General features: G+C 40.3%; 4 protein-coding genes and 2 long non-coding RNA genes across 9 annotated transcripts; 2 read left to right on the plus strand and 4 right to left on the minus strand.

Annotated features, from left to right (window-relative positions):
• Positions 1-5,858: 5,858 nt before the first annotated feature.
• On the minus strand, positions 5,859-18,900 carry LOC122902166. Of its 2 annotated transcripts, none has more exons than XR_006383756.1 (7): positions 18,614-18,900; positions 18,027-18,117; positions 16,709-16,895; positions 13,705-13,900; positions 13,304-13,395; positions 12,873-12,943; positions 5,859-6,184 (listed from the first exon to the last, which is right to left on the minus strand). It is a non-coding gene; the product is annotated as an uncharacterized LOC122902166 (long non-coding RNA). The 2 variants fall into 2 exon arrangements; XR_006383755.1 differs by lacking the exon at positions 5,859-6,184 and adding an exon at positions 11,703-12,148.
• A 417-nt stretch (positions 18,901-19,317) lies between these two features.
• On the minus strand, positions 19,318-165,491 carry FTCDNL1 (formiminotransferase cyclodeaminase N-terminal like). Its single transcript, XM_044241238.1, is given in 8 exon segments — positions 19,318-19,424; positions 21,082-21,251; positions 21,462-21,733; positions 50,535-50,580; positions 160,483-160,543; positions 160,546-160,583; positions 163,290-163,414; positions 165,446-165,491. Coding segments are annotated over 5 exon segments (324 nt in total). The 5' UTR covers positions 163,405-163,414; positions 165,446-165,491; the 3' UTR covers positions 19,318-19,424; positions 21,082-21,251; positions 21,462-21,669.
• Positions 165,492-171,220: 5,729 nt separating this feature from the next.
• LOC122902167 lies at positions 171,221-176,199 on the minus strand. Its single transcript, XR_006383757.1, has 2 exons — positions 176,099-176,199; positions 171,221-171,377 (listed from the first exon to the last, which is right to left on the minus strand). It is a non-coding gene; the product is annotated as an uncharacterized LOC122902167 (long non-coding RNA).
• A 39,127-nt stretch (positions 176,200-215,326) lies between these two features.
• On the plus strand, positions 215,327-244,378 carry C3H2orf69 (chromosome 3 C2orf69 homolog). Of its 2 annotated transcripts, XM_044241240.1 has the most exons (3): positions 215,327-215,691; positions 228,364-229,209; positions 244,349-244,378. In XM_044241240.1, the coding sequence occupies exons 1-2, from the start codon at positions 215,350-215,352 to the stop codon at positions 229,189-229,191; spliced, it is 1,170 nt and encodes a 389-aa protein (XP_044097175.1). In that variant the 5' UTR covers positions 215,327-215,349; the 3' UTR covers positions 229,192-229,209; positions 244,349-244,378. The 2 variants fall into 2 exon arrangements, with proteins under 2 accessions (XP_044097175.1, XP_044097174.1); XM_044241239.1 differs by lacking the exon at positions 244,349-244,378 and having other exon boundaries at positions 228,364-231,281.
• Positions 235,211-254,277, minus strand: TYW5 (tRNA-yW synthesizing protein 5). Its single transcript, XM_044241241.1, has 8 exons — positions 254,014-254,277; positions 249,149-249,303; positions 244,871-244,940; positions 242,123-242,167; positions 240,899-241,036; positions 239,099-239,186; positions 238,594-238,710; positions 235,211-235,761 (listed from the first exon to the last, which is right to left on the minus strand). Exons 1-8 carry the CDS (start codon positions 254,089-254,091, stop codon positions 235,505-235,507), a joined length of 948 nt encoding a protein of 315 aa, XP_044097176.1. The 5' UTR covers positions 254,092-254,277; the 3' UTR covers positions 235,211-235,504.
• A 122-nt stretch (positions 254,278-254,399) lies between these two features.
• Positions 254,400-263,838, plus strand: MAIP1 (matrix AAA peptidase interacting protein 1). 2 transcript variants are annotated; one of them, XM_044241242.1, is made up of 5 exons: positions 254,403-254,882; positions 259,827-259,898; positions 260,315-260,441; positions 261,560-261,707; positions 263,541-263,838. In XM_044241242.1, the coding sequence occupies exons 1-5, from the start codon at positions 254,442-254,444 to the stop codon at positions 263,617-263,619; spliced, it is 867 nt and encodes a 288-aa protein (XP_044097177.1). In that variant the 5' UTR covers positions 254,403-254,441; the 3' UTR covers positions 263,620-263,838. The 2 variants fall into 2 exon arrangements, with proteins under 2 accessions (XP_044097178.1, XP_044097177.1); XM_044241243.1 differs by lacking the exons at positions 261,560-261,707; positions 263,541-263,838 and adding an exon at positions 261,745-262,052 and having other exon boundaries at positions 254,400-254,882.
• The last annotated feature ends 24,520 nt before the right edge of the window (positions 263,839-288,358 follow it).

Consider the following 288,358-nt stretch of genomic DNA (forward strand, 5'->3'; position numbering starts at 1 on the left):
TTTGTTGCTTCTAGAAAAAGAATTGCTTCTAAGCTGAACACTTGGTGTTAAACTCTGGCATTAGGTTAAAAAAAATGGGGACATATTTATAGGAAAATATAAAAAAAAATAAAAATAAAGCTATTACTTGCATAGGACAAAAGCTGTGACTGTGGCAGATGAATGACTAAGGCTTGAGAAACCCTGGGTCAGAGAATGTTCCTGAAGTTACTCAACTATTCTATGAGGAACAGAGGAGCAGTTACATCCTGGAGCTAGGATTTCCCCACCCGTCTCCTCCTCTGTGCTCCTTCCGGCACCTACTTAGGGAAACAGGATGGTCATGCCACTAACTTTCCTTGGAGGCCTGGAGGCCGAGCCACTACTGAGGTGGTCATTATAAAAGCAAGTGGGAAATGAGTCCCCTAGCACAGTCTTGCCGTTCTCTGGGCTGTAGCCGAAAAACTTCAATTTCTTATGATCTTTATGCAATAGTCTCTTCTTTCAGCTGAGAGGATTCAGGTCCCAGTTGATGGCTGGTTATTTTTCTTTCCTATTATGGAAATGAACCGCTGAGTTGTCTTCATTGAAAGCAGTTTGTCATTTAACCAAAGGGGAATTACAGACAAAGAAGAGGTCTTAGGTCATCAGGTCCACGGCCTGCCAGCCTGGGCCCTCCCACCCACCAAGGCTTATTTCCGGTTCTTCGTCCACTCCACTTTCCGTGTCCTGCCTACTTCCTCTGACCACGGCTGTGTCACCTGACAACGTCTCTTGTAGGCGTGTAGTCCTTCTTGACTGTCCCTGTCATCTCTCTCCTAGGCGGTGATTCATCTTGATCCCCCAGGATAAAGTATGGCTTTTGGGCTTCCCTCACTTCACACAAAGAATCCCTGAGGGCCTACTTGGCACGATCCCCTGAGGCCAGGCCAGGAAAGATGAAGGTCAGGAAGACCCAGTTCCTGAGTGCCCAGGCCTCTACACAGTGACTTATTTTCACTTTTTTCTTCTCTTGCCAACCTCTTGCTGTTCTGAATTATTCTCAGGACCAGCCCCAGGCCTCGTTGGGAAATAGGGCCCAAAGGTGTTCAGGGAATTTGCTTCCCCTGCCAGCTCCTCCTCAGGCATCCTTTGCCCTCACATAGGTTCCCCGCAGGCAACCACACAGGAGGTCCACCTCCATCCCAGCCCACCTCCATCCCCCTCTTCAGACAGCTGACAGCAATCAATGCCTGGTGTCAAGACATTTATTTTGCATTCAAATCTTCCCTCCGCTTGTGAATAGAAAATTTTTTTCTATTAAAGAAATGAGACCTTCTCAAGAGTCTAAAATCATATGCCACATTTTACCCACAAAGAAGGCCAGTCCGAGGGGGCAGAGTGGACAAATTGATTATGGTCGGACTTATCTTAAGGCCCAAGTTTGTCACTAACTCCTTGGATGACCCTAGGTAAATTGCTTAATTTTTGTGAGGCTTAAATGGCTCATCTTTTGAAGTGGAATGGCCATTCCTTGGCCAACCTGCTTGAAAGCGTAACATTTAAGCTTCCAATGGATGACGTTCAGGAACATGCCCACAATGGCCAAGTACCGTGCAAATGCCAGCAATTTGATTGCACGGCGACACTTTACTTTGTGTAGAATCCCACTCTGCTTGTATCTACTGTGTGTCCCTTTGTCCTTCGCATTCCCGCACTCTCATGCGGAGGCCCTACGGAACCTCTGTAACGTCCGGGTGAAAGCAGAGTGTGTTCTCCTCACCCCAAGTCAAAAGCGCAGACTTGCTTGTCCCATGTATGTGTCCATTCTGGTGATTTTGGCTGCAGGCGTCAGCATCATGAGGACCTAAAGTGCTCTATGGCAGGGACACAGAACCCAGGCCTGTGGTTCCGGGGCTTCATGTGTGGGCTTTAGGGACTTGATACATCTGTTGAAGTGGTTTGCAAAGTTGTATGCCCACGTGTGTTTCCTCTTTTGTTCGTTTTGAGAAAGTATCCAAAACTTTCACCAGATTTTCAGAAGGGCGCTTGGCCCAAAAGTTTAAAAAATTCACTGTGCTAAGATAGCTTTTTAAAATTATTACATTGATATGGATTGGGTTGCTTCATAGCCAGATAGGAAAAACTTGGATAGAACAAAAGTCTTATTATATATCATTTTTAGTTGGTAAGTTGCCACTTTATGAAAAAGATTTTCAGAGTCTCCATTTTTTTGGAGTCCCATTTAGCGATTCCAAAGAAACATCAATGAATCCATTCTGTGAACTGGGAAGTGATCTACAAATGAAGTTTTATCACACTTTCCCTGCCTTTGACATTATATTTTTTCTTCTGTCTGTATCCTCCATTTCCCCATCACTTACATTCTTTCTTATAATTATAAAATATTTCATACTTGTATGTGAAGTGATTAGAAAAATTAAAAAATCAATATATGACATATAAACATTATGTATATGATTATACATATAATTTTCAATACATACATACATATATTACACATAAATATTCTTTTATAATTTTTGTAGCTTTATTTTTCCTGTTTATTGATTCCCATTTCTATTGTTTCTATTAATATTTTGAATTACTAGAATTTATTCTCTAGTACCTTAGATCCTGAATAAGGCAAGAATTTTGTTTTTGTACAAAACAATCCTTTAGAGGAAAGGGAGTCATCGAATACTTGAGCCCAAATTCTTTCATATTTCAGGACTCTTTTCTTATACCTTTTGCTGAAGAACATTGCAGTTTAAGCACCTGACCTACTCCAATGTAAATGGTACCTGTAGCTTAGAGATTCCTTGTATTCAAGCATAAAAGAAATTTTTTCAGAACTAGTTAATGGGCAGTATGTTTTTGGAATTCCTGCATGTCCTCACATTTAATTAGAGTTCAGTTGTGGGAACAGAATGTGAAACATTCATTTCTTTTTTTATAATTTGAAGACATTGCTTCAGTGTTGTCTAGCACAAAGTGTTGATGATGAAAATTGTGTTGATCATCTGATCCTTATTTCTTTCAGGTGGTAGAGTAATCATGAGTCCTGCCCACAAAGTATTTAGGGTGCTTTTCCCTTCTCAGCACTTCTTGGACACCTGAGCTTGGATGGGGTCATGTGACTAATTCTGGCCAATGAGCTGTGAGTGGAGGGATATGTGTCCCTCCCAGACCAGAGGGTTGGTTCTGAGAACGTCCAGAACTCTCCCCTTTCCCACCACCATGGCAAAGGAAAGGGTTCCATGCAGTGGAGTCATCAGCCTAGGTCCCAGAGTGAAATGGTGAGGACCCAGTAACACACCCTCTTCATATCTATTGTATATTCTCACGATACTCAACTTACCCTGTGACTCTTTCTCAGCTACCCCCCAAGCCCTCACTACAAAGCTCTGGGTATAAATCACACACTTCCTTTGGAGTATAATATTCTGGCTTTATCCTAAGGGCAAAAGTTTCTACTGCCAGACACTATGGTGCGAATGGGACAGAGATGCTCTTTCAGAGAATTAACCTGGTAACTGACCTACCTTACTATTTGCATTTAGTGACTTCAAACATGGGGACTTTCTGGAGCTCCTAGAGATGTCCCTTACTTATTTCTGATATTTTGGGTTACGGTTTCTTCAGCTCTTTCTTTCTATTCTGATCACATATGTTTTTTGTATTCTAGGAATTCTTCAACATTTTTGACCAACAGATGGTTTCCAACATGGTTCTGCTTTTATTTAAAAACAAAACAAAACAAAAAACCCCAAAAAACAAAACAAAAACAAAAAAAATTACTGTCATTTCAAAGGAAACTTTGGAGGGTAAAAAGATAGTTTTCCATTCTCAGTCCACCATTTTTAATTGGAAGTTAAATGTTCAATTTTAATTGAGTTTTCAAACCAGTGGAAAGAAAAAAATCATATTGATTCTTAGTGGTCTGAGTAAAGGGCAATATATGAGAGCTTTAAGAATACAAACCATCTCTTTCTCCTGAAGTCTTTAATAAGCAATTGTATGAGCCTTTAATAAACAACTGTACTTCAGTTTTAGAAGCACAACTTAGAAGGGTATGGCAAGGTTAAAGAGGCCTAAAAGGATATAATAAAGATTATTTGAGGGTTGGGTAATAGGGTATCCGAGGAGAAGTCAGTGGAATTAGTTCTATTTATTTCAGCCAAATAAAATTTCAGAGTGTCCTAATATAGTAATGCATAAAGTGCTAATGTGCAGATCAAATTTTCTGTATCTCTGCTAAGGCCAAAATAAGTTGAAACTGACTTAGCTACACAAAAAAAGCTCTAGGTGAAAAATACAAAAAGAACTTTCTGAATGTTAGGGTTTTTAACATAGGCAGTGGAATACCTAAGGAAGGTACAGAAACCAGTTCTCCAATTCTTACCCAGAAACTCAAACAACAACAAAAAACCAAAAACTGGGAGAGCTGGTTTAGTATATAGGTCGGTCTGGATATAGGAGCCTCCATTAGACTCTGTCCCTATGGACAGCTGAGAATGAAGCTGTGGTAAGTATTTGGCAGAATGGAAGTAGACCATGAACTGCCTACAAAACTGTAAGCAAGCATGTCCTCCACCATCCTTGGAACACGAGAAGCCTGAAATAGGAATGTGTTGTGTTGGAGTATTTTTGCAGACTATTAAAAAGCTCTTATTTAACTTCTCAATTATGAACTTGAGCATTTTTTTGGGAGTTGTCTTCTTCCCATTAAAGTCTTCCCAGATAATATTTTCCTAGCAACATTTGAACAGACAGCCTAACACATACCCTGTTAGTTACAAACCCTAAGTGCTTATTGTTCTCTATTCAATTATCTCTAGTGCTACATTTTTTTTCTCCCTATTTATCGTTCTGATAAAATTGCCAACATGGAAAACCAGAAGAGAAAATAGTTTCTAGTAAGGACTATTTATTTCAGCCAAGTAAAATTTCAGATTGTCCTAATATAATAAGCTTTCAAGTGCATAAAGTGCTAACGTGCAGATCAGGTTTAAGGCCAAAATAAGTAGAAATTGAATTTGCTGGGAAAAAAAGATTTCGGTAAACCAAACAAACAAACTTTTGAACGTTAGGATTTTTAACTTTGGCAATGAGATGCCTAAGAAAGGCATCTTAACAGCCTTTTCTTCTCCAGGATGAAATGCACTCATTCCTACATCACTCAGCAAATATTCATCAAGTTCTGGTACATTTCAGGTCCTGTGATAGGTCCTGGGTGAACGAGAGTGGATGTGAACGGCACAGTCCTTGCTCTCAAAAAGGAGCCTACATTTTAGGAGCAAAAACAGACATTAAAGAAGCAGACAGCGAGGCAGTGAGATTCAGCAATTCCCATTATCTCCATTTTTCAGATGAAGAAACGCATCCCAAGCCATGTAACTTTTGTGAGGCAGATTGGACAGATAGTACATTGTACAAGAGCATACCATTTTATGAAAGAGAAAAGACTGGCTGAAAATGATCCAGTGATAAAGTTACTGATTAAGTAAGAAACAGATGATGAAGCGTTAATATGAAGAACACAGAAAATAATACCCTGGAAATTCAAAGAAAGGGCATAAGCTCATAGGTACAAGCTGCTATGCTGATGCTCCCAGCTCAGACCACACTAACGCAGTGGTTTTCCAGTGTTGGTGTTTCTTTCTCTCTTCCTTTCTTTCAAGATATTATTTATTTATTTCTCAGAGAGAGAGAACACAAGCACGGGGTGGGGGGAGGGCAGGCAGAGGGAGAAGCAGGCTCCCCACTGACCAAGGAGCCTTATGCGGAGCTTGATCCTGGGACCCTGGGATCATGACCTGAGCCAAAGGCAGACGCTTAACAAAGTGAGCCACCCAGGCGTCCCAAGCAGTGGTTTTCAAACAGCGTGCAGGAAATGATGTGGCCCCCCACCCAGGGGACATATGGCAGTGTCTGCAGGTGTTTGGGGTTGTTATAACTGGGTGCCAGTACTAGCGTCTGGTCAGTAGAGGCTGGGGAGGGATGGAGCCGAACATCTGGCCAGATTTATCTGGCCCCGATTGCCAGCAGGTGCTAAAACTGAGAATGAGAAATCTTGCTCGAAAGCTCAACCTTGGCTGCCCAGGCTATACGCCAGATCAGCTGAGTCAGAATCTGAAATATTGAGGAACTGGGACTTGAGTGACGATAGTTTTTAAAGTTCTCCAGGTGAAGCCAAATGTCCCCGAGGTCTGTGAGAACTCTTCTAAAGGATGGAAAACATAGAAACAGTTGAAAACAGTGTTGGTTAATACATTTGTTTCCAGTTTCCTGTTTAGGTGTCCAGGAAGCTGTCCAGGAACCATAGGACTCAGGCTCCCTTGCCCTCTGGCTGCTGGGTAGACTCAGCCATAGAAGACGTACCACATAGACATCGGCGGTGGGAAAGCAGAGCTAGTAGGTTACTTTCCCAACCCCCTCAGTGTATTGCCACAATTCTGACAGCGGTTCTGTTCCTCTGTGGCCACCACTGCTTTGGGGTGGCTGCTTTTCCATGGCTTTAGCTCTAACCTAGTTTCTGCCCCTTATCCTCCCTTGCCCCTTCAGGCATGGGGGAGCAAAAGTTTGCTACTTTTTCCAGTTGATGCCTGTGTATTTCAATATTCATTTTTGGGTCCCTCGACTGCACACACATCTCTGTGAATGATCCCTCAATTAAAAAGTTACTTCAAGGGCACCTGGGTGGCTCAGTGGGTTAAGCCGCTGCCTTCGGCTCAGGTCATGATCTCAGGGTCCTGGGATCGAGTCCCACATCGGGCTCCCTGCCGAGCAGAGAGCCTGCTTCCCTCTCTCGCTTTCTCTCTGCCTGCCCCTCTCCGTCTACTTGTGATCTCTCTCTGTCAAATAAATAAATAAAATCTTTAAAAAAAAAAAAAAGTTACTTCAAAATTCCAGGTGGCCATGCTGTCTGTTCCCTTCCACACAAGGCCAGTTTCATGAGCATGCAACCTGTGCAATGATATTGAGCCCCACGCTCTAGAAAGGTCCACCCTTGGTTTACTCTTCTGCTGTATTCTGTCTTAGGATTCATAATACTGTTGAACAAGAGGCTCTGCATTTTCTTTTTTTCACTGGGCCCTACCAATTACTTGCTGACCCTGCTGCTAGAATTCTGGCTGATATAAAGTTACTCTTTTTTTTGTTTGTTTGTTTTTTTTAAGAAAAATTTTTTGGAAGATTTTATTTTATTTATTTGACAAACAGAGATCACAAGTAGGCAGAGAAAGAGAGAGAGAGGAGGAAGCAGGCTCCCCGCTGAGCAGGGAGCCTGATGCGGGGCTCCATGCCAGGACCCTGGGATCATGACCTGAGCCGAAGGCAGAGGCTTAACCCTCTGAGCCACCCAGGCGCCCCTAAAGTTATTCTCGATAGGAAGGAAACGACAACATGAGCAAGACTTGGAGTAAAAATGCACTCGGTGTATCTGGTGGATGGTAAAGCGCGGCCATTTCCAACCTCGCTGGAAGGGTGATGCGTCATCACAGGGGGCAGCGATCTCGTGGCGATCTGGAAAAAGCTGGATAGGGTCTGCTGCAAGACAGCACGGCCCGGCTGCAAAGGATGCCCAGTGGGTCCTGGCTTAGGTCAGGTGAGGTCGGTTTGAGAGTAACTGGTTTTCCACATTTCAGCTCTTGATGTCATACCCCTATTCTGAAAGTCTCTGCCTAGATATGATGAGTAACAGTACACAGGTAATGTGTACACATTCCAAGAAAAAATATGTTAACATGCATCAAGCTCATTTTATTCTTATAATATGCAATATAGCAGTAGTGAGGCTAGAGTGACATGATGTGTGATAAACACTTTTATTGAAATATAGCATAGAGAGAAGAACTCAAATCATAAAGCATATATAGTTCAATTAATTTTCAAGTAAATACATCTGGTACTCTGATAAAGAAAGAGTATTATAAGCTCTCCTGAAAGCCCCCTTGTGCCAACCCTCTCTCTAAAATTGATTACTGACGGCACAGGGAAGTATTACCTACTTCATGGAAAAAGAATCATACAGTATAAGTTATTTTGTCTCTTGCTTATTTTACTCAGTATTATGGTTGTGAGATTTATGTCGTTTGTACTTTTTTAAGATTTTATTTTTAAGTAATCGCCACCCAACATGGGGCTTGAACTCACAACCCCAAGATCAAGAGTCATGTGCTCTACTGACTGAACTGGCCAGGCCCTGCTTATGCTGTATGCATGGATGATTTGTTCATTCTCTTTGCTGTATAGTGATCCATTGTAAAAGTATTTCACACTGTATTTACTCATTCTAGTATTTATTTATAGGCTTTTGGTTTTCAGGTTTTCATTATTATGAGTAATGCTGTCATAAACATTCTTGCCATGTCTTTTGGTGCACATGTGTGCATTTCTTTGGAATATATATTTAAGAATGCTGTACTGATAGGAAAGTTGTCAGCTTTAGTAGACATTGCCAAAAAAGATATTCCAAAGTGGTTGCATCATTTTATACTGCTACCACTGATGGAGGAATGTTTCAGTTGTTTCAGATCTTTAACAATACTTAGTGTTGTCTTTTCTTTTTTCATTGTAATCATTCGGCTAGGTTCACAGCAATTTCTCATTGTGCCTTTAATTTGCAATCATTCCCCTGATGACTAATGCAGTCAAGCTCCTTTTCATATATTATTGTCCATTTGGATATCTTCTTTGCACAGTGCCTGTTGACGTTTATGCCCATTTTCTATTAGATGGTAACTTCTTTTTTTTTTTTAATTCATAGTTTTTTGTTTAAGTCCTTTGTTGTTTATATATATGCAAACACCTAACCCCACTCATGATTTGTCTTACTCCTTTTTTGGTATCTTTTGACAAAAGGAATTCTTAATTTTAATGTAGTTCCATTTAGGATCTTTTCCTTTATGATCAGTACTTCTTGTGTCCTATTTCAGAAATCTTTGTCTCAAATTCATGAAGATATCTTCTATTCTCTTATATTGCCTTCTAGAAGATTTATTGCTTTACTTTTCACATTTAGATGAGTAATCAAAATACTAAATTGTGAGAGGTATCAGGGTTCATTTATTTCCACATAAACAAATGAACTATGATCATTTATTTAAAAGACCATCCTTTTCCTATTGTTCTCTAGTGCTACTTTTGTTATAAATCAAGTATTCAAATAAGACTGGTGTTAGTATTGTGGTAATGCTGGGCTTATAGATTAGTTTACAGAATTAGCATTAGTTATTTCCTAAATGTTTGGTAGAATTCACTACTACTATTGGAGAGAATGTTCTATATATGTCTATGAGGTTCATTTGGTCTACAGTGTTCACATCTGCTCCTTCCTTCTTGATTCTCTGTCTGAATGATCTATCCATTGTTGGGAGTGGGTTATTAAAGTCCTCAGTGATTATTATATTGCGGTTTACTACTCATTTTAGTTGTTAGCATTTGCTTTATTGCATTTGTTAGTATTTAAGTGCTCTGATGTTGAATGCATAAATATTTATAGTTGTTATATCTTTTTGATGAATTGACTGCTTTCACATTATATAATAACATTCTTTGTCTCTTTGACCATTTTTAGCTTTATGTCTCATTTGTCTGATATAAGTAGAGTTATTCTGCTTTCTTTTGACCACATTTTGCTTAAAATACTTTTTTTAATCCCTTCACTCTAAAGTCTGTCTGTCCTTAAAATTAAAGTGAGTCTCTGGTATGCTGCATTTTGTTAGGCCTTGTGTTTTTTTATCCATTCAGCCATTCTATGCCTTTTGATAGGAAAATTTAACCCATTTGTATTTAAAGTAATTATTGGTAGGTAAGGACTTACTGTTGCCATTTTGTTGTTTTTGACTGTTTTGTAGCTCCTTTGTCACTTGCTGCCTCTCTTGTTGTCTCCCTTTGTGATTTGATGACTTTTTATGGCAACATGCTATGACTCCTTTATCATAGTCTTTTGTGTACTTACTGCAGATACTCCTTTATGTTTACCATGAGGTTTACATTTATAACATCTTATGTTAACCTGATGATAACCAGCTCCTCATAACCACAATTCTGCTTTCTGTTTCTATGACTGTGACTACTCCAGGTCCTTCACTTTAGTGGAATCATACAATATTTGTCCTTCTGTGTCCAGTTTATCCACCTAGCATAATATGTTTAAGGTTTATCCATGTTGCTACATGTATAAGAATTCTGCTCCTCTTAAAGGCTGAAAAATATCTCATTACATGTATATATTGTTATATTTTGTTTAAGCATTCATCTGCCCATAGACATCTGGGTTGTTTCCACCATTTTAGCATTGTGAATAATGTTACTACACACAATGGCGTAAAATATCTGTTCAAGACCGTGCTTTTAATCCTTTTGCGTGTATACCTTTCACATTGCTTGAAAATGTTGAATCATATGGTAATTCTATATTGAATTTTGTGAAGAATCAACATATTGTTTTCTATCAAAGATGTACCATTTCATATTCTCACAAGCAATGCACAAGGGTTCCAATTGCTCCACATCCTAGACAAAACCTATAGGTTTTTGGTTGGCTGGTTCGTTGGTTCTTTTTTTTTTTTTTTTTTAAAGATTTTATTTATTTATTTGTCAGAGAGAGAGCAAGCGAGAGCGAGCACAGGCAGACAGAATGGAAGGCAGAGTCAGAGGGAGAAGCAGGCTCCCCGCGGAGCAAGGAGCCCGATGTGGGACTCGATCCCAGGACGCTGGGATCATGACCTGAGCCGAAGGCAGCTGCTTAACCAACTGAGCCACCCAGGTGTCCCTGGTTCGTTGGTTCTTGATTATAATAGCTGTTCTAATGGGTGTGAAGTAGTATCTCACTTTGGTTTTCATTTGTATTTCCCTAATGATTAAGCATGTTAAGCATCTTTTCACATGCTAATTGGTCATTTATGTTTCTTCTTCCAGGAAATACTTATTCAAGTCTTCAGCCTGTTTTTGAACTGGGTTGTTTGCTGTTTTTGTTGTTGAAGAAAAATATTTTAAATAAGATAAACTAATATAGTATTGCCAGGATATGGTATTCCCTAATACGATGTTGCCAAAAAAGTTTTTGAAATAATTAGCAGTGCATGTCTCACAAAGGACTTTTATTCAGGGTATGTAAAGAACGCCTATAATTCATGAAGACAAACAACCCAATTTGGAGAGGATGAAAGATTTAAACAGACACCTCATAAAAGAAAATCTACAGGGGCGCCTGGGTGGATCAGTGGGTTAAGCCTCTGCTTTCGGCTCAGGTCATGATCCCAGGGTCCTGGAATCAAGCCCCACATCGGGCTCTCTGCTCAGCAGGGAGCCTGCTTCCCCCTCTCTCTCTGCCTGCCTCTCTGCCTACTTGTGATCTCTGTCTGTTAAATAAATAAATAAAATCTTAGGAAAAAAGAAAATATACAAATGGCCAGTAAACACATGAAAAGACACTCAACATCATTAGTCATCCAGAAAATGCAAATTTAAATCTCAATGAGATACCATTACACACCTATAAGAGCAGCTAATATTAAAAATAAAAATATTACTAAACATTAGGATGTGACAGAACTTATACACACTTTTATGGGAGTATAAAATGGTTCAACCAATTTGGAAAAACATTTTGGCAGTTTCTTAAGAAGTAAAACACATTTATCATACAACTCATCAATTTTACTCCTAGATGGTTACCCAAGAGAAATAAAACATGTCAATACAAAAACTTGTACATAAATGTTCACAGCAGCTTTACTCTTAGTGGCCAAAAGGTGGGCACAACTTAAATGTATATGGACAAACAGATCGTGATATGCCATAAAATGGAAACTACTCAGCAATAAAAAGGAATAAACTATGGATACTGCAACATGGATGGCTCTCAAAAATATGATGCTGTGTAAAAGAACAGAGACACCAAAAAATACATACTATATAAATGAATTGATATCAAATTTTAAAACAAGAAAAAGTAGTCTATTATGGTATAAAGTAAAGAAGGGCTTGCCAGGGCCTCCAAGGGAGGAAATGGGCTGAAAAGGAAAACAAAGGCAATTCCGGGGATGATGTAAATATCCCACAACTTGATTGTAGTGATGGTGGATCCACAGATGTACACATCTCTCAAATCTCATCTAAGCGTACACTTACAGTAGGCGCGTTTCATTGTACGTAAATGATACCTCAAGAAAGTCAAATTCTGAAAAAGTAATTTCTTTTAGTAACCAAGGAACTATGATGATACTTGAAGTTTGCCGACTATGAGGATATACTTAGGTCTGACCTAAGTATGACAAATCAACACCTTACATTGAGGAAGGCATTTAAGTACCTGCCTTCCTTTATTCATAAACTGAAATAATTGTCCATAATCCCCTTAGTCAAATAATTACCATTTCTCTTTCTTTTTTAGATTCTCTGAATTGACCACTACATTTTGAACAAATAAGCTAAAGAATAGAATAATATATATTTAAAATGTTTGGGTTACCAGAGAGCAAAAATCATTATTTATAACATTCGCCAAGTAAATGGAACAAAGCATTTCAAAATTACTTCTTTTATATTTCAAACATACTCTGTTGTGTTGACTGGCCCTTTAAACATAAACCAAGAACATGGGGAGTTCCAAGGGTGTCACCTAGGTCTTCAGTTCTGTTACTGAACTGTTAGGTAAAATTGCCTACATTTTTTACTTCAGAGCTCATGAAACTGTACAAGATCTATTTGCAATTTTGTGTGGATAAAATATATAAGCCCAGCGAGGAAAGTTTCTATTTAAGTCATAAGGAATTCTTTGAAAAATAATTATCAAAAATAACATACAGCATTTTGATACTATGAATAAAAAGGACAACCCAACAATAAAAATATACTCCTCCGTTCTACAGATTAACCTCAAAGGATAAAATATTGTTACTAACCTGCGAAAATAAATCTAATTCTTGCCGTGGACATAGCCTGAGTAGAACGCTGTATTTGATGGACTCGTCTCCTAGGGTTTGAGATTTTAACACTAAGAAAATATTCTTGCTTTCTTACATTTTCATGACAAAATAGCATTCTTATTAAAAGGGTTAGACAACCATGAGAGACTATGGACTCTGAAAAACAGTCTGAGGGGTTTGAAGTGGCGGGGGGGTGGGAGGTTGGGGTACCAGGTGGTGGGTATTATAGAGGGCACGGCTTGCATGGAGCACTGGGTGTGGTGAAAAAAATAATGAATAATGTTTTTCTGAAAATAAATAAATTGGAATAAATAAATAAATTTAGATACTGAAAAAAAAATAAAAAATAAAAGGGTTAGACAAGAAAAAAGGGAGAGAGAAGCAGGGAGAAGGGAGAAAAATCTCACCTAGAATGTCAGATTTCAGGAAGATGTCCTAATGACCCGAGTCTGTATATTTTTCTGGGGAGGTGTGACTTCCACAGTGTGGCTGCAGTTAGCTGTGGAATAATTACACAAATTGCACTGAGTCATTTTACTCAGGTAAATTTGTCCCTTAAAACTAGGGAGTGTTGCCAACTAGACCAGAAATGTGTGATTTTAAAGAGTTTTGAGAAAATAATTTTCTCTTCTTCAATTTGTACCATCGGATCCATGAACAAAGCCAACTCTTCTGTCCATGAGAAGAATGTTATCTCTGTGCGTTCTGATTTTCTGGTTTTGATTCCTACATAATCATGAAATTCGGGACTTGTATTCCCTCAAAGCTTTTCCACTGCGATAGCATGATTTACTAGAAAGTTACTTACCGTATAACACAGCTTCAAAGACTAAATCCCCTTTATTTGCTCCTTAGAATTTTTCATTACGGCAATATGAATTAATGCCAGTCGTGACACCAGGAGATATCAAACTGAATCTTCCACAGAAGTCAAGTTAACAGGAAGCCCACAGGGGGTGACAGAAACGGTGATACGCTCTTCAGTGGCTAATGGACTCTGCTCTCTGTTTATGGGGGGAAAAAAAAGGTAGCAGAATTGAACAAGCCCCCAGGGCATAAAACAAACTGCAAAAATAAATACAAGGAGAGTGATTCACAATTTAAAAATACATAATCAATAAGGATGGGTGAATATGGCAGCATTTTGAGATAGAACTGCATTTTCAACTATTTTTAAAATGTTTCCCATTTGGCAGAACCCCAAATGGGCTTTGCCAAGCACTTTTTCTTCTTAATTTTTAAGTGCGTATGTATTTCAAGGAAAATTTAATCCATATGTTCCTCTCTCATTTACACAATTTATCAAAATGTTGCTTTGAATGAGCCATTTAATGTCTAAGAAAACTGAAATACTTCTCCCCCCCATAGTAGTTTTTAGCTTTTTTTCCTCGTGAATTAAATATGTGTTTGGTACTACATATGAAGCTAATTGAAAAATATTCAATTCTGTTTTAATATTCAGAATCAAATAAAGTCCGATAAAATTAAAAATAACAGAAGATACATTCCCCTATACTACTATATTTTCAAGTTTCTAAAAGACTTCTTTCATTCACATGGTTCCTATAAATCAGAGAATGCTAGAAGGAAAAGATACCTCAGAAATGTTGAAGTTTTTTTCTCTCACTTTAAAAACTAGGAAACTGAGTCCCAGAGAAAAGAAAGAATCTGCCAAAATCGCAAAACTAATTAGTGGCAGAGCCAAGACATATATCTTCCCATTACAGTGACTTCTTCGGTTTTTCTGATTTTAATTAGGATTTTATCTGTATCTAAATACATAGAAGTATCAGTATAATACTAGATCCTAAAAAGGCAGTGGAGCTCACTTCTGCATGGAATGTACCTGCCTGCTTCCAAAAGATCAACACTGGACAACAGATAGGCTGGACATGAGAACTTCAACATCTGCTGCTGCCATTGGGAATTTCAATGGCTCAAGGTACCATGTGATCCTAATTGCATCTACCCATTACCATCTCCACAAGGGTAGGTGATAAATCCAAAAAAGAAAAATTAAGTCCCATTATACTCTCAACCCTTACCAGTAAGATGCTACAGAAAAACAAGCTGATTAGGCTTTAAGGTTAAGGACATTTCTTCCTCCCCTTTTTGTCCCCCCTCCTCTTCTTCTTCTTCCACTAAAGGGGATCATTGTGTGTGACCCAAAAATCTGGTGATGGGCATTCCATGATGTCTGGGGGGGGGGTTCAGTGAAGACATGAGTCCATGGGATAGGACCGAGGTACACCTTTGGTTCATCCTCTATTACCAGTGTCTTCAGGCAAGAAAAAAAAGGCACAGATGAGTAACAAACTGCTATTCCCAGGGAAAGAAAAGAAAAGAACAGAAGACCACTGGGGCTTCCATTTGTTATGTTAGCAGGCAGTCATAAACTACAGACCACAAATCACAATCAAAAGAATTTTGTAAAATTCTGTAACCTTGTAACTTACCAGTGTTTATATTGTGCTACTCTATGTTTTGTAGCAGCAATTCCCAGCAAAATCTTATTTTTTTAAAAATATGATGGGAGGGGGCATATAATATGTGTATGTCTTTTGGGACAAAGGAGAGAATTGGAGGACCTTTTTCTGGAGGGAGAAACCAAAATCATACAATGCAGAGCATCTTAACCACTTACTAACTGTTTAACCTTGAGTCTGTTACTTAACAACCTCTCTCTGTCTCAGTTTCCTATGTATAAAATGGAAATAATAAGAGGACCTACTTCATAAAGATTAGTGAAATAATACATGTAAAGTACTTAGGACAGTGTTTGCATATAGTAAGACTTCAGTAAAAAGAGCTGGTTGCACTATCATTTTTTTTTTTTTACACTAAAATAGGAAAATAGGCTGAATTCCCAGGACTTGTGGCAAACAGAAAAAGAAAATACAGGGAGATCATTTAGGACTGATAAAGAGCTCTGAGTCTTAGCAATTGTAAAGCTATTCTAAGTTTACTGAACTGGGATTTTAAACCAACTACATACTCAAATGCCAAACAAGGACTCAACTAGCGCTACCGCAACGAGAGCCTGTATCATTAGTACCTGTGGCATTTGTGACGTTGCAACCCTACCTTCTTCTAGCTTGATCTCCAGCTATTAAAAAAATAGTGTATTCAAAGACTGGACAGTCATTTGTACCCAATGCAAAACACTCAGGAGTCTTCTTAGAATTCCTGGTTTTGGCAATGATGACCTTAGACATGATAGCTTTGTGGCGGGAGTGAGATGATTTCTGAGTTGTTTCCTTGGTGAAGTTTTCTCTCTTTTGATTGTAATTTGATTAGTTTTACCAGATGATACATGGATTGGAGAGCACCGTGGCTTGAGAAGTGGGAGGTCCTCGATGGCAGCCTTGGCCTTAGGTACCAATCTGAAGACAACGTTCTTTTTCTAGGGGGTTCTTGGTTATGTAAAGAGGATGTGAGATTTGATGGTCATAAATGTACCCACCACTCTAATATGTGTAGACCTATAATAGTATACTTAGAAAACAGTGCGATTAGTTTTCCTGGCCCTCATTCCTTTATCACCAGAACAGATTTATATACCACCTTTCTTTGAAAGTTCCATGCATTTTATACACAACTGAGAAAAGAGAGAGAAATGTGGTGAATACAATATACTTTTGCACTAGATCTGAATTTAAATCCAAAGTCTCCCACTTTATCAATGGCTCAGTATTGAGCAAATTAGTTAATTTCTCTAAGTCTAAATTTGCTCAATCATTAAATATGGTTCATGTTACCTCTTTCATAGGGTTGTTCAATAATTACTGAGAGAACATAGCTCATGGGCTTACCTCCTAATAGGTGCTCCAATAGAAGAGAGTGATCATTCTTGGTGTAGGAAAAGCAACAAAACCAAGCCTGGAAGAAGGTCTTGCATTGAAGGGAGTGTCAGACTGCATTATGCACATGAATAATGCTCCCCAAATCTAAGACTGTTGCCATTTTCTGTCATGTGCTAAAATATTATCAGTAGAGACCCTGGAGGAAGAAACGTGACGGTGCTCATTGAATGAATGAATAAAGTTGCTCCCTTCAGCCAGGACTCTTGGGCATTGCTGAATACTTTCACAATGTGTTAGAGTCAGATTATATCATGCAATTGACTACTCTATCCATTGTACCAGACATTTTGAGCTTAATGGACACAAACATATAACGATGAGTAAGTGAAGTGTTTCCTATTTTGATGATTTTTTTAAAAATTAAGTTTGTCCCTGATAGGTCTGAAATGGCTCAAACAATTAATTTTTCATAAATGGGAAGAGTTACATGGGAATGCACCCAAAGAGGACAATTTTAAGCCATGCATAGCAATAGTGAACAAGCATCCTCTAATCAAAAGGGCTCTACAGACGAACAGTTCCTTCTTGATATAAGGAGACAATAGTGATACAACCTATTTTCAAGCTTGACCCAGGGGTATCTTGAAAGGAAGGATACCCATGAACTTCAGTAGGGGGGGTCTGGTTGCTGAGATCAGGCAGGACCACTGCATTTGAGCTCTCCATTGACAGAGGAGGTCTGGAGCCAAGAGACTAGGGATTACTCTGTCCTCTCTGCAACCTCCCTTGGGTTATTATTTTTGTTGCCTGGGTCAGTTTCCTACGATGACTATCAATAAAAGCTCTAAGGTCATTAAAAAAAAATAATGTGTATTGTGGAATAGTGGTGGAAAACTGTTCCACACTCTGCAGCCAGACTTGAATGTGGGGAGGAAAATCACAAAGGATGGAGGAAGCAGGCTGGGTCCCAGAGGCCTCCGTGAGGAGGAACGGAGAGGAGCAGGGCCAGAGAAGGGATTCTGAGAATCCAGATACAGTAGGATCAACCAGGGAAACTGCTTTCTCTTAGTATCTAGCAAAAAGGTTTGGGGGGTTATTTTCTCCAGATTTGCAATCTATTTAATCTATCTGTACTCTAGTACATAATAATTCATTCTTACAACTTTTTTACAGTGCCTTCTGAAACAGTTTATTTTCTGGGTTTGGGAAATGCTGAGAAGTCCAGCTCACTAGGAAATAAATTCAACCTGATTACTTAACCAAACTTCCTGAATGGCTAAAATATAAATTTATCTCCAACTCAAAAATGAGCCGAGCATTGTCTTACCAAATATCATCATTTCCTGCCTTTGAGAAGAGACTAGAAAGACTTGTGCTGAACCATTTAGAACATTTTAAGGTATGTCTTCAGCTGAAATCTGAAAATCAAAGTGAAAGAGAAGAAAAATGAATATATAAAAACAAAATTTGTGAGCTTTGGGAAACAACTGGTTTTGGGAAAAAGCTAATTTTCAAAGGTCTCCATCTGCCCCATGGCCACTCCCTTCTCTTCTAGGGCCTTTCCGCCTCTCTTCATTTCAATTTTGAGTTAGAAATACTGGAACTGATCACTTTTCAGTCTCAATAAGTCCTTGCTAATTATTTTAACATTTCAGGTTCAGGAAACCCAAACCCAGTGTTTGTTAAGTGCTCTTTGCCTTGATTTGTATGCCCTCTTATATTTCAAGGGAAGTTGGGTCCATGTGTTTCTGATTCATTTTTTACTTAACTCATCAAGACATTGTTTCATGAAGGCCATTTGATGTCCACAGATTCTGCTGAACCTTTTGTTCATTAAGCCATATAGCCAGTGAAGCAATATGTAGTTTATAACAAAAGAACAGGATTAGAAGAGCCAGGAACCAACTATCCTACCTCTGTCTCTCATGTGCTTTCATACCATGATGAATCACTTTTCTAGATATCTTTGTTATCTGGGGAGAAACAACAATGTTTTATGAAAGCTTTAGAGAATTTTAATGATAAAATATAATTTTAGAAAGTCTTTGTTGTATGAGTATGTCTTGTTATAAACTAATACCAAGTTGAAAGAATGAGTTTTTGCCTGCTCTTGAGGCTGTCTTACTAGTTTTCCTGGCCAAGTACCACAACTTGAATTTAAAATTTCCAACGGCGATTACACAAAACACAATGTCTCACCTGAAAGCATAATTCTTATATGGCTTTATATACTGGGAAAGTTCTATATTTCCTACTTGTTTCCTTTTTGAGCTAACAATTACACCACCAATCTGTTTAACAATTTGGAAAAAATTAAGAGGTAGATATTTGCCATAGAAAGACATTCCTATTTTTGACTCAAAGACAGAAATTCTCCTAATTGTTTTATCTTGGAGTATGGAATACTGAAGCCAAAGTTCGTTTAAATGGAATGGCAACAAATTTACAGGTATCAACAAAAAAATAATTTATTGTTATGCATTCATTCCAGTCTTCCACTGGGTTCATTATACTACACTTAACTTGCTGGTCTCTGGGTTCTCAGGCGGCACTCCAATAGTTCACCAGCCTCCAGAGCAAAAAACAGGATTCAAGAATCAGATTTGAGTGGGGTCAAAGCAGAAGTCAAGGGAGTACTCAATCAAAATAACAAGGAAGTTGCAGGAAACGTGTTCAGGTAAACTAATAGGATTTGCCTCTTTGGCTTTTTGCTTCAGGAAGGCATCTAAAAAAGAAGAGAGTGATCACAGCATTGATGAAGATGTTAGAAAATTACACTTTTTATCCCACATGCTTGTTTCTCAAGCTCAGAAACATTGTATCTATCTATCTATCTATCCATTTTTTCCTCTGGATCACTTGATTTCCAAGCAGTGGCCTGCTATTAGGCAGAAGGTCCAGTCAAACATGGCATAATCACCACCCAGAACAGACTGAGACACATAGGCTGGGGCTGTAGACATGTATGTAGATCCCTTTTCTCAAGCTTCCCAGGAAGAGGAGTGGTGGACTGACCATGGCCAGATATACCATGTGTATGCCGCAGGAGAGACATCTAGCCCCTCTCCTGGTCTTTTTGTAGAGTTCTCATGAAAGCATATAAGGGGAGTAAAACAATGTAGGTTTTGTTACTAGTTGATTAGGGGAAATACATACCAGTGCTGAGTATACCAGTTGTCCAGCACCAATATCCCTTGGAGAACTTGTGCCAAGTTGAAACAGGCTATTGACCCTCCTGCTGAGGTGACAGGTATTAACTAATCCCAGCTGACTCCTGCCAGCCATACTAGAAAGATTCACTGAACAAGCCTCTTTGTATCTCCACAATTCTTAAGCTACTGAAACCTATTTGGAGAGTACCTACTACTTGCCCAGGGACTGAGAATCTTCCACTCTTGAGGAAATCAAGAGAGACAATAACATCCATATTTGATCCATGGCAGGGAGAGCTGGAACAACTAAAGGCTAGCCTTCCAGGAGTTCACAGTCTAGTGAATGATGTCAGAACAAATACTGACCACACAACATGGAAAATGATCTCACAGAGGTGTAAGCTACAGATGACGTGATGATACTACAAAAGACGTGGTGATCAACTCTGGTGGCAGGAAGAAGGGTTCTTAGAAGCCTTCCTAAGAAGTATATGCTCATGGGGAGGCAGGCTATAGGTAAGGGCTGAAGGAAGAGCATTCCAGGCAGAGGGAACCACATGTAGACAGGAACCCTACTTACAGCCAGGCCAAACGAAGTTTGAAGGAACACTCCCCCACACAGTATTATATATTTTGGAGGAGTCAAATCATAAGAAGTTAAAGTTCAACAGTGTAAAGGACCAAAAATTTCATAAATTTCATTAAGGAATGCCAGGTCCATTTCAAAGTCAAGATTCTTTTAGAAGCCTCTAGAGTATTGAATTGTTCCTCAAATGTCTTCTGTCCCCTCCTCCTACCTGAGTGGCCTGGTTGATATCCTCTTCCAGTAGGTCATGGAGCTGGGGCAATATTGGCTAAACTGACCTTGCTAATTGGCTTTCTTATCTTTTGGTCTAGGTGTTATTTTTGTCCCACCTAGAGTACCCAACAACCCAAGTACCTAACAGAAGCACAGAACTCCCCCTGCTCAGGTCAAAGGATATAGTTCCACTAAAAAAACTCAAAGTCCTGAAAATAAGAGAATCCTTCTTTTTAAGGTTGACTGTATCTGTTTATAATTCTTCCTGCTTCAGAAGTTGAGAGGTTTCACACTAGGGGAGTCACAGTGTCATCGGCCATGATCTGCATCACTGTAAAGTCGATATACTAAACCCTTTAGAGGCTTATATGTCTTTGCCCTAAAAAAATGACATTCTGTTTGTATCAGGGATGCCGCTGCGCTCCAATCACCTGCTAATGACTTCCACAGTCCCTTGGTAGCCCCTGTCCCTCTCCAACTCCCTTCCTCCTCAGCCAGGCAGTGGATGAAGTGACATTCTCGGTAGCTCAGGGAAGGCTTCAGGGAGTTGTGAATTTTCATATTCATACCTCTCAAGCTGGCACAAGAGTCTTGGCTTTTGCTATTCAATAGGAGAAATGGGAATAAAATTTAGAAGCGCATAAATAGATTTCTTACTTGTAAATCTTAACATGTTTTGAAAAGCGTGATGCATTTAAGTGGGTGAATCTGGCTGATGTTAATTTAGTGAGAGGGTGTATTTGTTATCAATTGCTGGATGGCAAATCCCCCCAAAATTTAGCAGCATAAAATAATAATAATAATCACTTACCTCTCGTGCTTCTGTGATTCAAGGACTTGGGAGTGGCTCAGCTGGGTGGTTTGGGGTCTCATGAGGTTACCAGCGAATGGTGTCTGGGCCTGGGGTCATTTTGAAGGCTTTTTCACACACAAGCCTGCTGCCCCAGCTAGGAAGGTTCCAAAGCCAATGGCTCAAACAAGTGGGCTCCTCGAGGATTTCTCTTTACTTGTTTTCTGTATCATGGCAGCTTTAGGGTATCTGAACATCTCACATGGCAGCTTGGGCCCCCAGGGACATATCTCCTAAGAGTATAGAGTAGGAAGCGTAAGGTGAAGGCCGTGTCACTGCCCCTAGTCCACCTGCAGAAATGTCAGAGGATTGCTTCCCCTCATTCTGTTTGGTAGAACTGACTCACTAAGTTTGGCCCATGTTTATGGGAAGGGTAATTAGATTCCACCTTTGTATTACAAAAGTGTCAAAGAATTTGCAGATTTGTTTTAAAACAATCACAAAGGAAGTCAGGAAGAGGGGAGTATCCACTGAAAATGACAAAAATTGAAAAACATAAAGCTAATTGTCATAATATCCACTGACATTTCTTTGAAATTTGTCATGAATCAAATTCAGACTTCTAAAAATATCTTAGTATCCCCTTTACCTTTTAGCTAGTTTCTAGTTTTTTGTTACATAATTCTATTTTTTCTTAATGACATCAGTTTTCTTTTTGATTCAGTTGATTAGATTTTGTTTTGCACCTACTGTATGCTAACCATGTGCTGATTCAGATACACATGCAAATTTGTACAGTCCATGCTTTCAAGGAGTTCATAGTCAAAATTACAATTCCTTGTGACAACTGCAACATCAGAAGCATAAACAAGGCATAGTGATGAAATAGATGTGGGAAAGAAAAATCACCTGATAAAATCGTACCACGTATTTTCATTCTACTTCACAGCTTTGCAAAATGAGACCTTCAATTGCACCTGTTGTAAATGGGCCATAAGCCCTGTTGTTGTGAAGGAGCCATAAACCCTGCTGTTAATATTAATTGAAGTAGTCCTGAAGGTTGTCTTTAATGCTAAAGCCAGACAAAGATTTTCTGAGGTTAAAACACAAAGGCTTAAGCACAGGATTCTCATCTAGGTATAAATTCTGAGATATCACTTGATCAAGTCCCATGTATCCAAGCAGATCTCAACCCAGCCCAAATCTATAGAAATCTATCCTACTGTTTTCAGGATAGTGCTACTAGGAATAGCTCTTGAATCTCATATGGTGAAAGATAATCTGCTCCACGGCAGGAGACCCTGATGTACCAGGCCCTAAGAGGAAGCCCAGGCAGAAAAAGGAGGGGACAGTACAGCACCTCAAGAAGGCTCTACTCAGAGGCTGGAAGAAGGAAGAAGGTCACTGAGGAGACAAGATACCGGCAATCGGAATTAGGAAAGGAGAGAGGAAAAGAACCAAGACAGTCCAACGTCAGTGACAGCCCAAGAGGGGAGACTTTTCATAAAGAGAGGGGCAACAACCCTGTGAATGAACCATGTAGGTGAACACGGATAAAGGCTAAGATCAGTGCTTCTCAAATCACAAAGCAGTTCAAGGACGTCACGGGTGACCTTCACATCATAGCTTCAATCGAGTGCCAGAAAGAAAAACTGCTGAAATTGCCCCAGATCACTCAGCACACAATTACCAGACAAGGGGCCCTGTAGTTTACTGGGATTGCAGCAAATTCCCCAATGCAATTCAACAACTATGCATTTGGGCATCTACTGAGTTTCTAGCCACTTTTTAAGTGACTCCACACTCCCCACCAGAGAGATTAGATTCCTTAGCCCAGTACTCATTGCTTCCCAATGTCATTAAGTCTCATTATCAACTACTATGTCCTCACATGCACACTTTACTTTGTCCTAATGTGATTATGCTTTAAAAAAAAAAGAAAAAAGAAAAAAGAAACACACACAAAAAACCCTCATGTTTAAGTTTTTATTTCTCTCTTGCTGCCAGAGAAGAAGTCCAAGGAGCTAATTCAGAGATTCACCATGGTAGGGATGGGTTATAGGAAATGAGAATGTTCAGATAAAAAATTTAGGCAGAATTCAGGAAAAAAAGTCATCTGGTTAAAGAATATCGGCCGAGGGGACAGGAGCCGACTTCCCAGAAGAGCCCTTAATTGCATTAAAGTTTATCAGAAAATGGCTTAAGCATTTATCAGGAATGCTAATTTCTTTCCAGAAGAATGTTGGTTGTGAACTGTCTCACACACAAAATATTTTATTCCAGACCAGTGTGGGACAAGTTTCTCTCCCATCTGTTTACACTTCCCTATGAACACGTCACAATTTCTCCGCATCAGAACACACTCGGTACCCACGCGAGCAACCCCCCTCTCTGGTCCCTGTCGCTTCTTGCTGCTTCTCACTGAAACAAATATTCTCTTCTCTGTATCATGGACTATTTTAAACTAGAGGGTTTCTTTTTTTTTTTTCTCTGTTCTAAACTACAGCTCTTTTATTACCATTCTTAATTTTCATTGTTGTTGACTGCATTTATATTTCTTATTTTAATTATACAAGAAATTTTATCTTTTCCTCTGTATGTACTTATCCATGTTAAGTAAAGGTAGACTAGTAAGTGTCTCATCCATGGTATAGAAGATGTTTTATAATGCAGTCTTCAACATGTTGTACTTGATGGAAATGTATCCTAACCTAATTACTTTATCATTAGTCAGATTAGACTCAGTATGAACCCTCAGTATGTGCCTTCTTCCTCAGGATATAAGATGGAAGCTTCACCTTTAGCCATTGCATCCTTACTCTCGCCGGCAGGAAGGGGGAAGGGGAGAAAGGCATGCTCCTTCTTTGTAAGGACATATTTCAGAAGTAGCGCACAATATTGTCAGAATCATTAACGCACCGAACACCAAAGCACATTCAATGACATCCTATTAGTTATGAGTTAGTTACATTACAACACCAATAGTAAGGGAAACTGAGGAATGGGCACAATTTAAATATTATAGGTTCTACTACTTAGGAGGAAAAAAGAAGAAATGTTGAGGAAGAGCTAAAAGTGTTTCCTTACATAGCCAGCTAATTCTAGTATTTACAAAACCGTATTTGTCAGGATCCTTGTTTTAATTTAACTTGTTTTTCCATGATCCTGGTATATTTATTCCTCTTGGGGTCTCAGTAAATACTAAGAGACTCTATTTTTTAATGTAGCGGAATATCGGTTTCAAGCTCTGGGAGTATATACATATTATATACATAACAAAAAAATGTTGGGAACCACTTTTATGGAAAACATCATGGTTCCCAACTTTTTCTGACCATGAACCACAATCAATAAATATTAAGCCCCACAATATATTTACATTCACCTAATATATTTACAAATGTACTACTATATTATATAAATTATAAAACATGCACAAAAAATTATAATTGGAAAGATAAGGTATAACTACAAATAAAAGTTCTAATATTTCCTTCCTTCACACCAATGGACTTTCTGAGGCAAACACCAATCTAACAGATGGTAAGTATCTTGACTTATGCTCTTCAGCTATCCCGCTCGTCATCATTTCAACTGAGAATTCAACCAAAGCCTAACAGCGGAGGCTAGGACAAAATGCTAACAATATACATTGTTATATTGTTACGTCCCACATGGAAAAGAAATAACAATTGTTGAAACTCCCACATTTTGGGTCTGACAAACAAATTAAGTGTCTCGACAAAATGTCTGCATCGAAAAACCCATTTGGGCTTTTTCACAACATAGTTGACTTTGTTAAAGAGTTCAATGTCTTCTTGTTTATGAAGTTTTAATTTTACTACTATTGAGTTACTCAGATGGAATAAACAAGGAACACTGCTGCTCTGCTCATTGTGGTCATGAATTACAGGGCCCTGGAGAAGCATGTTGAGGTACTTTGGAGTCTCGATTTCAGTGCGCTCCATGTATACCCAGTATGCTTCTATACAACGTGAATGGAGACTTTAAAAAGTCTTTCAAATGAAGCTGTAGTTGAATTTGCTGGACCCGTCATGTAGCATTTCCCTGAGGGCAAACTCCAAGATTGACAGCTCTCCCTTTGTGGTACAGAATAAAACTGAGCGATCAGGACCGAGCAGACCCCTGCCACATAGCTACTCACTGATATCAATTACTTAGCCTAATTATCTTGACAAAGTATACTATTCATTTAAATCTTTCATTTTTGGGAACCACAAAAGCAACAGACTACAGGGTAAATGATCACACCATCTTGGGACTGTTAATATCTAATATGTAGACTTTTGATCAAAGTCAAACATGAATCAAATGCCTTTAGAATAAAAAAAATTAAAAAGCAATTTAGAGAAAGTTCAAATATGGCTTTAGAAAGAGAGGTTTTGAAGGAGAACATGGCTTAATAGAGATGGGGGCTCTAAAAATGAAATTTTGACACATTATAATAAATAAATGCAGAGATAAAGACGTCCATAAGACCACTCAGGAACTCTCTGATGAGTTTAGATTTTGGAAGAATACATATAAAAATGCAAGGAAAGTCATATAACCAAGGACACAAATTGTGAAATGTATAAGAAGATTGTCAGAATCGTTAATGTGCTGATAAGCCAAAGCTTACAAAAGTGACAGAGGCAATAAAACCGATCATTTCCACTCTGTTTACATCACAGACGTGAACAAGAAGTAAAATGTACAGTGCCGGAGATGACAGTATAATGCTGGTAGATGAGAGAAGCATTTCAATCAAGGAAAATTATCTTCAAGACTTAGGAAGTCCAACATGGGTTAAAAGGGTACATGAATTTTGAGAAAAAATGTGCTGCTTAAATGAATGCTATACTCCATCTCCAGAGGACTCGCACCCCAGGATTCTAAGTGAACTTCCAGGCATGATTGCGAGTTGACTTAGGGTTATCATTGAATCAAGGAGACCCTGAGATGTGTCAGGAGACTGGAACAGAACAGATTCACTTCGGCTTCTTCAGAAGGTGGGCCATACAGCGTTTGGGAGCAGAGTCTACAAACTAAATCAGTAGACTTGATGTGGTTATTTGAAAAATCCCAGAGACAACTATTAAACAGGTGGGCTGTTGACCTTACAAAACAAAATGCTGATCAGAAGGCTCTGGTGTATATTCAGTGAAAATCCACTCCAAATGGCTTCATTCCCTTTTTAGTAAATAAAGTAAAAGCTGGACAAGTAATGAACACATACTACAATCACGGCACAAAGGAACTCTTATTAGACTCTTTCAATACCAACATGAGAGGCAACCCTTAAGCCACCTTTAGCCACAAAGGGCTTTTTCTTTTAGAAAAATTATTTCTTTTCTAAATATATAAGCAATATATACATATATTTATTTTAGATTTTATTTATTTATTTGACAGACAGAGATCACAAGTAGGCAGAGAGGCAGGCAGAGAGAGAGGGGGAAGCAGGCTCCCCGCTGAGCAGAGAGCTCCTCAAGAAGCTCCACGAGAGGCTCGAGAGGCTCGATCCCAGGACCCTGGGATCATGACCTGAGCCGAAGGCAGAGGCTTTAACCCACTGAGCCACCCGGGTGCCCCAGCAATATTTTTTAAAGCATGTAGACATGCAGTTCTTTCTTGACTCTAAGAAGCAATTCATTTTGAGATAATGCATCAATATAAAAACAGCTTTTGGGGTTGAGAAAGGAAATATATTAAATGTATAATTCATCCTAATTTACGAAGCACTAAAATATGAAAAACACACCTGAGCATTCAAGAAACACACACACACACACACACATTTTTTTTACAATGGAAACCATACATTTTATTCACTTGGCATCTGATTATAATCTTTGACTCCATGTCATTTAAAATTCTATTAACTTAATTTCTAGTGAATTGGTAACACATTATAATTTATTCAGTTATTACTCTATTACTCTGAATTTTTTATATAAATAATTTTGCAATTTATTATTCAGAAATATTTATCTTCATTTCTGATTATTTTTAGATTATTTCTGATACATTTCTAGAAGTGAAATTAGTGAGTAAAAAGATGTTTTAAAGATTCCTGATACACAGTACCAAACTAATTCTCTGAAAGCTTGCACCAATTTACATTATCACCAGCAGTGGTTTGAGAAAAAAACCATTTTCCCACAATTCAAAATGATCTTTACTTTTCAAATTCTTTGTTGATTTGGTAGGCAATAACATCATTTGACCAAGCAAATGATTTAATTTGGTTTGGATTTTATTGACTAGAGTGACACGGGAGTATTTTTCCATACAAATATTATTATTTGTGTTTCTTGTGTGAATTGTCTGTTACTGGCTTTTACTCATTTTTCTAATGGAAATTTATTATTTTCCTTCTCAATATTTATGTGCCCTTTGCATGTCAAACATATAAACCGTCTTCTCTACGATTTGTTGTAATTTTTTATGTTTTTCTAGTAAACATTTGTATCATTTTGTTTTAAATCTTCCTGTTCTCTATTTTAAACTCATCCTAAAGGATATATGCTTTTTCATTGGAAAGCTTACAAAGCTTGCTTCAATTGTTATATCTGGTATTTGACTTTACCTCTAGTATTTTGTTTATTCCTTTTGTTTCCGAGTAATGTCTTGCTGTTTATTTTGTGTGTGACTGTGTTTTGGTCTATGATTGGTGTTTTGATTGCTTTTATCTTCCACAGCGATTTGGAACACAGTCATCTTATTTTTTTAATTTTACTTGTGATTGCTTCTAAGTTTTTCAAATCATATGTGAACTATATTTCACAAAATACCAAATTCAAACAAAACCTCTGATTCTCATTATGTGATATTAGGAATTTGGTATGTTTATATTCTCCTTATCCCTTACCTCCTTCACTTTCTGGCCTTTATGATATAATCTGGGATTAGAGCTAGAGCATTACTACTAAATTATTAATTTTCCATTTTATAACTTTTAAAATATTTTTATATTTCCTTTCAAATGAATTACTTTATTTTTGCATTCAATTTTTTACAAATGTAATACTGATTGTTTTTATTTAAATGTACGTTTATTTGGTTTCATTGCTCACACTCAGCAGCATTTTATATTAGAACTTTAATGTTCTGGGAACACCTGGGTGGCTCAGTTGGTTAAGCAGCTGCCTTTGGCTCAGGTCATGATCCCAGCGTCCTGGGATCAAGTCCCACATCGGGCTCCTTGCTGGGCGGGGAGCCTGCTTCTCCCTCTGCCTCTGCCTGCCTCTCTGTCTGCTTGTGCTCGCTCTCTCTCCCTCTCTCTCTGACAAATAAATAAATAAAATCTTAAAAAAAAAAAAAAAAAGAACTTTAATGTTCTGGGTCCTGGATATTTTATGTAATTATCGGACAGCTAGATTTTGAAAGACCAAAATAGACTGACCAGATAAAATTTAACAATGGAGATGGAAAAGTAAGGAAGGAATGGTCCTTGACTGGCAATAATTATAATGAAAAAGACCAGGAGAGTTGAGTTGTTATAATCTCAATAGGACCAAACCGTGTAAATGGTGGCTTAAAAAGCAAACGCAAATACAACTGTCATGCTAATGAGCATAAGTCATAGGACAAAATGGTAGTAACTCCACTTCACTAGTTACAAGCCAGACAGTTTTTTGGCTGCTGTACTCAGGTCAGTTCTGATCCATATTAACATTTCAATCTATCAGGTGCCCAGAAGGCCAATTAAAAGAGAGACGGGTCCGGAAATCATGTCATCTAAAGACTGATTGAGAGAACTTGGGGCTTTAAACAGGGAAAAATGGGATTTAGGAGCCGGTAGTACTCATGTATTTAAAGGGCCATGATAGGTTTCAAAGACTCATTGATCCTGGAGGCAGATGTAAAAGAATGAGTCAAGTTTCAGAGAAGATTTTGACACAATAGGAGGAAATTTCCCAACAGTACGAGCTGTTCAAAATTGGCATGCGCGGCCTTACACACTAGCATGCTTCCCATGCCGTTACAGAAGGGAGGGCACCTGTTAAAGATGGCATATAACTTTTTTGATAATGGCAAAGAAATGATTGAAGGACGATAAATGGTAAAGTCCTTTCTTGCTACTCAGATGTCCCAGGAAATGTTCTTGGGACAAATCTCTGACTGTGTGTGATCTCCCAGCTCTCGCCTCCCTGCTACACAGCCTTCCCCCTCCCCCACTCCCAATCTTGCTTTCACCTGCTCCTTCTGTGCTTCCCCCCACCCCAAGCAGGAAAGAATTCTACCAGCAGACAACCTTCAGACTTGAAGGGCAACTTCAGCTCTTCTCTAGTCTCCAGGCCCTCAGGCCACCCTGCAGATTTTGGACTTGCCAGCCTCCATAATTATGACAGCCAATTCTTTAAATATTTTTTCTCTACACACACACACACACACACACCTTATTTGTCCTATTTCTGTGGAGAACCTTGGCTAATAGAGGTATGCTATACATTGTGGCTACAAAAAGACACTGCATGGGAAAGATCAGATTACATGAACCTACAACTCTGGTTCCACTCTGAAATCTGATTTACTTTCTTCTTCTTCTTCTTCTTCTTTTTTAAGGTTTTTGTTTATGTGACACACAGAGAGAGCGAGAGTGAGAGCATGACCAGGGGAGTTGCAAGCAGAGGGAGAAGTTAGGCTCCCTGCAGAGCCAGGAGCCTGATTTTGGGGTGGGGAGAGGACTCAATCCTAGGACCCCGAGATCATGACCTGAGCCAAAGGCAGATGTTTAACAACTAAGCCACCAAGGCACCCCTGAGATTTGACTTTCTAACAGATTCCAGATTCCATATAAAATTATACTACATTATTTACCAGACACAGCATTTGTATGCACAGGGCTATAGCTCACCAAAACTTTGAATATATCCTAATCTATTTACAGATAGATTAGGCAAAAATATTCAGGAAAGCATTGTTTAATTGAGCAATGGTAATCAAGGCATATATACATTACATATATTGGCCAAAAATGTGACCAAATTCTTGGGCTAAAACAAAACTGGCAGCATAGAATAGATTTCTCAGTGTCCTGTGCAGATCTACCTAAAATGGACTACTTATCATCAAATGCTACAGTGAGAATTCTTCTATAGAAGTATATTGTAGGTTCTTTTCAGAACATAGAGAAGATAATCTGTCCTCCAGGAATTCAAGACAGATTATTCAATCAATGACATCATTTGGGTGTCCCATTCTGCAACTGTAAGGAAGGGACACATTTTGTTCAAAGACTGAAGACCCTTTCATCTCTCCTCCCACTATACAACTCCATTTAGGTCTGAAGTTTTGCATCCAAAACTACATGAGCTTTTAAGACTTAGATATGATTCATCACAATCCTTTCCAAGAAGACTTATCTTTCAGTTCCTTCCAAATTAAAACAGCAATAGAATACCATTCCATAAAAAGCACAATGATATTACATAAATTGGGAATAATGCATTAAAATAGAGTTTGTAATTGGAGAAGTTACTAAAATAAGGAGCAGAGCAGAACAAATGACTGTGACAAGTCATAATGCAAATGAAAGGCCTTGGCTTACGCTTATTCAAGCTAGAAGGATGATAAATGGTAGAGTCCTTTCTTGCTACTCAAATATTCATATTTCCAATTAAATTGAAGTTCAAATCCAGTGTATCACTCAGAGGTATATTAAATTTAAATTTGCTACAGCTTTAATAGGCTTGTTTGAACACCCCCAGTGACAATCCCATGTGACTGAGACTTCCATATAAGTAGGAAGTTGGCTAAGCACCCTGAAAGATCCTACTGGAATCTGATACTCGGGCTTTCTCCTGAGAGTCTGTTATTGGCTGGTGGAAGGATGCAGTGCCCATTCACATGCTTGACAGTGTTTCCCTTCAATCCCGAATGCATTTCTGTATGCACAGACCCTTTGGGTAAAACCTAATTAAGGCATTTAGACTTCCAATTTCCTGCGGAAATCATAATCCTTTGTCTTTTGTCTTAGGGATCACACTGTCTACAGCAGTTTGCCCAGGGATATATGACAGCCAGCAAAGTCATATGTCTGAAAAGCAAGAGGACTGAGAAGTGTTCAGTTTGTGCATCTGATGATTGGGTATCTGTTTTCCCTTGTAGGTGTCCAGAGGGCAAAATCTGTGTCTGCTTTAATTGTTAGTATAATCCATAGTCTAGAGGCAGTGCCTATGGACTCTTCACAAACACAATCAGGTAAAGGGATGATGGGTAACTGTTGCTGATGTTGTTAGCAGTTGCCAAAGAATGAAATGACATTTATACTTTCAGTAATTATACTTTCAGTGTGCCAAACTCTTCTCAGATGGACCCAAACATTGCCACATTAGGCTGGATTCACATGATAGCAGTGATTACTTAATTATTCTACTGTGGGCAGAGGCCAGCTTGCAAAGGAAGCAACTTTCACAACTCATTAGACAAACCTTTGGCTGGCAGAGGGCAAGATCATCATCACTCAGTTGAGAATGAGGTGGGAGGGGGTGCAGTAATTTTTGCTGAAGACAGATGGCGCTATGAACTGCCCTGCCTTCCAGAGCTATGACGCCTTAAGTCCCACATCTTCTGGATAAAGCAGTTATCTTGCTAACCACCTCCAGTATGTAACCTTAAATAAGATCTACACAAACATGCACCACACAGGTGACATTTTTTACTGAATTCGGTGCAACTTCATAGAAAGACTCTGAACGTATGGATGGGATAATGCATATACTGCCACAGACTTCAGGGACACCCAGCAGGCCACAGCCCCACCCTCCTCTTCTCAGTTAATACTGGCAATTTCCAAATTCTCTGGACTAATTATCCACAATGTTGATTAAGAACACTTTTATTGAGTCTCAGGTTAGGTGTCAATTTAGCTGACAGGGGAAGGAGGGCTTAAGGGAAGGGCAGATTTTGGAGAGTATCAGTCACTTAATAATGTTTAAGGAATATTTCACTCATAAGCATGGAGATGCACATAATTTCTTTCTAAAAATTATTAATCCGGTAAAGAACAACTTTTGAGAAAATGCATATACATTCTAAAAATGTGGCAATAAGACAGGTGGCATATCTAGGAATAGCTTTAAACTCTAAGTGATGGTTATACTTAAGCTTCTCCACAAACAGACAAACGTTTCTGTGGTTTTCTTTTTTCCACTGAGTCTGTAATCTTTTATGATGATCACTTCATTAAAATTTACCACATGCTGACTTGTATTTCCTCAGTGGAGTTGGTGCTTCCTCCATGTTGATGCTGCTTTCCCTTTCTCTAGACTGCTCTTGATTTGACTAACATAATGTGCAGTTGAAATAATGTGCAGTCAAAATAATAACCTAAAAATGGGAAACCTTTTATTCCAAAAGGTGATATAATCAGCTTCAGTAATCTATAATGGAAACATTATAGAGCTAGAGCATTACTACTAATTACTATTACTACATTATAACCTAGAGGCCTATAAGCACAGAAAATATTCAGCCAACAGTGACCATCATTTTTGTGCCTTGGGCAAGAATATGACTCGGGTGACAGGATTTTGAAAAAGATCCTTAAACTGGATAATAATATCTTTGTCCCCGATACTGTGCTACCTCAAGACCCCCCTAGGACACCCTCCTCCCCAATGCACAGGTACATCAGCTTTCTATCTTTATTTCAGGCCACCTATCCATTCTATTTTATATTCATTTGACTGCACAGATTTTTCTGAGCCTAAAGTCTCCCAGAATTTATAGGCAGCTCCATTCTTACTGTGTGGCTGATCAGGGTTTGATTCTTCCTACAACTCCAATGAACTTATGCATGCATATATAAAGGAGAAAATTAAAGCAAATCCAGTTAGGTTCCAATCAATTTCTATAATTTGGTCAGAAAGTGTTTGTAAAATACTATATTCCTAATCCAATGTTGCAGGAATACTGAACCCAATTTCTGTACCCAAGAGCTTTTAATATTAGCCAGGTGCAGAATGCAACTTCACAAACACAAAAGTGACAATAAAACAACTTATATTAAAATATAGTGTAGTAGAAGTTCAGAGAAAGAATGGCTGATCCATGAAAGACAAACCAAGCAATCGAAGGCTCTCCTTGACCTGGTGCGTTCACGGAAAGCCCTGCGCTCCTGTTTACTTCGTATGTGAGAAAGAGCTGACTGAAGTCTTAGTTTGCAGCATGAATAGCTATGAAACATAAATTCTACATTTTACTTAGTAGACCATTGGGAAAATTTCAGTTAAAAACTGAAAACTAATGTAGGGCATGCCAGAATAGCTGGGGAAGTATCCCAAACTCACTGCGAACCCCAGAAGGAAGCCAGTGGGCTATCTCCACCATTCATCATGAGTGTGGACAGAGATATGATTACGTTAGTAAAAACAAACTGGTTTTCTAGAAGGAAACCTCTGGTAGTCAAATTTAGTTTTCTTTCTCATGAACTATGAATAAAATGATACTCATATCACCACATGGTTCAAATCATTTCCTGGAGTGCCAATGAGCTTGGAAACCCAGTGATCCCAATTTTAAAGTAATTCTTGGGGGTAATGGGCAAAAGGAATTGGCACAGCACAGTGAATCATTCATCACCTAAGCTCCCTTACCTCCCACCCCTAAAAAACAAAAAAAGAAAGAAAGAAAATTTCTTTATATTTTAGGTAGAAAAATTCTATTACTTTAGCCTGAGATTGAGTTTCATCATTGCATAGGTTCAGCTGACACACTCCAAATGAAAGAATACAGACAGACATTTGATAAGCTGTCTACCATGCATTGAGTTCATGGCAGCTGATTAGAAGAATATATTCTGAAATAACTGACGCTTCTTTGACAATACTCATCTATTACCTGCCAAGCTGCAAGGTAAGCTTTTGATATACCCAAATGAGGTAACACTGGAATAAAACTAACTCTAAGTTAAAACCTGAGTCACACTATTCCAAATAGATCCCAGATGACTATGAGAAAGTTATTTGACTGGAGAATAATAATTAGATAAGTAATACACGTTATTACATAGATGACAAACTTCAATGCGCTATACCATGTAAGTGCTCTTATCCTATTAAAATAAGAAATAACCTTGAACCCAAGAACTCAAATGGAATACAAATTTGGAATTATAAATTTGGAAGGCAATAGAAGGCAAAAGTTTGGAAAGTACTGTTAAAGATATGACTTACTTCCTATCAAGTCAGTGGGTTTACCTCTGAGTTTCAGACCCATGCATTAGACGAAATGTGTTATAATTGGTTCACTTTGGGTTAAATGGCTGATATTTTCAACATATGAAACCTGTTATTTTCTAGCTGAGGTTTATCCAGCTTTCCTATAGCTCCACAAACTTTCCATTTTAAATTACAGAACTTCCACGCTAATTATAAACTTTTATCTTTAAAAGTGCTGCTGCCTTTTAATCATTTGCTGCAGTTGAACCTTATAGAAGATGGTACTGTTCTTCGTTTTGACCTAGAAAGATTTTACTTGTCTAGCAGAAGCTCGACATCTTATTAATATTCTAGGAAGTCTTGGTCAAAGGCAGAATTTAATGCAAAGCAAAATGCCTAAACACAAGAAGGTAGACTTAGGGCGTACAAGAGTTTGTCTATGTTAGCAAAGGAAATAAAAGTTCTTATTTTTTTAACCTGTGGAATATATCAAGTGCTGTTTCTCCCTATATCAAAATTGGTCACAGCTGGGTTGGCTCAGGTAATGACTCAAGCTGTAGTCAGCGTGTGGTGAGCCCGCTGGCGTGGCTCTCTTCCCTGCGGTCTCCAGCTGTGCTCTACGCTAGAAAATCTGTGACCCTGGAGGTGGAGGGTAGAGTGGTAAGTGCAGACCCATCTCCAGAGGGGCCCAGACTGCTAAATAAATACGGCCCAGGGATAGTTGTTCAGTGGACTGAACCTTAAGTGATAAAGAGAAAAGGAGTGGACGGCCTTGGAAGATTACATTCATGCTTGTCTTTAAACACCAGACAGTGCAAACAGCAGTGACAATAATGACTCTGACTTATTTTGCGCTGCTCAGGACCAGGCATTGTGCCCTCTGCATGGTTTGTTTTTGCCTACATTTTACAGAGGCTCAAAGAGTTCCTATAATTTATGCGGTAATAGGGATGGACCTATGGTTTGGAGCAGGTATGCCTCATCCCAAAGCACATGCATACAATCCAGAGGCTTTCAAACCCTGATCTGTAGACCAAGAAGAACAGAGTCACCTAAGAAGTTTCTGATAAGCACATTACCAGGCCGTAAAGAGCCAAAGAATTTGATTCTGGGAACCTAGGGGCAGGCTGGGAGTTTGGTGTCTCTTTCTCTCTCTTTTTTTAAAACTATTCTCTAAGGGTTCCTGACCCCGATCCACACTAAAAAAACCACTGCTCTAACCAGTGCCTCCCAATCGTGTTCACACCAGGTCACATGAATAACAATGCTACCTGTATGGATTATACGGAGTAGTGGACGACACTGGTCTCCGACAGAAGTGATGGGTGTGGATGTAGCCAGAGCTGATCCTACGCAGGCCCGAGGGGCCAAAATTCCAGAATACAGGTGAGCCAGTCCCAGAACGCTGCTGGCTTGGTGGTGCCTCAGTTAGGATTCCCTGATCTAAAACCCAAAGCCAAGCTGTGAGATTCTTACACTGCTCCGTGGTTTGGTACCATACGCAGAGAAACACTTGTACGAAAAACCAAAAGAACCAAACTCCTGAGATGGTTTGACAGTTTCCAAGTCTCAGACCTACTCCCCAGGGAAGCTGCTGTGCTGAGAGGTTTATTACTCATCGGTCCCAGTTTTGATTGAGAAATGAATTACCTTTTGGGCAAAACGTAAGGAACTCAGGCTTAGAAGTGGGAAGTTGGAGAAGAGAAGGGGAAGAATTTTTCTTCACTTGTTCCAGGAAGGTGATTTTTCTAATTTGATAATAAAAATAATTAGCCCATAAGCTAGCAAATACTCAATAGATGAATGGGATTATTTAACTTCTCTCTAATGTTTAGGCAGGATGGCTCAAGGGTCTCCCTGAAGGCACTGTCATGCAACACTACTCAGAGATTTTAAATCTGGGTTTGCAATCTGACCCTGTCACTCACCAGCTTTAAAACCTTGAGCAAAAGATGAAAACTCTCTAACCTAATCACATGCACCTCCTGTGAGGACTAAATGAGATAGTAAGCGGCTCAGTAAGCATCCTTTAAATACTGATTATCCCGACCCCATTCATTGTGAATGTGTGGTAGCCCGCATAGCGACACGGGCTTGAAGGATCCCCCCTCCTCTCTGTATTGCTAGGATCGTGCTGGGAGCACTTAGCTGTGGCTGGTTTCTTCTGTTCTGAATAATGAGGGGCCACCCTGGTGGGAGCCATACCACCATACCACCCCCCATGGAGTGCGCAAGCTGGAAATCTGGGGGTCACCATGATTCCTCCTGCCTAGACGTGCTGAAGTCTTTCAGTGACACTATTGCAGCATCACGTACAATAGCCAAGCTGTGGAGGCAACCTAAAAGCCCAGTGGCTGATGAATGGATAAAGCAGATACTAAACACACACACACACACACACTTATACATACAATGGATGGTGGGTGAAATAAAGAGGTTTAAGAGGTATAAACTTATTTATTAAAAAATAAGTCACAGGGATTAAAAAAATACAGCATAAGGAATGTCATCAATACTACTGTAATAACATTGTGTGGTGACGACACTTATCCTGGTGAACATTTCATAACACATGGAACTGTCATATCACTACGCTATATACCTGAAACTAATATTACATTGTATGTCAACTATACTTCTATAAAAACAGAGGGGGAAAAAACCACTAATGTTTCTTTGTTATCTCTCTCCATGTTCCTTCAACCCAGAGCACTTGATTTTCTAATTCCTTCTACTCCCAAAGAGGCCAATTCCTTTGTAAAGACTTCTCTGGGTGCACCTGGGTGGCTCAGTGGTTAAAGCCTCTGCCTCTGCTCAGGTCATGATCCCAGGGTCCTGGGATAGAGCCCCACATCTGGCTCTCTGCTCCTCAGGGAGCCTGCTTCCTCCTCTCTCTCATTGCCTGCCTGCGATCTCTCTCTGTCAAATAAATGAATAAAACCTTAAAAAAAAAAAAAAAAAGACTTCTCTGATACTGGTGTGTGCCTCAGGTGTCTTCTTGTGGCTTTCACGAAAACCCTGTATTTCCAGTATCTTAAAACCCAGAGCTCCGCATCATAACCACTTGCTTCCCAGCCTAGATGAAGCAGCTGGTCCTGTCTGTGCTGGGAAGCAAGGACCTTGTCTTGATGTTTGTTATCTCCCCAGCACAGAACACAGTGGCTGCTGTGTAGCAGTGACTGGGAAATATTTGTTGAGTGAGAGATTTAACTATGGAAACTTGCCCTGCTCGAAAAAAGAAATGTCATAAGTAATTAGAACGCCCTTTGTATTTAACTAAGACCTAGGCAAGTGCTCTCAAGTCGAGCCTTTGAGTTCACCTTAAGAAAGAGTTGTTGCCTTTAAACCGCTAGCTCCAGGCTCAGGACCGCACAGGATGGGAGAGGCAGCAATGGGGAAGAAAAGGATGTGGGATGAGAATCGCAACGTCCAAGTTCTGTTCGCCAGTTGCACTCTGAAAACTTCATTTTAGGCATTCAAGCTCAGTTTTTCATCTACAAAAGGAGAAAGCTTAGACAAAAAGACTTTTCCTAGCTCCAAAATTCTGTATCAGAAAAAGCACATGCCAGGCTTGGAAGCAACATCAGTGCAGTTCTGCCTTTGGTTGATCCTGAGTTCCTTCTTTCAGGGCCATGGGAGATGAAGTGCCTGCCCCAGGCGGGTGCAAGTACACATCCTCACGTTTTTCTGTCCTCCTCTTCCTGCCCTCTCTATAAGCACCACATAAAGAAATGGCTCAGTAGGGGCGCCTGGGTGGCTCAGTGGGTTAAGCCGCTGCCTTCGGCTCAGGTCATGATCTCAGGGTCCTGGGATCGAGTCCCGCATCGGGCTCTCTGCTCAGCAGGGAGCCTGCTTCCTCCTCTCTCTCTCTGCCTGCCTCTCTGTCTCCTTGTGATCTCTCTCTGTCAAATAAATAAATAAACCTTTAAAAAAAAAAAAAGAAATGGCTCAGTAAATGCTCACTTGAATAAAGTGGGGGCCAGGGGCGCCTGGGTGGCTCAGTGGGTTGAGCCGCTGCCTTCGGCTCAGGTCATGATCTCAGAGTCCTGGAATCGAGTCCCGCATCGGGCTCTCTGCTCGGCAGGGAGCCTGCTTCCCTCTCTCTCTCTCTCTCTCTCTCTCTGCGCCTCTCTGTCTGCTTGTGATTTCTCTCTGTCAAATAAATAAATAAAATCTTAAAAAAAAATAAAAATAAAAATAAAAAAAATAAAGTGGGGGCCATTAACTAATAGAGAATAAAACAAAAGGATTTTTGATAAAAGAGAATTTTTCTAATGGTTTGAGTCTCAGCATTTGGATCAAAAGAAGTCAAAAAGTTGGTGATATAAGGAATAATGAATAAGGCAGAATATTCATTCCTAAGAAAACTTGGAGCACACAATATAGGACTTTAAAGGAATCAAGTTATTCTTCCTGCACAGTCTTTTTCATTTGGGCATTTCCATGTTTCCTGCCATCTAAGATAGGAAGCTGGAGGACATCCCAGATGTCTTCCTTCTTCCTTGTTTTTTTTAAATCAGCCATATATCAAATATTTATTTAGCACATATCATGTGCCAGGTAGTATGTTTGGACTACAGGAAAAAAAAAGAACAAAGACATAGCTTCTGACTTCAAGGCTGTCTCAGTCAGTTTGGGTTGACAGAAAAATCAAGATAATTACAAGATCTTTTGCAGATGCCTTCCTTTTTTGATCTATCACATTCAATAAGTCACTGATCATTCTTACATCATTACCAACAATAATCTCCTAATACGTCACTTGGCCTATAACCCCACTCCTCTCCAGGACAATTCTCTCTCTCTCTCTCTCTCTCTCTCTTTGGAAGATTTGTTTATTTATGAGCGAGAAAGCACAAGGTGGCCGCAGAGGGAGAAGGACCGAGAATCTCAAGCAAACTCATGGAGTCTGAGCAAGGAGCCGGACATGGGGTTCGATCTCATGATTATGAGATCACCACCTGATCCGAAACCTGGAGTCAGACACTAACCGACTGGACCACCCAGGCACCCCACCTCCAGGACAATTTTCATGTTTTCTGGAGGACAATCTGGCAATATGTATTGAAGTCATTGTAATTGTTCCTAATCCTTCAATCAGCAATTACTTTTAGGAATACATCATAAGAACTTTAATCAGATATGGGCACAAAACCACATATATACAATGATGTTTCGTGGGCTGTTGTTTACGATAGGCAAAATACATGGAAATAATACAAATATCCAATAATTATTTCTCAGTTGGAATACTTCGACATGATGGAATGCTATGCACTTGTTAAAAATCATTTTGCAGAAGAAAAGTGATGGGGAAATGTTCAAAATACACTCACTGTTATGTGAAAAGGCAGGCTATTAAACAGAAAGTACAGTATGAGGCCATTTAATACATACATATGCATGTGCATATGTGTGTATGTGCACAGACAGAGACATACTATGTTACACACATCTGTAGAAGACGGATCAGAAAAATCAATACAAAGATGTTAACAACAGTTATCTCTGAGTTGTTGGAGTATTCGTATTTTGGGGTTTCTATTACATTTAATGTGTTTTATTTATATAAAAGAAAAAATATTATTAAAATGCAACCACACAAATCCAATTATGTCAACTCTTCAAGGGATCCATCACCTCAAAAAGCAAAGTCCTAACATGGCGCCCGAGAGTCCTCCCACCCTAACTCCTGAGCAACCTCTACATCTCTGGGTCCTCATGCTCCCATCCGTCCACCTCACTCTCCAGTGCCATCAGACATGTTTCCTCTTTCACCCACTGCGACTTTGCACAGTGGGCCCTCTCCCTAAATACCTTTTGCCTTTCTGTGACTGGCCAACACCAACTGACTCTGCTGAGATCACTTCAGAGAGCCTCCCCTCAGACACGCTTCCCATGCCTCTCCTGCCACAGGCCTCTGTGGAAGTCACCACTTCCTTTGGGCTACCTCCAAGGATCTCCATGGTTTGCAGGCTCTCCCCTCCCCTACGGTTACATGTTAACTTGTCTGTTTTCCCTACAACACTGTGAGCTCTGTGAGAGTAGGGATCGGGTCTTGGTCTCACTGGAGTCAAGCACTGAGGCGGGAACATCACAGAGATTCAAAAAATACATGTTAGATTGAAACAAGTGACAGAGACTGAAGGAAGAATTTCTGCTTCTTATGCATTTTTGGTAGTTAAGCTTCAAGTTCACAGCCCACTTCCTCTACGTTAATTTACTCCAGGTTCTGAACTTTTGGACCCAATGAAATTTGCATGCTCTAGACTGCACAAGCTTAAGCATCTTCCAAAATACCTAATTTCTATCAGATAAGCTCATTAAAATAGTAAAATGACCCACATGTACAAATACAGCTCTAAAGTCAATAAATAAAAAATGAAGAACAGTTCCATTGCTATGATTAAAATGGTTTTGAGGTCTAAGTAAAAGAAGAAAAGTGTGATGGTTGTTATGATGCATTGGTTTTGGTTAAATGTTTTGGTGAGAATAAATATGGCCAATTTTTTATCAACACAAAATAATTACAGCTGACATAATAGTCACACTTTTGAGGATTATATTTTTCTATGTAAATATTTTCCTCCCCCCAAAAACCCCCAAATTACTTTAGTCATGCCAATGTTACAAAATGGTGAAGTATAAGTCCCATAATATCATAAAACTGGAAATAAAAATTATTTTTAGTTTGGTCCCTTTACCAAAATTTCTCAACTTTGGGAGTAAAACATCATTAGCATTTTAAAAACTGTTCTATACTGTTCTTTTGTCGTATCATCATAATATGGATGATTCTGCCTTGAATGCAAATTGTATTGAAGAGCACTCATGATTCATTTTAGCAAGTGTTACAGCTTTGTGTATTCTCAAGTCTCTCCTGCCCTATCCCACACATGTACATAACTTTATGAGTTTGGTATTTAATGTACAATCATCCTCTAACTTTAAAAGAACGAATTATTAACCAGTCAGAGCAGGACAAGAGACACAAAAGCTTTTACTAATAGGATTCACAGAAATGACCTAGGCTGACTCAAAAATTTCTCCAGCTCTGCATCTGTATTTTTGGAAATTCCTTCTATTAAAATATAACAACACTCATAAGGTACATTCTATGTTATTAATTCGAAATTTAGAGCTAACTAGTAGAGGCAGCAGAAGAAAATGTGTAAGACCAAGAATGGCAAAAAGTGACATTATCCAGATTTTTTTGTTTTTCTCCTAACAGAGATCAGACTAGCTTCATTCTTCTAAAGCCTCAATAATACTGTACCAGGCATTAATTTTAAAGCCTCAAGCCACCTTGAGTCACTCAACAGAAACAAAAATCTAAGCAGGGGGCAGAGAAGACCAGCAATTTTTTTTTTTTTAAAGAAATGCAACTAGAGAAAATAAGACGTGTTTTGTTCCACTAGAAATATGACTCTTCACTTTCCCAATCTAACCAGGGCTTATTCTTGTAATATGAATAATATAGCTGTAACTCATCAGAATTGTCTACATTCTAATTTGAAAAATAGTTCCTATGTTAATCTTTAATAGCCTGTCTTCTGGACCAACAGAAAGAGTCACAAAAGAAGTCATTTACAGGGGCTTAATTAAGGCCTACGAGAAGCCTATTTAGTAATGTGGTGCTGTTTTCCTTTTCATCCAATGGCCTCGCCGGTGTACGGCTCCGCCATTTCATCAGTGCATCTGGCCCCAGGGGCTTCATGGTCTGCAAGCCACAACCTACTAATAAGCACCCTCCAGCTTGTTTGCTAAACAGATCTGTCCTGGCAGGCACCCAAAAACTCCAGTCCTTGAAACTTGGAGCTCTTTAACTTGCGGGGCCTATTGTGTGGCGAGCAAGAGAATAAACTGTGTACCTCATAAATGCAGTGATCACCGATCAGGCAGGAACGCGGCTGTGGCTCCACGGACTGCTTTCCTAAACCAAATCGAGGCCCAATTTATTTTTGTATTGTCTTTGTTAAAAACCAAACAAACAGCTCCACAGAGCTTATATACACAGTCAAGAAAATGGCTGCATTTTCCTTATAAACAAGATGGCAACTGCTGGCTCAAAAAAATCGTCGCCGCTAGCTGAGGGTTTTCACTAGGAACTGAGCCACGGCTGGGTTGTAGCGTTATCACGTTGCTGAAGGAGACATGTCGAATGTTTTATCTGATGGAAATTCAGTGTGTTGGAGGCTGGGGGACTCTACGGTGTTATTTCTGGTTATGGCAACCAGGTAAGGTACCATCAACTTCAATCACAAGGATATAGAAGAAAGTGACCTTCACTTACAAAGAAATGGTAATGGAAATCCTCAGCATACTCAGTAATATTTCCCAAATGCTTAACTCAGTTTTTGGCAAATGAGTATTATTAGCAAGTCATCCCCGACACGGATTCTGTAATGTTCCCAAATCAGTCCTTATTCCACACGACTCTTTTTCTGATGGTCCCTCAGAGGTCAACTGAGCCATGCGTCCAGCAGAATATAGCTCTGATTGCAAAGAACCTTTTATGCGCAGTGTGAACCAAATGCCAAAAGGTTAGGAACTAAGGAATTCTAAAACCAAGGTAAGAGTTGCTATGTCAGTTGTATCTCTTCAACACATTCCTCAAAAGAGAAAGAAAAGTGGTAACAAAGAAAACTGCATAAAAACAAGCCCTCAGTGTGACTAAAACTCAGAATGTCCAAACTTCAAATTACTGCAGGCAAAAAAGTCTCTACCAACTCCCAGCCGGCCTCCTCATGCTCCAGTTGCCCCAGGCCTCTGAGAGAGAAGAGGGCAAAGACCCTAGACTGATCTAAAACCACAGAAAGAGAAAGTCCATCTTACATGTGAAAATGCAGGGAAGGAGTCCTAGTCCTCCAGGGCAGAACCAGGGAAGAGATTAAGTGTGTGCAGGACAAGAGGCGGCATCTTGGAAAAGCAACTTTTCCAGAAAAGGGGAAGGGGGAAGCAGTCAGTGTGAAAGGAGAGGTAAGGTCCTTACAAAACTGCAGGGTGATGGGGGGAAAAGCAAGAGTGGGAAAGTTGGGATCCCAAACATCCAAGAATGAACAACTCTTCCTCCCATCAATGTCCTCAACACACACACACACACACACACACACACTCACACACTCACCAAGGCAACCAATAAAAAAGCCAATCAACCAACCAAACAACAAAAACCCTGCATCCATACTTTGCTCCACTGACAGCTGAGGGAACTCTTGAACTAGCGATCTGCAAACCATCCCACGTCACTACCTCATCTACAGAAAGGCAGAGATGTATGGAATCTTTATTTAAGAAGAAAATAGCATAAAATGAAGATTAAAACAATTCTACTGATGAAAATTACTACTCCCCTCCTACACACACACACACACACACACACACAGCCCCTCACCCCGCAGCAAGTCAGAAAACTGAGGTTCCTTGGAGGCCTCCACTCAGGAGGCAGGATTGTTCTGCTAGGACACTCACTCAGATAAATATTTGCCTGTGAGGTCACGGCCCCTGAAACCGCAAATGAAAGCCCAAAGGCCAGTCAGGAGATCCTGAAGGGGAGACAATGTTGGAATGCTCTAGGAAAGGTGGTGAAAGTAAGTAGGATTCAAGATGTATTTTAAAAGTAACACCACTGGTGTTGATGGACTGGTGAGATGTAGGCAGCAAAAGTAAAGAATATATCCTAGGCTTTGGTCTGGACAGCTGACAGAATGTAGGAACTGTGTGCTGAGATAGCACTGAGGGAAGTGAGTGAGAATCAAGAATTCGGGCATCTTAACTTTCAAGTGGCTTCTAATACACATTTACGAATTTCATGGTTTTTAATGTTATTAAAATTTATATTACTCTTTTAATTTCAATTTCTATTTTTAGTTCCAGAATATGAAATCATACCTCATTTTTATACAATGGTCTTATGTCCTTGCTAAACTCACTTATTAGTTCTACTTAGTTTTTTATAGATCCCTTGTTTTTTCAATATAGATGATCTTGTCATCTATAAGTAAAAGTAGTTTTATTTTGTCTAAACTGGCAAGCGTGCTTTTTATTCCTTTTTCTTGCCTTATTGCTCTGAGTTAGGGCCTCCAGCACAATGTTGACTTGGAATACTGGGAGTGTACGTATTTGCCCTGTACTCTATTTTAGAGGGAAAGCACTCAGTGTGATGTTGTACAGTCTCTGTAGATGCCCTTCATCAGTTGGTCAGTTTCCATTCTGTGTCATTTGGTTCCTCAAAGAAGTAGATGCCAAGATGGAATCAGATGTGCAAGAGATTTGGGGGGGGGGGAAATGCCTGTGAAGCATAAAGGGGGAAGAAGTGAAGTAGTCAGGAGAGACTTGGTATCTGCTGTGGGTCTGACACCTGTGAAAGGAGAGTAGGACGTACTGGAGGCGAACCAAGGGGTACGAACTAAACCAAACCGTCACACTTGACAGGTCTGAGCTCTTGGTAATGCTACCGTTCTCAGGTGGGGATCGCTGTGCGTGTCCATTCCCAGGTACAGGGTAAAGGAGTAGCCAGGGGTGCCTACGGGGACCACCGGGTTCCACACGTATATGGCAGCTGAATATTTGAGTCTGACTCTGGAGCTCAGAGGAGAAGTGCAGTCTGGAGCGGGAAATCTGGGAGCCACGGGATATAAATGTTTCCCCAGAACTGATTATACTGCACAGAGACGGTGCTCCTTCCAACCCTCAAGGCAGCTGGGAGAGAACTGTGGGCTGGACCCAGATGGTAGCTCCAACAGGAAGAAATTTTAAATATATATTCTTTCTACCTATGGTATTAGAGAGCCATATGAAGGACAGAGCAAAAGGTTAAGCCCTGGACATTCTAATAGTTAGAGATTGGGAGAAAAGGGGAAAATCCCTCAAGGGAACTAAGAAGCAGCACTCGTGCGGCAGGAGTAAACCAGGAGCGCGTGGTCTAGTGAAGGCCAAGCGAGGAAGGCGTTTCAAGAAGGCCACAGGGATAAAATGGTGTCAGAGTTTACGCAACACGAAGGGTGAGAACTGACCCCTGGATTAGGCATAGTCCAGCAAGAGCATCTTCGGTGAAACAGTAAGAGACGGGAGGGAAGGAAGCAGACAGGTCGTCACGAACAGGAGCAGAGAAGGCACCTAGAAAAGAGGGGAGGTGGGTGACAGGAGGGGTGACACAGGAGAGGTGATTCAGGAGTGCCCTGTGGTGGCGCGCGCCCGTGATGAGGGAACTGCTGACTTACTCTACTGCACACCCCAAACTAATATAACACTTTATGGTAACTAACTGGAATTAAAAAAATAAAACTTAAAAAAAATAAAGGATTTAGGATGAATTTTTTAAAAAGACAAGGGTTCTTTTGCGGCTGTTCACAGACCCGAGCGGAATGGTGGACATTCTGAGCAGCCCAGCGCGTACATTGCTAATGGCGGCGAACAAGGGGACACGCTGCTTCTTGCTTCAGCTCTGGTGCCCTCAGTGTCCTGTCACAGCCTACGGAGTGCCACGGTGCTCACCTGTCTGTGCTCTTTGTTGGTGATTTCACTGTTTAAAATGTCCCTCGAGTGCAGTGCTGAAGCGCGATCTACTGTTCCTGAGAGAAAGAATGCTGTGAAGCACCTTACGCGGGGTGGGGGGTGTTAGGTAAGCCTCATCCAGGCCTGAGCTATAGCTCTGTTGACCACGAGTTCAGAGTTAGTTGAACCAACAATGTAGTTCATAGAAAATGTCCTTAAGGAGGAACACACCATGTGTGTTGACAATGTTGTGACCAGAGACTCCCAGGACCCTAACCCTTCATTCTCTCTTAACACAGTGATTTGGGGGTTGCTAACTAGAAATGACACCGTAGAACATCACTGCTGCACATTAGTGAGGACTGACTGTATTTCTTTAAAATAAAGTACGGTAGAGTACAAAAGGCACTAGCCCAAGAATTCTGACACTGGTTCTAGTTCTAATTCTTCCAATAACTAGAGAGTCTTCAGCGAACACTCCAGCCTCCCTGGGTTTCTTCCTCTATGAACGGAACTCTTCAAAGTAAATTTTGCTAAGGCCCCTGAAGCCCTAGCGTTCTATGATTTTGACTCATCAGGAAGGGAAATTCCCGATGGTAGTCACTTCCCAAGAAAGTCTCTTCTGCTTTAGATCAAACCTCCTCACTCTGTAAGAGGGGTGAGAGAGGGAATAATGTTCTTATAATAAGACAAATGAGCACCATGTTCTAGAGAGTGCCATAGAGATAAAATAAAATCACTGATTTTAAAAAACTGGGAAGTTTTCCCAGGAAAAGAGTTGCTTATGTCTTTGGAAGTCATATCAAAATAACCCCCACATGTTAACAGTACATGTCACATTAAGAAATAGATATTAATGAGGGATTTTAAAAGAAGACAGTCACAGTAGGTTTAAATAGGGTGCAGCCTTCTGATGACAGCTTTGAATGCACAGTGCCAAAATGCAGCCAGACTGAGTGAGGTATGGGCACATTACTAAAAATACAAGGACTACAAAGAGTACGGTAAGGTGGCAACCTGAATTCACACACAGGGTTTTTAATATCAGAAGCAAGAAAGTCATTTGCAACTCTTTGCTAAAGGATGAGGTTCTGCTAAGTGTTAAGAATACAGGCCCATATGTGTAATGACAGAAGGTGAATATCGTACAGGGGGTGGAGGGGGCAGGGAGGGGACTGAAAAATGAAACAAATTCTCTGCATAATTTGCTTTTTTTCTTTATTAGAAAAACATTTATAACAGTAACTTGAAAATCAGGAATAGAATTTTTTTCCCTGGGTAGCCTTGGGTGCTTCGTGTGGACTTTGATACATTGTAGGGAATCTCTGCCCCATCGGGGATTATACAGGATTCGTTGTACAGGACTATGCCATTTTGCAGCACCTGAAGTGAGGTTTACCAGCCGGTCTGTGTGGGTCAGAATACTAGCAAGAAATTGATGGCAAAAATGAAACTGGGATCGTCTCTGGATGGCTTTTAAAGGGACCATTTTAAAAATGGTGTGGTGAAGCCACAAAGAATAGGACCGTCCCCCCTAGGACTAGTAACAATGAAGCTGTTGCCACTTGTCTCCAGAAAGGACCAGGGGAAAGATGGGCTTCCAGATCCTGGGTTTCCAGACATTGAAATTAAAGAGTCATGATGAGAAGGTCCCCTTGGGAGGAGCAGTGACAACTGGTCAATCATCAGTCAGCCCCAGACAAGTCGACAGGAAGGGAACTAAAGAATATACATCTCAGTGGTACGTGCCTCCCACCTCCTGATGGCTTCAGAGAGTGAGAGGTCCTCATGATGTGGCCCAGCCAGAAGGATCCAGAAAAATTCCAGGCAGAGCTAGCCGATTACTCTCAAGGTAGAGGAAGTTCGAATACACATTTTGGCCAAAAACCAAATCAAAACAAAACAAAACAACAAAAACCAAACAAACCAAGATTGAAAATCTATTTCTAACCAAAGCTAAAAATCATCCACCCTGAATGAACCTAAGAGATGCAAAAGTAAATCTGAAGTTTTTTCAAAATTGTTTAATTTTCAAAAAATTTTTAGTGAAATTTTAATAGGGCAAGAGAAACGATTATTCAGAACTGGCAGCTACTAACTTGCTCCTGCTGTCACTGCAGCATTTGGGATATTAAATTGCCATTCACTTCAACGGGCGCTTTTAATAATGTCACTAATTTTTTATATGAAAAAACCTAGAGTTCAGAAGAACATTTTGAGTAGTGTGTTTTCTAGGAGAAACCTGGTGCTTACACTGTCATCCTTCATCCTCAAAAGCTTAACAATGGTTAGCGAACTACAGACATCATTTCGGTAACTTTTAAAACAATTTACAATCTCTGTATTTGGTTTCCAGGGCTGCCACAGCAAAGTTTCGCTGACTAGGTGGCTTAAAACAACACTGATTTCTTGTCTTACACTTCTGGAGACTCCAAGTTGGAAATCAAGGTGCTGAGTCTCTGGGGAGATTCTTTCCTTGCTTCTTCCTTGCTTCCGATGGTGGCAGTCAACTTGGTCTTGGTGTTCCTGGCTTTCAGGTTCATGCCTCCAATCTCTGCCCCTGTTGTCAGATGGCCTTCTTCCCTCTTATGACTGGGTTTCCATGTGGTCTTCTCATAAGGACACCAGTCCTACCAGATGAAGGGCCCACCCTACTACAGTATAACATTGCCTTAACTAATTACATCTGCGACGATTCAACTTCCAAACCAAGTCACATTCTGAGGCACTAGGGGTTAGGATTTCAAAATATCTTTTTTTTTTTTTTTTTTTAAACTGGACGTTTGCACCTTTTACTCTCTTCCACCCATTTCACCCATCCCCCCATGCCCTCCCTTCTGGCCACCATCAATGTGTCCTCTGTATTCATGAATGTGTTTCTGGTTTTGTTTGTTCATTTGTTTCATTTTTTAAACTCAATATGTAAGTGAAATCACATGATGTTTGTCTTTCTCTGACTTATTTCACTTAATATAATACTCTCTTGGTCCACCCAAGTTGCAAATGGCAGTATTTCTTTCTCAAAATATCTTTTTGGGAGACACAGTTCAGCCTATAATAGTGCCATCAGCTCAAAATAATAGGGAATAGCAATTCCCTAAAGACTCACAGAAGTCTTTAATGAAGTTTTGCAGCACAACAGAACAAATGTGTTTAGAGTTCCCCATTTTTCACTCATTTCTTTTTGTCATATCTTAAAAATTCTTTATTGTGTCTGGATATTGAATTTAAATTATCATGGGCACTATTCTACTTTATTTAGATTTTTCTTCACGTAAAAATTTAAGTTTATAGTACTTTTATGTCTAGTCAAAATGGAATACAGGGACTATATTTATCCTTCTGCTTGAAACACTTCAAAATACTGGGTATCAGGCAACAAAGGACAATGATCCTTAATATATGGGAAACGCGCACAAGGAGCCCTACAACTGACCCAGCTTACAGCTTACATAGCACAGGGAAAGAAAACCCAGGCAGTGCCCAGAGATCTGCCAGAGGAGAGGAGACAGGGCTGGAAGTTCTCTACCACACACCCTCTTCTAATGGTACTATTAACTCTCAATCTCTTTGCCTCGTGTTTAAATGTTTGAAAGTCCTTTGTAATCATTTTTAACGTTTTAACATTTATTCTTACTATCAGTACTAATCATTAGTGTGACATTTTAGCCTTGTAGTAATCATTGCACATTTATAATCTGATAGAATTTCAAAATACAAAATGTTTTTCTTACTAAAAGTTATACCTAAAAAAAAAAAAAACACCACCCCACAAACTTATATCCAAAATGCTTACCTGTATTTGAAAGGACTGCGATATTAGCAATAATCTGAATGACATGCCTTGCTTGCAATATCATTATTAGCTGATTAAAGAGACTTACCCAAACACATGATTATTGATCACACAAAGTTCAGGGATGCCAGAAATGACATTGAAATCTCATTTATTTTGACTTTCAGTGGCTGAAACCAAAACCTCACAGTGGAGTTGGGCCAAATACCAGGACTAAACCAAAGTATGGTATAACCTAACCAAGGAATGAGAATCATATTGACTTTGGATATCAAAATAATTGAATGCTAGAAGTCAATGGAACCATATTTTAAGAAGTCTGAAGGAAAACTATTTTTGAATTTAGAATTCTATAAAACCCAGACTAATAATTTTAAGAAAAATGAAGACAACAAAGACATTATATATAAATGAATATATGTTTGCTGTAATGCTACTTGACATTTAAGTTTTAATTAACAGGCTTTCTAATATTAACCAACATTAATTAACAATGTAACATGCTTAAACTTGGAACATAATAACAATGCTAGTAGATTAGGTATATTCATCAGTAGACTTCATGCCCATTAAAAAAAAAAAAAAAAGAAAAGTGAAGACATGTTCATGTATGCAATGGTTTAAATGGCTTACCGCTCATGGTCACTTCCTGTAAACATTAAGGATACACTCCAGCAATCTAAAGAAAAAAATCCAAAAAAGAGAAAGCCACTGGAGTCAAGAAACAATAAAACAACTCAAGGGTTCAAGGAAAAATAATCCTAAAATGGCTGTTTATATGGCTCCAAAAACAGTATTTCCAAAATTAATCATCAATGGTGTTTGTCTTCTGTTAACACCAGACATGAATAAAATATTAAATACAACTATGATAATAAAGTATAAATGTTACCAATTATGGCAGGGAAAAGTAATGGTATAACTAAGAGAAGTTGGAGGAAGAAAGTGGAAGGGACAGAGGAGAGATGAAGGCAAGTGGGGAAGACTAATTTCTTAAGAAAATTATAACAAATTCAAATTTGATAGATTAAGAAAGAGGCTTGAGTATTTTATTAAAAATGGTAAGGTAAATAATAGAATTTACTCTCCTTCCCAGACGTCACATTTCCTAGATATAAATGGAAACAACATCCTCTAAACATGCACATGTCACCAAGTAGATTGCAGAAAGATTTTAAGTCACCTGCATCTCATTTGTAGTGCCCCTTATTTTAACTTCAAACTTTGCAAATATTTGATGCTAAATCTCCAAAATAGAAATTATTTGTAAAAATGCACAAGTAAACACAGCTAAGGAGTTCCACTGTCATTGCAGGCGGTCTTTATGTCATGGTATTGAAGGGGACAGGAAAGATCTGCTCTTCCCAAAACACATCCACAATTGATTCCCAGATCTCACAGTGGGAGCAAAGCTCTTATGAACTCTGCAGTTAACATGCAAATCCAATAAGCCTATCAATCAACCACACCTAAGTGTAAATTAAGTTCTCACTCTTTCCAAATAGACAATTTAAGGTTGATAGTTGGGGTGGGGAGCCTTGGTGGTTCATTTGGTTAAGCTCCCAACTCTTGCTTTCTGCTCCGGTCAGGATCTCGTGATCCTGGGATGGAGCCTCCCAACGGCTCTGCACTCAGCAAGGAGGTGGCTTCAGATTCTCTCTCCCTCTTCCTCTCTCTCTCTCTCTCTCAAATAAATAAATACATAAAATCTTTTTTAAAAAAATAAAATAAAGTTGCTAGTGGGAAGAAAGTCTCCAGGTGAGAGAAGTGTGGGCGGAGGAGTGCTGGGAAGCCTGAGGGGCCGGGAAGGCTGGAGAGCCATGGAGCATATGACCCCAACCCCAGAAGGCAGGAAGGGCCACAGATATGGGAACGGGTAGGCTTGTCTTGCACTGGAGAGTGGAACAGAAACATGGATGCCCAAGTCCCCCTGAAGATGTCACACCTGCCCTGGATACCTACCTTCAACCTTCTTTTTTTTTTTAAGATTTTATTTATTTGACAGAGAGAGAGATCACAAGTAGGCAGAGAGGCAGGCAGAGAGAGAGGGGGAAGCAGGCTCCCCGCTGAGCAGAGAGCCCAATGTGGGGCTCGATCCCATGACCTAAGCCGAAGGCAGAGGCTTTAACCCACTGAGCCACCCAGGTCCCCCAACCTTCTTTTTACCTAAGTGCGAAATGTATCTCTACCTTGTTTGAGCCACTGTTATTTTGTGTTGTATCACAGGCAGCCAAGCCTAATCCTTTCTGACACAGAGGAAATGATCTCATTCAATCACCCTATCCGTGCGAGGAGGAATGCATTCTCAGTGCCTTCACGTTACAGATCAGCACACTGAGGCACAGAGAGGTTAAGTTACTTGTCTAAGGAACAGAGATAATAAGAGGTATTGCCAAAAGGGACAGGATAGTGGAGGAGAGTAGAAAAGGCTGACAGGTGTGGCTATCAGACTAAAGCCACAGGAATGGGTCCCTAACCCAGCAGATTCATCCACACCCAAAACGTGTCATCTCTACTGCACATTTGGTCCATGGGAACATGAGTCTTGAATTACCTGAAGTCCTGTGGTCATGAGAAACTTAATGCTACAGGTAAAATGGGATCCTCAACTACATAGCCCAGCGAAAAGAAAAAAGCAAGAAACACACCGAACAGACTGCGGAACGGAGAGAAGCAGCAGCCTTAGCTCTGGGTAATTGAAGGTTCCCTTCTGGTTCAAGATTGAGCCCAAAACACTACCTTCACTCTCCTTTCAAAACCTTATCAATTAGTTTTCTGCTTTACTAAGTATAATGAGGATAGTGGAACTTTTATTTGACAAATGATGATCTAGAAATTGCTCCTAGCTATTACACTAGATAAAATTACATTGGGAGGGGCGCCTGGGTGGCTCGGTGGGTTAAAGCCTCTGCCTTCGGCTCCAGTCGTGATCCCAGGGTCCTGGGATTGAGCCCCGCATCGGGCTCTCTGCTCGGCGGGGGGCCTGCTCCCCCCCGCCTCACCGCCTGCCTCTCTGCTTGTGATCTCTGTCAAATAAATAAATAAAACCTTTAAAAAAAAATTACACTGGGAATTCAGAGGCCTGTATTCCCAGCCCACGTTGACCACTGATGTACTCCTGATTTTAGACACTGCAATGCCCATCCTGAATCTCTGTTTCCTCATTTGTTAAGTAAGACGGTTGAACAGGATCATATTTTCTAAGGCCTTTTCTAGTCCTAATTGTCAATGATTCTGAATGTGATTATATCATGTATAAGTGAAGAAAAAGTAGAGGGCGTATTCCAGAAGGTTTTTGTTCTTTGTAATTCCCTGTGATGAAGCCATTTAATAGACCCTGTTACCACGCTCTCCGTACCCTGAAACAGCAGAGTGCAGTAAAAACACTTGAGATTAATGGAGGCTGCTGATTATTTAGGAGCTGCTTGAATAGGACTTTATTATACTACTATTTACCATGAGGCCTGAGAAAATTGGTGGGATTAGAGTTACAGCCCTAATAATTTGCCTTTATAGATTTAACCTGAAATAACAGGCTGAAAGGACAAATAAAATTAGCAGTTTCCTGAATAATTCCTGGATAAATTTAAGTATAAAATCCTGTTGGAAAAAAAAAAAGCAACAAGTTGGTAGCTTTGGTTCAAAAAAGGCAGAAAGGGAAATGGATAGGATTACTTGGACCTAATTAAGGGCTTGGCCAAGCTCTGGCTCCCCTAGTTTGCTTTACCTCGAAACTGTTCTGCTCCTTTTCTTTCAGTGTTAGGTGTCAGAGTGACAAATGTGTTTCTTCTTGGGCAATCTCCCTTAGGGGGAACTTTGCCAGGTAACCAGTAATAAGCAAATGTGGAGGAGGGGGTGACCCTCTAGGAGTCCAACAGAGAATATGAATTTAGCTTGTGACCTTAACACAATCTCATTCATTCATTCATCCATCCATCCATTCATTCATTCAAATGCCTTCCTTTTGCTAACATCTGTCTAAGGGCTGTGAAACACAGAGAGATTTAGAAGCTATAGGGATGTCAGGTGGCTCAGTCGGTTGAGCGTCTGCCTTCAGCTCAGGTCATGATCTCAGAATCCCAGAATCGAATCCCACATCAGGCTTCCTGCTCAGTGAGGAGCCTGCTTCTCCCTGTCTCTGCTCTCTCTCTGACAAATAAATAAGTAAAATCTTTTAAAAAACAAACTCACTTTAAAAAGAAAATGATTTAGAAGCTATAGAAGATACTGCTCTCTCAGTCATCAAGGAAATGACTGTCTGTATCAGTGATATTTCAGCTTCCCATCGACAGAGCGTTTTTTAGAAAATGGGTTTTTTGTTGTTGCTGTTGTTTTTACCAAAAAAGCAAAAGGTTTATTGGAGAGAGAAAACCTCTTCCGTTGTACCGAGTCTTAAGGTGGCAGGTTCCAAAATTCAGACTGTGGCAGTGATATGTAATTAATGCCAAACTATTTGCTCCTGGCTAGGCAGGATGCAATGATGGACAAAACAAACAAACAAAGAGACAAAATCATTCTGTACAAAACACTGAGCAGTGACCACCACACACACATAAAGAGTAGTACCAGAAGGGAGAGACGGAGAGACAGAGAGACAGAGAGAGAGACAGAGAGACAGAGAGTCGTTCCTTCTCCTGGGGGCTGGCACGGGGAGGGCTGCTCAGATGTCTCCTCTGCCTTTGATCTCCTGAAGGACCCGTTTTTTGTATGAAAGTATACACAGCCGCCACGGCAATTGGCCATCTACCCTCTTTCTGTCCTCTTTCCCGTCAAAGGCACACTGCCGCTTTCACGGTTCACACAAATGCGGTGGTCCATCCTTCTTCGCATTTGTGCACACCAGCATTTGTTGCCGATGAACGCTGCAATTACGCTGCTGTCCTGACAAGGTTGGGGGTTCCACAGAACAGCACTGTGAGCACGCGTCTTGCATGTTGTATTGGTTTTACCCTCCTGCTAGTACTCAGCTCTCCAGTAGGTACACACCCCAACAGGGTCCTACTGGCTTAGGACTTATTTTGACAATTTCAACATTGGCCCCTATCCTTTACCCTCGCTTCCCAAACCTCCATCTTTGTGTTTCTTTCTTTCTTTCTTTTTTCCCCCCAGCTTTCTCCAATATTTCTTTAGAATTGCTCAGAAGGGAGAGACTCTCACAGCAGCAAATGGCCACATTTTGCTTCCTCAGGCATGGCAAAGCCCATTTTTATTTCACAGAAGAATATTACAACCAACAAACTCTGTTTCCCAGGCTCTGTGAAAGCACCTTTCTACTAAGAGTAATTTAGTGGTGATGCAGACGTAACTGACGAGCACTCGCTCATTCCTCGGAGATAACGAAGGCAAGGCGGGCAAGGCTTGACTCAGAGCTCTAGGAAGAGGAATCTTCACTTCCAGGATGGAACGAATTAAACCTGCTTTATCACTTCCAGCACTTGTCGACAGGGCCTGCGCACCCTCGCCAGTTTTCGAGGAACTAGATCCTGATTACAAATGCAGCCAGAAGATCGACAACTGACTCTCTAACGTGTTCCTCTGCCAACCATGGGAAATAGGCCAGTGGCAAAGGCTGTAGTAACACCATCATCCCAGGATTCATTGCTCAAAACAGTCTCTTAATTCTCCTGCAAAAAATGGCCTAACAAGGGTGCTTGGGAGGCTGAGTCAGTTGAGCCCCTGACTCTTGGTTTCAGCTTAGGTCTTGATCTCAGGGTCATGAGACTGAGCATCTCGTGGGGCTCCCTGCTCAGCAGGGAGTCTGCTTCCCCCTCTCTCCCTCAGCTCCTCCCTCCTGCTCATATACTCTCTCCCCCTTTCTCTCTCTCTCAAATAAATAAATAAATATATATTTTTTTAAGGGCCTAACAAAATGTTTCCAAAGAACTTTTGAATTGTATGATGCCAATGAAGCTGCCCTTGAGTTCCTAATTACCTGCAGTAAAAATTGGGCAAGACTGATGAATATAAAAGAATTTTATAGCAAAATATGAAATTGGATTTGGCCAGTAAGTTACTATGCACTTTAGTTTTCTAGGGCATCCATAACAAATTATCACAAACTAGTAATAAGTAGCTTTAAACAGCAGAGATTTATTCTCTCACTGTTCTGAAGGGCTCAAGTCCAAAACCAAGGTGTTGGCAGGGCTTCGATCCCTCCAGCCTCTAGAGGAGAATCCTGCCCTGCCTCTTTCAGCTTCTAGGGGCTCCAGGTGTTCATCGACTTGTGTGGTACATGTGCAGTCTCTGCTTCTGTCTCCACAGAGTCTCCTTCCCTGGGCCTTTGCCCCTTCTCTTCTCATATGAGGATATTTGTCATTGCATTTAAAATCCAACCTCAACTAGGACGATTTCCTCATGAGATTCCCTAACCTAATGATATCTGCTAGGATCTTTCTTCCAAATAAGGAAATATTCATAGGTTCCAGGTAGACATGTCTTTTGGGGGCCACCACTCAATTCACTATACTACGTGATTCTTTCAACTGGATCTTATCCTCTTCAGAAAGCTTTTTTGTTTTTAAAGATTTTATTTATTTATTTGACAGACAGAGTTCACAAGTAGGCAGAGAGGCAGGCAGAGAGAAAAGAAGGGAAGCAGGCTCCCTGCTGAGCAGAGAGCCCAATGTGGGGCTCAATCCCAGGACCCTGGGATCATGACCTGAGCGGAGGACAGAGGCTTAACCCACTGAGCCACCCAGGCGCCCCTTAAGTAAACCTTTTAAAGAATGCAGGTCTGGGGCGCCTGGGTGGCTCAGTGGGTTAAAGCCTCTGCCTTCGGCTCAGGTCATGATCCCAGGGTCCTGGGATCGAGCCCCGCACGGGCTCTCTGCTCAACGGGGAGCCTGCTTCCCTTCCTCTCTCTCCACCTGCCTCTCTGCCTGCTTGTGATCTCTGTCTGTCAAAATAAATAAATAAAATTAAAAAAAAAAAAAAAAAAAGAATGCAGGTCCGGGGGCACCTGGGAGGCTCAGTTGGTTAAGTGTCTGCCTTCGGCTTAGGTCATGATCCCAGGGTCCTGGGATCAAGCCCTGCATCAGGCTCCCCTTTCCCTCTGCGCCACCCCCCACCCCCATACTCTCTTTCTCTCTTAAATAAATAAAATCTTCAAAAAAAAAAGAAAGAAAGAAAGAAAGAACGGAAAAAAGAACAAACAAGACTATATATTTTTAGGATCTGGCTGATTTCAAAGTCCATCCATTACTGAGGTCATGACCCACTGATGCTGTTGGAACTGTAGACTAAAAGAAGATGAAGCAATGAAGTGACATATTTCAACAATCTATCAGAAAGAATTTTATTTCCAGAGAACTGTAGTTAAAAGATGAATAAAAAGAAGTTAGGAACAATGCAATTAAATAAATGATTTGGACTCTCACATTTCACCCATATGTTAAAATAAAAATAGTGCCCCCTAGGAATTTTGAGTTTTGCTGAACCAATTACAGTAGCACAAGATAAGGCCTAAAGAGAATTACAAGTTAGTAAGTTCTCCACCGGGAAACAGGAAAGATCCCTGGAAAGACTTTTGTTTTGGCTCCTTGTTGTTAGATAAGAGCACTGTTAACACCCTTCTTAAGAGAGGAGAAATAAATTTGCTCTTAAGGCTCAGGAAAGGGATCCATGGTTATCCTGGATATAACAATTCTCATGCTAACTCATCACGTTCACAATTCTCACTTTCTGCTTTGTCTCTGTAGACAGACAACAGTGATCTTCACAGTTAGAATATGATGTTCACTCTCAGCCCATTGTCATCTTTTTTCCTAGCCCTTATTTTTGACTTCTCTAATCTTTTCAGCCTCCTTGAATCCCTCCTTTATGTTCTCTACACTTCATCCTAACTGTGAATACCAAATATGAGTTGTCCTCCAGGAAATTTCCTTAGGCCACCACAAGTGGTTAACACTCCTCATCTCCTAAACAAAAAGTTAAAAAGTCAAAGGAATTTGGGAAATTCTTGGCTTAGTCCATTCCACAAACATTTATCAAGTACTCATATGTTCAAGGCACTGTGCTAGGTTCTAGATAAGGAGCAACAGATATTTGTAATAACACAAAAGTCGAAACAATCTTCTATGGAATGGTGAAGTGACCTCTGCTGCATCCATTCTTGGAATGCAAGGTGTCGGTTACAAAGTGAGGCAGATTTATGACTATTGACATGATCGTGTTTCCAGGACAGACTGCGGAATGACATGGATGAGTTGCAGAACGAAAGTAATAGCGGCTAACACTTACATAGGTCTTGGCATAGGCGCACAAAACAATACTACTTCAATAGTCACATATGTAAATACATAAAAAGGGAAAAGTTCTCAAAACGTGTCTCCCAAACAACTAAGCGCATGATTATGGTTACCCAGGAGACTGAGATTAGAAGTGATCAAGGAAAAATTACCTTCCTCTGTACTGCTTGGTTATTTTTTATAGCCAAGGGAATTTATGTATTTACCCAGTGATTAATAGCTTTTATTTAAAGGATTAGTAAAAGTCATGGCCCTTCACTTCAAATTGCCCATAACTGAGCTGGGGTAGGGGTGAGGAAGCGCAGAGGGGAGCTATTCAATCTAATCCACAAAGCTGTGCTGGGCGGAATAGTATCTGGGTCAGGTGAGGGGTACAGTTTGTTACACAGAAGGACAGGGCACATCCCCAACAATGGCTTCTCTGCAAAGATGTCGTTTGACATAAGTTTGAAAGATGAGGAGGAGGCAAATGTCAGGATGCTGGGGCTGGGGAGGGGGCACATTTTAAGCTGCAGATAGCATATGAAGAAGCTAACGGGCAGTAAAGAGAAAGGCAGGCAGTGCTGAATTTGACCGACAATGGAGAACCTTAGAAGATCTGTAAGGAGTTGATCTAATTAGGGATTCCAACGGGAGAATGGACTCTGACTGGACAGAGGCTGGGATGGCCCGAGCAAGAGCAGGTAGTGACAGGAAGAGAGAGAAGAGAGATGCCTGAGAAGTACAAGTTATGGGATCTCGGTAAGGGAAATGGCAGAATCTAAGATGATGCCAAGGCATGAAGCCCAAAAGAGCATCACAGAACATTTAAATGTGAAATATTCAGAAATATGTCTCATAAATGGAGCTACTACATCTAGGAAAGCAGAGAGAGAGAGAGCAGTCGAAAACCACGCATGACACAAGTTAGAAACCATCACCGTCAGGAGCTGAGAGCAGAACATCTGTAGGACAGGAAGTCGTCGCTTCTTCCTACTGTCTGCCAAAGCGCAGCTACTCAAAGTGTGGTCCGCCGACCAGTGCAGGTCCGCGAGCTGTTTGTCAGCCTTATGTGAGGATATAGGAACTAAAATTAAGAGAAAGTATTCAGAAACTTACATACGACGTTAAAAGAGTAACTTTACGTTTACTGGCTCCAATAACTCTTAAAATTGTACTTACATTTTTGTATGTCTTTCAAGTTTCATTTTTCTAGCAATTCATTTTTACTGTATTCGTCTTTTTTTTTTTTTAAAGATTTTATTTATTTGACAGGCAGAGATCACAAGTAGGCAGAGAGAGAGGAAAGGAAGCAGGGTCCCCGCCCAGCAGACAGCCTGATGCAGGGCTGGATCCCAGGACCCTGAGATCATGGCCTGAGCCGAAGGCAGAGGCTTTAACCCACTGAGCTACCCAGATGTCCCATATTCTATAAAAGTTCCAACCCACAATAGATTAGCGGGGGGTGGGGGGAACTCTTTTTCACCAAAAATAGTTTGAGAAGTACTAACATAGATACGCTTCACACTGAAAGATTTTATAGTTTTTATTTGTTATTTCATCTTATCCTGAAAATATCTTCAAATAAGTACTGGAAACCTGGGGGCACCTGGGTAGCTCAGCCGTTAAGCATCTGCTTTCGGCTCAGGTCGTGATCCCAGGGTCCTGGGGCTCCACACTCAGCTTCCTGCTAGGCAGGAAGAATTCCTAGTATTCCAGGTTCCAGAATCCATTATGGTATAGGCCAAAATTGTTTTTTAGAAGACACATGAATCATTTTGCTTCATAAAACATCAACCTGTACTGCAGGGTTCTCAGACGCAAACTCAAGATACCACTGGATAGAGGCAAAAAGCTTCCAGAGCTTTTTACTTTCTTTAACTCAAGGATTTCAAATGAATCTCAAATAGCCAAGGCTGGCATCAACCAATATTTCAATGAATTACTAATGATTAGATAGGGTGGGATATCTGGAGATGATCGAGCGTCCCCAAATATCCCATTTTCAGAAAATCTTTTAGAGTTGATATTTTAATTAAAAGCTATCTTTAAATCAAATTATTTTTCTTATTTTTGCTCTGGGCCCAACAAATTTGGATGACACACCATCATCAAAGTCTGTGAACGTGTTGGTATTTCACACGGCACCAGAATGACTGGTTCCTGAAAATACAGAATTATAAAGTTCAAATTTTGTTTATTCTCAGAAACTGTGAGAAAAAGAATAGTCTGCTGGAAGATTCACCAAGCTCCTAGACAATGAAAGAATTCCAGCTAAATAACACTCTGATGAACTAAGTGTAAATGAACTAGGGCTACGTAGATTAAATTTCTTTCTTTTCTTTCTTTTTTAGATTAAATTTCTTTTGAAACACACACGGTTTTTAAAAATTACAGAAAGTTGCTTGGCAAATGTGCTAAAGGGATATGCCAACCCCCAAATGTGTGACAGACAGTTGGAGAAATGAGGCCAATACAAAAGCTCTGCTTGGTCATTCATTCCCCCCAGGTATTAACCACAAAGATGTCTTAGACCTCCGTCAAGGCTTCGGGAGTCTAGAATATTCTTCAGCTACTTTACTAGTCAAATAAACCCCAACAACTTTTACAAAATTGATCATTTCTGAGGGAAATGGGTCCTAAATTTGAGACACAGAAAACTCTAAGAAAGGCTTGATGTTTTAAAGGGCAATTGGCTGTAGGGCTGAATAACATAATCCTGGTTTCAACTATTCAATTTGTCAAATGCTGATCAGGGAGGAGGAAAACTACGGCCACATCATTCCTGCCGGGCTCCCTTGCAAGCACACCAACATTAGAGCCACAGACTAAACGTTCAGCTTTATGAGAATCAGTGAACATAAAAGGATTTTACAGAGTAAACGGTTGGTTTGATATACCCAATAGTGAATATTACTCTGCTTTTTTTTTTTTTGACATGTGTGTAACAAATTAAAGTTTACAACTTAAATTATTACCAGGTCCTATTCCATGCTTCCTTGGTTTTTCCCTAGACATATCTTTAGTGACAGGCAGGAGGCATTTGTATCTGCCCCTCGGGTGAGAGATTCTTCTACAGAAATGGGCAAAGAAAACAGAAGATTCACAAGTGGGAGAGTTCTCGTTTGTCCTTTCCTGTTTGGTAGTGCAAGCGTGTGCGTCCAGATACCGTATCCGCGGGGCCTTCTCTCACTGAAAACCGGATTTGAAGGCAGCGTTCTCACCTGCCCGCTCTCCGCTCCACCGTGATCCTTAGCATCGCTCTGGGCGGGAAGGCGGCACCTGACAGATACGGACACTGTCTTCCAACAGCCTCTCCTTTCATGGCTCTGGAGTCACTCAGAATGTTCCAAGATTTCCTGCCCAGAGAAGTCGCTGGAAGAGCCAGCGCCAGCCAAGAATAGCTTTGGGGCTATTGGGAAGTGAGTGGGACTGAGGACGTTTTTACCAGTCAAACAGCTCCAGCGGCAACTGCCTTTAAAAAGAGCTTTCTGATAAGTAAAGCTCCCCAAGCCCCGAGGCACTTCAACATCGATCTGTCAATATTTAACGGCGATAAAGAGACCTGCGGAGGTCAGTGGAATCCTCCTGCGCATCTTTACAGAGCGGAGACTGACCGCCTGACTCTTACAAACATTCCTCAGGTTTTGAGTCTGCTGGCTCGCCGCGCTTCCCCGAGACCATCCACCTGCCGCAGCCAACCTTGAACAAATACTGGTTTGTCCTCCGGCCTCCAACTTGTTCTTCCAGAGCCGTGGGGGATACTTGACTTGCTTACTGGCTTTAGAACTCCCAAATGTGGACGCTGACCTTGACCGTCTGGGTGGAAGAAGAGCTTCCCAAGCGTTAGCGGCAGCATCCTCCCTTAAAGGTGTGAAGTACGGTACGCCTCAGTCCTTCGTTTTGTCTTCAGCACCGTATTACGATTCAGTCCGTCACTGGATCCGTTCAACTGCCTTCACGGCAGAGTAGCAACATTCTAACTTGCTTAGATTTGTTTAGGGAAGAACCAAATGCCCTTTCCACAGAGTCACCACTGGTGATGCCAGTTCTTACAGCAAAAAACTGGACTAATGTCACTTAGCATCACAGTGGTGGCATCGCCGCATTCGAAGGCCGTGTCTACACTGCCCCCAAAGACGCAGATGCCCACTCCCTCAGCTCAGACAACCAATCAACCAAGTCAAATAAACAGGGAAAACTGGTGACTTGACTAGGCTGAATGCTTATAACTGAACTGATTAATTCAGTTCCAAGCAGTCATCTGGGGGCCCCTCGGTGCCCACACTACCTCCCGATGGAATGAAGGCCGACCATGGACACAGAGAAATATGGCACTGCCCGGCAGAAGGTGATCAAGGCCAGACTGCTTGACCAGAGTAGGTCATGGAATGAACCTCCAAACCAGCAACTCCCCGCTGTGTCCTCCACCCTCTCCAAGGGCTGTGATGTCCCCGGGGAAGGGTAGGGATTCTGGAAACGAGACTGCCTGCGGTGAAATCTCAGCTCTGTCACTTAGCACCTTCGTGACCTGGAGGCACCTAACTGCCCTCTGCCCCCAGTCTGTAATTTGAACATAACATGACTTCTCTTAAGGGTCCGGGTGTTGGATGGGTCAATGAGATGACACAAAGCACTTGGTTAAGTGCTCAAAAAATTGTTTGCCATTATTTTTGTCGTTATTATTTAACAGAAAGAAACTTCAAATTGGACAGAGACTTCATAGTATATGACCAGAATTTCCCAGTGCCTCGCAATTTAATTAAATTTGAAATAAAATTTGAAATAATATAACTCCCAGCAAAGACACTTTCATTTGCCCATAAATATTTTATTTTTCCAGACTTCTCTAGGTACTCAAAGTTTATGCTGGATATAATATCAACAGTAGGTTATCTGGAATTATCCTAAGGAAAACATTCACATTGGCTCCAAATGACCAGAAATCCTCTTGTGCTAACTGGAACGTATCATCTTTTAGGAAGGTGAAATAGGTGGGAAAAATACATTTTGAGGGGCGGGCCTGGGCGCCCTGGGTCTCCGAGGTGCACGGGTGATTTCACCAGGGTGCGGTCTGTGTGGTTTCATGGCGCCCCAAGGTCAGAAGGCCCTTAACTTGGCTTAAGGCGCCACCAGTGTCAGGTTGAAATTCTTAGTAACTTTTGAACCAAGGACCCTGCGAATGAGCAGCCTGGGTGTGACCTCTCAGTGGTAGCTGAGATTCCAGAGTAATTCATGCACGTCCACAGATCCGAGGCTTTCTGTTAGAAGATTTTAAGACAATGTCCATTAGCTCAGCTGCTATGATACTTGTAACTGAGATCCGAGTTTTCTTGTGGTTATCAGTGAAGGAGCTGCTTCAGATGCCCACGACTGGCTCACAATACGGGCTCGCAAGACAGCCACAGAGGGTCTCCGTCAAGCCCTTCACTGGGTTCTCAGACAGGAGAGGCTGACAAGCAGGAATGACCTGGAGTCATTTCCCTCGTGTGTGATTCCACTCATGTCAGCTCATTATTCAAAAATGTGTTTTGAATAATCTCAAGAGCCTGGAAGTATCTCATACCAAACACTGGCATAAAGATTTGGAGTCTCTGTCCTTCGGGCAGCCTTCCTTAATTCACAACTCCTTCTTAAACTCTTGACATGATCTCCGAATTGTTTTTCTACGGCATGAGATAAAAACCACTGTTTTAGCTGTTTGATTTTTACTGTGTGATTAGTCTAGGCATGACAGAGAGAAAAGCACGTAAAGCATTATTTTATTTGAAAGCCAGAAGCACATAATGTTTATTAATAAAGAGCCTGGTTTACATAGATTTTATTATTATTGAGCATAAAATGGTTTATATTACAAGCAAGGGTGAAATTACTCACTAATTAGCCTGTGAAGATCATGTTTAATGGAATATATAAATCTAGGGTGTTGCTTTTTTTGCAAACCTTAAGGGTCTGATTCATTAAACATGTACATATGCGGCCTTTATGCTGAAACAGGGGACTGCGATATACAAGCCAAGGTCAAATGATTCAGCTTGGATTTCCCAAAGTCCAAAACCTAGGGCTTTAAATTCCTGAATTCTGATGGTAGTCAGTTTCAATACACAGTTGCCTTAGTGTGAACACTGAATTCAACTACGGATGACGGCAATTGAAAAAAGCAAAAGTCAAGAACATAGGGGCTAAATTCTCACTCTCTTGCTCTCTCCCTCTTTGGGTACTACAGCTTAAGACCTACTTAACCCTTCCAAAGGAACTTTGTTTCTATTAACTTAGAGAGTTGCACAATCTTTGTAAACACATCATTCTCATATATTTCAGTTAAATTTTGTAATAGCACCATAAAATGTGTCAGGCATTGCCATGAACTATCAGTCAGAGGAAGCGCCAATTGTATGGGAAAATTACTAGAAAACGTGTCTTAGAAGGAAGGGAAAAAAAGCAAAATTCTTAAGAACTTGGAAAAATAATCCTCAATATTTTCTTACAACGTGTGTTTCTCATTTTAATAAAAATAAAGACCGTGTGTCTGAAGACAGATTGTGGGGTTTGAAGCAGTGTGGTTCCTTTAATCCCCTGACGAATGCTGGTTCCTCGTGGCCACTGGGGAGCAGATAACCTTGCCCCTTTCCCTACCCTCTGCTGCTCTGGAGTGGGGGTGTCCGTATCCACAAGGGGCTAATGCTGTGCAGATGCACGCAAGTGTAGGCTGCCATCTCCTTACTTTTAGAAGAGGTTCATTGGGGAAAATTCAGAGAATATTGGGTCTATCCTACATTACAGAGTTGGTTAAAAACGGACTTGCTACATAACCTGAATCTAGTCCTTCCATTCAAAATCCAAGTCAGCACAGGGGAACAACTCACTTCTGTTCTGGGAGGCTAGAATGTGCTCGTCTGAAAGACCCAGGGAGCCTCAGCAGACTGAATGGTACCAAGTCAGCTCTCATCTGTCTCTTGCTTGTTTAAACAGCCTTAGGGAGACGACAATAAGCAAAATCAAACCCAAACCGAAAACCCAGTTTAGCTGCTATGATAATACTGGAGTGATTTTGGGTTACCCTGTGACCACCCCAACAACCCCAAAGGATTAAAACATTCACAGCGATGATAAGACTGCACACTGCCGTGAAGCCTCCGATGTTCCGTTTTATGCAAGTGCTTTGTTTTAATGTCAGAGCTAAGGGCAAATCTAGACTTACCAAGCCATAGATTTGTATTCAGGAAATCTGTGTTTAGGAAGAACCTCGAATGTTTGCTCTGGAGGGCCTGGGATTCTTGGCGTTTGCAGGCTCTGAGTCCGGCCAGCCAGGTTCATATCATTTAAAGATGAACACTGCCCCCTGCTGGGCAGAGGCCACATTACGTCCCAAAGAACTACGCTTAAGGGTGAAAAAGCGCACTAGGTAACTGCGGGAATTAATTCTGATTTTTTCATCTCTTTTTCAGTTATTCACTTGACAGCTAAATTCAGAAGAATTGTAACTTCAGAGAACCATTATTGCATTTCAAGACGATTTGCTTTACCTTATTCTTGTTTCTCAGGTCATTGTTATGAACTACCAGCCCTGGCAGAGATCCACCCAAATGAAAGGAGAAAAACAAAGGCAGCCACTGTGGTAAGTGGGGGTCTTCTGAGGTAGAACAGGGCATGGAAAAAAGAAAACTCTGCAAAAGTTTTTGGTGGTTGATAGTTCGCGTACTGTTAGACCATCGAAAGCTAGAGAGAGAACACGCTAATTTACAGTACTCAAAGAGCTCGCAAACATCTGAATCGCCTTATTTTCTGCCCCTTTTCCCCTAAACTGAGCACCACGAAGAGCTTCCCTGAAGAAAGTGTGGGGTGCAGCAGGGGAGACCTAGCCCTAAGGAGGGTTTAGAACACTACAAGGACTTGCCATGCCATGCCCTCACTCCGTCTCCCCTCCTGCTTCCTGGGGGTAAACTAAAGTGGGGGTGCACTACTCCAAGAACTGCCAGGGGGAAAGCCCTGCAAACAGAGAGCTGCCTGTTCACCTCACCACCTCAAAGGTAGTGCATGTCATAGAACCTCCGGAAGTCCTCTCTGGGGAGGAAAATGTGCCTGGAAGGGCTGAGATTCATCGGACGGTGAGCCGACAGTCTGGGGAGAGGCAGCAAGTGACTACCCATGACTTTGAAAGCCCAGTTGTGCAGACTGAGCGAACGCTACGTATTGAACGAGGACTCATTCGGGCAGCTCTACAGAGTTCACAAAGTACTCGAACACCATTCTATCGACCCACAGCTCCTGGAAGGAGGAATGAATTCCCCTACACGAGAGAATAAATTTGGAACTAAAAAGAGTAATGGTCATGGTCATGAGTTAGTAGGTGGCACAGACCTTGTGCTCGTCCTGCCTTACACATCCCTCGTGCTGACATAGCTCTGCTTCTCAAGTCACCCGATCAACCTCTGTAAAGATAAATGGAGAGTACAGTGTGCTGCACTGAATAATCAAATAACTCTATAAATGTTCACCCAATTTGTTGGTAAATTCCCTGTAAGTAGCGCTGGCCTTGAACACACCAGCATGCTTTGTAAATAAGAACTAATTCAATATTTTATTTTTTAATTAGCAATTCCTTTGGATTACATAACATTTTTATGGCTGAATTTCAGAATAAATACTATACCTATAGAACAAATAATTATATTCCCGAAAACATCCTTCCCTCAGGAGCACCTGGGAGGCTCAGTCGGTTAAGTGTCCAGCTCTTGTTTTCTGCTCAGGTCATGATCTCAAGGTCCTGGGATCAAGCCCCGCACCCACAGGGCTCCCCGCTCAGCGGGGATTGTGCTTCTCCTCCCCCTCTGCCCTTCCCCCTGCTCATGCTCTCTCTCCTTCTCAAATAAATAAATAAAATATTTTTTAAAATAGAAAAATTAAGTTTTAAAAAAGATTCTCTCTCCCTCTACCCCTCCCCCATCCCATCTCTTCCTCTCTCTTAAAAAAAAAAAGTCTTTCCTTCATAGATGCTAACCCTAAATAAAATATGATAATGTGTCACTCCCCTCCTCGAAATTATTCATTATTCTCAGAAATGAATGTTAATAGATGCTCATTTAAGGACTTTTTAAAGATCACATTAGTTTAGAGAAAGATTCATTTTATAACCCCCTTTTGCTACACTAACAGCTCTAGAAAATCCTATGGTAAGAAAAACTGTTTAATTCCGTTATACCAAACATTTCTCAAACTTAGTGGGCCACAGAATTTTATTAACAGAAAATCTACTAAATATATCAAGGAACCTGGGAAATGCAGCTCAGGGAATACTGACTTTCATGAGAAAATCTAGACTCTTCAGTTTGGCACATAAGCCTTTCATAAACCAATTCCTGCCCACCATTTCTAGCTTCATTTCCTACCAGTCCCCTCCATGCGCCCTACCACGGACCCAACTATTTGCTCGTTCCTGAATTTATCTTGTTCCTTCATGTCTGCTTGTCTGAGAAGTGCCGGCCCTTCAGCCTGGAGCATCTTCGGACTTCCTTTTCCATCTGGCCGCCTCCTAGCTATTCTTTCAAGCCTCAAAACAACTCTTCTCCTCTCTGAAGATCCCTACTTTCCTAACATCCCCTGGGAAGATTTACACACGGCTCCTTCCATATCTGCAGCTTTTTGGGGACCCCCTCCACTTACTGCATCAGTATGTATTTTTTTCCTCTGTTTCTCCATTAGCTCTTCTGGGTACCCAAAGTATTTCTATTCCCCAGGACTTATCAAAAAGCCTTGAACCCTCATGGAGCCATGCCTGGCAATTTTTTTCTGGAATTTCCTTCTTTATTTAATGTCCTTTCTTTATTAGAGTATTTTTTTTTTCCTTCACGAAATTACACAAAGTAATTTCATCCCCTCTTAAAAGTCTTGATGACACTAATAATGATAATAATAACTACTATTTATTGAGTGCTTACTATATGCCAAGCTCTACACTAATTATTCTTACTGGAGTAGCTTGTTCAATCATCACAGACATATTATATGAATACATGAGTCTCTCCATTTTACAAATCAGGGAATCAAGGCACATGGAAGTCAAATAATTTACTCAAGGTCACACAACAGATGAACACAGAGGTAGAATTCGTACCCAAAGATTCTTTTAGCTCCTGCATTATAGTATACTCATATGTCTATTCAAACATTGAGAAAGTTCATTACAATAGAAGTAGAAAAACAAGGTATGAGGTTTCCTCCAGTTCATGAGGGAGGAGAGGCAAGAATTAGGTATCTATGATGCAATGTAGGAGGGTCACAGAAGCCCCACCAACGGGTCTCTCACAAAAAGCCACGCGTTGGCTTGTGGGGGGAGAAAAGGCAGCCCTGTAAAAAAGATTAGAAATGTTATTTTTTCCTTAAAAATGAAGCAGCCTCCAGGGGTTGTCTCCAGCGCCAGCTGGAAGCTCACCTCTGATTCAGCTTTCTGCTGTTCTATGACTGGAGATGATGGGAAAGTCAATGGTGGCTGTATTAAGTAGTGGGGACCACAGTCATGGGGCAATAATAACCACGACAACCACCCCAACAGCTCAGATGCGTCTGTCCTCACCCCTGCATTTTCCCCTTCACAGGGCGAAACGGAGGCTCAGTGAACCCAGTCACGGCTCAAGATCATCCAGTCAGTAGCACAGTTGAGCTCAAGTCTAGGTCTGACCCGAAAGCCCTTGGAAAGACCCCAAGAAAACCATGCAGTCTTTAAAAGCCCCCTAGGACTTTAGCTACTTCTGTGATACTATAGTTTGTTCTGGTGTTTGTTCTTGAATTTCAGCCTGGTCCTCCAAAACCAGACCGACATCTCTTGACAGAATATAAAGCTTATCTCTACTGTTGTTCGCATAACGCACAAACTCATTGAACACTTGTCCACTGTTCGATTAGATGAGGCCCAGGAACAGCTGTGTATTGTCGAGTGGCTGGAAGCCGTCGGTGACTCTCAGGCAGCGGGCAGAGTTAGCCGGGGAGAGGACTCGAGGCATTTACAAGACCCCGTTGGAACCCAGGCGCTTCTCCTGCCCCTGCCTCCGCTGGCTGCAAATATTCATGAAGTCTCTTCTCTGGGTCTCCAGCGCCTTATGAGCAAAATGAGGATATAGATTTCTCTGAGGGTCCTTCCAGCTCTCAATTTCTAGAGTGAGATTTTCAACGTTGAAGGGAATAGGAATTTCCCCAAGGATGGTGACATTACTGGTAAACAATTTGCATTTTCGGTAGTTTACATAAGAATTTGAAAGCCTAAGTACCAGGTTTCCAGTATGTAACTTGGCTTTTAAAATAAATGAATAAAGAAATGGATGGGCTCTCTTCCTAATTAGCATGCTTTTTTGCCTAGGCTTTCCAACCATAAAGCTGGCCTCAGGCTTTCTATCTTGTGGCGTAACCGCCGGCCACAATTCAATACTAATAACACTGCTTTAAGTGGGAGCCAGAGGTCATAGACTCACAGACATACACTGCCACCACCTCAACACACAAGAAAATCCTTAAGTTTCAATGCTTCTGCTTTAGGAAAACTCTCCTTGGTTGGGCCTCAGGGATGTCCCCGGCTGCTGACTTCTTCACTTCCATGTGAGAGTGGACTGTTGTAACCCCTGTCACAGGCTCAGGAGTGCCCTCTGGATTGTATGCTGAAACCCTAACTTCCAACGCGACTGTATTTGAAATAGGGCCCTTAGAGAACTAATTAGTGTTAAACGACGTCAATATGGACGGAGCCCTAATCCTACAGAACCTGTGTTCTTCTAGGTGGAAGGAACGCCAGAGACCTTTCTCTGGACACGGCAAGAAGGTGACCAGGAGAGGCCTCAGGAGAAACCTGGCGGGCCAGGAAGGGAGGCCTCAGGAGAAACCAAGCCCGCCAGCACTGGTTTTGGCCTCCAGAACCGCGAGGAAATAAATTCCTATTGTTTCGACTGGTCAGCCTGGGGCACTTAGCGCAGAGTCCCCTAGCAGAGTAAGCCTTCCCCTGAAAACCAACTGCGTGATCCCCTTAAAATAACTTCCATTTTTACTCAGGGTGACTTGTTTTTGTTATTCCAGAGTTTAAGGGCTGAAGCAAAATTTCTCAATTCTCCTACCGTGCCCTCATTTCTTTCTTCTATCACCACAGCCATTTTGGGAGTCAAAGGTTTGATCGTCCTAGAAGCACACTCCCGCACTGTGGTATCACAGTGCCAGAGACTTGGCCACAGGCTCGGCGATGAAAACGCCCTGTCTTCACAGAGGCGTGAAGACCTGCATCCTTAGAGAACGGTGACTTGCCTCTCGGCTAGCAGCATCCCCAGACAGATCACGCAAGCATGGCCACCAGGGGAACCAGGACCCAGAATTCCCTACAACTTTATGGGCACCGACTTATCCGCCATGTTCCCCCATGCCAATCTATTGCTTTGCCTGAGGACAAAATAAGAAGAGAGGCCGCCTCTCCCCTGCCACGCCTCGGTGTACTGATGCTCTTCCCCATCCCGTCATTCAGCAAATATTCAAGGAATGCTTTCAGTGTGAGGGACACTGTTTCAGGGACTTGGAAGAGTCCGGTGAACAACAGAAGCGAGAATCCCATCTTCATGGAGTTTACCTCCTTTCTGATGAAATAACTTTTAATGGAGCAAAAACGCTTTTATTTGATCTCATTTTAACACTGCTCTTTATTTCTCCCAAGGTATCTTTTCCCGTTCTATGGCGGGTTTCTGCCTTTAACCGCTTTCTTGATCTGCTCTCCCATTTCCTTAAGAGAGTGAATAGCATTACCATCAGTCCGTTTACCAACAGGGATGCTGAAGGACAAAAGGTAATTGAATCTACTTTTCCCAAAGCACTCACACATCTCATATCAGTGCAAGGTTTGGAAACTAGGATTTCTAAAGTCTGGAGTACAAATTAAGCATCAGAAAGCAAAGCAGAAGAGCTTCATATTCTCAGTTTCCACTTAAGTCCTGTACTGGCAGTAAAAATACAAACAAAATTCCCCATAACTCCTCCATGGGGACCTTTCTTGGCCGATTTCTTGTAACTCCACTGCCCTGGTTCAGACAAAATGAACCAAGGTCATGGCAGTGAAATGCGTGTTGCACGCTGATTGGAGAACCTGGATGGGAGTTACAAGCGTGAACTCAAAGCCAGAACACTGAATTTACTCTGTAATTATTTTATTTTCAACTAGAGCAAGTCTCAATCAAAGTGCTATCCTGGGCTCAAAGCACTGTTTTCTAAAAACATCTAAAAGCCAACTTATACTTATGTGTAAAATGTACATATTAAGTATAAATGATTCAGCACATGGATCCGATTCTACATGGTGCCAAAAAAAAAAAATCTCTTCTTTAAAGTTAACCAACCAAGAAACCAAGAAATTACCTTTTTTATATTTATGAATGTATTTGAAGAAAAAGTCTATTTTTTTTCCTTTACCAAAATTCGTTGACAACTGTCAGTATCCCAAGGTTTTATGTTAAAATGGAAGAGTTTCTCTAGGCTGTCGTCACCACTGGGTACCTCCTGTTCTTTCTTAATTCTTCCAATTCTCCATCACATTGCAAGGTCTCCCCCTCCAAAACTAAGACAGTGACAGCAATGCCAGTGAAGGGTGTTTGGGGATCAAAAGGCTGATGGAGTTTAATTCCAAAGAAACTTCTCTTAGAGAAGTTACCTAGACTTGGCCTTCTTCCATGGACAGACAAGTAAGCATGAGTTCTTGGACTGGGTGTACAGAGTCAAGCCAGCTCGATCACTCTGGCAGAGCGTAATGTCCATGCCACAAGGGCCAGATCACCAGAGAAATGCAAGTCCTTACCCTTGCACTCCTAGGAGGTTAGCATCTAATGGAGAGATGAAGCCAGACTGGCAGGCATGAAAACAACAGGCGCTGTTCAAAACCACTAGTGTTTGGCCACCATACTTCAAGCTGGTTTTCAAAATTAGTTATAATCTTCCTGCCAAAGGTTACCAGAGTCTCTCGAAGACAAGCAGAAGCCCTGAAGCCTCGTGTGAGACAACGGAAAACAACCTCCCCTGAGAATCCCAAGTAGATAGCGAAGGCCTCCCGCAAGCAAGGTGTCCTTCGTGTTTATTTTTCTTCAGGAAATCAAATGAAAAGACTGCATTCCCAGCACGCCAGTTAAGGAAGAGAGAATGTTCCTCGTGTCCTGCCAATTCAGTGTCCTTTGAAATCCTCTTCCCTCCCTCATTTCCCACTACCTGAAACCTGTCGGGCTGCCAAGGTCAAATTCAGATTGATGTTCTTCTGCCTTCTGCTGGGCCAGTGTTGGCATGAGGAGCGTCGTGTTTCCAATAAAAAGCTTTATTCAAAAAAAATAAAATCTTCATAAAGTTCCTTGGACATCAGATGGCTCTTACAAAACAACAATTTGATGAATTAAGTGTAAATGAATCAGAAACATGTGTATTAAATTTCCCTCAGAATACGCATGGGCTTAAGTACTCAGAGGAAAGTGCTTGGGAAAACATATTCCGAATTTTCCTGAACCCAAAATGTTTGAAAAATAATCTCAAACTTATGTGACGACTTCCCGACCCCAGGTCAGGTTGAGTGATGAATCTATGTATATAGGTGTAGCGCAGGGTCCCAGCGACCCTCACGGCTCTGCTGCCCGGAATAGTAACTATGGTATATGGAGTGTGCCGTGAAGACAGGCTGTGAGGCCTCGGGCTTGTCTGTGTTCCCACTCATACAGGGTTTGTTTTTGTTTGGTTTTTCATATGAGAGAAGAACGTTGTAAAGATTTCCACGACCACCCACCCACCCCCTCCCAATGATTTTATTCCCATCGCTGAAACCCTCGGGGAGAATCTACTGTGTGTGACAAAGAAATATGTCTTTTCTCTGTGTTACAGACCTTGGATTGCATCCAGGGCCCCCTTTTCCCTGGAGGCCAGCTCTCATGGTTTATGATTTGCATTTCATTGCCATGCACTGAGCCCAGCGAGAAGTAGTCTGAACCAGCAGAATGACGCGAGCTCAAAGTAGCAAGCAAGAACTCTCCATTTTCCAGCTCATTCTGCAGAGTCTGCACTGCCAGAAATCTAAAGCCAAATTTGATTTAAAATTTATACAAGCAAAGAATATCAACACGAGTACACTCAGTATCTCTTCTCTTCCCCTTTCCCAAGACCCTTCTTGGCCTGGGAACTTCTATTTTATGCTTAATTTCATTTTGGATTGCCAATTATTATCTTTTTCTCTCTCCCCCTACTCACATTTAATCTCGTCATTTACCTTCACAAAGTCCTTACTTTCTTGAGCTCTCTTTACCCATGAATATTTCACTTGCAAAACTGAACAGTCAACTTCTGGAATGTGAACAATGAATTTGAAAGAGGAAGGAGTAGACTCAAGAAGAGTCTAGTCCAATATTTGGAGGTAAAAATGCAATCCAGACGGTATTAAAATACATACAATATTGTCTATATAGGGAAGGAAAATCTATTCGTCCTGTCCTGTACATCATCCTTCTTATAGATGGTAATGAAAGACTTACAAAAAGAAGTCACCTTTGCTAGCACTACAAAACAAAACCTCTAATTTGAAAACTGAATTCTCTACTATACACTTATTTTCTGAACAGATATCAAAATGTCTCTATGCAGGAGTCTTACCAGCATCTCCAAATAAAGAGCAATCTGCTGCTTCTCCTATATGCCTATCTTTGTTAAAGGGAACCTCCTTTCCCTACACCCCATGTCCCAGAGGTCATAAAGAGTGATAGTTGTCTACATGCTTCCTTATTTAGCTCACCCTTGAACCCCTCTGTCCCTAGTCTATATGTCGGTCCATCATCTACACCGCAACCCTAGTGACAGTTCTGAGCGCACTGAGTGCCCCGCTAAAATCCTCCTGTGTCTTCCATTGCAGGGCAAGGTGGTTCTCAAGGGTCAAGGGGAGGACGGAAAAGTATTGACCCCAATCTTCCCAGGAATCTTTTATACTCTGCACCATTTCTGCAATAACGACCCTTCCTCCCTCTTGACTGGGATACACTGCGAGAGTTTGAAAGGGACCTGGGGAGGTTTCTAGTTCATCTGGAGGTACTCTCTTCTCCCCTTTCTGCCCACGTCCCCATTTCCCCTACCACCAAACCCTCTGGCCTAAAGGATAAAGTCCAAACTCCCCAGGGCACAGGAGGCCTTGTAGGAGCTGGGGCCTGGCAGCCATTCCCTGCCGCTCTGCCCTGCACATTTCCCCCCATCGGCCATCCCACGCTCCTTGCAAACCCAGACCCCCCATGGTTCCATACCAGTAGTGCCTGCTTTTCTCCCCAACGGAGATGCTCTCCTTCCTGGCTATTTCCCTCTTCTCTACCGAGCCTCACTTACTTCTGTTGGAAGGGGCTCCTTCGTCCCCTGGGCCACACTGGCTCTTCTCACAAGTGTGTTGCCTCTCTTTTTCTGGGACTTTCTGAGACCCGATCTTATGAGTCTGTGTCCCCCCACAGTAGATGCTGGACGTTTTTTGAATGACTAGGTGCCCTCGTGTGCAAATACACAGGTGAAGGAAATCATGGTTGTTGGGACTGCAGGAGTGGATTCATGTATGTCTTGTGAACAGTTTGTACTAATATCATATTCTTATATAATCAATTCAATGTGGCCACTGAACTACCAGCAAGAACCAGACTATCATACAACTGAACTCGTCATTTTGGTTATCTTAACAAGTGAATGAGATTTAGCCATTTGTGACTGAATCACGTTTGAAATAAACTCTCTCCCTCAAACAGAGTAAGGACCAACTACGATGGATATGAAGATGCTAACATTTATTTATCGACTGCTGACTGTGCACTGGGCCGTGTCGTAAGTGTCTCAGGTGCATCGATCTGTTCAGTCACACCAAAACACTAAAAGGCACATGCTTTCATGGTGCCCACTTTACAGACGAGAAGGTTGCCCACAGGTACCCGGCAGGCCCCACAGGCCCTGCGTCGCCCGTGTTCTCACCCACTAGGTTATACCGTTTCTCAGGACACAAATGGGTATTGTGTGGTTTCTACTAGAAACAGCAAATGATATTTTCCAAAGGAGAACCATAATTAAACTATCTTTAGCTTCCAACTTATATTCAGATCAAAAAAACACCACAGATCCCAGCTGTTCTGTAGCCAGATCAAGTCGCTTCCACCGGTCAGTTTATTCGTAACATAGAAAACACCGAAAGTCCCGCAGGGAAAAGTTTCCAACTTGACCAAACTGATCCCCCCCATTCCCCTGTAGAAATTGCTTCTGAGGTGACCCTAACTTAGTCATTATCTGGAGAGCCAAAAACAGGGGTGCTGTGTAGCGTCAAGGACACTGGGTGCCAGAAATAAGCAAAGAAATGTACTGAGGGGCAGCACAGAACCCCACGCGAACAGAAGAGCCAGGGAGGGGGCCCAGGGACTCCGAAATGGACTGAGTTCCAGAGGCTGACTGTCCGCGCACCCTGCTCTCCCCTCAGATGTGAACTTTGGAATAAAAGCCACTACCTTACTTGCCTGTCCGTCTTCTGCTTCTCCAAGACAGGAAACGGGACTGAAAAATTTACTTGCAGTTACGCCATCTTTTGCTATTTCCTTTCGTAACCATGTATTACGTTATAGTAACAATGCAAATTAAACCAATACTAGTTTCTCTTTCCTAAGTGACGGGAAGGAAGCTTTGACTTCCACCCCACCTTCGTGGGTCCTACCTGCTTCTGGGCGAATAAGACAGAAAGACAGACCCCAGCCCCACCCTACCCTCAACTGAGCCTCCTGAGCTACCAGGAAACCCTATATCCTTGGGGACCTGAGACTAAATTCTCTGGGCGGCTCCTCAGTGGAAAGTGGACCCTTTGTCCTCCCTCTACCTCTATCTCTCCAGCTACAAAGATCCGAAATTACACAGACCACCTGCTTCCCTCACAGGAGAGGTGAGAATCAATGACATTAGGTTAACGTGGTCAGCTTTCTGAAGGGCTCAGGGAATTTGGAACAAGGGACTCTGCGTGGACATCAAATATGGTTTCCTAATCAAAGGACTTGGTCTGTCCATATATCTTCAGAAACAGGGGCACTAGAACACCAGCTTTTCCATTTGTTTTTTGAAATGGTGCCCAAAAGAGAAGAGGACAAGACATGACTGAAGGATATGATCATGGCCACCCTTCTGGTGACTGTCCATTCAACATCTGTCCGACGGGAGGTGATTACGGGCCCTCAGATTGTCGAGTCCATTATCATTAGCGCATTATTTGGTGCTGAACGCGTTGAAAGGACAGGTCAGGCCACAGATGTCTTTGCTAAATGCAGAGTAACCCCCACTGTCCACCGACCGTCCCGTTCCAGGCCACGGTAGTGAACCATGGGGCATTTCCCCGCTTCTGCCTACCCTGCCTCCGCTAACACCCACTCCTAGCCCCTACCCCTCATTTCAGAGTTCACAAACTGTTCCTGCCAGTTTAAGCAAAAAATGTTCTGAGAGGTAACAGGGCCACGGTAATTAATTTTGTTCCTTGACTGGAAGGTGAAAAGCTTTTTATTATGTAAATTATAAATGTCCTGAAGGGAAACTTTATCTCCCTCTCACCAATGAGCCCATCAGGCTGCCTGAATCAGGATTTTTTTTTTTATGTTTATTAGTCTAGGGGGGGCAGTTAGGACGTTTCATAGCTTCTAAGTGCTGACATTTATCTATTGCTTCCAAATAAGCCCAGTGGCAGGGAGCCACGGGCAGATCAGTAAATATGGGGGCGGCGGGGGTGAGGGGGTGGGGGGGCATTCTGTGCACCGACTGCCAGAGAGCAAAGGAGCAGCCTCGGAGCCTGCGGGCAGGGTGGGAGCCTGCCCTTCGCCCCACGAGGAGGGCTTCCGTCTCTTTCTCCTCCCCTGCCCACCCCCACCCACCCTGCCCAATGGTCCTCCCCCAGATCCCTGCTACGGGTCTCCCCTGTGCCTCCTCCCTGACACCCTGCAGCTCCGAGCACCCCTGGCCAGGGCTCACCAGGCCCTGCGCCTCCCTCTGTACACCAGCAGCACGCCCGGCAATACTACTTCAGCTCTTTGGGGGCCGTTCGTGCTCTCAAAGGAACACGGGAACCTTCTCCCTGAGAGGAACGAGTCTGTACACGAGTCTGTTCCACGGTATGCCTCACCTTGGCTAGGCCCTGGCGCCCAGATCTGTTTCTCTTTCTGTGAGGCTGTTTTGGGATGAGATTAACATTTAAATCAGTGGGGTTTTGAGTAAAGTAGTTTGCCCTCTGTAGTATCAGTGACCTCATTCAATTAACTGAGGGCCCAAGGAGAACCGAAGACTACCTCCCCTGAGCAAAAAGGAACTCTGCAGCAGATGGCCCGGGGACCGGACCTAAGTCAGGCTCTTCCCTAGCCCTCCAGGCCGCTGGTCACCCTGCAGACCAGGGACTTGCAGCTCCACAATCACATGCCGGTTCCTTAAAAATCTCTCTCTTTATGTATCGATAGAGTTAGGGGATCTGGACAGAGGAGACAGAGAGATAGAGAAAGGTCCTACCGGCTCCGTTTCTGGAGCACATTGATGAATACACAGGCCAACGAGAGCAGAGACCACGAGCTCACCCCACTCCACGAAAGAGCGGTATCAGTCCCTACCAGTCCCTGAGAAAGGATAAGCTTTGGCTTTCCTACATTCAGTAACGTCTCTTGATCCATAGGTGGGCTACTGGGAACCACATCTGCGGCTACAGAGTAGAGCAGAAAGCAGATGGAAAAGAAGCTAGAAGAGGTGAGGTGAGCATTTCCTAGCCAGCACCGATCTGAGGGCAGGCTCGGCATCCTTAGCTTACAAAATAGAAAGTCTATCTCACTGACAGAGCGATGTCGCAAGTTCATAAACGCTCATGGGGAGTTCATCCTCTAACAGCACACCGGTCTCGGTACGTGGTGGAGGGTGAAACAGCACCTTGCTTTCCTGGAGCGTCAAGCTGAGTGAAGAATTCAGGTAGTAAACAAATAAAGTCACATACATGTACGCCATGAAATCTGCTGGATCCCATGAGAGCAAACAAACCTGTTGTATTGTGAGTGACAAGTCAGGAAAGTCGCCCTGCGGAGACCTTTTAGAGGAACCAAAAACCAAATGGGAGTTGTGCACACTGGGGAGAGCACTTCAGGCCAGACAGCAGCAGCTGGGGAGCTTTGGGGCAGGAGGGAGCTACCTGAGGAGCAGAAGGGGAGACCGGCTGAAGCGCAGGGGCCTGGGACTGAGCTGTGGTGGGCCAGGCCACACAACACAGGCGCCTGTCTGCCCTGCAGAGGGAATCGTGTTTTCTCCGAGTTCAACCAGAAGCCTGTGAAGTATTTTAAGCACAGGAGTGACATTATCCTAATTTATATTTGTAGAAATTATTTTGGCTACCTCTGTGTGGAAAATGGATTGTGGAGTAACATGGCAAGACCAACATGATGGCATTCTTTTTTCTTTTTAAAGAAACAAAAGCAAAAACAACAAACAAAAAGCATGGGCCTCTCGACCGTGAGATTAAGATGTGATGAGCCCTGGGTCTTACAGGCAACTAATGAATCTTTGAACACTGCACCAAAAACTATTGATGTACTATTGGCTAATTGAATTAAAAAAAAAAAGACATAGGCAGAGATCAAAAGTCAGACATTTAACTAAGTGAGCCACCCAGGCGCCCTGATGGCGTTCTCTTTTCACTGTCTTCTCCAACTGGATAAGGGAAAACCTGTATTTGCCTTCTCCCCCTTGGCTTGTTGCCTTTCTAGCTGAGAGATTTTTGCTTATAGGAGACAAATTTATCTGAAATATATAATTTTTTTAAAAGTGGGGGGGGTGCCTAGGTGGCTCAGATGGTTAAGTGACTGCCTTTGGCTCAGGTCATGATTCTGGAACCCCAGGACTGAGTCCCACATCAGGCTCTCTCTCAGTCTCATTCTCTCTCTCTCTCAAATAAATAAATAAAATATTTTAAAAAATAAAAATAAAAAAGGAGCAATGGGAGAGAGAAAAAAGCCAGTAGGGGCTAAATATTGAAAAAAATTTCTAGGGCAGGGAAAAGGTTTGCTAGTAACTAAGATGCTACCTTGGGGCTTTTTTCTTTTTTTAAGAGAAGCTCTCCAGGATAGAGAACCAGGGAGAAGGGAAAAAGGGATTTAAAACTATTACTGTGAATTGTGATGGGATCTTTCTGTATTTATTAAGAAAAGTAAGTTAAGGATTTGTGTTACTTATTAATTACTGTTGGTTGTTGGACACTGCTTCCTTGGATCTACCATTCCTGTAGGACTAGACTATGTTGGGTTGTAACTTTACAAAGGGATGCTTAAACACCCAACAGGCAAGAGCTTAGACTTGGCAGTGACAGAGTAAGGCCTGGGGACCTTCTTGTGATGGTGGAGATACAAAGCAGAAGAGGAAACAGAGCTGACAGTGTCCCCAAACAGAGGTTCTCCCTTTCTTCCATGGTAATAGCACTTCTCTCTCTCAGCATTTGGGTACCCAGAATACAGACTTTAATTCCCAGCTTCTTCTGGAATCAAGTGTGACCGCATGGCCAAATTATGGCTAATAGGAGGGTGGAGGGAATAAATGCAACTTCCGGAACATGCCCAAAAGGGAAGAGGTGTATCTTCTCCTGGACCCTTTTCTCCATTTCCGTGGACTGCCCTGTGGGTATAGTGGTAAGCCGTCTGGAATGACAGGATATAGGCAGCACTCTAGGGGTGGTGGGGCTGAAAAGCCTAGGTATTTGACACCATGGTTCCATACCCCACCAGGCCAAGATGGCCAATGCTTGGACTTGTATGTAAGAAATAATTAACTTCTGAATTAGGCCACGATTTTAAGCCATATCCTTACTAATACAAGTTGTACTCTAGGGAGCCTCCAATGCCTTAAAATTTTCCCATACCCTCCCATCCTAGAGGTATGGGGGTTAAAGAACAAGGGGAGAATCTTCCCACAACCCTGTTCACAGATTGGAGGGTTTAGGAGATCCATGAGTGTGCCCTGAAGCTTAGACAAGCAGTGATTTACAAAATGGGGTCCATCCCGTCTAATCACTTCCTTAGCTTCAATTAATTAAAAATTACAACGTATACACACAACTTAAAAAAAAAAAATTCCCAGCGTCTCCTTTTTAAAAACAGTTTAAACGCTTTTGGTGTTAGAAATTCCACTCGGGCTTTGGAAATCTCTGCAAAAGACATTCTCAGATGGTCAAAACTGTGAAACCCATCATATAGAACATGATACCTGAGGAAAAGGACCTTAGTTTTACTAGCAGCCCCATAAGTGCCATCAGAGTTCAGCAGCTAGAGCACTTTAATGCTCTGTCCTTCTATTTCACATTTCGAAAAGAGAGGAACAATAGCAACTTTCCTAAAGAAATATTGTGAGGATTACAGCATCATAGAGACAGGGTAAAAGCAGACCTCGCCAGGCGCCTGGTCCAAACGCCATCCACTGCCTGTTTCCCCTCCATCACTTCCTTGATGGGAAGGTTGCCATCTGCTCAGAGGCTGTTTCCAGGTGATGGATCTCACTATTATTCTACTTAGCGCACTTGATACATAAAGCAGTAAAAATGTGCCGGAAGCCATGCCTTTCCTCTGTCACACTGTTTTTCTGTAAAGAGGACATAAGAAAGAGAAGCAGCATGGCAAAATGAAGGGAGGAAAGACTTGGAAGCCAGAAAGATCTGGCCTGGAATGTCAGGTTCGCCACTTACGTGACCTTGGGTGAGTCACTCAACGTCTTTAAGCTTCTACTTCCTAAGCTATTGCAATGCATGTTTTAGGGATCACAAATCAACAGAAAGGGATACATACTACCTGCATGTGGCCATTACGGAATGGCTACATGGCTGCTGTTGCTGCTACTGCCCTTTTATCCTTATCAGCATTATGGTCATTGTAGGGGCAGGACAGCTGGACTGCGAGGTACAAATCCCAGCTCTGTCTGTCACTCTGTGACCCTGGGTAAGTCACTTAACTTTTGTGTGCCTCCATTTCCTCAACCATAGATTGAAGAGAGGTAACAATACACCACATCACATATTTGCTGCGAGGCCTAGGTCTACACAGAGATATATAGCACTCTGAGCAGAGCTTTAGTAATAGTAAGCATTAGAGCTGTGCCTGGGTGGCTCAGTCGGTTAAGCGTCCGACTCTTGATTTCGGCCCAGGTTATGATCTCAGGGCTGTGAGATCGAGCCCTGAGTTGGGCTCCATGCTCAGTGGACAGTCTGCTTGAGGAATCTCTCTCTCCCTCTCCCTCGGACCCCCCCCCCAAAAATATAATAAAAAATAATAATTAAAAAACAGTAAGCATCATATACATATCAACTTCTGTTATTATTAAGGAGTGACAAGGTACAAAATAAGAACACCTATTATCCAGGAAGTGAGTAGACCCTTCACGTTTGAAAATAAAAATGAGACAAGACTGATTTAGAAGAACAGTCGCACAGAGTCAACTCCCAACTGTATGGGAAAGGGAGAAGATCGTGAATGTGGATATTCTGGAGCAGCGCCTAAAAGAAAAACCTCTTCTCCTTATCCTTTAGACTACATTTGCTTCTCTAAATATGCATTTCATTTTAGTGATATTAAGTGTCTTCAACATGAAGCAGTAGTAGAGGGAAAAGGAACAATCCCAGGTTTCAAGTGGGCAGATGGAAGTTGAATGTGTGAGGTTTCTGGAAATATTTTAAATAAAATGACAGAAAATTTTTATTTAAGAAACTTCCCTTATCGTTTTCTCATTGCTAACTGAGCTAAAAAGCCCAGGAGAAGCCTTGGTGACAGACCACGGGAGTGGGCGCCTGGCTTCCTGGTCTGGGCCGCGTTCTTCCGCCAACCAGCTGGCCCGATTAAAGTGTGTCATTTAACATCTCTGAGCCTGTTTCCTTATGTGCAAAATGAGGGCTTAATGAGAACTCGGAGCTCCCTGCAACTTCTCACATTCTAAGATCCTCCACCAACCTGGCCAGATACACATTAGCAGCCACGCAGCCCCGCCTGGTTTTAGGGATAACTTTCCTAGATTTCTTATTCCGTGTCCCACCAAGTAATCGCAACATGTCAAGAGTACTTTATCGTAGAGATCCACAACTGAGAGGATATCGTGTTGGTCACAGTTGGCTCAGCTGTGCTGCAGTAAAAATCCCAAGTATCTCAGTGGCTTTCAACAACTCCGTTTTGTTTTCTCTAACACTACGTGTCCATCAAGGCACAGCTGCTGAGCTCCTCCAAGTCTCCCTTCCAGGACCTAGGCTGGTGGAGCAGTCTCTCTCTGGGCACTGCTCTCTTCTGGCAGAAGGAGAAGAAACACTTCAAACAAGCTGGCTCTTAAAACTACTGTAAGAGAGTCACACACATCGCTTCTGCCCACGTTTTATTGGCCAAAGCAAGTCACATGGTTTCTCCTGAGTTCAACCAAGAGGGAATGAATAATCAATCCGCTCGTGGAGAAAAGCATGACATGGGAAGAAAACAGAAAGTGACAAACACAAGTACAATCTTCCACAGATGTCAATGGACAATTTATCTCCTGAGTTGGAAAGTGATCTGCTCCTAAATGGAAGGAAGAAGAACCACCTCTTTGCCGAGGGGAAACACGATGCAAGAGTACTTGGAACCCAAATGCACGGATACGACAACACATCTAGGAAAACACTAGCAGAGGAAGCAGTTTCTTCTTGCTGTTTTGGGAGGAACTGAATGCCAAACAAATAGGGGGAAAAAAAACAAGGAAAGGGGCGCTGTTAGGGATGGGGGGAGAGATTAGGAGCTGGGGAAACCCAGTCTTGGAGAGACGACACCATTTTCTGCAGCTCCAGGCGGTTCCAGCTAATGACTGTGTGCAAGCAAAATGTGAACGCAAAGGATGCCAGCAAGTACATAAAAGGCAGAGAAAGAAGGATCAACATGTTTTGCTGCCATTTCCAGGAAAGAAATGGTGTCCCCAGCAGCCTCCCACAGTAGATGACCAGAAAAAAAAAGCAAACACAAATAACACTCATTGAAAATCCGAGTCGTGACTACTGTGTTTCACAGCACATCCTCCCTCCGATCCTGGCTGCGAACCAGCCCAGCCACTTGAAGCGGCGCTGGCAGCTTTGCTCTCTCTTGGCACCGGCTGTGCACGGCAGCTGGATGGCTTGTAGTCAGTGGAGTTTTGCAGCTGGTGGTGGTAGCAATTGGCAAAAACTAACTGTCCAGATGGGCATTAAATTTTCTTTAATGTTTATAATATGTCAAAAGAGAATAATTCTATGTCAAAGTGGCTAAGAACTTTTACTCAGGAGCTTACAGAAATTCCTTTTTGACAACATGGAGACTGCTTTATTTCGACTACCTATGTGGGTTTTATTCCCTTCAATTAGGCCGAGGGCTCCCTCACCATGGAGTCTCCGTTGGCTCAGCAGGCTGGGGGAACGGCCAACTGCTCCCTTCCTCAGGTTCTCCACGATCGGTTGGTCAGCCCACGTACAGCAGTACGGCCACAGGATTTGAACTGAGGCTCCAACAGGAAAATACTGTTTTCTTCTGGAATTTTTATAATCCTCAGAGGGGCCAGTACCATTCAGGTAACAATATAAAATTAGGAATGAAGTAATAACTGCATTGTATAGAAGAAAGAGCACTGGGCAAAACATTTTCAGACATAGAAAACAAGCTGGGAAGTAATATCTGAAATATATATGTTTAAATTGCTATAAATAAATGAGAAAAAAACAACCAACAACCTGTTTTTAAAATGTGCTTATGGCATAACTTGCAATTCACAGAAGAAGAGCTTCAGATGGCCTGTGTGTTATAAAATGATCGACCTCACTAGCGACCAGGGAAAAGCGAGATACCACGCTCCCCCGAACACACGGGGGACAGACCTAAGACTGTAAGTCTGGAGAGTGGGAAGCATGTGAGCAAAGGAGCACTCGCCTCCTTCATACGCAGCTGCGGGGTATAACCAGCAGACAGAGCAGTATAGCTGCTTCAGAGGATAATTTCTGAGTAGCTAGAAGTTAAAAATATGCAAATCTATGACCAGAGCCCTCATGGATGTACAGAGGAAGCCTATGCACTAATATACATCACAGTATAGGGACTCAAAGTAGGGTTGGTGGGCGTCCACCACACCCTGAGGAAATGATGGAAATGAGGCGGAGAGCCCATCCCAGAACTACTGAGTATGTCGGGGTGGGACTCCTTGAAGGTCCTGGGCCACCGCTGCACTTTGAGAAGTGCTGTGTCACAACAATGCCCTTAAAGCAGCACAAACGATGTGACTGTCCACCACATGCCATCGCTTCTGTATATTTCAGAAAATCATCCAGCAGTTTAAAAGAATGGGGTAGATACGTGCTGATCAGAAAATATCTAAGATAGACCTACTGCAGAACCACATGTAAAGTCTCGTGTTAGCCATGTTTTTCAAAAACCACAGAACAATATCATATATTCCTACATGGACATTTCCACCATACGAGTGTACATATATGCATTTGAGTAAACATTCAGCAGAATATACACCAGCTGATAATGGCGGTTGTTCTGGCAGGGATAATGGGATTGGGAGGGCAGTTGAGGAAGACTGTAATTCTTCTACCTTCTGTTTCTTTGCAAGAAAAACTTCTGGAGTAGTATTTGTGGCCCTGTATTTTTAGCTGGAGATCTAGGCTCTAGACGCGGTCTGGGCAGAAACCAGCTGTGCCGTCTGAAGCAAGTGCCAGCCCACCCGACTTCAGCTTCTTAACCCGCCAAACCAGAAACTGGGCACGTGAACCCCAGAGCCCTTTTGCTCAGCTTCCTCATGCTATGATTCTTGCGCGAGTTGTCTGAGTGTGAAAATCAGGTTGCTTAAGAAACCTGACCCCCAAAATAAATACATAAACAAAGAGATGCGTGCATATCTGCGTCCCTAGAGAAACTAGGTAATAATCATTTCCACATGTCATCTTAGGACACAGGACTTCCATGAGCTTGCCTGTGTTGAAATATCATTGTGGCTATGGGAAGCTCTTCATTTTTAAAGTAGAAGTTTAGAGACCTGATAAACTGCACCCCCAAATTTTCCAAAGGCTTGGATTCTAAGTCAGTTTTCAGGACTCTGGTTCCACTAGGATGAGTGTGTAAAAATCAATAACATGCCTGTCCTACAGGACGGACTGGCTCAGACCCTAATCGCACGTGTGGTGAGCATGTGGGGAGCCATGGGCCCGGCCCACAGATGACGTCAGACCCAAGAGCTCCAGCAACAGCCAGGATCGCGCTTCCAGTCTCACAGAAAAACTAGATTAGGGTCACTCGCTTTGCATTTCTCAATTTTGTATGTCTTTTTATTTATTTTTTTTTTATTAAGAAAGAGAAGTCCCTTCTATCATGTGTGACTCTGGATTGGTTTTGACCAAGATACAGAGAACTCTAAATAAACCAGAATTCCCACGGGGTCACACCTATCTGTCTATGTATAGATACAGATATAGATAAAACAAGAATTTAAAAAAATACTATAAAGCAAGGAATAAGGCAAAACTCATTCCAAAACTCAATCAACTTTGCCCCGTAAGAGAAAGTCCTGCTTCCTTGATCAAAAGCAGTATTCGGACATAGCAGTGAACCAGAAAGAGCTTTAGAGACCATTAACAACCCTGTCATTTTATAACCAGTTAATGATAAATTGGGGACTAGAATCCAGTTTTCCTGTCTCTTAAGCCAGAGAGCCTTCCTGAGTGTAAACAGCACACGCGAAGGTCTTCAGCTCCTGTACACAACGGAGGAGTCAAACGAATTTCACGAGGCAGCCATTTCTGAAAAAGAGTTAAATGCCTTTCGCTGTATACCTTTAAAGTTAATTTTAAAAGAATATTTTGGGGGGGAAACTTCCTTTTATAAATGTAAATATAGTATACCTATTATTGGAATTTAGTAATTTTAGATATGGAGTGATTTTCCACTAATCTTTAAAAATAAGTAAATAAAATGGCACAAGGTGCTGGTTATTTCCCATGTACCATCCGAGACCTACTCTCCATCTTTCTCTGCTCTGATGTGGTTCCTGGAAGCTGACTTCCACGACAAGCTCCCTCGCCTACAGGCTTCTGCTGGGTCTGTCCAGTGGGGAGAAGACAGGAGAGACTAGTATTTGAAGGAGAAAGCAAAGTGGGGGCCTTAGCCCTCTGCACCCCAGCCCCCGTTCCTGCCCCCACTCCTCACTGTCCTGCTGGCAGTGGCCACCTGGAAGTCCCTCTTTCAAGGCTCTAAGCTCTCTCCAGATTTGGTAACAATGGTCTCTGAGTCCCTTACCATCCTTAGCGGTGTCCTTACTGTCCAGCCCATATCCCAGTAACTAGTCCCTTCACAAAACCCTTTTCATTAATTCCCTTAGCGCACCATCAGTTTCCTGCCAGGACCCTCACTGTGCACTGCTCAGAGTAATAAGAAGCCTGTAGGTATCTATGAACACTGGGATAGAGCCAGCAACTGGCAAATGACGTCTCATGTCCTCCCTGAATAAGTCTTGGCCAGGGACACATTAGGTCACGTGCAAGTGCTTTCCCCTGTGTTGGGAGAGGCCACCTGCCAGGGACGTGAGCATCTGAGAAGTCCTTGCTGGGTGTCCAGAGAATGCAAAGGGCCTGTCCACTCTGGACCTGGGTCAGCTGCATTGAGGTAATGTCTCTCTCTGGGACAAAGAGCAATCTTACTTCCCACTGGTTAAAAACAAAGCAGAGGGTTCCTGAGCTCAGTGTCCCTTGTCTGGACAAAAACCTACTCAGAACTCAGCATCCACCTGGCCCGTCTGTGTCACGTGCATGGGATTCGGGGAACAAAAGGAACTGTTGGTGCTGCTTGCTGAGCTGAGTCTGGCCCAGAAGTCTTGTGTCTTCGTCAGCCTCCACGAAAATAGGAACAGGCTGATCTATGAGCTTGTAAGTACGGTGAAATCTCAAACGCTGACATCCTCATGCCTCCACTTGGCCATACTGGCTTCTTCCCTTCTGAGGCAAGAGCTAAGTCCTATCTGTAGGGTTTTGTGCCTTCTGTTCCCTTCTTGTGGACTGCTCAGTCCCGAGGGCTTCACAGGACCAGTTCAGACTTTTCTCAAGCCTCAGACCACCTGCCATCTTCTCGAAGAGGCCTTCCTTACCATGTAATAAAGACTCACTGGCTACCTCACCCATTTCATTTTCTTCTTAACATCTTTCACACTCTCACACTATCTTTCTGTTACGGGTTTATTTAATGTCTGTCTTTCCCCCACTAAAATGTAAGGAGAAATGGGGTCTTTTTTTGTCTTGTTTTCTATCTCCCCAGAAGATAGCACAGTTCCTGGCCCCAGGGAAGTAGCACAAACGGATATTTGATGAGTAAATGAGTAATTAAGTGAATAAATGAATAAATGGAGTAAGTGAACTTCTACAATGTTATACTTTAACATTTAATTTAAATTCTTTGACTTTCAGGTAGCTCATCTGTGCAATGGTAGTTAGAAAATAATATGCTTGTGCAGGTATGTTATATTGTATTATATGTATAATATAATTGTATATTTGTATATAGTAACAAATCTCATCTTACATGCTACATATAATAAATGAGATAATATAACAATATTCTGAAATCTGTGAAGTACAGTATCATTCCTATAAAATGCAAGGTTCAATTTTCATAGAAATGAATATATGTGGGGTCAATGTCAATATTTCCTGTTATATCATTTAGAGAGATACATAATAGTCACTAACAGTCACTAAATGCATGTTCAACTCAGAAAGGGGGTGCTGGAGAAATGAGGGGGTGAAGAGAGGCATTTCTCAACGCATCTAGTTCTAAGTCATAACACAGCAATGTCTTCCAACCAGAAAGCACTGCTAAGGGCCCATCCAGTTCTAAGTCACCGCAATTACAGAGACACCCTGCAGAGATGACAAGGCTCCAGTGACTTCCAGGGCTTTACCCTCACTAATGAGGTAGTTCCACCAGCCCTTCAGGAAAACCAGGCTCGCTGCCCACTGCTCCGTCTGGGGTTTGGAATGTTCGCACTCCCCTCTCCCCCAGCATGACTCGTTTATACTGTTTTCCAAAGCCTCTTGCCCCGTGGGTCACTTGCATCCCCATGCTATAAAACAAGTCCCTTCCAGTATCACAAGGTGGGAGAGGGCAGAAGGCTTCCTGCGTCAGCCCCGAACAACTGGAGATTCACTGGGGATCTTCACAGGAGAAACGACGGTGACCTCCTCGGCTTCCTTGCAGTCCCCCGCCCCTTTTCCCAACGCGCCACTTAGTCCCTTCTGGTCCGTGCCCACACTTGCCTGACCTCCCACCCATTTGGGGGGGTCCCGTCCAGGGATGCGGCATCCCAAAGATCTGAACATAGAGACCATTCCGTGGGGGGAAAGCCTCACGCACTGCTGAGGAGTAATTAGAAAAACCTCCAAATGTTGACACCAGTGACTTCATGAATACCAGGTTTTATGGCCGGATCGAAAAACCACTTTGAAGATCTGAAGTGCTCAGCATCCACCTGGCCCGTCTATGCCTAAGAGAACTTCCCTCATCCGTTAGGTGACAAAGTTGCGGTATTCATTTAACGAACAATGCCAGAGCACACGCTACGTGCCAGGCAATGTCCAATATGAGAGACGCGATTAAACATCACTAAATTATCAAACATTTTACTTTGCTTAATCCTCACAAAACCCCCTGGAGGCAAGCACTATTATTCCCCCATTCTACAGATGAAAAAAGTGAGACACAGAGAGGTCAAGTAACCTGCCCAAAGTCACACAGATGACAGAGAGGCAGACCTGGGTTCTGACCCCTGGCAGCCCGGTATTCAGGGGCCATCGGTCAGCCATGATGCCACATGGCCACTCTGATTATCAAAAATCTCGTATTGCGCTAACATTCATGATACGGCTCCCTCGGTGCCTTAGTTTCTGGCATGTTCTAACATGTCTAATATTCATAAAATAGATTATGTGGTCAGATTCCCTCTATCTTATATGCCTGCTTTCTGGATTAGTGTGGGAGACGGGAGAGGGATTCCACCATCATTTGGAATTCAGAGGTACTGAAAGCTACCCCTTTCCAGGACCCAGTGAAGTCAGCCTGCTCTTTATTTTATCAGAGAACTTTTTTTTTTTTTTAAATATTTTATTTATTTGACAGAGAGAGAGAGAGATCACAAGGAGGCAGAGAGGCAGGAAGAGGGAGAGGGAAGCAGGCTCCTTGAGGAGCAGAGAGCCCGATGTGGGGCTTGATTCCAGGACTCTGGGATCAGGACCTGAGCCAAAGGCAGAGGCTTAACCCACTGAGCCACCCAGGCGTCCCTATCAGAGAACTTCTTATGGGTTAAAGAAAATGTCCCCAGTGGACCCAGGCATGTGGATCCTGGGATCCAGATGTGCCTTCTATTGCGAAAGCTCTGACTACACGTGGGACCTCCAGAAGCCCCAGGCCACGCCCACCAGCTCTTCTCCGGCCCTGCTTTCCCCATGCCTCTCGCTAGCATTCCCTGCACTGGCACAGCCCCGAGACTTCCCTGACCTGGATACGCAGTACTGGGGAAGCTCTCCCGTGTCATCGCAGTATGACTCTGGGAGCGGTCCAAGGCCCGACAACATGCCTCCGTGTCTCTCCTGGTTAAACGGCCCACATCTAGAACCTGAATACATCTAGGCCTTCCTTCTCCTGTCCTAATACCCAGATCAGCAAGGTTCAGTCCAAAAATATTCAATAGCAAAAAGCATTAAATAATAGCATGAGGCGTGATGAATAGGAAATGCACAGAGGATTTTTTAGGGCCGTGAAACTACTCTGTATAATGCCGTCAGGGCGAACGCGTAACTCTGCACACGTGTCCAGATCACGGAGTGGACGACACCGAGAGCGAACCCTAGGGTGAGCTCTGGTCTCGGAGCCATGGTGAAGGGTCAGTGCGGCCTACCCAGTGGGAACGAAGGTAGCACTCCGGAGCCGGGCGCGGATAGCGGGGGAGGCTGCCGAGTGCGTCGGGCTTTCCCCTCCATCTTGCGGCAAACCTAAAGCTTCTCTAAAAACTGAAACCTATTGAAAAAATACCACCATGAGTTTCTATTTTAATCTCTTGAAGAAGAGGCAAGAAGAGAATCCCACCCTAAAACTACAACCACATGGCATCTCTTTTACGTCTATCCTGAGACCCCAGCCCGCTGTTGTTCTCCTGCCTGGCCTTCAGGTCCCTTTCTCATCCTCTGTCCCTCTCTGTTTCTCCGTCTACTTACAGATGCACACACACGCACGCACACACAGACACACACAGAGCAACACGTGAGTCACGTTGGCTTTTCTCACGTGAGCCCACTTAGCTTCTCTCTTCACAGCTTCCCTCGTGCCCCTTATCCCCGTCACTCAACAAAGTCCCGACAACCTGGACGGGGCCTATGTGAAACTCTCCTTCAAAGGTCTGGTGGGAAATGCTGTTAACGCAGTCAGGTAGCATTGTTAGTGCAAATTTAAATTTAAAATTGCACATATTACAAAAATGTGTGAGTTTTGAAACAACACAATTTCAACACTAAGAGCTTTGCTTTACACACAGATTTTGAAATAATGTGTGTCCCCCACAAATTAGCATTTATAAAGATGACCTTAAAACTGAAAAAAAATGAATAAACCATACACTGAATGTAGCCACTGCCAAGGCCTTAGCCACAGGACCCTATGAACGGAAACACCCACCATCCTCTGGCCTGACTTGCAACCTTGAACTATGGCAGATGAGAATTCCATGAGGGCAATGATGCAGCTTTTGATGAAAAGAGAAAGATGGTTGTTATACTTTAATAATTTGGTTCCTGCTACGTAACTTAGGTGTCATGGCTATGTAGAGAACCACAACATACTAAATTACAGCTTTCGTATGGAATTCAGTATTTCATCTTCTCCTGAAGGTGTTAAGTATTTTCCAAAGAAAGATAATGTATCCACGTACAAAACCGTGCCTTTTCAGCACATGTGGCCCTGAACTGAAGCAGTGACTTGCTGGTTTGCGACACGTCCGCTGAGTGTACAGACGGTAGAGAAGCACTTTCCATTGTTCGATAGCACGTCCTATTTAATTGCTCTCGTATTGAATAACACTCCCTGAAGAATTTTCACTTCCAGCAAAGGTTTCTGACTTTCTCCTGGTGTCTAGACAATAATGATTGACTGAAATGTGTGGGGGCAACGTAAGAAAAGTCCTCAGAAATATTTAATATTTATAGTTATTGGAGTGAGGGGGAGGGAAGTGAAAACAAAGCAACACTGTGGGTTGCTACAAAGTGTCCAGATCAAAACAATTTTGATATAAGTATGACTTAATGATCAAAAACTCCCATGTAAATGAGTTATATTTGATCAAGATGACAACGCCAGGGTCAGAGGTGGGAAGAACGAACATCAACCCTGCAAAATAGAGTGAATTGTCATTTGGTTCCTATATTTGCTTGCCAAAAAAAAAAAAAAATTCTTAATATAAAGTTCTTAAGCCACCATAAGAATACCATCCATCTGACCACAGATCATCACAGAATTAAAGGAGCAGCAGAGTAAAGAGGTCTTCTACATCGTTTTGTGTTCTCACACATGATTATACTCACTACTTTCCAGACAGACAAAAGTCATCTCAAAGCCTTTCTGCAGGAAGAAGCTACAACCCCACTTAGTTTTACTGGCCCAAGTAAAATCATGAAGGTAAACTTACCTTTGACATTTTTTTCATCTTCCCCTTTTGAGATCAGTTTTTCTCACTCGGAAATCAGAGAGAAGAGCATTTAAGGAAGGAGAGGGAGACCATTTAGAGAGTAATGGCAGGGAGTCTGGTGCTAAGAAGAGCCCAGAGAAGGCAGGCCCTCCACCGACCACAAGGTGTATCATGGGGCATGGAGGCCTGCCAGGACTAGTTCCGGGGGGAAAAGTGAGACGTCTACCCGCATCGTTATTTGTTGAGGCCCCAACATTCCTCATCTGCTTAGCACACACTTGGCTCCTGAGCTTGGGTAAGACGGAAGAGGGATGAGTGGTGTCAGAGCTTTGGCCCCTCCGAAAAGGGAAGGTCTGAGTGGTGGGGCTCGGTGAGCGCTCTCGCCACAGCCAGGAAACACCCAGACGTGTTCTCCAGGCTCTTTCACACGGGCCCAAACTCCCCGTACAATCTGCTGTGGTCCCGCAACCCAGGGACACTGCCCAGTGAACGGAGGGGCACAGTTCGCCTTCCTGGCCGTCCATACTCCCAACAGAGAGCTCTCCGCCCTTCCGCTGCTTTGCACTTGTGCATCTGCAAGTGCTCGCATGTCCCCGGCTTTGATGGAGACCTCGTCTGCTTTATCTACTTTTCACCCATTCCCAACTGCGCCCCGGAGTTTTTCTGTACCATTCCTTGCCACCCTGATACTAGTTTCAGTAACTCTGCGTCTTACTAACAAAAAATTCACCTCTTCATGCTTGGGCCCTACTAAGGGCATTCCTTCCTTTTCAAAGGCAGCATATATTGGTTCCCCTAGGGAAAGATGATTTTTCTTAAGCCCCCCAGAGCTATTACCTATTCATGTATTATTCCCGTACCTACCACTTCAAAAATTTACCAAAGGCTGGAGTCTATTCTTCCTTGCATATCTGGGAAGGAGAGAATAGAGCCCTTCAGCTCTTCACTTCAATAGTCACAGATAAACCCAAGCTAACACAAAGCCATTGTCTGCGGCTTCACTCACAGCTACATGCTGAACAGAAAAGGGATCAATGACCCCCACTTAAAACATTCAAAACGATACACTTGGAACCACAAGGAGGACCTGGCAGACAGCCAGAGAACACACAGGGCCGTGAGCCCTCATTCTGCCACGGAATCCAGCTTCTTTCAAGGTTGAAACGCTGGAGTTCTGAATATTCAGACCGAATGCAAACCCACACGGGGCAAGGACCCAGAGAAGGAGCCAGCCTCCTCTCGATGCCCTGACTGCTGCCTGCGGGGCGTCCTGGATATGCGATCGTGACTGTGCTCCCTACTCTGATGGAGAATGGGAGGCACGTGCGTGAGCAGCCCGAAGTTTGACCAGACACGAACGTCAAGATCAGCACTTAATGACACCGTTCAGTCTAGCCGCACAAGTCAAGGTCCCGACAGCAGAGAACATGGAAGTGACGGAGCTCTGTGGCCCGCGACGCGACCCAGAACATCGCAGCGTGGGTGTCAGACAATGAGTGTGCTGTCCCTTTCTGTATTAGATACATCATTTAGTGCCACACTTTTATTACATTAAAGGAGGTTCCACATAAAAATGTCAGCAGCATCCGTTTGACTCATGGAATTGAGAACTGTGCATTAGCTGCCGATTTAAATTAATTTTGCTTCTTGAACCATGAAAAATAGTTCTTTGAACAAGAATTCATGATAAATACACATGTGTAAAAGGCTTTTAATCATAATTATTTTAAATACATAAAACACTGTTTAAGGCTCTCAGCCTCATTAATTTCTTATGGTATAAAAGAACAAAAACAGTAAATGAGAGAAGTATAAGTCATAATTTAAATGTATTACACATGGTCACTTAGCTCATTAAATGAAAAGATTCTTTGTAAACTCTGGGCTATGGAATAATTCTGTATTAGCCAAAGACAGGGAGCAACATTACAATTTTCTTATTGAGCACCACTGTTTTATGTCATTTAGATCTTAAAAGAATACCACCTACAATTAAAACAGCAGAGTCAGAATAATGTAATCATTTTATAATACCTTGGACTTCCTCTTTCAGAGCACTTAACTCTGCAGAGTCCCAAAGAGCAAGGGGTCACATCTCAAGACAGGACACATAGTAAGGTCTTAGTAAATATCAGTGAGGAAATGGCCTTAGGTCCCTTTGGGAAAAGTACAGATGAACCACTGCCATATATATTTGCCATGGTGTTGTGGACCCTTCCTTCCAGGGACTTGGCTTCCCCTTTCAGGTCTAAGAACTAGCCTGACACGGGTAAGAGACTGTGACTAATCATGGGGGATGCTTGTCCTCAGCCTCTTGGATCTCTTTTCACCATATAGATTGACTCCTTTCCTGAGATTATCTGGCTGTGTTCAAGTCATCATTTCCATGGTTCTATTACTACCACCTTGCAACATACAAGGTGGGTCGGCCAGTTGAGGACCCAGAGAAAAGCTAATGCTGAGGTTCAAGTGTGAAGGTGGCCTGCTGGCAGAATTCCCTCTTCTTCAAGGAAGGTCAGTCATTTTCCATTAAAGCCTTCAACTGATTGGATGCAGCCCACAGACATTATAGAGGACACTCTGTTTTATTCAAAGTCTACCGATTTAACTGTTACTTTCATGTTTAAAACATCTTCACAGAAACATCTAGAATAATGCCTGACAAAACATCTGGATACTGTGGCCTAGCCAAGCTGACACAAGAAATTAAACATCACGCTTATATGATGAGCAATTCTGGGGGGAACAGGGTTCCAAAGCAGATCCAAAGCAGAGAGTCTAGAAAAGAGACTGGCTTGGGATCTTTCCCAAGTGGTGAGGGCCTGGGACCAGAGTAAGGATCCACAGTCAGGGGTTTGCTTGGTTTGATCCTCCCTCCGGCACCAAAGGAGGCAGCACCCAGACTTCCTTAATACGGATGTCTAGATGCGGAGTGCAAGGGCAAGAGAGAGGGGTGGAGATTAAACTATGTCAGCAATTACACATCAGGAAACGGACTCAGAGTATGTTACTGAAGGGAATGTAGATTGTACTCAATTCAATTTTAATAAAGTGAGTAAGTAGGAGGCAGCGAACCAAGAGGAAGAAATATTAACCAAAGTAGGTTTAAATCCTACAGGATGAAAACTGCAAACACCTGCCACCTAAGGAGGAAGTCCACTTGAAGCTCCAACTAGACACAGTGGAGACTAACCCAGGGTATCGGGGTGCCTGGGTGGGTCAGTCAGTAAAGCATCTGCCTTTGGCTCATGTCATGATCGCAGGGTCCTGGGATCAAGTCCCATGCAGGGCTCCCGCCTGCTTCTCCCTCTCCTCCCGACTTGTGTTCTCTCTTGGTATCTCTGTCCCTGTCTTTGTCTGTATCTCTCTCAAATAAGTAAAAAATAAAAATAAATAACCCAGGGTATCATAGCTGGTCCCCGGGATGCAGCCAGCCAGTACATTTCTAGTTCTAGAGAGGAGCTAGGCCAGATGCCCCGAACACGGTAATTCATGCTCTCTCCATATTGAGAGCATTTTGAAGGAGCATTTTGAACAACCTAAAAGCCAGTATGTTTCTAGGTGGGGAGGAATAAAAAAATTGGGAATGAATAGAGATGTACAAAAATGGAGAAAAACTCCTCCCAGGGATTACCCAAAAAATTTCCAGATAGTCTCTACCTTTGCAGAGAACGATTTTGTACTTGACATTACTTAAGGTAAAATATCAGTGCCCTCCATTCCAAGTGTCTAAGAGTACCTGAGAGCATTCAAGACCCCTTTAAGGCATTACAAGACTAATTCTGCCTTTGGGGAGCCAGGAGGGTAGTGAACTCAACAAGCCTATAAATTAAGTCATGAGTCTTTTCCCAGCAAAGCAAGTCCAGAATATACCATATAATTCTCCAGGCTTGACATGCGTCCATTAAAGGGGATGCCCACTGAGTGTGGGATTACAAAAAGAAATTAGAGATTTTCTAATAAATGCTTCAAACTGCCAAGAAAATCTGGTTCTCAGGGTGTTTTTTTCCTCTGCGGGTGAAAATAAACATGTTCATTGCTTTATAGTTTCCTGAAATGATGACATTCTAGTGTGACTGCAAATTCTTGTGACAGGCAAACAACTTCTACTGACTGTAATGACCTACGGAGTGCATGTATAATGGTTCAGGGTCGCCTTATCTAGACACCAGTACCAAGTAATCATCATCAGGACTTTTCTTGCTAAGAAACACTTGGTCATGTATTTTCCCATCAGATTATAACTAAAACCTTTGCTCATTCTTTTATTTTTCCAACGCTCAGTCTTAAACGGCACCTCTGCAAGTTCATGGGTACAAAGACTGACAGTAAAACATGACTTCACTGTTTTCCTCATTATTTACAAGAAAATCTAAGTGAAATACCACCACTATAGTCAAATCATAGTTACATGGAGAATGAGATTTGTTTTTTTTTATTTTGCAAGGTGACTAAGTCATCTGAGCCAAGGACTTCACTAATGTTCACACAAGTAAAATTTCAAGACTAGAACTAGAAAGTTGACGTGAAACATATTCTAGAAGTATTATTTGACATGCCAAGAAGTCCAAACTTCCCAAATTTACCGGCCATTATGCAAGCGCTCTTGCCGGTTACCAAGGATGGGCTCGATCACTTCAAAGCGAAGATCCTCCATCGCCCGCACTTGCACTCACAGCTCCCGTCCAGAGTCTCTCTTGGACCGAAGAGATGCTGGAGGCTTCGGCCTCTGCTGCCCCATAGCAGAACAACTCCCAGACGTGTGGGCTGGGTCCCGCAGAACCTTCAGGACACCACTCCCCTCCTCCTTCAGCAGGCCCAGCACTTTCCTAGCCAGGTTACATTGTAAATCACCAAGTTACTGGTCTGGCAGCTTGTGTGGGAAGGCAGGGTAAATATTCTATACATAGAGAGGTGCATATTGGGCTGCAAAAAAGACTTCATCATGTTCAAGTGAAAAGGGAATGCCAGCCCTGGACAGGAAGGGCTGGACCATTTCCACAGGCCTAAAGAGTCCAGATGAATATGGGGATTCCAGATTTTTAAGTGTATCACCCCATAGGTCTCTATTCTAAATCTCAGGGTCCCCATTCATTCTCAGCCAGAGCCTAACCTCAATGCATCCAAACTCTCAGGTTGATAAATGAATCTATGCGATGCTCCACGGCCCTTATTAGTTAAGTTCAGGTTCCGATCCTCAGCCTTTTCTGCCCTTTACCATAGGGGCTGAGTGTCCATCTATGCTAGCAAGTAGGCTCACTTGGTGAACAATTCTCCTCTAAACTGGTCTTGCTCCAATGTATCAATGGCTCCCAGGAATCTGAATCCAAAATTCTTCTAATTACTACTCTCAGATTCCAACAGTGCTGTCCAGTCCACACATATTCCTTCCCTGCTCACCACCAGGTAAAGTGTATGAACTGCTCCAAAACTATATGGTGGGGGCTACTGGTGCTCCATCTAGCACCGGCGATGGGGGTCCTCATGGTTGACCCATCATACATAATTCAGCCTCAATCTGTTGTAGATTGTGTTCCTTGGGGGGGAAAAAAAAAAAAAAAAACTCTGTGACTCTGGGACTTGCACACTAGGGGTTTACTGAGGAACACTGTCAGAAACACTACCTGTCCAGGCAAAGGCAGCAGGATTAGGCAGAGGGAGTTTAAATGTAATGCAGTAGTCATATAGCCCATCCCCCTGGGGGGTTGCGGGGGGAATCGGAGCCAGGAAGCCCCCTCAGAGTTGCCCCAGCTGAAGCCAGGAGGCCAGGGCTTTGTAGCACACATCAGCCAGCGGTTGTGTAGGCTCTTTCCGAAGAAGAAGCCTGACTTGGGCAAGGCAACTCTCTGTCTGGGGACAGTTCCTGGGGAGAAACTCATCTGTGAGCTGTCAGCAAGCAACTGTCCTAGCAGCTGGGAACTGAGGGTTCCGGAAAGGGAGATATCAGTGGGTCAGCACCTACTACACCACCGAAGAGGGCTTGGTAGCCAGAGAACAATTAGAACACACAGAACACATCCCTAGTTAGCTAGAATTGATGGGAAGCTTGGAACAAAAATGAGAACGGTACTTAAGGCTATTCATCTAAAGCTCAAAATTAGGATTTCCCAACTGTATAAGGACCTGGCAAGGTTGCTCATCCCTGTTTGTTCCTTCATGTTCCCCTGATCCCCTCTTCTCTGCTCTGCTTCATTCAGGGTTAGAGCAATATTCTTGTGTGTCTTCACTGATCTCAGGTGTGAGTGATGTATTATTATATATCATCAGACTCTTTTCTTTCTATAAGAGTCTCTGAATCCTTAAAGATTCTTAAGGTGTAGTGCTTTTCACTTATAACCTGTATATTATTTCAAATTACATTTTTTATAGGGTTTTAGCTACTACTGGCAGTAATTCACATGATGGCATTTAATCACCAACAAAACGATAATGTTGACTTAAACAATTTTCATGTTACACCTGTGATTGGGAAGTTGACCACAGACAGGAATAGTCTCAATTCTTGTCTAGGACAATAATAGGCTGCCTCCAGCCTTATTTATAATATATAATTGTGTGTGGGGGGGTATGGTGGCTCCAGAACTTTAAAAAAGGATGTCACTTAACCTACGTCTCAGTTGCCACATCACTTGATTAAAGTTTACATTTTTTTGGCTCTTAAGTATTTACATATATTCCCACTTAGACTTAGAGACCTTTGAACTTTTGGAATCCCAATTCCATATTTTTATTTGTGATATAGTTACTACTGATATTAAATGACATCTAACTAGATTCTGAGTATGACAAGATCATCTGAGTCCACAGTCACAATTTCTAAGAGGATCCTTCCTATGATACCTATTTAATATACATTTACCATATCACTTTTATTTAATTTTTATTTTATTTTTGTGTGTGAGAGAGACAGTGTGTGTGCATGAGTGGAAAGGGAGGAGCAGAGGGAGAAGCAGACTCTCCACTGAGCAGGGAGCTCTATGTGGGACTCGATCCCAGGACCCTAGGATCATGACCTGAGCCAGAGACAGACACTTAACCAACTGAGCCACCCAGCACTCTATACCTTTGCCATATTTCATCAATTTTAAGGTAAATAATTTTTTACCCTTTAATATCTCTAAAATCAGGGTATGTCATCGAATTGTTGTCAGCCAGCTGTCAGTCTTGAAATACTACCATTGCTTCAACACTGTATGAGTTTTCTCCTGCTGCTGTAACAAACTGTTATGGGCTTAGAGTCTGAAATGTGTCTCACTGGTTAAAATCAAGGTGTTGGCAGAACTGTATTCCTTATGAAGGCCCTGGAAAAATTTATTTCTTTGCCTTTGCCAGTTTCTAGAGGCTTCTCTCTTTGCTTGGCTCATGATCCTCTTCCTCCACCTTCAGAACAGGTCAAGTTCTTCTCACATTGCATCACTCTGACCTCCTATTTTGCTTCCCTCTTATGCATTTGCAGATCCTTGTGCTTAGGTTGAGTCCACAGGGATAATCAAGGATAGTCTCCATATTTTTAAGGTCAATGGACCAAGAAGCTTAATTCTAGCTTCACTGTTAATTCCCTTTGGCCATGTAACCTATTCACAGGTTCTGGCAGAAAGCTTTGCTGGCCATCACTCTGCATACCACACACGTGTATATCAAAACTTGCAGAATTGGTGTCAGAGGTTTGGAAGAACATCTCAGAGACAATAGTGAAGCGTTCTTTTAAAATACTCTGCTTCTCCAAGACTCTTAATGTCACAAAGTATATTGGGGGGGGTGGTGATGAATGTCAATGACTATGATTTGAAAGTGACTCAGAAAAGGCAGAATCCGTCTAGGAAGAAGTTTGGGGGAATATCTCATCTAACTTATTTCATTTATACATTCCATTTTATCTATTCACAAGAATAATGTATAATCAAAAATATATATCTAAAGAAGTCCAAAAGCACTCAGTGACTTCACCAAACATAATTATATTTATATCATAGGAGTCCTTGAAGAAGAAGAGATATGAAAGGGGGGAGAAAATTTATTTGAAGAAATAACAGCTGAAAACTTCCCTAATCTGGGGAAGGAAACAGACATCCAGATCCAGGAGGCAAAGAGAATTCCCATCAAAATCAACAAAAGCAGACCCATAGCAAGACATATTGTAATTAAATTTTCAAAACACAGTGATAAAGAAACGGTCTTTTTTTAAGATTTATTTATTTATTTTAGAGAGAGAAAGAACAGTAAGGGAGAGAGACAGAGAGAGGAGGGAGAGAGAGAATCTCAAGCAGACTCCCTGCCCCCCAAACGACAATGGAGTCCAACAAGTTGCTCAATCCCACAACCCCGAGATCATGACCTGAGCCAAAATTAAGAGTTGGTTTCCTAAAGACTGAGCCACCCAGGGGTCCCTGAAAAGTCTTGAAAGAAGCAAGATATGTGCGCCTCGGTGGCTCAGTTAGGTGTCCAACTCTTGATTTTGGCTCAGGTCATGATCTCAGGGTCATGGGATCAAGCCCAGGTTGGGCTCTATGCTCACCAGAGAGTCTGCTGGAGATTCTCTCTCTCCCTCTCTCTCTTTGCCCACGCCCCCCACACCTTCTCTCTCTCTCTTTAAAATAAATAAATAAAAATATTTTTTTAAAAAAGCAGCAAGACAAAAGAAGTCAGTAACATACAAGGGAAAACCATAAGGCTAGCAGGAAATTTTTCAACAGGAACTTGCAAGCCAGAGGGAGTAGCATGACATATGCAAAGCGCTGAATGAGAAAAATCTGCAGCCAAGAATACTCTATGCAGCAAGGCTATCATTCAGAATAGAAGGAGAGATAAAGAGTTTCCCAAACAAACGAAAACTTAAGGAGTTTGTGACCACTAAACCAGCTGTGCAAGAAATATTAAAGATTCTCTGAGTGGAAAGGGGAGACCAAAAGTGACAGCAAAAAGGTGGGAACACAAAAGCAGTAAAAATTACTATTTCTGTAAAAAATGAGTCAAGGAACTCACCAAAAAATATATAAAATATATTAACATACACCTAAAATGTGGGGAGGAGAGAAAAGAATGGACTCAAACTTAAATGACCATCCACTTAATATCCACTTCTATATGCAAAAAAATGTTATAAATAAAACCTAATGGTAACCATATATCAAAATCATTAATAAGCATGCAAAGAATAAAGAGAAAGAAATCCAAATATATCACTAAAGAAAATCAGCAAAACATGAAACAGAGAAAGACAAGAAAGGATCAGAGAAAATCTCTAGAAATAACCACAAATAATAAAATGGCAATAAATATATATCTATCAATAACTACTTTGATTGTCAATGGGCTAAATGCTCCAATCAAAAGACAGAGCACCAGAACTAATTAAAAAAAGAAGAAGAAGAAGAAGACCCACCTATAAGCTGCTGACAAGAGACTCATTTTAGGCCTAAAGGCACCTGCAGATTGAAAGTGAGGGGATGGAGAAACATTTATCATACAAATAGATGTCAAAACAAAGCCAGAGTAGCAATACTTATATTGGACAAGCTAGACTTTAAAACAAAGACTGTAACAAAAGACAAAGAATATTGTGTGTATGTGTGTGTGTGTGTGTATACATACACACATACACATATATACATACATACACACACACACACATATATATATATAAATAAAGGGGACAATCCAACAAGAAGATGAAAACAACTGTAAATATTTATGTATACAATGTGGAAGCACCCAAATACATAAAACAATAACAAACATAAAGGAACTAATCGATAATAAAACAACAATAATAGGGGACTTTAATACCCTACCTACATCAATGGATAGATCATCCTAGCAGAAAATCAACAAGGAAACAATGGCTTTGCATGACACACTGGACCAGATGGGCTTAACAGATATAGTCAGGACGTTTCATCGAAGGTACGCCTGAGCGGCTCAGTCACTTAAGTATCTGCCTTTGGCTTGGGTCACGATCTCAGGATTCTGGGGTTGAGTCCCATGTGGGGCTCTCTGCTCAGTGGGGAGCCTGCTTCTCCCTCTGCTTGCTGTTCCCCCTGTTTGTGCTCTCCTGCTTTCTCTGAGAAATAAATAAATAAAATCTTCAAAAAAAAAAAAGAACATTCCATCCTAAAATAGCAGAATCCACATTCTTTTCAAGTGCACATGGAACATTCTCCAGAATAGATCACATATTAGGCCACAAAACAGGACTCAACAAATTCAAGAAGATCGAAGTCAGACCACACACCTTTTCTGACTATAACACTATGAAACCAGAAGTCAACTACAAGAGAAAAATCTGGAAAGACCATAAATAAATGGAGGTTAAATAACATGCTACTAAATGATGAATGGGTCAACCAGGAAGTAAAATAAGAAATAAAAAATATATGGAAACAAATAAAAAAAAAAAAACACACACAACAGTCCAAAAACTTTGGAATACAGAAAAAATGGTTCTAAGAGGGAAGTATACAGCAATAGAGGCTTACTTCAAGAAGCAAGAACAATCTCAAATACACAACATAACCTTATACCTAAAGGATCTAGAACAACAAAGCCCAAGGCCAGCAGTAGGAAGGAAATAAATGATATGGAAACTAAAACAAACAAAACAAAAGAAGAGATCAACGAAGCCAGAAATTTGTTCCTTAAAAAATCAATAATATTGATAAACCTCTAGCCAGACTTATCAAAAAGAAAAGAGAAAGGATCCAAATAAATAATATCACAAATGAGAGAGAAGAAATCATAACCAACACTAGAGAAATAAAAATAATTGTAAGAGAATATTATGAAAAACTATATGCCAACAAATTGGACAACCTAGAAGAAGAGAATAAATGCCTAGAAACATATAAATTACCAAAACTGAAACAGAAAGAAATAGAAAACTTGAACAGGTCAATAACCAGCAAAGAAATTGAATCAGTAATCAAAAAACTCCCAACAGACAAAAGTCCATAAACAGATGCTTCCCAGGAGAATTTGACCAAACATTTAAAGATTTAATACTTATTTTTTCAAACTATTCCTAAAAATAGAAAAGGAAGAAAATTCTCAATAAAATACTAGCAAACTGAGGGCGCCTGGGTGGTTCAGTGGGTTAAGCCGCTGCCTTTGGCTCAGGTCATGATCTCAGGGTCCTGGGATCAAGTCCCGCGTCGGGCTCTCTGCTCAGCAGGGAGCCTGCTTCCTCCTCTCTCTCTCTCTCTCTCTCTGCCTGCCTCTCTGCCTACTTGTGATCTCTCTCTGTCAAATAAATAAATAAAATCTTTAAAAAAATACTAGCAAACTGAATTCAACAATACATTAAAAAATTCATTCACCACAATCAAGCAGGATTTATTCCTGGGTTGCAAGGGTGGTTCAGTATGCAGAAATCAATCAATACAATACATCATATTAATAAAAGAAAGGATAAAAACCATATGTTCATTTCAATAGATGCAGAAAAATCATCTGAAAACACCCACTTGTGATAAAAACCCTCAACAAAGTAGGTTTAGGACAAACATAACTCAACATAATAAAGGTCATATATGAAAAACCCACAGCTAATATTATCCTAAATGGGGAAAAATTGAGCTTTACCCCTATAGTAAGGAACAAGACAGGGATGTTCATCTCACGACTTTCATTCAACACAGTACTGAAGAACTAGCCACAGCAATCAGGCCACAACAACAACAACAACAACAACAAAATAAAAAGCATCCAATTCAGCAAGGAAGAAGTAAAAGTTTCACTATATGTAGATGACCTGACACTATGCATAGAAAACTCAAAACAATCTACCAAAAAACTTCTAGAATTAATAAATAAATTTAGTATAGTCATAAGATACAAAAGCAATGTAAAGAAATCTATTTCTATACACTAATAATGAAGCATCACAATGAGAAATTAAGAAAATAATCCTGTTTACAATTGCACCAAAAACAATAATATACCTAGGAATAAACCTAATCAAAGTAGTAAAAGACCTATACTATGAAAACTATATAATACTAATGAAACAAATTAAAGTTAATACAAAAAAAAAAAACGGAAAGACATCCATGCTCATGGACTAGAAAAACAAATATTGTTAAAATGTCTATAAATTTACACATTTAATGCAATCCCTACCAAAATACCAACAGCATTTTTCACAGAACTAGAACAAACAATCCTAAAATTTGCACAGAACCACAAAAGACCTGAAAAAAACCAAAGCAACCTTGAAAAAGAAAACCAAAACTGCAGACATCACAATCCTGGACTTCCAAGTTATATTACTAAGCTGTAGTAATCAGAACAGTATGGTATTGGCACAAAAACAGACATACAGATGAATGAAATAGAATAGAAAACCCAGAAATGAGCCCACACTTACATGGTCAATTAATCTCTAATAAAGCAGGAAAGAATATCCAATGGGAAAAAGAGTATTTCTTCAACAGATGGTTTGGGAAAACTGGACAGTAGCATGCAAAAGAATAAAACTGGACCACTTTCCTACACAATACACACAAAAAAAATTCAAAATGCATTAAAGATCTAAATGTGAAACCTGAAACTATCAAAATCCTAAAGGAGAACAGTGTGGAGATTCCTCAAGAAATTAAAAATAGAGCTTCCCTATAACCCTGCAATTGCACTCCTGGGTATTTACCCCAAAGACACAGATGTCGTGAAAAGAAGGGCCATCTGTACCCCAATGTTTATAGCAGCAATGGCCACAGTCGCCAAACTATGGAAAGAACCAAGGTGCCCTTCAACGGATGAATGGATAAGGAAGATGTGGTCCATATACACTATGGAGTATTATGCCTCCATCAGAAAGGATGAATACCCAACTTTTATAGCAACATGGACGGGACTGGAAGAGATTATGCTGAGTGAAATAAGTCAAGCAGAGAGAGTCAATTATCATATGGTTTCACTTATTTGTGGAGCATAACAAATAGCATGGAGGACAAGGGGCATTAGAGAGGAGTAGGGAATTTGGGTAAATTGGAAGGGGAGGTGAACCATGAGAGACTATGGACTCTGAAAAACAGTCTGAGGGGTTTGAAGTGGCAGGGGGGTGGGAGGTAGGGGTACCAGGTGGTGGGTATTATAGAGGGCACGGCTTGCATGGAGCACTGGGTGTGGTGAAAAAATAATGAATAATATTTTTCTGAAAATAAATAAATTGGAAAAAAAAAAAAAAAGAGAACACGGGCAGTAACTTCTTTGACATTAGCCATAGCAACTTCTTTCATGATCAGGAGGCAGGTAAACAAAATCAGAAATAAAGTATTGCCCTACATCAAAAAAAAAGCTTTTGCACCACAAAGGAAACAATCAAGAAAACTAAAAGGCAACCTACAGAATGGAAGAAGATATTTGCAGATGACATATCTGATTAAAGGTCAGTGTCCAAAATATATAAAGAACTTACAAAACTCAACACCCCCAAAATGAATAATCCAATTAAAAAATGAGCAAAAGACATGAATAGTCAAGACACTTTTCCAAAGAAGACACACTGATGGCCAACAGACATATGAAAAGATGCTCAACATCACTCAGCCTCAGGGAAATGCAAATCAAAACTACAATGAGGGCGCCTGGGTGGCTCAGTGGGTTAAGCTGCTGCCTTCGGCTCGGGTCATGATCTCAGGGTCCTGGGATCAAGTCCCATATCGGGCTCTCTGCTCAGCAGGGGGCCTGCTTCCCTTCCTCTCTCTGCCTGCTTCTCTGCCTACTTGTGATCTCTGTCTGTCAAATAAATAAATAAAATCTTAAGAAAAAAAACTACAATGAGATACCACCTCACACCTGTCAGCATGGCTAAAATCAGCAAAACAAGAAACAACAGGTGTTGGCGGGAATGTAGAGAAAGGGGAACCTCTTGGTGGGAATGCAAACTGGTGCAGCCACTGCGGAAAACAGTATAGAGGTTCCTCAGAGAGTTGAAAATAGAGCTAACCTATGACTCAGCAATCGCACTACTAGGTATTTACCCAAAGAACATGAAAATAATAATTCAAAGGGATACATGCGCCCCTATATTTGTAACAGCACTCTCTACAATAGTCAAATTATGGAAGTAGCCCAAGTGTCCATTGACCAATGAATGACTAAAGACGTGGTATATAAAACAGACTATTAGCCATAAAAAGAATGAAATTTTGCCATTTGCAATGACATAGTTGGAGCTAGAGAGGATTATGCTAAGCGAAATAAGTCAGGGAAAGTCAAATACCATACAATTTTACTCATTATTATATGGGATTTAAGAAACAACACAAATGAGCAAAGTGAGAAAAGAGAAAATGAGAGGTAAACCAAGAAACAGACTCTTAACTCTAGAGAGGAAACTGATGATTACCAAGAGGGAGGTGTGGGGGTGGGTGAGACAGGTGACGGGGACTAAGAAACCCACTTGTGATGAGCACGGCCTGCTGGATGGAAGTGCTGAATCACTATATCGCACCTGAAACTAATACTACACTGTATGTTAACTAACCGAAATTTAAATAAAAACTTAAAAAATAAAAATAAAGAAATAAAGAAGTCCAAAAGCAATCTTTACATAAGCACAAAATAAAAATTCTAAGTGTTAAGAAGTATTGAGCCATGGAATTATGTAACTGGCAATTTTTTTTTCTCCAGAGTACAAAAAACAGTGTTAAGACCTAGAATCAGTGGTATCTTAAATTGAATAAAACACAGAACACATCCACAGACCGCCAATTTAGGTATTTTCATATTGACATAAAAATATAAATTATATGAATATATATGAACACATTTATATTTTTTCCAAGGACAGAATTTTGTCTTATATGCTCATTATAGTGTCATTACCACTAAATAAAACATTAGAATTATAAGCACTGCATTTTTTTAAATTTCTTTTAAGGAATTTGATTTCTGCATTAAAGAATAAGAGCCAAAACATTATGAAAAGGTAATATAAACTTAAGTTTGCAGATAAGGTTCATAAATTCAAGGGCTAAGATGCCATAAGGAGGAGAATGTAAAGAGTGCTCTGTAAAAGACATACATTTATTTTTCCCTTACACAGTAGTGTCCAAGTGAGAGGCCCTGGCAGGGACACAGCTTTTCCCAACAGGACTGCTCGGGCACCAGCGTCTTTCCAGCCTGTTGCTCTGCCCTCCTCCAGCACAGCTCTGTCCTTGGCAAGAACCAGGGACTGCTAGAACTGTATTTTAGCTGAAGGAAAGGCAAAGAGAGGAATTCTAGGGAAATTCTAGACATATATATATATATATATATATATATATATATATATATATATTTTTTTTTTAAGTAGAAATTTTAACATAGCATATGGTATGGTCATGATACAAAAAAATTAAAAGTAAATATTAAAAGGGGCCCCAAATCATCTTAAAATACTTTCTTAAATAAGCTTTAAATAAACCTGGCAGATGAAGTAAAGAGAGAAATCAGAAAGCACTGGGTCATAAAGCCTATGAGATACAGCAAGATTCCCCAGAGGGGAAAATTTAAGGCTTTAAATTATTTGTTTTTACAGGGGGGAAAAAGGCTTAAAAATAAAGAAGTGCTCCATCTTTAAAAAAAAAAAAAAAATGGGAAAATAACCAGAAAATAAACCTAAAGAAACTAGGAAGCAAGAATGTACAATAACAAGAGGTGAAATTAATAAGAATGAATAACAACAAGAGGTGAAATTAATAAAATAGAACACATGCTGTGAAGGATAAATACATCATTAGAAGTTCATTCTTTGAAAAGACCTAAAATGTGATTTAAAAAAAAAAATAAAACTCAACAAGTTGACTAAAGATAAAGGAAACATAAACAAGAAAACAAACAAACACACAAACAAAAAATGTATAATAACCGGGGCGCCTGGGTGGCTCAGGGGGTTAAGCGTCTGCCTTCAGCGCAGGTCATGATCCCAGGGTCCTGAAATCGAGCCCCGCCTCAGGCTCCCTGCTCAGTGGGGGAGCCTGCTTCTCCCTCTGCCTGCTGCTCTGCCTACTTATACTCTCTCTGTGTCAAATAAATAAATAAAATCTTTAAAAATATAGACAGTCTCTTCAATAAATGGTACTGGGAAAACTGGACAGCTATATGTAGAATGAAACTCGACCATTCTCTTACACCGTACACAAAGATCAACTCAAAATGGATAAAAGACCTCAACGTGAGACAGGAATCCATCAGAATCTTAGAGGAGAACATAGGCAGTAATCTCTTTGATATCAGCCACAGCAACTTCTTTCAAGATAGCTCTCCAAAGGCAAAGGAAACAAAAGCGAAAATAAACTTCTGGGACTTCATCAAAATCAAAAGCTTCTGCACAGCAAAGGAAACAGTCAACAAAACAAAGAGGCAACCCACGGAATGGGAGAAGATATTTGCAAATGACAGTACAGACAAAAGGTTGATATCCAGGATCTATAATGAACTCCTCAAACTCAACACACACGAAACAGGCAAACACATCAAAAAATGGGCAGAAGATATGAACAGACACTTCTCCAATCAAGACATACAAATGGCTATCAGACACATGAAAAAATGCTCATCATCATTAGCCCTCAGGGAGATTCAAATTAAAACCACATTGAGATATCACCTTACACCAGTTGGAATGGCCAAAATTAACAAAACAGGAAACAACATGTGTTGGAGAGGATGTGGAGAAAGGGGAACCCTCTTACACTGTTGGTGGGAATGCAAGTTGGTGCATTCCCATCAACAGTGTAAAAGGGTTCAAAATTAATAAAACAGGAAACAACATGTGTTGGAGAGGATGTGGAGGAAGGGGAACCCTCTTCCACTGTTGGTGGGAATGCAAGTTGGTGCGGCCTCTTTGGAGAACAGTGTGGAGATTCCTCAAGAAATTAAAAATAGAGCTTCCCTATGACCCTGCAATTGCACTCCTGGGTATTTACCCCAAAGACACAGATGTCGTGAAAAGAAGGGCCATCTGTACCCCAATGTTTATAGCAGCAATGGCCACAGTCGCCAAACTATGGAAAGAACCAAGGTGCCCTTCAACGGATGAATGGATAAGGAAGATGTGGTCCATATACACTATGGAGTATTATGCCTCCATCAGAAAGGATGAATACCCAACTTTTGTAGCAACATGGACGGGACTGGAAGAGATTATGCTGAGTGAAATAAGTCAAGCAGAGAGAGTCAATTATCATATGGTTTCACTTATTTGTGGAGCATAACAAATAGCATGGAGGACAAGGGGCGTTAGAGAGGAGTAGGGAATTTGAGTAAATTGGAAGGGGAGGTGAACCATGAGAGACTATGGACTCTGAAAAACAATCTGAGGGGTTTGAAGTGGCGGGGGGGTGGGAGGTTGGGGTACCAGGTGGTGGGTATTATAGAGGGCACGGCTTGCATGGAGCACTGGGTGTGGTGAAAAAATAATGAATAACTTTGGAAACACTTTTCATAATAAAAATAAGTATTGGGGAAAAAAATATATATATATGTATAATAACCACAGATAAAAAGAGATTTATAAAAGTGTAAAAATACTGTATACAAATCCATAGAAAATGAGTTTGAAAATCTAAAGGAAATGGATGGTTTCTTAAATGATTATAAATCACCAAATCAACCTAAAAAGTAAAAAACTGAATATGATAATTACAAAAGAAGAGAGCTATCATTTTGAAAGAGTCACCAGTGCAATACGGCTTTATCCAATCTTTAAACAATTACAGTTGTGAACTTATTTAAATTAGTCTAGACTACAAAAAAAGACAGAAGGCTCTTCAAATTTATTTCATAAAGAAGCAGAACCTTAATACCAAAACCTAGTAAAGATGATAGCACAAGGAAAAAAGAACATAGATCAATTTCACTATGAATATAGTCAAGTCAAAGCAATAGCAAAAATAAAGTCAACTTGCCAAAGGACTAGTACAGTATGCCCAAGGATGGTTTATTCAAGGAATGCAAGGTGGCTTAACGGTATCAATACAATCCCTTACATCTACACATTAAAGAAGAAAAATCATTTAAAATATTAATAAATATCACAATGTTATCTGATATGACTCAGCAGTCCTCTCCAATTATAAAAACTAAGGATAACAGCAACAGAAAACTACAGCACAGAGTGCTTATAAAAAATCAAAAGCATATATTATTCTGAATAGTAAAACATTGCCAACACCTTAATTAAAATTAGAGACATAGCAGATATGCCCACTATGTTCATTATTATTTACCATCTTGGTGATTTTTAAGGAAAATAAATAGCTGACCTAAAAATTGGAGAAGAGCATGTAAAAGTGTGTATTTTGTTGGTAACATGAAGGCATAGCCAGGAGCCTATGAGAATGCAAATTAAGAAAAAACCTCAGGAGTGCCCTGGAGGCTCAGTCAGTTAAGCATCCAACTCTTGATTTCATCTCAGGTCATGATCTCAGGGTCATGGGATCAAGCCACACAAGGGGCTCTGCACTGAGCATCAAGTCTGCTTGAGATTCTCTCTCTCCCTCTCTCTCTCTCTCTGCCCCTTCCCCCTGGCTTGCTCTCTCTCTCTCTAAAAATAAAAAACTTCAAAATTAACAGAATTGGCAAGACAGCTTGATATAAAATAAATATCTAAATATCAACATCTTTTCTTCAGTTAGGGATCTAAAAATGAAAAACATATTCAATTTACAGTTGCAACAATAAAGTACATAAGAATAAATTTTCCTAGAAAAATGCAGGACCTGTATGAAGAGGACCATAACACCACTGAAAGATATCAAATAAGGTCTGGCTAGTGAAAGGACTTACCAGAGTCTTGGTTGGAAAGACTTAGCTCCATAAAAATGCCAATTATATCTTGTAAATATCATTCAATTAGAATTTCAACAGGGTTTGTTTTGGGGCAGTGAGAGAGGGATTAGATAATTTTATTTGAAAATATTTTTGAAGGGTTATGAAAAAGTTTTTAAACTTATGTATAGCATAAAATGCCTGAAAGGCAAAGAGAGCCAACAATAGATATAGAAAAAACATATTTGCCTCAGAGATGATGTAGAATGGGATATATATAAAATATATAAAGATATCTCACAATTTGATTTTCTAAAGTAAATCTAATAAATAGGCAAGGATATAAATACACAATTCTTCAATATTTATAATTTTCAATAAACATATGCTTTAAACTCATCCAAATTTTCAACCAGCAAATTCACTAATAGCAAAATTCAAATTAAAGTAACAATGAAACTTTACACCTATGAGAGGAGCAAAAGCTAATAAGAATTAGAATACTTATTATTGTTAAGGACAAGGGGAAAAGATACTTGCAAATACTGCTAGGTATAAACGCAATGTGTTACAGTTCCTTTGGAAAGTAATATGGTAACTTCTCTGAAAGTTTAAAATACATAATATATTCTTTGACCTTACAATCCCAACTTCTTGGAATCTATCCCACAGAAATAAAAACACCACCAGTAAGTGAGGACATATGTATAATGATTTTTATTGAAGCATTATTCATAGTAGAAAAAAAATGGAAACAAAGTTGTTAAATAAATTATGGCCCATTCACAACATGGAGTATTAAGTAGCCTTTAAAAGGAATAAATAGAAACTTCTACATATCAATTAATTTGGAAGGATTCCTATGAAATCCTGCTTTATTTTGTACATATATATATAGGTCTGTATATAATGGTACGAAAATGGAGGAAAAAAAATAAAAGACTACACATTATTCGTTAACACAGATTACTGGGAAGGGCAGGGTGTGAGGAGAGAAGGGATGTAGGATCCAGCAAAAAGAAAAAGAGAAAAAGAAGACTTTAAGAATATGTAATATGATCAAATTATACATTTATGTTAAGTTATAAAACTGTATATGTGTATGCACTTTTTTAATAGGAAAATTTAAACGTCACCTATCGGATTGTGATTGAAAAAACATGCAACTGAATTAAGACCCAAGGGAAAGACAACATCATAAAGCACTACAATTTAGTCACTATGGTAACCTGCAAAGTATTTTTGCAGAGTGTTCTCACAGCTCCCACATGTACAATCAAAACAAATATGCTAAACACTAAAATTTAAGGAGAATTGGTCATTTTATGTGTTGTATTAACACATTTAATAGTGTCATTGTACATAATGTGAGATTTATGTTAAATCCATATAATATTATACAGTCAGGACCATCTATCTTGTTTACTTTGATGACTGTGGTTTTCAAAGGACTAATAGGATAAAGAACAACTTTTGATGCTACAGTACAAGGTAAGGAAAGAGACCACAAGCAAACATAAGGTGTCCCCTTCAAATATATATATATGTACATATCCGTGTATGTCTATACACCTATTTACATATACTATATGGCACAGTATATGCTGTATTTGTATATACTACCAGTATATGGTACTGAAAGAATGCACTATGCTACCCCCATTTATACAGATAAATGATGTGGAGTGATTTCCATTATGACTTTACCTTTTTTCTCCTTACAATTTTATATGTTAAAAAGAATTCACTGTGAATTTTGTTGAAAAGGAAAAAACTAAAAATAACCTAAAAATGGCAGAAGATGGAATTTGGGGGGAAATTATAATTTTCTATTATAGTTGATGAACTGTTACCAATTTTCACAAATACTTGAAATATGAAGTCCCAAACCAATCGTGCAAAAAAGACTCATAAGGTAGTAGGTCTCTTGGTAAACCTAGAAGTAGCTGATACTAGATTTTAAAGCACATGGAAGATTATTTCCCACCAGAGATCTCACTTCTATCCAACTATATCTGGTATTATCTTTGCCTGAAAGTCCCTGTCTCCTTCTTTAAATATTACCTCCTCCTTCAAGAAGCCTTCCCAAACTGACTCCACTGTAGAATTTTTTGCTTTCTATCTGTCCTCACTCACCACTGGTCCTATAATGAGTGGTTTGCATGTTCTTCTCCCTGCTTGGCTGTGAGCTTCTTGAGGAGAAAAAAAAAAAACAAGGTCTGGTCCTTTCTCTGCCTTCTGTGTTGACCACACATGCCTATCAATGGCCCATTTATCTATTGCTTATTTCCCATTCTCGTATTTCATTCTTCAATATTCTCAACCTGCTCAGCAATCTGCTTTTCCTGCAAAACTGATGGTCTTTCCCTCTCACCCTTTCTTGTCTCTACAGTCCATTTGTGCCCAGCATAGAGATTTATCTCCTTCTTGTGTCCACGCACAGCTTCAAATTGCTCTCTAATTACTCCATATGTGCATCCTTCATATCCAAAACAAGATCCTAAACAGAAATCATGGGGGCTATTTTAAAAATTTTCAAATATCCTAGTACCAAGCACAAGTAATTTCATCATCGATTCTGGCTAAACTAAGGAAAACACACTTTTTCCCCCTATCCCTAGATTCTCACTGTACCATCAAATATGTTATTAAATTTATAATTTTCTGATTTGTACTTAATGGATGGATTAGGGAGCACACAACAAAGACAATGACTTCAAAATGTGTCTGGCATCATACAATGGCGAGAGCAGACACTGGGAGAGTGATGACATGAACCTTTCTCTACCACCCTAAAAGAGAAGCCAAGCTCTGTCCTCCTTCTAGAGACAGTCCTTGCTCCCTCCTGCCACACTCGTACCTGGGGAACTCACATCTCCTGCAAGGATCTCTTTAGAAACATGATGAAACTACTCTGGAAATGATACATGGGGTTGGAAGAAATAATAAGTCAGGTAAAATGCGAATAAAGAACAAATAACCCAAGGCATAATTCTCGTCTAGTCCTCCAGACCAACCCTCTGAGAGTTGACGCAAGTTGCCTGGAAATAGATAAGGGAGGGGGATATTTATTCAAGAAGCAACTGACAGGAACATAAAGCATATATGAAAGTTCATCCTTAATTTTAAAAATAATAAAACTATCAAAAACAAAAGGGATGAAAGCATTTTAAGTTTGGTGTAGTGTATTCATATAGACATTTTGCCCTCATGAATCTTTAACACAGTCTTATCTGCCCTTCAAAGCTAATCATGATTTCATTTCAATTAAAACTCTAAGCCAGTTTTTGATATAGACATTTTCATTAAAAAAAAAAACACACACACCAGAGTCCAGTATCAAAATAGACGTGTAGCACACATGTGAACGAAGGCAGGTTCTAAACAGCGGTTGGAATGATCCTTACTCCCCCAAACATATGGCATTGACATCAAGAACTTACAACTACTTGGGCCAAGACCTACAACCAGCTGTGATGTGAATCTGCTAAACAAGTAGAGAAAATTGCTGTGCAGCATTAAACTTCAGTTTCTTTCCAGGGCTATTATTTTAGCAGATACTCGTTATGTGTGCACTTCACTTCGTTATCACTTCTTTTCTGCAAGGTTAGCTCAAAGTGTAGGACCAAAATCTTACAGAAAGAAGCGGCATAGCGAGTAAAATCTGTATCTCTAATTAAGCCTGTAGAAGATCACTTTTCCATACATCGATGTTCTAGTGACTCAGTACTCCAGCTGATGTGTCTTAAATAGAAATCTTTACACTTCATCATTGAAAAAATACAGATGCCCTAAAAAGCACAGAGTTCAGGATAAATAGTAATGGATATTAATCTTATCATCTGTTTGAATACAGACTGGTAAAGTTAAGAACTGGCAAATTTCTAATACATTTTCAAAGCTGCTTGAAGGAGTTGGGTGGTTTTTACTCAGAACAGCAGGCTGGCTCTATCTGTGCAGGAGAACCAGCAATCCTAATAAAGCACATAAAAGTGGAAAAATTTAAAAAAGCATTGTGACCAAAGCAAATATTTCTCATTTGAGAGGAAAAAGAAACTGTGCATTATGGGGCTCAGTGGCCCTATGTGTCCAAACTTACAAGATAATAGTCACATTTCCACTTCTCTGTGAGAGAAAATCTTGCTGCCTTTAACGAAGTCAACCAGCATTTGGTAGCCTTGTATTTTTCTGCATTTTCCCAGTATACAATTCAGCCTTTCTCACTAGTTAAGAACATTAATATCTGTGTCATATTTTGAAGCTATTTTAAAAATCCATTCATGTTGCCATTTTCCCATGCATTTTACCCTCTTGGAGAGACAACAGCGTGCACGGGAAGGACTCTGGTGCAGGACTGACCCCAGATCATACCCTGGCTCCGCCATGCAAAGCTCTATGGGGCTGAGCACGTCACTTAATTCAGTTAAGCATCAGTGTCCTTATTAGAGAAAGAACATTATAAAAATTCTGACCTGAACTGTTAAAAATACCCAACTCAATGCCTACCATACAAGGTACTCAATAAATGGTAGATGATAAAACAGTTTTCCAGGATGCTATGTACTGGAGAATACCCTTGGAAGTTGTCTCTTACCCACTTGTTACGCTACATCAGACATGATCATTGAATATAAGGTTGAGTACAAGAGGAGGGTTTTGCCTGCTTTCTTCCAGCCGTCTTACTGACCTGCCTTTCTTCCCATACCAGCACACTCTGTTCTTTCTCCCTGTCTCTGCGCAAGTCTTCGACGACCTTACAAAAAGGCAAACACACTCCAGGCCTGATTTTTTTCTTTTTCTTTTTTTAAAGTAAGCTCTATGCCCAACATGGGGCTTGAACTCACAGCCCTGAGATCAAGTGTCACAAACTCTACCAACTGAGCCAGCCAGGCACCCCTCAGACCTGATTTTTAAACAGGACTAAAAATAATCCTACTCTGCTTTATATTCTTATGTGGTACTTAGCATCTCTGACAATTTTTCTATTTCCTTGTTTATTTGTAGACTATCATTCGACAGCAACCTCCTTGAGGGCAGGGAGCTCTGCTTCTCAGAACACTGCCTACCACATAATAGATCCTCAACTGTTACTGAATAAATATTGTTCTGGGAAGAATAAGCTGCCTCCTGCCAGGTAACTATCTGGGAATGCGTGAAGACTGGCACCTCTTCCAAATACCCTGTTGGATCTCCTTCAAAGATGGGGACCCTCTGTGCTCGTCTTCAGGCCGAAAACGACAACGCAGCTCGAGGAATGCTTGTCCCTCTGATCTGTCCGTGCCCTCGTCCCTATCACACTGTCATTCATCCTTCCTGACTTGTTGGGTAAGCGCCATCTCTTAATTTCAAGTTTTATGGGAAAAGGACCATGTCAATATAATCTCTGCCACCACTAAGTTTTAGGGACTTAGCCAATGCTGAGAGGTAATGATCTTTGCTTTGCTGAAAATATGCAACCTTCTTTTTTTTTTTTTTTAATTTTTTTTTTTTTTAGAGAGGGAGAGAGAGCGAGCACAGGCAGACAGAATGGCAGGCAGAGGCAGAGGGGGAAGCAGGCTCCCCGCCGAGCAAGGAGCCTGATGTGGGACTCGATCCCAGGACCCTGGGACCATGACCTGAGCCGAAGGCAGCCGCTTAACCAACTGAGCCACCCAGGCGTCCCAATATGCAACCTTCTTAATTCTGGCCTTAAGGACAATTTCTTCTTTCTAGAAAAGGTACACAACATGTTGGGAAGTATCTTCAATCTCTTCCAGAGATTTATGTTATGAAAAGGATACAGCAGAACATGTATGTGGAAGTGATTTTAAATTAAGTGATTTTAAAATTTTAAAAAGGACTAAAAATGATTTTTTGCTTTTTTGTTACTGTTATTTAAAAATCTTGTGAAAGTTTGCCATGGTGACAATAAAAACAATGAATTTACCAAAAATTCAGAAAAAAACAAAATTTCATCTGAATTATTTAAAATATTGCTCCAAACAGCTATTTTCCTAGATGTCATATTAAATAATGAACTAAGAAATAAATAGTAATTAAAATAAACTCATTCATGGACTTATACTCAAACTGAAGCATATTTTTTGCACAAATAGTACCATCATTGGAGTTAAAATATGTGAACTGTATTTATAAAAGTTGCAAATTGTATACTACTTAAGATTGACTTTATTGAATTACAATTAAGAGACTATTGACTGTCTGGATGTTGAGTGCACTTGGTTTTAACTTTAAACAATCAACTCTAGGTCAGCCATTTCTTCAAGTCGATGTCCAGATTTTAATGGATAATTGAAGATTTCAGATCACATACTCATCGGCTGATTAATTGTGATTGACACAGTCCCTGCTGCTAAAGTCTGGATCAATGACAAATTTACTCATATTACAGAATTTGTTCATGCAGTGGTTTCCTTTTGTTAAGTACTATCCTTAAAAACAAAAACAAAAACAAAACAAAAAACAAAAACACCCCTATCAACTTACACCAAAATGCCCTTCTGGCTCAGAAAACAAGCAGGAAATATTTGATAACCTGTTAAATGCCTAACCCTTTACAAAGTAAACTGTATTAAATTATGGGACTATATGCTTTAAGCCCTCATTGAGCAACTCCACACCATGAGATATTAAATGTTAGCAGTACCACTCTCTCTTCCAAAAAAAAAAGTAAAACATAAGCAAATGCTACATTTTCTCTTATTAAATATTAGGATCACAAGCACAATTACAGCAATAGGACATTATTGATGTGTAGTATTTATGCTCATAAGAAGCAGCACTTTTAGTGAGAAATATAATATTGAATAGTGATGAAAGACACACTTTCTATTTCATTTTCAATCTATGTTCATTAACAATAGTGGAGGCTAAATCTTATTTAAGCAGAAGAGAATTTCAATACACAGGATGAATGAGTCAATTTATACCACAGGTGAAATTCCACAAGATAAACATATATTTGCTCTAAGTAGAAAACTACATATTCCACTGTCTGGGTAGGAATACCTGAAATTTCATGCAATTCTGAATGCTTTGATTCTTTTTTTATTTACTAAAAAGTCACACACCCAAAATGCTATTTTAAAATCAAAGAAATCTGTTCTGAATCTCATTTTACTATTTAATAGAGCAGCTGAAAAATGACTTAAAGATGTGGCCATATGGTGTGAAAATCCAGAATCAAGGAAAGAATGAGATACTACAAACATGCAAAAAGCAATAAAAGGAGGCAGCTCTGAGCTCAGTTAATGAAACGCTGATGATGGAGACTGTCTTTTATTGATGACATTTGAGGACAGTGACTCACTGGTGTTTTCCAAAACACGAATTCTGCATTTCAAGTGTTTGAGAGATTCCGCTAAGTCTCTCTCCCTCTGCCTGGGATTGTTTGTACAGAAAGACTCCATAGAATAAATTACCGAACCTTCCACACAGCTCAATTAACTGAATAAAGCAGGGGGAGAAAGCTCCAATCTGGTAGCCACAGAACAGAGCCTGGCATCATTTTTGCTTGAAGAGTTTATACGTGAATCATGGGGCATTTAAAAGACAGCCTGAATTGAAGAGTAAAGACAACAGGAAGAGGTCTGAGCACTGGAGCTGACACTTCATCCTCTGCTGATGTTGCCACGGCAAGTCAGTCAGGTGTTGCACTCTGCAGTCACGTTACTGCCTGTCTTTATGAAGAATTTTGGTGTCTCCACCCTGTTTCCCCAAGGCCGCATACACAAGCTGAGCCAAACTTTGCGTTCTCTAGAAGTTCCAAACTTTGCGTTCTCTAGAAGTTCCAAACAGCTCCTTCCTTTAAATATACCTCCACAATGGAAGTCGACTTCAGGCAAGAAAACCTCAGGTCAGTTGATTAGTGATTAAACCATCTACGCCTAGAGAGTTGTCTAGCTCTGACCCAACATGAGGGCTCTGAATTCAACTATTTGCACATTAATTCATTCAACAAAAATTTTCTGATGCCAAACATGGGAATTACCAAGGTGAACAAAGCAGTTTCTGTTCTCAAAGAGCTCAGAGTCTAACAAGGAAAACACCCCCACAAACAAAATTCGTAATAAATGAGTTAAGTACACACCAGCCAAGGTGAGTAAAGTTTTCAGAAGAGACTTCGGAACTGGGGAAGTGCTACAGGTTCTGCTGAGTTACAATTTACTCACGTCCATAGAGCAGTTTTAGATTTAACTTCTTAGGAAACATACAGATGCTTTAAAGCATCTGAGACGTTTCCCTTGCGTCACTGAAAAGGTGACCTTTCCTCTTAATTCCAGCATGTGGGTGGCAGAGAGATCAGAGGGACAGAGCTGAGGTCGACTTGCAGAACAAGGCACTTAAGACTCTGCCCCTTGGCTCTCCCAAACCACTTGGTGACAAGACAACAATAAAGGAAGAATAATGCTAACAGTCACGGGGTTTGCTTACACATTAACAGCTAACTAGTGCCCTCCTTACATGAGCCCACATCACATAAGTCAGTAGCTGGGGAAGCTGGGAAAACCACAACAAAAAGGCTGAAAGACCCACACTGGACCAGGAGTGTTTTCTTACAAACAGATGACATCCTCATCAGTAGCAAGTGCTGAAAACCCAAAGAATGACTGAAAGATAGGAGGGGTGGGCATTTGAGAAAGGAAAGAGATGTTTTTGAGAGTGAGAGGAAATCCCGATGCACCAACCTCACCCTCCCCCCCCAAAATCGCTAGGTCCCCTTTCAGCCAACTCCCTCCTGCCTGGGGAGTCTGGCTTCACTCCAGTGGCAGTGCCCTAATGTGCTACACCAAAAATAAAACAAAGGATGCCATTCATCTTATTTTTCAACAACTGGTTTCTTAGTTTAGAAGAAAAACTTGGCAATCATAAAGCTAAGTTTTTTATTTTTATATATTTTCTTTTTAGTGTCAAAATAAACTGAAAGAGGAAAAAAAAAAAAAAAAAAAAAAAAACCTTGCCCAACGGTAAGAAAAGAAAAATACACTAAACCCTTCAGAGCTCAGTCGGCCACACACTGCCATTCGACTGACACCACCAAAGCATGGAATGCAACACTCCCAAACTCTCACAGTCCCTAGAGCTGCCTGCCTTCTGCTGCTGTAAGATGTGGCTACTTAGGAAAATTCAAATAGGCTCCCAGTGTTAACTATGTTGCATATTTACTTTAATCAAAGTGACATTTCCCAGATGGTGTCATCCAGAAAACCTCATCTGAACCAGGGAGCACAAGAGAACTAAGTTGCACATTCCAGGGAAAATTGGATACAGGTGTTTCCCCATTTTAAGATGACTCAGTTTACGAAAATACAAAACTACGAAACGGATGCACTTATGGCATGAAAACCACCACACCTAACCTTGGGAATGGGTACCTGGTACCCCAAAATGGGTACCAGACATCTGTATGAGGGAGTGAATGAGTAAATAATAACATCTTTCCAGGACCAACGCAGAACCCTAACACTCTTGGGGATGAATTCTGAGCCTAATGTTTTGTGTTCCCCGACGCCTCCTCTGCCTAGGAGGAGGAAAAGTGAGAAAAGGTTTGAAGCATGAAGCTGTCCAAAGGTGCCTCAGGAAATTAGTAAACCTAAAGGAAATAACTCACCAGACGCACATGCTGAGCCTCTCTATATTGTAAGCAAAAGAGCTTCCCTCATGGAGGCTGAAACACAGCGATAACATTCCCTTTAATAATTCAGTAATTGTGATACGGGCTATGAAGAAAGGAAGGATGAGCATGAATTTTTTTATATATATAAATATATACAGGGAACCTAACCTAGAAGGAAATGTCTCATTGCTTCAGAAACTAGAGAACAATGTGTAAAAAGCATGAACTTTAGAAAGGTCAGACCTAAACCTGGTTCTCCAACCTACCAGCTGTATGACCTCAAGGTAATCTCTCCGAGCTTCAGTTTCTGCATCCTCTAAGGCAGAAATAATAAAAATCTCAGATGGATATTGTGAGGATTAAATAAGATAATGTACGAGTCAAATACACAGAGCACAAGGGCGGGCAAATCCCAGTTCGGTGAGGCCTGAAACTCGTACAGTGTTGAGTGCCATCTTCAAGAAAACTACTCAGATGGTGACAGTTGTTAACTGGACTTGCTGTGGTGATCATTTTACAATACATACAAATAACAAACCAACCAACATGTCATACAAGTGAAACTAACATAATGTCATGTCAATCATACCTCAAAAATAAATAAATGAAAAATAAAAATAAGCTCATAAGTGAATTTAGAATGAGAAAATAAATCACAATAAATTGCACATTTTTAAAAGCAGAGAAACATAATCACTATTATAAATTCTTAAAAAATAACATGACATTTTTATGAATTATTCTATCATACTTCTCTACATGTTTTCCACGTTTTTATGGCAGCCTACCTTTTGGTCACCTATTCAAATGACAATGATTTGTCATTTATGTAAAGAGACTATAAAGTGAATTCATTCTTTTTTCTAGAATGATTGATAGAAATCCGTTTGTAATTATTAATGTTTCGAATGCAACTTCCCACACAGACACACTTGCTCTTTGTAGTTCTACCAGAGATCTGTTTCCCCCCAAAAAAATAGGCATTTTGAGCAGTTCTATTTCATATGATTGTCATGAAAAAATGAAATATCCTAGTGTATTTACAATTGTACACACTACAGCAACACGTATATTTCTGCAAAACAGAGTCTCTGTTTGGGATGGGCATTATTAAGAACCACATCCTTTGCTTACAGTTTTACACTACTAAGAACTGGAAAGATTTTCCACAGACTAGCCTGTTTTTCCTCCTGAACCTTGTTTTTCCTCCACAACTTACGTATTTCTGGTGTTGGCACCAGAGGACACATTCATCTGTGACAGTCCTCCAGCCCTGCTTGGTGGCGAGCCATCACGGAGGGCGAGGGGCTTCCTGGAGGCCATCCCTCCCCTGGAAGAGTTGGCACGAACTTAACTATGGATGCAAGTGACTGTAAACCACATACATATATCCTGCTAAATCCAAATTATCCCCAGCTCAACTTTCCCTTTAACTGGCTCCAAAAACGCCCATGGCGACTCCTCGAACCAGCTATGTAATTTGTGGGACCCAATACACATGAAAATGAGGGTCCTCTTCTTAAAATGATTCAGAATCTTGATGATAGCGAAGCATTTAAACCAAGCACAGGGCACTGTGCTGCCGCCCAGGCTGCAAGCCCCTGAAGCTGGCCCTGGTCACTCTACTGCCACCTGTCAGGAGAGGATGTTCAATAGAGAAGTAGAATTGGGAACAGACAGTAGTTTCAACAAACTGTGGCTAAAACAGCATGCGTTTGCCAGTTTTACAGAATCGTACAACCTTATGAGCTTACGAGCAGGGCCTGCCCCAGGCCTCACCAGGGCTTCATGCGAGTGGGGGTCCCTGTGCCTTATGCGTCATCAGCATCATGGTAAACCTGCACCACTAAACCGAGTAGGTGCTCAACAAATACTGGAATGACCCGGAAGAGATGGCGCCGACAAGACAAACGAGAGACGACTACAACACGGCCACAACTCGGTGCGTCAAGTCCAAAAAGCGTTACTGCATGAAATGTGGGGATGTGAATTCAAAGCAAAAGAAAGAACCCAGTGACTCCACCCGGTCAGGCAGTCTTGAGTCCTGGAGGCGTGGCGGCACCATCCAAACCCACCTGGTCCTGGCTGCAGTTCTGGCACCATCTGGTGGCAGTCCTCTTCCCTAAATCAAAACTGAGGGGGACCATTTGAGATCCTGTGGCTGACTTGGCTCTTTCAGGACAGTGGCAGTGATTTCAGGAATCTCCTAATGAACTGGAGCAAGTTTCATGCCTAAGTCTGGGAAACTCAGCAGGGAGAAATCTAGGGACAGGGGGCTTCATCCATATCCGCTCCCTCGTTGATGAGGCAGGGTTGTGCCCCGGAGCACAGAGTCGGGCCTACAGACGAGGGACAGTCCGGGGTGAAGCTATAAAACTAGGCATTGATGCATCTCCCAGATACAGGAAGGAAGAAATGGGCAAGGATCCAGTATATTCTAGCTGTGTCAAAGGCAGATCTGGATGAAATTTTAAGTGAGGAAAGAGTGTAGAAGTGCTAGAAAGAGTCTTAGGTCTGGAAGAGATGTCAGCGCTCTGAGGTGGCCTATCCCACAGCAGCACCACAGAAGGCGAGGGTCAACCAACTGGGTGTCCAAGTCTAACCAGATCATGAGAAACAAAACACAAAAGCTGACCAGGCCTAAGAGGAGAGGCCTGGAGTTCTGAGGATCTGGGTTCCAGGTTGCTGTGTTCAGGGTTCGAGTGGTGACAGAAGTCTACAGGATAAGAGATACGGTAGGAAGAGGCTCCTGGTTGACCCAGTGGGCTAAAAAGAACGTGGGTAATCATATTACTTCCCAGTCACCTACTCCAGAGAGCGGTGGAAATCACATAAGGTACCTGACACTAGGAATTCAACAGAAGGTAGCCACTATTAATGGTGCTAAAAGGGTTCACTAAAGACTTCTGTTCCCGGATGTTTCTATTTCATCTTCCTTTTATTCTTGTGAAATATTGGTGTGGATATGGTGACGGAAGGAGGCTGGGGTCCGCAGAGCCTAGAAGCTAGGGGAGAGGCCTTGTGGGGAGCCCAGAGCCAGGGCTTAGTGACTGCTGGGGCCCCTGGGGAACAGGAATAGGGCAGCTCTGAAAGCGTCCGAGGAAAAGCTGGAACCTGGAAGCAGGAGCTCCTACTCTCAGTTCCAGGGCCACCGTGGCAGGTGGCTGCCGGCAGCAGGAAGCAAAGAGGAGAGGCCAAGCCCCTCTCCGCCTCCCCAGCCAGCACCCTCCCAGCCCAGCCCAACAGGAAACCCAGCTGGCAAGGAGGGCTGTGGCCTGCAGAGTCCCTGAGGTCCACGGCAGCGTATGGAAGGGCAGGCGTGTGGCTGAGCTGGACGACGTACACGCTACATATTTAGAAAAAGGAATTGATTCCATGTTTAGGTCTCTGACTCACAGCTTCACTTACAAGCTAATCTGCCTCAAAAAACTGAGCACAGGGACAAAAGAAGTGGCCGGGTTATCCGGAGTCAGAGAGAGTCCAACAGACCCACGCTCCCCGGGATCTTTCCTCACACCCTAGAGAAGGAGTCAGATTCTGTCCTAATCGTTCTTACCTATGAAAAATGGGCTCCTATGCAGCCATATGCAGGCCCGCTTAAAACAATAAGCTTCGCTAACCCCCGAGCACCACATTCTCCGGGAGCATGGTCTGGACGCTTATCAAACAAGTTCCTGAGCCGTTCTCTGAAGTTTCTGGGCGAGTACAAACAACAGAGTCAAATAAATGCCTTTTAAAAGCAAGGCCGTGGAGCACGTACCCTGTCCGTGAGATCCTCATATCCCCACAGAGTAAACAGTAACATGAGAATATTTATACTAAACAAAACTGTATATCAAGCCTGCTTTGGCTCAGCCAGAGGGAATGATAAATTCCTTGCAGATCTCTCATAGAGTGGTCCTTTGTGGGCCATGGACGCCACTTCCAAGACAGTACAAACCAATTACAGAGCAAGGCTTTTCATTATGTTGAGGAATGAAAATATCAGCCCCCCTGCCATTTTGTTTTATTTTACAGTTATATTTTATTTAGCCCACCCTCTGCTCCTTATGTTGAAATAATTTTAATTTATTATTGTGTCAAGTCCAAATTCAGGTTGGGAAAAAAAGGACAGCCCCCCCCCTCAATAATGACATCGGGAGTCCTTATCACCCTTAGAGCCTAGCTTTCTGCTTTCCTTGTCCTTCCTCTAAGAGACTAAAAGTTGAAGTTTAAAGTGGGATAGAGGAAAAACACTAAAGACTTGATGAACTGTAAAATCTATTTGCCCACATCGATTCGGTCCTATTTGCAACTGGCACAAGCCACGGGCAAAGCCCTCTGGTAGGAGCCAGAGGTTAGACAAGCAAGGAAGCCACACTCTGTGCAATGTCCACTTTGTGGTCAGACGAAAAGAAAAGTACTGCCGAAACATTCCCACAGACGGTCAGTTTGTTTTTAAGAGGCCAATAAGAGAAAAGGTTAATAGGAGTCGGGCTTCTTCTTAGCTCATTTTGTCAGATTTTCTCAGCCCAATTTGATAATCCTTGGCTGTTAGAGATCCACTCCGGCTACTTCTGCCAGCTCCCGCGTAGAAATAGCTGGTGATACACCCTGCATCCGTCCATAGGCTAAACCTTCGGGAACTCACAGCTGTTTCAGATTTTCTAGAGAACCATGGAGGAGCAAGGGAGGGGGGAAAGGGAAAGACAACAGAAAGAAAAGGGAAATTAGAGTATCAATGGATAGAAATGTGACTGTGCTGGTTTTGAAAATTCTTTAACAAAAATAGTAAGTTATTGTTTTTAAATAGACAGATGAATCAAAGGCCAAATTTAACTAACTCTATTTTAAACCATTAATAAACCCCACATGCAGTGCCAGAGTCCATCATAATAGATTAAAAGGGAAAAATGGGTCTTATATGTTTGTATACTTCAACAGATACTAGAAATTTGCCAACATTTTACTTAGAAAGCCTTCATAAAATTCTCTTACTCACTTTTTTTAACTTTTCTGAAATATATACTTTTTTAGTAATTAATTGTGGTACAATATATATACCATAAAATTTACCATTTTAGGCCCTTTTGAGTACAGTTCAGCAGCATTTAGTACTCCCATTGATGTGTAACCATCACCACCATCCATTTCCAGAATTTTTTTCAACTTCAAAAACTGAAACCCTGTGCCCATTAAATGGGGATTTGGCTTTATACAGGCCTTACTCGAAGCCAGTGGTCTGGAATGCAGTGATAGAAACCTGAAGAGGCTAATTCACATAACTAGCAAAATCAGTCAACTCCTCCTACAACCCCAAATGACCCAGCAGCATGCGGTGCTTTTACCCACTCTCATCTGTTTAACATTGATGCCCAAAACCGAACCAAAGCTCTACAACACATCTGTAAGAGTATGAATAATATATTTCATTCTCACCTTACAGACTATCAAGTCCTTCCATTTTATTCCCCCAGAATACAGCCCTTGATCAAGGGGGGAACTATTTTCCCTACTTAACAGGTAATGGAATTATGGTTACATGGAGAGTGAGAGCAAAGACCAGAACCCACATCCCCTAATCCAGTGCTCACCCTACTGGGCCATGTGGCCTCCACCAAAGTAAGAGAAGAACAAAGCATTTCTGCTTCTCAGCTTTTACAGACTAAGAAATCTAAATGGAGAACATTTGCTCTTCGCCACAGCAATTAGACTTCTATCTGACTGAAAGCCACACCTGGTCCATCATTTCTCTGTCTTTGTTGTATTTATATTGACAGTGAAAAAAAAACACCCACAGAATCACAATTCTGGAACAAAATTAATTTGCAATCGTATTCAAGAATCAAATATAAGTTAAATAAAGATAGGTGACTAAATCCTGTAAGAGTTCAACCTCTTTTTTATTTTTTTCTCATTAAAATAAATTCACATTATATGTTCTTACTAGACAAGACCATAATCTTTCTTGCTAAACAAAATCAATGGAAAAAATTCATTTCTTTGTGCCTTATGGAGAGAAAGCACCTTGTACTAAAGCAATATAAATACTAAGGATTTACATAAAATTGCCAGAATCAATAAGTGGCTTCTTTTAGTTCACAAAGAGGCTACGTATTTTGATTTCTTTCAAATAAAATCCTTCCACTGATACCCTTCTCTTTGCTCAAAAGCAATACATTCCCTAAACCTTCAGATTTTCCATTTAAATTCCAAAAAAGATAAACATAATTCCTTGAAGTCATGCCCAATACCATCATTCCATCTCCCTATATAAACACGGAAAAATTAGACAAGTCTGACCCTTGGGAATTACCTCTAAAATGAACAACAGGTCATCCTAAAAGTGGGAAGGTAAAAACGGGCAATGATGCTTTGAAAAATGAACTTCATTTTCTAATTCTCCCCACACTTTAGTCACTTAGTGCTTGATCTTTTAAAGTGTACTTTTTAAAAACATGATTACTCAAAAAATGAGAGTTGAATACAGGACTCAGGAATAGAGTTCAGGAAAATCAAGTAACCTGTTTTTAGGTTTGTTCGTGATAATGAAAGGTAGTCCAGCAACATGGCCATCTTATCCATCCACTTCAGTAAGGCTTTTAATGTACACAAGGACATAAACCTGATACAGAGTAGGTTCTCACGAAGTTTTAACAACTAGAAATACCTTAGGGTGATTACAGACAGGCTATAAACACCTGTTTCTGTTGAACAGAGAATTTCCCACTACACAGCTACAACTAAGCTCTTTGTATCTTCTTTTCATCTTCATCAGCCAAAAGGAAACACTGTCATGATTGATGTCTTCCTTAAAATTTAAGAGAAGCCTTAGATTGGATCACGTAAAAATACCTCCCTCCCCCTATCTTCCAGAATTCCCCAGTACTTTCTTTCATAGCACATTCAGCATAGTTCTTAACATTCTTGGGGTGTAAATCCAATCAATGCTCTACCAATTCCCTGGTCTCTCACGGACTTTTTAACTTGAGCTTCTATGTAATAGGATACATAAGAAAAATGATCCCATGATCACTGTTAGCCATATATTGAGAGTCTTCTGAGGTTTCTATAGTGTCTTGGTCTCTAAAACACTCTACATTGAAAGCTATCTCAATCTTCCCTTCATGAGGAAAAGTCATTGTTCAGACACCCTTAAATCCATTGGCTTTGGAGCCCTGAATGGCACTCGAGATCTCTTTTCCCAAAGCCAAGTCTTGGGCGTCTATGGTAACACTGCATGTCATCGCATATGGGCTGGCTCTGATGCGTAGGGCATTAGAAGAGCATGTTAATCAAGCAAAGCAAAGCCCTCATTTTTGAAGAATTTATCCTTTAGCCAATATCAACCCAAGGAACTTCCTTTACTTTATTTGAAAATAGTTCAAATATTCCTCATTATGAACTCCAGAATCTTCTAAAGGTTATTTGTTTATTTGTTTATATATAACAGAGCTATATTTGAGCTAAGGCAGATACTTTAATCTACTCTAAAAGTACCCCAAAGACACTTCTTCTGGAATAGTTAAAAGATCCCAGACCTCCTAAAATATCACCAGAAAAAGGAAAGCACATTTGATAACTAAACATCAATAGCAGCAAAAACCCTTGACCTCACTCATCTCCAAGACCATTTCCACAGGGGTTGAAATTCAGGGCCAAGTGTCAGGATCAGGAAGATAGGAGTCAATCATGCTATGCACCCACCCCTTCCTCCCCAAACACGCACCTGTCATCACTGAGTTACGTTAACATCTAATTCAAACTAAATTCAACAACAGTCTTGACTAGGGAAGAAGGTCTCTAAAAAGTGACATATGGCCTTGGAATTGGAAAGAACAAAGACACTTGTGTCTCGTGAAATGTGGATATGGCAGGCTTTGGACTATTATGTATACCTTATTTGGTATAACCTATTGGAGACACCTCTTTCTTCCTTTTCCAGCTTTCCAAGGGACTGGGACTATCATTGCTACTCTAGAGCCCTGTTACTCTACAGCCCAGGGACAAATGTCCCTCTTTTCCCTGCCACAGGGATGGTGTAGCTCATGTTACATAAATAGCCTGCTCTAATTATAGTTTATGTTATAAGATGGACAACTTGGTTAAATTAGCATTGGTATAAAAAGTATAAAAAGCTTAGGTTTGCAATTTCTTTATTTGGGGGGAACCTTACATTTCTAAAAGCAAAGTTAACTAGAGATTGATGGGGGATAAAAGGCTGAGCTCATCTTCAGCATATGACAATTCCTTAGTACTACTTCAACACTATGTTACTGTCATTGCTTTCTCTTGGCTCCTTTCAAACTTATTACTCAAGATGTCAATCTCCATCAGAGATAACCTGCTGAGTTCACTTTCTCCCAGACAGCCGTGGTTTGGGGGTTTTGCTGCCTAGCCTGCGTACTTTCATACTAATAGACGTTTTACGGAAAATCAGCACACGGAAACCACATTTCATCTTTTTCCCACACATGTACATAATGAAACATTTCAACTCCCGAAGCTGGGCCTCCTCCTACTGGGAATTCTGTAGGCATGAATCAGATTACATTTCTCCATAATGCTGATTTCATAAAAATTAAATTTCCTAACAGTCAATACATCTCTCTCTCATAATTTCATATAGCAATCACTTACTCTAAATATCTTTGAGAATTATATCGGTTTTAACATTTCACAGAGTACAATTGGAAATTTTTTTGTCAATGCTAATGTCATTCATTAACAAAATATCCAAGCATGGTTTCTCTCTCCTCTGCCCCTCAACAGGTAATGTCACAAACAGTCCTATTTCCACAAAGCTGATATACACACCCTATTCTCATTCAAGAAGTGGCCTCCGGGCACCTGTGTGGCTTGGTGGGTTAAAGCCTCTGCCTTCAGCTCAGGTCATGATCCCAGTGATCTGGGATGAAGTCCCTGCATCGCATCAGGCTCTCTGCTCAGCAGGGAGCCTGCTTCCTCCTCTCTTTGCCTGCCTCTCCGCCTACTCGCCATCTCTGTCTGTCAAATAAATAAATAAAATCTTAAAAAAAAAAAAAATGTGGCCTCATCTTTACTATATTCCCAGCAAATAGTTGGGTCACACTCAGATTTTGCTAAGCAGGATAGAAGTACTGGGTTATAGTAAGAACAACTATTCAAAATACATATTGTGCCTGTTGTGCTCTGCTATTCTGGAACTTTGATCTGCCAATCAACATCTAGATATTCACACATAGCTTATCCCATTGGGGAAGCAGGTCACTTTCTTTTGTTGTTGTTGTTGTTGTTGTTGTGATTTAGTAAGATTTTATTTATTTATTTGAGAGAGAGACAGAGCACAAGGTATGAGGAGGGCAGAGGGAGAGAGAAAGGGATAAGCAGACTCCCCACTGAGCACAGAGCCGGAAGCAGGGACATTGGGCTCATTCCAGAGCTCAGAGGACATAACCTGAGCTAAAGACAAACACCAAACTGACTGAGCCACCCAGATGCCCGGGGAAGCAAGGCACTTTCAACAGCAATTCCTTCAGAGAGACCTGGGGCTCCTCCTTCCCACACTACAGTGGCATAGTCCATTCAATCCCTATAGCCATGGGACTTTTCCTAAACCTCCCACCCAGTAAATTCTAGAGGGCCTTTTACCACCACATGCCTAATAATTATCCCGATTTTTCATTTTTTAAGAGAGTGGTGGTGAGGGGCAGAGGAAGGGAGGGAGAGAGAGAATCTTAAGCAGGCTCCATACCCAGCACTGGGCTCAATCTCGCAACCCGAGACACATGAGCTGAGCAGAAATCAAGTGTCAGCGATACTTAACTGACTAAGCAACCCAGGCGCCCCAATAACTCTTTTTTAGTAGAATTTGCAAAGTTGATCATTTGTGTCCATAAATGAATTCACTGCCTGAGATAAATTATTAAAAATGTAAAAGTTTAGGTGTTAAGCCTAGAGTGCAAGAGTTCCATAAAGAATACACTTATCCCAACGCTGATTTACTTAAATTAAAATGAAACAGTGTTTTAAAAATTCCTTCAAAAGCACACTTCAAAGTTAACTCTGAGAAAAATAAAGTTAAACATCAGAAATAGCTTTTACGGGGCGCCTGGGTGGCTCAGTGGTTTAGGCCTCTGCCTTCAGCTCAGGTCGTGATCTTAGGGTTCTGGGATCGAGTCCCACGTCGGGCTCTCTGCTCAGCGGGGAGCCTGCTTCACCCTCTCTCTCTGCCTGCCTTCTGCCTACTTGTGATCTCTCTCTATCAAATAAATAAATATATTTAAAAAAAAAAAAGAAATAGCTTTTACTATTTTACTATTTTAAAGAGGTAACCACTTCAACAACACAGAATGATCATTTTTGTCTATGCCCTTGTGGTATGTATTTTAAATTCTGTTACACTGTAGTTATACCATACTTTGTTTTAGTGCTCTACCTTATTCAAGGTGTGAATCCAGACCATCCAATGAATCTTACAAGTTTCTGAACTAATCAGGTTGTAGTTTCCTCCCTGTGGGGTTATGAGGCCATGACCCATTTCTCCTTTGAAAAAAAGAGACAAAGAGGGAGAGAAAAAAACAAAAAACAAAAAGCCTGCTTTCTGCCCAAAAGCATGCTTTTCCAATTTCCTCCCTTTAATCCTTCCCAAGTCCAGCACCGATATGGTGATCCAATTCTGAAAAATCAAATTCTGCATTTAAATTCAGCAGTACCATTGACCTTATTCAAATGCTGAATTTGATTTTTTATGCTAATTTAAACTTTGTGAGAATTTTTAAATAAGGGAGATAATTAATCCCCGCAAATCGTATTTCTAGTTAAATGTCACAATTAAAGTAATTCCATTTTTTGCTCTAAAATTAGAAACCTGATGTGAAAGTTTGTTTCTCAGTTTGCGGTTTCGCTCCGCTCCTGCCTCCCGCACATTGGCACTCGGCTGCTCTGGCGGCAGCACGAATCTCCTCGCTGCAAAGCTGAAATTCCAATTTTATTCCAACGCAACTGTCAAAACGCCCTGAAGCAAGCTAAAAACAAGGAAAAAAATCTTTGGTATGATTTCACTTTCCATGTGTTCTTTAATGAAAAATTTATCATTCTAAATATTGGTGTTTACTCCTAGTTAAATACTTTTTTTTATCAAAAAGAAAAAGAAACTGAGATTCAGTTGCTATTATTTCACAGGGAAATATAACAGGCCTGATGTTTTCCTGACAATTCTGTTATTTTCTTGTGTGGAAACACTGTATTTATCATATACTGTATGGCTGGTGATTCAGATATTGTAGAGACCTTATGGTGAACTGATAGAGATGTAAACTCTTTATGCCAGATTGTTTAAGCAGAAAAAAACCAAATGCACTTAATTAACATCTGATGTGTAGCTTTTGCAAACACAAATGCAATATTTGTGTTTGAGCACTGGCAGTAATGACTGTGAACTATGCTATTAATGTCTGGTTTAAAGATGCTTGTGGTAGGACCACGTCTGGAATAACACAAATAAAAAGCTGCATTCAGACAAAACAATAGTGAAGAGCCCATTAGAAAAATGAAAAAGCAGTACTCAGAAGAAACACATGTCTTTTTTTCCCTTTAGATAAAACCTATTTTCAAAAATCGTTCCAGACACCATCATCTTCAACCAATTAAAGGTGAAAAAGATTCTGTATATTTTCCTCTACAGAAAGATTTTCATTTTAAGGGGTCAGAAGAAGTGGTTTAGGTTTGTCTTTAGAAGTTCTATTTATTTTATTAAGCCCCTCTAGGGTGGGTAGTATCAAAACATGCACGAGGAAAGAGCTGAGATGGTGTTTTGGAATATTTTTGCATTTTTCTATTTGAAGAAAGAACTTCAAATTTGTGGACTGCATTACAGTTTGAATAAAGAGAGAGATTCTTGTGGACCGAGGTGCAGTTCCCTCACTAAATATGTTTTTACTGAAACCCTACTGGGTGCCAGGAACCACGCAGGTTGTTGGGTATAAAAACACAAAGAAGGTTAAAACAAGATAAAACCTAGCCTAACTGTGCTCTTTGTTTCAGAGTAGCCAACACAGTAACAGACAGACTCGGGACTCAGGTTGAACAACGTAAAGCGTTATTACACCAAAAGCAATTAGTCATCGTTACGTATCGGTCCTTCACATTTCTGAGAGCATGTACTAAAGGGAAACCGCAGCCCAAACACGACATTTGACGACTAAAGCCATAAAAGTCAAACATAATTGCGAAGTCGGACGCTCGCAGGGCAGGAAGACGGCAGGACTCCCAGGCACGCCGCGGGATCCCCAGGAAACACAGCGGAGAGGGCCCTGGCGGGGCGGGACCCCCGGGGTCGGAATTCAAGGTGCCGAGCCCAGACCTGAGTCCTTCACGGTTCAATCACGGGTTGGTTCCACACTTAATTGCACACGGAGACTTTCATCTTCCATCATCCCCACTAAATTTACGAGCAAACACAGAAGATTACGAAAACAGGTTCTTTCAAACCAGACTCATTCGGGGCGCCTGGGTGGCTCAGTGGGTTAAGCGTCCGCCTTCAGTTCAGGTCATGATCCCCGGGTCCTGGGATCGAGCCCCACATCCGGCTCTCTGCTCAGCGGGGAGCCTGCTTCTTCTCCCTCTGCCTCTGCCTGCTGCTCCCCCTGCAACTGGCTTAGTCAACACCAAGCACAGTGCCTGACGCTGCACTCATTTAAGGAGCAAAGTAAGCAGAGGCAGCTCTCAGGTACCCACTTAAACCACCAGATGGAAGTTCCTATTCCAAGATGTACGAATTCCCTCCACCGTCGATTCCCAAGGCACCATATGAAACTACAGCTCAGAGAATTGTCCTTGTATTTTTAAACAATGATGAATACAACATACCATTCAGGAGTGTTTAAATTACCTCACAAATGTTTAGGGTTTTTAAATATATATGTATAAAGTATTTATTTATAGACCTAAAAGTATCAACTATTACCGCTTTGCCCTTATTTAGGTTCCCTATGAGCCAGCCAACTACAAACCTTTTAAAAGGAATTTGGCTTAAAAGATTTTGTGTGTTTGGCACTAACTAAGGCTGTTAATCATTTCTGAACTCATTCTTTTTTCTCTTTTGTTTATATTATTCTTAGGGAACTTCAAAACAGAGACCTGTTCCCCTTATAAATTCTGCCTTCGTTCAGGTAAGATGTAGTACAGTTAGCTAGAAGTGTTCAGCTGAGAGCCCCGACCACTTCTATTTAATTTCTTAAAGAAAAAATAAATAAACACAGCAACAACGTGGTGAGGCTTTTCTGCTTTATTGGGAGGAGTGAAAAAAGAAATGCTGAGAAGCACTGATATAACTAAAAAAAGTTACAAAAGTATATAAAATCCTTCAATTTAAAAATAGGCAGGGAAATTGCCATTTGGGAGGGCTAAATTCACTGAAAAACAAGATGAATAACATCTACCCTAATGACTAACATGTTATAAATTCTACTTCAATAGGTATTACTGTAAAAAATTAAAGCAGTTACTCCTTCCCACATAAATGTGTTTTTAAGGGAGAATTCATGCAAGTACAATAACCTAAGATTTCTGTTGATCATATCTCTTAAATTTAAATTACAACTAGTTTGTGAAATATTAGAAACTGTTTATCCACATCCCTTATTCACTGTTCCTCCTTGAATCATTTTCTTTTTCTGCCATTAGCATCTGCTTTGAGCCTCCTAAATGAGGGGTCTCTTGATGAACAATTGTCTGCCTAACGTTGGCAACCCTTGGAATTTTCAAGTTTTTTGCACAAACTAAGATCTCTACCCCCTATCGGGAGATAGTAGCAAAAAAGGACATGGGGGATAAAAGTTGTGCTTTTTCCTTCTTATCTTGAATCTCCCATCTAACCCAAACTGAATGAATGCACTGAAACCCAGGTCTTATAAACCCACTGCAAAACCTTAATAATTATCCTTTATGAAGATGATAGATAATGATCACAAAATTGATTTAGAGACATTTTTTAAAGTAATTTGGAAGCATTAAGAATTTTTAAATGTTTTTCTTAGAAATATGTGAGATAAAATACATGCACATTTTACAATAGTGAAATCATACTGTGCATCGTACTTCATCCTTTGGCCTTGACCCTAGCTACTCCTTCTTCCTGGGACTCCTCATATCTCCACATGTCTACCAGTCTCACCCCTTCAAGTCTTTGCTCCAATGCTGCCTTCACAATGATACCGACTTTGGATTATTCCTTCTTTTTTTTTTTTTGAGATTATTTATTTGAGAGAGAGTGCATGAGCAGAGGGTAGGGCAGAGGGAGAGAGAGCGAGAATCTCCAGCAGACTGAGCGCTGACTAGGGAGCCCAGTGCAGGGCTCAACCCCACAACCTTGAGATCATGACCTCGGCCGAAATCAAGAGTCGGCTGCTTAACTCACTGAGCACCCCCGTATTATCCCATTTAAAATCATGATTCACTTCCATCCTAGATCTCATGATGATGCCCCTTGCTCTGTTCAATTTTTTTTTTTTTCTTTTGGCTACACCACCTACCATTTTTCTATCATACTATATAATTCATTATTTATTAAACATGTTATTTATCATCTGTCCCTTCACTCCCTCCCCACTGGAATATAAATTCTTTGAGGGCATATAAATTCTCCTTTGCACACTGATGATAGTGCCCGGCACATACTAGGTACTTAATAAATATTTGTTGCCTTAATCCATTAATTATAAATTCTCTCTCTAAATTGTACTGTATTTTCCATTTCGCTAAAATTTCTCCCAAAACTTCACACTTCATTGCTTTTTCAAGGGTCTTTCACGTGGGTATGCTATAATCTGTTTAACCATTCTCAAATCCTACTGTTTTCAGTATCCACGGACATAAATAATGCTTTGACAAACACACTTGCATGGAAGTACATGAACCTTTTATTATTTCCCTGGGATCTATCACTAGAGCTGGAATTCCTGCAAGGCAGTTCTACGCATTTTGAGAGCTGTTGATACATATCACTGACTCACTTCCAGGAGGTTTTTTTTTTTATACTACCATTAGCAGTATGAGTGCCTCTCGCTACATCTTTCCCAGCACTAAACACTACCTTTAAAATGCCATCTTCAAACATTTTGTGCCAATTTTGGCATCTTAAAGTTTTAACTTGGGATTTGCAGATGTTGATGAAATTATTCATGTAAATCACAGCTCTCTGTGTGGAGTAAAATAAAGCAGAAATTAAAAATCCCGAATGGCTGTCCATTTCAAATCAAACAATGTAAACAGGTGTGGATGAAGTAGAGACACAGATTATCTCAACTGGAAGCATTCTTTCATGAGATGGAGAAGCAATATCCATTTAGGTTTAAACAGTTACAGACCAAGTTTGTTCCTAGAGACTTAATGTGAACACTGAACTCAGATTCACTTTTACTATCAGGTTATATAGTCTCAGGAAACAAACTGAGTTTGCTGGGTGGGGAGAAGGACAGGGTGGCTGCAAAATGGACACTGGGGAGGGTGTGTGCTATGGTGAATGCTGTGAAATGAGTAAGACTGACAATTCACAGACCTGTACCCCTGAAACAAATAATACATTATATGTTAATAAAAAATTAATAAAATTTTAAAAGATTATGTAAACCTCAAGTTATATTTAATAAAACAAAGGTAACATCTGTTCAAAAAAAAAAAAAGCTCTTCCCAAATACTGATGCCTTCATTCTCACTGCACTACAAAAACAAGAATTAAGTTTTTCAAGGGTTTGCTTAACCTAATGCTAAAGCCAGTTCTTCTGTCCCCCAATACTGGTAACCCCATTTCTAATTCCTGTCCACCTGACCAATCCAGTTACCTGGCATCACAGTGACTTGGTCTGTGGTGCGATCCCTTCAGTCTTTAGTGAACTCCAAAAACCAGGAAACAGATTTCTTAAAGTTAGAAAACTTACACTTCTACATTTGTGAGACAAATTGTGGGAAAATATGTGAGGTTCAAATTGGCAGGGAGCAATCAGTTTCTTCCTTCTTTGTACAACTAAATACTGAAAAATATTTATAATCACTCTTTAATAAATCTCTTTACAGTGGATTTTTTTTTTTTTTAAATGGCCCTTTAGGGCACTTGGGTGGCTCAGTGAGTTGGGTTCGTGCCTTGGGCTCAGGTCATGATCTCAGGGTCCTGGGATGGAGCCTAACATTGGGCTCCCTGCTCAGTAGGAAGTCTACTTCTCCCTCTCCTTCTGCCCCTCCCCCCGCTCATGCTCTTTCTCTCTCAAGTAAATAATAAAATCTTTTTTTTTTTAATGGCCCTTTAGTATCGTATCTGGCACTTAATAGACATGATTTCAACTTCACGGTGTTATGAGGGAGCTACAAGGACTATGTCTATTTTATAGATATGGGAACTGAGGTTTAATGAGATTAATGGCCAACACACGGCCAGGCCAAGATTTGAGCACAGCTTCACAGCCTATACTTTTTTCATTGTACTTCTCTACTTGATTGTAGATACCATTTGTTTGGGAGCAGAATTCTGCCCAAGGCCTGTATGTAACCGCACCAGAGCTGTGACTCAAGGAAATGTGCCTGCCTGCCTCTTGCTCCTTGAGTATCTAGTATTTTAATAACTTCCAGGTAGGTAATAACTACCAAAATATTACCTAACGTGATTGAATTTGTGACCCCACAAAAGATATTTGAGAATGGAAGAATTAAGACTCCAATAAACAGCACTGGGCTGGAGACACGCAGGGAATGGGCCCTGGGGTTTGGAGAGGGGCACTGTCTTCTCCTAAGGTCAGCCCTAAGCGCAGGGGATGACTGGAGCAGCAGAGAGAGGCAAGAGTTGATGAGATCCGAGGGAAGAGAGAACACCTTTCCCAGTGTTTGTTCTCTCTGTTCTAGGAGCCTGTTGCCTAGAAAAGCTTTTCCCCAGGGCGGCTCTAGAACTGATTTCAAGCTGTAAGCATCGACGTGGCCAACCTAGATGTTCAAGGACTGGAAGGTTTTCCTGCCAGCTCCAAGTAATGTTCTGCGCAGGTCCCCACCCCTCAAGTGTCCCCATCCCACCCCAGGGTACCACCTCAGACCCGCAGACACAGCAGCAGGGCCCCAGGCACCCTCCCCCCTGTCAGGAGCTGCAACCATTCTCATCACTGGCCATGCTGCAGGGCTCATTCAAGATCCTGAATATCACCCTTGGGGCCTCTCATCAAATATATGGCTGGGGCTTCTAGCCTCCTCCGTCAGCTTACAAAGGCCTGGGTGAGAGTAAAAGCCAAGAGAAGACCCTTCTCCCCCGATTCAAGGAGGAGCCCCCAACCATAAACCTTTCTGCTGACATGAGAGAGACCAAACGAAGGGGACCTCGGGATGCTGATAAGTTTCAAAAACATACTGAGAACCTGTTAAACCACATCTTTGCAAGGGCTGGTGCTGCTTCCAGGTCAGATTCAAGAGCGCTGAGATGCCGCTTCCTAAGGCAGTCTCCTGCTTCCTTCTCTACACAAGAACAGACTCCCCACACAGGTTTCTCCTCTCAGTGAGGAGAAACACCACAGCCAGGGACATGCAGGACCAAATTTTAACAAAATTAAATTGAAATCAAACCCAATAAAAAAAGTAAGACATAAAATTTTTACGGTGATAAAACATATGTAACATAAAATCGACCATTTTAACCAATTCTAAGACTACATTAAGTACCTTCCCATCACTGTGTAACCATCACTGCAATACCATATAATTTATATAATTTTTAAAAGTCAAAGTTTGGGTATAATTTATTTTCCCCTGAGGTTAGTCTCATGATAAAAGTGTGTCTTTGTCCAAGGAGGCTAAGATCTCCAACCCATTACAAATGTAGTTTCCCATGCAAAATTCATCACAAGAACTAATGAAGTCAGTGCCTTCAATTTGTAAGCAATTTGATCACAGCACCAAGTTGTGTATATTGTTAAGAAAAATAAAAGTTAAGGGTAAAAGAACCAGATCCTCACTGGAACCTCTAGCTACATGTGCTATTAAATTTAAATTTTTAATAAGTAATTGGAAAGGAAAAAGTGAAACTGTCACTACTTGCAGATGACATAATATTATGTAGAAAAAACCCTAAAGATGCCATCAAAAAACTATCGGAACTAACAAACAAAATCAGTAAAGTTGCAGCATACAATAATACACAAAAAGCTGTTTCATTTCTATACGCTAATAATGAACTATCAAAAAGAAAAATAAAGAAAACAGTTCTGCATCAAAAAGAATAAAATACCTAGGAATAGATTAAGCCAAGGAGGTAAAATGTACATTGAAAATGAGACATTAAAGAAAGAAACTGAAGACAATATGTAAAAATAGAAAGCTATTCCATGCCCATGGTTTAGTAGAATCAACATTGTTAAAATGTCCATACTACCCAAAGCAATCTACAGATTCAGTGCAATCCCTATCAAAATTCCAATCGCATTTTTCACAGAAATGGAATACACAGTCCTAAAATTTGTATGAAGCCACAAAAACCTTAATAGCCAAAGAAATCTTGAGAAAGAAGAACAAAGCTAAATCCACCATGCTCCCTGATTTCAAACTATATTACAAAGCTATGGTAATAAAAACAGTATAGTACTGGCCTAAAAACAGACACATATAGGGAACACAATAGAGACCCCAGAAATAAACCTGCACATATATGGTTAGTTAATCTAGGGCAAAGGAGCCAACAACATACAATGGAGAAAGAACAGTGCCTTTAACAAATGGAGCTAGGAAAACTGGACAGCCACATGTAAAAGAATGGAACTAGAGCACTATTTCGCATCATACGTAAAAATCAACTCAAAATGGGTTAAAGACGAATGTGGGGCCCTCAGGTGACTCAGTTGGTTGAGTGTCTGACTCTTGATTTCAGCTTAGGTCATGATTTCATGGGTCATGGGACTGAGCCTCAACAGGCCCAACGCTCAGCAGGGAATTAAAGATTCTCCCTCTTGTTCCCTCCCCCCACTCACAAGCACACTTTCCCACTCTCTAAAATAAATAACTCTAAAAAAAAAAGACTTGCGTGTAAGACCTGATACCATAGAACTCTTAAAAGAAAACATAGGTAAGTTCCTTGATGTAATCTTAGCAATGATTTTTTTTTTTAATCTGAAACCAAAAGCAAAAGTAATGAAACCAAAAATAAAGTGGGGCTACATCATACTAAAAAGCTCTGCAGAGCAGAGGAACCCACCAACAAAATGAAAACATAACCTTATTGAGGGGGAGAAAACATTTGCAAATCATGTATCCCATAAGTGTCTAATATCCAAATTAAATAAACAATTCATACAACTCATAGCAAAAAAACAAACTAATTTAAAAATGGCAAACGATCTAAATAGACGGTTTTCCAAAAAAGAGTTACAGATGGTATGCTCGACATCATTAATCATCAGGGAAATGCAAATCAAAACCACAGTGAGAGATCACCTCATACCTGTGAGACTGGCTATCATCAAAAAAGCAAGAGGGGCGCCTGGGTGGCTCAGTGGGTTGAGCCTCTGCCTTCGGCTCCGGTCATGGTCCCAGCGTCCTGGGATCAGGCCCCATACCGGGCTCCCTGCTCGGCGGGGAACCTGCTTCTCCCTCTCCCACTCCCCCTGCTTGTGTTTCCTCTCTCACTGTGTCTCTCTCTGTCAAATAAATAAATACAATCTTTAAAAAAAAAAAAAAAAGCAAGAAGCAACAAGTGCTGGTGGGGATGTGGAGAAAAACCGTTGTGAACCGCTGGTGGGAATGTAATTTAGTGCAGGGCTCCCTCTGGCAGCACATATACTAAAAGTGGAATATAATTTAGTGAAGCCACTATGGGAAACAGCATGGAGGTTCCTCAAAAATTAAAAATAGAACTACCATATGATATAGCGATTCCACTTCTGGGTATTTATTCGGGGAAAAAAAATGAAAACACACTAACTTGAAAAGATTTCTGTCCCCCCCCGCATTTATGGCAGGACGATTCACAACGGCCAAGATGTGGGAGCAACCTAAGTGTCCATCAGTGGACGAATGGATAAAGAAGTGGTGTCTGATACACACACACACACAATATTTTTCAGCCATTAAAAAAAAGGAAATCTTTCCATTTGCAACAATGTGGATGGACCTCGAGGGCATTATGCTAAGTGAAATACATCAGACAGAGAAAAACAACAAATACCATATGATCTCTCTTATATGTGGAATCTAAAACAAACACCAAACAAACAAAAAAACGAGCTCATAGATGCAGAGAACACACAGATGGTTTTAAGAGGTGGAGTGTGGCAGAGTGGGGGAAATGGGAGTCAAAGGTAAAAATAAAAAATAAAATTTAAATACATAAATAGAATATAACTAAAAATTAAGTTAAATGTGGCACTTGCCACAAGTCAAGTGTTAGTAATCACACATGGCTAGTAGTCTCCTTATTGGACAGTGCAGACAAAGAACACTTCCATCATCGCAGAAAGTTCTACTGGATAAACACTAAACCAGATATTCTGTAAGGAAGTCTAATATTTCCACATTATTGGAGGCTACTCTGAAAGACAGCTTGTTTTCATCCTCTTCCTCCATTCTTTATATTTGAATTTTGTCTCTAACCTTATCTTCCCAAGGCAGATTACAGAATTCCTTTCCCATTTTTTCTGGAGAACTGCCCCCAGAGGACTTGTTTGCTGCTGATGGCATCTTTTTATGGGTCTAACTACAGTCCCCTATAAGCAAGGACAGAAATAACATACACGGGTGTGTGTGAGGTATAAAATTTGGGTATTCAGAGAATGGATGGCATTGCCTTGGGGTGGCAGGAGTGTAGGCCTTCTTTATTCAGAGGTACATTACAGACCATCAGAGGCTAAGATGGGTCTCTAGCCACAATAAGCACAGGGAATCTGACCAACTGCAATTTTAGGGTTTGTTACTTATTTTCTATTTCTAAGGTAGACTGCCATGTTGATAGGAGGGGTAGACTTGTGGAGGAAACTAAAAAAACATTTTGTACCCCTGGGTTGTATGAAGTCTTGGGAAATGGTCTTTCTTAGAGTCAGGTTGGGAGTCTAGCACTGGAAGCCCATGATGTACACACCACGAAGAAAATCTCTGAAATTTACTAAGTGATCTCTGCTTCTTTAACACTACATTAAGAAACTACAGGATGCAACTGGTGGGTGGGGCCAGATGCCTGGGACACATACAGCCAACTGAGGTTTAGGGATTGTTTTTTGTTTGTTTGTTTGTTTGTTTGTTTAAGATTTTATTTATTTGACAGAGACAGAGATCACAAGTAGGCAGAGAGAGAGGGGAAGCAGGCTCTTTGATCCCAGGACCCTGAGACCATGACCCTCCAAAGGCCTAGGCTTAACCCACTGAGTCACCCAGGCACCCCAGAGGTTTAGAAACTGTAAAATAATGTTTAGGTGGTTAGCTAAATTCTCCCCTTAAATCTGGAATGGCAGGGGGTGGGCATGGCAAGAACATTTAGGAGAGTTAGGATATTAAGGCATCGTAATATCTGACAGCTCTCCAAATTGTTCTGATCACATGTACCTGCTCCAACCTAACTCAGAGTGATTCACACTTCGGGGGCTGCAGAAGCCTAAAACACAAACCGTGAGGCCTGAAGTCTCTCCTACTAAATAGTGTGACATATTTTCCGGCTTTGCCCAGGTCTCTGCCTCTCCAGGCCGGCACCTCCATTTGGAACTATAGTTCTGGAGCACTGCATAAGTTTATAAAGCCCAGAATGTCTGCAAAGAAGGAATTCTGGAGCCTGGCACCTGGTCAAAGCAGTGGGAGATATTTGCAGTTGCAACCCCCAGCTGTTAGCCAGCAATGGGGATTCAAGGACAGGTGTGCATTCGGTGTCGTGCAAATCACACGCGCTTTTTCGAAGCCAGAAGATACCAGTTTGAATACCATTTCTGCTCCTAATAACTATTTGAGATCTTGAACAATTCAACTTCTCTGTCTGTAAAATTTAAAAAGAACAAAAAACAAAACAAACAAAAAACATGTTTTAAAGCTTCCTCTAACATACCAACTCCTTATCTAGAAATCTGGCAATTAAAGGAATAGGAGGGGCACCTGGGCACCTGGGTGGCTCTGGGTTAAAGCCTCTGCCTTCGGCTCAGGTCATGATCCCAGGGTCCTGGGGTCGAGCCCCGCATCGGGCTCTCTGCTCGGCAGGGAGCCTGCTTCCTCCTCTCTCTCTGCCTGCCTCTCTGCCTACTTGTGATCTCTGCCTGTCAAATAAAATCTTTAAAAAATAAATAAATAAAATACAATAAAATAAAAGGAAAAGGAAAAAGCATTTATCCTGCCTTTCCTGTAAAAACTGTGTTTCAGGATAGCTAGATAGCCTGAACTGAGGAAAGAGTTTTTTTTTTAACAGAAAGAAACCAATTACTAAATGTGCAAGTAATGAAATAATTAGAAAATCATCATTTTACAGCCCTTAAGAAATAATTGCTTCAAACAAAGATCATCAATAGACAAAGCCCTCATGAAAAGCTAATTAGGAACAAAGGCAATTCATCTTCGCAGCATCAGAACCGAGATAACCAGACATCATCACGCCTGTTACAGTGACTATAGAGCTCTCAGCCTATCTTCAAAGAATTTTTGCCAAAAAAAAATAATTGAACTTCAAATCAATCAAGCCTCTAAATCTAACTTAATGTTGATAAAAAATATAAGAGATAAATACACAAATTAAATGATACCACAAGGGAGTAAACAGATTCAGGACAACTGACCCAGTTTCTGTAACCAGTAAAGGCAGGAAAAAGGGGGGAGGGTGATGCCAGGGGCCTTGGTATAGACCAACACCGGTAGAGATACAATGAATCAAGGCTGGGCGTGAATCTGGAGATCCAAATTCAATTAAGCCCATCACAGGAAGGCATGTGCCCAGAATATACACGGGATACTAGATGGTACCAGAGAATTCTAATTTTGTGGGGTGTGATGACACTGGTTATGTAAGAGCACGTCTGTAGTGTTTAGCGACATAAATTCAATACCTAGGGGTGAAATGACATGGATCTTTGGAACTTGCTTTAAAATGCTTTACTAAAATCAAAGGAAAAGAAAAGAGGAGAAGGAAAAGAGAGAAAAATAAAGGAAGTAAAGAGAGAAAAAAAAAAGAAAGTAAAGAAATGACTCTATAGAATGAATAAAGAAATTAAGCTTAAATAAGCTAAGAAAAGCATCTGGCATGAAGCCCGCTGCACGGTAGTCGGGAGACGCTCGCTTCCTTTCCCCTTGGCAAGCCCACACCACTGTTCTGAATTCTGAAAGTTCTGAATACCTTCCTGGACTGCTACGTCCGCACTTAGAAACCCCCGAATATTTTGACAACGCTCCTCTTCCATTATGTCTTCTCCACAAAATCAGGATGGAAGGAACCCAACTTAATTTTTGTTCTTTAATGAAGCCAGAAAAGGAAATATTTCATTATTCAAGTACAATGAAAAGACAACCAAAGCCAAAATGATAGTAATAGAGCTAGTATGCTACACTCTTCATATTCAAGGAAATAACATTTGTGTTTCTAATAATTACAACTTAAAAGCCCACGGCAGGTGGATATTTGTAATTTTGCAGAGAAGTAAATTTAGATTGCCTGTATTTTAAAGAAAAGCATCAGATTTAGTCATAAGCTTACTAGCAAGTTATTTTATTTGTGATATAAATTACATATTCAAAAGAGCTAGTTTTAATTTTATCATTTTATTTTCACAATTAATCTATGTTAAAATCATCCCACGTAACTTCAAACACTCACATCATGCAAATCGAACTGGCCTTTTGCAGAAGATAAAAATTCTGAATACTTCAAGCTCAAGCCAGTGGGAACCCACTCATTGGTTTTCAGGTAAGTGGGTTATTATTTAAAACAACAGTTCTGTGTGCATTTCCTGTAAATGCACCTCTCCAGTGGAGTCAAATGTTTCCAGAGCAGAGACTTTTAGTACTCACAATGAATCCCCAAAACCCAGAACATTTGAACGAAAAATCCCTGCTTCCTATTTGTGCTCTCCATCCACTGAAATTCATTTCTCTCTGTCTCTCTCGTGTTCACAGAGCATTTGACAGCTTTTATAGGACGTGACATCGAACCTAATCTACTTGTATAATATAGTTAATTGCAGACCTTAGTAGGTTTTATACTCCCTGAGGCAGTGCCTTGTAGTTGATCAACATGCTTTAGGTTGAATGACTTGAATTTGGTTCCTAAGCGCTTTGCAGGCATTGGATACTGAAGAATGGGGTCCATTCCAAACACACAAATTACAGTAAAGGGTCACTGCTCTAACAAAGCAAGAAACCCTGGGATCCATTTTCCAGCATTATTCTCATGTTTTCCCAGCTGGCCTCAGAACACTAGTCCCACCCGCAGCCATCAAAGCCACCTGTCCCTGTGGGCTGCCCGAACCAGTAGGTACTGTCAGGCAAGGCAAACGTCTGAATCACCTTGGTCAGGAAGGGTATCATGCTATCGTGCTGGGCGTAAAACAGGCAAAGCAAAGCTCTGCAGCTTCCTAAATAGTGCTCTATTAAGAGACCAATTTTATTTTCAGTTTTCTTCCTTTTTTGACAATCTTTTCCCACCATCGTTAAGAGTTCTGATCTTTCAGGGCACCTGCGTGACTCAGTGGGTTAAAGCCTCTGCCTTCAGCTCAGGTCATGATCCCAGGGTCCTGGAATCGAGCCCCACATCAGGCTCTCTGCTCAGCAGGGAGCCTGCTTTCCCCTCTCTCTCTGCCTCTCTGCCTACTTGTAATCTCTGTCTGTCAAATAAATAAATAAATCTTTAAAAAAAAAGAGAGTTCTGATCTTTCAATTCTCACTAGTTTTATTTTGAGAAGGCTGAAAAATGAGAGTATGTTTTCAATGTATTTTAACCCTCTTTGTTGGATGGCCTTATTTACTCAAAAATGATTTTTGGCCATTTCTCCACATGTACATTTGTCACTTTTAGTCTTAACTTTAGAGACGTCTATGAGTTTGCTTATACATTACAATGAGATGTACCTCCATGCAGTGAGAAGCTTAAGCTTCATATTCTTTTTTTTTTTAAGATTTTATTTATTTACTTGACAGACAGAGATCACAAGCAGGCAGAGAAGCAGGCAGAGAGAGAGGAGGAAGCAGGCTCCCTGCCGAGCAGAGAGCCAGATGCGGGGCTCGATCCCAGGACCCTGGGATCATGACCTGAGCTGAAGGCAGAGGCTTTAACCCACTGTAAGCTTCATGTTCTTAACAAAATAGTTTTCTCTGAGCCTATAAAAGACATAAGTGTGGCTGAAATGTACTATTTAAAGAGAAGAAACAATAAAGTTGCATGTAAAGATACTAGTTAAGAATCTGCTTAATTAAATGGATATGCCTACCTTATACTAACACACACTTCAGGTTTACAGTGGTATTTAATATTGTCCTTTTCCCTTCTGCTTTTGTTTCTTTTAGGAGCAATTTAGGACTATTGGCATAAATGGAGTTAAAATTTAACCGTTAAAGAGACCTGCATTTCAGCAGCTCGAGGAACATAACTGATGAGCTCAGTTTTGTTATATTTTCGATAGCAGTCAAAAGGCACAACTAGAAAAAAAAAGTTCAGGTCTGTCATTCCCTCTCCTCTATGAATAGATAAATTTTCCTTTCTGTGACCCATGGCATGATGTGTGGTTTATAATCATTATTTTTTTTTAAACCAGAACCCTAGTGATACTCAAACAGGAATCAAATTTTTTCATAAGCACATAGCAATCAAAGAGAGTATTTTTTTCAACCTTGTCACCTCATACCCAATAACAAGTAAAGAGAAAGAAGCACAGAATCTAAAAATTAAACTGGGTGCTAGACTTGAAATCTTAGAAGCGTCTTCTAGTTTCGGTCTAGCTCTCTTAATATAGCCAAGAGTTTTGTTTAGTTGACTTTTTATTTATGTATTTTTTAATGAGAAGGAAAAAAAAAAAGATCCTCTACCAGAAGCCATAAAAAACCTCTCAGATGGTAAAACAGATAGCCCTAAAAGTTTTTGCCTAAACTCACACACATGCCTAAAATAAAACTGGCCCATTCATCTCACTACAGTCCTTCGAAAGAGAAGTCAGATGAAAATACAGCAGAGGAGGGTGATGCCGCCCAGCTTCTAGTTAGGAGCAGACTAGGAAAAATTATTCTTAGTTCAATCCATGGAAGGGGGGTAGAAATTTCTCCCTTTGCAATTCAAGATTATTTTAAAGATAGACCGTTTCTTTTCCAATATCTTCATCAAACAGAGCTGTTAAGAATTATCTCCCAACCATCCATCCCCAAAGAGCACGAAGTTCCCCAGTATTCACCCCAGATGCCCGGCTTTGAAGTGTGAAGCTGGGACGTCCCCCTAGACTCTTCAGCCACCATCAACGTCATCTCATTACGCCCAGCGCCTGAGAGTTAAAGCGCGGGGCCCTAACCGCTCCAACACAAACACTGCATTAACAAAGCAACCACAATATTCCTCCCCCACATGGCTAGAACTTGAAGAAATTTTTACCATATGTACACATGCACGAGATACGAAAATTTATTATGCTAGAACATCATCGAGAAGTACATGAAACATGCTGACTAGAACTGGATGTTATTCTAAGGGACTGGAAAAAAAAATAAAATGCAGCTGATCTTTATGATGAAGGAACAGAAACATTGGGCTGAAAAATGAGATCAAGTACAATTCCTAAATTGTATTTCTACTGACACTTTCTGTTGCCTGTTCTTTCCTGAAGTAGCAGAAAACAGTTTCGGGGGGGCGGGCGGGGACAAAACTCTACTGCACATCTCTGAATGCTACTGTTCTCTCTGCCACGTTCATTTCTACAGGACAAATAAGCTTGCAAATAATGATCCACTGATAAGAGCAACTATGATTCAAAGTGATCAGGACCTACTAAGAAAAAATAATTCCACTTTTATCTCCTGAGTTGTCAGTTTTTCACTGGCATGGCGGTAAAAAAATAAAGTGCAAAGAAAAAACTTGTTACATGCTAAGGAAATGAGATAAGGAAGAAATGAGGGTCAATACTTGATTGATTTTCATGTAAAAATTAATCTGTCAAAATATTTTAAAATGTTTGTACCTAATGGACTCCATTCTTTTAGAGAAACTCTTGCATATGTACACAAGAAACACTATTCAAGAATGTTCCCTGCTGCATTATTTGTAGTAGGGAAAACTGAGAAATAATCAAAGTGTCCACAAATAGAGAAATAAGTAAAATGTGATACCTTCATGCCATGATACTCTATACCAATTAAAAGGGATAAACTAGAAGTATATGTAATACCATGGATAGGTTTCTAAGATACCTTACTGAATAAAAAAGTTCTAGTTTGACAGCATTTGTATTACAAACATACACAAGCAATACTATATTGGGTTTACAAGTATACACATGTGTGTAAACAAAAGCATGGGGAAATTTCGGAATTTCGGAATTCAGAGTGCGCATAAAATCCTCACACCATTTCCTGGCAGGGGGTGGTCCAGGGCACCAGGAATGGGGATGATTGTCAGAGGTAAACTTTAACCTTACATGGAACACTTGAAATTTTGAAAAAGAGAATTAATAAAAAAATGTCCTAGGCAAGTTCTAATAAATAAAAAGTTGTGAGGATCCTTCATTCTTCTGCTGTCTTGATGGAAAAACATGAGGAAGTTTCTTAATATTTCTAGGTCTGTTTTTCAGCTATAGAATGAAAAAATTCACCTCTCCTCTATCTTCATTGTAAGCGTGAGAATTACACGCCTCCAAACTCTTCATATATCATATACTTCCATGGAGAAATAGGTATCCATGAAAATACAGAGTATATTAGTAGTTTGGGGCTACATGTTATATATATTTTCACATTCAAGAATTTTGTTATTTCTTCATATGTGACATACACTTTCATAGAGACGTATATACAAAAGCTTGTTATTCCCATGTAGGGCATATGCTGAGATAATTACCACTTGGTGCAGACATGGTATCACTCATTTAAAGAATTATACTTTCCCGAGTGACCTAGCATATGTTGCTTACACTGTGTTCAGTAATACGAATGTTTTCGTCTGTCCCGTGTTTTTCTCTAATTGGTTCGGGTACAGACCCCATGGCCCCGTCTTTCTTAGGGAAGGAACCCCATTACACGTCTCTGATAGTCACAACATAAACCACGGTAAATGGAAAGGTAACCGGCACTCTGGTACTATCTTGATGTGCACAAATACCTCTTCTTGTAGCTTCATATATTTGTCTGAAACAGGCACTGAATAGTATTTTGCAAAGAAGAACCAACAGGAAGAAGCTGTCTGCTACAGAAGTTGGAATTTTAGCGCTGAAAACACTTTAGAGATCTGCTCAAGAGGTTTTCAAACATCTTGTCCTGCAATCCTTTTTCTCAAAAGGCACCTTATCTGAAATCCTGCTAAGACAGAAGGGAGACCAGGGTTTCGTTCTCTTCATGGTGGAGGGCAATTGCCGGGCCGCCCTGCTCAGCACCCTGCTCCACAAGGCCGCAGAGAATCACGACAAGCAGTGACATATCCTTACTGGTGGGAGACAGTAGACCAGGACCTTTACAGACAGGCGTTATTTCTCATAATCCTCCTGGCGGGAAGATATTGTTCCCCACTGAATGGAGGAAAAAAAGACTATAAAAGAGACTAAATTTTCCCAGCATCAGCTGGCAAATAAGTAGCAAATCTGAAATTTGAACTCAGATTTATTCAGCTACAAAATCCTTACTTTAACCACTTATGATTTGGATTTCCTGTCTCGCCACCCGATGTGATATAATCCTTTAGCTCAGGCTAATCAAAAATATACAGCACATATACACACATACATAATGCATATGTGGGATAGAATCGGGCCTTCACCTCCTTAAGACTCCTTAAGAGCCTACCTCTTAGTAAGGACTTCTCACTCTCTTTCCGGGGGCTAGTGAGAAGCTGGGCTGCCCCAAAGAAGAGTTCAGATGGGACACAACAAAGCCTTGGGAATGGCTCCTCGAGAAGGAATCTTTCTGCGGGCCAATATATCATCATTGTGTAATTTACCTTTAATATAAAGCCTACTCCCCACGACTGCAAGGAGTTAATCTGTCCACCCCAACAGTGCTCCCCAATGGCAAACAAACAGTCTACCTGAGTAAGTTTGGCTTCCTTGTGCATGTCTGGCTCCCACACATCTTCTGGCCACTGGTCATACTCAACAGCCACTCAGTCATCGCAAGCCTAGCCCTAACTCTCACCATGTACCCTCTTAATAGGTCAACTCCTCCCAGTCCCCTTCCCACAGTCCCTCTGCTCTTTGCAACCTCTCATGGGGACCCTATGCCTACCTCTTTAAATCTCCTTTGGGGGGAAAACATTTCTTGCTCACTACTGACATTTCTTCCACATGGAGAGAATTCTGCTGGTCTTGCTGGCTGTTACAACTTAAATTGTGCCCCACCCCAAATTCATACGTTGAAGTCATAGCCCCAGGAGCTCAGAATGTAACTTTATCTGGGAATAGGGCCACTGTAGATAAAATTAGTTTAGATGAGGTCATATACAGGAGTACGGTGGGGCCCTAATCCAATATGACTGGTGTCCTCATAAAAGACAAATTTTGGGAGCACTTGGGTGGCTCAGTAGGTTAAATGCCTGCCTCTTGGTTTCAACTTGGGTCATGATCTCAGGGTCCTGAGATCAAGCCCCATGTCAGGCTCTGCACTCAGAAGACAGTCTACTGAAGATTCTCTCCCTCCCCCTCTGCTTTAGCTCTCTCTCCCCCTCCTTCCCACGCTCTCACTCACTCTCTCTCTCTCAAATAAATAAAATAAATTAAATTTTTTTAAAAAGAGAAAGAAACTTAGACATAGACAATATATGGGAAAATGACATGTGAACATGAAGAGGGCCATCTAAAAGCCAAAAGGAACAGATCCTACCCTCACAGCCCCCAGAAGGAACTAACCCCACTGACACCTGGATCTTGGACTTCTAGGCTTCAGAGCTGGGAGATAACAAATTCCTATTGTTTAAACCACCTGGTGTGTGGCACTTTGTTACTGAGGCCCTAGGAAATAAACACTGGCCTTGCTCCTCCTAAATTTCATTCCCTGGTGGAGAATTTGGAAGAGGCGCAGGGTTTGCACATGCATACCCTTCCTCCATCTTCCTTCTTAGGAGCTAGCTGCCAGCAGGAAACACATATTCTGGTCTACTCTTCTTTACCAAAAGCTTTCCAGGGACAGGCCTGTGCTGTCCAGTGCTGCCGGTGGCTGGCTGGATGAGTCTGTCTAAATCTCTGGTCGAGTAAGCTCAGCTGTCAATGTTAGTTTCATCAGTATTAACATTAGTATTTCCTGGGCACCTGGATGGCTTAGTCGTTAAGCGTCTGCCTTCGGCTCAGGCCATGATCCCAGGGTCCTGGGATTGAGCCCCACATCGGGCTCCCTGCTCAGCGGGGAGCCTGCTTCTCCCTCTCCCTCTGCCTGTTGCTCCCCCTGCTTGTGTTCCCTCTCTCTCTCTGTCAAATAAATAAATAAAATCTTAAAAAAAAATAAGATCAGTATTTCCCTTTCTCATCTCCCTTTCTTTACTGACAAACTGGTTCAAAATTTTAGAAGAGGAAGAGGGCACTATGTAAAATGAACATCCTCCTTTCAAACCCAGACCCCAGTCCTCATCTTCTGGGCAGGGAGTGAGGTGGCCTCCTCCCCTGTCTTTTCTATTGCAATGGCATAAACTTCATATACAGCTTTTCCCAGGCCTCTGCGTTAAGTTGTCAAAAATTCAAACATGAACACTTACTACTACTTCCTTCTTTAATTTTTTTCTTTGCGAGGGAGGGGAAGGAGCAGCATGGGAAGGGAGAGAATCCACGTCCAGTGAAGAGACTGACGCGGGACTCGATCTCACCACCCTGAGACCATGACCTAGCCAAAATCAAGAGTTGGAGGCTTAACCAACTGAGCCACCTGAGTGACCCCTGACTGCTACTTCCTCACTCCCACTATAAAAATTCTATACCCCTCAAGGTAGCAGATAACTCAGACTGTCCAGGAAACAGGCATGCATAGCCTATGGGGGAAAGAAGCACACAAAAAATTAATATCTCAAGATATTAACTTACTGTATGTTTTTGGTTAATTAAAATTGGGGAATGAGCTTTTTAATATATGAATTTTAGCAGTCAAATAATAAATGATAATTGATCTAATTAGTAACAATGTCATAACCATATGTTGTCATTACTATTATCACATGCTCTGGGTCTCCTGAAGAAGCACATCTTCGCTTAACCAATGGAGAGCAGGTAGGTGGATTGGTGGCTCCATGAGTGTGTGGACAGACTTGGGTTGACATAGCTCATTTTACAGGGCCATCAGTGTCACTAGCATCCTATGTCACTTCTTCAGGATTTTCTAGTCCTAGCGATTTTGACATTGGGAGTCACTATAAATGCTAGGAAGCAGGGATAAAAAAGAAAAGAAACTCAGGAAAAGAACTGCCAAGGTCAGGGGGCACTTGGGTGGCTCAGTCAGTTGAGCATCCAACTCTTGACGTCAGCTCTGGTCACAATCTGAAGGTCATGAGATCAAGCCCCGACTGAGTCGGGCTCATGCTCAATGCAGAGTCTGCTTGTCCCGTTCCCCCTGCTCCTCACCCCACTCATAGACATGCGCTCTCTCCCTCTCACAAATAATTAATTAATTAAATCTTTAAAAAAAATAAATGAAAGAATTGCCAAGATTCGGGGACCTGGGCTCAAAAAGTTACCTTTGACGTCAGTGACCTGCTATAAATTCCTTATTAGGTTCACATTCTCTGAAACACCATCAGCAATCACATAAAATCAATCTCTGGGCACTGTAAATAACTACTCAAAATCAGAAAACATAGAGCCCTTAAACTCTGAGAACCTCCCAGGGCTGCATTTACTAGTAAACAGTGAATGTTATAATGTCTCCCACAATGACCCATGGCATCATCATAAGTAACCTGAGACCCGTTAGAGGCGGGGTTGGAGGCCTCCCAATTTTTAACTATAAATCTTATAAGTGACTTCTAGATTAGGGAAGAATTAAAAGAAGTATGTTGTCAGGCAACAACGATCTCATGCCCTCCACCCATTCATACCAAGATTCTTACAAATATGGTCATTTTTTGGTCAATATTTGCAAAAAATCCTATTCAGTATGTATTAAGAGTGAAACGGAGGAGGGAGGGAGGAGGGAGAGCCAATACAAGTGTGTGTTGACAACTAGTCATCACTGTGAGAAATGGAGCTTGGCCTTGCTGGAATGGGCCTCAGAATTGTCCATCTCAAGGACAAAAGATGAGAGTATGCATCTATCAGTTCAGGTCTCTCCCCTGGTCACAGCTTGTCCCACGGGATGTTAACTTGCCTGGACTTCAGTTTACCGTAGAGTCAAAGCACAAGAAAAGGATGCAGGGTTTTCAAGTATGGTTGGGTTCATCCCTAACTGCCATGGAAGAACAGATTAGTTTATCTCACTTCTCCCACTTGGCCTTATCCTTCTTCATTAGTACCTCCGTTTACATTAGCCGATATAATCCTGTTGCATTTATTAAACCTATAGTAATCTGCATTAAAGAACAGGCTGGTAACTCTCCTTTATAGTTAAAATGTGCTAAATCAATCCTAGTGTTTTATGTACTTTCCTAATGCACAATCCCTTGTTTTTTTCAGTTTTCTTAAAATACGGTGCCAGTATCCTTAAAATTCTCAAACTAAATGCTATGTCCTAAAACTATGTTAACATATGCTCATAAAATGAACCACTGTTTTTATACTATGGCAATGAGGGCATTGCTGATGGTGGAGAGAATTATATCGGAACCCAGCATCTAAATTGACTAATCTCAACCAAATCCAGGGCTGTTTTATAAGACAATCTCCATAGCAACTAGAGAATCAGGGTAGAAAATTCTTGAAGTGGAAAGTTGTGCCTGATTTGCCAGATCAGCCCATGTTTTGACAATCTGTAATAAGGTAATCAAAGGGTCTCAAGACTATCACACAAGTGTTGACATCTTGTGAATCTATCATGGCATGTGTCCTCCAAGTCATAAAAATACTCGAAAAAACATCTAACAAGGCTGATATTTCTAATCAAATCCATTAATGTTTTATCTATTTTGAGGTAAATCAAAAAAATAAAAATCAATCACGTAGAAGCTATTTCTTTAGTCATATAACTTACTTAGCTAGCACCTTATCTTTCCAGTCTTCTAAATAATGTCCATTTATATGGCATTGTACATACATTATTTTGTTTGATTATGACATAAAACAAAAAGCAGGTTTCCATATCATTTATAAAATTTATAGCTATTGCCCAGACTTTTAAAGCTGAATGCTATGAGCCAACATGTTAGGTAAGCCCACCGTCACCAGCAAATCACTGGGAGAATTTGCCTGAGCACCTTCTGCCCTGACCCCTCCCCCACATTTTCACTCAGTCCTTCTCACGAAGATTTATGTGTGAATGGGAAACAGGGTTATGTTTCAGAAACACTGGCTCCCACATGTAAAAACAGTGAATAAGGAAAAAGGGGAAAACATACAGGAAGCAGTATGACCCACAGCAATCCTTCAGAGACAAATGCTTATAAAAAATTTATAAAAGCCCAGAAACTGAGACTAAATATTGTCAATATAGAGTTGGGACATCAGAAAAAACAATACGTTCCTGTAAACTTACCACTGATTCCAAATTAGATGAATGACGTGTTCTTAAAATGATCCAAATTAACTGAAAATCATCGAGGAGAATTACAGAAGTAGGGACTTCCAAATAAAGATAAGAGTATGGACCTTATAATTATTCTCACTGCTTCCCAAAACCCCAGGAAAAAGATGGGAAAGGGATACTTTTTAAAAGCAAGAACTCACTCGAACAAATGGTAGAGAAATGGAAGAGGAGGCAATAGCACGAACATGGAAAACAGATATAAGAGTGGTAGGTGATTTAGCAGACCCAAGGCAGCAAGAGGAACAGCAGAGAAGAACCTGACTTATGGCACAGGCACTTGATAATGATCAGAAATGGCAGCCTCAATTTGGAAGGAAAGATCATGGCAAAGCTCAAAAACAGGGAGACTCATGGAAAGTCTATTTAAGAAGCAGTTAGATGCTACCTGCCCCCGACATAGAAAGGCAAGTGCCCTGCCCCCACCTTGGCAGAAGACACGAGAGGCATCTGGCACCGAGGCATCTGAGCTGGAGAATCCCGGGCAGAGCTGTGGGCAGGGATGAGTAATGAAAAGAGGGCAGCTAAGAGAATATTTACAAACTAAATGCTGAGACTCTACCAGCCCCATTCTGCAACTCTTTTCCTAAAATATGGACAGCTGTGTCTACCCTCCAGGCTGAAGACTGGATGATCCTTCTCTGAGGAACTTGAACAACCCAAGAGGAAAAAACAAACAAACAAAGAAACAAACAAAAAAACCTGACACAGGGGTTCCCCAAAGAAATGATCTGATCAGATGAGTTTACAGCTGACAAGCTCCACCCATATACTGAGAATATCCGTTCGGTCTTTCAGTGCCTACTCTCAGAGTAAGCGGCCAACCAGAATCATCAGACATCCAAGAAACGCTTCTAAAACAAACAAGCAACCAGGGGGTAAGGTGGGGGGGTAGCGGGTAGGGGCTGAAAAACAGACACAATGCAGGAAGAAGAAAATATCAAAAAATATCCATAGATACTGCATTCATGAGACATGGCCAGGATGTTATTTCAAATAATAAGATAAAAGGAGTATATATAAGCATATATAAGATAAAAGGAGTATATAAAAGCATTTGGAAGCTAGTATAGAAAAAGAATGAAAGACTTACTGAAGGCTTGGCATATAGAGGAAATCTGCCAGAAAGTATTACAAAAATATAAAGTGATGGGGAAAGGAGAGAAAATAAATGTAGAGAACCAATACTAGAGTTCCAATTTCCAAATAATAGAGCCTCCAGAAAGAACCGAGAAAATGGAAAAAATTGTCAATGGGATAATTCAAGAGTTGTCTGGCACCAAGGAACAAGAGGGTCAAGGATTCAAAGCACCTAACACATCTCCAGCAAAATAAATGAAAACAGATCCATACAAAGAACATGTCACAGAAATTTCAGAACACTGGGAAGAAAGTAAAAATCTTACAAGCTTCCAGAGAGAAATGACAGATCACATACAAAAATTAGGAATCATAATGACTTCAGAGGTCTCAATAGTAACATAAAAATAAGAATTCAATAATACAATATCTTCAAAATAAAGGAATTATTATTTTTAACCTAGAATTTTATACCTAACCAAACTAACAAGTGTGATGATAGAATAATAGCATTTTCAGACATGTAAGGTCTCAAAAAATACTCCCCCCACTCTTCTCAAAGGAAGCTCCTAGAAGATATATACCCCTAAAACAGGCTATAAACTAAGGGGGACAAAAAAGAGAAGATATGATATTTAGGAACCAGGGTATCCAACATGGAGAAAGATGCAGGGAATACCCAGGATGATAATTAAGGGAGATTCCATGATGACAGTTATCCTCAACAAACTGAGGGCAACTATTCCTAAATGAAACAGGTCAGAGAGCTCTAGAAGATGATTCTTTAAGAAGATGAAACTGATAGAACATTCAATACATGGAATGTTCTATCTAAATGCATGGAGAGATGCTATTATTAACAGACAGGCTGAGGTTAAACCATTGACGGGTATTTAAAAAACTAAGTAAACAATCAAAAAGATAATGATCAATTCCAGCCAAAAGAAAATTGTGTAAAAAGGGTAAAATAATAACAACATTCTAAATACCTCATTGTGAATGTTTACATAGTTATAATAATGTAACCACCAAATATTTATCCAAACTTTGATATAACTTATGGAGAAGAGGGAGGATCAGGAAGAGTGTATGAGTGTGTATATATTGGGGGTCAGGCGTGGGTGGTGAAAGGAAGCTAAATTTTCATCTTCTGCAAGGAGAAGTCAATAGACAGTGCCTAAAACTGAAAAACCAAGAAGCACCAATATGAGTTGGTATTTGGACATCTGGAGTTGAATCCTAAATGATAAGACAAGAGAGCTGAAAGCACTTGGCCTTGGGGAGAAGAAAAAGTAATAGGGAAAAGGGAGGTGGGTACTTAGAGCTTTGGGAATAAACCCTGTGAACCAGTCAACTTTCAGCCACATGTGTGTATCATTTGGATAATAACAAAGAAGAAAAAGAAGGAAAGGAAGGAGGAAAAGAAAAGAGAGAGGAAAGGACAGAGAGAGGAGGGGGAAAAGGGAGCAAAGAAAAAATTTAAAGACACAGATAAAAATGAACGAGAGCCTAATAGATCAAATGTGGTTTTCATTTTCAATGAAAATGAAAGTCCAAACATTTTTGGAAAAGGATAAGCTTTCAGTAACTACAGACTAGATCTTCATGTCTCCCAGCTCTCAGTTTTGTATCTCGTTGCCAAATGGCAGCGTATAAAAAAGTATTCACGCTCCTCCCCCCGAAATCCCTTTCTTCCATCATTTGTAAGTGATGACACTTCCATACCATTGCTTTGTCCGCACCCCTCCCCCCCAACATCCTATGGGCTCTCTCCATTCTCTCCACTTTATTATCTAGGGCACCATCACCTTTCCAAACTGGTCTGCCTGCTTCCTAACCATCCTCTAACATGCAGGCAGAGAAGGCTTCCTAAAACTCAAAGCCAATCACACCGCTCTCTTGCTTAAAACACTCCTGTGGTTCCCACTGCCTTGAGGATATGGTTTAAACTCCTTAACCTGGCCTACGGGATTTCACGCTCTGACCTCTAACTACCCTGAAACTTCATTATTTAACGTACCCAGGAATGCCTCTGCCCTCCCACCCCATCTCTAAGTTCCAGCCTGCCACACTGAAGTCGTCTGCAGGTCCTCAAACCCAGGATGCTCTCACATCTGAGCCTCTGCATCACTGGGCCCTTTATCCTAAAAGTTCTTCTATGAAAATTACATGCAGAAGTATGTGTAAGTGTCTGTGACTATGTATGCATACACAAATGAACACACACAAAACCTGCCGATGATTCTGACATTATTTAGAAGGCCCCCCAAGCACTAATTTTGGACCTCACCTTAAGAACCATTCCTTAAGCTACAAGCAAGCTTACAGCTGCTATAAAAAAGTTCTGAAGTACATTATTCAGAATATTTTCATATAAAGCATACGTGAATTACACATATCAATATTAGCTATTTTTCATGTCACTGGAATGTTCTCCATTGCCCTCCCTCCCAGAGAAAGTGGGTTAAATGATTATCCTAAAGTTGGTTTCCATGAGAAGGTGTCACCCTAAGTGAAAAACATCCCTTTGCTGTTCTGAGAACAGCAAGTTCTAGAATGTGAATACTTCTATCTCATAAGAATGCCTGGGCATGCTGTTACAAAAGAACAACAACAACAAAAAAAAAACTTTATAAAAAAATCGATATTAGATGAACATCTGTGTAGAAAGGGGAATGTAAAAATAAAAACTGTATGTTGCAGCATCAAAATAGTAACCATATACAGTATATGACTGTTTTTAATCAGATGAAGATTGAAGCTATTACATTTCAAATCAAATGTTATAAATTAGTTCAAGAATGCAGCTGAGCTCTCATTTAATTAGAAATGTCCATGTTTAAATCATGAGGTACAGTAGCTGCCAATGAAGCAAAAGGGCAAGGGAAGGGAGAAACACTGTGTCCAGACCCTCCGATTGTCAACTGTCTCCGACACACGATGAACATCTGGGGGGGACTGGTCCTGATGTAATGAAGAACTTCGTACACTAGCTAATTTGAGATTTAATGTAATTGAACATAATTGTTTTGAAGACAATTAAATTCATTATTCTGGTCTGGACAATTCTGAACTCTTCATTTTTGTGTGCAACGTATTTTCCCCCATGCTGAATTTTAACCCTTTCCTGGATAAAAAGTACAGCAAATTTCAGCCCAGGCTTTCCCGAAATAATCTTTAGACTGTCAGGTCGCATTGAAATGCAGCACAAGTAGGGAGGTGCTCCTCTGGAAACAAATCCCTTTTCCTACTGCTAGTACTTACTGCAGCCCAGCTCAGCCGGAGTCCCAGATCTATAGCCCAAATGTCAGACAATACAGCATTAAATAAAAATGAGGCAACATCATACAGGGATTTCTGGGGTCATACAGAGAAGAATGCAATTATCCTAAGGCGGACTTTCCCCCAAAGGTTATGAGCCTCTGCATCTCATAATTAACCACGGTGCAGCTAGACAGTCCAGGCAAAAGGTCTTTCTTTTCTCCCAATTTGCCTAATTCAAAAACACCTCAAGTGACATAGCTCAAATTTTCCAAATTAAACTCACCCCTGGGGCTGAAATCAAGCATGTGACAGTTCAGTTCCAAAGCAAATCTTAAAAAGAGTTGTGCATAAGGAAAGAAAGAAAAAAAATCAGAGGAAAAAGGGGTAGGAGTTAACATTTAAGTGGTTTTTCAACCTCATCATTACCCCTGCTCAAGAAAATAGGACACAGATGGGCAAAACACACCATTGTTCTGCCCTAAAGAGTCTACGGAACTCATCAGAAACTACTGTTGCTTCTCGTGATCTATGGTGAATCTGTAAAGGACGAAATGGTTATGTGCCCCATCCCAGTCGGGTGGAGAGTGGAAAGAGAAGTCACAGAGACACGGTGTGCACCGCAGCCCATGAAAGCCTGTTGTTGCTGGAATTCTCCAAGGTCAACTCTTCTCGGGGAGTTGAGGAATGCTTCTCTTACCACAAACTGTTCTGATTTGTGAAAAATGGTTTCTAATCAGGAGTGATACACTGCCCTAAACTTTCTCTTACTTCTGGCCACAGCTCCACACTCGTCCCCTGGGACACCAGAGAGAGGGTCAATGGGAGAGAGGTTCACTGCTCCCAGGAAAGAGTGGCCCCCCTCTCAAATCTCCACAGTGATAGAATTAAAGGCCTCCAGGCTGGCAGCCAGAAGAGAATTGCCTTAAAATGTGAAACTGCAAATAGCAATCACTGAACTTTCACTTGCATCTAAAGAAGCAGCTATAATTTTACTGTCCCACGAGCTGTTTTCTTTTGCAATCTGCAAGGGAGCTTATTTTTATCCAAATAAAGAAAAATAAAAGATCCAACCATTTCCCTTCACCTCACCTCCCTATTGTCATGAAGTTTCACATTTCTGCCAGCTCTTTATTCCCGAAAGTAGAGAATTACACAATGCTCATCAGTCTTAAGCAACTTTGTTTGTTTTTTTCTTTCCCAGTTGGTTACTTTAAATTTTTTCAATTCTACCACATTAATCTGATAAAATTCTGTTATTTTCAGAATGCTTTATAAATAATTACATTAAAAAATACATACACATTTTTCTGAAGCATAATTACTTGATTTTGCTCTTATTCAGTAAATAGCTTTTTACACTGAATCATTTTGTCTAGGTACATGTTACAGACACCTATGCTACGACTACTCTGAGTTTTCAGTAACGCAACATGATCATTTTAGCAACAGAGATAAAAAACAAAGAAGAAAATTTTACATCCTATGATTAACAGTCAAGATAATCTGTCCTTTGTTTGCTAGAAGTTATCAGTCAGCTCTTTGCTCTCTAAATAAATGGGCCTTTTGAAAGAAGACACTCTGCTAAGTTGAAATCAGGTTTATCTGAAAATATTTTGAACCCTTCACTAAACAAGATTAAGATATTATAGGCTTTTCTTTAAACAATTATGATCCTTCCAATCCAAGTTGTCCTGTTTAACCTGACAACATCCCTGTGAACCATGGAGTTCATTTCATTTCATTTTAACCCATGAACTAACTTGAGATTTCAGGGTCCCAACCCAAAACACAACTGCTTATAGTGTATTTCATTCCATGCCAAGTTATCAGTAAAATCAAGGTTGATTTCAACACTACTACTTCACAGATTAAAACTAGAAAAGTTTTCCATAACCACGTAAGATATGGGATCATCATCTTCAGTAAGAGTCTGATTAAATCTTGGACCCCAAGGTTCATTTTAATAAAGAGGAAACGGGAAATATTTGGGATATACATGTTCAGAAGAATAATGAAATGAAGTTTTGGGGTACGCTGTCTTGAGTATTCACATTTATACAGGAAATCAATGATTAAAGAGCATTCAGGTCTACCTGAAGCTTACCCTTCATCCAAAGACATATACATAAAGAAACTGAAATCTTACCTAACTCATTAATAGAAGCTGTTACTGTAATGACTGATCTGATGTAGTCTTGATCAGAAAATGAAATATACTGAACGTTGATACTTCAGGATATTTCTGCCCTGCAAAGAAAACAACACATACATGCAAAAAATTTTTTCTGTGATGAAATCTTAATAATTTATTTCTTCTGATACAATTAAATTGAGCGTGATAGAAAAATCCTGGGATTTGACCTCTTAAGTGACATTGACTAATCATGAAATTCATGGGTAGTAATGTCTACTTCTTACAGGATTACTATATAACCAGATTACAGTTATAATGAGATCTGATATTTAGTTATAACAGTTCAGAGGCTCAGTTCAGAGGCTAGTCTTTGGTGTCTATGACAGATCATCTCTTGGACTTGCCACTGGGCTTGCCAAAGTTATCTTAACTTAGCCCAAGATGGTAGCCTCCTGTTTCAATCGCCAAATCACACCACTCTAAATTCTGCTCCTTCTCAATCTCATCCTCTAGGCTTTGTCAATTTTTCCTTCCAAAGGAAAGGAAACTTCCAAATCAAAACTTCCCAAATCAAACTGCCTCGATCAAAATCTGACATCTGGAAAAAGCTAAGACAGGCCAGTTAGTGCCTAAAGCACAGGTGCCTGGGATGCATGCACCTGTCCGTTAGAAACCATTCTGTCCCCACCATCTCCTTGTCAGAGGCCACCAACGTCCTTCAGATGTTAACGACTTCCAGCTTTTGGTGGCTTGTGACTCACTTGAATGTGTAACCTGGAGGAGAAAGCTGCCATACACTTGTATGGTAGCCGCACATTACCCCAACGTTATTTTTAAAGTTTACAAGCCTGGTTCAGCCTCCTTAAAAGTCCCCCTTAAGCCTACAAAAGCAAATTCAAAGTGAAGGACAAAAGTTTTCAGGCAGTAATTAAACCGTTAGCTATGCTATTATACCTTTGTCGCCCTGTCCCCTGGCAGCCTAACAATTAATCTTTTCAGAAGAGAGGAAAAATAAGTTACACACAGGAACTGCAGAGCTTACAGCAGCCCTATGCTATTAATTTTAATAACATGAAAAGATAAACATATGTCACTCACTCAAAGCCAAATGAGCATCTACAGAGCCCTGCCCTGGTGTACATCTAAAATTTATAACTCAGGTTCTTTGCCCAAGACATTTTAGGCTATTTAAATATGTTCACATTGCTTAATCAGAAAAAATATGGATGATATAATTTTATTCCACTCATTTAAAAATAAAGGCATTTAAAATATTTGTAAAATGACAGGTCATTTTCTTAGCTAGTACCACCTTCCCTCATTTTTTAAAATCAGAAAAGATGAAGCAAGAACAAGATTATACAATCTCTTCTTTTAAGTATTTTTTCAACATACTCTAGCTCCTGGAAGAAAAGAGATGATTTTATTTTTTTCATCCCAAATCTTCTTCTGAAAAGCTTTTATTCTCAGTTTCATATGATACAATTGAATCAAATGCTAAAAGAATGAAACACTCTCTCCTGCAATTTCTTAAGCATGCATATAGGAAAAAAAAATTACTGCTGGCAGGAGGAACTGTCAGTATGAATCTCGGCAGAAGTAAATTGTTTGGTATTTGTAATGGAGTATAATAGCTATAATTCCACTTGAGCTGCTGCCACTAATAAGCTGATAAAAACTCTGAGTTGAGACCCAGGTGTCCATCAGTCTGTGGCTTCCACAAATGTCCCTGCACATTCACTTAATCACAGAGACAGGTAACCCAGTCCCATTAGAAGTACTGTGTCTCACAATGAGGGGCCCAAGCTGGCTCTTCCCACACAGAGAATGCAAAAGCACAGGAGCATCCTGCCTCTAGAGGAGTTTTCTTATCAGCAATTATAAGGAATTTTCTTAGACGCTTCCAGCTCCTGCAAAGTTGTAAGACAGTAACTTAAATGTGCTCACCATTAGAAACAGGCTAGGGGAAAACACTTCTTTCTCATGAAAAGTAGTCCCCAGATCAAAAATGACTCAGAAATTAACACAGACTGTCTTGAATCCTTCTGGATTGTGACCCAAATGTTCATCTGTTGCCAAAAAGTTGATTTTAATTAACAAAGCATTCTACTCAAATGATAAGAAGTCTGAATACATTCTGTTTTGTGTGTGTGTGAAAGCAAAAACATCTAGAACCCAAACCGTGTGTCATCACATGAACATTTTAACAAGGGTAAAACAAAGAATAATATCTCTCATTGGAAATACTGGCCCAGGGAGTAAAGAGGCTTGAGGTCCAGTCTTTGGAACTGCTGAGAGATCTTACACCCATCATTTAAATGCAACTGCCTACGAGTTTTTATATAGAGAAAATGGAGAAGAAATAATAATGATGTAATGAAAGCATGGGTTTTGCTGGCAGGAGAGCTTTGAAAAGTAGCTGGTATTTGACAAGTTTATTTTTTATACAACCTGTTGAATAAAAAGCATAATGTACAATTATGCTCATTCTATTAATGCTCAAATAAATGGCCCATGAGGGAAACATTAAACTTTTATGTAAATATATCCTCCTCAGGAGCCTGAACCCCTGAACAATGCGCATCTCAGACATTCTCTTGTGTGAATAAGTGCACTGCTGAGCTTATGTGGGCTTTTGGGAAGAACACATGTGCCCATGAGTAACTGATCTATCTCAGTATCCCGGAGTCCTGAGGAAGCTCTAATAGCCTCAAAACAAGGAGAAAAGTCTAAGAAGAAAGAATGTTCTAGAGCACTGTCTGCAGAATACAAAAACTACTGTACTCCTACATATTCACATCAATTGTCTGTTTTCCTACCATTTCTTTCAAGAAGAGCTGCTGTTGCTATGTTCTCAACAATGTATTTTCTTCTGGCTTCTGAAATTCTTAGTAAACAAGCAGCCAAACGGAACCCGAGTCTGGAAGAAGCCATGGTGATTTTTCTGGAATAGGAGAAAAACTATTGTTCATTTTGGCCTTTATGGCTCATTTCGTATTTTCATGTTCATTAACCATAAAAAAATTATACTTTTTTGGAAACCAGGCAGTCATAATATGAACACTTCACTATTTTATTCCTGGAGAACACCTGCAGGGAGAAACCTTCAGATTGAGTCAACCAGAAAACCATGTGTATATGGTCATGTACAGATAAGCCTACGTATCGTACAGATAAGCCTACATATCGTAGTATCGATACTAGGAAACACAGGGCAAGTTACTCAGCCTGAATTGTCATGTAAATGAAAATACTTGTTAAAGTATTCTATTCTCTTAAATACCATCTTCCTTAGCTTATCCCCGTTTTCAAGGTCTATGATACTTAATAAGCTTAATCCTCTTGTTAAATGAGACTTACTAGGGAAATGTAGAAAACAGAAGTGAAGAAGATTCTTGGAAAAACTACCTTTCTGGCAAAAAGAAAAGTTATCTCTAATGTCCATGCTACAGCCAATATATGAACAAATAAAAGGAACTCATTTGGGTGCTGTATGTGACAACTATTTGACTATATTCCTCTCATAATTTAATCCCCAAAGTTCCTTTATCAGTTTAAAATCTTTTCAAAGGACTCTGTTCCTGGAACTGAAATCTGACAATAAATGCCCAAAATGTGACTGACTGATGCCCTTTTGTTGAAAGTGGATTAATTACAAAACAATTCCCCTTTTCAAGATGGGGCATATTTTGGTCTCTTTTAAATATTAAAAAACTAAGTATGGTTCTCATGAATGCATTCAACAAGTTATTCCATAGAGTTATTTCGTCTTAGGCAATGCTCTCACGGTGGGGAATGCCGCAGTGAATGGTGTCCAAGTCCGAGACAGACATTAAGTTTCTGAGTTTAAGCTGAACTGTGCTCTCATGCGAGTCACAGTACTGTCGATGTATAAACCCTCTGGCTTCTGTCCACCAAGATCGTTTCTTGGCCTGATCGTCCTAACCTAGAGGGAATCCAGGGCTGCATGACTCGTCTAGGTTTGCAAGCAACTTTTCATACTGTGGCCATCACCTCCTGCCTCAAAAGTCTTAAAAATATGGTCATCAGGTTTTTGTAGGCATTAATAATATCATTGTAATAAGGCAACTTAGACCTCTCTCGTTTCTGTGTAAACAAAAAATTGCTTTACACAAGGGGTGTGGGCGTCTTCTGGCTTTCATTTGTTTTCAGTGTGTTTATGTAGCTTAATTGTCTCATCAGGCACTTTCCCAACATAATTATGCTTTTTAACAAATGGTGTTTATGGCAACCCCTAACAGTGCAAAAGAAAGGATTAGTTTCATCCTCTCATTCCACATTTTGATTCCCTGTGGACAGTTAAATCACACAAAGATGGTGTTAGAAAAATCTACCTTCACAGCAAAAGCTGGAATTAGCGGCCACCAGGCTTTTGCAGCGCAGTCAGGCTCGTGAGCAAAAGGGTAAGTGTCTCCCTGCCTCCTGCACCCACAAAGGAACCCAGAGCAACCCCGCCAGCGTTCGTGGTTCGGGAGAACGCGCTCCCCGGCCGCCCGTCCCTCCAATCACAGTTCGACGACTTCCGGCCACGAACCAAAACGCTGCCGCCCCTGGGGAGGACCGCGCGGGGCGGGCGCGGAGGGGAGCCGCCCGCGGCAGTTCCGCCAGATCACCTGCCGCCCGCGCACGCACCACCTTTCGCGCTTTCGGGGCGGCAGAAAGGCTCGCCGAGGGGCAGGGGCGCGTGCTGCGGTCGCACTCGCCGCCAGGACTCCCTGCGCGGCCCCGCCGCGGGGCCGGTGCGCCGTGGCCACGTGGGCCGAAGGCTAACCCGAGGGGGGGGGGGACCGGCGCGGGCCTCGGGGAAGCCCCCCGCCGCCCCGCGACGCCCGCCGGGAGCAACGTCTCCGGGGCCCGGGAGCGAGGCACGGCCGGCGGCGGGGCTGCCCGGGACCGGCTCCACCGCCAGCGCCGGCGCTCGCGCCCGCAGCTCCGCAAGGGGTTGGGAACCGACCTGCGCGCGCGGAGGGGCGGCGGGGTGGGCCGGCGCGGAGCAGGGGTCGCCGCGCGTGAGCGGCGCGCAGCTTCCGCCTCCGGCCCCGCCCCCCGGACGCCCCGCTCGCGCGCCAGCCCGTCGCGGCGTAGCGCGGAGCACGCTCCCCGGGTCGCCGCCTGACCTCCGGCCCGCGCCTCCTGCGCCTGCCCCCGCCCCTCCGGCGCGCCCCCGCGCCCCCGCGCCGCCCTGGGCAGCCCTGCGGCCGGGATCTTAACGTTCCGTCGCCCCATTCCTTTAGCGTGGGATTCTCCACACTCGTCTCTTGTTAATGAATGACTTTGTAAAAGGGCATCAGAATCTACTGATGAGGTCATTATCCGTTAACCACACACCCAGCAGGGGGCTCTTCGGAGCGCGCGCGGGGGGCACCGTTTCAGTGATGTGTCCCCTGAGAAACACGCCAGCGCTGGCGAGCAGGGGCGGGACCCGTCCCCGGACAGCAGCAGTCGCGGCACCTGCCCGCTGACTCAGTTACAAGCAATTTGAACCCGGCATTAAGCATTTCCCTTTTTTTTCTAGGCCGGTGAACCTTGAGAACACATTTCTCCTACAAAAACCTGTTTTTGTTTTTTTTTTTTTAATATATATAGCAAGGATTAAATGTCACCGTTTTGATCCAATTTCGTTCCTGAAGTGCAATAATCACTAAATAACTACTTTGACAGAATAAATTAATTTTTAAATCTATTTTTTATTTTCTAATTATACTTTTTAAACACAGATTTGAGGAAATTAACATTTATGTGGACATTTGGTTTCTAGCCTAATGTGGCATAAAAATAAGTAACATAATGAGTGTTAAAAAAAATCAGGTTCATGATGCTTCTCACATCATCATCATTGTACTGAGATGTCACAACAGTATTATGTGCGATTGTGTCAGATCCTGCCTTCTCCAGCTCGGAGTGTTGGCAGGTAGGAGGGTTGTTGGCAAGAGGAGGGGTGTTAACCTCAGGATCCTGGATTCGTTCCAAGGCTGGTAATTACATTCTGCCAGCCAAAATTCATCCCATAATTTTAATTGGATAAATCCTTTCTGGCCTAAGCTACTGCTATGCCTGTCAAACTGTTGCCACATTTCACCCCAGAGGTGTCTGTGTTTTAGTTGCAAGAATCAGTCCCTTTGAGGTTGGCTTATCAATTTAAATCCTCAAAGTGCTTTGGGATCCTGTGGAATTAAATATATATTTAGGTATTTTTTTTCTCTACTGAATCTGTAATAGAAATGCGTAAAATAGACATATACCCATGTTAATGCCTAAAAACCAATACCCAGCGGATCTATTTAATGTCAGCGATAATTTCAAAATAATTTAACTAGACCACTGCCCCTTTCTCTTCTCTCCTTTTGAGAGCTTTTACTGACTTTTTGAGAGAACTTTTACTTTTAGTTTCCAGTTTACAAAAAGTACTGCAGTGTCCAACATTTCCTTCCAAGGAGGACAATGGAACTGAATGAAGGCCCTGTATCTCACCTTTCCAAACAGTCCTATGATGGGACAGACTACTGGCTACAAATGGAAGACACAGTGACATTACATCTAGTCTTATCTGTCCCTCCAGAGAAAACAGTGTGACACCTAGGGGCCCATGGTTCTAGCTGTAAAAACTGCTAGAACTAAAACTTCTTTCCCACGTCTCCTAATCCTCTCTGTGAGAATTTCTTTCCCTTTACAGGGATGCCGGGGTGCTAAGTAAGATAACACTTTGGAAAGCAACAACTCCCAGCAGTTACTCAGTAAACCTTAATCCCTTTCTCGACTCTCCTGAGGTCAGACAGAAATGGAGAGACGGCAGGGTCCCAGTGTTCTTTGTGGAGAAGGGCAGCATCTGCCCCTGCCTCAGGACTGTACACACATCTTTTTGGAAAAGACAAGAAGACAGATACCAGCAAGTCTGATGAAAGTTCAGCAGTAAGACTGAAAGTCTTATTTTGCTCTTTTCAGGAATTAAAACATGGGATGCCCGGATGGCTGCATTGGTTAAGCCTCTACCTTCAGCCTAGGGCATGATCCCAGGGTCCTGGAATTGAGTTCCATATCGGGGTCCCCTTGCTTGTCCTCTGTATTTCTCTCTTTCTGACAAATAAATAAAATCTTAAAAAATAAATTGAAAAGTACCTTTAGCTTTTAGCTTTACGTTAGCTCAGCCACATAAAATCCTGCCTTTTTTGTTATTTAAAAGAGCTCTACATCACTTTTACAATATATGAGCATCAAACCTCTCATTGTTTAACTTAGTGTGCTTTGGAGGAGTTTTTCATACATTGTGGGTGAATGAGTTGTCCTGACTACTCCTTTCTCCTGCTAAGGCCATGTTCAGGGCATCACTTCCTTTGATCATTACGTTCCTGTCCAAACACAAATAAGCACCAGAAGAAAGTGTAACTACTAGTCCTAGTGTCCATTCTATCTGTGATACCTGTTTCCTAACACTCCCATTAGTCCCTTGTGAGACAAAGATAGTTTTCTCTCCTTCATCTTCATTTTTGCCAGCAAGGAGAGCAGAGGTCTTCTAGGAGCTTCCCCTGGCCCATCAGAGCTGAGGTGGGTCAAAGGGAGAGGCTGTGCTCTAGTCTGGCTCCACAGAGTTTCTGGAACATAGCACTCAGGCGCTGCCCGAGCAGGGCCGGGATCAGGGTGAGGGAGTGAGGCTTTCACGTCACATGCAAAATTTAAGCGGGTGCCAAAAAACTTGGTAATGCAGTGTCCTAAGAAGTTAAAATTAATGCAAAATAAGAAATCCGCGGTGAGCAAAATAACAACATTTTAAGGAAATACAGAACCCTACCCTGTACTTGTCCGCCTCGGTCACCCTCAGCTCACCCTGATCCCTGCCCTGTGGTTGCGTTCCCCTTTGTACCAGTCTGTTCCTGATTGAAGGCTTAAGAGGAAACTGTACCACTCTGCCCTGCCTGCATCCTCTCCTGGGCCCCCAAAATGGGCAGCAAAACCAGAAATGTCAAGGGTAGAAATTTCCAAGCTAGTGGTTACATATAATTTATAGTCTGTTGAAGAGTTTTCTAGACCTCCATATATAGGAGACTTGGCCAAGTTACCTCACGAGAAGGCAAACCCTTATTAGAACAAGCAAAATAATCAACTCTATTAACTAATAACATTTGTTTACCTATTTATCTGACACCTTTCAAAATATGGTAATTAGAAAGTTTCCTTTTGCACTTGGGAATTTTGAAATAATGTTTTAAAGACCATTTTAAATTAATGCTATGAGACTGTTTTCTAACTTCATATCCCAGCACTTACCTCTGTTCAGGGAAATGTGAGAATTTCCCTTAGAAAGACAGAATCTAATTCCCTTTTTTTTTTTTTTTTTTATTTATTTCTTTTTTTTAAGATTTTATTTTATTTATTTGAGAGAGAGAGACAGTGAGAGAGAGCACGAGCGAGGAGAAGGTCAGAGAGCGAAGCAGACTCCCCATGGAGCTGGGAGCCTGATGCGGGACTCGATCCCGGGACTCCAGGATCACGCCCTGAGCCGAAGGCAGTCGTCCAACCAACTGAGCCACCCAGGCGTCCCTCTAATTCCCTTTTTAAAAAAAGATTTATTTGGGGTGCCTGGGTGGCTCAGTGGGTTAAAGCTTCTGCTTTCGGCTCGGGTGATCCAGGGATCCTGGGATCGAGCCAGAACCCCTTCCTCTCTCTCTGCCTGCCTCTCTGCTTAATTGTGATCTTTGTCTGTCAAATAAATAAATAAAATCTTTTAAAAAAAATTTATTTATTTATTTGAGAGCGAGAAAGAGCACGAGCAGGGGAAGGGGTGAGGGAGGGGGAGAGAATCCTCAAGCAGATTCTCTGCAGAGCATAGAGCCTGACTCACAGCTCAATCCCAGGACCCTGAGATCACGACCTGGGCCGAAATCAAGAGTTGGATGCTAAACCAACTGAGCCACTCAGGGGCCCCGAAATCTAATTCCTAATGCAAATTTTTTTCTTTGAAAATTTTACTTTCACCCTCTTTTGCCCTAAATCAGATTTCATTCTGCCTTCTTTCTTCATGAAACGTGGATCGATTTCACTTCTTCTTCCATGTAAATATGGTCTGATAAATGAATAATTTTTAAAAAGTGACTTTAGTTATCTTTCCAGGACAAGTTAAATACAGAAGTGGTTTTAATTACTTGTTTTAAACTGAATCATGGGATATTATGAAATATCTGTTCTATTAGTCATTTTCTAAAACAGCAAATGGGTTTCACTGCTGCCATTTTTAGTGTGTAGTGGGGGAAGTTATGCTAGTAATTTATTTTAAATGACTAAAAGGAGCCTCATGTCCAGAAAGAAGTTATAACAACTAACAGAAATACTTCCACTGCCCATACACTGCTGCCTTAATCATGGGAAATGATCTCCAGCCATTTTTGTCTTAATGAAGGAAGAAAAAACCCACAAGATTTCCACAATTAAACTTCTTCACCTACATTTTTGGGAAATGTCTTTCCCCCTTACACAATATGGATTCACCTGACTGAATTTATCATTAAAGAGTAGTAGGCTAGGGGGTGCCTGGGTGGTGCAGTGGGTTAAGCTGCTGCCTTCGGCTCAGGTCATGATCTCAGGGTCCTGGGATCGAGTCCAGCATTGGGCTCTCTGTTCAGCAGGGAGCTTGCTTCCCTCTCTCTCCCTCTCTCTCTCTCTCTCTGCCTTCATCTCTGCCTACTTGTGATCTCTTTTAAATAAATAAATAAAATCTAAAAAAAAAAAAAAAAGAGTAGTAGGCCAGAACGTAAGCATAGTTACTAGCTTAAACTTGAATCACTTTTTATGCATTCTTTTCATTCAAACTAGGCATATCTAATGTAACTAGCCAAAAACTAAAAGTCTATGACCTATCCACCCCTTAATTCATTCTTTGTCTTTTTATACCACGTACACCATGTTTTATATAACATATACCTTTTTATTCTGCATGGTCACTCAGTTGTGTGTTCCTTTATTATACAACCTAGGCATTGAATGGAATGAAGTTTCTCCTAGATCCTCTCCCCAAAGCTATTTTCTTATAGCTATTAATTATGTTGCAGATGAAAAACAATTCCTAAAATAGATTTTTCATTTTTGCTAAAATTTGTTTTTAACTTATGGGACTACATTAGAATTATTCCTAAAACAGTAATTCACAAAATGTATCTTTTTATACCCAGAAAATTTCTGGGAATGTTTAGAAACATTTCCCCCTAAGTAAAATGAATTTTGGTTGTATCGTGAGGTTTTGTCAAGAAATATTTACTTTAAAATGCCCACCACTGGGTGATGATTGCCACATAATGAGCAATTGTAGGCACTTCTGTATTGTTGTCTTTAATGTCTCATGTATGTGCAAGAGAATGTCAACTCTTGTGGATACCAGGAGAGTAACCTCCTATATGCACAGGAATCCTAGACCTTGGACAGAAGCATTCCTGTGATGTGTGCCTGTCCTAATTCACATGTGTGTTCAGGGCCATTCCTTGCTTTGAAATTGAGCCCCTCGGGAGAGAACCAGTTCTGCTGTTGGTCAGATCTCGAAGCTCTGTCTCTGCAGGACATTCAAACTGAAGGTTCCAATGAACTTTTTCTTGCTCATTTGTTTCTCTTGTATTGCACCTCTTTGTGTTTGAAGCGATTCACTTTTTAAACGTATTTTTCATTACTTTTAAATAGAAAGTGTCTAATTTCTTAAGACCAGGTGAGCAAGATTGAATTGTTGGTGCTGCTGTTTTCTTAATCCTACCTTGTGCCTCACAGTTATTACACAACTCTTTAAACTTGAAGTTTTCTGGTTTTTTTGGAGAGGATTTGAAAATATAAATTCACAGAAGTTCAGGTCAGAAAAGACCTTAGAGTTCATCTGGGACGTCATCATAACCTTTGTTTCAACGATGTCTGATCTGGAACAAAAAGACAATAGGGGTGGAAACTGAGTTTCTGATGAAGCAGGGGGAGGGGTGGGCACTGCAGGTCACTCACCCCCATTCTTTGCTCCTGCCACTGCTTCTTCCATGGCCCCTCCCTGAACCCTAAGGTGCCTGTGAAAATCACCAACTAGTTCAACCCCTTTTCCGGGGCTTGAAAGCCTTTTTTACCATGGCATATAAAGTTCTCATCTTTTGAAGATTAACTATCATGAAACAAGTCTGTGACACCGTCTCAAAACACAAGCACTGTGAACAATCCACACTAGTTTAAGTTATTGGGTTGATTGATAATTTCTGTGGAGGAAAATAAATATGAACAGATATTCAAATCTGAAATGATTCATCAAATGTTTTCATTAATACTCAAGGAAGTGTAACACAGAAACCTGGAAGGATCATGATTGGGGCGGGGCAGAAGGGCGGGGAGGGAGGGAGGAGAAAAAAGGATTCAAGAAGATGCAATCAAAGGGTTATAGTGCGACTATGAGCAAGGAGAGGGGTTAGGTCCTGGGTCCCTAACTGATTCAGACCAGATGGCTGTAACCCAGCCCTGCCTTTCCCAGGGCCTCTGTCACTTTTGCCATCAGTATTTTCACATCTCTATTTGGGGTACGATGATGGCAGTGTTTCCCACAGGAGATTGCTGAATTTTATTTAGATATGGGCCCATTTTTCTTTTCTCCCTTCCCTATCCAGTTTTTTTTCCTTTATCTCAAAGTATGTCATTTGATCTATGGGCTAAATTCAGAATGACCACAGAACTGGACTAGAGCAGGGGTTTCAGCTACCTATGTTTTAAAGCTGAAACCCTATGTTTTAAATTAAAATCTGAAAATATTAAATTGAAATATAGCATGAAAATACATTTTATAAATCATAATCAAACTGTATCAAACATTTGGTTGACAACTACTAATTTTACTCCAGTAAAATTCGAACAGTTGTTAATCTCTGGGTTTTCATCATTAATTAATATACAACATAAAAGACCCCAGTGTTCGATTTCCCTAAAACACTTTCATATTTATTTTATTTTATTTTTTATTTTTTAAAGATTTTATTTATTTATTTGACAGAGAAAGAGAGAGAGAGCACAAGCAGAGGGAGGGGCAGACAGAGGGAGAGGGAGACAGAAGGAGAGGGAGAAGCAGGTTTCCTGCTGAGCAAGGAGCCTGATGCAGGGCTCCATCCCAGGACCCTGGGATCACAACCTGAGCTGAAAGCAGACACTTAACGACTGAACCACCCAGGTGCCCCAAAACACTCGAATTTTTTAAGTAATTACTCAAATAATAAACATATGTTAAATTACTAATATATAATTTGATTGTATAAAACTTACTGATAAGAAGGTTAAGGAAAAAATATTTTAAAAATCTATCCCAGGTGCAACCAAAAGTAGCAATTGACATAGGAATTAACCAATTAGAAGACTATATTCTGCAAAATAACTTGATCTTCCCAAGTATGTCCACCCTTAAAACAAACATCAAATAATATATTAATAGGAATATATTATACTTTGTTCATTATAATGAAAGCACATATCTGCAACAATACAATTTTTGTGTATAAAGATATTTTTTTACAGATATTGTGATTTTCATAGATAGTCATATCGATCTAAAAATATACAGCATTTAGTATATCTAATGGATTGATTTTATAATTAACAAAAGGTAATTTTATAAGTGAGGACACCCTGAAACCTATCCCAGCAAATGCTTTAAGGGTGGGAGACCCAGACCCAAAGAGGTGAAGTGATTACCACACGTTTCATATTACTCTTTTATTCTAAGTTTTGATGTCTGGAGGGTGAAGTCCAAGGCCCTCTTGGACCCCATTCTACCGTTGTAAGAGTTTCGGCTTTCCTTTTCCAACCCCTAATCGCTCCCACAGAGGCCTACTACCCACCGAGCACACTCTGGGCTACTGTATATCTCTGGCTTAGCTTGTGTTTCACTCAGAATTTCATTCTATGACCGCCGTGCACCCACGCAGTGAACAACCCCCATCCCCGGGAAGGCTTCCTGAGCTCTGCCCTCTGCACCAGTGTTTATCCTTCTCTCCTGTGTTCTCAGGACATCCTACGTTTAACGCTGAAACACTGATCACGTCGTGTGAGAGTTTTCACAAGTGTCTCTCTCCCCTGTAAGACTGAACAGGTATAGGATAACTTTTGTCTTTTTAATCCCTACATCTTAGTCTGGTCTTGAATCGTAGTAGACGTAGTAGATATTTTGTAAAAATTTGTTGAAGGGATGGATATGTACAAGCGGAAGTCAATGAACGTGTGAATGATTTAATTAATGAACAGACAAACCAACAAAGGAGTGAACGAAGAGGTCAAGTTCCTCAACGCGAGCACTATTAATCTTGCTGTGGATAAGTCTTTCCTGCGTACTGTAGGATACTCAGTGGCATCGCGGACCTCTACCCGCAGGTGCCAGTGGCAGCCCCGTCACCCAAGTTGCTATGAATAAATGATTAATGTCTCCAAGGCATCATTAAATATTCCCCAGGGGTAAAATCGCCCCTGGTGGAGAACAGCTGAAGCACACGGAAGGCAGGCAGCAGGCAAGGACTCGGGTGGAGGGCGGAGATTAGAACTTTGGTCTCCGCTTCAGTCCAGAACGTTTTCCATTACGACTGAGCCCTGCTAAGACCCAAGTTCAGTTCTTAGACTTCTCATAAGACTTTTTTATTTTTTTATTTTTTTAAAAGACTGTATTTATTTATTCAACAGAGAGACAAAGCAAGAGAGGGAACATAAGCAGGGGGAGTGGGAGAGGGAGAAATAAACTTCCTACTGAGCAGGGAGCCCTATGCGGGGCTCGATCCCTGGACCCTGGGATCATGACCTGAGCTGAAGGCAGCCGCTTAATGACTGAGCCACCCAGGTGCCCCTCATAAGACATTTGAAAACCTGACACCAATAACAGAATTTCAGAAGTATAATTTTTGGGACAAAGTGTTAAAAAAGCAACATTAGGAATTAGGAATTAGGAATAAAGATACACCTTCCTTATATCAACTAATCTGGTTGATGTTATTTTTTTTTTAAATAGCATTTACCTGTAGTGGATATTAGTAAATGGCACTTATTTGGTTCTGCCTAAAAGTTGCCCCTACAAGGCATAAGGTTTTCAAAAGTTTTCAAAATGCCACGTCATAGCACCATCTTGTGGATTTTAGAGGAATTCACAGATTTCAATTTAAAATGTCTAGTTCCTTCTCCAGAAAAGGAGAGAGAAAGAATAGAAAAACTATAAAAGATTAGGACATTCTTTGCTTATTGAAATGTTCTACCAAACTCTGATTTAGAGACTTCCTAAAGTTTGGTTTTGACTTTGGTATTCAGCCAAAATTTCTATTTGGCTTCAGCTACAGCCTCCCTTTAGCCTTTGGAAAATCAAATAGCCACACACCTATGTCATCATCATCACGTCTCCATCATGTACAGTCAGTAAAGCAAGGGAATAATGACACCAAGGAAGACCATTCTAATGTATTGGTTAACATCTGAATATTCACTTTGAATGTACAGATATAACTTGGAATTAAAATTTCCTTATATGTCAGAAGTACAGGAAGAGAAAAGTGATGTAGAATTACAAAGACTATGAAAGTTAATAATGTTATATAGAAAGCAAAAGAGGGGTGCCTGAGTGGCTCAGTGGGTTAAGCCTCTGCCTTCGACTCAGGTCATGATCTCAGGGTCCTGGGATCAAGCCCCACATCCGACTCCCTGCTTAACAGGGGAGTCTGCTTCCCCCTCTCTTCCTGCCTGCTTCTCTGCCTACTTGTGATATCTCTCTCTCTCTCTCTCAAATAAGTAAATAAATAAATAAATACATCTTTTTAAAAAAAGAAAACAAATAAGAATTTTGAAGTCTTTAAATTGAGAAATAAGGAAATAGATTGACAGAAATATGAATATTTGTGCCTGTACCATATCAAATTTCAAAATTCCATTACTGGCACCTTTTTTAAATTGTGATTACATTTCTCATTTCTCCTTGTAACCAAGTTCATTCTATGAAGATATCTAGCTTCAGTCTCTGACAAGTGTTAATACTAAGCTGTTTGGCATTCAGCCTAAATATGTATTTATATAAATCTATTCTAAATCTAAAAAGAGAGCTGGGGCACCTGGGTGGCTCAGTGGGTTAAAGCCTCTGCCTTCAGCTCAGGTCATGATCCCAGGGTCCTGGGATTGAGCCCTGCATCGGGCTCTCTGCTTAGCAGGGAGCCTGCTTCCTCCTCTCTCTCTCTCTCTCTCTCTCTGCCTGCCTCTCTGCCTACTTGTTATCTCTGTCAAATAAACAAATACAATCTTAAAAAAAAAAAAATCTAAAAGGAGAGTAGAATGAAAAGAAGGTAATGTAAAACACAATAGTTTTGAAGATTTTTCTCTTTTTCAAATATGTAAGTTCTCCTCTCTGACTTGAAAGAAAATATTTAGCAAAAACTACCAGGAACACCAAATGCAAAGAACAGTGTGGGAAAAGCCTACGTGGGATTACTGAGATGGAAAAAGAATTTCCACTAATTACATCTGCAATTATATTCTAATGTTACAGACAACATGTTCAATTGATTATAATTGTTTTTCCCTTCCCAAAACACAACTGCCTTCTCTCTTCTCCCTGAGAAAAAAGTGAGCATAGCTATACACTAAAAGGTTTTGTTACCTGATCATCTGCTTTGTTCCTCTCTTCAAACGGAAACACCAAGAATTGCTAGCCAGGTTCAGCTAGGGGCAATTCCATATCCAAAGTCCATTATTCTCTAAAGTTACATTTTTCTTGAAAAATGGGAGAAGGCAAGAGTATTAAAAAGAGAACTTTTCCTGCAGAACTTTCATCTTAATTGTTTTGAACCCAAAGTAACTATTTTATGCTACAGTAGACTACTTTGCTTGCTTATGTCCCTTAAAATGGAGCCCCAGCAGGTGGACAATGGCCACGAAATCTAACCACCACAATGACAATAATTGTTATGGCATTTAGGTCTTTAGGTCCCGCATTACCTCCGTAAGAAGATAATCAATGTTATGAGTAACACATTTTGGCTTTGAACTGCTATAGAGATGTCCCTGATTAGTAACACTGCATAATGGAATGAACTCTGGACAGGAGATCGAGAAGCTGGTCATCAAGTGTGTAACATCGGACAAATAACTCAGGCTCTCTGCTCCTCAGTTTCCATATCTGTACAATGAGGGAGTTGGACGAGGGATTCTATCCTGTCCTTTCAAGCCTAATACGTTAAGTTTCTATGATGTGCCCTACTGGATAGAAGCATAGCCCCACCCGCCTGTTCCTTCTGAGCCTGGGTAACAAGGGATTAGTTGAATTGTATCGTCCTGCACAGTTTAGGAATCTAACAGGACCGTCTCTAACTTCTCCTTCTAGTGATTAGAAGTAATTTTTTTTTTAAACTTTTCTCCATGCCATTTGTTTTCCATATTACTTATAAATATTTCCTTCACATTTCAGAGGAGACCTCCTGATTCTACCACTCAAAAAAATCTAGTTGCCAGTTCTGTGAACTTCCTGTATTTTACAGACCACGATCACATAATGTGTAGATAGTCTGTTCCCGAAGAGGGACTACAGAGCCCTTACTCCCTGAGGTGTCAGTCTGCCACAGTAAAAACAAGATTGGGTCTCACCACAGGGATACTGTTGTCTTGGGTATGTACAATAGCCATTATAATTTTAATGATTAGGAAATCCATTTTTATCTTTACTTTCTTATTGTTCTTGTCTTGGTGTAATTTACTCTGGTTTTGTTAATCTGGTAGGATTGGGGGGTGGGGGGGAGGGTGGGGGGCAGCTATCACTTTAGGAAATGGCTTGACCTTTCTAAACCTATCATTTTATCCTGACGTGACACAAAAACCATTCCTGTGAAGATGTGATGCTTCTCTGGAAGTTTCCCAGCTCTTTTGTTGTTACTGTATTTAATGATGTCTTCCTAGAAACAAGTAAGAACCTCTGAGCTTTCTCTTTAAAATGGTAAATTTACAGTAAATTTCAATATAACAGATGAATGAACTACCTTAATCCAACATTTACGTATTCCCAGTGATTCAGGTATCTCCTGTTTTCATTGCTGCAATTTTCATTTCAGTATTTTATACATTTAATTCAAAGGTAAAATAAACACATTCGAGAGGAATTCGGTGGGTTCCTCTGTGCTACCTTGGCCAAACATGGTTTTGGTCATGAAAACCCATGAGCAGTATTCACTGGAATCAAAAGTACTTGAGTCTGAGAATTAAATACACATACACACGCAAAAGTTATCCTTTTGAGTCCTGAGATTAGTGTAGTAACCTGGAATCTGCTGCAATAGGAAATAAGAAGGGATAACATTTTTTTAATTAAAAAATTATTTTAAGATTTATTCATTTATTTGAGAGAGAGAGAGAACATGAGCAGGAGGAGCAGAGGGAGAGAGGATCTCAAGCAGGTTCTGCGCTGAGCGCGGAGCCCAACGTGGGGCTTGATCTCATGACCCTGAGATCACAACCTGAGCCAAAAGCAACAGTCAGATGCTTAACTGATTGCACCACCCAGGGGCCCCATAAAGGATAACATTTTTTCCTAAAGCTAACTTCTTACCCTGCACTAATCTCTCTCCTACTGAAATAATACACTAACTTCGTAGAACCAGTATCCTGAGGTGTCTGATCTTGAATATTAGGCAATAGTTGCGGCAAAGGTAATAACCCAGTTAATCTCAAAGTTAGGCATGGTTTTAAATTTGACCTATAGACACACCATAATAAACAGTGTTGGGGCAACCAACATAACTCTTATTATTATCTTTTTTTTTATATTGAACATGGAATTATATTCTCAAGTATTCTGGCAAAAATAATCAGTCAAAATATTTTTGGTAAATGAACTTCTGACCATTTCTATCTCTTTATTAATACCATAACATGGACCCAGCTCTTTTAGTATTTTATAGCATTTACTAATGACAAATTTATTTCTATTTAATATTTAAAGAGAAGATTTTCACAAGTTTTTTCTCTTCAAGTTATCTTATACACATGTTATTTTTATCTTATTTACAAATTAAGCACATTTAAATTACTAATCTACTTTTAAATTTTAAATGAGAAATGCTTTTAAAAAAAGCAACAGGAATTAGACGTCGAATGCCCAAAATATTGAAAACATAATCCCTTTAAAAATATCCACCATCTCTCTCCTCCCTCTCCTTCTAATTCAAACTAGTTAGTTTCCTTTGAAGATGTCTTTTGCCAATGTTTCTGCAAACTATTTTTGTTTGAAAATTTCAGGGTGGAATAGTTTTTTAGATGAAGGAAACTGTATTTGCAATTACAGCTTATAAAGTAAAGAAAACCATAAAGTTCCTTTGGCATCAGTTTGACTCAAGGTCAAAATTAGATTTCCTCTTCCTATAATATTTGAATTATAAACCTCTCTTCTTGTAAGTAGATTTGAGCGGTCAGCTGGAAACTGCACTATGTTGTGTGAATACTAGAGTTACGGTTCAATTTGAAATGAACAACTCACTTAACTTTGACCTTCCTCTGTTACAGGGATGATTTTTCAATCTTAGTACCAAACATATAGAGGGTGGACTTCTATTGTACAATGATGCTATTGTGTATTTTCTTAATTCAGTAACAAGATAAGGTTAAAATTTTTCAGATTAACACTATTAAAAATTGGAATCCTGTATTTTCCCATCAGGCTATGTGGTGATAATGTTGGTTAATAGTGCCAAGGAAGGTATTGGGGTCTATTCTGCAACAGAATTATTTATTAAGCGTTAGGAGAAAATAAAAAAGTTACTGTGGAGAGAGAATTCCTGCCCTCAAGGACCCTGTGATACAGAGAGGGTTTTTTTTTTAAAGCTTTCAAACCAAACATTTGCAAATCAATCTCAATGAAAATGCTCTTTGCCTAGGAAAGCATGGGGATTGGGCTAGAAAAAAACTACCTCATTTCTTCTCATCAACTCCCATCTGAATACATCATATTACTTCTGATGGTGCCTAAAGATACACTGAGAATTCAAACTCATTTTACCTTAATTACTGAATATATATTCGACCATTTATGAAGTCACAAATCACTGAGCGGAAAAAGACCTGAAAAAATCCTCTGAAGAGGCAGGGGGAAAAAAAACAAAAAGTGTGTCCCTTTTTAAAGAATTAGACATTAAGAGAAACATAAAATCATTAAAAGTTTTGCTGCTGTCTGACTATTTGTATCCCTCCAAAACTAACGTGTTGAAAACTTAATGCCCGGGCGCCTGGGTGGCTCAGTGGGTTAAGCCTCTGCCTTCGGCTCAGGTCATGATCTCAGGGTCCTGTGATAGAGCCCTACATTCGGCTCTCTGCTCAGCGGAGAGCCTGCTTCCCCCTCTCTTTCTGCTTGCTTCTCTGACCACTTGTAATCTCTCTCTCTCTCTCTCTCTCTCTCTCTCTGTCAAATAAATAAATAAATAAAAATCTTTAAAAAAAAAAAAGAAAGAAAGAAAGAGAAAATCCAATGCCCAAGGTGATGGTATTAGGAGGTGGAGCCTTTAGGGATGATTAGGTCATGAGGGTAGAACCCTCCTGAATGGGATTAGTGCCCTCCTAAAAGGAGACAGAGAAGTCTGCAGTCCATCACCTGAAAGGGAGCTTCCCAGAACCCAACCACGCTGCACCCTGATTTCAGACTTTCAGTCTCCAAAACTGTGAAACAAATTTCTGTTGCTTATAAGCTCCCAGTCAATGGTATTTTTTTAAAGATTTATTTATTTATTGTAGAGGGAGGGAGACCTTCTTTAAGCAGGCTGCGCCGAGCACAGAGCTGGACCCAGGGCTTGATCTCATGACCCCAGAGACCACAAGCTGAGCTGAGACCAAGAGTTGGCCACTTAACGGACAGCGCCACTCAGGAGCGCCTGGCATTCTTTCACGGCAGTCTGAGTGGACTAAGAGGAGCTTATGAGGCCAGAATCTAAGATTAAGTTTATTTGATAAATAAATCTGGCTCACGCTCAAGCAATGAGAATAACATACAAGCGCTATAAAGTAATGAATTCCAGCGCCTGATGAGGGGGCCACACTTAGGTCTTCTGCAAATGGGCAGCAACAGGTAGGTTTGCAAGGCTATCTTGGTACTTGGTTACCTTCCCACTAATCTCTTTGACTTCCTCAGCCCTCATCCAACTGAGTGTGAAGATGCCCTGAGGACAACGTGGGCTTTGGGTAAACGTAAGTCTACGCTCCCTCACTTCCTCCTCAAGATAATTAAAAACCTGGTATCAGAGATATGGTAATGATTTCAATCATAATTTATGGCATCTGGAACTAAAAGTAATTTTTTTGTCATGAAGACAAATCTTTTTAAAAATTTGCTTAATCTGGGGTGCCTGGGTGTCTCAGTGGGTTAAGCCTCTGCCTTTGGCTCAGGTCATGATCTCAGGGTCCTGGGATGGAGCCCCACATCGGGCTCTCTGCTCAGTGGGGAGCCTGCTTCCCTTCCTCTCTCTCTGCCTGCCTCTCTGCCTACTTGTGATCTCTCGGTCAAACAAATAAATAAAATCTTAAAAAAATTTTTTTTTCTTTATAAACAGGCCTTTCTAAGATTAGACTATCTACATATTGGGCAATATAAATGTTTATTATATCATGTTTAAGTGGAGGGTTGTGTGTTTGTTGACTTTTAACGTTTCCAACACAAAAGTAGAGAAGAGTTATTATAAGGGAGCCTATATACCTAGTTTCAACCACTATCATCAATGTAGTGAATTTATCTATATCTCGTCTGTTTTGCTTTCCCATCCCCGCCTTAGCCTTAAAAGTGTGATTTTATTTCATTTTAATTTTTTAAAAAGATTTCATGTATTTGAGAGAGAGAGCACATGAGCAGGGGGAGGGGCAGAGGGATAAGCAGACTCCCAACTGAGCGTGGAGTCTGATGTGGGGCTCAATCCCAGGACCCTGAGACCATGACCTGATCCAAAGTCAGACCCTTAACAGACTGAGCCAACCAGATGCCTCATCAAAGTATGATTTTAAAGGAAAGCCCAGCTATCATATTTCATCCATAAAGTTAAGAAGGGATTTTGACGTCAATAGATCACTGGTGTCTCCACGACTTAGAACTGCTTTGGAAAAATTCAGTGTGCCTGAGTGGCCGTTTGCTCTTAAGAATCCTTGATCCTAGCCACAGTTCTGTTTTCTCAAACATCTTCAGTGTGTGTACTTCCTACACCACTCACCATCAGTGGTATTACCTTCTGTTTACCCATGATTCTTAATGTTAATACGGCAATTTGACTTCAGAGGTATCTAAACAGATCACTACTCATCCATTTAACTAGTCACTCGTCTATTCATTCAGTATTTGTTGTTCTAGGCACCAGAGGCACAGTGTTGAGCAAATCAGACAAAGAACTTGTTCTCCAAACTTATTTTCTAGAGTTTTGATAAAAAGGCAACCATTAGGTGGAAGGGTACCTCTTTACATGAGCACTGATGTTCCTGATTCCACTTTCTTTTCCCTCTGGGATGCTCTTTACAGCCTCGCAACAAGCCCACACTCTTTATATAAGGGTTCACGAGTTTTGCATATGTCTGTTGGCAACAGACAGATTGCTCCAGAAAGGTCTGCAAAAAATGTGAATGACCACATCTTCATCTCAAAATAAAGTATTAATAGGGAAAAAAAGTAACCCGTATCTAAAATGCATGGCTTTGAGAATGAAATTTCTAAATAATTACATGACAGCATTCAGAAAATATGTATGTTCCTACATAAAACTGTATAATTTAGGAACTATGATGTGTTATTTTAAAATGAATGACTATGCAAAGTCCGTTCCCTTAAATATCAATCTCTAATTTAAAAAACTGATGTTTAAAAGTTACGAAACTTATCACTGTTTTTTGCAACATTGAATACTATCTCATTCAAATTCCTTGAGAAAACCATCTGGAGTACTTTGAGTTTTTGTTGTTCCAAAATTGAATTTCTCTCTAGACAGGTACTTGATAGAGAAAAACTCAATTGTTTAAACACACAATATATACCTGTCATTTAAAAAAAAAAAAAGAAGCAAAATAATAAGGAATCATAAAGGTTTTCTCCCTTTTTAAATTTAAATTAATCTGATTTTAGGTGTTTCTTTTATTGCTTCAGTCAACAAAAATTAAATTGTAATATGCTATAGGGCATATTCTCCCATTGCTTCCTTGCAGATTGAGAATAGAAATGGTTTCTAATTTTAAGGATGGAAAAGATTTAATAACTGGATGAATTATGTTTTAAAATTCCCATTAATTTATTTTCAAATGAGGAAAACCCACAACTCTGAGAACTGATTATTATGAGGGAAGAAAAGGGCCTTAATTTGTAATTGTACCCAAATATGAAAGCCTACATTTTGTAAGCATAAAGATTACATTCTCTTCAAAAGATTTGCAAATTCTCATAGGCACATAACTTAGAGAATGAAAAGATTGTAATTTGAAAAATTACAGATTTCATTGTTTTTTTGATGTGTGAAACCTATAAAGAAATATCAAGAGATTGTATTGCAAGACTGAAAATCCCTTGTTTAGTTTTGTTGGGGACATTGCCCTCTGTGGGTTATAACCCTGACTTAAAAGAAAAATGCAGAGTAATGCAAAAGACACTCTAATCACTGCATCTAATTACAAAGAAGAATAACACAGTAAAAAAATGTAAGTATCCTTGGGCAGGCATGTGGTCTAGTGGTCAGAGCATGAGATTTCAAGTCGGTAGTCTAAATTTCTATTTTAAACACCACTTCTAAATTTCTCCATGACTTTGGGCATGACATGAACTTTATTTTTAAATACGAATTTGAGATTCATGCTTGATAATTATAGAGTAGTCTTTTAATCCTCTATTAGAGGTATAAATCTAACATTATAAAAAATTAACAGAGGGACAGGTGCTTTCTTGACTTCTTGGTGACAAAAAAAACCTTTCTTGAGAGAAAGTTCAGATAAATATTAATGAATTCAGAAATGTTTTCTTTGCCATTTGCCAGTAGCGTGGCTATACCCATGTGTTATTTCAAAGTTGGTTCAGGGCATTATTTAACAATGAACTCACTGATATGGTGACTAATTCTGATAGCTTTCCTCTAAATTGCTCCTTTGCTTTTGAGGAAAGAGTAGTCCTCAACGGAGCCAACGCTGCTCTTTTTATACTAATTGTTATTGTCACTCTAAGGAACTTGTACTCCACCGCGATGTGCCTGCTTTGTATTTTGTTTATGTGTAGTGTTTTTTAAGTGTTCCTCCAAGTGTAATAAGTACAGACAAATTACCATGTAAGTTTTCTTTAAACTACTGCTAGATTTCTAGGGATGAATGTAGGTAAGTGATTCGAATTCTAACATACCTCTATAAATCAATTAGCACAGTAACTTTCATGGGGAATAATTAACATTTGAATTCAAGGAATGTGACCTGACTTAGAACACTGTTCCCTCCTTCCCTTCCTCTCTTCCTCTCTTTCTTTTTCTTTTTTCTTTCTTTCTTGCACTGAGTTTCAGTACTCTATGAATTTTTCTGAGTACGATAATATTCTTCTCTGCTTTTTAGTCCTTGGTTTAGCTAAAAAGTATGCTTTATCATCAGGAGAATCTACCCAGTGTAATTTGCTAATAGCCAGTGTACAAATTGGAAACAATGAGCAAAATCAGGAATATCACAGGGTATTAGTACAGCATGCAGTAAGGTTATACAACATGTGGCCAAAATCTCAACCCCAACAAGAGCCTTCAGTGTCTGATCTATTGCACATTTTCCAGGCAAAAAGTGGTTTTTAAAAGACAGCAATTTATCAAGATAATGCCTCATGAAAGGAAACAGAGACCATTATAAGGGAAAGTAAAACAGCTTAAGGACAAATCTTGTTTTATGTTTCCCTGATTAGAAATGCAGTGTCAGAATGCCTTGCTAAAGTACTTAAAGCACGATTATATGGTCCAAACCTCAGGTGAGAAATCAGTGTTAAAGGATCAAATCTTGACAGGGTCAGTTTGGTCTTCTGGCACTATATAGGAGGAAAATTGGAACTGAGCTTTCATTAAATGTTTTCCTGGATGGGGGGTCTTCAAATGGAATCCTTGTGTGAGGACTTGCGGTAGCTCTAATAGCTTCAGAGAATGTCTCTGGATTTTAACATTTATTTATGGTACGTAAAAAAAGAAAGAAATCCAACTTATAAAGATCATGAAATTAAAGTTATCTATTTTTAAGAACCTGAACATTTAGTAAAATGTTAGTAATTTCTATTTTAAATGCAGAAATTTAGTCCTGCATTAAGTCTGCAGAAGTCCCAATTTCTTGCTTGGGCCTGTTCAATGCATCTTGCAATAATAAACAATAACAGGAAAGAGAGTAATTTCTTAAAAGTGGCTGCTTTAGTTATAAACACTACATTTCCCCTTTTTAAATCAAACTATTTGATTCTTCACCTTCCCTATGGGTTTCCAAATCCAACCCTACTTGATTTACCCACCCCTACATATACAATGGATATAGATTAAAAACAACAACAATACTTCCTACACGTGTGATGCTGTTCCCCTGAGAAGGGCAAGGTGGGAAAAAAAATCTGTAAACCGCAGGAATAAATTCTGCTATAACAGAATTAGGGACAACAGGTCAACTTCTAGAATAGGGAATGCAGGGTTTTCACTTCATTCTCCAGAAGACGTTGTTCTAAGTATCAATTATAATGATAAACTGTAATGCTTTGACTAGCTTAGCTGATTCTTGAACTTTCTCCAAGAGTTCCTATTTCCTCTCATTAGTCCCATTTTTATCCAGCATTACAACGTAATTCTTGCATTCCAATCCTAAGTCTGCTAGAGTACTTTATAGGGATACAGGACATTTGGCTTGGTGCAATAGAGCCAGAAACCTGGTTGGAAACTTCGGGAAAACAGAGAGTTCCTCTGTTGTCTCAATGTATGACTCATCCTATAAAATTCAGTTTGGTTTTGACATAGCAACGTTATCTCTAAGAGGTTACCATGGAATCAGAAATAATTATTTTAATGGTGGATTTATGTCATTTTCAGTGTGAGTTTATTTTAGATTTCAAGTGTGTTACAAACAATTCCTGTTTGATTGCTAACCACAAAAAGAATTTTAACAGTTGTAACTGAGAACCTATAAAAATGGCAACATATGCATTAATTATTATTAAAATATTACATTCTCAGTGTTAATTTATGCTTTTGAAATAATACCGAGTATAGCTTTGTTAATCTTTCCAATCATTAATATTTACATGATAGAATTTTATAAAATCTAGGAAGCAGCTCAATGGGTTATGGATAGACATCCAGAGTCAGGCTTTTCTAACCATCCTCAATATTCACTTTCCAGTTGGTGATTTAAGGTGGTGGCCCTGGCTCTGGCTGTTGCATTCATAGTCCAGATAGTAGGAAGAAAAAAGGGGTTATTTCCCCCCAGAACAACTCATTGCTACTTGTATGACTAACATGTGATCATGATTCTTTGACATAGTCTATTCGAAATGTTTGACTCTTTCATCATCGCGTTTGATTATACATTTTCTATGTTAAAAGATAATTTTCAGGAAAATGTAAAATCATGACTCTCACACCAAAGCAATCATGAGAAAGAACAAAGCTGAAGGCCTCACACTTCCTGATTTCAAACTGAATTATAAAGCTGTGGTAATCAAAACAATATGGCATTTGCATAAAAACAGACACATAGATTAATGGAACATAATAGAGGGCCCAAAACTAAACCCATGCATACACAGTCAACTAATTTATGACAAAGGAATCAAGAATATATAAAGGAGAAATAAATGATCTCTTCAGTAAATATTATTAGGAAAAGTCACTATCTTTCTCTCTCTCTCTCAAATAAATAAAAGCAATTAATAATTAATTTTAAAAATGAAAAGATAACCTATCAAATGGGAGAAAATATTTGCAAATTATGTATCTGATAAGGGTTCAAATTCAAAATGTATAAAGAACTTCTACAACTCAATAGGAAAAAAACCTGAATGATCTAATTAAAAACATGGGCAGAGGATGTGAATAGACATTTTCCAAAGAAGACACAGAGATGGCCAACTGATACACAGAAAAATACATCATCACAATGAGATGTCACCTCGTGCCTGTTAGAATGGCTATTATCAAAAAGATAGGAGGGACGCCTGGGTGGCTCAGTTGGTTAAGCAGCTGCCTTCGGCTCAGGTCATGATCCCAGCATCCTGGGATCGAGTCCCACATCGGGCTCCTTGCTTGGCAGGGAGCCTGCTTCTCCCTCTGCCTCTGCCTGCCACTCTGTCTGCCTGTGCTTGCTCTCACTTCACTCTCTATGACAAACAAATAAAATTAAAAAAAAATCTTTAAAAAAAAAAAAAAAGATAGGAGAGGGTGCCTGGCTGGCTCAGTTGCTACTCTTCCTTCTGAGATTGTGAGTTCAAGCCCTACGTTGGGTGCAGAGATTACTTAAAAATAAATTCTAGGGGCGCCTGGGTGGCTCAGTGGGATGGGCCGCTGCCTTTGGCTCAGGTCCTGATCTCGGGGTCCTGGGATCGAGTCCCGCATCGGGCTGTCTGCTCAGCGGGGAGCCTGCTTCCTCCTCTCTCTGTCTGCCTGCCTCTCTGCCTACTTGTGATCTCTCTCTGTCAAGTAAATAAATAAAATCTTTAAAAATAAATTCTATATATAAAAGAAGAAAATAAATAATAGGTTTGGGAAAGGATGTGGAGGTAAGAAAACCTTTTTGCACTGTTGGTAGGAATATAAATTAATGGAGCCACCATGGAAAACAGTATAGACGTTCTTCAGAAAACTGAAATTAGAACTACCATATAATCCAGCAATTCCACTTCTGCGTAATTACGTAAAGGAAACAAAAACACTAACTTGAAAAGATATCTGCACCCCTATGATCACTGAAACATGTTTACAGTAGTTAAGATATGGAAGCAACCTAGTGTCCATTGATTGGATGAATAGATAAAGAAAATGTGGTACATTTATATAATGGAATATTATTCGGCCATAAAAAAGAAAGAAATCTCCAGGACGCCTGTGTGGTTCAGTGGGTTAAGCATCTACCTTTGGCTCAGGTCATGATCTCAGGGTCCTGGGATCAAGTCCTGCATTGGGCTCCTTGCTCAGTGGGGAGCTTGCTTCTCCCTCTGCCTGAGTTTCTCCTGCTTGTGCTCTCTCTTTCTCTCTCTAAATACAATCTTTAAAAGAAAAAAAAAAAGAAGGAAATCTTTCCATTTGCAACAACATGGATGGACCTTGACAGCATTATGCTAAGTGAAACAAATCAGACAGAAAACGACAAATATCTCAGTTATATGTAGACTCTAAAAAAGAGAAAAAAGTTGAAGTCATAGATGCAGATTGGTGGTTGCCAAAGATGGGGGCATAGGAGTAGGGTGAAATGAAGAAAGACGATTAAAAGGGACTTCCAGTTATAAGATATATAAGTCCTGGGATATAATGTCCAGCATTGTGACTATAGTTAATAATACTGCCTTGTATATTTGAAAGTTACTAATAGATTTCTCATTACAAGAAAAAATTTGTAACTATGAGTGGTGATGGATGTTAAATAAATTTATTGTGGTGATCATTTCATAATATATACAAAAATCAAATCATTATGTTGTATACCTGAAACTAATATAATGTTCATGTCAACCACATCAATAAAAAAGTAGACACATTTAAGTGAGTTTAATCAATTTCTCTGTTTTGTAATTTGCAGTATACTGTGAGATTAATATAATCCCATCTACATGGTAAGACTATTCTACCTGATAGCTATTTATGCTACATTGTTTTAAAGATTTTGTTTATTTATTTGAGAGTGAGCATGAACTGGGAGAGAGGGTCAGAGGGGAGGGATAAGCCAACTCCTTGTTGAGCAGGTAGCCTGCAGGGCCATCCCAGGCCCCTGGGATCATGAGTCTTGGGATCATGACCTGAGCCAAAAGTTGACACTTAACGGATTGAGTCAGTCAGGAACCCTGATTTATGCTACATTTAAAACATGTACTGTGCCATGGTTCTTAAAATGCAGGGTGATGGAGCCAGACATGGACTCTTTTAAGTTACCAGCTGAATGACCTTGGTGCGAATCTCAGTTTCTCTACTATAAAATAGATATAAGAAACCTATCTCAATGGACTTCTACGGAATTAAATCAACTAATAACATGTCTACATTAAAATAGACCACAATACTGGATGTACAGTACACGCACAAAAAGGATTAGTTCCTCCACTACCTTAGGAAGCCAAGCTAGAGTAGAGCAGTGGCATTTCCCCCCTCTCAATTTTTCCTTCTTTCCTGCTCTCCTTCCTTCCTTCCTTCCTTCCTTCCTTCCTTCCTTCCTCCCTTCCTTCCTTCCTTCCTTTGTGCTTAAGAATGACTTTGGGGTTATTAAAAATGGAGATTTCTGGGCCTTATCCCTTGAAGCTGAATCCTTGGGTTTAGAGCACAAAAGGAAGGAGGAGACTTTTTTTTTTTTTTAAAGATTTTATTTATTCATTTGACAGAGAGAAATCACAAGTAGATGGAGAGGCAGGCAGAGAGAGAGAGAGAGAGGGAAGCAGGCTCCCCACTGAGCAGAGAGCCTGATGCGGGACTCGATCCCAGGACCCTGAGATCATGACCTGAGCCGAAGGCAGCGGCTTAACCCACTGAGCCACCCAGGCGCCCCAGGAGAAGACTTTTGATGTAGGCTGTCCCGAGGTCCATCTTGAGGGAGGAAGTGGTTGAGGTGATAGCGCATCTGGTGGTGGCAGGTGTGAGGGCAGGTGCTCTCTGATCGCGTTTGCCTTTCTTACAGACTTAACATATGGCTTAAGGCAAGCTATTTCCCTTTCTACCCCTCCTTTGGCCATTTATAAATTAGAATAGAATTTAGAGATCAAATCTATCGTTTTGGTCCCAGGAGAGACTTCTGTGAGTTTCAAATAATAAAATAACTTATAAGTTAATAACCTGTAAAGTTAATATTTGTTAAGTAGTGACTTTTGTTAGGTTTTCAAATAATGGCCAAAGAAATGGCCAGGAATTAAATTTTAAAAAGAGAAAATATATAAATAAACCAAGAGAAACTATGTTTGACAAAAGGCATAAAATTATGTTTGGAACAAGGCAGGACAAAAAATGAAAAGGGACTGGAGACAGACAAAATAAAGATGCAGCAAAAGTAGGGGGCAGGGGGCACCTGCGTGGCTCAGTGGGTTAAGCCTCTGCCTTCGGCTCAGGTCATGATCTCAGGGTCCTGGGATCGAGCCCCGCATCGGGCTCTCTGCTCAGCGGGGAGCCTGCTTCCCCCCTCTCTCTGCCTACTTGTGATTTCTCTCTCTGTTAAATAAATAAATAAATAAAATATTTAACAAAAAAATAGGGGGCAAATTAGCAACCAAATACTAAGTCTCATGGGGAGTTGGGGAATTAATAGCTACACAGAGAAAAGGAAGGAGTTCAGAGGAAAAGCAGCAAAAGGTACAGGCAGAAAAAGAATGAATACACAAGAGAGGAAAACTGAAGATCAAATCCAAGAAAAGGAAGGCAAGGGGGTTCCGAAATTTGTCTCTTGCCTAATGATTACCTTAAAATCCACAAAAGAAAAGGCTGCTGAGGGAAAAGAACTAAGCAGAATTTCTGAAGGGAAATGAAGGGAAGAGCACAGAACTTAGAAGAACCTAAAGGGCAATGTGTAGCAGGGAGATTTTATAAGTCAGCAAATGCCCACACAAGGATTTCATTGAGGGAATTTGATTATAAAGTCCCTAGAGATGATTGAAGGCCCTTTCATGGAAGCAGATGCCAGGATAAAAGACTGACTTTCAGAAATAGACCAATTTAAAAAAAAATTTTTTTAAAGATTTGTGAAGGGAGAGAAACTTCTGGTTGTTAATACTATTAAAATTGCATATGGTGTTTCTAAATGAACATAATACTTATAACAAACTGGTAGGAAGGGGTCACATAAATGGTAAAAATCCTGAAAACATTGAATGTGGAAAAAGAAATTATCAAAGTGCAATAAAACATCTACAACCAGGTAACTTAATGTATTAGTCTGTGCTTGTCTTTTCTTTATTTCCTTATATTTTTCTCTCTTTCCGTTTCAAGCAGACAGCCATGCTTTGGATTCCCTTTGTCAGGGGAGCTTTGAAGCTATAGTTCCCTTTGTCAGGTTTAATTTCAAAGCAAAAGTTGCATATATTCAAACTCCTTCCATCTTTTGTAAAAGCTAAAATTCATCAAAAATATTATAGTAAGGACCCCACTGGGGAGGGGAGAAAGGGCAACCAGGGAGAAAGATTATGAACTGTGCTAGCTGAGTTTTGAAATGTTCTACAGGGTTTCTATGGGTGAAAAGAACGGTAGTACTTAACAACTGCTGTGCATTTAATAGCCACCAATTTATTCAAATTGTAGATGTAACACTAATTTTTCTTAAGCTTTGAGAATCTAAGCTTTAGAATCTTATAATCTTATAATCTAAATTATGAAGTAGTTCATCCTTACAAAAGAATGCATGTATATACATGTGTACATACACACATATAAAAATGTTGCATATAAAATACTACATATGATCTAAAGAACAATGAAATAAACATCCATATGCCTACCCCCCAGTTTAAGGAAGGGATCAGTACCTCGGAAGCCCTCCCGGCCTCTCTGATCATCCTTATCACCTCTTCCAGAAATAACTACCTGTTTTAATTTTATTTCCTTTGCTTTCCATAATAGTTTTATCTACAAGTGAGTGTGTATATCCCTAAATCATATTTAGTTTGAGACACCTTTGAACTTATGTGATATATTTTATATTTGTCTGTAATTTGCTTTTTTGCTAACATGACATTTCTGATAACCACCTAAGTTACTGCAACTGGTTATTGTTCACTCATTTTTCACTGTCATATACTATTCCATAATTTGAATAAACAATAATTTATATACCCATCCTTCTGTCAATGGACAATTTGGTTGTTTTCAGTTTTGTTTATTATTATTATTATTATTATTATTAAGAGAGAGTACATATGCGAGGGGGGGGAGAGGCAAAAGAAGAAGGAAAGAGAGAATCTGGAGCAGGCTCCACACCAAGCCAGGAACCCACCGGGGGGGGGGGAGGGGACTCGATCCCACGATCCTGAAATCATGACCTGAGCTGAAATCAAAAGTGGGACACTTAACTGACGGAGCCATCCAGGCGCCCTGCAATGAACATTCTTTTTTTTTTTTTTAATTAATTTATTTTTTTCAGCATAACAGTATTTATTGTTTTTGCACCACACCCAGTGCTCCATGCAATCCGTGTCCTCTCTAATACCCACCACCTGGTTCCCCCAACCTCCCACCCCCCACCCCTTCAAAACCCTCAGATTGTTTTTCAGAGTCCATAGTCTCTCATGGTTCACCTCCCCTTCCAATTTCCCCCAACTCCCTTCTCCTCTCTAACTCCCCATGTCCTCCATGCTATTTGTTATGCTCCACAAATAAGTGAAACCATATAATAATGGACTCTCTCTGCTTGACTTATTCTACTCAGCATAATCTCTTCCAGTCCCGTACATGTTGATACAAAAGTTGGGTATTCATCCTTTCTGATGGAGGCATAATACTCCATAGTGTATACAGACTACATCTTCCTTATCCATTGCAATGAACATTCTTAAATACATCTCTTAGTGTATGTATATAAGAATCTTTCTTGGATAAATAACTAGGAGTAGAATCACTAGATTGTAACGTACACCAAATTGTGTTCCAAAGGACTGCATCACTTTACAATCCATTAAACAAAGTGGCCTTCGTCCTCCCCAGACTTTTGGTACAGTCAGACTTTTTAATCATTGTACTGGGAAGTAAAAATCCTTTATAAATCACTTTCATTTATTCTTTGATGATTGTTCAATTAAATCATAAGTTCAACAGATTAAAATTCCTTAAAAAGTTAGCCCCCATTTACACACACAAAAATAAACCTTTTGAAACTATATTGACAAATTTAAGATATCTGGTTATCTGAGCCACTTTACATGACTGAAAAGGCAAACAGTTCAACAAGTGAGCTCTAAGACTCGTAGCTATTGTCAGTCTAATGAATCAAACTCATACATGCATCAAACCAGGCGCTCTTAAAACATTTAAGCACTATTTACAAATTCACCAGTTCTTTTACACACTTCAAATTAAAGCCTTAAGTCTAACATCAAATTATCTTAACTTTTCTGATGACATTTCAAGGTAATATATCAAATTCTCTTTATCTTTTCAAATACAATAACAAATACAACAGCAATAATTACAAAGTTCATTCCTAATTCATTATTACTAAGAGTATGAATTATTTCATTATTACAGTGGACTTACCTAACTGTAGGGCATAATTTACAATCATAGGCAGGCGAGATCAGAGAGTCCAAACTGCTCTATGGATCACTGGTTAGAGATTTGTGACCACAATCAACATCAGACGTGACTTCAGGATCATTCTACCAAAGTTACGTTAATTCATGGAGTCCTCATTGGAACTTCTGTTTGCTCTGTTGATATTCAAGTTATCTACTGCTGCTTAAAAATTCCCCCAAAACTGAGTGGCTTAAAACAACAATAATTCTATTGTATTGGATGATTTTTCTAATCATAAATTCAAGCACGGACTGGCCAGGAGACTTGTCTGCTCCATATAGCTTTGACTAGGCAGCCATTTGGGTATAGTCAGCTGATTATTGAGTGGAGTTGAGTGTCAAAGGGTAACTCACTTGTTTTGCCTTAACGTGGACATCTAGAAGGCTGGGCTTAGGTGAGCTCATTCCCAGGGAGTTTCTCCTGCAGAGAAACCAAACTTCTTACATGGCTGCTCAGGAGGCCCAGAGAGAAAGAAGTCTGTGAGCTTTTAACGACTTAGCCTCAGAAGTTCTAGAATGTCACTTCCACCGTTTCCATTAATTAAGGAAGTCACTAAGTGCACTGATTCAAGAAGTGAGCCATTCAACTCTACCTCTCAATGAGAGGAATGTCAAAAAACTTACAGTCAGCTTCAACCCACCACGGGTGTGTTCTGCTTCCTATGTGAACCGATGACCCTGTCTAATTCACACTATCCTCTAGAATTTAGTTTCCCCGAAAATCATATGTGGCTAGATATCTTTTTGAATTTTCTAATTTTTGCTATAAACATTTTTAAAACGTCATCATCTGATCTGGGAAAATAGGAATCTGAAATTTTACCCATGTTGCAGTTAATCTCTTAGTCCATGATGACTTAATTTAACTTCATACTCCAGCCCTACCCCCAGTCTGGCTTGTACTGATTTATTTAAACTTTGATTTTTGTTTGCCTCTCGAGTCACAATTTAAAAATCATTGTATTACATCCTTTATTGGGAACGGTCAGAGTTGACAGACTGCAGAGTGTCAGTGTCAAGTATATGCTAAGACATCAGCAGACATACAGGGAGACGAGACTGGAAACACAGGAGCTACATTCCAGCAAAAGAGGCCTATTCCCCACACAGGCCGCAGAGCTCCTGGATCTAAAGCATGGGTCATGGGCTGAGCAATGATTATTTCAGTAGTAAACATAATGAGCCCATAACTTAAATTGAGTTTTCGGGAGGAATCTCTGTGGTAGTGGCTTCTGTATAATTCTGGGGGGAGAAGGTTTGGGAGCCCAATAATGATCGAGAATGAATTACTCTCCAGCTTTATTAATTTGAGGCTCAGGGTTAAATTGAAATTGGCTTAAAACAACAGTGTGGTATTTTCTGCAGACCTGATATAGTGTATAAAGATTCACGCTGGGTTCAGCTGGAGCGCTAATACTAATTCCCAATCCTTTTACTATTCCTTGGTGAAAATTCCCTCTCTCATTCCACCCACCATCTCAAGTAGCTAGCACAAACTTCCGCCATTCTCCTCGGGGCCCCAACTCTGACGTTCTCAACCGATGGCCTTGTTTCCTTCTTCACAGATTTCCTGTTCATCTGTCTCTCAAACTGACCTATGCCATATGCATTCTTCCTCCAGTGTCAGAGAAAGAAGTGTTCCTGTGTTAGCAGGAGTAAGCTACTCTTTTTTAAGGATGATTACCCTCCTGCCTTCTTTATCACCTACAGTATCTCTGCTGCCAATTTCTCTGATATGTTAGCTTCACCTATAAACTAGTGAAACATTTTCCAGTCTTAACAAAAATTGTTCAGTTCTAAGTTCCCCTCTAGCTAGTCTGCTTCACCTCTCTCACTTTCATTGTCAAGTTTCCAAAAATACTTATACTAGACTATTCCACGTCTTTAATGTATTCTCCAACTTACTGTGACCTGGCTTTTGACTTCCCTACTTATGCTAAAATATCTCTCACCAACGTTCAAATCCCAACTTTGGATTCCTTTCGACAGTTTTCAGCACTGCTTTCTATGTTGTAAACTAAACCTTCCTTAAAGATCTGCCCTTCCTCACCTGTCTTAAGGAATTCCTATCACTCTGATCATTCATTGTCAGGTTCCATCTTTGAATGCTCTCCCTAGAAATAATTCTTACACGTCCTTCAGGGATCTGATGTTAGCCAACGCTGTTTCCACTTATCCAACACTGACTATTTCCTTGGGCCACCTTATATGCCTGAAATGTTTACATCCTAATTAGCCTATGCCTTCTCCTTTGAGGCCCAGATCAATATATTCAAGTTAAACTCTGCAAGAGGCCGAGATAAGCATGATGGGAGGAGGAGGACAACCTACCTCAGATCGTCAAGTCAGGGAACACTTTTTTAGAGAAGTGTAAGTTGAAACCTGAAAAAATTAAGAGCTAGTCAAAGCAAGAGTGGGGGGTGTGGAAAGAGGGGGAGTGAATTAGGCAGACAAAGGCCAACAGCAGGAAGGTACAAAGAGTTGGGTTGTTCTAGGAAGTATGGCTGAAACACCAAGGGCGAAAGAGAAAACAGAAATGGGTTCCCTAATACTGAACCTGCTTACCCAAACAGTGCAGAGTTAGCCCGCTCACCCAGCGCAGTGCAGCCGAGGGCCAGACCAGGACTCTTCCCATCTTTGCACAGGGCAGAGCCTGCCTGTAGGCAGGTTTATCATACAGGAGGCGAGGGAAAAGTTGAGCTGAGCACGCCCAGTATGTTCTTCACAAATTTTCCAATCAGATAAGTTTCTCTACCTCTCCAGGCAAAATGGATAAAGAAGCAAAGATAAGTATTATCAAAGGAGTCATCCTAATAACCATCCATAGAATGTAAGGCAGACAAAAAGGAGAGGGGAAAAGGGGATTGAATGATAATGAAAATGGGTGGGGTCAAGGTACTGGGAGTCTCCACTAAACTGACAAATGGTGGCTGTGCGAGTTCTACAGAAAAAGGGCAGAAAAGGATAAAAGGATAATGGCCCAAAGCCAGATTTCTGCAGCCCAGATTTCAGTAGTACAAAACTTTGGTTCTGGTAGATTCGAGAAATGCCGGGGGTGGTGCCCCTGTTATGGAATGGAGGAAGAGGTTTTGGAGGTGAGAAGACCCAGGAATGGGAAAAGCATGTGGAGAATGAATTAGCCACATAAATGACACAGTTCTAAGGATGACATAGAAGGAGGCGAAGAGAAAGACTGAACCAAAAGCTAAAGTCTTCAGTGGTTGAGATGGGAATGAGCACATTAAATGTTGGTGATGAGGGAAACAAGTTTTGAAGAAAGAGAAGAAGGGCATGAAGTGTTTTGAAAGAGAGGCAAAGGCATCTACTCCACCTCTTAACCCCAAGGTGCTTCGGGTGCGAGAGAAGAAAAACAAAACCAAAAAACCAGCTTCCACATGGGCAGGCTGCAAAAACAGCGAGGACCTCAGAGCGGAAGCAGCTTTGGGTTAAAGGAAGGAACCATTGCAACCGGAGGCTGAGGCTGCAGGGCAGTTTGCTGATGGCCCCGTAAGATATGCCAGAGGGCGTTTGGAAGACCACAGGGCAATTTGGGGTGAGCTTGGCGTCAATCATCTTGCTCCCTATGTTCTATTCGCACAAAATACAGTGTAAACAGTAGTCCCAGAGTATGGCATCTTGAGGGCCCTGGGGACAGTAACTGGAGCAATATGGGGGGGGTGGCATTTGGGGGAAGTTTGGCCCAAACAGAGATAAACAGAGGTGAACAGAGATGGGAGACGTAATAGAACTATTTTTTTAAGTCTTTTTTTTTTTTTTTTTTTTTTAGGATTCTAGTTATTTGGGAGAGAAAGACAGAGCATGAGCAGGAGGCAGGGGGAAGCAGAGGAAGAGGGAAAAGCAGACTTCTCACTCAGTGGGGAGCCTGACTCAGGCTCAATCTCAAGACCCTGAGATCATGACCTGAGCTGAAGGCAGACCCTTAACCGACTGAGCCACCCAGGCGCCCCTCTTTCTTGTGGTCTCTTAGAGCGGGGGTGGAATTTTGATTCTAACTTGAAGTTATCGGTATCTTTCTGCTAATGCAGCTTTGGTAAGGTTTCATAATGGCTTTCCCAAGAGGGACTAAATCCTGATACTCTCACCTTCTATTTTTCAAGTCAATCCTCTTGTCACTGCATTAGCTGAGGAACCTTTCCTTTTCCCTGGGCTTCTGCAGAAACCAACATCATTGCTGGCCCTGGGCCACCTTTTGAGTCCTTTGTTTTGCCAGCATGTCACGGGACGTGGCATCTTCTACCCAGGCCGTGCTTCCTCACCCGTGCATGCCTTTGTGTTCGCTCTCTTCCCCGGCATTGTCCTTACTCTTCTCCTTCGCCAGATAACAACGAATCGTTTTGCTATTTCGAGACTGAATTTGAGCACCAGTCTTTGATGCCTTTCCTGACCACCCCCACTATGATCTTACAAACACTACTGTTCCTCACTTGTGACTCTGATACCTTGAAGAACTAAGTTATATTTGTCTCCCCAGTTATGCTGTAAATTCCTTGGACCAAGAGTTATTTCCTACACCTATTTTTATCCATAGTGCTTCATACCCAGTAAGATTGTTGAATGGACGGGATAGTTCATCAAATAACCCATCTGTCTAGTGTGCTTTATACCACAGAGGATCTCTCAGTATTTTTCCTTTTCCTTTTTCATTAACATCAAAGAAAGTTGGTTCCCTGATGTCCTGTCCTGTTCAGTCACAAATCTCTTACCCCCAGCTCCTCTGACAGATGCCATTAACTCTTCCATTTCCTCCTTTATGTCCTCACACTCTTTTCAACTGGCTTTTTCCCCTCTGTCCTCAAGTATATTCAGGTTTTAATTTTTCACCCATGATATCAACACCTCAACTCTGCTGCTCCTTGTGGATACTTCCTTGTTGCTGTCAGATTTTCCCACTAATGTGAGTGGCAAAAGCATCTCTATTTTTCTGCTCATGCAGAAGCAGCTTTTAAGACTGCACAAAGTCACACACAAAAACAAACAAACAAAAATTACAAACCTTAAGGAACAAAGGAAGTAATTTCCTAATATCCCATAATTTGGCAAGGCTAATGTGTGAAAGAAAAGCCAAATTTTAGAAATAAGTGCTTGATTTAGCCCATTTAACATTTTGTTTTACTTTTTTAAGATTTTTATTTATTTATTTGACAGAGATGGATCACAACTAGGCAGAGAGGCAGGCAGAGGGAGAGAGAGATAGGGAATCAGGCTCCTTGCTGCACAGAAAGCCTGATGCGGGGCTCAGTCCCAGGACCCTGAGATCATGACCTGAGCCGAAGGCAGAGGCTTAACCCACTGAGCCACCCAGGCGCCCCTCATTTAACCTTTTAGATAGGCTACCTTCTTTCTCAGGCTGTGACTTGTAGGTGGTGTTTTTGTTCCTCCAGGCTCATATCCTAAGTCCAGAAGGATCGAGAGTTCTAATCTTTGACTGACACTTTGCGAATCTGATGAAAGGTATATGTACCTCTCACTCCAGGAAAAATAAATGCATATTGTCACTTTCTGCTTTAGTGTCAGAGGCTCACAGATCTTTTGAAGTCCAACCGTGGATCCAGTTTTGAAATTCGGTTTAAAATAGAAGTTATTAGAGATGGTTTAAAGGTTTCTTTTTTTTATCTTTATTTTCTAACTTCCCTAATGGTGAACTCATCCGAGACTGACAAGACTTTGAGTTCGGAGTGGCTGCCATTGGAGACACTCAGTTTTCCCATCTGTAAAATGGGGTAATTAATGTATTTTTTTTAAGATTTTATTAAATCTTAAAAATTTATTTGACAGAGAGAGAGAGATCACAAGTAGGCAGAGAGGCAGGCAGAGAGAGAGAGGGGAGGAAGCAGGGTCCCTGCAGAGCAGAGAGCCCGATTCGGGGCTCGATCCTAGGACCCTGAGATCATGACCTGAGCTGAAGGCAGAGGCTTTAACCCACTGAGCCACCCAGGCGCCCCTGGAGTAATTAATATTAATCAGTCATTATGTTGCACAGATTAATACTTGCAAAATCCTAATAATTGTGATTTTTCTAAGCTCCCTTTGGATCATCTGTTATTTAGGTTGTACTTTTCTTCTCTAGATGAAAGCAGATACTATGCTACAGCTGCTTCTTCAGCTATTCTGTTTTTTGTTGGTTGGTGTTTTTTTTTTTTTTTTGTGAAGGAACACCTGCTTAGAATGTACCTAAGGAGTTATTTCTTTGTTTTTTGATAATTAAAGCACTGCTATGGAGATGGCTGACATCTGGATTCACTTTTAAAGACTTTGCTGTGTTTTCCTGGCTCCTGGGAGATTCATGAACTATAATGCATTCGATGGAAATGTGGTGATGTGCTTCAGTTTGCAACAGCAATTTTGCTCTTGCTTTGTTATTTCCCCACTGCAACGAGTGAGAGCTGCCACTCTGTTACTGCTGCTAAGAGATTAAGGGAACTGAGCTGAGCTCCAGAAATTTAATACGCCATATAATGCCTGATTTACTTTGAATCTGGCTTTGACTTGAATTGATAAATTCACTTGGGACTGCTCGGCAGAATCAACACCTAGGGATTACATTTTTTAAAAATATACGCGTTCTGAAATAGTTTCTTCCGGGGGGAGCATGAAAATCTAGCTCTCTTACCTATTTCCAACATTTACAGGGGAACAAAAACTTGGCGGAAGTATTCTAATATTACGATTTCGCCCAAAGTTATATTCCTCAATCTCCACTCAATTACAGCTCATTAAATTTTTCTAAGATTTCCTTCCCAGAACTATGTACTTTTGTTTCAGGCGGTTATAAATTACACCGTTACTTTCTCTACCTTGACATTCTTCTTGGCCTGTCACTCACAGGTAGTCACGCCAACGGAGACACGTGGATCAGTCAGGGCTCCCAGCTGCAAAGGACATAAACCAATTCTGGCTGAGTAAGCAGAAAAGTTTAAAAGGAGATGGACAAACTCAAGAGAATCTCTGGGAGGTTGGAGGAACAGGTATGGAACTCGGCTTCCGGGAGCGATGCTCACTAGCGACCCGTGAGAGGGCCCTGTAAGGAGGTCACGCCCACTACTAACTATTGCTCCCACAAACACTAAAAGCAATTGCTGCCAATTCCACTGCCCACCAAGGCCGCTTCCAGGTTATGAATTTAACCTTGCAGGCCCGTCCACCAGAAAATGTCAGATGCCCTTGCCAGCAAATTGGTTTCCAAGCAGAATTTTTCCTTCCTCAAGCTACTCACTTCCACTCAAAGTCTTATGCAGGTATGCTGAATGTTGAAGGCTGGGTCCTGTGTCTGCAACATAGCTGTTAAGAGCCTCTTTTTCAGAGCTTACCTTGGGGAAGCAGCGCTTACATTAAGATTGGGGATTCCCTAAATGTAGCAAGTATTTTCAAAACAACCTGGACAGCCAGAAAATATGAAAATATTTTCTACAGGTGAGAATTAATATTTTGAGAATATATGTTAAGAACCAGATGCTTTAGGGACCCCTGGGTGGCTCAGTTGGTTGGGCAGCTGCCTTCGGCTCGGGTCATGATCCCGGCGTCCTGGGATCGAGTCCCACATCGGGCTCCTTGCTCAGCGGGGAGCCTGCTTCTCCCTCTGCCTCTGCCTGCCATTCTGTCTGCCTGTGCTCTCTCTCTCTCCCTCTCTCTCTCTGACAAATAAATAAAATCTTTAAAAAAAAAAAAAAAGAACCAGATGCTTTAAATAGATTACTTAATCTTTAACGAAATAGATATTTTAAGCCTATTTTATTTTATAATTTTTTAAAAAGATTTTATTTATTTATTATTGCAGAGAGAGAGAAAGACAGAGAGAGCACAAGTGAGGGAACAGCAGGCAGAGGGAGAAGCAGGCCCCCTACTGACTAAGCATCCGATGCAGGACTTGATCCCAGGACTCTGGATCATGACCTGAGCCAAAGACAGACACTTAACTGACTGAGTCACCCAGGTGCCCTATTTTATTATCATCATGTGACAGCAAGTCCAAAAAACATCAGCAATAAAATATTCCTTCTTAAATAAAAAAATTTCCTTCTTGCTGAAGTGAACTGTTTCCTACTCCTTGGTACACCAGTATATAGAAGAAGCCTCCAACTTCATTTCCAAGGTTTAAAAAAAAGAAGTTTGTTTAGAAATTCTCATTGAAGTGCCTTACACAGTTTCATTTCCCTAGAATAGACCATAAAGAAAAAAAAAAACAGACAATTTAACACATGATGTACATGAATACCTATCTTTCAGTATTATTTCTAAGGAAACAATGAGTTCTACTTTTCATTTTAGAAGTACATCTCTCCCTTCTTACTGCCCCCCCCCACAAAGAAGTAAATCTCTCTTGAGCTTTGCAGTGTGAGCAGAGGCTCTTTTACCCTCTAGTAGAACCAGAAGCTCTAATAATAAGGCAGAGCCTCCTTGGAGAGTCCCTTTCATAGCTGTCTTGGCAAAGTGGTTCTTGGTGTTAAGAAAGGAAGGAGATGCATCCTAGTAATTTATATAGTGGCGTGGGAGGAAGTACTTCTTTGCATTGGCATAAAGAAGACATTGTTTAAGTGAATCCCCGGCTACAGAGAATTTGAGATCTTGAAGAATTGCTTTACCCATCATCAAGTCTTACAAATTCTGTCTCCTAAATATCGCTCCCGTAAGTTCTCTCCCCATCTTGGCCTGTTCAGACGCTAATGCTATTTGATGGAGACTATCCAGCATTCTGCTAGATGCTCTCCCTTCCTGTCCTCCATCTCAGCAAATCCCAATCTGTTATTCACACGACTGTCAGAGTGACCCATCTAAGCATGAGTGAGAGCACAAGCTTTCCTTGCTTAAAACCTTTCCTGACTTCCATGTCCTTCAGGAGATGCCATGCAAACTCCTTTGCAAGACTCAGAAATCTCTTTAAGATATAGCCCTTCGCTGCATGTTTGGCTTCATCCTTTGTCGTTCTCTAACTCAAACGCTATAGGATATCTAATCCGAACTGCCTGCACTCCAAATGTGATGCTGTCTTAGGCCTCCTGCTCTGCCATATGTTGCTCATTCAGCAGCCTACCTCCTCCTACGCGCTGACCTCCGGTAAGTCTTCTCTCTTTTCCAGATTCAAACAACATTAAGTTCTTCATACCCTGTGCTCCATCCCGCAGTGCTAGAGGCTTGCTTTCATATTAGAATGTAAATTATAGAAAAATAATTGCATTCTTGTCTGGCTTCTCTTACTAGACTCTACTTTTTTTTTTTTTTTTAAAGCAGTGGCTATGTCTTTTATCTTTGCCACCCCTGCGTTTAGTGAAGTTTTTGGTATAGATACCATATACTCAATAAATTTTTTTTTTAAAATGCATGCCAGACTCGACACAGTATGCAAGCCGTCAAAGTGGTAGCAGTCTAGTAGTCAGGACAGGTCAGATTCATGTAACTAAAACACAAGGCGGGAGATGTGCCACCACCAGAGTTCAAAGGAAATGCTTCGGTGACGTTAAGGAGAGAGCTCCCAGTTCCGGTTTCGGGGTGTGCGTGTGTACAAAACTAAGGAGAAGCAGGTGAGAAGATGACATTTGAAATGGACTCTGATGGGGGAATTTTAATACTTGGGGGCTGCATCAAGTGTAAGGACTAGATTAGGTCACATACCGATACAGTAAAGCAGGGGGTGTCACACTAGATCACACAGTAGTCCCACCAAGCGTGTAAGAGAATACAGGAAAAAAGCTGGAGAGGTAGTTTAGACTTTACATGCTGGCTAAGGAGTCAGTAATTAATTTAGAAGGCAACTGTAGTGTAATTAAAGGCAGTAATTAGCAGAAGAAAACTATTATAGCAACTGTAATATTCTGAGTGAGGAGTTACAAGGTCACCTTTGGCAGATAATATAGTATAGACAAGTAGACAGATCTGGGACACTTATTGGTGACATGATCTTGAACATGTTATTTAAATTAACAAACCCCAAATTTCCTAATTTATTTTAAAAGAATGCTGTAATTAAATTTATGTAAAGAGATTAGCACAGAGCTTGGCATGTACCAAGTGCTTGAATTAATCAGTGATAGTTCAGCTGCCACTGATAAAAATTCAAGTCAAATCAACATAAGTAAGTAAGGGAAATTATTAAGAGGCTAGTGACAAGATCAGTGGAACAGAATAGAGAGCTCAGAAATAGAACCACATGTAGATAATCAAATGATCTTTGACAAAGGAGCAAAGGCAATACAATGGAGCAAAGATAGTCTTTTCAAGAAATGGTGTTAGAAGAAGTGTACATCCATATGTGAAAGAAAGAGAAAATGAGAGAGAGAGAGAAAAGAAAGAAAGAAATCTAGACATAAATTTTACACCCTACACAAAAATGAACTCAAAATGTAGCATAGGCCTAAATGTAAAATGCAAAACTAAAAAAGGCCTAGAAGATAACATATGAGAAAATCTAGATGGCCTTGGGCTTGGTGATGACTTTGTAGATACCATAACCAAAGCTCAGTCCATGAAAGAAAAAATTGATAAGTGGGATGTCATAAATATTAAAAATTCCTATGAATTTTTGTGAAAAACACAAAAAACTTCTGTGAATTTTTGTGAAAAACACTGTTAAGAGAATGAAAAGACAGTCCACAGGCTGGGAGAAAATCTTTGCAAAACACTTATCTGGTAAAGGACTGGTGTCTGAAATCTATACAGAACTCCTAAAACTCAGCAATAAGAAAGCAAACAGTCTAATTGAAAAAGGGCAAAAGATTTGAGCAGACATCTCACCAGAAAAGATATAGAGATGGCAAATAAACTTATGAAAAGATACTCAACGTCACATGTCATCAGAAAATTACAGAATAAAACAATGAGATACCATTGTACATCTCCTAGAATGGCTGAAAGCCAAAATGCTGACAACACCAAGTGCTGGCAAGGATGTGAGGCAGCAAGAACTCTCATTCATTGCAGGTGGGAATGCAAAATGGTGCACCCACTTTGGAAGACAGTTTGGCTGTTTCTTACCAAACTGAATATTCTCTTACCATATGATCTGGCAATTACACTTCTTGCTACTTACCTAAATGACCTGAAAACTTGTGTTCACACACAAAAACCAGAGCATGAGTGTTTATAGTAGCTTTATTTATGATCGCCAAAACTTGGAAGCAACCAAGATGCCCTTCAAAGAGGTGAATGGATAAGCAAACTGTGGTACATGGGCACAATGGAACATGATCAAACCATGAAGAGAAAAGAGCTATTATACCATGAAAAGACATGAAGGAAACTGAAGGGCATACTGCTAAGAGAAAGAGGTGAATCTGAAAAGCCAATATACTACATGATTTCAAATATATGATGTTCTGAAAAGGACACAACTAGAGACAGTAAAAAGATCAGAGATTGCTAGGGGTTGGGGGGGAGGTTTGAGGGAAGGATAAATAAACAGAGCACAGGAGATATTTAGGGCAGGGCAACCATTCAGCCTGATACTGTAATGGTTAGTATATGGCATTATATTGCTGACAAAGTCCATAAAATAAAACATAAAAAATGAGTCCCAATGTAAATAAGCTATAAACTTTAGTTAAAAATAATGTAAGAATATTGGCTCATCAATGGCAACAAAAGTACCACACTAATGGAAGATGTTAATAGCAAGGAAACTTCAATGGGGAGATAGAGGGAATATGGGAATTCTTTGTACTTTCCATTCAATTATTTCTGTAAACCTGAAGCTCTGAAAATAAAGTTACAAATTTAAAATTCACTAAGCAGTATATATAAAATTCATGCAGTTTAATAAAAAATGGAAAAGTTGAGGTGCCTGGGTGGCTCAGTGGGTTGAAGCCTCTGCCTTCGGCTCAGGTCGTGATCTGGGGTCCTGGGATCGAGCCCCACATCGGGCTCTCTGCTCAGCAGAGAGCCTGCTTTCCCCTCTCTCTCTGCCTGCCTCTCTGCCTACTGTGATCTCTGTCTGTCAAACGAATAAATAAAATCTTTTTTAAAAAATGGAAAAGTTGTGTTTAAAAGAAAAAAAAAAGCTACTCAGGTAATTCCCAGAAACAAAGACAACCCAGAGCTTTAGGGACTAAACCTGGGAATTTGATTTCTCTTTTCTTCTGTTTTAACTCTCTGATAAGTAAACAGGTTTTCTTTACATGTCAGGAATAATGATGTTCCCCACTCCCTCCACCCAGAAGGACCTAGACTGGTATCTGAGGCTGGTGACAGTGTGGAGAATCTGGGATACTTAGTCAACAGAGAAATTTTACTGAACCCCTGAACAATAGTGACCCGTGTTACATGATAGCAAACAATGGGCATTACTGTTGCCTACAGTAAGGAGATAAAAGGGGAGCCTAATGAAATGTTAAAAAACTGAACTGAGAGAAGTCTGGGTGGCTCAGTCAGTTAAGTCTCTGCCTTCCTTCAGGTCGTGATCCCAGGGTTCTGGGGTCGAGTCCCATATTGGACTCCCCACTCAGCAGGGAGCCTGCTTCTCCCTTTCCTACTTGCCTTGCTTGTGCTCTGTCTGTCAAATAAATAAATAAAATCTTTTTCAAAAACCCCTGAACTTATTTTCAAATTGTAGATTCATGTGCCATTATTCCTGAGATATTTTCACTGGGTATAGGATTCTGGGTTGACAGTTCTTTTCTTTCAGCACTTGAAAAACATTGTTATTTCATTCTGACCTCCATGTTTCTGATGAGAAATTTGCTGTCATTTCCATTGTTTTTCTCCCATGGGTGAGGTATACTTATATAAAATTAACAGACCTTTTAGAATCTCTAGCAGTAAGAAAGTTTTATTACAGCCCAAGTTAGGATGGCTGTGAGGGATACAAACTTCACAAAGAAGACAGTGCTCCTGTAAAGGGACATTTGGTGGAGAGTTATATACATCTTTTTACATTAAAATGTTACAAATTATCAGACAAAGGACATTTCAGAAAGTTGCAGACCTTACCTTAAGTTTCTAGTATATGCAGGGCTGTATGGCTTTATGGGAATCAGGGAAGTTTCTTTCTTTTCCTTATATTTTGTGTTCAGAATGTTCTTTTTTGGTTATTTTAACAGAGTAGATGTACAACTTGTGCTTGAGGCAGAAACAGACCCAGGATTTGAAGTTTTGTCAAGTCACTTTCACCTTGGTTAATGTTAAAGAATAGCTTCCCTGGGAGCCCAGAAGCAGGGCCACAAACACTGGAAGTTGAAAATTTCCTTTATCAGGTGTCAGTTCTTTCTAGGTGCTGTCAAGATTTTTCCTTCATCTTTAGTTTCCACAAGTTTAACTATGATGTATATTGGCATAGATTCCTTTTGTTATATCCTGTTTGGGGTTCATTCAGATTCTTGAGTCTATAGGTTATGTTGTTAAATTTGGGAGTTTTTTAGCCATGATTTCTTTAAGTAATTTTTCCACACTACTTTCTTTCTCCTCTCCTCCAAAACTCTAATAACATGAATGTTAGATTTTTTGTGAAAGTCTCATAATTCTGTATGGCTCTGTTTATTTTTAATTTTTTTTTCAGTCTATTTTCTTTTTGTTGTTCAGATTGGGTAATTTCTATTACTCTATCTTCAGGTTCACTGACTCTTTCCTCTATTTCCTAGACTGCTTTTGAACCCATCCAGTATGGTTTTTATGTAAGTCCTCCTTTTCCTCCTCCTTCTCCGCCCCCCCGCCACCGCCTTCTTTTTTTTAATCTTCTATTGCATTGTTGAGACTTCATTTTTCTTGAGGCACTCTAATTTTAAATATTTTTTCAAGTGTGTTTGTAATTGCTTGCTGCAGCATTTTTATTAGTGCTGCTTTAAAATCTTCAGAAAATTCTAACACCTCTGACGTTTCACTGTTGGCATCTATTATTTGTCTTTTTTCATTCAGTTTGAGATCTACCTCATTCTTGGTATGACAAGTGGTTTTCAAACAAAACCTGGAATTTTTCATATTATATGATTCTGTATCTTATTTAAACCTTTGGTTTTAAATGTTGTCTGATACCACTCCAGCAGGGGAGAAGGGTTGTTACCCTGTTACTGCCACGTAGTGGTAGAAATCTAAATTCCCTGCTTGGCCTGATCTGACTGTGGATGGGAAAGAAGAGCTCCTCATTACTACTGGGTATAGACAGATGTTCCAGCTCTCTACATGGTCTGTACATGACACTGTGGAGGGTTTGGCCTCATTATTCCTGGGTAGTGGTGAAGGTCCTGACTCCCCATATGGTAACCACTGACAAAATAAGGGAAGGAGAAGGCTTGTTACTGGTGATGGAGATGATAGTCCAGGCTCTTTACATGGCTTCTCTGATACCACCCAAGCAGGGATATCAAGGCATCTCATTTAACTTGAGGGTAGAAGTCTAGGTCCCTACTCATCCTTCGCTTCTTGGGTAGCCCACAGTTTTTTTCTGAGATATTTTGCTGGAGTAGAGCAGTCATTTTCTCAAAGTTTTTGATCTTCCCAGGCTTTCCCTTCCTTCCTGTTTTGCCTAGTGACAGCAGCCTTTTCTTGAAACTTTTGTTGTTTGTGCCTATCAAGAGTTTCTGAGTTGTTAGATTCTTTAACTTTAATTCTGTAATATATGAGGCAAAAGAAAAATCCAAAGCTCTCATCATCAACACAGTATGGTACTGGCACAAAAACAGACATGCAGATCAGTGGAACAGAATAGAGGACCCCAAAATGGACACTCAACTCTGTGGTCAACTGTTCTTCAACAGAGCGGGAAAGACTATCCAATGGAAAAAAGATAGTGTCTTTGACAAATGGTGCTGGGAAACTTGGGACAGCCACATGCAGAAAAATGAAACTGGACCACTTTCTTACACCATATGCAAAAATAAACTCAAAATGCATGACAGACCTCAATGTGAGACAGGGATCCATCAGAATCCTAGAGGAAAACACAGGCAGCAAACTCTATGACCTTGGCTGCAGATCTCTCTTGTGTTCCCTCTCTCACTGTCTCTCTGTCAAATAAATAAATAAAATCTTTAAAAACAAAACAAAACAAAACTACTCACTAAATCTAGCCCACAAAAAAGGGAAAAAAAAGAATTAGTTTCTACTTCTTGAAGGGAGGAGTGTCAAAATTCTTGTGGACATATTTATTTATTTATTTTAATTCAATTTAGTTAATTTATACAATAGTATTAGTTTCGGGGATACAATCCAGTGATTCATATAACACCCACTGCTCATTACATCACATGCCCTTCTTAATGCCCATCACCCAGTTACCCTGTCTCCTTGCCAACCCCCCCTTTCTTCTTGTTAGACATGTCTCTAAAGGCAAGGGAATCAGAAGCAAAAGTGAACTATTGGGACTTGATCAAGTTAAAAAGCTTTTGCAGATCAAAGGAAATAGTCAACAAAACTAAAGGCAACCTACAGAATGGGAGAAGCTAGTTGCAAATGTCTTATCAAATAAAGGGCTAATATCCAAAATTCATAAAGAACTTATCAAACTCAATATCTGCTGTGCCTGGGTGGTTCAGTTGGTTAGATATCTGCCTTCAGCTCGGGTCATGATCCCAGGGTCCTGGGATTGAGCCCCAGGGCTGGCTCCCTGCTCAGAAGGGAGTCTGCTTCTCCCTCTCCCCCTCCCTGCTGCTCATGCTTTCTCAAGTAGAAAATTAAAAACAAACAAACAAACCTCCAAGACCAAAAAAAAACAAAAACAAAAACAAAACCCTCAACATCTGTAACTGTCCCTCAGAACAATGTACTGACCAAACATGCTTGAACATGTACCAGCAACAGGCCTCTGGGGGAAAGGATGATATACATCCTTGAAGCCAAGCAGCAGGGAATGCCAAGCCCGCTCAGCTCAGGGTGGAAACCTGCCTGCTTCTTTTTTCTTTTATCCCCCCTTCTCCAAGAGATCACCCGGAGTTAATTAGATCATTCCTTTAAATGTGTTTCCTCAACCACAAATCCTATACTGCTTGATCAGACACATATTGTTTATCTATAATTTCCTTCACTCCTTTGTTGATTGTTGTCTTGTATCTAATAAATATGGGACCGAGGAGTTGTTCGAGGTGGCAGGCAGTCTTCTCAACTGACAACCCCTGCTCCCGTTCTCTTGAAGCTGACGTGTTTGCGCCTCATTCTTCTCCTGTGCACTGTTGGAAATCAGCAAGTGGCTGTTGGAAAGCAGCAAACACCCAAAAAGCAAAAAATCCAGTCAAGAAATGGGCAGAAGACATGAACAGACATTTCTCCAAAGAAATGGCCAACGCTTGAAGAAATGCTCAACATCACTCGGCATCAGAGAAATACAAGTCAAAACCACAATAGGATACCACCTCACACCAGTCAGAATGACTAATATTAATAGGTCAAGAAACAACAGATGTTGGCAAGGATTTGGAGAAAGGGGAACCCTCCTATACTGTTGGTGGGAATGCAAGCTGGTGCAGCCACTCTGGAAAACAGTATGGAGGTTCCTCAAAAAGGTAAAAATAGAGCTACCCTATGACCCATCAGTTGCACTACTAAGTATTTATCCAAAGGACACAAACAATGATTTGAAGGGGCACCTGCACTCCAATGTTTATAGCAGCAATGTCCCCACTAGTCAAAGTATGGAAAGAGCAGAGACATTGATGGACAGATGAATGGATAAAGATGTGGTATATGTACAATGGAATACTACACGGCCACCATAAAGAATGAAATCTTTCTGTTTGCAATGACATGGATGGGACTAGAGGGTATTATGCTAAGTGAACTAAGCCAGAGAAAGACAAATACCATATGCTTTCACTCAGATATGGGATTGAAGAAACAAAATAGAAGAACATAGGGGAAGGGAAGGGAAAATAAAATGAGATGAAAACAGAGAGGGAGGCAAACCATAAGAGACCCTTCACCTCGAGAAAACAAGCTGAGGGTTGCTGTGGGGGGAAGGTTTGTGAGGGGATGGGGTAACTTGTTGATGGGCATTAAGAAGGACATGTGATGTAATGAGCAATGGGTGTTACATGCAACTGATGGATCCCTGGGTTGTACCCCTGAAACTAATAACACTGTATAAATTAACTAAATTGAATTTAAATAAATAATAAATAAATAAACAAATAAACAAATAAATAAATCCACAGGAATTTTGATGCTCCTCCCTTCAAGAAGTAGAGACCATTGGGCGCCTGGGTGGCTCAATGGGTTAAGCATCTGCCTTCGGCTCAGGTCATGATCTCAGGGTCCTGGGATTGAGCCCAGCATCGGGCTCTCTGTTCGGGAGGGAGCCTGCTTCCCCCTCTGTCTCTGCCTGCCTCTCAGCCTACTTGTGCTCTCTCTCTGTCAAATAAACAAATAAAATCTTGAAAAAAAAAAAGACTAATGCTCTTTCCCCTAATTGTGGGCTAGATTTAGTGAATAGTTGGGTTTTTTAAAGATTTTATTTATTTTTTATTTATTTAAGATTTTATTTATTTATTTGACAGAGACAGAAACAGCGAGAGAGGGGACATAAGCAGGGGGAGTAGGAGAGAGAGAAGTAGGCTTCCTGCAGAGCAGGGACCTGAGCTGTCAGGCAGACAATGCCTGAGTCACCCAGGTGCCCCTGGTAAATAGGTTTTAACTAGTCTCCCTCCTCCCCAGTTCTATGCAACCACTAATCTACTTCTGTGCTATACATGTGCTATTTCCAGACACCTCATATAAATGGATTTATATAGTATTTGGTCTTTTGTAACTAACATTTGCCACTCAGCATTATACTTTGAAGGTTCATTGATGTTGTTGCATGTATCAGCACTTTATTCCTTTTTATTTCATTGTATGTCTATACTACATTGTATGGATACATGGATATAAAACGTTAATGGACATTTTGGTGTTTCCACTTTTTGGCTGTTTTGCTGCTACATAGTTACGCTATGTAGTTCTGCTACTACAAACATGTGTAAACAAGTTGCCATGTGGATATATTTTCATTTCTCTGGGGTATATACCTAGGCGTGAAATTTCTGGGCCACACGGCAAATCTATGTTTAAGATTTTGAAAAACTGTCAAACTTGACAATATTCCCTGATCCACAAACATGAGATGTCTTTCCATTTATTTAGGTCTTCTTAAATTTCTTTCAACAACGTTTTGTAGCTCTCAGTATACAAGTTCTTCATCTTTTTCATTAAATTTATTCCTAAGTATTTATTCTTTTTGATGCTATTATAAATGGAATTTTCTTACTGTCACTTTTAGATTGGTCATTGCTAGTGTAGAAGTACAACTGATTGTTGTATATTGATCTTGTATCCTACAACCTTTGAACTTGTTTGTTATTTCTAATAGTTTTTAGTGGATTCCATTGAACTTGTTTATTATTTCTAATAGTTTTTAGTGGAAGTCCAACCATTGAACTTGTTTATTATTTCTAATAGTTTTTAGTGGATTCCTTAGGATTTTCTATATACAAGATCATGTCATCTGCCTGGTTTTACTCCTTCCTTCCCAATCTGGAATTTTTTTTTTTTTCTTGCCTAACTGCCCTGGCTAGAACCACTAGTGCAGTGTTGATTGGAAATGGTAGGAACAGACATCTTTATCTTGTTCCTGTTCTTAAGGAGCAAAGATTCAGTCTTTTACCACGACTCATGTTAGCTGTGGGCTCTTCATAGATGTCCTTTATTAGGTTGATTTGGATTATGGATTTTGCTGAAACATGTATTTAAATCATATGCTACCAGAGCAGTGTAGAGTGTCACTTGGCTAGTGAAACTAGCCAAAAAAAATAAGCTTTCAAATCCACATGATTTTTTCTTCTAATCTTGTTTTATTAGGCATTTTGGGGGCAAAATTATATGACCTCATCTGAAGCCTGGTCCTTTCAGTATCCAATTTTGGTATAGAGGTTTATGAAAACACACAAAATACCTGTCCAAAGCCAAGAAAAATTGAGAAGAATTCAAACATTATTGGAATCTCTCAAAGAATATCAAATGGGATCCGATTCAAATTCCAAGAAAAACTTTAAAAATCTTTCTTTCTTCATTCCTATCCCATTCAGTCTCCCACAGGAACCCACAATTAAGGTCTTCTTTTTTCCCCATTCTCTGCCTTTCTGTATCCATTCATTATATCACAAATTGTCCATGTGTAACACATAGACCAGTCTATGCCTGCATTTAATTTGATAAAACATCTTAAACACAAATTTAATTAGTTGTTGAGATTTATAAATTGGGAAATGACACATAAAAATCTACATATCTGAGGTGCCTGGGTGGCTCAGAGGGTTAAGCCTCTGCCTTTGGCTTGGGTCATGATCCCAGGGTCCTGGGATCAAGCTCCACATCGGGCTCTCTGCTCAGCAGGGAGCCTGCTTCCTCCTCTCTCTCTGTCTGCCTGCCTCTCTGCCTACTTGTGATCTCTGTCAAATAAATAAATAAAACCATTAAAAAAATTTTAAAACTTATGTATCTGATTTCCCTTTAAAATTTTGAGTTTGTGAAAAAAAAATTGAGTTTGGCAAAATGTGGCCTGCACTTTACCACTAAGTGGCAGTGAATAGTGGGTACCTCCTTCAAATATGACATGTCCTCGAATTTGCTGCAGTCTTTACCGCTCCCTACTGTATTACACATGACCAATTTTACTATTTATGATACAGGCTTAGCTTCTGTAGATACTGGGATTCATGACCTTTTAATGCCATCCTTTCCAATGTATATTAATCACACTCTCTCAGATTCCTTCCAGTTTTGCAACTTTTTCTATTTACTATACTGAGCAGTAAAACAAAAGTTCTGAAAGGATCCTTTGACAACTGTCTAGAGTCCAGAGATAAGCTGTGGCCTTTTGGGCCCTATAAGCATATTAAAATTCCTGTGGAGATCTCTATCTGATGAAAAGGAGGGGGAAACTCAAACCAGGGGTTACACTAACTTTGTATATGGAAGACCTTTCAGGGAAGAAAAGCCCATCTCAGAGAGAGAATAAAAGGGAAAAACCCTGGGCGGTCTGTGCCTACTGTTGTTATAAAAGTAGTGATTTACAATATTGGTCTTTCTGGAAAAAAGAAGAGGGGATGGAGAAAGGAAACATGTTACAGACACATCAATGGGACTTATGAAAAGCAATTACAATGTCAATGACTTAATATAAATGATATACATACCTCAACTGATGAATTAAGAGCTGTTATTTTCTCTGGAAGCGGCTACTTGACTATAGGGGAAAAAAAAAAACCCAACTTGCACTTATTTCAGTCTGTTTCTTTACTCTGACCTTTAAATCTTTATTTGTATTTCTTAAAGACCTCAGTTATCTTAGAATGACTGGGACAACTTTGCAGTATTTAACATTTACTACAATTAATCTTTCTAAAACACGAGAACTCCCATCCTCTTCAATAGTGACAGATTCCATTAACAGGTCAACCTAAAAATAAGACTACAAAAATCAAAAGCTGCATTTGAAATACATGTATATATAGCTGGGTTTTTGGATTACATTTCAGTAATCCTCTACCTAACAAGAGAATGTAACAATATGTATATGATTCACAAAACAGAGTGAAGGCTGATTTCCTAAATATGATTATATAATTGGCCTCAGTTTCTTTTTAGCCAGTAATTGTTAAAAAGCAGATCTACTTAATAATAATAATTAGTTTCTGATTCGTTACACTATTATGATGTCAGATGGAACCCAATAATTTGGACCACAGGTTGGTATATTAGACCTCTATGAATTCATTAAAAATAAATAAGAAAATTATGTTTTATCATTTGTTCATTTGTGTTCTTATTTCCAGACTATTTGTTTTCTAAGATTATCTATTTTTTAGAGAGAGAGAGAGAGAGAAAGAGAGAGAAGCACAAGTGGCACTGGAAGAGGGAGAAGGACAGACTCTTGGATGAACATAGGACTCGACATGGGGCTAGATTCTAGGACCCCAAATCATGACCTGAGCCAAAGCCAGATGCTCAACCAACTGAGCCACCTACTGCCCAAGCTTATTTGTGAATATTTGATATGTGGAGTGAAGTAAACAATGTGTGTACTTAAACAAATACATATGTAGACTCTCAACAGTTAATAATATGAAGTGCTCAGCTTGTCAACACAAAATGAGTAATCTTTTAGAATTTCTCAAAGAAAGAAAGAGTTTTATTCCTTCTCAATTTAGGACAGCTGCCCAGATGCACAATCTTCATAAAGAAGACAGTGCTCCAGGGAAGGAACATTTAGTGAAGGATTATATACATTGTTTGCATAAACAATTACAAATCATTAGATAAAAGACATTCCAGAAAGAAACAGACTTTATCTTAAGGTTAGTAGATGGAGGCCTACATGACCTTAATCTTACAGGAACCAGGGAAGGGCATTGGTGGTTCAGTGGTAGAATTCTCGCCTGCCAGGAACCAGGGAAGGTGTTTTTGTTTTTGTTTGTTTGTTAACTCTTTTCTTTATGTATGAAAAGCTCCTTTTTAGGTTATTTATAAACAAAGCAGATGGACAGTATGTGCTCAGGGCAGAAGTAGACCCCATGCTCTGAGATTTTTGCAGACTCTGGTAATTGTTAATGTATGCTTTCCCTGAGAACCCATGAGCGGGCCCAGAAATACTAAAAAGTTGAAAAATGTCCCTTTATTTATAATTCTCACTAATACTGTGTCCTATAAAGCAGCTTATAGTGCCTTGCCTCACCAACAGTTTGAGATTTAGAATACTGAATCATTTCCCACCCCCCAGCCCCGTCTTTAGCATACGTTTGGCTAAAACTTACTGCTACACAAGGGGCCACCACACCGGTGTCTGAAAACTCTAAAGCAGCCGACCCCATTGGTTGCAAACACCAGGGACAACAAATGTGTAACAGGTAGTGACTTGTCCCATTTTTCCTGTCCCAGGCCATGTGCCCTGTTCCCCACTACAATCAAAGGTGCATTGCATTTCGTTTCTAACAATAAATCCCCATGAACCTAGAAATCCTCTGTATCTACAAAGAAAACTCGAGCTTGTGAGAAAAGGGAGATTCCCTTCATTTAGGGCTCAAAGAACTATAAAAAGTCTCACCAGAAAGGTGAGCCTACAGAAGCGGGAGCACAGTGTACTCAAAACTCTACCCAGTCCTTGGACAACGGCCTCCGGGCCGCTCCCGCTGCGGTGCTCACGCTACCACTGCCGCCCTCCGTCCGGAGTCCCTAGTTCATTCCCTCTTTCTCTGCTCTCCTCCAGCTCCGCGCCCGACTTCCGCTCGAACTTCCCGCGCAGGGAACCCACCAATCACAGACGTCCTTCCTCGGGCCACGCCCCCCGCCTCCGGCTCCGGGAGCCGAGTCCAATTTCTCGTACACCCCCTCCCGCCCTCACGCACGCTGCGCGCGGACGCCGGCCTCTGACGCCGTCGTCGCCCCGGCGCCGCGTCCCGCCCTGGCCGCTCCCGCGGACCGTTGGGCGGCCTGCCCAAGTCCCTCCTTCGGGACCTCCCCTCACCCCCGAACCGCTCTCGCGGCAGCGACCCATGTGGGAGTTCAGGCTCCTGCGGTCGCCGCCGCCGCTGCTGCTCCTCCTGCCGCAGCTCAGCCTCGGAATCGCCGCGTCCCGCTCGCAGGCCGACACCATGAACCTGGGCGGCGGCGGCGGCGCGCGGTGCTCCTCCTCGGCGGAGGGGCGCCGGCCGCAGTGCCTGCGGCTGTCCGCGGTGCCGGGGGCTGACCCGCAGCGCAGCAACGAGTTGCTCCTGCTGGCGGCGGAGACGGCGGGGGAGGGACCGGAACGGCGCGCCCTGTCTGGGGAGCGGGCGAAGGAGGAGCCGCAGCCAGCGCCCCAGCATCACGTTCTCTATTTCCCCGGGGATGTGCAGGTAACCTGGGGCCTGCCTGGACACCTGTTCCCTCCCCGTGTGCGTATGCGAATTCCCTCAGTGTCTCCCTTGCACTAGTGCCGGGTTCCTCGCCTCCCCTGAACACACCCACACATGCGCTCCCAGCGTGGCTCTTGAGTTACTCCACGAAATCCAAAACCGCCCCTGCCACGCCCCTGACCCCCTGCTTTTGGAGCCCCGGAGGGCAGGTGTCCTTGGAGGGTTACGACCGACCTCGGGAGAGCCAGCTGTTCGTCCGGGCTTGGGCGGGGGTGGGGGTGGTTTTGAGACCGAACGAATGAGGCAGACACATCCGTGTGTTCGTGCTCTAACTTGGTTCCTCCGAGGTGCGCGCGCGTGCATGTGTGTTAGGAGACGGGATGGCTCTCAGATTAGCGCGCAGTGTTCCGAAAACGCTGGCAGTGACTTAAAAAAAAAAAAAAAAATTTTTTTTTTTACAAGGATATGACACTTTTAGTAACCCTAGAAAAGGCAAAGGGGGTGGGTGGAAGAAAAGGGTCATTAATTGCTAAGCATGTCAGTGTTTTTTGCTCACCTAAATTCTGTACTTTTGTACGTGATTTTATCTTTATTATTAATTTTATATCTTCAAATATTCGTGGATGTATTGCCCTGCAAAGCTGGGTCTTAATTTAGATCTTAATCCAGAACCCTGTTGCCTTATATGGTAGCCATTAGTTATATGTGGCTATTTAAATTAAATTAAAAAACCCAGTTCCTCAGTTGTACTAGCAGCATTTCAAGTGCTTAGGAGCACCTGAGGTCTGTGTGTGCCCTAATGGACAGCGCAGATACAGAGCATTTTCACAGAACATTTCCATCATCACGGAAAGTTTTGTTGAGTAGTGCTGGTGTGGACAGGGAAAGCTCAAATGTGGCTAGATGTGTTTCTTCTACCATGAAACAGTATTAGTTTATTGTTTTTGAAATTGTTGCTTGAAAATGATACAGTTACAAACTTTGTGCCCTGTGTCCAATGATGATTAAGATATATGTAGTTTTTTTCTCTTGTTCTTAGAATAACTAACTGGGCTGATGGCTGATAACAACTGAAAAAACTAGTATTTGGATTTAAGAGAAGGTACTTACTCAGTTAATGCTGGGTTGCTCAGTGTGGGAAAACAGGATACTACTACTCATGGCCACTTTCAGAGATCTGAGGAACAGCTCAGGTGTGCATCTGTAATGATGATGATGGTGATGATAGTAATGGTAACTAACCTTTATTGAGCACCTACTAAATGTTTATAAAGTGTGACAACCCGAATACAATGCAGGTCTAAAAAGTCTAAATATACTTAGAGTCATATCTCCTTTTGTTTTGACATCATCCATTTCCTTATGTAGCCTGAGATTCCATTAGCTTTTTGGACAGTGATATAGTGTTTTATGCAGAGTATGAAGTGCTTTAAAAACCCAGGTCCTTTAAAGATAATGCATCAGAAGGCTTTGGCCAGATTGCCTAGGATTGAACCCTGATTCTGCACTTTTTAGCTATGAATTCTCCGGCCAATTGCTGCTACCTCAACTATAAAGTAGGAATAATAATTTATAGAATATCAATGAGGACTAAATATGTGAACACCTGATGAGTGACAGTTCCTTCTCATCTTTCTGATCACCTTTTTTATTGGGCAACCCTAGTGCTCAGTTTGTGGACTTTTCTCTTCTGCCTTTACTCCCTTAGTGATCTCTTGTAGTTTTACATTCTACCTGTACTCTGATGACCTTCAGCATTTGTGTATCTAGCCTGTGTAGATTTCTGGACCTTAGGCTTAACCTAAGGCATGCACAATATTTCCTTTTGGATAATTAATAGATATCTCAAAACTAAAATCTCTGGATCCTTGCTTTGAAATCTGTTCTTCCTTCAGTCTTCCTCATCTCAGTTAATGGAAATTCTTTTTTAGTTGCTGAAGTTAGAAGTCTTGAATTATCTGTTAGCAACCTCTCTTTCACACTCATACCTCCATCAACAAAGTTGCTTCCCCTTCTAAATCTTTCTGAAAGTGATCAGATGAGTCCGTTTAAAAGTAAGTCCAATCATGCCACACCACTGCTCAAAACTCTGCAGTAGCTTCCCAAATCACTCAGAGTAAAAACCAGAGAATCTTGATGTTTTGAACGGCTCTTCACCTTTTCCCACTCTGTTGCTTTTCTGACTGTCTCCATTTTCTGTTTTACTCTGCCCTAGCAGCAGTATTCATATTTTTCATGGTAGATACACTTTACCTCAGAAGCTTTGCACATACTGCCCCGAAAATCTTCCTGCAGATATCTATAGGATTCATTACCTCATCTGTTTTGAGTCTGTTCAAAAGTTGCCTTCACAGTGAGGCCTTTTCTGACCACCCTATTTAGTAATCAGATGTATCCACAAGATCCCTACTAGCTTTTCTCTTTTATTTTTACCCATTTCATTTACTGTATTATTCATTTTGGTTTTTGTCTGTCTTCCAGCACTACAATATAAGCTTTATGTCTGTTTTTTTCACTAATATATCTATGTGAATAGATACATGCCAGTGAAGGCATGTAGTAGGTGTTCAGTATGTAACTTGTTGAATGAATGAATGAATGAATGAATGAATATATGTAAGTTGCTTTGAGCAGTGCTCAAAGTGCTTGATCAATCTTGGCTATTATATGAAATGCTTTGGGCTCAGATTTCCTCATCTATATCTTTGTACTTGATTCTTATGATCTTCATGTTCATCCTTGTGGAATTTACTGTTAAATACAGCTCGTCTTATTAATGTATCGAATCTTTTATAGAACCATTGTTCTGGTTATATCGTATATAGAGTAAATAAGCATACTTTGTGTATCTTTATTCTTTTTTTTTTAAAGATTTTATTTTTATTATTTATTTGAGAGAGACAGTGAGAGAGAGCATGAGCGAGGAGAAGGTCAGAGAGCGAAGCAGACTCCCCATGGAGCTGGGAGCCTGATGTGGGACTCGATCCCGGGACTCCAGGATCACGCCCTGAGCCGAAGGCAGTCGTCCAACCAACTGCGCCACCCAGGCGTCCCGTGTATCTTTATTCTTATTTGGAGAAATACTGAGCAGAAGTGGGCCAATAGAACTTTGTAAGGTACCATTAGAAGATTTACCTCATGTTAACACCAATTTATTATTTGGTATCAGTTAGATCTAGTTGTCTGTAATTTTAAATTTTAATTACCATTGCTTTCTTTCTTTTTTTTTTTTTAAAGATTTTATTTATTTATTTGGCAGACAGAGATGACAAGTAGGCAGAGAGGCAGGCGGGGGGTGGGGGGGGAGCAGGCTTCCCGCTGAGCAGAGAGCCCGATGTGGGGCTCGATCCCAGAACTCTGGGATCACGACCTGAGCCAAAGGCCGAGGCTTTAACCCACTGAGTCACCCAGGCGCCCCTTACCATTGCTTTCTTGATGTTCCTTTTGCAATCATTTTTTTCTTGTTATGTGTCCTTTTTTATTCTGTACTTGTTAGGTTTTTTCATTTGATTTAATAGGCAAGCTGAGAACATAGTAATTCATATTTCTTAAGATACTTTGATTTTTTTTAATCCATCAGTAATGATTTTGGAGGGGGGAGTCAGGATTTTTTTAAATAGGCGCTTTCCAATTTTCTTGAGTTATCTTGCTTTTAAAAGCCTCAGGATATAAAATTATACTTATCTCTCTTTTTAAAAGTATAAGCTTACACTTTGATGAATTTTGACAGATGTTATAATTATGTAACCAATGCCACAGTCTTAAAACATCTCCATCACCCTAAAAGGGACCCTCATGCCCCACTTTTGTCTCTTTTCTCAGCCCCCGGCAACCAGTGACCTTTTTTCCACTATTGTTTTACCTTTTCCAGATTTTCATGAATTTGGAATCATAGGATGTGGTCTTGTGTCCGGCTTCTTTCACTAGAATATAATGCTTTGAAATTCATTCTTACTCTTGCCTGTATCAATGGTATGTTCCTTTTTATTGCTAAGTAGTTTTCTATGTATGGATATACAGTTTGTTTACTCATTTAGCACTTGGTGAACATTTGAGTCATTTTCCAGTTTTCCCTTTAAAAAATTGTTGTTTTCCTGAAGGCTAGGATATATAGATGATTGTGCCCTAAGTGTATGTCCTGGTGAGTAAAGACTCCTTTCTCCGTGTCATGCCTCTAGTACTCACACTACTGCCACACTCAGACACTCCTGAAACCTAGTACGTGGGTTTCCCCCATACCAGGTGATGCTCTGTGACCCCAGCTGGGTATCCTAGTACTTAATCTGACAGTATCTACCCCCCGTTATTGTCACAGTTCGTAAGTTAAGGGCTCAGTCCCATAAGACTGTCCCCCATTTCAGATGCCATTTGCAAGTCCCAGGTTGTCACCTGTTCTGCTGCTGACTGGTTATAAATTGGGATGGCCATGGTACCCTCCTTGGGTTCAGTTAATCTGCAAGAGTGACTCATAGAACTTAGGGAACGGAGTGCTTACTGTTTTACTTACTATGAAAGGATGTGATAAAGAATACAGATGAACACCTAGATGGAAGAGATACATACGGTATGTGGGAAGGGGTGTGGACCTTCCAAAGCTCGCTCTCCACACACCACTCTCCTAGCACCTCTGTGTGTTCACCAACCTTGAAGTTAGTAGAACCCATACTTTGGGGATTTTTTATGGAGGCCTCATTGCATAGTCACTGTCAATCATTAACATCCATTTCCAGCCCCTCTTTGGGGAATGGAGAGTGGGACAGAAAGTTTCAAACTTCTTTTTTTTTTTTTTTTTTTAAAGATTTTATTTTATTTATTTGAGAGAGAGAGACAGTGAGAGAGAGAATGAGCGAGGAGAAGGTCAGAGAGCGAAGCAGACTCCCCATGGAGCTGGGAGCCTGATGTGGGACTCGATCCCGGGACTCCAGGATCACGCCCTGAGCCGGAGGCAGTTGTTTAACCAACTGCGCCACCCAGGCGTCCCAAGTTTCAAACTTCTAATCATGTCTTGGTCTCTCTGGTTGACCAGTTCCCATCCAGGAGCCCACCAAGAACTACCTCATTAGAACAAAGTTGTTCCTGTCACCCAGGAAATTCCAAGGGTTTTAGGAGCTCTGTGCCAGGAACAGGAGCAGATAAAAATACATGTATTCTATTATTTCACACTTGATCTTGTGCCCTGGGGCTTTCTGTGCTCTTGTCAGGCAGCCTTCTTAGACTGGATCCTGTTTTAGTCCTTCTAGCTTGCCTACTTGGGATGTCTACTTTATGCTCAGCAGAGGCGCCCCCTCCCTCCTTTTTTCGATGGAAGTACAGCTCATATCCAATATAGTTATCCTTGCTCTGCTATAAGACTATAACGCCTAGCTTGAAACTTAATCGCAAATGTTTCCAAATCGTTGGAGACACATGCACATCAAGTTTTGCTAAGAATCTTTTATACCCTTACTTTAGAAGCAGTATGGGGTGGGCCTGTAAGTTTTTGCAGGTCAGTAAGCATCTTCCTGTGAAATAAGCACCTTAAGCTCTCCAAGAGATTCTTTTGCCACTTCCTTCACTGGTGATGAGAAGCATCATACCCTCCCCCCAAGCATTCCGCACTGCAAGGCAAATAAGTACATTACATTCCCAATTGGGATGAAAATTCTTAAATGGAAATACTCTCTTTCTATTGTCTTACCCTCTTCTCTAGAGTGGCCCTGGGTAATAGCCAGAGTTACAGAAACAGTTTTGGCCAGCTGTTAGCTAGTCCTAGGGGATGTCCTGTGATTCTTTTTAGAATATGGGAGTATTTATCCACTGTTTTGAGATCTGGGTTTTGATACAACAGTGACTATTTTTATATTTCAGTGCACACAGTTCCTTAGTATAAATTAAACATTTACCCCCTCTGATCATGTAACCTGGAACTAATCAAAGAAAATATCAAGTTTTTAGATTACCTCCTATGTGGTAGAGGCTAAGCTGAGAATTGTAGACTCTTGAGTTCATTTTGGCTCATTAACTAAATAACTATAATAGAAATATAAATAACTATAATAGAAATAACTATTTAGTTTCTAGCACCTCAGTTTCCTTAGCTATAAGAAGGATTTAGTTGAGCGCTTTGAGATCTAAGTTCCTGTTTTAATTTTATATCACAAATATGAATGTGCAAAGGGCAGTAGCAGAATCCATAAAAAGTTAAATGATAGCCTTCTGGGAGTAAGTATTTTTAAAATATATATGACAAACTATTAATATTAATGAGATTCTGAACTGTTAAGAAGGACTTGAACATCCAACTGGGAAAATTTTAAAGGACATGAACAGAGGATTAACAAAAGAAAAAAAATGAAAATTGTCAATAAACAACCAGCTTAGGAATCAAAACATGCAAATTAAATGAAAAGTAAAGTATTTTATCATAGTAGTGAAGATTTTTAAAAAATTAATGCTAATAGCTAGTGTGGGTAATGTGGGTAAATTCTTGTATACTTCCAGTGAGAATGGAAATTGAAATTAATCTTTTTGATGGGAAGTCTAAAAATTATGCATATCTATATTTATTGATTTGGAACCAAGCCTGTAATATATTATTAGGGAGAAGTAAGAATGTGTCTTAAATACATATTTACAAATGTGTATATATACTGAAGAAAACTGGAATGCTAGACTCATTTTAATAACGATTATTTCTAATTGGTGGTTTTATGGATGGCTTTTCTGTCTTCCTTATACCTTTGTATATAAACTAAATTTTTGTAGTTAGTATTACTTTCATTAGTTTTAAGATTTTTAATAGAAAAATATGTGTATTATTAAAAATTAAGTTTATTTAAGGTTATATGTTGAAAAGTATAACCTTTTCATTCCGGTCTCTCCGGTCTCCCATTTCTCTTTCCCAACGCTACCACTGTTGCTGATTTATGTGTTCTTCCACAGACATTCTGGGCTGATGCACACTTTTTTTTAAGATTTATTTCTTTATTGAGAGAGTGAGAGTGCACGCGCAAGCTTGCATGTACACGCATGCCCACTCAGGGGACGTGGTACAGAAAAGGTGGAGTCTGACTTGGAGCTGATCTCAGGACCTGAAATCATGACCTGAGTGGAATCAAGACACGGACCCTCAACTGATTGATCCACCTCGGTGCCCTGCAAACTTTTTTTTTTCTTTTTTCTTAAAAAACACATAGCTTACAAGGTTTTTTTTAGCCCTTATTTTATAATGCATATGAATACTCATAGACTTGATTCATTCTTCTGAAACAGAAATAACCTTATACATGCTTATTTATTTATGCATATATGCAAGTATATCACTGAGATAAATTCCTAGAAGTGGAATCACTAGGTCAAAAGAGAAGTACATGTAAAATTGTTCAACAGAGATAGTATATGGCTGTTAGAAATAAAGGAAAATCACAACTCTGTTTCTCTTCCTCTCATACCCTGTATCCAGTCAATCAGCAAATGCTGCTTACTCTACTTTCAAAATATAATCAGAGTCTGACCACTTCTTACCACTCTAATTTCTACTACCACTCTTGTTCAAGCCGCCTTTTCTCGTCAGGATTATACTTCAGGAACCTTCTGCTGGTCTTCTGTTTCAGCTCCTGACCCTTCAACATAGGAGCAAGAGTAATCTTTCAAAACAAATTACATCAGCCCTGTGCTCTGAGCAAAGGCCAAAGTCCTCACACCTCCCCCTCTCCCCAACAATCTCTCTGGCCTTGGCGATTACTTTTTTTTTTTTTTTTAAGATTTTCTTTATTTGACACACAGAGAGAGAAAGAGTGCACAGGCCAAGCAGTGGGGGCAGGCAGAGGGAGAGGGAAAAACAAGCTCCCCGCTGAGCAGAGAGCCTGATACCCAGGCTCCATGATCTGAGCTGCAGGGATGCCTAACAGACTGAGCCACCCCGGTGCCCCCACTTTCTTTTTGTTCCTACTACAGGAGCTACTCCAGTCTCAGTGCTGTATCTTGGCTGTCCCAGACATGCTTCTGCTTCAGGGCCTTGCGGTTCCTTATGCCTGAAATAGCATGACTGACTTGCTTGGTTCCTTCAGGTACTTCTCAACTATGGTATTATTGGAGACCACCCTGGGTTTCATATAATCTTCTATCCTCTCCAAAACCTTGTATCTCTTTTGCCCTGCTTAAAAAAAAAAATTATACTCCATTGCATCCATTTATTTACTTTTATTTTATTTTTTTTCAGTGTTCCAAGATTCATTGTTTATGCACCACATCTGTTGCTCCATGCAGTACGTGCCCTCCTTAATACCCACCACCAGGCTCACGCTTCCCCTACCACAAAACCCTCAGTTTGTTTCTCAGAGTCCGCAGTCTCTCATGGTTTGTCTCTCCCTCTGATTTCCCCCAACTCACTTCTCCTCTCCATCTCCCCATGTCCTCCAGGTTATTCCAGGTTATTCCTTATGCTCCACAAGTAAGTGAAACCATATGATAATTGACTTATTTCACTCAGAATAATCTCCTCCAGTCCCATCCATGTTGATACAAAAGTTGGGTTTTCATCCTTTCTGATGGAAGCATAATACTCCATTGTATATATGGACCATATCTTCTTTATCCTTTCGTCTATTGAAGAGCATCTTGGCTCTTTCCACAGTTTGGTGACTGTGGCCATTGCTGCTAATGAAAATTGGGGTACAGATGGCCCTTCCTTTCACTACATCTGTATCTTTGGGGTAAATACCTAGTAGTGCAATTGCAGGGTCATAGGGAAGCTCTATTTTTAATTTCTTGAGGAATCTCCACACTGTTTTCCAAAGTGGCTGCACCAACTTGCATTCCCACCAACAGTGTAAGAAGGTTCCCCTTTCTCTACATCTTCAACACATGTTGTTTACTGTCTTGTTAATTTTGGCTATTCTAACTGGTGTGAGGTGGTATCTCAATTTTTTTTTTTTAAGATTTAATTTATTTATTTGACAGAGAGATAGATCACAAGTAGGCAGAGAGGCAGGTTGAGGGGTGGGGTGGGGGGGGTAAGCAGGCTCCCGGCTGAGCAGAGCGCCCGATGCGGGCCTCCATCCCAGAACCCTGAGACCATGACCTGAGCTGAAGGCAGAGGCTTAACCCACTGAGCCACCCAGGTGCCCTCGATGTGGTTTTGATTTGAATATCCCCGATTGCTAATGATGATGAACATTTTTTCATGTGTATGTCTTTTTTGGAGAAGTGTCTGTTCATGTCTTCTGCCATTTTTTGACGTGATTATATCTTGTGTGTGTTGAGTCTGAGGAGTTCTTTATAGATCTTGGATATCAGCCCTTTGTCTGTAGTGTTATTTGCCAGTATCTGCTCCCATTCCGTGGGTTGCTTCTTCGTTGACTGTTTCCTTTGCTATGCAGAAGCTTTTGGTCTTGATGAAGTCCCAAAAGTTCACTTTCTCTTTTGTTTCCTTTGCCTTTGGAGACAGGTCTTGAAAGAAGTTGCTGTGGCTGATGTGGAAGAGGTTACCGCCTATGTTCTCCTCTAGGACTTTGATTGATTCATGCCTCATGTTGAGGTCTTTTATCCATTTCAAGTTTATCTTTGTGTATGGTGTAAGAGAATGGGTCGAGTTTCATTCTCCTAGTTGTCTGATTTTCCCAGCACCACTTATTGAAGAGACTGTCTTTTTTCCACTGTATATTTTTTCCTGCTTTGTAGAGGATTAGTTGACCATAGAGTTGAGGGTCCATATCTGGGCTCTCTACTCTGTTCTACTGGTCTATGTGTCTGTTTTTGAGCCAGTACCATGCTGTCTTGGTGATCACAGCTTTGTAGTAAAGCTTGAAATCAGGCAATGTGATGCCCCCAGTTTTGTTTTTCTTTTTCAACATTTCCTTAGCAATCCGGGGTCTCATCTGGTTCTTTACAAATTTTAGGTTTGTTTGTTCCAGCTCTTAGAAAAATGCTGGTGGAATTTTGACTGGGGTGGCATTGAGAGTATAGATTGCTCTAGGCAATATAGACATTTTAACAAACTCTCTCTTAGCAGATGACATGATACTTTATATGGAAAACCCTAAAGACTCCACCTCCAAACTACTGGAACTCATATAGCAATTCAGTAATGTGGCAGAATATAAAATCAGTGTACAGAAATCAGTTGCTTTCTTGTATACTAACTGTGAAAATAAAGAAAGGGAAATTAGAGAATCGATTCCATTTACTATAGCACCAAGAACCATAAGATACCTGGTAATAAACCTAACCAAAGAGGTAAAAGATCTGTACTCAAGGAACTACAGAACATTCATGAAAGAAATTGAAGAAGACACAAAAAGATGGAAAAGCATTCCATGCTCATGGATTGGAAGAATAAGCATTGTTAAAATGTCCCCATTGCATTAACCACCATCTTAATATTTTGTGCTGCCTGTTAGCCACTTGTGGCTATCGATCACTTGAAATGTTAGTCTAATCAAGGAATTCAGTTTTTAATTATATTTAACTTTAAATTTAAGTCTAAAAACTGATAGTTCAGTTCCTAAAAAACTTTTAAGTATATTTGAACAACTTGAATATGTGAATCTACTTTTTCAACTGTAAATTTTATGAAATCAAAATTCAGATCCAGTAGTTCCAATGAAAATTTACCATTCAAATTGAGATGTGCTTTAAGTGTAAACACACACAGGATTTCAAAGACTTAGAAAAAGAAATATGATAATCTCTTATTGGTTTCTTTACATTGGTTACATGTTTAAATTATAATATTTTGATATATTGGGCTCAATAACATTATTCAAAGTAGTTTCCCCTGTTAACTTCTTACTTTGTAAAATGTAGCTACTAGAAAATTTTATGTGGATCATGTTATATTTCTGTTGGACAGAGTTGCTCTGTTTACTTTGTATCTCTGTACTAGAATGTAAGCTCTGCGGGGGCAGGGATGTAGTCTGTTCTGATCCATACCCAATCAGTAGGTCTCCAGTAAATCTCATAGAATAAATTTGAAAGATTTTCCCCCTTTTAAAAATAGCTGCTGTGAATATAAATAGAAAGGAAAAAAATTTATATGCATTTCCTAGAACCTATACAAAAAGTTAGTAATATATATAGAATGCTCCTAAATAAACAAGATCCAAATAAAAAAGGTCCAAAGTTATGAACAGACACAAATAGAAATCCAGGTGGCTAATAAATATATAAACAAGTTACAATGTCATTCAAATCTTCAGTAAGTCCAGATTAGAATAAGCTATCCTTTGCATAAGAAATTGAATGAAGATCTAAGAATTATACATAACCTCTCTGGAAGACAGCATTGTAGTCTGTATAACTAATCTTAAATTATGAGTATTCTTTGACCCAGTTTTTCCATTTCCAGGAATTTATTTTTATTTATTTATTTTTAAAAGATGTCATTTATTTACAGAGAGAGAGCTGGGGAAGGGCCAGAGGGAGAGAATCTCAGGCAGGCTGCCCACCCACCATAGAGCCCATGCAGGGCTTGATCTCATGACCCTGAGATGATTACTGCATCAAACTTAACTGACTCAGCCACCCAGGCGCCCCATATCCAATAATTTATTTTTATTGATGTAATCATAGATGTATAAAAGAATTTTTCTGGAATGTTCATTGCAGTTTTGCACACTTTTGACCCTTGAACAGTTTAGGGTTTGGGGGCACTAACTCCCACACAGATGAAAATCTACATGTAACTTTTGATTCCCCCAAATCTTAACTACCTGATGGCCCGCTGTTTACTGGAAGCCCTTCTGATAATGTAAACAGTCAATTAACAAATCTTTTGTATGTTCTATGTACCATATGCTTTATTCTTAAAGTAACATTTTTCTTAAAATATTATTATACAGGCACCTGGCTGGCTTAGTTTGGTGGAGCATGGGACTCTTGATCTCAGGGTTGTGGGTTCAAACCCCACCCCGGGTGCAAAGATTGTTTAAAAATAAAATCTTAAAAAAATGTTATTAAGAAAATCATAAGAGAAAATACATTTACAGTATTATGATTACTTATAGGAAAAAACTCACTTGTAAGTGATTTGCACAGTTCAAAGCCATGTTGTTCAAGGGTCAACTGTAAATACCAAACTTAAAATCAAACTTAGCATTTAGGTTGTTAGAGTAATCCAAAAGGGAGGGGTCAGGGTAGCAGCTTTAATGGGAAAATATTTTAAAGTTCTGGATTGGTCGAAACTCTGTTTAATAAACCAGGGTTCTGGGATCAAGCCCCACGTCGGGCTTCCTGCTCATTGGGGAGCCTGCTTCTCTCCCCCTCTGCTCTTACATTCTCTCTCTCTCCTTCTCAAAAAAAAAAAAAAACAACAAAAAACCTTAAAAAAAACACCAATTTTTATTTTCAGTTAATGTGTTAAGAATAGGAGATTATATGTATACTAAATAAAATTTATTTTAAAATGTAATCCTTTTAAAGTAGGTTTTATTTTTAAATTTCTACTGTTTAGCTGTATCTTATAACCTGTCTTTTGACAGGTTATAAGGATTTTAGGTTTAAACTAAGAAATTATTTGTTTAGAGTCTTATTATCAGAAAGTAATGATGGATTTATAGTTTCCATTTCTAGTACATTAACCATTGGTCATATAACAACCCAGTTTCCTCTACAATAAAAATAGGAAACTATACTGTGGAAATAATTTTATATAAATGTGTATTTAATGCTTGTTTCATCTTTCTTACCTTTCAGAATTACCATGAAATTATGACCCGTCATCCTGAGAATTATCAGTGGGAAAACTGGAGTCTAGAAAATGTTGCCACCATTTTAGCCCACCGGTTCCCTAATAGTTATATTTGGGTGATAAAGTGTTCCCGAATGCATTTGCACAAATTCAGCTGCTATGACAATTTTGTGAAAAGTAATATGTTTGGTGCTCCAGAACACAATACTGACTTTGGAGCTTTTAAGCACCTTTATATGTTATTAGTTAATGCTTTTAACTTAAGTCAGAACAGTTTGTTATCAAGGAAGAATGTGAAAGATTTGAATAAGGACTCCAGAGCATCTAACTGCAGATCCAGTTCTTCTCACACTACTAATGGTTGCCAGGGAGAAAAAGAGAGGACCTGTGAAAAATCTGATGAGTCCACCGTGAGTTTTTACCCACCATCACTAAATGGTGCTTCTTTTACTTTGATTGGATTCAGTAAAGGTTGTGTTGTTTTGAATCAATTGCTTTTTGAATTAAAAGAAGCCAAGAAAGACAAGAACATAGATGCTTTTATCAAAAGCATAAGAACAATGTACTGGCTGGATGGCGGTCATTCTGGAGGAAGCAATACTTGGGTTACTTATCCAGAAGTCTTGAAAGAATTTGCACAAACAGATATTATTGTTCATACCCATGTAACACCTTACCAAGTATGTGATCCAATGAGATCTTGGATTGGAAAGGAGCACAAGAAATTTGTTCAGATTCTTGGAGATTTTGGTATGCAGGTGACTAGCCAAATTCATTTTGCAAAGGAAGCTCCTTCCATAGAGAATCACTTCAGGGTTCACGAAGTATTTTGAGACTGCAAGAATATTAATGTACGTGTTCAGTGGAAGAGCAAAAGCACTTTGAGGGTTATAAATTCAGATAATGAGATATAATTCATAGATGCACTGTCAGTTTTTTGGGGTGGGGGTGGGGGGAGGAAGCACACATTCCTAAAATGAGTGTAATGTGCAATAGTATTCCTTGCTTGTGAATGTGAACAGTTTTTACTTCAGAATGGGTTAGAATTAGTTCATTTGCAAAGTAAAAGATGGTTTGTGATGATCCTACAAGGAGGATCATCCTAAAGAATGAAAGTTACGATATAGTCCTTAGAAAAGGAAATGAAAATTGTTATTGTTGGAAGTAGTTTATTTCCTGAGTACTGTTTGGAACTAATTTTGGTGACACTAACAGTAATTAGTTATTTGGCACTCAAAACTCCCATTTCTCATCAAATAAAGCAAAGGCACACTGAGGTTTTCCATAATTGTATAATTAACTGTACCCTGCCTCTTATGTTTTATAAACTCCTAGTCATTCTTTAATGTGCCACCAGGAGTTTTTTTCTTAGGAGTCAAAATATATTTGTTTCCAAATTTCCAAGAACATGCAGTAGTGTATAGTTGGTTTTTAATCATTACACTTGAGGACTGTGGCTTAATTTTTGACAACTTTTAGATATTTTGGATTTCTTGACTCTTGGCCAAAAAACAGTTCTTTTGAAAAATTGTTTTAAATTGAATGTAATTAGGTATATTGGGTAAAAATACCCTACAGATTTTTATCATATTGGACTTTTGAAAGAGATCAGCTTAGGTGAAATAAATGTGTAACACTTTATTTGTAACTGCTCTATTGAAAAGGAGACAGATTCTATAGATCTAAGTCAGTGTTTCTCCAGAAGCATGATTTTATCTGCCAAAAGAAAGCAGCTCTCTTTGGCCAAAATGCAAAATTATATTGCTATAAGAAAAGTTACAGGGAAAGTTTGAAGACACAAATGATTTAATTTTGGCTCAAAAACTGAATTTGCTTAACACTGCTACATAATTTGGGTGAGGTTTCCTTCTGCTTGTTTTTCTTGACCTAGATAAATACATTTTGAGAAACCAAGATCTAATGAATGTCAACCAACATTGATAGCTGTGTGATTACAATAAAAGGTGAACTCTTTATTAATAATAATTAGCTTTTGCAGGTCATGAAATAATTAAGCAGGGAAGTAACATTGCTGCTTTCAGACTGAAAAAAAAAAGACACTGAAGCTTAATATCTTAATAACCCAGAGGACCTAAATTTATAAAATATAGAATTAAAATGTTAATCTCTTGGTTTCTTCCCAGAATTATATTTTAATGACTCTATAATACATTCCAAATATTCAGACTTATAAGAATTCTTACTCACCAAATGCTTAAAAATAACAACCCTTAATTCTATAAAGTACAGAATAGTATCTCTCAATTTTTTTAAGGACAAGTTAGTTTATATTGCTTCATTTTCTTTAAATACCTGTTTCTTTTGAGACCAAAAATTCCCAACAAGGAGACAAATCCTGATGCTGGCATTTTATTATCTAAACCTAAAGTACCATGCCTGGATGGCTTCTTTCAGTGTTTAATAATCCTTGGTTAAATTCATGTGAATCTAATGTTAAATAGCTAAGGTAGTGAATGCACTAATGGGGGGAGGGCAGGAAAAGCACTTATTTTTATAGGATTAACTAAAATGGAAGAAGTAGGACTTTTTGCAGAAGAGTTCACTGAAAAAATCGGAGGTATTTAAAAATCTGTGTTCTTTAGCTATCTCGTCATGTGACTGCTTACTTATATTTGTCTGTTCAATGGATGTGAAGAATAACTGGACACCTGGGGCAGAGTGAGAGTGTTGAAAGTCTTTTCTTGAATGAAAATATATTCCAATTGATCCATCTTCAAATAGTGTAAGACTTCAAATTTGTCTTCTCTACATTTGTTTAAAACTATTGTAAATGTTAGTGTATCCTTTCGGACTGTGCCTTTGTGTTTGTGTCAAGAGAGTCAACTGAGAAGTCCTACAGATAATGTGAAAGTTGTTACCGCCACAGCATGAATGTACAATTGTATTAAATTTAATCCGAGAAGTCTGTTTGGATGTGCTTTATGTTACCAGATTTGTTAAAACTTCAGATTGTTACTTGGAAGGAAGCTATTTCTTTCCACTTTGCCAGTTTAGGTTTGTGTATGTTTTCATTAACCCTCCATGTTTTTTCATATGAGCAACTTTGAACCTTTCCTTGTAAAAATACATTTCTTCTCACCTTTAAATTGTCCCATAAAAATTCACTTTATTTCCATTTCTTCTTTTAAATTTCTTGGGAGAAAAAAAATGCTCAAAAATAAGGTTTTTCCTTTTATGGGCTAATCATTTCAGGTATCTGTATTCCTTTTGCTGTCATTAAGAGACTTAGTTAGAATATGATGTGGTCTGTTTTTCATTTCATTCATCTAATATCTAAGCACCTACCAAAGGTAAGAAAGATCTAGACACAAACAAAACAGTCCCAAGCATCTGAGTATAGAAATGTATAATAGACTAAGGCTTAAAAGTGAAAATATGAAACAAAAGATAGTATTCTTAAAAGAACTATTCTGTTAGACTTCATTAAAGGCTTTTAAGAGAAACATGTTTTAGAGGATAAGATATATATAGATAAATAGACCTTATCTGTAAATGCAGGTTGGTCTTTTCAAAGGCAGAGACCCAGCAGCTCTTAGTGGTAGAGATGTGCGGTCACTTAATGATGGTCATTTTAGTATCCCATTTAATGGAATTAAAAAAAAAAAATACAACTTAGGTGTATTTAAAACACCCAAATAGTCATGGACTACATGCTTGAAATAAGACTTTAAGGTGGTATGAGGGATATGTGGGTGACTGCCAATCTACGTTAGTTCCTCCTCACTGCATTTTAGCACTGGAGGAAGGAGTCACAGCAGCACAGTTCCAACTCCATCCAGACCTGCATTCCAGCTTTCTGCGGGTTCCTTTTTTTTTTTGTCAACTTCTTAGATGTCTGTTGGCAACTTTAGATAGGTGAGAGAAAAGCCTCCCTACTAAGGTTCTTTCCAAATGTTCACATAGCTGCTGTTCAAAAGGATGGAAAGATACAAAATAAGCCTTGTTGACTTTATTTCCCTTTTTAAATACTTTATGAGTGACAAATTTTAAACTAATTACAGAATAAATAGAATTTCAGTATAAATATGCCAAGACGAACACTTAATGTTCATGAAAAACTTTTATAGTCTACACATATATTTTAAAGTTACCTTGAAAGAATGATGCATAGAGGGACCCCCAAAAAAGGTCAAATAATACACAGCTTTAGATTCTAGTCTGCCCACCTGTCTACTAACTTCTCAAGAGGCGATCACTATCATTGGTTTCTCGTGTATCCCAGCATAGGTAAACGTATACATATACAAATGTTTACTTACAGAATGCCTTTGTTTTACACAAATGGCAGGATGCTATACCGTTTCCAACCTTTTTCTCATTTAATTACCTTGGAAAAATTTCTTGCCAGTACTACAATACCTGTCTCATTCTTTGCATAGTATTCCCTTTGCTGTCTACTAGCTCATTAATCTTATTTTGTATCCCTTTGTCTTACTTTGTATCTTTTGTCTATGTGGAGCAGTGAGTTGCTTTGCTGGTAGAGGGAAAGAATTCCTTTGTAAATCAGGTCAAGCCCCCAAACCGTAGCCAAAGAACAGAGAGATGAACTGCACCTAAGGGAGAAAGCGTGGAAAATGACTGATTGGGTCACAACTGTTAATTCCAGTTCTGTCACCCAGTTGTGTAAACCTGCACAATCACTTAAGCAATCCAGATTGAGAAAATGATTTCTAAGATCCCTTTCAGCAATGAAGTTCTAAGATTTGGAATTCCTAAGAAGTTGCAGGTGACATATACTGTTTAATATTTTATACATTAAAAACATCTCCTTTTGTCTCAATCAGGTCAGCAAAAAAGATAAAAGTGTTTTGCATTTAAACTCTCTAGAGATTATGATAAAGGAAATAATTTTAAGGCTTCCCAAAGTGTTCGCTATTAGTGTTCTAGATATAATTTAATACTGCAACAAGAGCCATCTCATCTGAAAGCTAGCATCAGCCATCAACTGTCCTTGCCCTGAATTACCTCTTTGTATTTTTGCAGCAACCCCAAAAAGTACAAGTTTAAAGATGAGGAAAATAAGCTTCATAAAGATTAAGTTATTTAACTCACCTAAGGTCTTCCAGTTTGCTTCCCAAATAAACTGAATTAAAATGAATATGCATGGAAGATTATCTCAGTTTTACTTCCAAGTTTCTACATGACTCTGGATATATACTTTATACTGATTCTCTTACTGTTTTTTTTAAAAAAAGAAAACCAAGGAGGGTTTATTTAAAAGCTGACTGTAAGTACTGTTCAAGCGAACAGAGGTTTTATCTTTTTTTTTTTCTTCCCAAAGGAAAAAGAATCATTAAAGAATTTCTTTACTTAACTAAGAAGTAACCAAAAATGAAAAAAACAAAATAATTAAATCGAATGTAACAATTCCTTTTCTAACAGACCATCTTTTCATTTTTGACCTAACTAATCTCTCTTCCTAAAGACACCTAGGAAGTTCAGAATAACTTTTTATGTATTTTTCCTTAATTATTTATTATATTGTTGTTAATACCTGAAATTAATCCAACTCCAAACATAGGATATGAATGGATGAATTATTTTAACAGAGAAAATTATTTTCTTCATAATTAAAATGCACCAACTTGATGCACTCAGATTACTTTAGATGAGCACATTTGCATTCAGTAAATATTTCTAGTCTTTCTTCAATGACATTGTAATAGAATTACTAGGTGCAAAACAAAGAATGGCACAGAAACACATACAATGGCTCATTGTCTTCAATGATGACAACATTTCTGGGATCTCTCCTGTATTTCTTCTTAAAAAAATAATTTTTCTAAAACAGGGATAGGTGGAAAAGCATCTAGTGGGGAAAACGAACTGGGTTGAAGTTTAGCTATAGGTATAAATTAAAATTAAGACAGATTTGAATATTTTCTGACATTGAAAAACTGAAAAAAGAGGCAGGCCTGACATTGAGTGCCAAGAAAAACCAGGATCAGATTAAACATGTTTTGGATGAATCACAAAACTAATAATCCAAATTACTATCATCTGATCCAATCGTTCTAATCCTGATTATACATCAAAACCTATGAGGTTTACCAAATACAGATACTCTACCAAACCCCAAACATACTGAATCAAAATCTACATACAAAGTTGGGGCCTAGACATCTGTGTTTTAAAAAGCTCAAAAGGGGGTGCCCGGGTGGCTCAGTCAGTTATACAGACGTCTGCTTCAGTTCAGGTCATGATTCCAGGGTCCTGGGATGGAGACACACGCCAGGCTCTCTGCTCAGCAGGGAGCCTGCTTCACCCTCTCCCTGCTGTTCCCCCTGCTTGTACTTTCTCTCTCTCCATCAAATAAAATCTTTAAAAAAATAAATTTAAAAGACAAACGTAGTAGATAATGGTTGCTCACCTTTTTCCCTAACTGAATCCTGATTTAAAATATTATCCATGCTGTCCCCATATATATATATACCCCATGTGCCTCAGAGGAAGAGCATTCTAAGCTCCTAGAGAACCAGCTGGACTAAGGGTTATTCCACACCCTTTCCCAGTGACTGGTTCAGGGATGGAGAGGTCTAAGCTACTTTAAATCAATGAGACCCAAGGATTTGGTGGCAAATCCTGGGAAAGCTTTTGCATATTAAGAGAAGGCCCTTGGAATCCAGCCTGACTCCTCCACTGCATGTAAATGAAGATGCACGGGGCTCAAACTGCTACTGGCCATCATCCCATGACCGCAAGGGTAGCCAGCCTTAGGATGATGCCAGTGCTGCAGTTGAAAATGGGAGGAAAAAAACTAGGGGCTCTTGGTGATACCGCTGAATCACTGGATCAGAAATACTAAAGCCCCATTCTATTAGCAGACATCTGTATAATGATTCAATACATTTTATTAAGTCATTTTCAGTTGGATTTTCAGTTATTTGCATCTGAAAGCTCGAGTGATCCCACCAGGGACAGCCGTCTTTGAACCCAGCAACCTGTATTAAATAGAAACCACATAAAACCAAGTCGTACTTATTTAATCTACAAATCTCGGGCTTTTCCTTCCTATTTTAACAAGGAATGAATCTTCTAAAAAATAATTTATATGTGGTGATATTTTTCCAGTATTTGAGCTGAACTGTATTTAAAAGTTTATATTCATTACATCCACTTCATTATTTACTCAAAGTTTCGGCTATAGGCTTTCTCTTGAATGTGTAAGACCATTCGCCGTGCATAGAAGTCCCGGTACTCCTCTGGTAATTCAGCCAGTGTTTTTAAAGCTCTGTCCAAAATTTGTGCAGCTCTTGATGCTGCTGTAGGATCTTTGTTTCCATAGGTATCTGTTTTGTCATAGCATTCAGATGGAAGGTGCTTCCAAAAGATATTCACTCCCACTCCAAACTCTTCAGAAATCACGTTATGGAACCATAAAGCTAGAGAAAGTTTAAAGAAAAAAAAAAGTTAAAAATAAAGCCTAGAGTAAAAAAAAAAAAAAACCAAAATGTCAGCAAAATATCACAAATTGCATATAGCCAATGCAAAATTCTTATAACTAGATCCCTTCGTTAGCACACTCCCAGCTTTTAACAGAATCATTTTAACTTTTATGAATTGCCAACCAATTTAAAGTGTCAATAATACAACCCTACTTTTAAAACCTTTGGAAACAGCAATTTTTCCTTTTAACTTGAAAGACATAATAAAGTTATATTTGTTTTGTAGTTCTGTAATTTGTGGCTATGTTTTGTGTTACTTGTTTACACTTCCTGAGTCATACAACCACATTAAAAATGTTTACTTTTTGTACACAGAACATTTCAGTTATTTGAGGAGTATCTTTGACCTTTTCTGTCTCAGCACAATACTTCTGTTCTCAGATGTCCCATTCAAGCTGCATTGGTTTTCTAACTTGCTTAATTTTGCACTCATTGTAGCCTCCTTAGTTTTTATACTTATATTTGGAATGCAATTATAAATGTCATATTTCTTTCGGCTCCTGTACAGTAAGTATATAAAACTAAAGCAAATATTTTGGTGGTGGAGAAGATGAATAAACTACCATATGATATAGCTAATTAATTTTTCACTTCCTCTAGAACGTTTATTTCTTTGTTTTCAATTGAGTCTAAATGTTTTCAGACAATAGGTGCTATAGGAATATGAAAGCAACATCACAATATAACCAAGACAAAATACTAGGAATGTAAATGGGGCTCCTAGGTGGCTCAGTCGGTTAAGCATCTGGTCTGCCTTCTGCTCAAGTCATAATCTCAGGGTCCTGGGATGGAGCACTAAGTGGGACTCCCTGCTCAGTGGGGAGTCTGCTTCTCCCTCTCCCTCTGCCCTCAAGCCTCAGTACTCTCTCTCAAGTAAATAAATAAAATCTTAAAAAAAAAAAATACTAGTCACGTCAAAAAATGTTTAATCTTATGAATGGGAAAAAGTAAGATTTACAAGATGCTAAATTTTAAAAACAAACTCATTCTAAGAGTGCTCTAGGAAAAACAAAAGCTTAAAATATTTTGATTTGCAAAACTAGTTTCAAACATGGATTTAATCTTAACTATTCTTTCTTTCAGAATCTTTTTCCTCATTCAATATAACATGAAAAAAGCTAACCATTCTGTTAAATTTAAATGCAAAGACGGGGGTTTTGCTTTTATTTCAAAATATATGCAAATGTTAAGTATTTCTGGCTTTTTTTTAAAAGTTGTATACAGAATAAGGGAAACTGCATAGCTCTTAACCATTCTCTGAAGATATGAAACCAAAAAATTTAAGCAATACTAATGGATTTAAAGACTAGTGTATTGACTGTTTATAAAAAACATCAGAATAAGAAATTACTGTATCAAATTTTTATAGACAATCAATTACGTTAAAGACATTGTATCAGGCCCCTTGGAGAATACAAAGATTGCTAAAATATAGTTCCTTATCCTCAAGCAATTTATAATATAGCCCCAAATGGGATCATCATATTTTTATTAATACTTTTTTTCTTGTCACTGAAAAAGAGGTGTATTTTTTTCACCTAAATTTTATTTATTTATTTGAAAGAGAGAGCACAAACAAGGGGGAGAAGCAGAGGGAGGAGAGGCAGACTCCCCGCTGAGCTAGAAGACAGGCATGGGGCTTGATCCCAGGACTCTTAAGATCATGACCTGAGCCGAAGGCAGATGCTTATTCCATCTGAGCCACCCAGGTGAGGTATTAATGATTAAAAATATATTAACTTAAATATGAGAAATGTGACTATACAAACAGAATTTGTTAACACATTCCTTTAATCTTAATTATGGTTTTGAATAATTATAGATGTTCATTACATCACTAATTACTAAAAACAAATACCTAGTTATTGTACAAAGAAATTAAATGATACTAATTCAGACCCTAGAAAATAATGCACACATAAGACATCATGGGTGTTGGGATTATAACAATTTGGATATTTAATAAAATCTCTAATCTGTTTTGGCTTTGAAATACACTTACCATTTCTTGGCAAATACTTAAGGGACTTCGTTCTAAAACATGCAGTTTTTTTTTTTTTTTTAAGATTTACTTATTTATTTTAGAGAAATAGAGAGAGGGAGGAGAAAGTCTTAAACAGGCTCTGTGCTGAGTGCAGAGCCCAATGTGAGGCTTTAATCTCGCAACCCTGAGATCAAGACCGAGCCAAACTAGAGTCGGACGCTTAGCTCACTGTGCCACCCAAGCATCCCAATATGCAAATATTTTAGAAATGATTAAAAAGAACAACAAGGTATAATCTTTTCCCAGTTATAAAATACCTTGTTTGATGTCACTTAACAACATAATTTAAGAGTACAATGTTATATTATAGATTGCTTTTGAAAAGTAAGATTGTTAATTTTATAAGAATTTGCTTAAGCAGGGCACCTGGGTGGCTCAGTGGGTTAAGCCTCTGCCTTGGGCTCAGTTCATGATCTCAGGTCCTGGGATCGAGCCCAGCATCGGGCTCTCTGCTCGGTGGGGAGCCTACTTTCCCCAGCCCCCGCCTGCCTCTCTGCCTGTTTGTGATCTCTGTCTGTCAAATAAATAAATAAAATCTTAAAAGAAAAGAAAAGAAGTTGCTCAAGCATACTTTAAACACACATACACAGCTGTATATAAAAATCAACTGGTATAGGACAGAATACATGTAACATACACTTCTGTACTCAAAAAAATCATGTAATGGATGAGTGACAGAACATAGATTTTATAAAAAGGAAATGAATGAGGTCTAGAAATCTTACCAGGAATGAATAATACATCTCCAGCTTTCAGGGAACATTCATACCTTCTAGCCTTGGAAAACAGTGGATATTTAGTTAAGTCTGGGTTATCTATATCCAGCACTTCTGATTTAGTACCTTAAAAGTTCCAAAAAAGAATAATACAGAGTAAGCAAAGTTAGCATTTCTTAAAAGGTAACCACAAATATAGACTTGAAAATGTATTCTTTTCTGTACAATTATTTATTGTATCCACAATGTAAGAATGGTTACTATTCTCCTGAAACCCAAGATGATTTTCAATGATCCATCCTTTATGACTATTAACATTCATGTACTACAATTAAGAAAACCTGAAAATTTCATTGTTCATATAGCCTATCATTACATATGTACACATGGAGGACACAAATACTTCATTTAGAAAGAAGCCCTTAGATATCTTTCTATGAAAATAAAGAGGTTTCCCAAAAAGTGTTAACTGAACAGACTAGACTGTAGAAATACAAACTTAAAAGAAAAGTACCTGATAAATATAAATACTGGGCATCTCGAGGACTGAAGAGCACAACACGCTTTTTTCCTGTCACTTGTATTAAGAAGTTATCCATGACCTGAAGGATAATAAGAACTTACGGAGAAGCAATATCTAAAATTTAAATAAACAAAACCAATGGTATATTCCAAACAGTTAAATGTAAATCCTAAAGACTTGACTCACATTATCTAAAACACTTATACTAATATTCTAACAATGCAAACATTTGTACTGTAAATACAGCTGTACCTTTATTAAAGATGTTCCTGCAGCACCGCCTTAAAATGGAAAAGACTGGCAAGGCATGAGGAAATCTGAGCACTATTTGCCCCTGCCCCACCACTGTGACAGGGAGGGCTCTCCTTGGTTAGTTCATACTTATCTGTCAAGGAATGCTATATAGCCAATATCCGGCAACACACTGAAAGCACCTGGGAAATAACTACCTTTTCCCAAGGTAGTTAGACCTTGAGAAAACAACACAAGGTAACTGCTGTAATCAACCATTAATTAAGTTAAAACTCTTTAAGTATATATGGGCAACCATAATTTATTTGCAGGCATCTTCATTTCTAAATTATTTCTACAGGATTATAACCTAGCAAATTTTCTTGATGTACTTATTAATGGAGTAATCTTAACTATTTCTGCACTTTGTAGAAAATGTTAAAAGGCAGAGATATGTAATTCTCAGCCAAGGAATTAAAATATATACTAAGCAAGATATATTCATAATTATTTACATATCACTTCTACCTAAGCATTTTTCATTACTAACCCTTTTCTTATGTAAACCTTTAACTACATAACAAGCATTCCTTGACTTATTTTTAATGTAAGAAAAGCTGTATAGAATTCTATTATAAATCTAGATAAAAATGATACTAGTTAAAATTTAAGTCACACAATACAATTAAAAATTTATTTAAGTTACCACATCATTTTTTCTCTGTATCATTTATGTAAAACCTTTAAAAAATAAGCTAAGAATTTATGTTTATCTCATTTAATTGGTTATGATGTTAAAATCCTCCCAAGGGGTCCTCTGCTGAATTATAACATAAAACTTAATATAGCTTGATTTAGAGTTTTTTAAAAAAATTATCTTTAGAAACCTATTAGGTATTGCTTTAGCTTCCTATATTTCTCTACCCAGTACCAAACCATACACAATATTATACTTTTAATGTGTTTAAAATATTTATATGCATATATTTAAGCAAGTAAAGTTATAATACCACAGAGTAAATGATCAGGGGCAATATTCTATACATCTTCCTGCTCAACAGATACAGTGTACATTTCACATTCTCAAGGGATGTATAATCTAAGGCCATCAGAAATCCCCGAATTCTTATACCTGGAAATGGGTCTCCACAAACCTCTGCTTTCTCTTGAATAATAGTTCCATCTAGTTATGTATATCATTCCACATCCTCATTGTCACAACCTTACTGCTTTTTCCACTTGTACAACTTTCCCCCTCATCTGATGGCCATTTTTCACATATTCAAAATCTGCTTCATAAAACTTAACAGACGCACACACGCACAAAATATAACACTATCACAGATCAATGCAAGTGTGAGACACTAACTAGGCTACGACATTAAATAATTTATTCCCATATCACCAACTTGCAGAGCCCCTGTTTTCAAATCTCATGTTTCAGCAAATTATGTCTCCAAGATCTTTAGGGTAATCTACAGAAAGTTGAAACTGTAAATGTTGTGACTTTAAAGACTAAATATCTACTGTAGCTTCAGATTTCTCATTTACGTAGCATACATCATAGTGGGTCCAAAGTTGTAATCCTGGTGAGCTAATTCGAAAAACACTGGAGAAGAACTGCTCCTCCTTGAAAAATTTTGGAAACTTAATATCTCCTTCCAGCAAAGGAAACTGCTTTCTGATATCTGCAACATCCTGCATTGAGAGAAACATGGTAAGAATTTTAACAATAATTGCAATTTTAATGTTAATAATAAATGCAGTATTTATGTAATGCTTGTTTTATCTCAGACTGCCATCAGATCCCATGGTATTAAGGAGGAATGGGGTAAAACTCTGTTCACTGCTGTAAAATACTAGTAAGGGACCACAGTCAACACATGAGCTTTCAAATGAAGGAATAACAGACTATGTAGCAGACTGCAGACTCAATGCCATCAGGACGGTTAAGCTTAACATGCTTCATTAATCGGTTCTTCCTATTTAGACAACAATCATACACTTGCCATCTACTCCAATAACAAGGATTTAAAACTTAGCAGTCAACAATCTGAACGTTATCAACTATGTTAAACCTGTGGGTTTTACCAAGGGAAGAGGCTAAAAGAAGTTAAAGAACTAAATGGAGACAGAAAAAGGAAAAAACAGAATCTTACTTAATCATTTTAGGGACCATGCCCTAACACTGCACCATAGTAATCTGACTCTGAATACATGTCAAAGCTTATATTAGTAAATTATTCAGTAATTTAATAATTAGTTTAGATTATATTTTATTTGCTGAACGGCTATCTGTAAAATATAGTAGAAAGGATTTTTTAATTGTGTTGAGACTAGAGGAGATGACTTTAAACACTAAAATACTATGGTCCTACTTAAAAACTAATCAACTTTTAATAATTTTACTTCTTTTCAAGATTCACTTATTTTAGAGAGAGAGCGAGCACACACACATGCAAGCAGAGGAGGGGCAGAGGAAGGGCAGAGTGAAAATCTCAAGCAGACTCACTGCAGAGTGCAGAGCCTGACTCAGGGCTTGATCCCAGGACCCTGAGATCATAACCTGAGTCAAAATCAAGAGTTGGCCATTCAGCTGACTGAGCTACTCAGACACCTGCTAATAATTTTACTTCTTATTCATGGGCAGAAATCATTGAGAAAAGAATGGGAAAAAGAAGAAACAGGTCATATGTCAGGCAATAAGTATAAAAACCACAGTGCCAGTTTAAATATACACATCCATTAGGTTTTAAGCCTTTGTTTTATATTCAGAATTCTTACCTTTCTAGGGTCTTCCCCAAGCGACCGTAGGTAGTACTTCTCATCCTTAAACACCCAAAGAAAAGTAACATAAATATTCATGTCAAAATAACAGAAAGTAAAGACAGAAGGAAATGAGTTTAAAATCTAACCCAGTTGTTTCTGAAACAGTTCCGTCTTCTCACCCTTTCTACTAATGCTCTCTGGTGGCCATATGAAGAAATGCCTTTATAGGCTACATGTAACAATGACTGGATCCCTAAAATATTACATAAATATGAAAGGCAACACACACCTACTATATTTAAAACACAATGCTTCATTTGCACTTTAAATTATTTAGACTCTTAACAGCAAGTCTTTAAAGAATTCTCATTTGTAAAACATACATGATCTCAAGGTATTGTTGAGGTCAATAACAAACTTGTTAATATAATGCAAATGTAGAATAGACGATAAATAAGATAATTATACTTTCAGTAATACATTTTTTTAAAAATCTGGAACACTGCATTTTACCAAGTTAAGCCCACCATGGACATATAAAATCTCAAGCCAAATCCTTTACAGTCTGCTCATGTATGAATTAGAAATATGTCATTTCAAAAAAAAAGTCATTTCAGAGTAGTACATTTATGTTGATACTTGAAAAAACTGCCCATTGACCTTCACTGAGTAGCTATAAGAGAGAACTTAGAATTATAAAGCACTACTGTTGTTTGCATTTCCTCTAAGAAACAGGAGAACTGAGCTGCTGGGTCAAGCACAAGGGCAATCCAACTCAAGAATTCTGCCTCTTTTATACCTACACTGACCACTGTAACACAACATTCAAAAATCCATGTTATTTACCTTAACAACATATTATAAATCTATGACCAAAAATTTAACTCTATTCTCAGATCCAGTGTTTTTCTATTTTTAAGCAGTACCAGATAATTTCTATAAATTCATTATTGGCTAAATAGGTTTCAAAGTATGTTCTTCAAAATTCTAAAAGTTTTCTACCAGTTCTAACGTTTCAGGATTGGGGGGAAAAAAAAAAAACAAAAAACAAAACCAGAAAAGACTCATGAGGTGCACTGCTCAGAACCCCTTCAAGAAAGAATTCATCACTAGCTGCAAAGAGTGTGATTATCTTCTGGCTGCGCTATTAATTCTTCCAGGTCCACCTCAGTCTTTCAAGAGCCTTTCAAGGCGCTTCTTGGGGCAGCCCCAACCGATGACTGAGCAAGACGTGAAAGACTTCGACACCGCCACCCCCACGAGACTCCTCGACCAGGCAGCCTTTGCTTAGGCGTGCCAGCGTGAGCTGGCAGAGTCCGTCAGGTATCTGTCACCGTCTGACGGCCTCCCCCTACCCAATGCCCCCTTTCCTTTCAGAGGTATTATTCTCCAACCAACCTATCGGCACTCCTGATTCCATCTTAACACCTGCTTCCTGGAAGACTGAACTGACCGTGTGTGTTCATCTTACTGACATACTTTCATCATTTTAAGATGTAAATATACACGTATAGTCAGCTGCCCTTTGGAACTTTCCTGTCCAAGGGTAATGTAACGAGCAGCACAGATTTAAAGAGCCATGACATGCCACGTGAAGTAAAAGAAACAAGAGACAAGATAAAGGATTTATGTCTAAAGATTATGGAAAGTATATAAAAGAATATACACTGTTAGTTCAGGTATCTGATTAACTGATTCCAGTAACTCTCTGACTGGAGTTAACTCTGTGAGTTACTGGAATCCGTTTCAGGAGACAATCTAATCATAGCACAGAATCACACCTTCGTGGTCATCTAGTGTAACCACGACCTGCTGAGACGACTGTGAGTGGGCAGCACCTGTCACCACCCAAATGGCCACCAGCCCAGCGGGCTCAAGTGCAAACAGCTTAATTCAAAGCTTGAAGAGCAGTTCATTTTTAAAATGTGCTTTCGAGATAACAGTGAGTTTTTAAAATGTATATATATATAAGCCTCAATGTTTTATCTCAAGCTATTTAAACTGAATTATTTAAAACTGGATTATAATGTAAATAAACAGAATTTTTCTGCATTTAATCCTGAACAAATATGATAGCAAATACAACAGAAGTCACATCGATACTAACAATAATAAAATATAAAAGTAGTCTAATGGCCAGTAAGATATGAAAATAAAGTTCTCCTCTGGCATTTGAACTTTGCACATCAGACCAAAGCATTTTTTCCTTTTTTTTTTTTTTTTTTTTTTTTTTACAGCAAGAGTGCACAAGCAGGGGGAGCAACAGGCAGAGGTAGAGGAAGAAGCAGGCTCCTTGCTGAGTAGGGAGTTCAATGCAAGTCTCAATCCCAGGACCCCAGGATCGTGACCTGAGCCGAAGGCAGCCACTTAACTGACTGAGCAACCCACGCGCCCCAGAACAAAGCATATTCAAAGAAAGTATGATTAATCGCTAACATTTAGGGAGTAGTTTCTACATGTCAGGCATTGTGCTAAGTACTCTACAGATTTTATTTAGTTAACTGTCACAGAAACCTTATTAAATAGGTACTTTAACTGTTCCCATTTTATAGGTGAGTATACTGAGGCACAGAAAAATAATTTGGCCAAGGTTTGAGATCTAATAAATAGCAAGACTAGATTTACTGGCATACAAAACCAAACCTTAAAAATAGCTCTCAGAGAAGACTACAGCTCTTTTATATCTAATATTCTTGTATAAGAAAATCCACCTAACGTATACATATTAATGTTTTCTAAAGAAAATAGGTTCAAATCAGTTACCTCTGAAATAAAGAATTCTTCATGCTTTTCTTCAGCTGCCCTCTGAACCAACTTATCAAAAGGTAAAGTTCTGAAATAAAGACAAAGAAGCCTTGGACTCAATAAATCAACTAGTAAATACCCTTATCACTATACATACAGGCTTGTTGCGGTTGTATATGCTTTGCTGTTTTATAATAGCTATAATTTTATCATAACCTATTATGTGGAATTCTAAATTTTCAAAATTCATTAGGTCCTTTCTATTTGACCTAGATTGTCTAAAATTGCAATTTCAAAAATTAAGGACTTTTAAATCTATGCCACAGATGAATCCTTCTTAGGTCAATACTCTCCTATTCCAACTTACTGTTAGAAAAATATTTCTGTTGTATCCGGTTACCTCTGGATATACACAAACTTTCAAATGTGCTACTTCAAGTGTCATGGCAAAACAAGTCTTGTGACTGTGGAATGGGACAAACTACAAAGTGCCCCTTTGGAAGAGACCCCAGGCAAATGGCCCAGAGAGATCAAGTCCTCGCGCTCTCCCTCATCTTGCCGCCTTTTGGCCCGACCAGTGGAAACAGAAGCTCACAGCACTGCTCTCACTCTCCCTCACCGTCTGTCATTTGAAGTCTTAGGAATACCGCAAGGAGAATTCAGGCAAGTGACCACGTTTTATTCTTCTTCATTATTTCTGTTCAAATGGCTCTCTCTTTCCCTTGTGGCAAACAGGGCTGAACATCACATAAGCAGTTGGTTTCCTTTTATGTCACTCTTGAGCCTGGAGGGCTACCATTTTTCTGGTTCCCATCCTGTCCCTTCACCATCCCAGAAGCAAAAGTACTGACCCTGACATGAAGTTGGTAACAGTAACATCAAGACAATGGCCTCCTAAAAAGCATCTGGGTCAAAAGCCTCTCCCCCTAACGCTCACTGCACTCCGGCCTCCAAACCTCCGATTAAGAGTAGAAGTCTTTTCTCTTTTTTTCTGTCAGTCTTTTCACTCTTACCACCAAATATCTTTCCACTAGAACTCTGTACTGAGGAAGTGGGGAGAAAGGGTTAGCAAAAACCCTTTCTCCTCTGTAAGATGACCTTGGGCTTACCTTTTCCTAGCAATGCTTTTGTAGAAACCTGCTGGGTTAAGATAAATGTAGAGTGTCACCTGTGATATCAGTTAACATTGTTTGTTGTAAAAAATGACCCCTGATTGATGAACTATGTCTAGACTGAAAGGTCGATGTGTGGATTATAAATATTTGTTAAGAAGGGAAAGATACGGCTTCCCTGTGTGGTGTAACTCTTGTCATTGAGTTTCTCCCTTGGAGGAACCTAGAAGCTAAATTTCATGGGCCATTTCATGACATTGGTTTCTATGGACTAGGTGGCTTAATTTAGCCAAGGTGTTTCTAAACCTATCTTTATAGTCATGTTTCCTTGCAATTAAGCTGTCACTTGGTGAACCAAAAAAATGGCTCCTGGATTGGTGTAAGGACTCCCACTGATACTATACTGCTAGAATGTGGATTCCTGTGTAAAGCTAAGTGAATCTGATGCCAGATTATGGACTAGTGGGTCCTGTGGGCATGAAAGTCAATGTGAACTTGAGGACACTGCTGATGATTATGTGTAAGAGTGAGCACTGCAGGAGAGAAGAAAGGAGTCTGCCACCTAAAGACCAATTTGCTGCTACAGTTTCTAGTTAATTATATCAACGAATTTACTTGGCACCCTCCTGTGCAATGTTTTCCACCTCTTACCTCATCACAAACCCTTCATCCCTACTAAAGCAACTCTGAAGAGTCTGGGGAAAATATGGAAGCCTCTCGGGTCCCGAGCTATCCCTTATTTGGTGCAGTTGCCTCGGCTTATCTTTGTACTAGATGCTACTTGAAAACTCTGAAGTGTTTCAAGACCTTTCTAAGAACAGGGCAGACAGAGTAACTCAACCCAGAGGAGCAGACTTGAGTGCTCTCAGCAGTTTTTTCCCTTGGGTAATGGAGCTTGTCAGAGCTGTGGAAGCAAAGCTAAGAGAAGAGGAAATGAGGTAGGAATTAGGAATTCCTTAGACTCAAGGACTTAATCTATCCCCTGCATGTTTCAAAAAGAAGGACATTTGCCATTTAAGTTCCATCTGTCTGGACTGGTAAACAGACCAGTAAGGGAGGTAGTATCAAAGAGGGGTTAGGATCAGGGGTTCTGTGGAGTCAGGCTAATCTGCGTACAAATTTGGTTCCATTATTTCAACCTGTATGGTCTTGGGTAAGTTACTTAATGTTTTTAAGCCTCCATTTTCTCGACTGTATAATTACTGAAAACAAAACAAACAAAAAACTACCTCACAGACTTTCTAAATTAAATGACTAATATATGATCTAGGATGCATGGCACAGTACTTGATATATAGTAAGTGCTCAGTAAAGGGCAAATGGTGGGGTTAATAACAATGGTAATGTACCCTTCAGCAGGATGAAAGCAGTTACCAACATTAAGAAAAAAAAATCTCGCACTGTCCTGTTTCTCATTTGCAAAGGCTGCTTTGCAAAATCAAGATCAGGATTAATAAAAGTATAATAAATAGTAAGAGCAGGATGATGAAAGGGATTAGATGATGTGATAGACAGAAGCAATTAAAGCTATAAGAGTCAAACTGATTTATTTCTTTAGATCTATGACCGTAAGAATACCAACAGTATTCTTACCACACAATACTCTCACGCATAGTACCCTGATTCTGAGAACCACCAAGAAGAAAGAAGTAAAAGCTAAGACCTGGAAATGTACTGCTCTTCAAATATTTAAGCAAGCAGAAATGCAACCTGGAACTGAAGTGATAACAATGATTTATGTGTGTAGGATTTCTTCCTTCTAGACTCTTTCTGACCTAGATGCCTCCCTTCTTTGCTACTCCCTGGTAATTGCCAACAATGACTAAATTTATTTTTTTCTTGCACTAAGAAAATAATCTTGCAACTCTTCAGTAGCTCCAGTGAAAGGCTTGAAGAAAGCTGGGATAGGAACTATTACATAATATATGTGATTCAAAAACAAGTTTTGAAAGGTTTATGGAACATAACAAAAGAGCAAAGCAATTCAAGATGAAGTTTCAATACCCATTTGTTATGGCTTTGGACTCTCTGGAAAATAAACATCATTAACTGCTGGCTTAAAAATGTTCACCATTCCAGCACTTTCTTCCACCTTTTTGATTTAATAAAAAATGAAAAGTTCTTACACTTAGAAAAACTTAGGCAATTAAATTCAATTCACGGCCTATTAAAAACCAAAACTATAATGGTGAATACTCAAAGGATCAAAAACTAAGAAATACTTTGGCAAGCTGCTATATAAGCCTGGAAAACTCTAATGAGAAAGGAATGGCTCTGGACATTAGAAGCTCTGTTTAACTCATCTCTAAACTCTGGAACGAACAGTGAGAACCACCTTTCTTTAAAAATCACTCTTTTGTGAACTACATGGTTTTTCAATAGACTGAATTTGCTGGAAACTGCACATGCTCAGAATATAATTTGTTTTTTAGCATTTTTAATGAAACATGGGAATAAATAACGTATTTATAAGATTACAACATTTAAAACTTTCAAGTTTGGACAGTCAGCAGTGTTCAACTATCTTTTTTACTTTTAAGACATCCCAAAGCATAAAATGACAACCACAAGGGAAATCAAAAGTATTAAAGGTTATTTTGTCAAAAGAGAAAATTTAGTGTGATTTTTTTTTCCAAAGCTTTGAAGTTGATGAAAAACTGTATCAAACACAGCAACTACCTGTACTTTATTTCTGAAGAGGGCAGAAAAAGAAAACATGGCTTATGTATCTGTCACAATTATGAATTAGAAAATCTTCTAAAACTAAGAGCATTAAAAATCAGAATAGGTTATGAGGGAAAACTTTAGAGTTCATTACTCTATAACAATTACTAATGAGGTCGGATCTCTTAATTACTGAAGCATGAGGGAGGATAGCACATCCAATGTTAGAGGCACTCTAACTCCAGTTACAGAAATCTGGTTCCTTCCATAGCTCCAGAAGCTTTAAGCCATATACCCTATTTGAAAAACATGGTCTCTGAAAATGTCTTTCTATAACTGTGTGAACTCAGAATTCGTGTCTTTTAAAAGCTGTTCTTTAAAATTACAAAGCTATTCTGTGACGATATGCAAGTAGCCAAAAGGGGAAATGCCATATAGTCTTTGTAAAATAACACAAAAACATCTGCAAGGTTCAAAATAAGTTACTTGTAGTCCCAGAGTAAACCTCAGAAGAAAATACCTATACACAAAGTTCTTACTAATGAAGTCCATCTGGGCAACCGCAGCGACATGAATCTTTACTTCTTTTCTCCCTCCAACCTGGCTCAGGTAATCCACTGTCCATTTGCTTGTACATGCCCCCAAGTCAACTCCTTCCAAGACCAGGGGTTTTCTCTATAAGTGGGGAACAGCATACAACAAAAAATTAGGGAAAATGAACAATATATCGGGAATTATATTTATATTATTATTTATATTATATATTAATATATTATTTGGCCATAGGACAAAAACAATTAAGAAATTATTCTTGATCCTAAGATGCTCAAACTCACACTTTTTGACAATGCACGCCATAGAGGAGGAGAACAGCAATGTAATATACTTGGAATGAAACTTTAACACTAGGAAAACAAACTAAATGAAACAGCAGTACCAAGAGTAGCTGAGAACCAGAAATCTGAACATTATTTAAAGCATTTTCAGGGTGGCTGGGTGCCTCAGTGGGTTGAACATCCGATTAGTGGTTTCAGCTCAGGTCATGATCTCATGGATCATGGGACTGAGGCCCACGTCTGGGCTCAGGTGCTCAAAGAGGAGTCTGCTCAAGACTCTCTTTCTCCCTCTGCTCTCCCCGGCCTCACACTGTCTCTCTCAAATCAGTCAACCTTCAAAAAAAAAAAGACATTTTCACAAGTGTTATTTATGACAAAATATAAATGATGATTACAATTTGTATTTTATAGTCAAATACTGTTCGTAATTTTTTATTTTGATACTATTTCAAAGTTGTGGAAAGTTGCAAGAACAAAGAACCCCCATATACCTTTTACTCTGGTTCACCAACTGTTAATTTAACATTTGCCCCATTTACTTTATAATTTGCTCTCACTCTCACTATGTGTGCATAGAGAGGAACATAGTACTAAAAATAAATTTTTTCTTAACTACTTCTAAGTTGCAGATATACTCCTTTATCTCCAAAACCTTAAGTATATTTCCTGAAAAAAAAAAAAGACATTTTCTTATATAGCCAGAATAATTGTCAAAATTACATTTAGCACTGATGTAATACTACAACTTCACAGTCCATATCCAAACTTTCCTAACTATCCTAATATTATCCCTTATAGTGTTTTCCCCCTATTTCTGAGATACCACATTGCATTTAGTTGCCATGTCTCTTAATCTGAACAGTTCCTCAGCCTTTTTCTTCCATGATCTTGATGTTTTTGAAAAATATAGACCAGTTATTTTGTAGGATGTCCTTCAATTTCGGTTTATCTGATGTTTTTTCATGATTGGATTCAGGTTATGCATTTTTATTTTTATTTATTTATTTACTTTCCCCAAAGATTTTATTTATTCGACAGAGAGAGAGACAGCGAGAGAGAGAAAATACAAGCAGGGGGAGTGGGAGAGAGAGAAGCAGGCTTCCTGCCAAGCAGGGAGCGTGATGCAGGGCTCGATCCCAGGACCCTGGGATCATGACCTGAGCCGAAGGCACACGCTTAACCACTGAGCCACGCAGACGCCCCTGGGTGATGCATTTTTAGAAGGATGCATTTTTAGAAGGAATGTACCAAAGAAGCAATGTTGTATCCATCTCAGTGTAACACATCAGGTAGCACAAGATATTTTGCCCTATTATATATGGTGTTAATTTTGATCAACTGGTAATTTGTTTCTGAATTAAATATTGTTATGATGAAGGCAAAAATTATGATTTTTAAAAACTCCATCATCTTCTACATTAATTGGCTAATGTCAAAATGAACTAATTTATCTCCACCTATTAATTTTATTCACTTGGTTATAATCTACTGATATTAATTTTGATGCTCGAATTATCTTTTATTTGGCCAGAAGGTTCCAAATCAAGCTGGCTCTTGTGACTTTTTACCTTAACACTTCCTTATTTTATAGCAAAAAAATGCCACAATCCAGAATCCTTTTATTCTCTTTCACTCCCAGCCCTATATAGTCATTTCTTCAAGCAGCTCTGGTTTCTTTTAAAGGGAATGCTACTTAGAAACCATGATCTGCGTGTCAGAGGTGTTCATTGCTATTAGGGTATCATTACTACCAGGCCTTCTCAGTGGACAGAGATAGGATATATGTGCAAGAATGTATACTCATTCCCCCTTTTCCCAAATATACGTGCGTATGCATGAGCACGGCCCCTCAACCCACCTATGTATTTATATGTATCGTATAGCTACCGTATCTATTTATCTCTCTCTCCAAGCATATATATATACTACACACACACACACACACACACACACAAATGGATATATGCATGAATGAACCATAATACCTCTAATACTGATACTTCCTTATATCACAAAACTCATCTTAACTTTTATTAATATATTTGTAGCCCCTTTCTCTTAACAATGAGAAACCTCACTCCTATCAAGGATTCATCTTTAATTAATTAAATTGCATAAATTCACAGTAAGTACTTTTATAATTGCTAAGTCATACCACTATAAAAAGCAAGTCTATTAACTAGAGCTCAGTGTTTGTTTAATATGTAAAAGTGACTTGGGTTACTTATTTTCCTCTGAGTTTTGGGTTTTTCAATCATCCTTACCCTTGCTAATTTTATTGTTACTATTACTTTAGAAGGTAAAACATTAATGGGATCCCAAAAGTCGAAACTATACAAAAGGGTCACCACAGCCACATTCTTCCACCCCATATTCATTCATCCTCTGTAGTTAACCAGTCTCATTTCTGGCTTATCATTCCTGTTTGTTTTTTGTTTTTTTTTCAAAGGGACCAAAAACATATGTATATATGTTTCCCCTTGATACATTTTATGTATCTTTGTTTCCCCTTGTTTCACAAAAAGGTGGCATGTTACATATTTTCTTTTGCAATTTGATTTTTTAATTTAAAAACATATCCTGGAAATCAATGCTATCAGTACAGCTAATCTCCCTCATTCTTTTTTTACAGCTTTGTATACCATGTGTAAATCAGTAATTTAATCAATCACTCTCCTACGCATAGTTTTTATTTTAGGTTATTTGCAATAATCATCAAAGTAAACTCCTAAAAGGATGGCTGGATCATAAACATATATACAGTTTCATTAGATATACCAAATTCCCCTCCACAAGGGTTGTACCACTTGGCATAAAGTGTGAGAGTACCAGTTCCTTCACAGCCTCACCAAGAGCAGTATTACTAAAAATCAGCCTTTTGATTTTTTTTGCCAATGATGGATAAGAAATGGCACATTAGTGTGGCCTGATGTTCTCTTATTAGGAAAGTTGAACATCTTTTCATGTTTATAGGCCATTTGATTTTTTTTTTTTTTTTTTTTTGGTCAACTACTCACATTTTATCAGATTTTTGGCCTTTCACACCCCACCCTGTATTTTTTAAAAGTTCTTAAATACACAGGCTTTTATGGCCCTTTTACGAAACATGTTGTCAATATTTTTTCCCAGCTTGTATTTTATGTATTCAAATGTTAATCTTTTACTACATCTGAATTTTCAGTTAGAAAGCCCTTTCACAGGCCCACAATATAGAAGAATTTACCCATGTTTTCTTTTAGTACTGTATAGTTTCATTTTTTATATTTATATCTCTGATCCATTTAGAGATTACTCTTGCGTATGGTGTCAGATATAAACCTAATTTTATCATTTTTTCAATGACAATCCAGTTGCCCCAGCATCATTCATTTAAAAATTCCTCTGCTCCAGTGATTCTGAACATCTCACGTCCATCACATACTTCAAACTCCATATAAATGGAACTTTATTTCTGGATATATGTAGATCTCCAGACTTTTATTTCTCTGATCTACTCATGCACGTATTATCACACTGTTAATTATTAAAACGTGTTAAAAATATGAAGACTATGCCCCCTTGTAGATTTTCTTTAGTGTTTCCAAGTAGAAAGATCTTGTTTTCCCATTTCATTAATTTCTAATTTTACTACATTGTGACAAGTGTTGTCTGCAATTTTCCAGTTTATGAAACTTACTGATGCAACAACACACCATCCAGCATTAGACCCACAAATAAATGAAGGCTTAGATCCTCTCTGTAGGTTGCCAACTCCTAAAAGAAAAAACTTCATCCCTGCTTCTTGAATACTGAGAACTGTACTCTTACTTGTAAATCAAGTAAAACTGCGGGGACAGAGGAGAGTTCCACCGTAAGCGTACCAACCATAGCCTTGTGGATTATTTTTTCTTTAAACACCTGCTGGGCTATTTAGTCTCAGTTTCTCTCGTATGGATTCCCTTACAAAGCAGTGCAAGTAGAAAGACTTCTCGTTAATATTTTCCTCTTGAGTTTTCTCTAAAAGAACAAAGGTTCGAATTGCACATACGAGAGCTTCCAGTGCCTGAACTAGAAGCCAGGTTAGTGAGAATCCAAGACCGGCGGAAGTTTCCTGAGGGATTCCCACTGCTCCCCCTTGGGCTCAGGGCAGTGAAAAATTGCTCTTCTGAATCCAACAACTCGAAGGGACTAACATGCCCCTTTTGCGCCTCCAACGGGGCGGTGAAACCTCCTCTAAACTTCAGGAAACCCGAAACAAGATGGGGTGGGGGTGGGGAGGCTCCCTTCGTTGCCATGGTAACGGAAAGAGCGTCATAGAGTCCCAGAGAGGCCACTCTGCGCAGTGAGCAAGCCGCTTCTCGCACTCGGGTCTCTGCTGTCATCCGGCTCCCCACAAACGCGGAGCTGTTCTCTCTGGAAAACTCCGCAGATGAGCGATTCCTCACCCCCATGCGTCCTCTCCCCTAGCCACAGAGCCAGCCAACCTTCCCCAGCCGCCCGCTGCCTCCTCCCCATACACTGGGTCTCGAGAAACCAATCTGGAGCCGCCAGGTGGTAGAGAGGGGCTCACCTGTGGGTAGAGGTGCTGCACGAACTGTTCCTGCGACACGCCCTCAAGCCGAGGCACCGGGACACTCTGCCAGGCCATGGTGGCTCACGCCAGTCCTCTTCCAAGTCCAGGAAACCCGGGCCTGACGCGTCCCTCAGAATACCGTCCGCCCGGAAACACGAGCCGGGGAGAAAAGGCCCGCGGAAGCGGCGGACGCGCGAGCGTGGCTGGTCGGAGAGCGAGACTGGGGGCTAAAAGGCCTCTGCGTGAGCGGCGTGCTGGGGGGCGGCACGGGGCCGACTCACCAGAGGTGGCAGTAGCACCTCTGGCAGCTTTACTCACCGGTCTCTCCTCGCCCCCCCCCCCCCCCCCGGATGCTGCGCTGCTGGTTTCCCGCCGGCTTTCATTCGACACAGCACAGACGGGGCCTGGGGTGAAAAGTCATAAAAATGGCGCTGGCCGTGCGTCTTTTGCCCCGCTTTCTGCTCTCTCCGCCTCTGCCCAGCGGGGCCGCTCGACCCCTGACTCCCGGTGTAGCCGAGGTGGGGCCGCGGTTGGCTGGACTCTGCTGCTTCTGCCGCCGCCGCCTCGGCTCCGGAGCGGCCCCATTTCCTCGCGTCACTTGGGCGTCGGCGCTGCTCGCTCGCGGCCCTCCGCGGCCCCTGCTCAGCCCTCCGGCACCCCGCGCCGCCCTCTCGGTCTTCCCTGTCTACCCTCGGCGCCGCTACAGCGCGGAGGAGCAGCCCCAGCCGCGCCAGAAAACCAAGATGATCATTCTGGGCTTCTCCAACCCCATCAACTGGGTTCGGACTCGAATTTACGCCTTCCTAATCTGGGCCTATTTCGACCAAGAGTTCAGCATCGCAGAGTTCTCGGAGGGAGCGAAGCAGGTTTGTTTCTTGACTTGGGGTTGACCCGTTAGCCTCTCAGGCATCCGGCTGTTACCACGCAGGAAATCTTGAGCGAAGAGTTTTCCTCCCTGGGTCCCCGATCATCCCACGTCGGTAGTGACCCAGGCACCGAGCCCCCTGGCTGCTTCTGGACTTGTATTAAGCTTCAGCCCGTTTGCATGGTCGCCGACAGGGAGGGGTTCGGACGAGACCCTTGACCGGGGTCAAGTCCCCCAGTTTTTTTCCGCTCCGCAGGTTCTGAATCCGGTAGAAATGGATTCGACTCAAAGCCCATTTTCTGCCACTTTAAAGCTTCATGGCTTTGTCTTTTCTGAATGTGATTCTCTGCAGAATTAAAACAGTGCCTGGCACACAGTAGACACTACACAAATTGTTGAATGAATGAATGAGTAGATAAGATTGTTTCGAAGAGTACACCAGATAGTATTTTCCTAGTGCAATAATGTAATTTTGGTAGAAAACCGAAACGTCCGGCTCGCTGTTTGGTGGAGCTTCCTTGCCCCTCTCCCTACCCTGCAACCCCTCCCTATCATCCTCTTTAAAGAGTAACCTAGAGCGAAGCAGTTTTACCCTTTCCAAGAATTTGCTGAGACAACCTGGTCGCTGATAAGCGCACCGCGCCCTGCGCACCGATTTTAAGCCCTGTCTGTTCTGTTTCTTTCCGAGTGACTGGTAATAATACCCTGTCTAACCCTTGTCACACAGTGGTCACTTTGGGCCCTAAGATTGTTCATGGATTTTGTGTGCACATGCATTTTTCTAGGATGAAAGTGCATCTATAAATTTCTTTTGAATCCTTTTGAGGGTTTGTCATTCCCAAGCGTTTCAAAACCGGTGATAAATAGAAGTCGTGGTTTGTTTCCCAGTTCCTACTGCCATATACCTTACACTTAGGCTATTAGTGGGATCATTTCGCAATACTGATAGATTTGTTCCTAATTTATTTCAGATTATTTCTGTAAACTACAGCCATTTATATTTATTTGTGTGACCCATCAATCATAAATCATTTCCAACTTTATATAATCCGTGTCGATATTAACTCCTGGTTCCTGCTTCCCTGAGTCACTCTTTTTTTTTTTTTTTTTTTAAGATTTTCTTTATTTATTTGAGGGAGAATGAGTGAGACAGAGCATGAGAAAGGAGGAGGTCAGAGGGAGAAGCAGACTCCCCAAGGACCTGGGAGCCCGATGTGGGACTCGATCCTGGAAGTCCAGGATCATGACCTGAGCCGAAGGCAGTTGCTCAACCAACTGAGCCACACAGGCGCCCCTCCCTGAGTCACTCTTGACTGCTTTATGTGTTTATAAAAAAATTAAAAAGCAAACGCCAAGCTGGACTTACAGCATTATAAGAGGTAAACTTCTGCTCATATCAGTTCTCAAAATCTTTTGTTCATGCAGAGGTCAAGTGGCATGATTTTACTCTCCTCTGCAGTGCTTGCTGATGATATGTGAGTTTGTCTATCTCATAACATTGTATAACTGTACTAGCTCATTGATATCAGTAAGGAATGAAATCCTCTCCCCAGACTCTGGGGAGATGCATGGAACACTTTTTAGCCACTCTCTCATCCTGTTTCCCCTGTTAGCTATTTTATCCCCCTCCTTGCTATGAAATATCTCCACCCCCTAATCAGCCAGTCTGTAAACAATTTTTGCCTCATCTAAGTAAGTTTTTGTGCATTCAACCACTGTTATTTTCAAAAGCAATATTGGGTCATCCATGGCAAATCAATTCCCGTAAACTACTGGCTACTTAACATTCCTTTTATATCAAGCAAATCAGTTCTTTAACACCTAAGATTTAAAACGACATGGCAAAAAAACCTCCCTCCTAGATCTCTTAGTGCAACTGTATCTTTTTTTTTTTTTTTACATGGGTTGCATACATACATAATTCTAGGGCTTGGGAATAATCTGATACAAAAACATTAGCTAGTTCATCTCCTCTCATGGGCTCCACTTGCCCTTTCTCCTTAAGCTAACCTCCCAGCAATAAAATCTTACCTTGGTTTATGAATATCAAGTGATCATTAGATCATTTTCATTCAGGGTTTTTTTTTTTTAATCAGAGAACATGAAAACAAAAAGGCATCTTAAGGTTCATGATTCTAGTCTAACTCTTCTTTGCCAGTGATAAAACAGTGGCTCAAGGATGCATTGTAAGCACTATGCTGTGACCCAGTCTACAAGCAGTCTTGGTCCTTCAGTCACTAGAAATTGAGATGGTTAAGTACAATCTATTCAAGTTTTAATTCATTACATGAGCCAAGGGAATAGGTGGTCCAATGCTAAGCTTTATTAGCGACATAGACCCTACTTTTCATTAATATGTACACATAACAGGGGGCATCTGGGTGGCTCAGTGGGTTAAAGCCTCTGCCTTTGGCTAAGGTCACGATCCCAGAGTCCTGGGATCGAGCCCCACATCAGGTGCTCTGCTCAGCAGGGAGCCTGCTTCCTCCTTTCTCTCTCTGCCTGCCTCTCTGCCTACTTGTGATCTCTGTCAAATAAATAAAATCTTAAAAATAAAGTACATATAACATGATACCTTCCCTATTACTGCCATTAAACCACGTTAGTTATATACTGTATGTTTCCTTATATATCTTGTAAGTTTTTAGCCTTTTCTATGAAAAAGAGGGCTATTTCCTAGAAGCCTCTCCAGGTTAGACACTCCTGTGTCATCAAGGCCTGCCTCATCAGGGCATAATTCTACAGCAATTCTGACGCTCACTCCCTGGAATTAATGCCCACAGGTTAGGGCTCAGTTCCTGATGACTGCCTCCATTTCAGACGCTAATCACAAGTCAGGGCTCCATTGGATTGGCCAGTGCACCTTACTTGGTATTTCCAGTTTTTTTTCAAAAGGATACAGTTCAGGAACAGCCAAACAGAAGAGATGCATAGGATGAGGGATGTGGGAAGGGTGTGGAGCTTCCGTGACGGCAGTCACTTCATTAGCCTAAACTCAGCTAGGGTTGAAAGGGGCTTGTTTTAGGAGCTCCGTGCCAGAAATCAGAACAAAGAACAAACTTCTATTTTCTTCTGTCACAATATAACACTCCTGATGTGTGCATAATGATCTTCTTCCCTGTTACGGCCATCAAACCACATTAATCATACGGTGTTTATTTTCCTGTATGGTGCTTGCCTGTTTTAGAGGCTTCTAGCCTCTTTGGGTTAGACAATCCTGTATTATCAAAGCCTTCTCAGAGCAGCCTCCTAATGGTTCATTATTATCTTATCAGATAATTTGCTCAAGTGGGATCTTTGGCCCCACAAACATCACACCTTGGCCACAAATGAGAATATAATGGTTGGGTTTCCCGGTGATCACTGTGGTCTTGGTTTCTTCTTACCTAAATGCTACCATCTTCCTCACATGAAGGCTTATTAATATATGTATAGTGTCTCTGAACCCTCAGGGCCCCTCAAGGGCAAGGGGTCCTTGAATCTGTTTGGATATATGTATTTTCTCAAAATTCAACTCTCTCATTGTCTGGTTTGCCAGGGCTGGTATAACAAAATACCACAATCTGGCTTACTTAAACCACAGAACTTTATTTTCTCACCATTTTGGAGGAAAGAAGTCCAAGACCCAGGAATTGGCAGGTTTGGTTTCTTCTGAGGCCTCTGCCTGCCTTGCAAATAAATGGCTGTCTTCTGTGTCCTCATGTGGTCTTTTTTTCCCCCTGTGTGGGTGTCAGAATTTCTTCTTATAAAGTCAGATTGGATTAAGGCCCACCCTCATCTTAATCATCTTTTCAAAGACCCTGTCTCCAAATATAGTCCCCTTCTTAGATGGGAGTTAGGACTGCTGCTATGAATTTGGGGGAAAACTGTTAATCCAGTAACATCCCATTCCACACACCTGCTTGTCCTGCTAGTTCTTCAGATTTCATCTTGGATGTTCCTTTCCGAGACCCTCCCTGGTCCTTCCACATTGGCTCAAGTGGCTTTTCTGCTCAGGTCATCCTGTTCCTACCCCTGTCATAGTTCTTGAACTTGTCAGTTTACTTGTCTCCTTTCTCAAGCAACCTGAAAGCTCCTTGAAGACAGATGGAATCTTATAACCGTTCCAGTCTCACTGCTGAGAATATGGAGGAGTGCGGTTGGTTCCCCCCCACTTTACAGTGGCATCTCGGACTTCAAAGTTGCATCCACTTAGACTGTAAACTCGTTCGTTATCTTTTCTCCCAAACCTACCTTACCAATCTTTTTTTTTTTTAAAGATTTTATTTATTTATTAGACATAGAGAGGTCGCAACTAGGCCAAGAGGCAGGCAGAGAGAGAGGGGGAAGCAAGCTCCCTGCCGAGCAGAGAGCCCTACTCAGGCCTTCATCCCAGGACTCTGAGATCATGACCTGAGCCGAAAGCAGAGGCTTAACCAACACTGAGCCACCCAGGTGGCCTGCCTTACCAATCTTAATGAGGGTCAGATTGCAACCCAAATCTCCAGACTCCCAGTACAGTCTAGATTGCCTGGCTTCTCAAATTCTTTGAGTTCATAGTTAAGGAGGGGAGGGTGTCACGTCATAGTCATTACAGTAATAACAGTGATTACTTCATTATTCTTTTATAAAGGAAAGCTATAGGAGGATTTGTGTTGAGAGCTCATGTGTACACACACACTGTCTTTCCCCTGGTCCCAAGAGTGGAGACGTAATTGGCAGTGAGCTCACTACTGTTATATGTGGGAAGGTCATATGAGAAGAGAAAAGCCAACCAACTTTGAAGGACTCATGCCTGACAATGATATCAGAATATTTGACATTGTTTATCACCTTTATCATAGTCTTTGTGATACTAAGTATTTGTGATACTAAGTATGAGCATTGTACATTGTATGGTATTTTGCATGGTGTTTTGAAATAATGATTATCAACCTCTCCCCACTTTTTTTTTTTTTTTTTTAAGGCTTTTGCTCATGTGTCCAAGTTACTGTCACAGTGTAAATTTGATCTGTTGGAAGAACTTGTGGCCAAAGAGGTGAAGTATACTTTTAATTTTCCTTTAAAAATAAATGTATTATTCTCCTGCAATAGAATAATACATGTTACCTTTATTTATGCTTAAAAGTAGTATGTGTGCCATCAGCCAAAGTAGAATCCCTGTATCTTTACTTTTCGGTACTTTGGGTCATATAAACGTATAGAATGATGTGCTACTTAAGGAATAAGTAAGTAAATGCGATGTTTTTCAGTTGTCTTTATGCTGAATGTTCTGTTAGGAATTACCTATTGAACAATTTGATGCCTTTCAACCTTGCTTTTGAATATGAGTGAATACGGTAGTAAATTTAAAAATAGGCATAGAAAAATTCATTCCATAAGGAACTCATCTGCTTTTTGAAAGGCTTTTGAAAATTCAGCGGGCAAACTATGATTTGCTTTTTCCATACTTAGGTGCTCCATGTATTGAAGGAAAAGGTCACTTCACTACCTGACAACCATAAAAATGCCCTTGCTGCTGACATAGATGAAATTGTATACACATCAACAGGAGACATCTCCATTTACTACGACGAGAAAGGTAATGCTAGAGAGTAGTCAGTTTAAGTTTATGATAAATAATGGCCCAGGAAAGCTAATCTAGTGGGTAATTATGAAATAGTGGGGATTTTGTTGGTTCAAGTAGACTTGAGGAAAAATAATATATTCATTCTTTCAAGACCTAACTCTGGGAGAGTTAAGATATGGTAATAACTTAAACCCTTCTATCTAGGACCTTCCTCTACTACAATTCATTCAGGAGAGATGGTATCATCACCTAAGTTGATGAAAATTGTGTAAGGCTGCTATCATGTCTCAAATAGAAAATACTTGGGGTTTAAGATTTCCTAACTTGAAGGAAACAATTCAGCATTACCTTTTAAATATATGTTAAATATATTTTAAATATATGATAAATAGAAGGAGTAAAAGAAAAAGTAGATAATATCAGTTAATGACTTTTTTGAAAGTAAGACTGGCTGTGGAATTCCCACATTGGAGTTGTTTGGAGACAATGAAAAGGTTAAAAGGAACTTTAGTAGTTATTTCGTTCTTCTCCTTGGCCGATGCATACATTTTCCCTATAGCATTCCTAAAAAATGTATTGACTTCATTTATTTCTTCTAAAATATTTGCACGTAAATGTATTATGTGCCAGGCACACAAGAAATCTAGCTTTTGCTTACATACTTTGCAAGGCAGTTCTGATATAGGACTCTTTAATGGTTGAACATTTTTCATACACATGTTAATTTAAAACATTTCTATAGATACGTTTACTGATTAATATTTTCTTCTCCCCTAATATTTCAAATTGCATCTCAGCATCGTAGTCACAACCTGATTTTAGCATACTACATTATTGTAATTATTAGGCACATAGTAAAGTGAATTAGGGTACATAGTACATGCTCAAGAAATCCTAACTATTATTTTTGAGATGCAGAGAAGAAGGCCAATACGTCATCAACGTTAAGAGAATGTTTTAAAAATAGAAAGTCACCTATGTTACTATTGTACTAGACTAGACTAAGTATGAAATATGATCTGTAACAAGTGTGTGGCTATTGCCAACTTCTAATTTCATTTTGGATATATGGATGATAGATTTTTGTGACTTGTATTTGTATGTGTGTATGTGTGTGTTTTTTCTCTAAGGAAGGAAGTTTGTTAACATCCTGATGTGCTTTTGGTATCTAACCAGTGCCAACATCCCCAGTGAAACTTTAAGTGGAGCCAGTGTGTTCCAGGTTAAGTTGGGGGATCAGAACGTGGAAACTAAACAGCTTCTTAGTGCAAGCTATGAGTAAGTCTAATCTCATTTCATTGTTTCCTTTCTCTAGAAATGGAAGGTAGTATGAAGGAAGTATGAAGGTATGAAAGCTAAAGGGAGCTTTAGGAAGAAAAGGATTGACATTTGACAAGTTATTTCAGAAGAGAGAAAGTCATAAAGACATACTGGACATGAAACAGAAGTGTTGAGAAGTTAGAAAGAGGTAATATTGCTGAATTTAATTAAAGGGTGTTTGAGCTGTCTATTGCTGTTATAAACCACTCCCAAACTCAGTCACTTCAAGCAGCTGTATATATTTTGTCTGCTGTTTTCCTGCTTAGGAGTTTTGGGAAGGCTCCGCTCTGGGTCTTTCTTTGTGGCGGCGGCTGGAGGATTCATTTCCGTAATGGCTTTGTCACTCACACATGGAGTCCCTTGGTGCTCCTTGACTTTTCCACATAACGTCTCATTCGTGGCTTGGGTTTGTGGCAATCTCAGGCTATTGACATGTTTTATGTGGTCATTGGCTAGACCAGGTAAAGGACTGTGCCCAGGATGGGAACATTTTCACCCTAGTCTGCCTGTCAAAGCAGTCCTAGGACCCACACAGTTGAAAGGGCAGGAGAGACTCCACCTCTTTATGGGCAAAGCAGGGTCACATTGCAGAAGAACATGTGTGATGGGGCATATGGTTATAACCATCCTTGGAAAATACAGTCTGCCACAGTTGGCACATGGACCATCTACTCTCTAGACATTAATCATTTCCTGTTTACCAGGTACTGTGGTAGGGGTTCACTTATAAAATTGAAGTGTTCCTTCATATAAAGAGGTACTATCTAGTAGGTTAGCAACTTATTTAAAAGAGACACTATCATGTATTTTTGTGCTAACAAAATTTGGAACAGTGAACCAGATCAAGCAAGTCATTGGAGACATAATTTGATATTCATTTAAAAGAAGATACTTTCATGTTGCCAAAACTATGTAAACTTGATTTAAAATAACAAATCCCAAAAATGACCTAAGAAAGAAAATATATTCTGTTTCACTAAGGTAAAAGGTAGCCTTACTTTTTCACTTTTCTTGAAAGAACTGCTTTTTTTTCTTTTTTTTTTTTTTGAATTTTGTTTTATTTGTTACTATACAAAATCTGAATCCTCTCCTTTTAAAGACATCATATATAATTAAAGAACGATATAACCAATACCTCTGCTTCTTCTGATTTTCCTTATTAAGACCACAGACAGTTCATAAACACTATTATTTCCAAGACTGATCTAATGTATATAAACCAAATTCCACTAAAGTACCCTTTCCATTACAGTGGTCTAATTTATTTTTCTTCATATTAGACATTTGTGATAGCTATTATTTAATGGCAGAATAATAAGGATATTAATAATAATAATTACTATTATTACTATATAATAATAATTATATAAGGATAATTACATCCTTTGCTAAGGTTGTCAGTTCTTGGACTGTCTATTAGTTGATTAAGATACTCATTTTAGGGGCATCTGGGTGGCTCAATCAATTGAGGTCGATTCTTGATCTCAGCTCAGTTCTTGATCTCAGAGTCGTGAGTTCAAACCCTACACTGGGCTCCGTACTGGGTGTGGAGCCTACCTCAAAAAAAAAAAAAGAAAAACAAAACTCATTTTAATGGAGAATATGGTAATTTTGTGAGGATTTTTTTTTGTGATTGAATTGATAAACTTGTTTTGTTTTGATGTTTATTTATGATTAACCATTAGCTGTTGCTAAAAACTGTCTCTAATGTACACTTGCAAATTATATAGTTACCCAAGAAATACTTGGACTAATGTTAAAATTCATATTATTTGTAATTTTTTCCCCTAGATTTCAGAGGGAGTTTACACAAGGAGTAAAGCCTGACTGGACCATTGCACGGATTGAACACTCAAAGTTACTAGAATGATCTTTCTTGGAAAAACCAGCTTACTGGACTTCTGGCAATTACTATGAAAAATTAAGGAAAGAAATTTTGGATGAGTTGATCTTCACTTAGTCAAGACTGTGGCTGACTTTTGTATTATTTTGAAATATTTCTTGTAGTATATCGGCATGATACAATAGAGCATTTTCCACAGATGCCACGTTCTATAAAAGAGATCAAAGTAAAAAATGTATAACAGCCCATTGTTGGTGTCATATTCCATATCATTTCTAATGTTACTTGTACACAAACTAATTTTATAGGCATAAAGAAAGTCTTGAAAAAACTACACATTTCTAAATTAATAGTCCTTAAATATTTGTCATTAATACATTTAAACCAGTAATTCAAGTACGTCTAAGATTTATTTTTAAAAATCATTGCTGCTATTTGATTACTTCTGGTCACTAGCTAGATGAGAAGGACTAGATGGAATTGTACCAGATTGGTCACAGCAGAACCAAAAAGATCAGTGAACTTGAAGCTTACTATAGCACCAAAAGAAAAAAATAGAGTAGTGCCTTAGCCACCTACGGGATAATATCAAATCCTCTAACATACTTGTATTTGGATTCCTAGAAGTTTGAGTAAGGGAGGCAAAGACAATATAAGAAATAATGTCTGAAATTTTTCCTAATTGATGAAAACTATAAACTCACAGATCAAGAAATTCAATAAGCAGGGTAACATAAAGAAAACCTCATAAAGGTATACCATGATCAAATTGTTGAAAACCAGAGAAAATTGTAAAGCAGCTAGAGGAGAAGAAAAACACATTCTGTGCAGAGAAGGACTATATTTCTTTCCTCCAAGTGCAAGTTAGAGACCTTGTTAGAACATCTTTAAAGTGTTATAAGAAAAAGCATATTACGCTGGAATTCTATATTCAGCAAAAATACCCTTCAGAAAAGGTGAAGAAAGGCTTTTTTCAGTCAGGGAAAAGATGAGTGAATTTGTTGCCAGAAGACCTGTTTTATAGGAAATGTTAAGTGCTGGGACCCCTGGGTGGCTCAGTTGGTTAAAGGTCTGCCTTCAGCTGAGGTCATGATCCCACAGCTCTGCGATCGAGTCCCTCATCGGGCTCCCTGTTCAGTCTTTAAAAAAAAAAATTGTTAAGGGCCAATGGACAGAATAGAGCCCAGAAATAGATCTATGCCTATTGGACAATTGGTTTTTGACAAAGGTGCCAAAGTAATTGAGTGACGGAAAGGTAGTCTTTTTAACAAATGGAATAACTATATATTCAAATGGGAAGTCACCTCAGCTTTTGCCTCACACCATACATGATTTTAGTGCGAACTTTGGATTCCAAAATGGGTCATAGACTTAAAAGCTAAAATTCTAGAAAATGTAGAAAGAAACTTTGCTATCTTGGAATAGACAAAAACTTCTTAGGACACACAAAGCATCAATTGTGAAAGAAAATAAGTAAATTAAATATATCAAAATTAATTAATTAATTAAATTAATTACTCTTTGAAAGCAGTAAGAAAGTGAAAGCTGGGTCACAGATTGGAAAAAATACTTGGAATATTTGACAAAGGACCTATATTTGGAAAATAAAAGTAATGCTTATGAAGCTCAATGAAAAGTTAACCCACTAAATATTGGGCAAAAGATTTGAATAGATTCTCCATGAAAGATACTCAAGTTGCCAATAAACACATAGAAGGATGCTCTATATCCTTAGTCAATGGAAAAATGAAACTACATGCAGACAAAACCCACTACAGACCCACCAAAACGGCTTCGATAACAAAACTTCCAGTACCAAATATTGGCGAAGATCTGAAGCAACTGGAATTCTCAAATATTGTTAGTAACAACGCAAAATGATACCAACAACTTGGAAGATATTTTGGTAGTTTCTTATAAAGTTAAGCACATGCTTTTAGGATCCAGCAATTCTGTTTCTAGGTATTTAAGAGAAGTGAAAACCGACATCTGTACAAGGTGTTTGTGACTGACCATAACTTTGTTCTTAATGACTCCAAACTAAAAAGACCTCCAAACGGTCCGGTAGATGAACGATAGACAAATGAGTGAAGGAAGCCAGACACAAAAGAGTACTTAACTGAACAATTACATTTCTGTGAAAGTCTAGAAAAGTTGAAACATGTTCGTTGTAGCATTATTTACAATAGCCGAGACACCAAGTTGGAGGCAAGTTATTTTACCTAAAGGGACATAAATTTGGTTTGACTTCTAGCTAGTTTACTTTTTAAAGCTCTTTGAAAATGTTCCGCTACATGTTGAAACTCTCCAAATTGGCAATTTTCCATTTCTTTGTACTTTGTCTGATTAAGTCTGCTCTTTCGGGTGTGCGCCCGTTGACAGAGAACAAAGCCCCTTTCAGGTGTTTGGTGTATAGTGTCTCCTTGGTTTAAAAGTTTCCTGAAGTTTTTTCTTAAAGTCTGTTGCTAATATATCATCACTTCCTTTATGGTTTTGAATCTGCCTGCAATTACGCGTAGAGACTACATGTCCCTCAGTCATGCATTTCAGATATATATGTTCCCCTTTCAAAGCCATTTTCTTATGTACAATTGGATTATTTAAATCTCCTCCTGCTGTTCCCCATCCTGCTACTTTTAATCATTTTTTTTGCTTTTTCAGGGGCTAGCAATTAAGCAAGCTAACTATAAATTAGATAGCCCAGGAATGAAAATATATATATATATATATATATGAATAGGATGTAATATATAAAATATATCCTTATGTGCTAATATATATGTGATCTGTATTATACATAATAAAAATATATCATATATGTGCTAGAGAGGGAGAGGTATTAGGGAGTTTGTTTATGTGATGTGGAGGCAGGCAAGTTAAAATCTGTAGGATGGGCAGGGGGGCAGGCAGGAGACCTAGAGAAGAGTCAGTGCTGCAGTTTAAGTCAGAAGGTGATCTCCTGACAACATTCATTCTTCCAGGGGAGAGGTGTCCTCATCTTCTTCTAAGGCCTTCAACTGACTAAAGGAGGCCCACCCCATAGTATGGAGGATAATCTGCTTTGCTCAACTCTGCTGATTTAGATGTTAATCTCATCTAAAAATACCTTCATAGAAACAGCTAGAATAATGTTTGGCCAAATATTTGAGTATCATGACATAGTCCAATTGACTCATAAAATTAATTGTTGCGACTACAATATACACTACATACTCTCCCCTTAGAAACAAAATCATGTACGTTTTGCCATATTGTTTCATCTCGCCACCTCCCTTTTTTTTTTTTTAAAGATTTTATTTATTTTTTTGACAGAGACACAGCGAGAGGGAACACAAGCAAGGGAGAGTGGGAGAGGGAGAAGCAGGCTTCCCACCAAGCAGGGAGCCCGATGTGGGGCTCGATCCCAGGACCCTGGGATCACGACCTGAGTGGAAGGCAGAGTAACGACTGAGCCACCCACGTACTCTACCCGCCTCCCCTTCTACACACGCACAGTTTTTATCTAAAATATTTGAAAGTAAGTTCCATACATTGTATATTTCACTCCTAAGTATTTCAACATGGATTTCTAAAAATAAGGACATTATCCTATGTAAAATATGAGTATTAGCAACAATTCCATAATATCATCTAATATTTAGCCCAAGTTTAAAATTCCACCAATTAACATTTTTTTTTAACCCACCAATTATCTTTTAACCAATATCCAATCAAGGTTCACATGTTGCATTTAGTTATTATGTTTCTTAAGTTCTTTAAAAAATTTTTAGGATATCCTTTTATTTTTATGACCTTGTAATTTTGAGGAGTCTAGGATGGTATAACATACAGCCTAGTAAATATATAGTATGTCCCATATGTTGAATGTGTTTGATTATTTTATTATGGTGTCATTTCTCTAAACTGGCTGAAAGTTAGGGCTAGAGGCTTGATTAGATTCAAGTTAAACATTTTTGGCAAGAATATCTTACAAGTGATTTGTGTACTTGATATTATAGAACAGATATATACAAATATATGTAAGTATATACATACATATATGTATACACACACACACACACACACACACATTACACATACACATACATACACTGTACCTAGTGGTAGGCTTATAATAGTCTCCAGAAATGTTTATATCCTAATGCCTGGAACCTAGAATAGGTTACCTTACATGGCAAAATGGGAATTTGCAGATATGATTAAGGATCTTGTGATGGGGAGAATATCCTGGATTATCTGGGTGAGCTCGATGTTATTGCAAGGGTCCTTATAAAAGGGAAGCAGATAGGTCAGGGTCAGAAAGAGATGCAGTAATGGAAGCGGAGGTGGGAGTGATGTGAGGCCATGGGAGCCAAGGAATGCAGACAGCATCTAGAAAGTAGAAAAGACAAGAAACAGATTTTTCCCTAGAGCCTGCAGGAGGAGAGCAGCCAGACTTCTGACCTCCAGAACTGTAAAATAGTAAATCTGTGTTGTTGTAAGCCACTAAGATTGTAGTAATTTGTTACACTGGCAACAGGAATTAATATACCAGATGATCCTTGCATGAATTCTACCTTAGTCTACAAAATAATGATTCTCTAATTCTGTAACACACCTTCTATTGCCATTCTATATAACAGTGCCCCTTCCCTTTAAGAAAAGAAATCACCACTCATAAACTTTAGCCATCCAATGTAATATCAATTACAGTTACTATTCTGACGCTTAAATAGCCCCCGTTTGGCCAGTGGGAGCCCCTGTAATGTGTTCACTGTGACAGGTGAAGACTCTTAATACCATAGTAGTTAATCCTTATATGGTTCTGTATTTTTTGGCATAACAGCATGTCCCAGGATCTTCATGTTCATTTCCTGCCTCAGACCTGAACAATCAGTGTTTTGTCCAAAGAATCATGATTTCTTTTCAGGGTGATTGCTATAGACGGAATGTGTCCTCCCCAAATTCATATGTTGTCATCCTACCCCCCAGTATTATGTCATTAGGAGATGAGGACTTCGGGAAGGATTCAGTCATGATGGTGGAATCCTCACGAGTGGGATTAATATCTTCAAAAAAAGAGATCCCAGAAGTTCCTTTGGCCATTTGAGGACACATCTACAAGCCAGGAAGAGGTTTCGTACCAGACACTGAATCTGCTGTCACCTTGATCTCAAACCTCTTGCTCTCCAGAACTGTGAGAAAAAAATGTTGTTTCAGCCACCCCGTCTATAGTATTTTTGTTACAGCAACCTGAATGCACTAAGACAGGGTGTTTACAAACCAAGCTTTGGGCATCTTGAAGCATCTTAGCATTTAATATATGCAAGAGAATGCTCATATTTATATATATATTTGAGATTTGGGTCATTTTTCTAAAGTAATTTTGGGTGAGTTAATGTAGATTTCTTGCCTTTATTTCTGTCGACCTTATTTAAAACAATTCCTCCCCCATCACTCTCTGTGCCCTAAACCAGATTTATCTGCCATTGTAGTATATATTACTTCGTTGATTTATTCCATTGTCTGTCTCTCCAACTAAGGGAAGGACTTTATCTTGTTCTCTACTGTATTTCCAGGGCCCAGAACAATATCTGGCATATGGCAGAACTTAGTAAATATTGCTTGAACGAATAAATAAATGAGCAAGCCTCGCCTCTATTGAGTTTCCTAGCTCACATGGCAGGAATATTTTCCCTCTTGCTTTTTTTGGTGTCCCAGCAACCTGGATGTGGTTTCTTTTATCATGTACAATACCCCTTCTCAATGGGTAAATGATACCTCTTGGTAAGTGACCTTGCTTTTATAGTCCTATAATGAATGTCATTTATCATAAATACCACACGGTGGCGCTAATTGTGTATGGAATCTGAAGGCCAGGATGGACAGTAACATTTGACAGGGTCTGAAGTCACGGAGAAATGGGAGAATTGCTTTGCTTACTGACAGATTTTTGTAGGTAGATGTGTTGCAGGAAACCGCTTAACAAAAAAGCTTCATGAACAGAATTTATTGATGTTAAAAGGGTTAAGTGCATGAGTCAAGTCAGGGGGAACTTACCCACATCTCTTCTCTTACTGTTGGAACCATAGATTGTATCATTCAGTTCTGCTGTGATCACTCCCATCTTCAAAAGGTTTTTTTCTGGATGGGGTAGTATATCAGTCAGGATAATGCCGATTATGCTGCAGTAACAATCTCCAAATAACGGTGGATTGAAGCAAAAAAAAAAAATTATATATATATATATATATATGTGTGTGTGTGTGTGTGTGTATATATATATATACTTTTTGTTCACATGACTTATCCAATAAGAGATGCCTGGGTGGGGACTCTGCTCAGCAGTGATACCGTGTCACTTGCCCTCCTGGACACAGCTGATGGGCCGCCACTACCTGCTATGATGCGAAATGAAAACTACAACTCTGCAGGGGCTCACATGAGCAATTAAATACTAAACTTGGAAGTGATACAGCTCATTGGCCAGGACATGACCCTACTCAACTACAGAGCTCCCTCAAATGCAATTAATCATGTGGCTGAAAGGCAGAGATTGAGAAGCATTTGGTGAGCAGTAACAATTGGTACCACAGGCGGCAAGGAACTACCTGTCTTATTTTAATACTAAGATTGGCTATTGTGGAGCCAGGATACTATTGCATCAAAAAGATCAGGAAGCTCAGTAAAAAAGAAAAAAAAAAGGGACTTCCCAGATCTTCTGGTGACTTATTTTTAGCTGAGGATTATTGACTACTCCGCTATAGGGGCCTGAAGATGAGGGGCTCTATTAATGTATACCAATGATTGCAGATGCCTTAGACCAGCAGTAAGTGACAGAGGCCATAGAACACCTGAATTCCATTCTCTTCTGTGATGAGACCTGCCAAGTGCTTTAAAACACCCTTTGGGTTAATGGGGGCACCATGTGGATTCAAACTAAGACCTTACATAGTGTCAATCTTATTATAAGTTGTTCACTGTTCCAAAATAATAATTCTAAGAAACTTAGATAAAATAAGACTTTATGAGAGTACTTAATCTTGGCCCTTTAATATCAATTATGGTAGATCATGCAAATATTGGGGTATCATTTAGGATTAGTTCTGACTGCATGAAACAAAAACTTTTAAGACCGTGGCCTAAATAATACAGAAGTAGTTCATTTCTCTCACACATAAAAGAAATTCAGAGATCGAGTACTTTGGGCTGGTATGTAACTGCACAGAGTCCTTCCAGTCAGGCTCCTTCTAGGCTCCTTCCAGTGAGCACTGCCTTCCTTAGAGTATGATCCTTGCCCTCATAGTACAAAATGGCTGGTAGAGCTCCAGCCATTATATCTATATTCTAGTGTCAGAATGGGGGGGGGGAAGAATAAGCAAAGGGTATACATCAGCTGTTGTTTAAGATGTTTTCTCAGAGATCACACAAAGTACTTCCATTTAATTTCATTGGCTGGGAATTAGACATAGGGTCATACACGGTTTTGCTAGGACTGGGAAATACACTCTTCTTGCTGGGTACATTTTATTGCCCAAATAAAACTAGGGGTCCTAAAACTAAAGGAAGAGGAGGAGGCAACTAATAATTTGTCCTAATTGGGTTACTTGAGTCATGTGTCGGTGTGGACTCTGGTTAGATGGCTGACAGGTTTGCTTTGCCTGCTTTACTGACTGAGACCACCACATACTTTCCAGCTGGGGTCTTGTAATAGTCCTAAATATTACCAGCTAATTTTTAAAACCTGGATGTAATACAGCACCTAGAGAAAACTCGGAGCCCACAGCTGCTTAAGAATACTCCAAATAGTGGGGCGCCTGGATGGCTCAGTGGGTTAAAGCCTCTGCCTTCGGCTCAGGTCATGATCTCAGGGTCCTGGGATCGAGCCCCGCATCGGGCTCTCTGCTCAGCGGGGGAGCCTGCTTCCCCCAATCTCTCTGCCTGCCTCTCTGCCTACTTGTGATCTCTCTCTCTGTAGTAAAAAAAAAAAAAAAAAAAAGAATGCTCCAAATAGTATGGAGGCCTCACTTCCTGTTGTTTATGCCACACAGACATTCCTGCCTGGAGGACTCTGGATGGTTTATCCCATCTTCAAAAATAGAAACCTCTTGACTGTCCTTCCCTTCCCCCATTCTATAAACCAATCAGGCTATGGGACATTCTATCAACATTTACTTCATTTACTTGCTTAATGAATTACAACTATGGTTCAATTTTGTATGGGAGCTAGTTAAAGTATCCTGGGATACTTTTTGCCTTTATGTGAAGAAATCCATCAGGAACCATGGAAAACGTAGATAATCAGATCCTGTGATGAGCCTTCCTTAGCCTCTGACTATGAGCATGGGGAACTATGGGCAAAGCTCTACAGGTTTAGCGGAGCACCTCTCTGCTCTCCTCCCCGCCCCATATCCTGGCTTTATTTATTTATTTTTTTTAAGATTTTATTTATTTATTTGACAGAGAGAGATCACAAGTAGGCAGAGAGGCAGGCAGAGAGAGAGAGAGGAGGAAGCAGGCTCCCTGCTGAGCAGGGAGCCCGATGTGGGACTCGATCCCAGGACCCTGAGATCATGACCTGAGCCGAAAGCAGCGGCCTAACGCACTGAGCCACCCAGGCGCCCTATCCTGGCTTTATTGATTCTCAGAATGTGCACTGTAATATGGCATTAAAAGTGCCAATAGAGGGGCGCCAGGGTGGTTCAGTGGGTTAAAGCCTCTGCTTTCAGCTCAGGTCATGGTCCCAGGGTCCTGGGATCGAGCCCTGCATCGGGATTTCTGCTCAGCAGGGAGCCTGCCTCCCTCTCTCTCTCTGCCTGCCTCTCAGTCTACTTGTGATCTCTCTGTCAAATAAATAAATAAAATCTTCAAAAAAAAAGTGCAAATAGAGCAAAATATGATTTATCTCAAAAAAGAATAGCTAATTCCAATAACTGGCCTTGTTAATTAATTTATTGCTAGGAAAGAGACTATTATTGCTCCCTAACGAAGAAATAAACACAAACTTTAAAACCAACTTAAAGTTTTTACCGTTCAACAAATCACATATTTTAGTTACCATCAGGTATTTTTAGGTAATATTTTTTTCTGAAGAGTAACACCAAGAAGTAGCATTGTCTGAAAGAAACCACTCTGTGTGGCCTTACAGGAATTTTACTTGCCTCCTATCTGCCCCTTCCCGCTAGTCGCTGGCCTCCCATTCTTTCTCTTCCTCAGGCACATCCAGGTTGTCCCTACCTTGGCATTTTTGGAAGAATGGTCTCTTTGCCAGTTAGATGCTCTCTGTTCAGATCTTCACTGGCTGGTCACTTCTTGTCACCCAGGTTCCAGTTTAAATGCCTCCTCCTCCATGAAGACTTCCTGCTTGTCCTACCTAAAGCAGCCCGACCCAATCAGGTTCTGCTGTTTTATTCTCACAGCATTTACTGTCACCAATACTTTCTTTTTTTCTTTATTTGTTTATTGTCTGGCCTCCCTCTGCTAGGATGGGGGCTTCCCATTTCAAGGTAGTGCCTCATCATATCTGGGAAAATATCCTTTACGTCACTGCTGTTCAGTTTAGGGTAGAGTTTCTCAGCCTTGGTACTATGGACACTTGGAGCTACAAACTTCTTTATTGTGGGAGCAGCTGTCTTGTTCCCTATAGGGTATTTAGTGATTTCTCTGGCCCCCTAGTTGTGACAACCAAACACGTCTTGACATTGCCAAGTGTCCCCTGGGGAACGAAATTGCGTGCAATTGAGAAACACGGGTTTAAGCTATTGGCAGCTGTGTTGTTGTGTTAGGGTTCAGGAGGTGGTATTGTCAATGTTGTCTGAGAGGGATAGTACCTATCATTTATTGATTGCCTCCAGGTATTGGGCAATGTTCTATGGGTTCTACATGTAATCAACACAACATCCCTTATCATAGGTACTATTATTATCCTCATTTTACAGTTTGGGGAACTGAGGCACACAGTGATTGGTTAACTTTTCTAAATTCATACCGTTAGTGTGTGGTGATGCCCGGGATTCATACCAGACAGCAGCCTCCAGAACTCGGTGCCGAGAGGAGCGGGCACTGTTGTGGGCATCTCATCGCCCTACCTCGGGTGGAAGGGACTGGGCATCAGATGGGCTCCCATCCCTCCAACCCAAATGGCTGTTCATCCAGCGACCATGGGCAAGTGACAACTTTCCTCTCCAAGCCTCATTTACATCGGCATACAAGAACAAACAAACTAATTAATTAAAAAACCCCATGCAGAGTTGCTTTAGACATCGATTACAATAGCCTATCTGTAAACACCCTGGTTTGTGACACCCAGTAAGTGCCGAATTCATTTCTGCTCTCCTTCCCTTCCCCTTGGCTCCATGCTCCAAGTACTGAAGGCAGGTCCTAAAAATCTTGGTTAGAAAAATCCATGGGGATATCTAACCTTTAAGCAATCTGCAGGGTTTTTGTTGTTGCTGACCAGGAGCAGGTGAAAGCAGCCCCTTCGAGACAGCCTGCCCAGCTGGCATCCTCGTCTGCTAACGACCACTAGCCACAAACCATCAGAGCTTCCCCAGAAAGCCACCTGGAGATTTTAAAACTGTACTGATTGGCTGATGAGTAGCTTCCCAGCTTCATTTCTTGATGTGAGTGAATTAATTGCCTGACCTATTGTTTTCTAACACCACCAATTACTGCAGTTTGCAGATGACTGCCTTGAGCTCTTTGGCCAGCAGGGGCCCTCCTTTGCCAACATAACCAAGTTGGTGTTCAGCCTGGTGGGCAGAGCCCACTGGAAACTGAGTACCTTTGAAAAGTTTGCTTAGAGGAGGAGGAGCAAGATGGCAGAGCAGTAGGAAGCCTAAATTTCATCTGGTTCCAGGAATTCAGCTAGATAGTTACCAAACCATTCTGAACACCTACAAACTCAACAGGAGATAGAAGAGAAGAGTAGCAGCAATTCTATGAACAGAAAAGCAACCACTTTCTGGAAGGTGGACATGCAGGGAAGTGAATCCGAGACAGTAAATGGGAAGATAGACCGTGGGGGGAGGGAGCCTCTGTCAGCCAGCTCCTGCAAGCAGTAGAGCAGTGGAGCACAAAGTCAGAACTTTTAGAAGACTGCTCCACCGAGGGACAGCGCTCCAGAGGCTAAGCGAGGTGTGAAGCCCTCGCTGGGACAATGTGGTCTCAGGACTCAGGGTCACAGAAAGGCTGGGGGTGCCTGAGTATGGCAGAGCTCCCAGGTATTGGAGCAGGGAAGCCACAGCAGAGACAGAGCCGAAGAGTGGGCTCTTGGCTCGGGGTTACCTTAAACCATGATCCAAGGCACAGCTGGGCCACTGCTCTTCAAGCAGGGACCCTACCAGTGGCACTTCCGAAGAGACCCCCTTCTTCCTTCCCTGGGGGGAGTGACACGGGAGCACATGGCAGGAATCTGCTGGGTTTGGAGACTCCAAATGGGGCCGTGTGCCAGAGACAGAAATGCTCCGTCACAGGCTGGGTGAGTTCAGATTGCAGCTGGAGACCAGGGAGACGGGAGTGATTGAGAGCTTTTCTCTGAGGGCGCACTGAGGAGTGGGGCCCTGAACTCTTGGCTCCTCTGGGCCGGAGATTGGGAAGCTGCCATTTTCATTCCCGTCCTCCGGAAATCTATGGAAAGCATTCAGGGAAAAAAAGCCCACGAGAGGATTAATTAACCCCGCCCCTGGCAAGGCTGGTGCAATTCCGCCTCAAGCAAAGACATTTGAGAATCATTGCAACAGGCTCCTCCCCCCAGAAGATCAGCAAGAACATACAGCCTAGACCAAGCTCACCGATCAATGAGAACTACAAAACTCCAGTGCTACGGAAATACAGCACATAGTATCCATGGCATTTTACCCATGATTCTTTAGTCTTTCAAAGTTCATTTTCAAAATTTTCTTTCTTTATTTCATTTCTTTATTTCTTTTTCTATTTTTAAAAATTTTTCTTCTTTCCTTTTTCAACAAACATCAATACCTTTTTACATCAATACCTAATTTTTGAATTTTAATTTTTACAGTCATATTCTATCCCTTCATTGTATTTAACCTTATTTTATATATATAAGTTTTTCTTTCTTTAAAAATTTGGGATACAGTTTATTCTAACAGACCAAAATATACCCTAAATCTAGTGTATGGCTTTGTTCTAGTCTCCAGCCTGATCACATTCTCTCTCCGTTTTCTTTTTTTTTCTTTCTTTTTTCCACCAGCTTCTTATCTTATTAATTCCTTTCTTAAAATATTTTTTAATTTTCACCTTTACAGTCATATTCCATCCCTTCATTGTATTTACCCTTATGTGTGTGTGTATGTGTGTGTGTGTGTGTGTGTTTTCCTTCTTTAAAATTTTGGAATACAGTTTCTTCTAACAGACCAAAATACACCCCAAATCCAGTGTATGATTCTGTTCTATTCACCAGCCTGATCATATACTTTTTAAAAAAATTCCTTTCTACTCCCCCCACCAACCATTTTGTGTCTCCTATTTGTTTAGGGTACATTTTTCTGGGGTCATTGTTACCCTTTTAGCATTTTGTTCTCTCATTCATCTGTTCTTCCCTAGACAAAATGACAAAACAGAAAAACTCCCCTCAAAAAGAAGAACAAGGGGCAGTACCGAATGCCAGGAACCTAATCAATAGGGACATTAGAAAGATGTCAGAACTAGAGTTCAGAATAATGATTATAAAGATACTAGCTTCGCTTGAAAAAAGCATAGATTATACTAGAGAATCCCTTTCTGGAAAAATAAAAGAACTAAAATCTAACCAAGTTGAAATAAAAAAATGCTATTAATGAGGTAAAATAAAAAATGGAGTCTCTAACTGCTAGGAGAAATGAGGCAGAAGAGAGAATTAGTGATATAGAAGACCGAATGATGGAGAATAAAGAAGGTGAGAAAAAGAGAGAAAAACAACTACTGGATCAGAAGGGAGAATTTGAGAGATAAGTGATACCATAAAATGAAACAATATTAGAATGATTGGGATCCCAGAAGAAGAAGAAAGAGAGAGAAGGGCAGAATTGCAGCAAATTTTATGAGAGAACTTCCCTAATCTGGGGAAGGAAACAGGCATCAAAATCCAGGAGGCACAGAGAACCCCCCTCAAAATCAATAAAAATACATCAACACCCCAACATGTAACAGTAAAACTTAGAAGTCTCAGAAATAAAGAGAAAATCCTGAAAGCAGCTCAGGACAAGAGGTCTATAACATACAAGGATAGAAATATTAGATGGGCAGCAGACCGACCCATGGAGACCTGGCAGACCAGAAATGACTGGCATGATATATTCAGGGTGCTAAATGAGAAAAATATGCAGTCAAGAATACTATATCCAGCTACGCTGTCAATGAAAATAGAAGGGGAGAGAAAAACCTTCCAGGACAAACAAAAACTAAAATAATTCGAGAATACCGTGCAAGCCCTATAGGAAATATTGAAAGGGGTCCTCTGAGCACAGAGAGAGCCTTAGAGTAACATAGACCAGAAAGGAACAGGGACAATATACAATAACAGTCACTGTACAGGCAACACATGGCACTAAATTCATATCTTTCAATAGTTACCCTGAATTAAGTGGGCTAAATGCCCCAATCAAATGAGCACCACAGGGTATAAGACTGAATTGAAAAAACAAGACCCATCAATATGCTGTCTGTAAGAGACTCATTTTAGACCCAAAGACACTTTCAGATTAAAGTGAGGGGATGGAAAACCATTGACCATCCTAATGGACATCAAAAGAAAGCTGGGGTGGCAATCCTTATATCAGATAAATTAGATTTTAAGCCAAAGACTATAATAAGAGAGGAGGAAGGACACTATATCATACTTAAAGGGTCTGTCCAACAAGAAGATCTACCAATTTTAAGTATCTATGCCCCTAACATGGGAGCAACCAATTATATAAGCCAACTAACAGCAAAATCAAAGAAACACATTAATACAATAACAGTAGAGGGGAATTTTAACATTACCCTCACTGAAATGGACAGATCATCTAAGCAAAAGATCAACAAGGAAATAAAGGCTTTAAATGACACACTGGACCAGATGGACATCACAGATATATTCAGAGCATTGCATCTCAAAGCAACAGAATACACATTCTTCTCTAGTACACGTGGAACATTCTCCAGAATAGATCACATCCTGGGCCACAAATCAGGTCTCAACTGGTACCAAAATATTGGGATCATTCCCTGCATATTTTTGGACCGCAATGCTTTGAAACTAGAACTCAATCACAAGAGGAAAGTTGGAAAGAACTCAAATACAGGGAGGCTAAAAAGCATCATATTAAAGAATGAATGGGTCAACCAGGAAATTAAAGAAGAATTTTAAAAATTCAGGGAGACAAATGTAAATGAAAAAACAACTGTTCAAAATCTTTGGGACGCAGCAAAGGTGGTCCTAAGAGGAAAGTATATAGCAATACAAGCCTTTCTCAAGAAACAAAAAAGGTCTCAAATACACAATCTAACCCTACACCTAAAGGAGCTGGAGAAAGAACAGCAAAGAAAGCCTAAACCCAGCTGGAGAAGAGGAAAGTTTGCTTAGAACAGAGGTTCTAAATTTGGGGGCCACCCATTTCTGTGGATAGAATTCTGTGAACTTTGGTGAGGAAAAAACTGTGTGTTTATTTTCAATATCCTCTTATTAAAATTTAGGATTTTCTTCAATTATGAATGTAGGCAACAAATCATAGGTTATTTATAGATCCCACCATAGGGGCTGCAGAGATCTTGAACTATTGCTTGTATCCCTCATGTCTTCAAAATTATGGTAGCAATAGGACCTGCTGCTGGAGCTTGTGATTTAATACAGTAATAAAAAAGCACATATGGACCATATCATACATTTGTTGTTTTTGTTGTTGGTATTTTAACATTGATATCATTAGTTTGCTATTTTATTTTACATTTTTTTTAACATATTCTGAGAAGAGGTCCATGAGCTTTACCAGACTGTCAGAAGTATTCATGATGCAGGGGTGCCTGGGTGACTCACTCAGTTACGCATTTGACTCTTGATTTCAGTTTAGTTCATGCTCTCAGAGTCATGAGATCGAGCCCCATGTTGGGCTCTATGCTGAGCATGGAGTCTGCTTGAGAGTCTCTCTTCCTATCCCTCTGCTCCTCCCTCTGCTCATGCTCTCTCTCTCAAAAGAAAGAAAGAAACAAAGAAAACCATGGTATAGAGAGAAGTTTAGGAACACTTGGCTGAGAGACTACTAGGCTAGTTTCTGGAAGAAAGAAGTTAGTCTTCAAAGGATCTTTATAGTTAATAATTTTTAGTTGTGCCTCACTTCTTGCCCTTCCGTCTCCTCTGATGACATAAAGATGTGTCAAATGTCAAAACTACTAGTTACAATGCAGTGTACAATTTATATCAGAATGAAATTTTAGTGTATTCAGAATCGTGTTGACTAAATTTTAGACCATTCAGGATGCTAGACATTCTGGCCTTGGGGAGGAAGGGGCCTGGCTTTTTTAGCTATCTCTGACTTCACATTCTTTGCTATACTTGGTTGATTTCCAGGGCTCAGGAATCACCTGAAATCATGAGTCTCTCTTCATGCTCAGCTCTGAGAGATAGAGTCACTTTTCAGTGAGAAGGCCTCAGCTCATGGGAGTGTTGCTTCCAGATTCTATTCCTCTTCCACTCTTGTAAGAAATATTCTGAAATACATATATCGGAAGTGGGGATGTGGAGAGTTCCTTTCCCCAGATTCTTCTGTTTCTTTTCCCTCAGCGAAGTAAAGCCAGACCGGGCCAGGCTGAGATGTCTAATTTTCCCAACCAACGCTGATAGCTCATCCTGGATCTTGGCACTTGGAGGCACAGAAACCAAGCAAGCTCACACAGTAATTGTCCCTTTAGCACTTTATCCTCTCCCTTTCTGAATCTCCTACTTTCTCTCTCCTGGGTCTTTATGCTCTCCCTTCCCCTACTACTCCTCAGGCTTGCCTTTTCATTCCCAGATCTAAACTTTTTTTTTTTTTAATTCCCTAGGAAAACAATGGTTTCTGCAGCAGCAATAGTAACAAAACCAATAAAAATTCCTTTATTCATTAAACATCTGTAACACGCAAGCATTGTATGAAGCACTTCTCATTTAATGCCCCAAACAGCCATCACAGGTTGATGGTAACTGTACCCCCAACCCATTCATGTCTACTCGCAACCTCAGAATTTAACCGTATTTGGAAATTAGGCTTTTGTGAATGTAATTAGTCAAAAATCAAGATGAGATTATGAATTAGGGCTGACCAAAATCTAGCGACTGATGACTTTATAAGACAAGGGACACAGAAAAAAGAAGGCCATGTAAAGATGAGGCAGATATTGGAGTTACGCTGCCATAAACCAAGGTATGCCTGGGGCCACGAGAAGCTGGGAGAGGCAAGGAATGATTCTTCCCTAGAGCCTTCTGAAGAAACTTATTCCTGCTAATGCCTTGGTTTTGGACTTGAGCCTCCAAAACTATGAAAGTAAATGTTTCTGTTATTTGAAGCCACACACTCTGTGGTACTTTGTTACAACAGCCATTGGAAACTAATATACCAGCCAATGAGAGGGGTTTTATTGCTCCTCTTTGTCAAACGAAGACACCCAGGCTTAAGAGGCTATATCCCTGCATAGATCTGTAGAGCTGGTAGACCTGGGGCTTCAGCCCTGATCGAAGAAACCCACCGTGCCTTCAGGAGAAATATTAGATTCAATAAGTTGTTGACTTTGATGGTTGGTTAGAGTAATTTCATTTTCACATTTGAGAGAGACATTGGGCACGTTGTAAAGAGGGTAGAGAATTCCCAAAGGACTCCCCCAGTCTATCTGTAGGGGGAAGAAAAGAAACAGGAACAGCTCTCCACCCCCTTGCTCAGCTGTTGCTGGGGTAATGACATGGAACTATACACTCCAGGACCATTCCTTGGGAAGGCTTTCTCTCCCCTTGCTTTCTTATCCAAACTCTTTCTGGGGCTCTACAGATGTTCAGATGAAGAATCATGATCTCTCTCTGAGGCAGGTCTCTCGTTATTATAGTGAACGCTCTATTTCCCAGCAGATAGTGTCCAAAAGGCTAGTGGGAACTTTATCATAATCCCAGTGTGGCACTAGAAATGTTTTGGCTAAAATCATCTGAGGGTGAACAGAAAAGACTGGCTTTGTCCCAGATGCACAATTTTTTCTTCCCAAGGGAACATTTCTAAGAAAATGGGTGTCTGTCCTTATAAAAATCACTCCATTCCTGAGGCTCTTAGGGGATTTGTCATATTCTACATATCAGGCCCAGTAGTATGGTGTGAAGTTCCTGGGGACACTGGACACCTATGGGCCCTAACAGCATAGTGGGTGGCTGGGCTGTCACTAGCTTTGGTGACATTTTCAGGGATTCAGTGGTGTCAGGTCATCTGGCTGAGGGGCTGGCAGTTTGTTAATGTCCCTATCCCTAGCTTGTCAAGAGTTACAAGGTTACACAGTGACAGGAGCATTTTTATTTAAAAAATAAGATTTCTAAGACAAGATCAGTTTTAGTCTTGGCAGCCCTGGTACTGTCACTATAGGTAAAACTCATCATAAGTTCAAATCTCAGCTCAGTTCTTACCAGGTGGGTGTCCTCAGGCAAGTTCTTAAGCATCCCTGGTCTCTGGACCTTTCTGTTTTGAAAATGCCAACCCATCTCAAAGGCCTGTGGTAGACTGAACATTTGAAAGTCAAACAGGATATAAAAATGGGAAAAAGTAAAGTAATAAAAAAAAGTGTGTTATCCCCTCCACAATAAAATTAAGGGTTATAGTCAGATGTGGAATGACCACAGAGCCACAGCCCAAAAGCAAGAAACATCATTCTAAATGACTTTTTTTTTTCTAAAAAGCTGTTTATCCCCTTCCTTTTGTTTCTCATCTAATTCCTAGCAGGGGAATGGATGATGGGGAATGATAACCTCTATCGAGCTGGCAGGTTTTGTACTTAGGTACAAGATAGTGCTATATTAGTCTTGTGAGATCAGGGGTCTATAAATATGTGAGAGAGACTTTCTTTGTAGTTATGTTTTAGTCAGGGCCCTTGAGTTCTTTTGTATTAAGATCCTAGGGTCTTGCAGAAACAGCCTTCAGCACCAGCTGGTCCAACTTCCTCAATTTGACAGAGAAACAGAGACCAGAGTGTCATGGCATCTTCAGGCTTCATTTGCCTCATTTGTAGAATGGGGAAGACAGTCCTTACCTCAGAGGGTTTTCTGTGCTGTAGGGCCTAGAAAGGTGTCTGGCATGTGGTAAGCCTCACATGAACAAGTGAGAGATAGCAAACCTTGTAGCGAAGAGAAAATCTCTGTATTCTCTTCATACTCTGTATTCAGTTCATACTCTGGTCTTCATCCCCCTCCCTCTTTTGTGGCCTTGGGTGAATTAACTCAAGTCCCCTGTCCTCACAGAACTGTTGGAAGGATTAAATTAGTTACTACACATTAAAAAAACAAAACCAAAAACACCTAGTGCCTGACACCTGATCAGCACTAGACAGGGATTAATTCTTACTATTGTTATTTTAAGAGATTACATCACTTACATAAGATTGCACATTCAGTGGCAGAGCCAGGGAAAGTATAAAATCTGTTAGCTCCGAGGAGTGTGCAATCCCTACCAAACCAACACTCTTCTCCAACGAAACTAGTTAGACATCAGCACAGGGTCCATTGCTAACCTCTTTGAGACCATTTCCGACTCCTAGGATTAGGATAGACCTGAATTGTTTATTTCACCCACAAAGATCCTAGAGTTTGCAATACAACTTAGTTGGGAAGCTGTGAGTAAAGTGCATCAACACGCTGTGCGCAGTTCCCAAGGACTGAGGGAGAGGCTCTGCCCTTTATCTCCATTAGGGGGCGCCAAAGGGGGGAGCGGTGGAAGGAAGAGGAAGAAATAGCTGCTTCCGGTCCTTCCTGTTCCTGTGGGGGTGGCGCAACAAGGGCCCTTCCGCCTGACTCTTCCCAGAGGCGTGGAGTTCAGCTTTGTCATTTTTCGAGCCTTTCCTGACACTTCTAGTCGGAGATCTGAACTCGTCCCCCAAGATCCTGAGGCGCCAGCACGGGCCAAGCTCTCTTGCAAACTTCTGAAATGTAATGATGCGACCTCCCTTTATTCCCCGCCCGAGGTGGTGGGGCTTAGTGCATTAGTGCCTCTGTTACGCTTTTAATTCTGTAGCACCTTGTTAAAAATTCCTTATGTTAAATTCTCGCTATAAAGGAATTGGGGTGGTTTATGTCTTCTGAGACTCTGGCAGATACGCACGTGAGCATGCATTTACGAAAATAAAAAATAATCCACGCATGGGGCAAAACAGAAGTCCTCAATCATCGCCTCTCTGTTCTCACACTCCGTACTGGATGTGGTCATGCAAATGAAGTCTTTTCTGAGGGTCAATCAGTTAGTCCATTCCCTGGAGGAAATCTGTTATTAGCAGGTGTCTGTCCTTCCAGAATTAAAAATAAACAAATAAAAATTTCCATACTTATCTGCACACAGTCATATATTGTAGAGTAGGATTATCTAATGAAAATATGATGATATAATGTAGCACAAACACAACCATATATTAGCATTTAAGGGCCTTTTTTTCTAAGAAAATTGATTTCTTCCATTTTTTCAAATCTTTTTTTTTTTTAAAGATTTTATTTGTTTATTTGACAGAAATCACAAGTAGGCAGAGGGGCAGGCAGAGAGAGAGAGAGGAGAAAGCAGACTCCCTGCTGAGCAGAGAGCTCAATGAGGGGCTCAATCCCAGGACCCTGAGATCATGACCTGAGCCGAAGGCTGAGGCTTTAACCCACTAAGCCACCCAGGCGCCCCCATTTTTTCAAATCTTAAATAGAGTTAGACCCCAGCTCTCTCATTTTAATTATTCCTGCTTTATTTCCCCACTCAAAATGCCATAGTCTTTCATTTTTTTCCTTTGTTCTTGATGTGACTTGTGCTAGGTATAAGGTAAACGCAGAATAAATGCTGTCACGAAGAGAAGAGAATGCCAGAAGAGCTCAGGATAGGAGGAAATCACTTTCAGCTGAAGAAGCCAGCAAAGACTTCTTAGAGGAGATAGAATTTGGGTGAATCTTGAAGACTGTGTTGAACTGGAAGTAAGAAAAAAAGCCAGAGAGAACATTCAACAAGCCTGATGCATGGGATCTAGATTCTCTGTCACAGTGAGATGACTTGCTTTCTGCATCCTGGAACAGGATTACACAAAATTTGCAATGAGGTTGGTCCAAAAAAAAAACAAAACAAAAACCAACATGTCCATACAATAAAACTATGAGATGGACCCAAGGAGGAAAATACCTATTTCTAATCTAGAGTGGATAAATAATACCTATTTCTAATCTAATCTCTGCTGCCCATGTCAACATGCTGTAAGATTCATTTTCTTCTTTGTTTATCCTTCCCACCATTCTGACAGTAGCTCCATTGTCCCCCTCTGCCCCATTCAACATGCCTCAGGGCCCCTCCCCAGTTCAAAAAACCCAAACCCTGCACCAACAAACAAACAAATGGGAATTTTATTCTTTTCTCTTCCTCTTCTTCTTCTTCTTTTTTTTTTTTTTTTGCATTTTTCACCTGAATTTGCAGACCCAGGTCTTACATTCAAAAATCAAGCAGCCCTGTTGCATTATCATTTGTAATCCCTTTAGATTTTGCCTTAACATCTCAATGAAATTCTCTCATAAATCCCCTTCTTTGCTGACCAAGTGCTGTGCAGTTGCTGATTTTGCAAGATACGTGCTAATGTAAAGTCTGTCTCCTTTGAGTCTCTTTATCACTTGGTTGCTCTCTGCTCCACCTTCTCCATATTTATGTCCTTATCAGAGCCGCACACAGTATTTCAAATGAGCCTCAGTGTTCCTCCCGCTGGGCTGGAATATTGACGGTAACCCGATAGCCGATCTCAAAATTGGTTTGGGCGGGGGAGCGCTTCTTTTTCTCATTGTGGTTAAAAGAGCTTGCCTTGTAAATGCCAGAATATATTTGTGCAGATTAGGGTTTTTACGAAGAACAGTGTCACACGCTTTCTGGAAAGGTGTTTAAATGATTTGGAGAGTCCGCTTCAGCCATGAACATGTTCTTCGCGGCTTCACCTCGCAGGTCTGCAAGACAGTTTCCCCACTGAAAATGGGTGCTGATTTTTTTGTAATTAAACATAACTTTCTTAGCAATTCCTACATTCAAGCTGTGGCTTAGAGCTTCAAAACACTTTTCCCCTGCTGTTGAAATCAGGAAGCCCATGGTCTCCCAGATACTCTCTAAAAGCCTCTCTTAACAGAGAAGAAGCCTTCACAGCTTCTGTCTTATTCAGCTGTTGCCACCGATGATTTCAAAGACATATTCACAGACTCTGCTCGACATCAGGCAGCTGTTATGTGGTTACTGAGTGTTTGTGGGAGAGTCGGTGGCTTCGTGCCTCCTTTCAAGTTTCCACTTGCATGGAGGATTGTCTGTTTGAGGAAGGTTTTGTACTTTCCCCCCAACCCCCCCACCCAGGGCAGTGTGTTTCCTGTTTTCCTTGGGAGGGCTCTGCGCTACATGTAATCATTTTTCCATTCCCAGTGCCTTGGAGGCCGATTTACTTAACTGTTTTGACGCCTTCTCTGTGTCTCAATTTGCATTTCTGCAATCCATTTTTGGTGTTTGTTTCCTACGGGCAGAGCGCATTTCGCTTGTGTCTCGCCCCTACCGTCTCTCTCTGCTCACTTCTTCTGTGCCCAAGCCGCCTCCTTCCAGACCCGAGACCCGAAACCTCAGTTTCGCTTTTCTACTGCTTGGACTGATGTCAAGATGATTTATAAAGCGCTCTGGTCGCAGTGCCGCGGGCCAGCGATAGCATCGGTCTACCAGCTTCTGGACTGCTTACCTGGACTCGCCTATTGATTGGGGCCACTACCAGAGGAAGCTCCTGCCCCCCGGTCCATCCCCCAAGCCCTGGTTGATAAGCCAGTCATTGACGATGGGCATCATTTCAGTCATCATGGCCCGATGCGCCCGTGGCACTGTTTTGATTCACATTCACAGACTGCAGCCACCCGTAATTAAATCCTGTTGCTGTGGCGTGAATTATTTTATCTAGTCCTATTTAATTCACCTCTCTCTTCTTTTGGAAATCTCAAGTGAGCTTCAGGCTTCGTCCTGTAGATCTTTTGTCTATTTCTGAAGCTAAAGCTAGATTGATTACACATTCTGGCCTTTGAATCCTTTGTGCTAGTCTTCATGCCAGGAATAAAAAGCAACCTATTACCAATCTCGTTTTCCTCTTTTCTTTCTTTGGCATGATCCAAGGTTTTTCAGATCACTGCAATCCACCCAAAAATGGTTAAGTGTTCCCCGAGACCAGTGCCTCTCAACTGGGATGATTTTGTTCCCTGGGGTCCTTTGGTGGTTTCTGGAGACATTTTTGGCTGTTTACAACCACTGGGGAGGATGATACTGGCTTCTCGTGGGCAAAGGCCAGAGATGCTGCTATACATCCAGCAATGCACATGATAGCTTCTCACAACAGAGGATTTTTCAGCCCGGAATTTCAATAGTATGGGGGCTGAGAAGCCCACCCCTAGACCATGTGGTTCTAGATGCCCTTAGATGTGGTTATGATATATCTCCACACGTCCCTTTCCACATCCCTGATACCTGTTCTTTGGATTCAGATGCTGTCAGACTATCCCTTAACAATAGATCTCTACTTCCAGCCCCAGCTTTACGTTTAGGCGTGGGAATGGTTGCAAGTGTGTGTGCAGAGCCCAGATTTGCTGTTCATCCTGGCTACTACCCTCTTCATTTAGTTACACGTGGTTCTTTTGACCAGAAAAGAAATAATACAGCCAGCCTGTGGACATTCACTCATTCATTCATGGGTGTTTTTTGAGGGCCTATTATGTTGAGCGCTGTGCTAAGTGCTGGGAGACAAAATCAAAATGCTCTTTTGCATTCTTGGAATTTACAGTCCAGTCAGGAAGCCTGGCAAAATTCAGGAAAGCAGTATGAAGAAAGCCCAGTGCAGTGATACAGAGTAATGGGAGGGAAGGAGAAGGGGGCATGGGAAGTGCTTCTTGGGGAGGGGTGGTGGTCAGAGAAGCACTCTCTGAGGGGGTGACATTGTGGCCACGGAGGATCCAGTCATGCAGAAGCAGAGATTGAGGGCAGAGCATGTGCTAAGGACCCCAGGCCAGAACGAGCTCAGCTTGTGGGAGGGACCAGCATGTCCATCCCACAGTGAGCAAAGGGACAGTGGACTTATTTCAGGGCAGAGAGAAAGAGGAGGGCTACCCCATGCTGGTGTTTTCAAGCCATAGGCTACAATAGATTTTATTCAAAGTGGTTTGAGGTTTCCTCCATCCCCTGTAACCACGTCAGTCCTTCCTCTGCTCATTCTTTAACAGCTGTTTGCACAGTATTAGGTCAGTGATACGGAACAGTCCTTCCAACCTGCACAGACCTTCTGAAGCTGCCAGTGCAGTGGAGGTTTTAGTAGGACAGAGGTTATCATCTGATTTGCATTTTAAAAGATGATTCTGGCTGATGTGTGGAAAATGGGAAAAAGAGAGAAGATAAGGAAGTGTCTGGAACTGCTGTCACCAGTCTAGGTTTGGGCTGGGTTGGTGGCAGTGGGGATGGGAGAAGGAGGTGTGTTTGAGACTATCTAGATAGATGTCTTGCCTATGTACTGAAGCTGGAGGGAGGGGAGGGAAGGGAGGAACCATATCCGTGCCTGCAGTACTACAGAGCTGCAGCGAAGGAAGTAAAAGGACTTTGGGTCCTATTGACTACAAACATCAGTCCAGAAGCCCCCTAAGTCCTTCTGGATCTCACAAGTGAGTTAGGCTTGATGGCAGAGGAGAAGAGACTGAGGAGGAATTGAGTCATGAACTCTGACCAAGTGACTTCTGCTCACCTAATCTAGCAAGGTAGCACTCAAGAAGACAAGAGGCAAGGAAGCAATAGAAGTGTGATAGTGTGAAAAGAAGTGTGAAAGAAGAATAGAAGTGATAGAAGTGTTGGGAGTAAAAGCCTTGCAGAGAACATGAGTATAGCTCTCCTTGTCAGAGGGACTGCACTGGGCCTCCAGTAGACAGGCCCCAACTTCCTTCAAAGACTTGGCTTACAAAGGAAAAATGTTGGGAGAGGCAGTGAGCTGGGGCAAGGATTGGCCCTATTTGCCATTTGGGGGTAAGAGGAGAGCCACAGCAACAGCAATAACCCCTCGTTTCTCCACCTTACCATGGATGGTGGGACGGTCCTATCTCTATTCTTTCTAGAATACCTGACATGTATCTCACTCAGTAACCCACAGAAATACTGATGCTGACCATTCCATTTATAACCCCATTCCCCATTAATTTAAGCAAGCGAGCAATGGCTCGACCTCTCTATAAAGTATAAACTCTTCTGTATTTAGAGACCAGGTTTTCTTGGCTTGAATGGTCTAGAATACATCAACTTGTGCTTACAGCAAAAGAGAACCCACATCAGCAGCAGAGTGCCCTTTGCACTCTGGGGAGTCAGCTGTTATGTTCCTTGGGTAATCTAAACACGACCTTTCCAAATGTTTTCATCTAGAGCAAATGATTTCAATCTCTTTCACCAGAGGAACATAGTTCCTTTTATTATTTTCCTTATTTCTTCTGAAATGTGTGAGGTTTCCTGTGTGCTCAGAGCTGATCTTTGGAAATCAAGTCTGACCATCCCCATTGGTATTCCATACTTTTACATCCAAATGGGGATTCTTATTCTTCCTT

Source organism: Neovison vison, chromosome 3 (genome assembly GCF_020171115.1).
Source record: "Neovison vison isolate M4711 chromosome 3, ASM_NN_V1, whole genome shotgun sequence".
Taxonomy (NCBI): domain Eukaryota; kingdom Metazoa; phylum Chordata; class Mammalia; order Carnivora; family Mustelidae; genus Neogale; species Neogale vison.

Bases quoted from the DNA above. Each gene is read 5' to 3' on its own strand.
- C3H2orf69 (XM_044241240.1), top strand. From the start codon at position 215,350: ATGTGGGAGTTCAGGCTCCTGCGGTCGCCGCCGCCGCTGCTGCTCCTC. The intron at 215,692-228,363 runs GTAACCTGGGGC...CTTACCTTTCAG, and splicing joins ATTTCCCCGGGGATGTGCAG to AATTACCATGAAATTATGAC.
- TYW5 (XM_044241241.1), bottom strand. From the start codon at position 254,091: ATGGCCTGGCAGAGTGTCCCGGTGCCTCGGCTTGAGGGCGTGTCGCAG. The intron at 249,304-254,013 runs GTGAGCCCCTCT...CCCCACTTATAG, and splicing joins TGCAGCACCTCTACCCACAG to AGAAAACCCCTGGTCTTGGA. The intron at 242,168-244,870 runs GTAACTGATTTG...TGGGTGTTTAAG, and splicing joins AAGAATTCTTTATTTCAGAG to GATGAGAAGTACTACCTACG.
- MAIP1 (XM_044241242.1), top strand. From the start codon at position 254,442: ATGGCGCTGGCCGTGCGTCTTTTGCCCCGCTTTCTGCTCTCTCCGCCT. The intron at 254,883-259,826 runs GTTTGTTTCTTG...TTTTTTTTTAAG, and splicing joins TCTCGGAGGGAGCGAAGCAG to GCTTTTGCTCATGTGTCCAA. The intron at 260,442-261,559 runs GTAATGCTAGAG...TTTTTCTCTAAG, and splicing joins CATTTACTACGACGAGAAAG to GAAGGAAGTTTGTTAACATC.